General features: G+C 46.3%; 1 protein-coding gene across 13 annotated transcripts; it reads right to left on the minus strand.

The window, feature by feature from the left end:
* Window positions 1-21,827: 21,827 nt before the first annotated feature.
* On the minus strand, window positions 21,828-199,451 carry RBFOX2 (RNA binding fox-1 homolog 2). Of its 13 annotated transcripts, XM_052789259.1 has the most exons (15): window positions 198,942-199,449; window positions 161,882-161,932; window positions 85,146-85,370; window positions 74,479-74,625; window positions 60,237-60,290; window positions 50,890-50,982; window positions 48,087-48,147; window positions 45,635-45,688; window positions 45,392-45,484; window positions 44,145-44,277; window positions 38,720-38,759; window positions 33,585-33,661; window positions 30,422-30,510; window positions 29,380-29,452; window positions 21,828-28,228 (listed from the first exon to the last, which is right to left on the minus strand). In XM_052789259.1, the coding sequence occupies exons 1-15, from the start codon at window positions 199,182-199,184 to the stop codon at window positions 28,174-28,176; spliced, it is 1,488 nt and encodes a 495-aa protein (XP_052645219.1). In that variant the 5' UTR covers window positions 199,185-199,449; the 3' UTR covers window positions 21,828-28,173. The 13 variants fall into 13 exon arrangements, 12 of the variants coding, with proteins under 12 accessions (XP_052645219.1, XP_052645224.1, XP_052645221.1 ...); XM_052789264.1 differs by lacking the exon at window positions 45,392-45,484 and having other exon boundaries at window positions 198,942-199,451; XM_052789261.1 differs by lacking the exon at window positions 45,635-45,688 and having other exon boundaries at window positions 198,942-199,450.
* Between the last annotated feature and the right edge of the window lie 9,924 nt (window positions 199,452-209,375).

Consider the following 209,375-nt stretch of genomic DNA (forward strand, 5'->3'; position numbering starts at 1 on the left):
CGCTCTCTGTAGCTTTCCCCAGGGCTGTGAAGCCAACAGTCCTGGTATGGACATTGATGTTAAATGGTCAGAAGGCTTAAAAAGAGTATGGGATTCCATATTGCTTTTTTCACAAGTGAAGTAGTAATGAAATGAAATCATAAGCTCTTCTCCCTAGAGCTTAAATAAATAGTCTACAGAAATACTAAAAGCTTTATAGCACACCAGACCGCGCCTCAACCCTGCAGCCGGGAAAAGGACATAACATTTTAGCATCTACAGACCTCTCCTCTCCCCCTCGGGGCAAAATCTATCACTTGCATAATCATCTCGATAAACGCAAACTACAGAAAGCCAAAGTATCGGCTGTCCCCTTTAAAAACCGCCGGGTGATTGAATAACCCATTTCAAACAACACTGGCCACGCGTCTGCACCCACACACCTAAGGCACTCTCGCTAAACGACCATAAAACGTATCGTTAATATTTTTGGCCACGTTTTGGGGTGCATGCTTGGGTGCTGTCGCCTCGTTGCAAAGCCTCCCCCCATTCCCCCTGGGCTGGACCGCGACCACCCGGCGCAGGTACCCCCCCGGGGGCTCTCCCTGCCCGGGCAGAAGCAGCCGCAGCAGCCCGGCTCCGTCGGCCAGGGCTTGCTACCATCTAGTGGCCACGGGCGACAAAGCCACGGGGACTGGAGGCCACGTCCAAGCCCTTACTTGGAATCTCGGGAAGGTGCGCAACGTGTAAGCCCTCAAATTTCGGAGTGACCCCAGGACAGGCAGGACTGCAGCATCCCAGTGCCACAGGGCTCTCGCTGCGGTTGGGTGACAGATGGCAGAACTTTTTTGTAAAGGGGGCTCGTTTTCAGTGAGGGGCATATAGACATGGTCAGTTTTCCTCGGAAAGGGCCCTGGGCTGGCCGGGTGGCTTTGCTCCCTGCCTTGCGGCAGGTCGCTGGCATGGGGAGGATGCTGCACCTTCCCCCCCAGCTTTGAGAACTGGGAGGGCTGGGGTGGTGGGATCGGGGCAGAGGAAGATCCCATGGGACAGCAGCAGAGCCACAGCCGAGCCTCAGGGTACTGCCAAGGAAGAAGACTGTCCTAGGAGCTTCGTGGGGCTTGTTTCTACCCAAAAATGTTACCAAAAGGTGCTTAGGCAAGGTCCCCCCACCTAACAGGCACAGCAGGCAGGGGAAGAGCCATTTCTGGCAAAACGGTGGATGCAATCTCACCACTGCCTTGCTCTTCCCTCAACGGATGGCAAACCCTTCTACGCTTCATTAATATAAATTTAGACCATGCCACAATCCCGCAAATGGAAAAGCCTCTTGTTTTCCGCATTTATGAGGGATCAGGGAAGTTCTAGGACTTGCTTGAGCCCACAGACACACCAGTGAAAGAGCAAGGACTGGCTCTTGGGTATGGTTTTAGAAACACCAGCTGTTTGGTGGTTATTAATACAGGGCACAGCTGACCAGGCAGAGCTGGGAGGCATGGTAGGAATCGCACACCAGCCACAGGGTCCCAGCTCTGAGTCTGTTTGGCCACATTCAATTTTTTTATTAGAGTATTGCTGTTGTAAAGAGAGAAATGCAACCCCGGCCTGTAAAGTGAATATCGGAGAGCCCAGCAGTCCCCCACATTGCCTTGGCAGTTAATATAACAAATCACCAATGATTTCTAGCCTTGTCTTCTCTGCAGCCAGACCTGCTGCAAGTAGGGAAATGTGTACCCAAGAGAGAGGCACTAGCAGAAATCATAGACTGTTTTTTCATTTGAACTCAGTTCGTGAAATACACTTTCTAGCAAGGAGAGAGATTATATGCTCCAAAACCCAGTCCATTTTCCTCAAGAAACAACCCAAACCATCTTGTGTGCTTACACAGCAAACCAGCTCAGAGGGACAAACAGATTTTTTGACCAAATACTTTTCTCTTTTCAATCAGCCCTTTCCCCCACAATACAATTTAAAAAAAAAAAACCCGAGAGCAGCCGAGGGTCCTGCAGCTGGGCCCAGCTCTGCCGTGACCCCGGGTTGAATAAAGCGTGGCGTGATATAAGCGTGGGACACGCTGCTGTGCCAGGGGAGCACTGGGGGGGAGGCTGGCTCTCCGAAAAAGCCAGGAATATTATAAAACGCCAACTTACATAATTGCCTATTGCATAATGCTGGGGAAAAGGCCCTTCATAATGCAGCTGTGGTTTCTATGGCATTTTGCTGATACATGGCTACCTCTAAGAGAATCATTGGCACTTTCTTTCAGCAGCCTGCAGCTGAGTCTGCAGACAGACGGGTGAGACCCCATGGTCCCAGCAGCATTAGCTGGAGAGGTAAGGGCGATGATAGTAACAGGATCTTATAGCCAGAGCAAGGCAAGAGTATCGGGTTTTCTGCAGCTGTGCCATTGACTTCAGTATTCGGAGGATCAGAAGACCGTCAGATAAGAGCACCATATGAAGCTGCAGGCATTGCATAGCCTCTGCCGCTTGTAGGAAACAAGGTGGAGTCTAATTAGCCGGTGGTGGCAGTGGCCAAATCCCTTCCAGGCTCACTCCTCTCTTCCCCTCGCTCTTAAACACTATTCTTAGCAGTGCCTCGAGGCAGGGCTCCGGCACACTGACGGATTTCAGCAGCTGAGAGGTGACCTGAGCTGCTTGCTTAAAAAGAAGAGGAAGGATTAGGAGGAGGAGATTTCAGCATCAGGACAAGACTTAGGCTGTGAGTTTGCAGAGCTGTGCAGTATCTCAGCATGGATTCTTTTAGAGATCGTGCTCTGTGCCATAAAGTCAGAGGTAACTCTACATTCGCTTCAGTGCTCACAGGATCCAGCCTTTGGTGACTATCAGACAGGCAACTGTATGACTCAGTCATTTTCTTTTTCCAGAAGGTGCACAGGATAACGCAGGCATGACCCACAGCTCCCATGCAATCGTCAAGGCATCTCAGGGTATACGTGACACTGCACAGCACCTGGACAATACATTTATCTGGGCTAAGCAGGACACTTATTGCAGACCAGTACTGGGATTCAGTGGGAGAACAAGCAGGAAAGCAGCAGGGCAGTCCAGGACCAGAATATTTAGGCTCCAATATAGAAGCTGAGGCTGTGTCCGAGGCTGCATGAACTGTCTCTGGGGATGCAAACCTCCTCTGAAGGGCTGGGAAATGAGAGCACAAAATGACTGAGGATTTCTGTGGGAAACTGTAAGCGCAGTTAAAGGAAGGAGGAGTATGATTAGAAAACAACAGGCAGATTTTAAAGCCTTGCCCATCCCAGGAGCAAAGGAAGGAAATTATTTTTTGGAGGTAAGAACAAGGATTATACCAGTGAGACCCTGGAGATGTCTAGGAGTCAGTGGGAAGACATGAAGGAACCGTGGCATACAGCAGTACCTTCAGGTGGATTAAACTTCATAACACCGTAATGGCACACAGGGATTTGTGTACTACTTACCGAAATAATAAAGCAAGAGGGGAATTCCTCCCTCATCCCTCACCACCAACAAAATACTGTAACTAGAGCCTGCCAAGGGACAACTGGAAAAGGCAAGGGCCACAAAAACACCTATGGGCAAAAGAAGTCAAGCAATCAGCATGCATGCAGTATCGTGTGTCTGCCTGATACCCTGAACTCTGTAGCTCAGAGCTACACGTAGGAAGCTGTAACAGAGATGCTTGCAGTGTGGCAGAGGCTGGGATTTCATGATCAGGTTAGACTGAAATCCAGGCAGCTGGAAGGGGTGGCTGTTCCCGCACCATGCCTTATGCCAGAGAGAGTCCTCACCCCCCCTCCTCCCGGTGCCTTGGGAATACGGGTGCAAGGGGCACCTTGCAAGGTGCCTTACCCTGCAAGAGTGTGGGGTTTGCTTTGCGCATGGCTGAATGCTGCTGGAGAGGCATTCGCGTGCCTGCAAAGGCAGCAGCAATTGCAGCATGGCCAAGACCAGAGCAAAAGCAGCATCAGAGGTGATAAAGCTGAGCCACCGTGCAAATAAACACCCGTTCTGCAGCCCACCCTTCCTTCGGACACAAGTAAACACGTGCCCAGAGTCTGCAGGGAGCTGGCAGTGCCTGGCTGCTGGTTAAACTCTCTCAACAATAAAAACTTCTCCCTGTCTGAGCTGCTCCTCGAGGAAGAGGAGTTAACCACAACGCACAGTGCACAGCTCAGCTGCGGGCTCTCAGGCTCCCAAAAAGGGGTGGGAGAGCCATCGCTGCATGGTAAAATTGGGAGATACAGCTGCAAATCGCCTCACCCAGCCCCAGTGGGCAGGCAAGTAGCCCTCAAGGTACCAGCATTTAATATGAGGATGTGCATGTTTTTAAGTTAGATTTGGAGGCAATACCAGCAGAGCCTCCTCCACCCCAGGATGCTTGCACAGGTCTTTATGAGGGCTTGAAACAAACTGGATCAAGGAACTGGCCTGAGTTTAAGGTAACTGCATTTATCTTTTGGTGAGTTTATTTCGAGGCCAGATCAGTTCCGCCATCTGGTTTGTCACGCAGCCGGACCGACACACGCTGGTGGGAGAGAAGGGGGAGGCAGAGCTACTTACGTAGGCATCACTTGTGAAAGAAACACCCATCATGCCATCCTCCAAAACCCCAGGCAGCACTGTCTAACTGGTGGCACAGCACACACAAATTAGTGTTTCCCTTTGCCCGAGTTCGATGAGGTGAAAGGCAAGGAAACAGACACACTTTTTTATTCCCTTTGCCTGCAAAACAGCCTCTCATCCACAAAACACAGAGCTTCTGCAAGATAAGAGCCCGTAGGGAAGCCAGGATCTACCCCTCATTTGTATTGATGTTGACACTTGCCTTTTAATGAGCTCCAACAGGTTCTCGCTTCCAGCTGCAGTTGGCCCTTCTCAAAGTTCATGGTCTCGTTTTGCATTATCGTTCCAACACCAAGCGCTCCCTTAGGGAGAAGAGGGACAACCAGGTTTTTTTTCTCTTCTGAGAAGCAGCACCAATTTAAGCAGTCCCTAATCCGGTAGTGCTTTTTGTGCTCTGCTGGTCTTATGGGGAACGTCTGCAGGGAAACTGATCCCTCTGCAAAAAATACTTAGCAAAAAATAAATGTTTTCTTCAAGCAGATCAACACTGGGTGGCAGTGAGCACCCTAAACACAGTGCTGGTGGCCTGACTGCCTGAGCAGAGCATTTGCCACTGAATTGGGGATGGGGGTCTCTGTTCTGCATCTCTTCCCCGCTATTGTCATTCTTGCAATTTCATCTCGTTTTCATTGCTCTGCTTGCAATCAGATTTTTTGCCTTGTCCACTTCAGGGTCCTGCTGGCAAGACAACCACAGTGGTGGGGCTTGATATTGGCTGCAAGGTACTGGCCCAAAAAACCAAGTACTGGAATATCTCACCTATGCTGAGAATCCTGGTTCTGCGGCTGCTTTGGTAGTGGTACAAGTGTAACACAGCATCTCTGCCCAGCTTGGCTAGCCCTCTCAGCTATTGGGGGGTCTAGGGTTGCATATATGGATGTCCTAGGCTGGGTACCTTTGGAAAGCTCACATGTAAGCATCTTACATACACAGGATCCATGGACTTCTAGAAGCTCATCTATCCTCTTCCCCCAACAGCACTAGAGGCAGATGCCCAGGAAAAGCGTAAGAAGCAGGAACAGTCCTACTCCATCACAGCAACTTGAGGCTAAAGGACTTCCCAAGGTTATATTTGCATGCTTGAGTTTAACAGCCTTAGGCATAATTTTGCATGAGTTTATAATTTTTTAATCCTCTTATACATGCTCCCCAAAACATATTTCAGACATGGCTGCAGCCTTACTAGGTCAAACTGTTAAAAACAACCTGCTGACCTGGTGACTCTGCAACAGATTAACCAATGCGCAAAGACAAAAATCTACTAATCCCTTTCTAACCATTCACAAATGGCTTCAAGGCACGCCCATTCAAAAAAAAAACCCAATAAAAATGAAACTTCATTACCCTCGAAGATCTCTGTACCGCGCAGGGCTCCCACCTCTGGCGCCTTTTTAATTGCGAGTTCCCCAGATACCATGGTTTTATTTTTTGATCTTCTTCCTTCCGCTAAGCACTCCAGTGCTGGTGGCTCAGCTGGACGGATCCAGCTGGTCTGTGGCAGCATCTGCCTGGAAATTGCTTATCTTAGCCTGCGGTCCTTTTATTTCCTTCCCTGTCAGCTGCAGCAGAGATCTCGCCGCACGTGGTGGCTCTCTGCTCTAAATTAATCCATGCTCCTTCTCCGGATTTTGGCATTCATTTTCTGTCTATCTATGAGTTTACAGCAAGGGCCAAATTACACTGGATTTATTATCCTCCTGTGCAAAAGGCCAGTGGTTATCTGCTGCTCTTGCAAACCTACAGCTCATAGAGCTGAGAGAGGTGTGTTGGCCCCCGCCACGGACAGACCCGGCCTCATCTGTTTATTGGGGCAGAGAGGGTCCAAATCATAAAAAAAAAACCCCAAAACAGGCAAGGGACAACACAGCGACCACAGATCAAAAAGTCAGGAGAAGAAATGGGACTGCAGGTAGACCAGAAAAAGCAGGTAGACCTTTTGGGGGAAAAAACAGGTATTACCAAGATCTCACCCACTGAGCATAACCTGGGCTAAGAGGGAGTCTTTGGGGTCAGGGGGAGAGTTCGGGTGGGAACATGGGCAAGTTTTGGTTTGTTTGTTTTTTTTAAAAAAAAAGACTGACTTGAGCAACGTGAGAGGAGAGCAGGAAAGCGAAATCCTGGCCAGTCTGACCTGTGAGGAGTGAGCATGGGAAATCATTGATTCAGTGTCTGCTCCCTTTTCAGGACTATGGGTCATGCTTTCAGGTGTTTCACTTTGCAGACAGAGAGGTGCCTCTTGGCTGCTGAGCGATGAGCCCGATGCCAGGGCACTCCGAGTGCTGGCTCTCCAGATCAGCCCACTCTCTTGGCCTAATTCACAGGGATATTTAATACAGGAGTTAATATGAACCATCACATCCAACCATCTCATTACAGCTTATGATAAAACCATCAGAGGTTCAAGGCTTCTAGCAGCACCGGCAGCTACCAAAATATATACAAAATATAGGGGAATGTCCACAAGAGGGAGAGTTGGTGCCAGTCTCGACGGTGATTTTGTGCAAACGGCGCTTTGCTGCCTGGCAATTGTGAGAGCTGTTCCCCTTGCTTCTCTTCACTCAGCAGAAATGTTTCCTTCTCCTGGAGATTCCCCTTTCCACATTATTTTCCCTCCTCCTCTTTCTCCAGATGACCGGTATTTCATCTTCTTTGCATGGGGTATGCCCAAAGGCCGCACCAGCCATGGTGCCATCAGAAAGGCACTGTGATTAAGATGGTTTCTCTGCTCTCGCTGCTGCTCTGCTCCCCTTTCCTCTCACTTTTGTTGTGCCGTGCTGGAAGGGACGCCAGCCCCAGCACAGGCATCCCCTCCTCTTGCCCAACCTGTCACTGGAGGTGGCACTCCACATCGGCTCCTCTGGGCAGCCCCGATAGCCTCCTTGGGCACACAAACAAAATACTGGCCATTCCTGCTGGGCTCTGTGCTCAGTCTCAACGCCCCAGGCCTAAACCAGACCCCACTGGGACATGGGATTTTCAATCCATTTTCCAAAAATAGTTGATGGCTACCAGCAACAAAAGCCTAGAGGTCTCTGAGCTTCTGCAGGACCAAGCTTGCTGTGAAGAAGCACCAGAAGACACTGGTGATGTGGAAGTGACCAGTGGGTGGGATGGACTGGAAGAGGTGAAGCCAAGAGACCTAATGGCCAAAAGAAGTTCCTTCATACGCACCAATTTTGCTTCATGGGTCAAGGCCTGTGTATGCAGCCACATCTGAAGAGGGCGGGAGCAAGCCCCCAGATCATGAGTTGACTAATGTGAAGTTTCTTGCGCCGCAGATGATTTTCCAGGAAAAAAAAAAAAAGAAAACCAGCAGTAAGCTGATGTGGGAAATCAGGCGTCCTGGAAGCTACCTGTATGGTTTAGGGTTGGTGGAATTTTTATCAGGTTCACATGTGGTCCATAAACAATTGAGAGAGCAGCATCAGCTATATCCAAAGGAAAGCAGAGCAGCAAGCATTCCCTTCCAGAGCTGTCCCTCCCCAGCTGGAGTAGTATTTCCTGCAACCTTCTCTCCACCAGATTTATTTCCAAATGTTATCCTGGTCAAACATCCACCTCTATGAACATTTTGGGGTCTCAGATCTTGCAGAATTAGTAGAACAGGTAATTTTCTATCTCTCCTCATAGTTCCTCTACATTTGTTTTCCTCCTATTTTCCTTGCCTTGCCCTTTTGACCTTTTCTCTCAATCTCTCTGGTAATCATAGAATCAGAGAATCATTTTGGTTGGAAAAGACCTTTAAGATCGAGTCCAACCGTCAACCATGCCCACTAAACCATGTCCTGAAGTGCCTTGTCTATGCGCTTTTTGAACACCTCCAGGGTTGATGACTCAACTGCTTCCCTGGGCAGCCTGTTCCAATGCGTGACAACCCTTTCAGTAAAGAAATTTTTCCTAATATCCAATCTAAACCTCCCCTGATGCAACTTGAGGCCATTTCCTCTCGTCCTATCTCCAGCCACCTGACAGAAGAGACCAGCACCCACCTCACTACAACGTCCTTTGAGGCAGTTGTAGAGAGAGGGAAGGTCTCCCTTCAGCCTCCTTTTCCCCGGGCTAAACGACCCCAGTTCCTTCAGCTGCTCCTCATAAGACTTGTGCTCCAGACCCTTCACCAGCTTCGTTGCCCTTCTCTGGACACGCTCCAGCACCTCAGTGTCTTTCCTGTAGTGAGGGGCCCAAAACTGAACACAGGACTCGAGGTGTGGCCTCACCAGTGCCGAGTACAGGGAGACGATCACTGCCCTGCTCCTGCTGGCCACACTATTTATGATACAGGCCAGGATGCCGTTGGCCTGCTTGGCCACCTGGGCACGCTGCCGGCTCATATTCAGCCGGCCGTTGACCAACACCCCCAGGTCCTTTTCCACCAGGCAGCTTTCCAGCCGCTCTTCCCCAAGCCTGTAGCGCTGCATGGGGTTGTTGTGACCCAAGTGCAGGACCCGGCACTTGGCCTTGTTGAATCTCATACAGTTGGCCTCGGCCCATCGATCCAGCCTGTCCAGATCCCTCTGTAGAGCCTTCCTACCCTCCAGCAGATCAACACTCCCGCCCGCCTTGGTGTCATCCGCAAACTGACTGCAGGTGCACTCAATCCCCTCGTCCAGATAATTAATAAAGACATTAAACAGAACTGGCCCCAATACTGAGCCCTGGGGAACACCACTTGTGACCAGCCACCAACTGGATATAACCCCATTCACCACAACCCTCTGGGCTCGTCCAGCCAGCCAGTTTTTTACCCAGCAAAGAGTATGCTTGTCTAAGCCATGAGCTGCCAGCTTCTCAAGGAGTATGCCATGAGAGCCAGTGTCAAAGGCCTTACTGAAGTCCAGGTAGTCAACATCCACAGCCTTCCCCTCATCCACTAGGCAGGTCCCCTGGTCATAGAAGGAGATCAGGTTGGTCAAGCAGGACCTGCCTTTCATGAACCCGTGCTGGCTGGGCCTGATCCCCTGGTTGTCCTGCACATGCCGTGTGAGCACACTCAAGATGAACCGCTCCATAATCTTCCCCAGTACCGAGGTCAGGCTGACATGCCTGTAGTTCCCCGGATCCTCCCTCCGACCTTTCTTGTAAATGGGCGTCACATTGGCAAATGTTAATGTCTGGAGTTCTGAGTAAATTAGTCAGAGAACAAGGTGAAGCACCAGCCCCTCAAACCAATGACCTTCCTCCAGCTCATCCCACCCCAGAGAGATGTCCAGCCTCGGCTTAGTTTCCACAGCTCAGTGCGGGTTGGGCGCACCATCGGCTGCTCTGGCAGCAGCGGGTCTCTTCCCTACCTCCTTCAAGCCGTCCTCACATCCACACAGGGAGGAGGCATGGACCAGTGGTCAACCATGTGCGATAGGGGTTAGAACCTGCCAGCTGCAGGTCCACATGTCTCTCCCTTGCCACGGTCCGTACCCCTTGCACTATGCAGCCTTTCCCGGGGTGAATCCTCCACCCTGAACAGTCAGGGCTCCGTGCCAGCCTCGGCTGATCTCACTCTTCCCTTTTCTTCCCTGCTCTCTTCCATCGGGATTTTGGTGAGACTTTCTCCACTCTGCAGTTGGACGTGTTCCTCGGTGCTGGCACAGCATGAGCACCAAAGGGATTTTTCTCAGTGGGATCATCCCACCAGCTCCACAAACAGCATCCCTAAGCCACCAGCTCCAAAAGCTTTCAAGATACATTTTGATGATTTTGGCTGGTGATTTAGTAGAAACTGTAATGAAGCTCATATCATTCCTGGGGCAGTTTCCTAACCTGAAAGCTTAGAGAAATGTATCCAGAGGAGATCCATATGAACCATGTCACCAGGATCACCACAAAAACCCCAAGCGTAGCTCCCAGCACCTTGGCCACCCTCTGGCCACCGTTAGCCTCTGACTGCCAGAGCAAGCCTTGCTTGTCCCCAGCTGGCTGCGGCGTGGTGGCAGCAGCAGCCAGTGGTGTTTCTGCAAGCGTGTAGGGGAAAATCAGCTCTTCAGGGGAAAGGAACAAAGCAGGGGAGCTGCTGGCAGAGAGGCGATGCCAAACGGGGCTGCTGGCTCCCTCGGGGTAGAGGGATTTCCAGCCCCAGGAACAAAGCTATGGCTGCTTCCTCTGAAGCACATTGCACCCGCTGGTATTAACATTTCAGGCATTGCATACAAAACTGCCCTGGAAAGAAACATTGACATGCAAGCATATGAGCTTCTAAGTGGGACCGCTGGCCAAACAGCTCACCGCAGTGGTGAGCGTGGTCCATAGCCCAGCTGGGGGCATTGGACAAGCAGGGCAAGGAGAGCTCTACCGTGTCCAAAGCAAGATGATTTATCAGCACGCCCACAGGACATCCACACTGTTGTGAAAGATGCTGCACATCGAGAGGGAAGGGGGGAATGCAAATCTATAGAAAACACTGAGGGAGGAGAGAGAGATGCCAGCTTTATTGTAAGCCAAAGCCTTAATTGCTCTGCTCCAAATTATAACTCTAGGACTGGGCAAGCTCATGCACCCTGCTAGCTGTTTAGAGCAGCTTATCACCATCCAGCGGGTGCAGAAACGCACAGCGTGAAGAACCAGCACCTAATCCCAGCTCTTGCAGTTGGTCAGAGTGTCTTATTCAGCATTACCTGCTCATATAGGGTAACCTGAGCAGATACAATAGGACAACACTGTAAGCAGCGGCTTAGCAAATACGACTAACTACTGTAGGCGGCATATTTTAACTTGGCTTTAGGCATGCTGACAGGAAATAAAACATAACCAAAAGCCTTCAGAGGTGAGAAGGTGAAGAAGAAAGAGAAGGGCCACCCCTTGGCAGGGGTAAGACAGCGAGGTTGTTTACAAAACAGCCAGTGGATATATGTCTTATTTATATAGGATAAGAGAAATAAAAGCCTCTACTGCTAATACAAAGTTATCTTATGTTGAGTGGGATCATTTAACAATATACAGTTACTTCATACAGATTAAGATAGAAGTAATTAAAAGAAAGGTTGTGCTCTAAGGCAGAGTTCCCTGGCACTGAACTCAGGTCCACGGGGAAGCTCTCACTTGTAGACACTCCCAAAATCAAATCCCCAGACTTCAGACCATTTTCCCTAGCAGCTTAGCTACCTGTTGTGTCCTTTGAAGTAATATATGAGGTTTACATTTAAATCTTTATCCTCCTTTCTTACCTTTAATTTTTCACTAGTTTATCATCCACGCAGCCACAAATTTCGTAATTCCCTGCCCTCGTTAACAGGCAAACATCCCCCGGTGTGTCCATTTTATACTGTTCTTTGCTGGGCAGCATCTGAAATCCAGCGGCAACTCCCCGTGCGCGTTGCCGGGACCCCGGGTTCGCTGGGGCAGGGTCCCACGCTCCTGCCGGGCAGGGCGAAGGAGCCCCCGGTTGTGCAGCGTCAGGCAGCGGGGAGGCAGCCGCGACGCTGGCTGGTGGTTTGCTCCCTGCTCTGATGCAGGACCTGAAGGTTGGAGTTCAGGAGTATATTAAGGGTTAGAAGGAGACCTGTCTTGGGACCGGAGCTGGGAACAAGGGCTCCTATAAAACTTTTTTGTCTGAAAGCAAAATCAAACCATGTAGATGCAACGCACTGCCAGGATGTCAGGAGGCTTTTGGCTTGCTAGGAACCTAAAAGAAATATTTTCAGCCTAAGTGAGGTCGACATCAACATTTTCTTTTTTTTTTTTTTCCCCCACTATGAATTCACAGGTGAACCAGAAGCCATGGTTTTGGCCACCTCAAGAGTGAAATTACACCAGCAGCAAATGCTTTTCAAGTGCCTCAGTGAAGTATGAAACTTGCTCCTTCCTTTCTGTCTTTGCCCATGTGCGCATGCATCATCATCATCCTCCCTGCATCATCGTCCTCCCTCCATCACTGCAAGAGCATGATTTTCAGTACTCTTGCAGCAGGAAAACATTAAACCATATTTGCCCCAGATCTCCATCATTTTTCATCCCCGCGCAGCACACAGGGCGCTGTGTCGCAGAGTTGCCTCCAGTACTGCCACAGCACAAGGGGCTGCATCGCACCCATATTGGGGGGGACACCCAAAGAGCATCCTTGGGCCAGAGCATCAATGGCTCCGCAGGGACGAGAGCCCAGCTGGGGAGACAGCACTGAGGAGCCCGGCCAGGTGGGGAGATGTTGGGCTGAAGACCTTTCCCTCACCTCCATGCACACAGCTGCAATATCCCCAGCACGTCCTGGCTTAGAAACTAATAGAGCAGATTTTCACAGTGATGAACTCAGGGGAAAAAAGAAATGGAAGGGGATTTTGTGAAGGCTAAACAGCCACACCAGCTTTGCAGAAGTGTTTTGCTCTCTAGCCACATGTTCCCATCATGCTTAAGCAGCCTAATACTGACTTCTCGTTCATGTTTTTTTTTAAAAAAAAATTGAAACAAAACAATCTAATTACACAATAAATATTTAGCTTGAAATGAGCAGACAGACATTCAAAACCATTTTCTGACATGACAGATGATCTGAAAGGAGCTGCGCTGCAGGCATTGTATGCCGTTCAAACCCAATTTAAAAATACATGGTGTAGTAGCAAAAATAGACATGACCCTAAGCACAAACATCGCCACACAGAAAAACGTCTCCTGTAAAATGCCATCAGTGATTTGCATGGCAGCTGAACCCGGCAGCAGTGGAATAGCATCGCCCACCTCCGTGGGTGCTGCTGTGATAAACCCACGTGAACACCAGTGCAGCAACACACGCACATTCCCGTGGCAGGGCTTGCCCAGCTGCTCCAGTTTTGGGATTCCAAACTGAGTCCCAGCCTTTCCTGAAAACCTAAGGGAAATTCCTGTCTCCTTATGCACGTGAGCTGACCTCCAACTCTTGGCACACTGGGAGAGACCCAAAAATGACTCTTGCTACCTTTGCCACATCTAAGTTATCGTGACATCCAGATGACAGGTGAGAGCCAGGTAGGGTGGAAAAAAAATAACCTTTTCACCCTTAAACACTGAGGAGCTCACGTCCAAGTGTTCACATCCCAGAGATGCTGAGGAGCAGAGAGACGCAGGAGCAGCAGCACCCCCTTAGCAGCTCCAAGCCCCCCCAGCGTGCCTGGAGATCGACCCCCTCCAAAAGCTTTGGCTCAAACCCTGGTGCTCCTGAAGCAGCCTTGAGCTTGCAGCAGAAGGGGATGGAGGCACGACCCCAGCGTTGGCGAGAGGGGTTGGGAAACAGGAGCTCTAGGGCCACACACCACCCACGCAGGGGAAAACCACCTCTGAGCGGCCAGAGCCTGTGCTGGGTCCCTACGGGAGAGAAGGGGTATGACCAGATGTGTGTATGGCTCCGCGTGGGAAACACAGCTACAGCACGACCTGGAGCAGTCTAGAGATGAAAGGTATGAGAAATCTTTGCAGACCCACCTCTCTACCCACATGGGAAACAAGCAGGGCTTTTTATGGCATTCGATATACAGAAGGAAAACCCTAAAGGAAGTAGCTCTGGGATGGGAAAACATAAGTGAGAAAATCACACGATACCACTGAGTTGCTGTGTCCACATCCTGGGAAAGACATTAACTAAGCAATGCAGTGTCTCCACGAGGTCATCCTGACGTCTAACAACCCACATGTTTTGATACCAGAAACACATAAAATTGCAGCAATGGCAGTGAAAATACGAACATCAATGGCTCCTTGCAGAAATGTTCTCTAGAGCACAAATATTAATGAAGCCAACTTCAAGCATGAGGTACTAGCCCCATTTTTCAAATGGAAGTGATGAGCAGGAGGCACCAACTGATCATGTGGGCAGGAGGAGGCGATGCCCCCACCCAGAAGACACAGCCTGCACCCCATCAGTCCTTCCACACCAGCCTCCTCCCCTCGGCTGTCATCAGGGCAAATGGAACTATCCCTGCTCTCCTGTGCTTCAGATTTGGGATGAAACTTCGCAGACACCCTTCCCCTTGATCCCTCCTGGAGGCCCCCGTGCCAGGATGCCTCCCCAAGGTTGCCCTGCCACACTCACCAGGCTATGCGGTCCCTTCATCCTTTGGTAGTCCCTTTAACTTAATTTTTAGCATTAGGACCATACTGGCAGTTCTTCGGTCCTCCAGATTTCCCACCCAGGGGCTTGTTCTGTTTGCATGAAGCAGCTGTAATCAGACCACCAGTGGGCCAGGTGTGAGGCTGGGTCCTGGGTTTGCTGGTCTTCACTGGTCAGTGATTCTTGCAAGGCTGGAGAGAAGGCAGTCCTGTTCCCGGTGTGACCGCAGGCCCTCAGCAATGCAGCACAGTTCTGGCTCTGGAAATGGCCTTCCTGTACATGGAAAGCCAGGAGATACCTGGGATATCACAGACCCAGGCGCCTTACCATGGTTTTGGGAGGCGAGGGCTGATAACTCCAAGCTCTGGGACCTCTCCAGACTGTTTGCAGACATGAGCAAAAGAAAAGAGGTGTTAAAAAAGTAAATTGTAAAATGCATGGGAATAATAACTGTTCCGGTTAGAGGAACCCCAGAAACATCAAGGTCCTGACTGCACTGGTGGGTAAGACAAGCTCCGGGCATTCAGGGCACTGCCGAGTCCTGCAGCCACATCCAGGCAACCTGCACACAGAGCAAGTCGAGAGGGGATGGTCTGTGTCCTGGGAGGTAGGCTAGACCCGGCTTTATTGGTCCTGGGTTCTCCTTTTAATTTTATCCACGTGTGCAGACTATTAAAATACCACTCAAAATCTGCCTTTCCGCTTTTGCTGCCTCGGATCATCCTGTCTGCTCAAGCCTTGTCGTTCCCGTGGGTCATTCCTTTGGGCACGTTCATGGCACGCGGTTTCTCTGACTTGGACGATGAAATGGCAGCCTTTAAAAGCACTCTATTTTCCCCAAAGCCTGGAGTGAAATTGAGGCCAGAAACATTTCTGGCCATGAAACTTGGCTCTGGGCATATTAGGACTTTGTCCTGTGGGGATTGCCTGGCTGCCAGAGGACAGAAGTGAAAGGTTTGGAAACGATAACTCCCGTTCTGCAGCAGTGCCCAAACAGCCACCTACCAAAGTGCCAAGCAGTCGGTGCAGCGTAGCAGAGCTCAAAGCTCAGGACCTGATCATCTGCAAAGCAGAAGAGAGGCGATTCACCCATCGCCTCTTCTCTCCTCCTGGCAACTCTCATTGTATTTTGGGCACAGATGACCAGACTCGGTGTTGGTAACTGATCTAGAAACACGTGGCCCCAGGAGACCTACGTAGCTGCAGTTTTGAGGAGGGAGTGGGGTGGATGCACGCTGTGAGCAAAATCTCCAGGGTTTGCTTCAGGGAGGTACCGTACCAGGACCTGGCTGTTTTTCAAGATGTTCTTTCTGCACGCCTAGGCTTGCCGGAATCTCAGCCGTGGCAGTGCCTGTAAGGATGCTCCTCCGGGCTTTTGGGGCCTCTCAGCTGTGAGGGTCCCCACTAAGGGGACACGAAGCCACACAAGGGCACCAGAGAATCAAATATTTCTCATCTTCCCAAGGAGACCCGAGTATAAATCCATCGTTGCATCTGCCCAGCTCCAAGTGGGGCTGGGCACTGCTGCCTTACAGGGACAAGCCGGCTCTTGGCTCTGCACCGTGGCCACACGGGACTTGCCCCCAGTGCCATCAGTCACCGGCGGGGAGAGGGATGCTCAGCCAAGGGGTTTCCCTCAGGACCCCATCATTTTTGTGAAGGTGTTTCATTTCGAGTGGAGAGGTTTGGGGAAAAACAGCTGCCAGGGACTTGCAAGCAGGATGAGAGCATGCCAAAGACGGGCAAGGCTCCAGAGCACTCATTTGTTTTTCTACAAGTGGGTTTATTGCCCACCTGGTAGGCAGGGGGGTTAAGTTGCCTTTTCCCAATATGAAAAACCAGGGGACGCTTGCCACTCACCCCCCGCCACAACTCAAACGCTCCAAATGTGCTTTTTCTCCCCCAAAATGAAAAACATTTAAACACGTTGGCAAAGAAAAATGGTGAACAAAGCTCCCTAAATGCCGAGTGGTGCTTCACCACCGCCGAGAGAAAAATCTCCCCGGTTCCCTGCCGCAGTGCCAGGTCATACCTGGCCTACAAGTCATGGTGGGTTTTCTGCAGGTGCCAGGATGTCCCACCTGAGGCACCTCCCGGGAGGGCTGGCATGGCTCTCAGCACCCCGGGCCACTGCTGGGAGCCATCGGACGGTCACCGCTCCCACCTCCTGAGCAGCTCCGTCTGGGCATAAACGTGTCCATCCCCTTCAGCCTCCTTTTGTTTTGTTTTGAGGGCACCGTTCCTCAGCGAAACTCAACGTGCTTGAGAGCTTGAAGGCTCCAGGCTCGGCCAAAGCAAAACCAGGAGGTCTGGCATCCCATCCCTGGGCTAATTTATGATCCCCCTCGGTGCTAAGGCTGCCTTACGGCCACCTCCCACACGCTGCTTCCCAGGGGGACGACCGGAGCGAGCTCCCTTAGCTCTACGCACGGGGTTTTTGCCCAGTTTCGGTGTGAGGACGCTGGCTGACGGCGAGGAATTGTTTCACCGTGTCCCACAGCTCGCTGATAATGGCAGGGACCGGCAACTCGCTGGCATTCATGCTACTCAGCAGAAAGGCCCCTGGTACTGACTCATGCTGGTGTTGACGTGTCCCAACTCCATATTGCAAGAGGTATTTAATGTCACTAACAAGCCCATGGGAATAGCATGTTTCACTCAACCCTGCTGTTAGTCTAGGTATTTGCTCCTTTCAAGTCAAAGCTATTTGAGAGCCCAGGGCTGAATAGGCATTTTGCACAGCCACTCAAGTGACCTGAATTGCCGAGCTGGGCTCTGCCTGACCTCCCCGCCAGAGCTAACAACCCTCCCAACTAAAGCAGAACCTGGATCTTAACCAGGGATGAGTCGGCTTCACCGCTACCTGTCATCTCCGCCACTTCAGGGCTGAGTCTCACCCAGTTTGACCCTGAGGAGTGCGTTAGCCTCGTCTCTCCGGACCTCTGGCTGCATTGGCTCTCGCCTCAGTGCCAGTCATGCCGTGGCGTTAATGGCGAGCAAGGGTGGGTCCGATCCGTTCCTGCACCACGAACCCCATCGTCGGTCCGCAGAGGAGAAATAAGAGTGTTATCCCCGGGTTACAGCCCTGCAGCCAGCTCAGCCCTCTCCCTGCCAAGGCAAGCATGCAAGCGCAGCGGCCACCGGCTTTTCCCCAGCCCTGAACTTTTAATTTCCCCCTCCCCAAACTGTTTGTTCAGCCCCCTACGATGAAAGCGTGAAGCTTCCTACCACCTGCGCAAAGCTTTGCACGGGATGCCGCCCGTTCTCCCTTTTCCTTTCTCATCCCCCAAGCCCCGCAGCCGAGCGGGACGGCGGAGCCAGCAACTCACCCCAGTACCTGCCCACGTTCGTGCTGGGGTGAGCAGAAAGCCCTCCCCAGCCTCCTGCGCTCAGGGCATCGGCGTCTGTGCCCACCCTTTGCTGGGAGGAGATCTGCCTCCATGCTCAGCGAAAGCACGGGGACAGCCAGCGGCATCTCGCCCACGCGAGCTGCACTCGGCCAAATGCAGGAGCTTTCTGGAGAGCAGCTTTTCTCAGAGCAGAGGCGGCAGAACCGGGGTGCACTGACCAAAAAAGAAAAACCCCGGTGTTTCAAATGCAAAACAAGGTTTCCCAGCCTCCCACCGGGGAGGATGGGTGACATCCTTGCAAAAACAAGAGAGGACTGCAACACTCTGCAGCAGGAGGGCTCCAGATGAGCGCAAAGGCTATTTCAATAAAACTGTAAATATGCCAGCTCTGCTGTTCTTGCAGAGCTCTGTGAAATTGGTGATTTCTGGGTGGAGTTCAGCTGGAGAGTGCTGGTGCTATAAAAAACAAAGTGACTTTGGGCTTTGACGCTTCCTCCTGACACACAAAAAGGTGATTTGTGATTCAAAAGATGAGGAATATATCATCAAAAGGAGCTGGGACAGAGCTCAGTGTTTACACATGGAAGAACAAGACAGGCACCAAAAGCAGATGTATTTATACCCATCCATTAATAAAAGAAGCCAAGTCAACCATACCTTTGTGCTAAAGTTAGAGCACAGCACTCAGCATGTCCTTAAAAAGGCAAGAAAGTTTCCGCAAACTGGGACAGCTGTTCCCGGTGCCGGCTCTGCACATCCCCTCCCCGCACGCGCTGGGGCTCCCGGCATCGCCTCCCGGCCGTGGGAAAGGAGCCAAATGCCGTGAGGCTTCTCCAAGCGAGAAGGCTGACTCCTAGTCTGGTCATGGGCTGGTGGCCACTGCCCCTCAAGAGCCAAAGAGTCCCTACTCCAACTTCAGAGACCTGCAGAAGATGACTGCCTCTTCCCAGAAACAAAAATCCTCCGGTTTCGACTCCAGTTCCCTCTTTGCTTCCCTGGTCGCAGGGCTCACACAAGCCAGGAGCCTTCATCTCTGCTGCAAGGAGAAGTCGTGAGAGCGTGCTGGTCGCAGCACGCTTGGGCTGGCCCCATGGATGAGGACTTGGTTTGTGGGGCTGTCTCCATCAGCCAGCCGAGGGAAGAGGAGCAGCACCCAAGGTTAGAGGTTTGGGCTGTCACCGAAGGGTCAGTGCGAGCCCGGGGTGAACAGAGAGCACCCAGGACAGTAGACAGTTCATCCCCAATGAGGTTAGCAGTAGGGCCGGCCAGCGCGAGTCACTGGAAGCTCCCAGATTAGGATTTGACATTTAGAAACGCTTCAGAAATAACTCATTGCAGCAAGTCCCTTAACCCACAGGTAAGGCTGGAGTTGTCTGGCCTCACCTCCCAAGCACCGGGACGTGTTACGACACCGGTTGGTAGGAAAGACCTAGAAAAGTCAGCTCTGTTCCTTGCAAGGTGCTTCTAGAAAGCAATTAACTGTCCTTCTTGACAAAGACACAGATGAGCTCTTGCAGTCGTTTCCCTGTTTCCCCTCTCTCCGCCCCCAGCTCCAGCCCTCGAACCACACTGGGAGTTCTCCGCTGACCCGCTCCCAGCTCATCTGGAGCCGCAGGAGCCAGCGCCGGGCGTGCTACACCAGAAACGATCACGCTTCAGGCAAACCGAGAGCAACCACAAAAAAATACATTTTGTCTGAATCGAAGTTAAGCGCGTTGCAATTTTTCTTCCCCACACCCCAGTGAAACAGCCGCAAGTGACAACCAACCCCGGCCCGTGCAGGGAAAGAAACGGGGCTGCGGGCAAGCACGGGAGCCACGGGTCTCCTCTCGCCTCCTGGGACGTGATGAAGCTGTTGGCACTCCAGAACGCATTTCACCTCCAAGCTCCTGCTGAAGATGCTACAGTTACATGACCTTGACTGACCTTTGAGCAAGACGTGGGACCAGACGACCTCCGTGGGTCTCTTCCAACCCGAATTATTCTAGGACTTTGTCATTTTCTGTATAAAGACAGAAAGGAAGCATGCAAATAACTCTCCCTCCCACACCAGCTGCTAAGCTCTCCTGTCAGAGGGATGCTCAGGCTGCCGTCCCCGAGCCAGCAGAGTCCATAGCAGGCCAGCAGCAAAATCCTGAGAACAGGTCAGCTTTGCCACTGGCACGGGGATCGGGGCTTCTTCCCGGGCTTTTGGGCTCCAACCTCCTGATGCGGCTTGTCAGTGCCAGACTAAGACAACAGCCTTAGCAGTCACACTAACCTCACCCTTGAGCTCTTCTGCAAATTCAATTTGAATTCGTCTATCATTTCAATATGACCCAAACGCTTTCCAGCAAACATTATTAAGTAAATCCCCACCACAGCCACCGTGGCACAGGGATTCTCGCTCAGCGACCACGTTGGTGGACCTCGGGCTACCACCGAGCCCCGTGGCCCAGAGCCCACATCCTGGTTATTCCCAAACCCTCTTCCGAGGTACTTCGTGACGCGGCAGCGGTACCCTCGTCCTCCGTGGATGCTACCGACGCACACTGAAACGGGCACTGTGGCTCGCCATCAGCTGTGACCCGCATCGCTTCCTTTGGCGAGCTCTACTTTTGATAAACCCCACGTTCAGCAATGCAGTAATATTACACCACTTTTAACAACTTCTTAGTGAATTCTGGATCAGCCATTTTATGGCTTTACCTTGAAATGAAGGTGGGCTGGAAGACCCAGAGGACCTTTGCTTCACTTTTGAAGCATGGCTCTGCATTACCTTTCCCCCAGCACAGCGGAGCTTCGTTTCAAGACCTCTCCCGGTCTCACCGATGCAGAATCCCTTTACCAGCTCTTCCACGACGATTATTCAGCCCTGATTTCCAGGCACCTAATTTTAGCAGTTGCTGTTAAACATCCTCTCGAGTTATTGTTAGAATGAAACGAGGATCATCTGACAGGAACACATTGCAGCTCCTCGGTAAATACCGGGAAGGAACGCTTAAGGAGCTCGCACGCCTTCCTGCATCATTACTGACAATCCTACCACCCGGGGACACACCTTATCCCACCCCTTTTGTTCCTGGTACCTTGTATTTCCAAAAGCAGTAAAATCTTGCGCCGGCGTCAACTGTATTAGGCATATTTCGCTGTATCATTTTTCTCAGTTACCAGTTTCCATAATTACTTGCAAATTGGCCCCAGGGATTTATTATTTGTTATTTTTAGGATCATTTCAGCGGAAAAGGCATCTGATTATATGAATATATATTTGCATGACATCTTTCACTTGAGGATCTCTAAGTACTTTGTAGAATATGAATGAACTTCTGCTTGTCTGCAGCGATATTCCTTTTACAGGCAGGACAACAGGAGCAGTGATTAAAAGACATGTCCAAACTCCCAGAGGAAATTTATGCCAAGCACAAGAACACTGGCTTCCAGTTGTGTGCGTTAACTATTAAACCTGTGCTAACACAGACAGCGGGAGGTTGGCTACACAGGCATTAAAGAAAATGCTGATACCGTAATTTGAAATCATTGTCTCTCCCTCCACACTAACAGGTTCAAACACAGATTAGGCTTGGAGAGAAAAAAAAGAAAAAAGGCTGCTTATCGAATACCAAACGGCCCTTTCCTGCTAATAAGCAGCAATGGGGAAGAATGGCAGGGAAAGGCGTGGGGTTACGGCAAGCTCGGCGTATGAACAGACAGGGCTGGGATTTTGCCAGCGTGACTTGCCAAGGCTTTGCCCTTTGTCGCTGTTAAGAAGATCCTATCTCCCAGCTCATTCTTCAAATCAGCTTCCCTTCTTTGCGTTTTTACCTGCCAGGCAGACGCACCAGCAAAATTCATCCAGATGCACTGAAAAACAAACACACGGGAGCCAGCAGATTGGTGTTTCTCTCTTTTATTTAAAAACAGTGCTTCATTACCATTTGCAAAGGGTTAGGAAGGGTTCCCCCCTTGCTTAGAGTTTATAAAAGCCAGCAACATGATCAATAATTTATACACATGGATAGTAATACAAAAAAAAGGAATAAAAGCTAAAGATCTAACTACTCCGACCTTCACAATTCCAGCTACTTGATAATAATAGGAATAACCCAATGAATACTGTATGGTCTGAAAGCTACTATACAATATGATACTTAACGAGGGAGGGCGGGAAGTTAGAGGCTGTCACAAAGCCCTGGGATGCAGATACTGCTTCTCCAGAGTCAGCAGGGAAATGGGACCCTGGGCAAGCAGCTCGGGCGTCCTAGGAAATGATCCAGGGGAAGGGAACGCATCCCACTGGGGACGCATCCTGTTCCCCGGCGGTACCTGGCAATGGGAGGTGCTGGGGAGACCGCGTGAAGGGGCAAGTCCGTCGCTGCCGTTGGAGGTGCTGCGGCATCTCAGCCTCGCACTGAAAATCTCCAAGTCTCAAGTAGATCAGCCTGTGAGGTCAGTAAAATACTCCACCAGCTCCGTATCGCTCTACAGCCCTGGCTCTCATTTGCTATCAGCCCCAGGTTTTAGCTCCAGCTATTTACAAGCAGGATTTATCATATACATATTAAAAAACCAAAACAAAACAAAACAAAAAAAAGGAAAAAAAGAAAAAAAAACCAAACCCAAATCATATCCCCTGGGGTAAAAGAGGATTATTTCGTCACTTGGTAACGCAGCCAAATCAAGCTGCCAAAACTACAACACACGCACACATAAAATACTGTGAACAGAAAAAAAAGAAAAAAAAAAAAGAAACCCAAACAAAACCATGACCAAAACTGAGACTACTAATGTGGGAGGCCTGATTTCTGTAAGGAATTCACTCCTTGGGGAAGCAACAAGCCCCTCCACCAGCAGAGAACTGGGAATCTGGCAAGAGATCTATTGACCCACTTCAGAACGGAAAAAAAAAAAAAAAAAAAAAAGAATAAAAAAGAAAAACCATTCCTAAGATTAACCGGCATTTTGCTGACTGCCAGCCAAATGACTATTCGGGTGGACGGCTTTAGACACCAGCAATCTCCTGGCGAAATCAGGCAAGATTTTTGGCTGATGCGCTCTTGCTCTATACTACGAGTCGAGAGGCAGCGTGGGAAGCTAGTCTCCTGCCCAAGCCCGGACCAGCCGCAGCCCACCGCCCAGAGAGGACGACCGCTGCCCGCGCTTTCAACCACCAGCAAGAAGTTGCCTTCCAGGGTTAGCAGTGGCAACGGAGACGGGACTTGGGACATCCCAAATCCCATTTAGGTTGCCGTCACTGCAGAGGGACGGGGGCTATCCTGCCAACTCCTGGCTAAAGCAAAGCACGATGGGGAGAACCCCAGAGGCTGCTTGAAAAGGGCCCCATTTCACGCTCTGGCTATCAGACTCCTGCTTGCCTTGTTGACTGGAGTTTTCATTGTAGAAGAGAAGTTTACTGGGGTTGGAGGGCGGAGAGGGCAATCAGTAAGGTGGGGATCGGGGGAAGGGGCTTTTCAGACATTAACATCACCAAAAATAGTGTTTTATGCAACAAAGAATCAAGTCTCACTGGTGTATACTACAAAATGTTTGACATTTTCCAAGAGCATGACAAAATAAAAACACAAAGAAGTTTACATTGGATGTTCATCTTGTTCACTAGGTTGGTTTTGTTTTTGTTCCCCCCCCCCCCTATTTTAAAACAGTGCAAACAGGTAACACACTTTTAAAAAAATCACCCCTCTGCACCAAGGTCAGCCTGCCCCTGCCAGGCTGGAGGGTCACTGGCAGCCGGGGGGCTGCCCCGCTGCCCGTGTGCTTTCCCTTTGGAGCCAGACTCAGCAAAAGCGCTCCCCAGAGCTGTTGTTTGGGTTTCCCTTTATTCAATTCCTAGGTGCTCCCCAAACCTGTCCTCCGCTTGCCTCCTTCTTCAGGGCCGGGATGGGAAGATACAGGATAGGGACGGGCTGGGGAAAAACGCGGGTAGGAACCGGGAGGCTCCACTTTGTATTCCCCGCTGCCGAAGCTCTGGGTGCTGGAATTAAAACCCCAGCAGGTAGCGTCTCTTTTCAGGCAAGGAAATGGTTTCATGAACCGTTTCACGACTAGCACTCGAGCCAGCTATTCAGATAACCCTCCTCCTTCAACATCCACACATCTCGGAACGGGTGAGAACAGGGGATATACTTTCACTTCACTTTAGGGACGGGGAAGCGAAGTCTAGAGTAGCGACACGACCGCTCCACACCGACCCTCGAGGATCACCGAGAGAGCCCAGCCCAAAACACACGTCTCGGACTCCTGAGCTAGGGCTCTTTCTCGCTGGGCAAGTCCGCTCTCTCTCGGGCACTGAAACAGCCAAGCCACAGCTATTTTAAAACATGGCTTTGTCTATCTGAACTCAGGACGCACGATCCACAGAACTGCTTAACCCGGGAAAAGCTGGCTATAACAGGCTCATACCGAGCTCCCCGTTGCCTCCGGGTCCCATCATGGCTTTTCTTAGAAAAGCTAACCCACCTGCAACAGTGCAGCCTCCCTAGCACAGGGACAGCAACAACAGTTTCTTAACGTGCTGGGCATCAATATAACTTATTCCCAGTAGAGAATAGGCCATACCAGTAGAAGTCATCTTTGTACCAGCACAACTGTACCCATAAGGAAAGACAGACCAGCACATTAAATAAATCAACTCTTCAATCCAAAATTTTATCAGTATAATATCACGTGCTGGCCAGACGTATTGCAAGACAGTACAAACAGCAACACTTAAACATCTTTTCCTCTACATCAAGAGGAATCCCGGATGCCACCAGCCTAGAAGGTGACAAACAGCAAGCTATCTGCCAGGCTGCCTGTGCGGTTTCCCTCGGAAAGCCAAGCCCTGCTTTGCGAGGGACCTGGGACTGCAGACCCGTCTCGGGGACAAGCACTAGCTGCCATCGGTCAAATAAGCCAGGGCCTAGTTTAATTCATTAAGTGTAATTCATTTTGCATAGGGAGATATAGGCTTTGTCCTCACTTCTTCAGAAGATGGATATAGCCACGGCGTGGCTACTCTGAATGCATCTCAAGCCAGTTCGTAACACGTTTAAGTGAAACCAGAGCTGTTGTTTGCCAAGAGGGAAGGAAGGCTGAAGAGCTCTCCCGCCACGGCACAACACTCACTCGAGAAACCTCGCTGCAAAATCCCAGCTGGCGTGCAAGTTTTTGGGAGGTCTGGTGCTCCGGAGACCTGGAACCAGTGAGCTACCTCCAGCCCCCGGCCACGCAGGAGTCCCAGCATCCCGTCTGCAGCTCACGAGCTGCCTCAGCAGGGATCCTGCAGCACAAACTACGGAGTCGAGGAGACACTGGCTGCTTAATGCACTGGAGGAGGCTGGCAGGGAGCGACCGGAGCAGTCCAGACTCGGATACAGGAGGAATCGGGCTGAATGCTCTAGAGCAGATACTACTCGGAGATCGCAGAGCAGGGGACCACAGCCCTGCAAAGGTTGGGCGCTTCTGCACTAAACCCCTCACATTCCTAATATACTCAGGCGGGCTGAAGCTGCCATGCATAGACTTCTGCTCGGAGGCAGAAATGGGGCTGGCCTCCCTTTTCCCAGAGAGGCCAAGTGGCTGGGGGGGGGATTGCAGGCAGCACTGCCAGGGCAGGGGAGGGCACTCGGAGAAGGAGAACCCAGCTTTTTCAAGGAGCTGCAGTCAGAACCAGCTGAACTGAAAGGTAGGAAAGGGGCAGAGGGCCGAGCAGCAGCTCCTGGCGGGCTCCGCAAGCTGCGCTCCTCTGGCTCGCAGCCTGCAGACCCACTGCACGGGGAACTGCCTGCGGGCAAAGGGAAGGGACAGTCACACTCGGCCCCTCTGCCCACAGGTGGGTAGAGCAAGTCTGGTAGAAGCTTTTGCTGCATCTCAGCTCCAGAAGTCCTCTGGGCTGCCCTGCGGTGGAAATGGCTCCCCTTGAATATGACTATTTCTACCCCAAGTCCTCCCCTCCCCTACCCCAACTCAGGCAGTAAAAGCCCCCCGAACACCCCAAGTCCCCCTCATTTCCTAGATTTTGTGAAAGCCCCAACACCCTGTTCCCCCCTCCCCATTTTCAAGCTAACTAAAATATTTATATACAAACAACAAAAAAATTGTCATAACAGCAACAAACCAAACTTTGGCTTGGAAAAAAAAAAGTTAAAAACCAACAACAAAACCAGAAAGAAAAAAAAAAACAGGTGGCCAACAGGCTGGCAGTTTGGTGTCCCCTTTATCTAGCTATTCCTCCAGAGAATCAATAGCTTCAGGGTCTCTAGCTTAACTAATGGCTTCCCCATCCTTCCCATTTGAGGTGCCTCCTCTCTGCTGCACACAGAGAAACTATGTGTATCCCTGGGGAAGAGCAAAAAAAAAAAAAAGCGTGGTTGTGCGTGGCTGGGCCAGGACACCTCCCCGGGAGCTCTGCTTGTTGACATTGCTTAGTGTTAAATGCAGGAGGTTTCCTATTCTGGTATCAGCGGTGGATGGAGAAGCAGGTGTACGACAGGAGTTGGAGAGGCTCCACCAACAAACCCACGCTCCGAGCAGCCCTTCTGGGGCTGGTGAGCTCACCCCAGTACCGATCGAGGGAGTCGAGGCAGCCTCATAAAACCTCGCTTCTGCATTTCTCTACCATGTGGTTAGAGACCCTGCCTCTGATCACTGGGGTTACTGGGAGCACTCTAGGAGCCAGCAGCTGAGCAGGGGAGGTCTGGAGAGGAGCAACTCCCCATCACGGCACAGCTCACGCAGTCATCTAAAAATGCTAACTTTGAAACACGGCGAAATCACTGTACGTGAGAGCGGAAGGGAGATGGTCTTGGGAGTCGTGGAGCCCTCCCCTAACTAGTCTCTCTGCTTCCAGATCTTCTAATATGTAGTGTCTATATGGACTCAGTGGACCAGGTGCACAACTTTCTATGAGAGGCTGGGCAAAACAGACCCAGGGGCTCCAGCACAACTACGTAAGGGCCTGAAATAGCTTGTGGTGGGAAGTTCCTATGAATTCAGAGCTTGCACAAACTGCTTCTGCCTGCCCTTAAACTCCTGACAGAAACAAAACTACTTCAGGATCACGTTTAGATATCAAAGACCCTCTTCCCCCACACAAACCCACATGCTTGCCCCTTGCCTCAAGCAGCTTATACACGACTTGTTTTTCCTCACTCATGTTATTTGAAACAGGTTACTTGGAGAAGCGCCTAAGCAGCTCAGGACGAACAGGAGGAGAGACCTCGCACGCTGGACCTCGGAGCGCCCGAGCACGGCACGGATGCAGGGTTCTTCTGCTAGCTTTCTTCCTCTGCCAGGCTGCGTGCGCTTCACCTCCGCAAGTTTAGCCGCTTGCTGTCCGCAACAGAGGTACTCTGTGATGCTGCATTGCATCTGCCACTCCTCGAGGAAAGAAGGGGAGGAAAGGGACAGCAAGGGAGAAAGATCTTGAAAAGGAGGAAGGAAAACTAATATAATTACAGCCACCAGCAATGGACAACAATCAGCTAGAGTAAGTTGTGTGTAGGGGGGAAGGATCATCCTCATCAAAAACTCCTTTCAAAGTCTTGTCCCCTATACAGCAGATAACAGCCAAAGTCTTTGGGCAGGTTGAGGAAATCTTCTCTTGCCAAGTCTAAAATCCTGACACTGCTGAAACTGTCCCAACCTGTGCACGTCAGATGGTGATAAAAACGAGGAAAGTCTCTGCATTTCCCCCATTTCCAAATGTAAATGACTATTTCCCACCAGCATTTAGGTCCCAGCCACAGCCAAAGAGTGCTTCCTTCTGCAGACCAGAAACAGGGCAGGTGGAGACTTCTCCCTCACGTCCTCCTGCCTCACAGGTACCAAGCACCAGACCCAGGGAAGTAACTCTGTCTGCGTGTTCCTGATTAATTGCATGATACCAGTTTCTAACAGCTTTCCTTATCGCTAATCGCCTTTTCCGTGATTGGTAGGATAAGCTATGCACCAACATACAGACACGGAAATGCATTATTTTTACCACAGTTAAAAAAACCCCAAAAACAAAAACAAAAAAACAAACAAAAAATGCACAATCTTTGGAACAAAAGAATTAAAGGCAGAAATTTAAAGGAAAAAAAAATACATATTCAAAGAACATAGTGAGGTATAAAAAAGTATTTTCTCTTTTGTTTTTTTTTTGTTTTTCCTCCTCGTCTTGCTATAGAGTTCCTCTACTAGTAAATATTGCAATAGCCAGGCCTCATGAACTGGGGGGGCTGTCCCACTTGCAGGGGGCTCACGTCACTTCAGTAGGGGGCAAATCGGCTGTAGCCACCTCGGTATAAACTCGCCTGTAAAAATTAAATGGAGAAGAAGAGGTTGTTAGGAGGAGAACCGCGAAGAAATACTCAGGACAGCACCCGAATGATCTCGGAAGGACTAACGGACGTGTCCTGGCACTGACCCACCACCATCAGCACTTCTAAGAAGCAAGAGAGAACTTCGCCTGCAAAACCAAAGACATGGCTCAGGAGGACGTGCTCATGGCCAGCCAGCTGGAGATGAAGTTTGGCAAGTCTCGGTCAAAGGGAGTGCAGTACCAGAGAGGGCTCTTGAGTCCTCATCTCTGAGCCAGGCTGCCTTTAGAGATAGCAGAGACCAGGACTTCTAGGATGCTTTTCACCTCACCTTAAGGTAAAGGTCTAAAATAGACACGACGGTCTGGTATCCTAGAAGTACCTGCTTTTCCTTCATCGACCCTAAAGAGAATCCACATGATGAGCTGAGGCTCAAACAGAGGTGCTACGCTACAGATATCTATATTTAGGTGTCTTTTTCTCTGAACACATTTGTATTCCAGCCTTTGCAACAACACAGATACTGCGCTGGCTAGAAGCAGATGGGCAAGCACGCGTTTTCAGCAAGCTGCTGCACTCCCCTCCGATGCCAGCATACCTCATGCCTGCCTTTGCATAACTACTGCTGGCAGGCAGGACACCACATCTTTCCACTACTGGAAGAGGGAACCAAGTGGAGCAGCTTTGCTGCAAGATGTTACAAGAACAACTTATTCCCTTGCTTCCTAGAACTGATTCTCAACATGCAACACGAGCCTTTAAAGTTAACTGAAATGGCAAGAAAGGGTGTCTTGCATCTCTAACTATTGCTGATTTTTGCTCTATGTATCACCTTGATACAGTTCTACTGATTCACCAACAATGTTCTGCCTCCTGGCATTTCTGGTCATTCTTCTACCATCTGCTTTTTACTAGGTGATGTGCAAGACCAAGTAATAACTGGTCTCCTACAACCTGGCTCCCTTCCTAGTGCACACACACAAACATAGGTATGCAGAACAACTGGGAACCCAGCACTGCAGCTGAGGATCTCCTCCCTCAACAAAAACATTTTTCTGGGTGACGTTTCATTACCTGATACCCAGTGAACAGCTGTTCCCCATGCTGGAAATGAGAAAGAGCACAGGAAAGAAAATCCCACTTACCACAGCGCCAACTCCGTAGCTAGCGGCAGGGGCAAGGGCATGGTAAGGATCTGCTGTGTACACCCTGCCATAACTAAAGAGACGAAGAAAAGATATAAAAAAAAAAAAAAGAGAGAGAAAAAAAGTCACTTTGGAGGGGCAGAGAAACAGCTGTCTGACCACAGGCAATGGAAGAAGCAGCATGCCCTTCTACACACATGTATGCGTACATGCACACACATGCACGCAGGCAGCCCCTCTTCGAAGAGATCCTACGGGCATGCTGCCATGCATCGTATGAGATGGGCGAGAGAACGGCCTGCAAGGAGGAATGTGGCAGAAGCCATGAGCTTGACCTGTAGGAAAGAGGTCAGCACCTTCGAAATGACGGCTAGCACATCCCTTACCTCGCGTGATGCAATTTGGGAGGAGAGTGACTGCTGGCGCTAGCGCTACTGGCACGGTAACAGCTGCTAAATGGAAAGCAGTGAGGGATTCTCCAGAATGAGAAGGGAATATAAAATTTAATGGTCTTGCATGTGCTAGGATTAAAACAGGGCCTCGCTGCACAGGAGATGAAAAAATCTCAAGGCAAGCACTCTGATGATGATAATCCTTTGTATCTATACAGAGCCGCACGTTAAAGCATCCTAGAGTACTGTATGAGCTGAGCAATTTTTACTTTATGGATGGGGAGAGAAACGCACCCAGCGATTAAACAACCTGCCCAGAGTCACAGAGCAAGGAGCTGGCAAGGCAAGCCAGGTCTTTTGACTCTGAGGCCGTAACCACACTGCCTCCTCCATGCAGAGAATCACAAGGATAGGGAAGAGGCCAGGATGTGTGCCAGCTCACATACACCGGAGGGCAATACTGCCCGGGAGCAGAGAGACAAACCGTGCATTCAAGTCTTTCATGTTGGGTTGTGCATGCACGTGTGCGCGTGCGAGTGCAAGTAAGACAAAGAAATGGGGAAAGAAATAGAAGTACTGTAATGGATCAATGCTCCTTGAATCCCTGAGCACAGCAAGCTAGCCCCCACGGACACCTCCCCCTTACATACCCATCGCTGTAAGCTGCTGCAGCGGCTGCAGCAGCTGTGGCTGCTGTTGCAGTAGCAGGCTGTGCATATCTGTAGGCTGCGTATCCACCCTGCAGGAGAGAAGAGAACTGACTTTACAGATACCTGTCCACCCATGCAGAGCATAAAAAATAAAATTAAATAAATAAAAAAAAAAGTCACACACATCACAAGGAGAGGAAGTGTTTCAAACTGCATCAGCTCCCATGTCATGTCTATCGCAAGCATCGCCCATTAACTCATGTATATTCCTTTCCTCAGAAGGAAGAGTCTCCCTGGTCCATCACCCCGTTTAGCAGAAGGAATAAACTAAAGCAAGCCTGAGCATGGTTATATCCCTGCAGGAAATTAAATCTGATATGGAAGAACTGAAAACTAGAAGAGAACTGAAATCTTGCATGCAACGTAAATTTTATGTCCCCTTCCTCTTATGCTGGGGAAATCAGGGGTGGGCACTTCTGTGAGGCGTGTATTTTAGAAAGGAGACCATTCAGAGAAATTCCGGCTTTTTTTCCCCCCCTCTATCTCTTTTTTAAGCCTGGGAAACCCAAAAGGTTAGAATTTCATTTGGTCCACATGCGTAGAAGTAGCAATAGCCAGAGAAGCCAAAAAACAATCAGGAAAAGATGGTCAGAGAAGACAATCCCTGGCGGTCTCAGGGCCGGCAATAAGCAAACTGACATTGATACCAACCAGATCATTCTCCCCTCCCTCCATGTAAGAAGGTGTCCTGGTTTCAGCTGGGATGGAGTTAATTTTCTTTCTAGTAGCTGGTATAGTGTTATGTTCTGGATTTAGTATGAGAACAATGTTGGTAACACACTGATGTTTTCAGTTGTTGCTAAGTAGTGTTTAGACCAAGTCAAGGATTTTTCAGCTTCTCATGCCCAGCCAGCAAGAATGCTGGAGGGGGACAAGGAGTTGGGAGGGGACACAGCCAGGGCAGCTGACCCAAACTGGCCAAAGGGGTATTCCATACCATGGGATGTCATGTCCAGTATGTAAACTGTGAGGAGTGGGGCTGGGAGGGATTGCTGCTCGGGAACTAACTGGGCATTGGTCAGCAAGCAGTGAGCAACTGCACTGTGCATCACTTGCTTTGTATATTCCATTTATTATTATTTTTGTCATTTTATTATTGTTATTATTATCATTATTAGTTTCTTCCTTTCTGTTCTATTAAACTGTTCGTATCTCAACCCACGACTTTTACCTTTTTCCTTCCGATTCTCTCCCCCATCCCACTGGGGGGGTCGGGGGGGGGGAGGCATGAGTGAGCGAGCAACTGCATAGGGCTTAGTTGCTGGCTGGGGTTAAACCACAACGGGTCAGGGGAAATGATGCCAGAATGGTCTATATTGCTGCTGCATTTCTGCCCATGCTACACACCTGTACTAAAGGTCTTCAAAATGCTTACGCTGATGAGAGGTAGTTACTAAAAAGGTACTTAGAGCTGGGCTGGCAAAATGTGAATCCTGCCCCAGAGGAAGACCTGCGAGTCTCCTCCTGGAACTCCCACAAGGAGCTCTTGGGGCAGAGGAAGACCTGGCTCAGGCAGGCGGCTCTGCACACCCTGCAGTAACAGAGGACGGAGGGCAGCCGCCTTTCAGACCAGGGGCAAAGGCTGCATGGCAGGCAGCAAAGAGGGCTCTGAAGCCCAGGTTCCATCTTTATTGTACACTTCTGAACGCATTGTTGATAACCTGGGGGGGGCAATGGTAAACGAACTGTGGCTTTGATTTGCTAGAAACACAATGAGCCATAAATAACATCAGAAAAATTCCAGATTGCTTCTGGTTTTTTTTTTTTCCAATTGACATTTCAGAGTTTGAAGGACCAGAAGGCAGACTTACGCTCTTCACCTCCAGAATCAGCTCAACATACTGCTACCACTTCTTCCCTATAGATCTTTTGCGTATATGTAACTAAGAGTACAAGATCAGCTCTACTACAGGACCGTGTGTTTGCTCAGCAGTGCTCGGGTTTGGGCTAGGTAGCTTTTAAATTAGAAGTAATGATTTTTAAATTAATTGTGGTTGCTTTTGTGGGGCCTGTGTTAGTCCCACGAAGGCTTAACATGCTATCCAAAACACGCCTGGGGACCCTTTCCTACTCCAGAGGAGAGGGACTTTCAGCCTCTTCAATCTTCTAGTTAACAGAAGAAAGAGCAACACAAATCTACACCTCTGAAACATCACCACATTGCCCAGAAGAGATGTCATGTTACAGTTTTGCCCTTCTAATCTCATCTAGCTCTTTCGATCCCTGCATTTTGGATTGACGGTTTGGGGAGGTTTAGCTTGGTTTTGGCATGCTATCATTGCACCGCCACTACTCCCACCTCCAAAACATGATGGAGGCGAGAAGAACGAGGTGCAGCCTTAATCCAAATCAAACCTTCTTCAACCTCACCAAATTAAGACAAAACTTCATACCAATGTCATCGTGGCATTCCCTTAAGTCTACAAGCTTCCTGAACTCTTGCTGGGGTCTCGCACAGTGTACGAGGCATTTTTGCCTGGCACTACCCTCCGCAAGGCTGCTGGCTTCAGCGTGTACCCGGATTCCCACTCTGCCCCACACTTGCCAGCCACATTTCAGATCAGAAGCCGTTTCAAATGTGCCTGGCACATACTCTGAACATGACAGCAAGATGCAGTTTGAAACCAAAAAGGGTTATCATGTAATTCTCTTTTAACTCATGTCTCTCGTAAAGGAAAACAAAACCAAACAAAACCAAAACAAAAAAAAGAAGAAGAAAAGAAGGGTTGGAATCAGGTGTGGGAGGGGGGAATGGCGTAACATTTATTAATCAAAATTAAAAACTAAGCATGCTGACATCTGGAGCTAGAACAACCAGCAAAGTCACCACGTTCAGACTCATATTGGCTAGTTCTATCCATCCCAGCATTCTCTTGGGACAGCAGTTCGCCCTAGGCTCTACCACAAGCTCAGTGAAGTACACAGCCTCAAGTACTAGAGCGTGCAGCCACAACAACCTGCTATTACGGAAACAGTCAGTCACCACTGGAGTTAACATTCCAACCTCAACGACTCCCGCAGCCTCCCGCCCTCGCCCCCCAAAATGGCTCCCACCCTAGCCCTGTCCCACACCACAATGTTAATAATTATAACAAGCAATAACCCATCTGTTATATCAGAGAAGGGAACAGAGACTCCACTGAGAGATTTAGAGCGGGATGTTAACATTTCTTCAGTCAACTGCACAACAAACAAAAAAACAGGAGAAATAATTCATTGGAGAAATGAAGTTAAGAAATAGCTGACGTGTATTGCTTTTTAACCATGCACTGATGCAAAATTGAAGCTACTGTTAATTTAAAAAAAAAAAAAAAAAGTCACAGGATAGAGGTACACACGCACAGGCAGACCCGCTGAGCTCAAAGCGGTCTGCAAATTCTACTTGTGTGTACTTCAAATAAAACCAAAAATGGGGATTATAATGGCCATGGTACGTTCCTGTCATAGGAGCAATGAGTGTGGACAGCTGGGGGATTTCTGACACGGGGATGTATTTAGCATGACCAGCAGGTCCAAATACACCAAAACAGGGTGAAGGAAAGAGGAGGGAAGTTGCGACTATTACTCGTTATTTTATAAATGCTTTCACCCAGCTCTGGGACCGGTACACAGCAAAGGAGACACTGTGCAGGTTGCCTTACCCAGCTGATGCTCCTGTTCTCCATAACTCAGGACCCTCCTATAATTCCATCAAAGCTCTGCTCAGCTAATCCAATGCACCAGTTATTTTCTCCTTCTATTCCTGTTCACGCACAACTTTAACTGGTATGCAGAGCTCATCCGTAACCTCAGCTACACAGTCCTACCACCCCTAGTGATTTCTGATGCCACTCACTTTGGGTACTCTAGTAAATATAAACTGTAACAGAGTAGAGCATCTTCAACAAACATGAACAATCGTGTTTCCCAGTAAAAGAAAAAATAATTTAAAAAAAAAAAAAAAAAAGGCCCTTGCTAGCTGCACCACACTCCTCCAGTGCCACAGCCAAACTGCAACAGAAGACACCACTGGGTGGCATAGTCCCTGAAACCCAGGACGGCCGTGCAAACTCCCACTCCATCTATTTAAGTGAAGTGATTCCACAGGGACAGGTTTACCCATCTACGTTCAGTTTTTAAAATCTTTAGCCTCATCTCAAAAGAAATGAGTGTGGCTGAGCTTCTTGCGAAGATGTGAAGTCAGAGACTTTTCTATTGAAGGGACAGTTTAAACACTGCCTCGGATAAGGCAATAGGGGAACTAAGGAAAAGGCTTATGCATTTTTACTGGGCAGTAAGTAACAACCAAAAGGACTGTCTAAATCAAGATTGGTCCTTTCCGGTACAGTCTTCTGGATTGTCTGGGGAGCATGGGAGAGAGATGAATACCACCCTAGATGTTGCTTATCTTAATTCAAGTTCTCTTTCTCTGGATGTCCTGCCAGTGCTGCTGGGGCTGTGCTAAACCCCTTTCCCCATGTGAACGTGTAGCACTTGAGCCTATAGATCTCGACTGTCAAACAACCGTATTTGCTCAGGCATTCACAAAAGCCCAAATTTAAAATGACTCTTCTGTGATGTTATCATCCTTGGCTCATCAATGAAGCAAGAAAATATTTTTTTTTTAAATTCCTTCTTTAACATTAGACAATAGCTTTTTCAATATTGTCATATATTCTCTGAAATAACACAAACACGGCAAAACAACATACACAGGAAGCTGCAATCTCAACTAAAGCAGCGTTCCAATTACTGAGCATGTTAACGTAGATAAATGAGTACTTTAAGACTATACAGTTCAGCTCAAAATAAGTCCATCTTCTTTTCCACTCTTCAGGTCCGTATTAGGTGATCAATCCAATGAGAACACGAGGAAATCCAAAACTGCAGCTTACTATGTCAGTGTATCCTATGATATAAAACTCCCTTTTCTTTTTCCCTTGCCGCCTTAGATGGGCGCACAAAGCATGTTGCCGGCCCTCTTTACTACAAAGAGCCTTTATGCCACTAAGACACAAGCGTTCCCATACCCCTGGAGAAATGTGTAACTCATGGTACTAGACTAGTTAGATACGTTTGACCACCTGCCAGGTTTAGGCAGCGAGCCCGATTTTAGGATCTTGTATTACATGTCGTATCTCAAATGTGTCCTCTCCACCCCCAAACTGCCCTATAACAGAAGTTAAGAAGCAGAAAGGGCTAGAACCATTTCCAGTATTTCTGTATTAGAAGGGTGGCATACGTGCACCAGGAATGAGCATGAATGAATTAAAAGAGGTGACAGGACAACGGTGTCCATTGCAGCAGGTGCTTCTACATGGTAATGGGACAAGCATGACCTTGTTAACCCTTCCATTGAATTTACATTATTATTTTTTTTTTTTTTCAATGAAATGCCACTTGGTGTGAAATCTGGACACACGCCGCCCTGCTACAGCGGGGGCTGGGATCACACGTGAGTCTGCGCTGCCCTAAAAAAGCCTCTGTTCCCATCTCTAATGTGGTGCTGGAATGGTTAGTATAATTCAGTTTTTTCCACTGCAATCCACAATCTGATCGGTTGGCAGGTCACACTGGCACTCCTACCTGAGGTATTTTAGCGCTAATGATTGGTTCCTGTAAGACTATTCTATAACAGAACACAGGAAGAGCAGTTCAAAAAAACACAGCTGTGGAAAGAAACAATCATACAAACAGCCCGCGGCGGGGCTCACCAGCCTTTTCTTTCCAGTGGATGCAAGCACGCTTTTCACAGGCAGGAGCGGTCTTCGCACGGGTGGGTTTGTTTGGGTTTCCCCCCCGCCACCCAGATTGACCCCATTGTAGAAGAAAGATAACCTTTCTTATAATCCGAAATGAAGCCCTCTGCATCCTGGGGCAGGTTGTTTTATGAATTCAGGTGTCTTGCCAGAGTGGGACGCATCCAACAAGAGATGGAATGCCTTCTTCACAGAAGAAATGGCTAGCAGGATGGTTGCCCCAGGAAAGAGAAAAGGAGTGAGGAAGAGGAGGAGGAGGAAAATGAGAAATCGGTGCATAACATGTATGCAGAAAAAGCAGCCCAAACTTGGGACACTTCCCCTTCATCTTGCCTACCACTAACCACTCCCTGCCAGCTCAGCTCCTTTCCACCCTTCCCTGACACAACCCTATGGGCTCAGAAGACCTTAGGGAACCTCAATTTCACCTTCCCCGCAGTCCTAAACAAAGTACCCTCTGCCATCCCTTCCACAACCTGGACAAGCCTTTCACAGCAACCAGAGGGCCAGAAGCACTGCAGTGAAAAGCGTGACAAATCAGTGGGGCACAGGGACACTGTCATCATTCCACCTGTGCCAAGCAAACTAGAAGAGTTAACTTCATGTTAGGATTACGATAACTTTTTCCCTGAGCTCCATCGGAGGGCTCTGGGCAGCAATAACATAGGAAAAAACACCACCGTCTACCTGGGTGAGCCCCCTCTTCTATCGTCCTGCTTTCTGACGGTGAGACCAAAGCCACCAACAGTGAAGTCGTCAGAAGTCCACGTAATGGTTCTGACCTGACTTGGGGGCTTGGTTTTGTGTTACGGGATGCTACTGCACTGCAGCACCACCTGGTTACGGGGATTCTTCATTACTGAAGTCTCTGTCCTTAAAACATGTTAAATAAGCCTCTCCTCCCCACCTGCAATGCAAGCTCTGAAGGAGCTTTATCAAAAGAAATAGGGAGTAACCCTGGACAGTCTTCCCTTTCAACATGACAGCCTCTTATATGCCATACTCGGAGGGAAGAGGGACTAAGCATTGCTCATTTGCTTGCTTACTTGCTGTAGCAAAGTCAGTGGTCTGTAAAGCTGGTGTTTTAGGAGTGAGGTGGGAAAACCCAGAATGCTCTGTAGTCCTTTACACAGTTTTATAAATGAACACTCGACTAGGCAGATCAATTTTTAAAGGACTGCACACACGATAGTATATGTAAGAATGAAGAAATGCACCCAATATCTCTATGCTCAGAGAGCACGTCTTCCAACCACTGTAACTGTGTTAGGAAAAGCGCCTTTACAAGGCTTGACGCTCCGTATAAGCCAACGAAATCCCAAACCTAATTCCATCCATTATCTTGAGTCTAACCCCAGGGTCCTCTTCATAAATGTCAGGAGCAGCACCTTCGAAGGAGCGGGGATGCGAAACCCATGCTGACAACTCTGCTGCTACCCAATACAAACTCCCCCAGTTCCAAAGAGCTATTACCTACAATCCCACGAAAGGGAACTCTGCTAGAGCTAGGCAGGCCACGAGTTGCAATGGCAGTAGTGGACCTGAACATTTTGGCTTCGAAAGGCACATTCCTACCATAGCTGCTCTGCAACAGCTCTCCATCGGAGAGGGAACCGCTTTTCTCACTGGCCAGTCAGAATTCCTCCGTCCACGACCCACCTACGTATACACAGATGCCCTGGAGATTTGCAATATAGCCTGGCTGGGTAGGACAAAGACAATGACAGGACAAAGTCTCCCATGGTATCAGAGCTAATTCCCAGACAGGAGGAGGCTGCTGACTCTTCTAACTGAACATCTCCATGTATTTGTACTTTACAATTCCCCAAAGAGGCGAGAGAATCTAGCCTATTTAGGTACCATTTCTACCAGCAAAATGAGATAGATGTCAGTTTTCACTCTAGCATCCTGGTCTCCATTTTTAATCAGCCCCAGTGTCTTCCCCAAAAGGATCATCTCCACATCCCAGTGGCACATGAACGTTTTTAAACAGACAGCTCACTCAGTTTAGTGTGGGCTGCACAAATCAAACCTGAAAGGGCCCCAAGAGGGGAGAGAAAGGGGAGGGCGGAGGGGGAGAAGGAAAGGGAAGGTCTGAGGCTAAACCAGTCCTGTTATTTTTATATCCAAATTATGTAAACAAGAGAAGTGTTGAGAGAAATTTTAATTCGCTAATCATCTTTCAGGTTGATTAGTAGCAGTGTGCATGTGGGGGACAGGACACCCAGTAAACTGACCCTGGCAATGATCAGGAAACCCAAAGGCTTAGGTCTTGCACCCAGGGGCAAGCGCAGTGACAGAGAAGCATGCTTGCATTCCTAAATATATAAATATATATATATCCACAAGGAAGAAGAAAATTAAAGTAAATGATATTTTAAAAAACCAAACCAAATCAAACCAACAAACCAAAAGAAAAGAAAAGAAAAGAAAAGAAAAAAAAAAAAAAGGCTGGCTTGTCAGGGGTTGGGGACGAGAAGGCTCCGGTGTGTGTACTTACATAGAGGTCAGCACCGTAAAATCCGTCCTGGTAAACCACACTGCAGAAAATCCACACAAAAACAAAAAAAACAAAAAAACAAAAAACAAAAGAACAGAAAACACATTCCGGTTATTGAGGACGGCAGCATGCACATGCGTTTTACACAGGCAGGTGATGTATGAATCCACAACCTGGGCTTTTGGCAGGAGCAAATCAGCAAGAGAATGTGTGTGCGCACGCACGCTAGACGGCTCCAAGTCATCTTCCACGGCATGCAAAGGGGAAGGGGCGGGCAGAGGGGGAGACAGTATGCGAAGGAGAGAGGGAGGGGAACCACCATCTTGTACAATAAAAATAGACTCAAAAAGATCTGAAGTCCTGAAGAAGAGAAACAAGGGTTTAGAAACCTCCACTCTGGTTATTCTCCTGGAATGATTTTTAGTTACCCCCCTAAACACGTGGAAACATTGGCTTCATGAAGTGGGTTTGTGAAATCGAGGAGCCCCTCAGAAGGCATCCCACAGGGGCTGAAGTCACCTATGTCAGAAGCACGTTTCAGAGAGTTCTGTATGATTACGTATTTCGAGCTTCACAGGGCTGCATGACTTTGTTTCTGACATCCATACATCACCTGCTTTTACCCTGCACATTAGACATGCGATAAGATTTGGCTGATCACACAAGCATGCAAAGTATTATTATTCAGCATCTTAAAGAACCGATGCAACACCTCAGGAAAACAAGTCAATCAACTCTGATCAAAGTAAACACAGAGAAATGTAATTAAAAAGAAAAAACCAAAAATACCCACAATGCATTGCTTTCACAAGCAGAGATAATGAGCTAAAAAGGTTAGGTGACTGGTCCAAGGTCCGAGAATTGAAAGGTGCAGTGGGAGTCCCTGGTAGTAACGACCTATTCCGTAGCAGAGAGGAGCAACTGGAAGGGTTTCCATGGGATGGTGCTTTTTCTGCTTTAAGCCATAGTTTTCTTTCTCTCAGAACTTCAAGCAGGAAAACTGTTAAACCAGAGCCTGGGGTTCCCAAAGAGCCACTCTTACCAGAGCATTCGCTAGCGTAAGACTGCGCGGCTTGCTTTGGGGACAGGGGTCGGGGAAGGATGAGGAAGGAAGAGAGGGGATGCCCCCCACCCGTTTGACTTCAGTGTGTGCTTCAGACTGAGGAATTTCCTCCTCCTTTGTCCTCTGAATAGCTCCGTACAAACTTGCTCAAGGCTTTAAAAAGCATTAGCCCCACCATCTGTGATGTTCATGGATCTGATGTGCATGACTTACCAGTAGCATTAAGGAACGAGAACGTATGGAACACTAGCTTCCCTTTTGATTATAATTTTTTGCTCATCAGATGGAATGTGAAATGCTGCCAAGAGCCTGCCACCCTCAGACACCCACCTATTGTAAGGCACGCACACACAAAAAAAGCCCAGCAGATCTTGCCAAAATTCTGCATGCTATTACTAAAAAGTAAAATAAAATTTAAAAAAATCTGTTGCAGTGTTAGCTACTGCTTGAATAATTTAGTCTTGCTCTCTTCCCCAGGAAAAATACACTCCATTCCCAATGGACAAAGTTACTATGGTCTCCAAGAGCGGTGGGAGCAGATATGAAGATAGAGACCCTTGTTAGAGGAAGAGGGGAGCCACTTCAGCAGGGAGAAGCAGGCCATAAGATCATGTTTGTTGAAGCTAAATTTTTACAACCACATAACAAAGAATTTGGCTCCTGGGGCTGTGACTTACATTGCTGGGTTCTCTATCTAGGACCAGGAGTGTTTTAGCAGTGATACTCCACCTGCTCCTGCAGGAAAGGCAAACGCATGACAAAGGAAGTGACTGTTGGTTTATGAACAGGTTAGCAGTTTTAACAGTTATTCTGTACACAATCAGTTGGATGAATATAAGCATTACCACATTGGATCAGGCCACTATTCCTGTAATTTAGAATCCTGTCCGCAAGAGATGCTAGCATCAGCTCTCCAGAGAAAACTGCAAGGGACACTAATGACAGGTAAGAGTGAGACTCCCTGGGTCCAAACAACCAAGCACAGGTGCATCCTCCACCTCTCCTTCAGTTAGGACTTGACTGACATTGACTGCCAGGGCTGAAATTTAGCAAGGTTTATTTATATGCTAGAATATCCATATTTGTGATACTTAACGCTAGCAAAAACTGAGAGAATTCCTTCATTTGAGAACCACAGAGACCATTCTGGTTATGTAGACTGACCAGAAGCATAAAGCAGCCCAGGAGCCCATCAAATCTCAGTGGTATCTGCAAAAAGCCCACTAGCTGAGCTAAAACACATCCATGAGAAAAAGAAATATTCTGGTTTTGTAAAGCAGCCATCATAATCGTTTAGGTGTACCAACAGTTGACTGTGTTGTAAAAGGAACAAAAAAACCCACTCCAAACCCCCAAAGCTCCCTACTGCCTTATATCTAGTCTGACTTTTATCTACTTTTGGCTTTGAGTCAGTGAATCCTCTATATATTTACACTCTTAGACTAAATTACTCTTTACTATGGCAAGCCTACTCTTCATATAGGTACTTAATGACCAGGAACAAGTCAATGCCTAACTTATAGTTTGAGAAATAAAACTGATCAAGCTTATTTAGTTTTGAGAGTTTTACAAGTAGGCAGGTTTTTTTTCAGACTGGCTTAATTCTTCCAGCTTCTGGTCTGAAGTGTAAATTGTCAGCACTCTTGTTCAGAAAGCATGGCTGCTACAAATCAGGGCAATATTCCAGTACAGGTTTTACTCATGCTATATATCAGAGGTTATAACGTCTCCTTACTTCTACTGAACGCTGCCTCGGTTATAAATTGAAGGTTGCATTTGTATTCTGAGGTCAGGCTCAGGTGACTATCTAACATCCTCTCCAATGGTCTGAGCGATTGCTTTCTAGGGTGTGAATAGCCTTCCCTGGATAAACATCCACGTCTATACGTAAGTATTTACATTCCACATATGCATTAGTAAATCTTCTTAAAATAAATGTTAAAACTCTTAAGAACGATACGATTTCTTGCACCTTCCTCTGGAGTACCAAGCACTAGACACTGTCAAAACTTACTCTAACCTGAATGGCCCTCAGGTCTGATCCAGTATGGCAATTCCAATGAGCTTTTATTAATCTACATTCTGTATTTTTTGAATTCTGCTAAGCTCTCAAACGCAGTGATACCATTAAGTTTTGTAACTTAACCACCACTGAGGTTTGTGAAAACCAATTCTTTCTACCAGGTTTGAGTTAACCTGCAGCTTACTTTCCTCTCTTCTTCCACATTACTCACTATGTCTTGATCACTCGTGTTGCTGACTGATCTTATGGTGTCATCTTTCCACTGGCCAGGAAAAAAGCAACTGATGCAGCATAAGGTGTCAGGAATGTTGCCTGCCCCTGACTCCACGGAGGTCAACAGTGCCCACATAGAGCGGTGGCTGTCCTCCAGGTTACTGCAACATGGAACTGAATAGCACATTTTGTATTATTCCATGAGGAATCAAATTCCCTCTACAAAATATCTTGTAGAGATTTGGACTATGATGACAATAAACACCAGAATTAATTAATTACATCCCAGTGCTTGCGACTATGGACAGTTCTGCGTCATTTGCGAGCCTGCCTTATTTACTGCTGCCCTGCAAATGTTTACTGGATAGTACATTGCCCATGAAGACATGAAAACAGTCAGCAGGGTCAAACTCAACATAATGTAAGTAAACACAGTCACGAGGCAGTATTTGGAAAGGATAATCATTGGAGCCTGGCCCATATTCCAAATGGAAATAAACCTTTTATACGGGACTCAGGCTGAATTTATATCAAAAACAAGCCTAGAGTCCCTCCCAGCACACCACTCGTGACAGCCTCTTGCTAGGAATGCTCCAGCCGTTACTTCCAGGGATGAAAAGCACATCCCCCCTCCCCAGTGCGAATATTTCATATTCTGCTTGACGGCAGCACTTAGCTCAGCTTTGCTTCTCTGTTTCACTGTGGAGCACTTCCCAATAAAACCAGACTGGGTCATTTTTAGAGCAACAGACAGACAAGTTGCAGGTCAGAGGCTATGTTTGGAGGATATAGAATATGAACTAGGAGTGGTGGCAAAAAAGAGGTGGATCTGCAAACCCAGAAGAAACCGTCTGTTCAGAAGGCCAATGTGTTCAGACAAGAGGTTTCATTTAAAGTCTTCCGGTGAATTAAACACAAACATTGCCAGATTTGCTGGAGAGCAAAGCTAGGCAGATAGATGACCACTGCAGCTTGCTCCCTTGAGCTCTACTTTAAATATCAGACTGGACTCTAAAAACAAAGGGCCACAGCAGCTTTCACCACTTAATCTGCTACAGAAGCTATTGCAAGCTTATCCAGCATATATCAGGCCAGCTCCTTGCACTGATGTGTGTGGCTTCCACCTCCCTTTTTAATAAAAGATTTATAATTTATTTTCTTCCCTTTTGGGTCTAATCTAAAGGAAAAAAGGGCCAAGTCCACTTCTCTGTGTTGGAGGATTCTTTCCTACTCCTATTCTTTCTGAAAAAGTTGCCTGGAAAATATGGCAAGTAAAATTCCAGAGACAGGCAATAAGAATAAAGCATCCTCAAAATCAGAAACAAAAAAAGACAGTTCAGAAGGGATTTGCTGATTTATCTGCCATTCCATCACACTTAAACAAACAAACAAAAACCCCAAACAAAACTCACATACGAACCTAGTTCCCTGTACTTTTAAACAGCAGAATACTCTTTCGGAACAGCATCTGTTCCACTGCATTACTAGTGAAATGTCAGAGGACAAAGAATGCTAAGGCCACACATTCACCATTGCTTCGTACAACAGTTAGAAGAACGCTGCACTTTCGTTCTCCCTATATCCCAAACACTCCCAGCTTTAAATTAATGGACTTGATTAATCTTTGTTTTAAACCTTTTTAAACCGTCTCCAACAAAGAAAGCAAATCCATTGTGGGTAACTGGCTCTTCTGTGTCCTACTGCCAGATGGTGAGGCATGAAGGTAATGGACAATATTCCTCATTCCTGGATATTAAAATGCAAATAGAGTGCAAAGAGCAGAACCTTTTTGGAAACTTTAGACCTTCTCTCTTTGTGTCCTTCTCAGCAGCACTACAACATATTGGGTCAATGGATGACGAATACCATGTAGACAAATTGAGAAGTTATGACAAGGAATCCATCAGCACTTCAAGCTGTTACAAGTACTGAAAATTGTTTCAGTCCAGAACTTAACACGGAAAAATTTAGATTTGCCCCCACTGGACACCATCGTGTGCAGAATGCTCTGGCACTAGCAATACCCTGACTCTCACCATCCAGACAATTTTAGTTATGTTTTGGTTAACCGATGAGCTATTTGACACGGTTGTGCAGAGCACTCTGCTCTCGTGACCAGTGCTTACCCTGGGTAGGCAGGGATGGCTGTGGGAGGTACCGCCCGGACTGCCCCATACACTGTCCTTCCTCGGCCCCTCAGGTGGGCTCCCCGAAACGCGGCTGCTGTGGTGGCTGCAGTTGGATAGGGGAAGCCTGGAACTGTAAAGACAGACAAGGTGGAAGGTGAAAAGGATCCGAGCTCCTGCCCAGACAACAACTGTCTGCTTCAAACAAAGTGACACAAGAGCTCCACAGCGGTGGGACATTTGGCATCAGTCCTGCAGAGGGGCATGCTTATAACCCAGCAAGCATCCGATACATACTTCCTGCTACACCATGGCCTTTGGGGGAAAAGGGGTTGCAGAGAGGTTTGGCATGCAAGAGGTTAATGCTTTGGCATGCCTCACCCACCACAAACAGGGTACAAATCCCCCCGCCTTTTGACACCGCCATGCAGTCTGGTTAGAGTCTGAGAAGCGCAGAGAGTTACTATCAATATAGCAGGCGGCTCTTCCAAAACTGCAGAGGCTCTTTAAAATAATTTGTCAAGAGGCCCTTAAAGTCAACCAACTTACATCAGTCTCTTCCCTCCTTTCCCCTCCCACTCTTTGCCACCCAATCCTCTGTATGTTCATTTTAAAGCCTGAAAGACAAGATAGCCCATATAACAGCAGCAGAAATTTCCCATAAAGTGCCAGTTTACTGAGAGCCCACCTTCATTTAACAAGCGTGACCAATAACTGGCTCCGTGTATAGTGAGGCCTGCTTTATTACGCTTTACGCTGGAGTAAACTGGCTCGTGATGAAATGATGTAAAACCTCAGAGGCATCTGCAAACACGTAATAAACAGATACCGAGAGGGAAGGAGTCCCAGGGCGCAAACCCAACCCAACGTGCGTCCAGGTGCATGCCACTGGGGGCCCTGCAGACTCGCAGTTTAGCAGCTTGTATAATATGTACTTTAGGGATTTGTCTGTTTGGTTTCTTTGATTTCAAAAGGGGGAGGGGGGCAAGGGAATGGCCTATTCCTCACACGCACCCTCCCCTTGTTCTGCAGCCTCCTCATCGCTCAGACCCATTCACCAGTACAGAAACACACTGCAGATGAACAAGTTACAGCAACTGCACAGTATACTTTGGCTCAAAGTAAACTCATTCCCAGTGAGACCCATCCTTTCAAGTATATATTATACAGACTGGAGAGAAGAAGGGTAACAGGTCATCGTTAACTCAAGCACAGTAACAATACAGGGGCCAACGGGGGCTACTTACTGATTAAAGGAATGTAAGTGTTAATACCCCCCCTTCCTGACAGGGGCACTGCGGCGTCATTGCCCAGCGAGACATCTGCTTGAAAGCTGGACGCTAATTTAATTTTAAAAAGAATAAAAAAAAAAAAAAGAAAAAACAAAACAAACAAACGTAAAAAGGTTATAAAGAAACAGCAGATTGAGAACATAAACAAACACCACTGCAGTTAAATGGCAGAAGTGGAAGTGTCTACTTAAGCTCTACCTGCATATAACTCAGGGCCGTACACCGCTCCAACCACAGGACTCAACTTCCAACCTGAAACAACAAAGACTGCAGTGAATGCCAAAATCTACACCAAGAGAAGGAGCGGGCAGCGTGGGTAGGGGGAACGGTCTCTTGCATGCGCCCCAGCTTCACATGCACAGCTTTTTCCAATTTCTGCTTCGCCTCAATCCCCCTTGGTGTAGATGGAGGCCAACTGCCTTTTTCTAATGTCAAGTTCTAGGTACAGGTTGCTGTATCGGAGGGAACAGCAAAACATCGGCTGATCCGCAGCACAGCAGAGGCACCGCTGAGGGAATGCCAACTACCTTATATGCATATTCGCCACGAGCACCGTGCGACCCTGCGTTCCCTGCATGAACCTTGCTGCCAGCTCCTCCAGCTCCTGCCTTCTTTCACCAGGAACACTGCGGATTCAAACCTCTCTAAAGTCACCGGCCCCGACTGTCATCCCGGGCAAGTCAATTTATAGCCTTGAATACTCAAAACACCCTTCTGTCTTATTTGCTAGAGATCTGCTAAAAAGCAAGTGCCTGAATTTCCTCATTAACTGAATTACACGACTATGGTGCAGAAAAGCAATTAAGCCTATTCATCTCACATTTTCTCCTCTCTCTTATTTTAGTATTTCCTGTCTTCTTTATGCTGCTTTTCAGGTGAAAGCCTTCCCAGAGCACTGATTTTAATATCATCTGGATAATTGGCAAGAACCGCAAATCATCAACATAAAACCTACAAGAGAATAGTGATTAAAGAAGTCATCACTGCGCTATGAGGAGGAACACATTTCCAGTCAGATCTAGAAACTTATCTGTCCTCCCCCCCCCGACCTTTCTATCGAGGGAGAGAAAGGGTGTAAAGCTAACAACAAGATCTGGGCTGGCTTCTACAAAGCATCCCTTTCAGGAAAGATCTCAGCTGTTCAGCTAGCAATCACACAGGTATTTTTATTTAAATAAATCCATACCCTTCCTCTGTCTTGGAGTCCTAATGCACTTACTGCACTTTAACACCTCTAACCAGCCTAGAAACCATATGAACAACTTTGTGAACTGCATGCAGCCCATCAACACCACCCCTTCATCTGCTGGCAGAGTATCAACGAGGGATGCAATGCCCGCTCCCTCCGCAAGACTGGGCACGCTGCTGCTGCCCTGCCTACCTTGATGACAAAATACTCAAGTGAGTGGTGGCAACTGAGAGGACTGGGATCAACCCTCAAGTTTAACAAGTCATATGACCACTCGTCAGTATGCCTTAAGACTGGCCTAATACTAAATACCTTTGAGTAGCTTTAAACCTGGCTTTAAATTGCTGGCTGCAAAAGCAAAATACTCCTGCCCATTATCAGGGTTTCACAAGTAAGCCAAGTTTTGTTACCAAATAGTCATATGCATTTTCTGCCCTTGTTTTCAGGATAACACAACGTGGCTGCGTTGCCTTTTGCTCCAAAATCTCATGGTTCCTTTCAGACACTGAGACTCAGAATCCCAGCCTTTCTGCCTGGCCCTGTTTCCCCAAGTTCTGTAACCGAAGTAAGATTTATTTGCCAACAGCCACGCAACAAGTCAGTAGCAGAACCACAAATAGAATTCTATCTTTTGACTTCTGAGTCTTATGTTGTAATCAAGATGGATTCTCACACTAGCAACTACCTGTAAGTAGCCTCCTGAGTTGTTGAAGCTGTTTCAAAACATTTTCAGACCAAAAAGAACTTTTCTGCCTGTTTTGGGACAGGGACTCAGATTCAAAATGTCTATCAAAGCAGCATTCAGTTCTGTCGGGAGAAGAACGCCTTTTTATGCTATATATGCCTATGCAATTAAATTACTGCACAGACAGAACCACCAAGATATGCCGATGAAACAGGATTCTTCATTACCCAAACAACTTGGTCTTTCTCTATTCAGGTTCACTGGAAAATGACTGAACACAGGCACAGTCTGTAACAAAAAGCGAGCAAACAAGCAGCGCAATGCCTCTGTTTTCCCGACTGCCTGGGGACAGCTGTACTTTTACAGTTAGAATCCAAACTGAGCTATATCCAATTATGTATCTTAAGTTATGCTTCTGCATTCGCATTTAGGTATCTGCGTGATGGCAATGAGATTCAGGAGTACTGCACATCCCACTGTACAGCATCAGCTTGCAGTAGCGACGGGCAAGCCATCAGTCTTTGGTTTCTTTACCCAGCTTGGCCACGTTGGGCATGTCACTACTCCTCTCTGTCCCCACTTCTCCATCTGTAAAATGGTACTCCTCCATAAATGCTTAAAGGTTATACTGAAGAATAATGCTATAAATCAGGGTTTGTGGGGGTTTTATTGGTTTCTTTTGGGGTATTTTTGGTCCTGAGGAGAGATCACGACTTTTTCCTTTTGTCTTTCTTCAAACCTTTCAGCTCATCATTAGTACAAACAGTCTCTCTTACCATTTGCGTAAGGTGTGACCATCTTCTTATTGGTCATCACTCGCGCAGTGGCATTGTTAACCTAAAAGTAAGAAAGGGAGGGGGAGGAGAGGGAAGGAAGCATAGGACATTAGGGAAAACGGTGGAAAACTGTCAGATACCACACACACACACACTATACTTCTCTGAGCAAAAAAAAAATTAAACAACTAATTTTACAAGAATGCAATCTTTAAATTACTTTTAACAGTTGCCATTTAATTATAGAAGTTACAGCTAAACGTGGCACTTTAAAATTATGCATTAAACAAAAGGCCAACGAGAGTAAAGTGCAGATTCTCCACCACCCTGCCACCCCTTGGCACATGCTTATTTTCAGCTCATTGATCGAAAGGGCAAAACTTTGGAGGTTTTGTCCAGGTTCTGTTTGAGAGGCAGCAGTAATTTCTGCAGCCCAGAGCAGAACTGAACCAGGTTCACAAGCTGACTTGTTTCTCAAGCTCACCGATGGGATTGGGACCCAGTAGGTGACTGGCAGGCATACTTTTAGATAGAAAAAGGTAGCATGGAGTCCATCAGCTTTAGATTTGAACTCCCAAGACCTGAGGAGATTTCTGGAATGCCACCAAGCATTTGGAGGGTCTATGTTCACCGATTTCCTCCCCATCACTTTCAAATCTTTTTCCAGATTATTTTTTCCTTGTCAAAAATCTCATGGAGCAAAAAGAAGAAATACATAGCAGTAGACCTGGGTCTTTGATTTTATTGTGCCCTCCACCCTCTTTACAGAGCTCTGCATAGTTCCAAGCGGTTTGATTGCTCAAGCAAGTGGGGTGTTACCACAGAGATGGTGCTGATAAAGAAAAGATGGACCAGTTTGGAAGCCAAGTTACTGCAGCCCCGTGTCAGACAGCCTCGAAGTTCTTGCAAGGAGGGTGAAGTCTTTATACAACATCAATAATTTATCAAAACCCATGCCAAATGGGAATTGAGGCCAGGGTGAAGAAGAAGGACAAAAAAAAGGATATAAAAATAAAAGCTGCCTCAGGCCCTTAAGACTTATGGATGGCAAGCATACACAGGGTGGGGAGTCTGGAGCTACATTTTACTCTCGTTTCAGCCCCAAAACAATAGAAACATTACACATTTAAAAAGAAAGAATGGGAAACAACAATGATGAGACTGAGAGCATGCAGTTAAACACACACAGATAAAAGAAAGAAAAAAAAACAACCCCACAATTGATTCAGAGGGTGGGGAGGAGGGAGGAGATAGGGTCTCACAGACAATCATTAAGGTGGAGCGAGTGCCTGAAATCAGCTGCTACAGCAAAGTGCAACACAAGCACTTAAAGGAAAAATTGCCAGAACCGATCAGAAACCACCAGTCAGCAAAGAGACCAACAGCTGCATTTAACAGAGTAAAGAAATAAATCAGGGAGGGAGGGAGGGAGAGAAAGAAAAAGAGAGAAAACAAACAGTAACAGCTACAAACAGGTCTCAGAAAGAGAGAGCAGCAGAAAGAAGGGGCAGGAGAGAGAGAAGGGGAAATGGGTGCATTAATAAAAACCAGCCAAACTGGAGTTCAGTAACTCTGAGTAAGATGTGCAAGGGGAAATCACCATGAAGTCAGTAATCAAACAGCTCAGACTGCTACAAAACGATATGTACATCCAAAGTCCAGGCGGCATTACTCAACAGCATTGAAAATAAAAGGGGGAGAAGGGGGAAGGAGGTGGGTGGGGACAACAAGTCAAATCACATTTCGTAGTGTTAATGTGAGATGGCAGATGGATTTTTTCTTTCTTATTTAATTTTGGTTTTTTGTAATTTTAAGAAAAATTTAAAAAAAAAAAGAAGAAAAAAAAAGCTTCTTCTCTAGCGCTTTTGTTTCACTTACCGCCAACTCGTACCATCGCCAGCATTGTGTATAGTTACCATGGAAAGAGTGAGTCAAGTGAAGGGCCCTAAACGCTAAACCATCGAAAAGGGAAATAAAAAAAACAAAACAAAAAAAAAAGCAAAATATGCAGACATCTTACTCAAAAACGGCGGCTTTTTTGTTTTAATATTTGTACCTTTTTTTTTTTTTTTTTTTTTTTTTTTAAAGAAAGAGGGAGAGAGGGAAGACGCCAGTTAGCCTTCAACACAGTGGAACACCAAACTGGTCAACACCAGGCATGCCCAATACATGGCCATGTTGGCCAGCCAACATTAACCCTTCACTCCCCTGCGGTGAGAGCTAGAAACTTTAAGGATTAGCTTTCACCCAGCTGACTCTTGACTGCAGGCAGGTCAAGAAACCAGCGGTGTGTATAGCACAGCCCACTGCGGGCTTCTGCCCCGGGTCTCCCCTCCCCTCCCACCACGGGCATCATCTCACACTTGCGTGGAGGAGAACTGGCCTCGGAGGAAAGAGAGGATACTGGCTGGCCCCCTGCTTTCTTTTTTTGGACACAAGAGTTAGAAGTCGGACAGTACTCTTTCAGTTAGTTTTGTTCAGGCCTGGTAACAGGAAATCGCAGCCTCGCGAACTGAAGCAAAGGAAAAAATCAAGACAGCAGAAGGGCAAAAATTTGGAGTGGGTGGGAAAAAAACTTAATAAAAGAAGAAAGAAAAGAAAAAAATACCCAAAACAACAATAAAAATATTCCGTAAGGGGTGTAAACTTTTATACATTTCAGTGCAGGGAGGTGAAGGACACAGACACAAACACACACGCACACACGAGACTGGGATCCAAATGTGAAATAAGTGAGGCAAGACACAAAAAGAAACCAAAAGAATAAATATAAAGAAGAAATTGAATTACTGAAGACATGCACCTCGATTTTACGGCCCTCTACCACGGTGCCGTGTAATTTCTCCCTGGCCCTGTCTGCATCAGCACTATTCTCGAAAGTTACGAACCCGAATCCCTGCATGCAGCGGGAGAAGGGGGGAAAACATGCACATCGTTATATATTGAAATACTGATCTCTAGGTAAATAGAGAAAAAATATCACAGTATGAAATCAACATCAGCACAACTCAGCAATAACCTCCTAGAGTCACATTGTTGGTTCATGCATGTTTCATAAATGAAAGAAATTAAATTTGATAAAATAAAGGAACTGTAATCATAATAAGAATAATAAGAGTAATTAAAAAAAAAAGAAAACATAAAAGCAATTGAGGCCAGACCAAAAAAGAAGTACAAAGTTACTCGAGACAATTTTTTTTTGGTTGGTTTGTTTAAAAATACTAAACCCTGCTCCGACATAGGCAAGCTGTCAAGCCTAAGCGGGGCTTCTCTCCCCTCTGCTAACTAACACGCATGCTTTGCAGGACCCCCCCGCCCACCCCAGACACAGTACAGGACATCGACACTGAGCAGCACTTCGTTCTCTTGAGAAACTGCTACGAGAGCAAGCAGCGATCTGAGTTCATGCCTGGCACCAGGAATTCTGCGAAGCTTTGGGCAAATCAAACACTGAACCTTGCTTTTCCCACGTGTAAAATGGAGACAATAATAATTACCTACCTTAGAAAACTGTTGAGAGGAAGGGCTGTTTGTAAAGCATCCCTTGTAAGCTCTTCGGGGCACAGCTCATGTCTACTCCTATGCCTGTAACTTCCCTAATAACACATGGGGCCCTGAAAGTAAGCAGGGCTTCTAGGTGGCACCACCAAATAAACATGACTTAATGCGAAGATTTCGAGTATCGCATACTCTGGTTTCAAAATTTTCCTATCTACGAGTACTGTGTTGGACTTGACTGTAAATCTAAACACCGAAATACCGATTCATCGGTAAAGGCAGGATTTGTCTGACACTGCTGAGCCGCTGCTAAGTCCCTCCCACCCTGCCTCCCACCTTCCTTGGCTTTGTTCTGAGATGGCAACCTCTGCGCCGTGGATACCAACAAATCTCTGCCCAGTTAGACCACGAAGTTTGAGAAAAACTGACATGCCCTGCTCGGAGCAACCACAAAGGCTCAAGGACTACTAAAACGTCCCTGTAGTTAGACGAATTTAGGTTTACCGCATCCACGAAGGCGCACGCAACCCGCCTGTCCTACATGCTCATGCTGCTGCCAACTCATGCAGTTGAGTAACAGGGCAGGGGAAGAGATCATGCTTCCTTCCACGGAGATGAGTGCGCTGACATTAAAACAGGGCCAACATGACTAAGTGAATTAGGATTTTAACTAGTAACAAATGGTATCTTACTACAGACAACTGTGATATTCTTCATGCCATTACAGAGAGCGGGGCCAAACAAAACACTTCGTTGCATTCTGCTTTTAGGGTACCTTAAGAATAGGAGTAACTGGCTCCTGTGGATCAGTATAAATCAAATACCGGTTTAATGTACACAGAGCAATCTCTGCTGGCTCAATACCCTCAGGAGCAGAAGAACAAAGCTTGCATTTGATGCAATGGAAACTCCTGATATTAACTGGAGAGCAAGGTGATGCGAGTGATCTACTGCTATGCCTTGCCAGGGAAATGGCATGCTAGCCTCGCAGCTCCCTCCGTGCAGCTTGGGGTCAATATGTATGGACTGGACCCCCCAAAAAAATAGCATCTTGATTTCTAAGCACTGTCAGCAACAAGACACAAGCAAGCCATCATTCTTCAAGTGCTTTTTAAAGGTCTTTACAATACTAATCTTAAAAAGCCCAAGCCGTTTGCACATGCTGGCCTTTATCATCCACAGCTAGGTTTCCAGCACAAAACTGTTACACATTTGTAAAATGCAGGTCGGTTTGGGGGGGTTTTTTTAGGTTTTTTTGTTGGGTTTTTTTCTTTTTTTTCCCCTGAACAGCAATAATAAAAAGAATTCAGCCAAGTACTGCAATGTTGAGATCAGCGAGAGCGCTCGTTTGGGCTCCAACCCAATAATCTAAAGCTTCAGATAATTTCATTTCTCTAGCTATAAATAAAAAGCTATATAAATAACTGATTGATGCCTTTTTCAGAACAGCATAAAAGTTTTCTGTTTAAATGAATTAAAATTGGAGCTACAAGGATAGGGGCTAATAAAACAGCCCAACCACATGTAACTCAAATATGTTGCGGGGAACTGGGGGGGGGTGCAGGGGGTGTAATAGCAAAGCTGATTGTGAAGGGATAGGGTATCGTGTCTGCTTCAAAGAACCCCTACAGAGAAAGGCAAGACTGAGAAATAGAACAACACCTTTCCCTCTGGTTCTGTATAACGGGGAAAAAGCATCTTTAAAAGGTTGGGGGAGGAGGAGAGGTAAAGACTGCAAGAGGAATCTCTATTTCCCTCTTCTCTTTTTACATTAAAATTTCTGTTTGTTCTAGACAAGCCTGTGGAGACCGAATGAAATTTATGTCTTCGGTGATGATGTGAACTGAAAGCTGGAGAGCAGAGGGAAAGTAATTTTTTAGACATTAATCTGTGCAGGCTAGAACCAAACTAAGACTATTTTAATTCACATTTGTTTGCAATTAGTGAAGTCTGTATGGGATTTTAAAAACCACATTACCATTAAATATCTTTAAACTAAACAGGAATTTTCAATATTTTTAGTAAGTTAACTCAAGGTAGGGTACAATCCATGTGCAGACTGTATGAAAATAATTAACAATGTGAATTAAACCAGAATTAATCTGATTCTGAACAACATAACTAATTAACCACAATTTTTGTTTTATTGACAGATCAATCCTTAGCTCGTGCAACTCTCTTTGTTGAGAACCATTTAATGTCAATGATGAATTAATGCTTTACAAAGTTGACTATGGCAGAGTCAGTATTTGTGCCCCCTTGGCTTGTCGTCTTAATGCATCTCTTAGACATTCAAATTTTCATGAAGAAAATTAGGTGAGCCACGCTTGACATTTTTGTTATTTCTAAGTTTAAAACCTAGCAATTATATATATATATACATATTTTTGATGTGGGAGAGAAAAAAAAGCACATACATGTATTTTTAATTCCTTCTCACAGATGACCTGTAAAGAATAGGGATTAATCTGTACCTAAATACATATACAACAATTCTCAGTTTTCCCTCCCAAGGTTGTCTTGCCCTTGGAAAAAAAAAAAAAAGAAAGAAAAAAAAAAAAAGAGGTGGCAGATGTCCAATATTTACTAGCTTGGCTTTATAGCAGGTACTGGTTTGCTCCATAGTAGTAGGTATGGAGCCAGAGGAAGGGAAGATACAATCCTGGGTAAAAAAAAAAAGGCTTAAGGTTTCCAATATTTAGATTATACAAATAACTTCAGTTTAATAATGCTGTTATGGTAACAAGGCTGAAATTTTCAACAATTCCTCTCCACCAGCAACTGCCAGGAACTTCTCCCAAGCAGAAAATAAGTTTAAGCCTCAGTGTACCCAGCAAACGCTAAATAACCCCAGCAAACATTTTTAGGACTGGTGTAATTCGCAGTGCCAGACTATCCCCCTTTTCACCCAAAGGTTTATTCAAAGGGCCTGAAGAGACCGAGTAACTGCCACCCTTTTAGTCTGGCCTCAGACTCTGCAATAAATAACAAGCAACATGATGAGCAGTGAAAAAAAATAATAAATGTATATATATAGTCTTTGAATGTTTCCATCTCTGAAGAATGAGAAAGAAAATTTACCATGTAACCGTAAAGGGAGAAATCAAAAGCAGACGGTTCTCCTGGGTGTGGCCAGAACACAGAAATTAAACAAAAAACAACAACAAAAAAATAAAGTAAAATAAAAAAAAAAAAAAAGAAAACCAAAGGAAACTAAACAGAGCCCCTTGAAATCCATGCATTGTTAACCCTTCATTTGTCACGGAGTTTAGACCAGTCACCTCAGCAGCAGCATCTTTGCCTTGTACCACCGGAGCACGCAGCCAGCAACCGGCCTTGCTGTCATCTGCTGCTGTGCTTGTTTTTAACCAAGTTTTTTCTTTTCTACACCCCCCCCCCCCAATTGCCATAATAAACAAACTTTTAGGAGCCTGAAAAAATGGCCAAGGAGACAACAGTTTAGGCTGTTTCCAAGGCATCCGGAGAGAGTAGGAGGGTTTCAGCTATAATCCACCTGAGATGAGCAGGGCTGAATGCACCGACAGAAACACAGCAAAAAATTCAGAAACACGTTACTGAAGTTATGCACACAAACGCACGCTTTAAATTGGTGAGGGAATCAGCGTAAACCAAGCTGCCACCGTTTCAGCAGCTCTTCCAGCTCCTCCCTGCCGCCGTGCCGCACTTTGAGCGCATTAAGGCACATAGGCGTAAAGCACCCGTCCCCATACCCGTGCAACCCGGGGAATCAGATGCGGGAATTGATCTGGCTAAAAAAAAAAAAAAAAACCAACATAAATGCATCTTCAAAAAAACCCTGCAGGACTATTTTGAAGCTGGATCATTCCTCCCAGTTCAACTCGTCGTGTTGCTCCACCGCCGATCCCTCCTGCAAAACCGAGGAGCGAAGCGGGGGAGCCCGGCCAGCATCGCTGCACAGCAAGAGCCTGGGGCTTCCGAGCCGCTCCGGGCAAGTCGGGTCAGGGGCTTCACGGCCCCGCATTGTCCCCGCGTGTGTGCTCCTCCTCCTCCTCCCTCGATCGATCGTGGTCTCACCGTGTCGTCTGTGAGTTCAACTAGCTAAGCTGGCAGAAGACAAGCTCATTTCTCTCTCTGTCTCCATGCTGCATCAGGTTTTTTGCTAATTTAGCACCCTGGATTCAACTCCCTACACAGTGAAATGAGCACTGCTGGGAAGGCACTCCCACAGGAGCAGTAGATCAGCTTATTCTATCAAGCCATCAACTTCAGCCTTAATTAATCAAGTCTAAACAAACCAGTTCAGTATAGGGACTAATTTAACTCACTAGTTTAGTATCGCAGAGTTGAAGGCATAAAACTGTACTTCACTGAACTAGGATAAAGGGACACGGGTCGTGTCTCCTTCATGCCATTGGCACTATAAAGGGATGTAGTGACCTGGTGCTGGTACTTAGTTTGTTATTAAGCCTCTTTGTGTTAATAACACTATTTGTATTCCTGGCTCAACTGATGACATCTGAACAAAAATTATAAAAACAGAATTAAAATGAAAACAAGACCTCTAATTTCTTCTACGTAACAAGGGGTTGTACCTATTTCAACAAGGGGAAACTAAGTCCAGAACAAGAGTGGCTCAACTCAAAGCACCTAATCCATTCAAAGAAGAAATAAATGCACATGCAAACGTACAGTCTTCTAGGCACAGTTACCAAAACATAAATAGGTAACCGCAAACACAAAAAACCCCTAAGTGTTTCCACACAGCTTTCTGCACAAGTTTTTGGTTAGCACAGGTTTACTTACACAACTCCACTTACCAATAGATGCAATTTCTTTGTGAAGACAAGATGTAAGCTACTATACAACCAATTTTTGAAATAAATATGAAGCGCTTTGAGACATTTCAGTCTTATACAAGAACTTGGAGATCTGGGTCTCCCAAGTGGAAGGCAGTGAGGGACATAAACTTACACTATCCTGAAACCACGAGCTTGCAATCTGCACTAATACGAACTTTTACCATTTAAAAATCTAAAAAAAAAAAAAAAAAAAAAAAAAGCTCCCTCTTCAGCCAAGATTGTGCTCTGTGCTTACGCACTCTTGGTCTCTGAATGTCATCGAGGGCACATCTTGGAATGCCACACGGTATGCAGCTGATGAGCAAAGAGCTTGGATTCTCTTCCCCTGCAGCTTTACGAAGGCCACAGGGTACTCGTTATGCAGGCAGACTACATTAAATCTGCAAATATGTCCACTTGTTCGGTTCAGCACAACAGTGCCAAAATACGCATCTAGAGGATACATCTCCACTAACAAAAGGAGCAGGAATCCTCTCTCTCAACCTCCTCTGGAGGTTTTTTATTCACTGTTCAGTGAACTGCATGGTAAACTGCAACCATGAGCAGAATGCTATTTGAAGGCACTTAAACAGGTCAGAACTAGAAATGTAACGGTAAACAGGATAAATGAAACAAACAGCTAGTTTCCTGGAAGCAAGCAAAAAACCCAAACGCATCAAGGGAAGACTGATGTCATTCTATTAAACAAGAATAAAACAAAATGAAATTCAAGGGATGTTTAAAGTTTGTATCTCGTTTCTCATACGTAGCAAAGCAATATCAGTGTGAAGTCTACCAGGGCCCATATAATCCTACTAAACAGATTGAATCTGGGCAGAAATCAAGTTAGGAAACAAGAATTCACATTGCTCTGAAAGGAGAATCAGCAAAACTAATTATTAACCGCGTCCCTACTCTGCTGCGATACAGAAAGTCAACAAATAACTTTTCCTAAGCCAAATGCAAGAACCTGACGTGCGAGGTGGCTCTGACGGACACACGCTGCTCTCTCTTTGGTCACCAAACTTCCTAAATGCACAGAGATCCTGAAGATGCGGCCAGATCGATACACTTCCTGCAGGCTGTCGAAGAAAACTGCCTGGTCATCTCAGGTGGATTCAAAAGGAAGAATGCAACCCGCACGCTTCCTCCAGTCCCTCCTACCGACCAGCCCTGGAGCGATCCCAGCAGAGATCTCCTGCCACAGCTCCGCAGGGACAAAGCGCTGCTCAACCCCATCGTACGCTGGGTGGGGGCGAACCCAGGGCAGTTTGGGATTTACCACTGTACCTTTTAAATAGTTACAAAACATATACACAAAACTCTACAACCCTTAGGAACCCGGGGAAGGGAAGGGAGCATTGAGAACACAGCACAAGGCAGGCAGCAGGAGCATCTGCTTTCGGATTCCCAAGAGAGAGGAGGAGAAGAAGAGAGAGAGGTTTCATATCATTAGATTAGAATGGAAACCACAGGGCAGGAAAATGCATTCAGATTTTTTTTTTTTTTCCTGAGGTGGAGGAAGAACCCAAGAGTGAGTGAGTGGCCTCCAGAAAGATCCATTTCCTTTGCTTCACCATCAGATCACCAAACTGTTGTTTTTCCATTATTAAGTGAATACCAGGTGCTTCGTGCAGCTACACCCCACTCAAACACTGGGGGCTCCCATTTTCATGCTAAGCAGGAATAATCTTGCATTCTTTTTAAAACAGGAATTATTTTGCATAGAGAAGGATGCAAAGATACCACAAAGTTATGCTTTGGGTGTTTTCTCATTCTGTTCAGATTCTGCCCCATCCCTCATACAGGCTATCAGCTTTGCAACTGCTTTTTGCTGTAAGACGACAAAAAAGCAGTAGAAAACTGCATGGTCAAGGACTGAAGAACATATCTTTGGATTGCTTTCTTTTTTTATATATTTATTAAGGGCTCAGGATAAAATTCATCAAGGAGCTCTTCAGCTATAATTTTTGTTTTAACTGAAAACCAGAAACCTTGGGCTTTAACAACTGCACAAGAAGGTACTTTTCATAGTCATAAATCAAGTCTTCGCAGAAATCCTCCAACGTTAGTGTTGCCTAGAAGGGAAAGAGCAGCCGTGGGCATTTAATACAGGGCTGTATGGATGGAAAAGAGAGAATGAAGTTCATGTGTGGAGAGGAAAACACTGTTCTGAAAAGCACAGGCAGTGGGGGATGAAGGATAGAGCTCACCACTTTGCCAGGCCAGTTATTTTTGTTCTTTCTTTTGCAATTACATCCAAACAAGTAGGGATTTGGTAGAGGCCAGAGGCTATTCCCAAAGCCAAATAGAAATGACTAAAATCAAGACTAATTCACAGATAGCTCTGGCCTATAAATATCAGAAGAACAGCAGAGAGCAGAATAAATATTTACAAACTCAGCATAGCTGATTGTTTTGGTAAAGCGTATAGATTTTTATCCACACAGGGAAATAAAGCTCTCTAACTAAGCCATATAGACATTTACTTGTTGAGACTGTCTTATTAAAAAAAACAAACCAAAACAAAAACAAAACTAAAACCATGGTATTAAGCACAAACAAAGGATGGGGAAAGGGCTAACACTCATTTCTTTTGTGTACAGATCAACCACTTTCTGGTTTCCAGCTAATACAGAGACCGAAGAATTTCAGAATGCATCTTGAGCAACATGGGTGGAAATTTGCAGAGGGCTCTGAACATGAACATACCCCAGAATATATGTTGAAGCAAAGAGGCCATCTTAAGACTGTGAACCTCAAATCCAAGCGAAAGGCATAGACTCTAAACTTAGCTTAGCTTAGCTGAATTGCAACTTCAAAATCTCTTGTGTGCATGCACACATGTGCACACACGTGTGTGGGGGGAGGAGGGAAACTTTGTTTTAATTGAAAATGGGAATCTTAGCATTGATTAAGTCAAGCAGAGTATAGACATGCACTGTGCAAGCTACCCCCATAGAGCTTTGGCAATGCACCTCGCTCCTGACCTGCAAAACTCCCTGCTATTCCAGTGCTGAACCTCCTGGGCAGAGAGAGAATCACATCAATTTGTCATTGTGGTGATACTGGTTACGTGATGAGAACCAATTGCCAATTAGGACAAAGATCACTGAATCTCTCTGCAGCTGACCTGAGCAACATTTGAAATCTCACCTCCAGAGAAATAAATTACCTTTTAACCCTCAACAAAACCTCCCTCTTAATATATCTGTAAGATGAAAATAGGTGTGTGAATGCAAATTCAGTGGGGAGAAGACCACATGGGGCAGGGCAAGTGGAATGAGGATGCTTGTATTAAGCATCAAGTATCTCAAACATGAAAAGTCAGTATCTCAGAAGTGCTGAGTAAGTCTCCAAAACAGGGTAAATAACATCCTTTCACATATGAGATATGACAGGTCTTCTATAGAAATATTTTAATGTAACATGTTGGGGGGGGTGGGTGCGTTAGGCTTTGCTCTTACAGTCTCACATCACACAAAGCTGTTTTACCTTATTCTGCCTTCCCCACAGGGCACCCACAGCTAGTGCACTGGGAACAGGTTGGCATGAAGGCTCAAGGGACTGACTCCCTGTTTGTTCAAAAGGCTGGGAAACCTGATCCCACGTTACAGGCAGGAGTGTCTAGGAGCATTTGTACATGCTGCCCAGAAATGACCATGCTCAGAGTCTGGAGTCAGAGGGAACAGGAGACAGTCCCCAAAATAGCTTTTCCCTTCCCCCATCACACTAATTCCTGCTGATCTCTACAGAGTATATTCTCTAGGCAATGAACTGCCTTCTACTCTGCAATCAAAACAAGAGAAGCGGGTACAGAAACAGGACTTACCTTCGAGCCACGCTCATTAAAGATTATCTCTACATCAAGGATTTTGCCGAATTGCTGCAGAGAGACAAGGGGAAAAAAAAAAAGATTTATTTTTGGCAGTCCATTTTTCCTACCTTTTGGGGGCTGGCTTAGTGCAAGAAGGGAGTTGAGAATATTTCCATTTCTAGCATACAGACAAAGGCATAAAATCCCAGTGACGTGACCCAGTTCTTTTGGGTTAGGACATGTGGGTCCTCTTGGTCACAGACCCCGGGTTTTCTCACAAAAGTCTAAAGGAAGAAAAACAATCTCCAGAAGAGTTTTAGGGATTTGAAGCAGCTTTTCTTTCCCCCCTTTTAATCTAAACAATTCTTTCTTCCCTCATTCTACTATTTCATCTAAGACATGGCTATATGATTTCATCTCAGACATCTAACAACATTTCTCAAATGTAATTCAGCATTTCATCTTCCTCCTGAAGTGGCTATCACAAAGAGAAACTTAACAGCGATGTTGTTTCTCTGGAGGGGATAGTCACATAAGACTCCCAACCTCAGGGATTCCAAACTCTGAATCTCCTTCCCTCCCCCTCCCTTTACTTTCCAAAGCTCCAAGCCTTCAAAAGAATTGGTGGCAGATTCAGAAACCATGGAAATGGCCAACTCCCAACAGTTTGTTTTTCAGAAAAAGATCATTCAACTTCAACCTGTGACATACAGCAGACTGTCGATAACCTATGCAAGTTTATCACATACGATAGAATTCTGACCTCTGCCTGGAGCCCCTGAGGAGAGCAGGGCCCCACTACTCTGCACTGTTTCAACAACTGCCTCCGAAGAGCTCCCTACTTAGCACAGAAAAAAAGTGGAAAATGAGAGCTACAAACTAAAAAGGAGATTTACCACACTCTGTGGAACCATATATAGATCACATCCTTCACCTTGGAACATATTAAAATATTTTTATTGAACTGGCCCGATTCAAACCAGTAACCTATAGGTAAAAGCATGACTACTGCAACAGAACCCTGCAATGCTCTGTCCTCTAGAAGTGTCGATGTTTTATTACCAAACTGGAGCTCTGCTCTCCAGAAAGACAGGTCTAAGATCTCATTTTCAGGAGCATATATACGGAGCAGCCTTCATTCTAGAGACATATATTGCACTCAAGCAAATGCTGTATCTGAGCCCCATTATTTACAAAAGCTTCCATCAACATGGTTTTGATCTCACTGGTTGCAGAAGATTGAAAGGGGGTAGCAAATGAAGGAAGGGTCAACAAGAAAAGAAAGGATGGTTTCACAGTTAGGACAGATGATGAACACAGCCTCCAGGCACTGGAACACTCTCCACTTCGCCACAGTGCTGTTAATATACTATTTGCCATTTTTTTTCAATTAACATTTCTATTAGGAGTCAAATGGGTATAATGCTTATTTTGTGGGTGCCCTGCTTGAAAGACTCGTGGCCAGATTTGCAAACATGGAACATTTACAACAGCGAGCCATGATGGCTGAGAAGAAGCTCTGAATATGTAAAAAAGCCATTAAGTCCCTCGAACAAGTATTCCACAACTGCCTTTAAGCAAACAAAACGCTTCCAACAATTTTAGCTACAGCTTCTGTCTGCTTCCATTCTCCGTTCTTCAAAAGGAGATAGTTGTATTCTTTTACAAATGTTGGTTCACAGATGTTGTTTTTACTGTTCTATTGTTTAAGTACAATACTTGATCTTCTATTCATCCCAAGAACAATTGAATTCACAATATCCCACGTTACACGAAGTTTGAATAATGCTAATGTAAACATGCATCTTCCTCGAAACCTCAACATCTCAACAGCTTAGGCTTGATCCATGCTGGATCCTCTTTTGACCACTGCTGTGCCAATCACAGCTAAAATGCATTTGCTATTTCTATCCCACGCTTGGTGTGGGCTTGTCTATAAAGGAGGTTAGCCGTTGATTGCTTTTTGTTGTCTTTGTTGCATATGGCTCGGGCACTGCCATGAAAGAAATCAGTCATGTTTGCTTTCTTGGTAGGCTATTTCAGTGTCATTACACGACAGGGGCTGAACCAATTTAACAGCTCGTCGCTGCTGAAGGGCTGTCCGTGCTCCCTTGTCCTTCCTTGTCTGGTCTGCCCAGCTTCCTAAAGCTGGCCCCAGTTTTCATTCTCACCTGTAGATAAACTGATACAGCTCACCAATCCTGCAAAAAAATTCCCAACAAAAGGAATAAATACAAGCTTTTTGACCATTTACTGATCTGAAGTGCTTCAAAGGGTCAGGTGAGCATTAGGGCTCTGAGAAGCAAAAGGGAGCGGAAAGCAGAACACCCTGCCCGAGAGCAGGATCTGTCCCTGCCAGATCAGCTCAGCTGCCTAGCCTTGCGACACACGCTGAAACAGCCAGGCTCTCGATAAACGCAAATGCCAAAATTATTTTCAAATCTTCAAAGCCATCAAAAATCACCGTTTTCTACCTCATTAGAATCATCTTGAAAGAGAACAAACTGTGCAGCTTCTGGTGCACAATTATGCCGTGCCATCTTCCCCTTTCTCCACACCCAGCTGGGATGGATCCTCGGGTACGACTGCCAGCACTGCCTGCCAGCCCCGTTCGGCTGAGCTCACCGCGCAGGGTTTCCACACCAATAGGAAATCCTGTCTTGTGTGTTTAATTTCTCGTGGCTGACAAAAAGCTGGCGGTAACGCTGAACACAAGTGGTCTGACCTAGCTCCGTGAGCAGGGCTGCCTCCCTGCCCTGTAGATGATGGAGGTACGTAGTTTTCTAGATGACAGAATTAAGATCACCAAATCCTACGGTTGCAGTGAGGGCACGCTTGACGTCTACTGCAACGGGCTACATCCACCCATGCAAACTACCCCATCTCTTTTCTACCTAGGAATTGTGGGCGTATGAAGAGGCAGGAGGGAAGGACCTGCTTGGGAGAGAAGGAACAGAGACAACAGGGGCTGACTGCTGAACCGAGGTTTGCTGGGGAAGAGTTTCCTGCTCTGTGAAATTCCCTGGAAGAAAGCAGCATGGCTGCGAGGCAGGAGGACGTGCGCTGGGCTCTTCAAGACTCTGCTCCGACAGCTCCTAACACCACGGCTCTTGTCCTCACTGCTGCAACCGTTACAGCAGGTCCAGCACTGGAGGCACTTTTTTTTTTGGTAGCGTGCCAGAATTTTCCTGAAGAACGAAAGCAGGAAAAAAAGAACTAGTTCATTTTAACAGTTTACATCTCCTTCAAAGCTGAATCTAATTTAGTGGAACATGAAAAGGCACTTTGTTCTCTGATGGTGCTTCCCCTACCAAATGTCAACAGCCTACTGCAAACAATGGAAGTTTTAAGAGCTCCTTAGCGAAAGGTCACAATTTTTGTATGGAAAATGCTAGGCCGTCTAAATAAAAGGGTCAATGCCAAATGGACATGGACCCATAGTAATTTTTTAAAATCATGTATACAGGCATGTTTGTATTTTCCAGCAGACAGAGGATCTGGCCAAATAAAACAAGATCCATGCTTAGGTCATCCATGAAGACTAACCCTCTAATCTCTAACCTTGAAGACATGAATCACTGTTCTCACAGGATTTCTTCACTCAATGATTACCAAGAATGTCTACTTACAACCCTGCACAGCAGCAGGGGAAAGAACTCCTCAGCAGAGTTCACAACCTGTGAAGAAGGCATTGCAGGACTACACATCTCAAATCACAGAATGGTTTGGGTTGGAAGGGACCTTAAAGATCATCTAGTTCCAAACCCCTGCCATGGGCAGGGACACCTTCCACTAGACCAGGTTGCTCAAAGCCCCATCCAACCTGGCCTTGAACACTGCCAGGGATGGGGCAGCCACAACTTCTCTGGGCAACCTGTTCCAGTGCCTCACCACCCTCACAGTAAACAATTTCTTCCTAATATCTAATCTAAATCTATCCTCTTTCAGTTTAAAACCGTTACCCATCATCCTATCACTACACTCCCTGATAAAGACTCCCTCCCCATCTTTCTTGTAGGCCCTTTTAGGTACTGGAAGGCTGCCACAGGGTCTCCCTGGAGCCTTCTCTTCTCCAGGCTGAACAACCCCAACTCTCTCAGCCTGTCTTCATAGCAGAGGTGCTCCAGCCCTCTGATCATCTTCATGGCCCTCCTCTGGACTCGCTCCAACAGGTCCATGTCCTTCTTATGTTGGGGGCCCCAGAGCTGAACGCAGTACTGCAGGTGGGGGCTCACGAGAGCAGAGGGGCAAAATCATCTCCCTCAACCTGCTAGCCTTACTTCTTTTCATGCAGCCCAGGATGCAATTGGCTTTCCGGGCTGCGAGCGCACATTGCTGGCTCATATTCAGTTTTTCGTCCACTAATACCCCCAAGTCCTTCTCCCCATGCTTCCCACCATGACTTAAAAAGCTTACTATGTGACCAAGAAGCCAGCATCCCCCATCGCATGTCAGGTTGTGCAAGAAGCCTCCTCCACGAACTGCTCATGCACACGTCACGTGATGGACAGATACACAAACACACACACTTCCAGTCATGCTGTGGCACAGGAGCTATAGCATCTTGTTCTATCTTAGTCCTCTGTTCCCTGGAGTGATCTTGTACCAGCTTTTAGTTATTTTTCTGTAAAGCAGGTAAATGAGAATCATCTCCTCTACAATGGTAGCAGGGGCTGTTGGAAATAACAGTTTTAAGAGGCATAAAGATATTAACAGACATCAGCTATGACCAGAGACCAATTTTCTTGCTTGAACATGATATACCTTATCATAGATGCAAGGGCATTGTGCAAGGAAGGGTATATGCATGCTGTGTGTTTCTTTCCACACAGATGACATGAAGGCAGCAGATTTTTTCAGCAGAGGCCATAACTACATTAGATAAAATAAATTTGAGAGATCTGGCACCAGAGAGCTTTTGCCTTCCAAGGCACTGACAGTTTGGTAGGGCCCCTCCTGCATGCTCTGTTCCAGCTGGCCCTGCCTCCTCTCCCTGTCTAGAGCTTTCAGAATCAGCTCCAAAACGTGCCAGACAAATAATTTAACCCTAAAGATGCAAAAAACAGGGAGTACCGGGCGAATTCTCTAGAAATCACAGAACAACAAAAGCTAACGCGAGCCACCATTCAACAACCTCGCAGCCCTACAAGAGAACTCTATGCTCAAGCAGCTTTGCATTGGCCCTACAAAATTCACTTGGAAATGAGTGCAGCGAACTAACTAAACCTCGAAGGTGCCAAACAGTCCATTCTCAAAGATGGTGAAAATTCAAAATAGCCAGGAAACCAACCTTCTATACAAGAAACCATTTCAGGTCCTCAGGCTTTTGGTGCATAAGCAAGAGCATTTCATATGGAGGACAGGTCCATGCTGCAGAGAGAGTCCTTACCCTAACTCCCAGCTCCATGGGATATACTTTCAGCTGAGAACAGCTGGCTCCATCGTAGCGTGTATTAGCCAGTGCTTAGTTATGGCAGCATGGGGTCTGCCAGAGCTACACGCTGCTATCAGTGCATGAACTTCCTCACCTAAAGCTGGGTCTTCAAAATCTCTTCAAAATAGCGGGGCCAACCCTGCTACAGCCAACCCTGCTCAGCCAAGCAGCACCAGTATGCTCTGCTGACATGAAGATAGAAGCATTGAGGATTTATAAACCAAAGCACTACCACAGTTTACCAACTGAACAGACAGTCAACAAGCACCAACAAGCCCTTATTGTGGTTGACCTGTTGCCCAACAAAACACGTTTTCTAAGAAACCAGACTTTAAAAGGAAGCTGCACAAAGAGTACAGATTTCTAACAGGATTTACAGATCGCAGCCATCCCAGCAAACAAAGTGACGAGGAACATACTTTCTCAGGCATTTGTTATCCTCTGACTCACCAATAAAAAGATTTTCACACAAAACAGTGAGACAGGGGCGAACAGTACCACAGGGTACCGCTCCAAAGATCTTAACAGCAGGCCAGCTTCCAGGCCTACACTTCCAGCTCCTTGTCCCTGCCTTGCGCCGTCCCCAGAGGTGTGACTGCACCGTAACCTGGTACTGCTGCCACAGAAGAGGTACTTGAACCCATGCCCACAAAAGCAGCATACATTCAAAGCTCACTTTGAGAGGACTCGCCCATGTAGTCTGAATCCATGTAAAATTGAGTTGTAAAAGACAACTCCATCTGATTTTACCCAGGCCTTTTATGCAAGTAAATCCAGCTACAGCACAGCACTGCTTCCCAAATGATGTTCAGACCACTCTCTCTGCAGACTCTTCCAGTAACTCATACGAAAACCTAAACAACTCTTAGATAAAAGTGTGATCCAGCCATCGCTGCCTTCCACGAGACAGTCACTACAGAAGTTTCTACGTCCTCTGGCGTCAGCACACCGTTTTTGCAGAGCAAGACAGACAGTACAATAGCTGCTGACGGCTGCAGCAGCACAGGTACCCCTGCGCAGAAGTACCAGGGTCCCCAGCGCAGCTGTGCAGAAAAAGCAGGACCCTCAAGCAGCACAGAGCGCACCAGTCACTTGCAAAAGGTGACTCCAGAAATCAGACTGGTGAAACACATCAGGATAAACACCAGTGCCTCTTCTAACTCTACCCAACATCAGCAGTAACAAAGTCCTGCCCTGGGACAGGGCTGGAGCTTGCTCTCATCGCGGGAAGAGCCTGGAAAGGAGAATTATCACAAAGAGGCCACCTTGTGTCAGAACGTTTGCTCTCCAATACTGGCACGTAGGACCTTGTTAGGCATGTTCGGTGGCCAGTACTATTTGGAGATGAAAAAACTAAAATACATATCGGTATCCAGAAGACAGGACCTCCTCCTTCAGATGTCCAATCCACTCAGAAGAAAGCAGAGGCCCTTTCAGCAACTTTCCTACTGCTGTACTTCAGGCCACACTGCATCAACACCTGCAGGTCAGAGCTTCTTGGTCTATTGTATTATTTACCTACTCACTTTAACGCCTAATGAGTCATTTTCTGCCATTGCCAATACTTGTGTATCATAAATTACTTGTGTATTTAAATTTATTTACTGGCAAATACAGACTTCAAATTCTACCAAATTCTTGGCGAGAAAGAGCTGTAGTCTAACTTGTTATTGGTATAGCCTCAAACTTTTGGTTCATCGAGATGTTTTGCACTTGACACCAGAATGAAGCTGGATGAGAAATTATATCCACGGAGATATTTTAGGAAGTGCAAAGTGCCAAAATGTTTCCCCGGAGGCCGAGATCTGAAGGCTACAAGAGCTTCCAAAAATATCTGAGCTCCCCAAGCTGTGTTGTTTAGGTCATACAAAGCAGTGGTCTACCACAAACATACACCATCAAGGACCTCGCAGTAGAGATATGAATTATGCTTAGAAAAGGAAAAGGATAACAACATTACCTGCCTTAAAAATCTAATGTTAAAAAAAAAAAGTAGCTACTATTCTGTCACCTTTAATAAATGAAATTATTAATAACGTCATTAACTGAAAGTTATTAAATGTGACAGAACGTTCATCAACATATAAAACAGCTATGCATTATTACTGCTGTAGCCGATAACACACAAAAACCCTTTATCAACTGGGCTGACGATGTTCCCCACCAGAAGCAGTTAACAGCCTACAAGTAGTAGGAATGGAGCGAGCATGTTGTAAAAAAGGCAATGTCTCCATCTGAAGCCGGAGCCTGAGAGAATTCACACCCTGTAGTGTGCTATCCCACCTTCATCTGCAATCGTCATCAACATAGTCCTTATTTTTATCTTATACTATCTCCTTTTTTAAAAATAGTTTAAGATTCTTGAGCAAAGAGCATTTCACCATGGTTAATTCTGAGAAACGTCAACTCTGCCTCCTCATACTGTTGCTCTCACAACAGATAAGAAGGATTTAGTGCACAGACACCCAAATGAACTACCAAAACAATCCATTTTGCTTGGTTTCGTGGAGGCAATTAATGATTCAGCTTGAGAATAGATGGATTTTCCTCCTGAAGGCAGTCCAACCCAGCCTCCATCTTCCCCAGGAGACTCTGAAGTCCATCTGACTCTGAAGTCCAGAACTGACCAGAGTAACGCAGCCAATTTTATACTGGGAGGAAAACTGCTTCTTGAAGCCTAAGAGGGAAGGACTGAAGCTATCAGCCATGAGGTACCAGCACAGACACTATCATAGCACAAAGTTGAAAGGACTGGAAACACGCTGAGGGAAACGTGAGCTTTTCTTCTGCATACGTAGTCCCGTAAGGAAGGGAACAGCCTACCAGCAGTTAAGAAGGCTACTACCATCATGTCAGAGTCCTTACACACTAGCCAAAGAATGCCCCTCAGAAGCTGGGTAATAAGATTTTGAAAAGAGTTGTTAACTTGTTTTTAACACTGATGGCAACTCTTCTACTCCCTCGCAAGCTGTTCCATTGTTTAAATTAGCCTAAATGACTATGAATTTTTCTTTTATTTCAAGGTTAATTGTGTTAATTCTCAGCTTCCAGCTGGAAAAATCTTATTATGACTATAAACAAGACCTAAACCCCCTACTAGTAGGTATCATCCATGCATAAGCACCTGTACAGAACAGACTTGTCATCTCCCAACCTCTCATTAATAAGCTGAGTAAATCATGTACCCAACACCTTACACAGTTAAAAAGCCACTCATCTGCCAAGCCCTATATTATTTTTTTGGTCCTAAACTGATCTCAGAACTGTACAAAATGATGCAGTCACAGTCTTGTCAACTTTGAACATGAGCAAGATCACATCCCTCCTTCAACCTGATACCCCCCTTTGCATTGTTGAAGCAACTATCTTCAACGATCACTAGTACTCTCCCAAACCAGTGTTTTCCAAAGAAAGCTTTGCATCCTACAAGCACAGCCTGGTTCCCACATACTCCGTACTCTGCACTGAGCTGCACCAAACATGTTTTTGTGGGATTTATCATCAGTTAACCAGGCATTTCAAGTCATTCTCTAACAGTAACCTTATCTTTCTCTTTCCTCCTCCTCAAATAGGTTTTTAACTGCAAACCTTACTGGCAAGGTTTTAATAGTCCTGTCTCCATGGGTTGATACAGATACTGAGTAGGACTGAGACTCAAACAGATCCCTGGGGAAATTGACACTAGAAACAGTCTTGATCACTGATGTCCCCCCAATAACTACTACTTTTTATTACCTGCCATTAAAGAGGTTTTTAATCCCCCTAATGTGTGTTGTGTTTATTTGAGATAAGTATTCTTTTTCTTAGAAATCAACATTGGTCACTTTGACAAATTCAATTGGTTGAGCAATGTTCAACTATATCAGTATTGCTTTGTACAACTTTGTCAAAATAGACAAGACAGTATTTCTCTGCAAGGATGTGTATTACCTTATACAAAGTCATGCTGAATAGATATTACACCATTTCTTCAGATTCTAATGCTTTTTAAAACTTTCCAAAATTGTTTTTATCTTGGATCAACGTATGCATACATAGTTAGTAACTCTTTGGGGCATCCCTTTCAATTTTTTCAATAGTGAATCCTGGTGGGCAGCGTTCCAGCCTTCTGCAACTCCCCTAGCTTAAAAGAATTGGCTAAAAATTAACATTAATGAATAAAAGAGCTCCTGGCTTTGGCTATTATCTTTGGACATACCTTATCTAGATCTGCTGGTTTTTAAATATTAGCGAGCACTGTCTCATCCTCCTTTGTTATAAACTATATACAAAACCAGATATGGTACAAATAACCTCCTCTTAAATCATAAACACTGCAAGTTGGGGGGGTTTGTTGGTTTTTCTGTTTGGTTTTTGTTTGGTTTGTTGTTATTTGTGGGTTTTTTTCCCCCAAAACACAGAACTATTTCCTAATTTTATATTGTACCTACACCTAGATCTTTCTTCTTTGCATGTAAAAAAGTGACACCACCTCCTCTGAACCTACATCACCAATATCTCCATGATTAGCACATTTCCTTTCTCACCTGCTTCTTTAAGTTTGCAATTACATTCACTGCTGTTTACTTCCTCCTCCTCTTCATCCTCCCTGCCTAATGTGCAGAATGCTTTCTGTTTTATTAACACAGTTTCAGTGGCTGTGGAATCATGCCTTTTTGGCCATCAGTATGATTTTGTTGAATACTTTATAGCTTCCATTAACACTCCCCTTTTAAAGGTATCTTCCCAGGCAGTTATCCTGCCAATTGTTTAAACTCGAAGAAACAGACTCTTCTAAAGCTCCTTACATTATTGCCTGATGCCATATTCTGTTTGCACAAAGTAAATACAGACAAATAACAATCACTGGTACCTAGGCAACCATGGGTTTCAGGTCAGCCATTAACTCTTCTTTATCTGCCGGAACAAGGTCAACTATTGATTTATTCCACAGTGGGTACAGAACTGTGTGCATTAAAAAATGACCTATTCCTTCTAGAAGCTTTCTGGAAGTCTTTTTATTGGCATCATGAAATGTCAAGTAAATATTACCTGTTTTAAGCAGCCTATTTTATTCGCCTCCCCATAAGAAGCATATACATAAGGAAATGTTTGCTCCATTCCTGAGGATATCTCAGGGACCTGTTAGAAACACGTTAACAGGTGAGAGATGGTTTGAAACTCGAATAACTTGAATTTGTCTGGAAATCCTTATGTCTGCAGCTCTCACAAACGGTAAAGATTTAGAAAGTGTTATGTAATATCCATTTAATCACACATGGGACAACACGTCTGAAGTCCACCTCTACTCAAGTCTGGACAAAAGCATTTGCTAGTGTTCTGTACCCCAGGACTGGGCTGACCTCTTGCATGCTGTTCCATCCTCAGGGGACTTCTTTACTCCCTCCCTACCATCACATTTATTTCTTCCTCCATGGCTTTGCTGTCTACCCAATTCCTCTCTTTGTACAGTAGCTTGGGAAAATGACTCCAGGCAAGGATTTTGAGTCTCTCAGATATGACGTTGAGGAGATGTGACCTGACACACAGAAGGCAGAGGGAGAAGATGGGGGTTACAAGCTAGCCACAGCTGAAGACTCAGACAACCATGAGTCCCCTGTAGGAGCAAGGGTTGGTTTCAGTGAGTCACCCAAGGGAAAGCATCCTGATCCTGAAAAAGAAATAGGAGCAAGGAGGATTCAGAGAGAAACACTCTCCTGCTTGAGGCTCTGAGCATGCTGAGAGAAGCAGCACTGAGAGAAAAACAGAGATGTGCAAGACCCATTGATTATTTCCGTGGCAAAGTAGCAAAGATCTCTATTACGGGAAAATGGCACATGGCTTTTTTTGTGTCCCAAAACATGAATACTCTTCTGGAAGGCAAACCTCTCAGCAAACACAGGGCCAGGTGAACTACAGCAAAAGGTTTTACAGGGAATATACCATTTACCCTGTTAAAATCACATCACTGTGCTGGAACTTGAGATGATATTTAGAGGAAAAATAAACAAACAACAAATAACTTGAGGGCCACTAGAAACCAACTCATATAGTGTATTTCCCCACCCCTTGTACGTACAACAAGTGGCACTGTACGGGCCCAAAAAACGATAGGAAGCCTTAATGCAAGCAGTTAGGCTGCATTTTCTACAAGTCACTTCTCAGGACAGCAGTTCATTCAAATTGCCTGGGTCTCCCAATCTGCAAAGCAGAAATGAGTCACCAGGACAGGGACTTTCTTGTCATTTCCATCTCATCCATATCCCCCACACCAGGGGCACAGGGAGGAACAGCACCAAGGTGAACGAGCATGAAAGGGGCCAGTCATCAAGCCAAGCACCGGTCCCAAAGGAAGGGGCAGCAACAACATGGAACAATTTATGTAAGCGATGCAGCTCCCAGGAGAGGGGAGTAGCAGTAGCACAGAGCAGGACATGCTAAATACAGATTGTAGCAGGTGGTCCAAGAACTGGTTGTGATTTCAGCAACCGGTTTATCCAAACCGGACGGAACTGCCTACTGCACAGCCCTGCAATAGCAAAAAGCAAGCTAAAAAACACAAAAGCAGAACAAGCAACTGAGAAGATTCAGCAATCACAGATTGCCAGGAGATGAGTTTCACCCTGAAAACATTCCCACAGATGTCAAGAGTGTGACAATCTAATGTATGAACAACACGGAAGCAAACCCAGGCCTCTTGCAACAATCACAGAATCATAATTTTGGCTGGGACCTACCTCCAGAGGTCATTTAGTGCAACCGCTACTCACAGCAGGTCCAATGAGACCTGGATGGCCAGGCTGTTGTCCACTCAAGTCAAATAACTTCAAGGATGGAGGCTCCACAACCTCTCTCAGCAACACATTCCACTATTTAACCACCCTCACAATAAAAAAAAAAAAAAAAAAAAAAAAAAGAAAAAAATTCCCAATATCTAATTTAAATTTCCCATGTTCCAACTTGTGTTTGTTGTCTCTCATCTCATCATTACACACAACCAGAAAGAATCTGGCCACATCTTTTCCGTCTCCTCTGATCAGGTAGTTGCAGAAAACAAAAATATCCCCCCTCTGCCTTCTCTTCTCAAAGCTGAACAGGCCCAGGTCTTAGACTCTGCTCACATGCCATGTTCTTCAGTCCCCTGGACATCTTAGTGGTGCCCACTGGGCTTGCTCCAGTATCTCACTTAGATGAAGTGCACTTCTTGCCCTGGAGAGCCCAAACTGGACACAGCATCCTAGATGCAGTCCAACAACTGCTGAAGATGGGGGGGATCACTTCCCTGGGCTTGCTGGCTACACTCACTAACACAGCCCAGGACACGGTCGGACGCCTTTGCTGCAAGGGCATGCTGCTGCTTGTGTTTGATTTGTTGTTCATCAGGACCCCCAAATCTTTTACTGCAGAGCATCTTCCTGGACAACTGGCCCCCAGCCTGTACTGCTGCAGGGTCATTCCCTCCCAGATGGAAGGCTTGAAACTCGCTCTTGGTGAGTGTCTTAAGAATCCTGTCAGCCCATTTCTCCAGCCTGGCCAGGTCCCCCTGAATAGCAGCCTTGCCCTTCTGCATTTTGACCACTCCTCTCCCTTTGATCTCATCCACAAAATAGCTTCTTAAGGACATGGAAAAGTTTAAGAACAAAGAGCAAAGATCTCTCACAATATATACCAACTGGGACTCTTGCTGAAGACCATCAGTGAAATTTTTAACATTTCTGCACACTTTGTTCACTCTGTACTGTCCAAGCTATGAACAGATAAGCCCAATTCTTCTCTCATTTATAGCAGCCTAAGCTTGGAGACCATGAATTTGACACAATTACATACTTTAACGTTACTTTCCATGTGAAAGTGTGTGTGTGTGTGTATATGCACGCATACACACCCACACAGATAGCTCAAGAGATGCAACAACTGAAACAGGAACACTGCAAGATTTTGGAGGAGCAGCTGGCTATGCAGTTACGACCAAGGTATACACTCAAAGCCTAAGGTGGCAAGAGGAACCTTAGCTTTGCTCTTTCCTGACTCAAGTCCTCTGCACTGCATCTTAAACAGGGAGCAACATTTAAAGTCTGTTAACTTTATAAATGATAAGAAATATTTCTGAAGACTTTAAAACATGCCATCAACCAAGGATGTTACCACCATAGCAACAGGTCAAGGACTCCTGATGATGATTATGTAGATAACTTCACCTGAAGGTTAGGTCATGAAGCATCTAACTCATTTATCGCTGTGTCCACATGGAATGAGTCACCACCTATACTCATGTGAATAAACTCTTCCTCAAAGAACTTATAAATTGAGAATGATGAATAGCGTACAAAGATTAGGAAAGACAAACTATTTGGTCAAAAGAAACAGAATGTACATCATACACAATGTAAAATACCATTTGACTTGCACTAGCTTTTCCACATGCAATAGCTAGCTGGCCAATTTCTTGCAGCAATTTTTCATCACAGAAGTGGATCATGAAGAGAGACATAAATATTGCAACAAGTTTCTAAGCAACTGAAAAACAGTGCTTTGCAAGGGATATATTAAGTCAATGTTTAATCCTAGTCTTTACTGGGAAATAAGGTGAAGTTTTGTTTTTTTTTCCAAACCAATTGTTAAGTTACACTCAACATCTTGATATGAACAACACAGTTATAGTTTTCATGTGTATTTACCAGCTGAGGTAAACACTACCAATTGTCCTAGTCCTGCAAATATTTTACAGTGTACTGACTAAATTGAGGGGAAAGGGCTTTTCCTTCACATGAATACACTAGCACCATGTGTCCCATCTGTGGGGAAGAAGAATCTGCCATGTCTTAAAAGGTGCTGGTAACTTACCCCAAACATCTGCCGAAGGTCAGGATCTCGAAAGCGGAAGGGAATGTTAGACACATGAAGTCGTTTTGGAGTGGATTTGCTCTCGGTATTCTCACTGCTCTGTGTCTGTGATTGCTGTCCATCTGTCTGTGCCCCTCCTTCTGTCTGCTGAAATCAGAAAGACAAAAGTATGCGCATGAATAGAAACCACACAAATTCCTTTCACGTGCTTTGTCTATCTCCTTTTAGGTATTAATATTACACTCGCGATTGTGGTATCTGAACGCTTGACAATTATTTTGATAAAGCCAGTAATGCTTAACAATTGATCTGTTGTTCTTCCCCTCCCTTTCCATGAGTAAACAGTAATGAGATCTCAGCCTCCCTCCCCTCAGATCACCTTTCAGCTTAGTAGATTTGCCTTTGGTTTTCTTAAATTGCTTCTCTCTTTTCCCTGTTCTTCCTCACTTCAGCTGCCACCATATGAAAGCTCTAATGAAGAGGCGGATCTTTCACATCCTGAAGCTGGGAGGTAGTACCGCCACTCTAATCTCATGTGGCAGGATGTTCATGCAATCATCAAAATCCCACAGCTGAAGTGGCAGCTCTTCACCGGGCCAACACCAGAAATGCATCCCCAGGCAAAACGGCATCTGCTCTGCCAAGCTCCCTTCAGAGAAACATTACCCCAAAAGAAGATCTATAATTAAATGGTAAAATCCATATATGAACAGCTTACGGATGTCTTTGATTAACTTTTCTCGTACATTTAAAAGTCAGCCCAGGGACAGGAAACAGTCATCACCACTGCAGGATTTATAAAAACTCCAAGCGCTACTTTCTGCTACCAATTCCACAGCTAAAACAAGGGAATTTGTTCCAGCGTTCCCAAGCACTGACTGGTACAGCAAGGCCAGGTCAAGGGGTGCGCCAGGGGTACTTGAGCACAGAGAAAGTACAGCAAGAAGGCAGAGGAATAAGGGAGACCAGAGCGTGCCAGAGGAGAGACCTAATGCCCCCACAGAGATGACAGGCAGGGGAGAGGAAAGGATGAAAACCTCAGCCACTTGTGTTGGGCTTGGACTAAAAGGTGGTAAAATTTGAGCACAGCACTAAATATAAAGGCAAAGCCCCTTTGCAAAATGGCTTAATGAGAAAATGGTATTTTTCACACCGTAGTCAGAAAAATTACCTCAAAAAACTCGGAGCTACAGAACAAAGTGGACCGCAATTTGATGGGTTTTACTGCTCTGTCCCTTTCCAAGGCAAGCACTAACAGACCAAGGTATTCAAAAAGCACCCACCCACTCACTCCGTCTCCTGCTACTTGCCTCAGCCTCCTAGGAGTCATGTTTTGACCACCTGTGTGATGCACTTTCAAGTGTCATTTCATTTCTTTAGATGCCAACCTGACTTCTTCCTTAACCCATCAAGTGAAAAGAAGTTCTACGAGAAGGCAAGGACCATGTAATTGCTAGAGTCAGCCTTTTTTAGGCGCCTTCAAGAACACACACAGGCCTTAAAACTAAAGATTTAAGAGTAGGGTTTTTTTAATTGTTTTGGGGCCTCTTTTTTTTTCGGGTTTTAAATACACAATTTGCGTACCAAAGAGGAAAGAAGTCTTAGGAGAGTTGCCCACACTGACTCCCCAACCACTGGCTAGACTTGCCAGACTGCTTTGCACATCATTCAATATACAATACTTCATGAATATTTAGAAAGAAACATCTCTCCACAGATGAGCTAAACTGGCAACATTAAAAGAGCCTCTTCTGGCCAGAAATGTCTCTTACAGACATGACCTTGAACTTATGTATTGGTTATAAAGCACTAACAAGAGCAAGCAAACAGTAAGCACTGGGGTCTTGTCATGCTGAGCAAAGCAGTGGCAGCTTTCCATTTTATTTCAGTAGGGCTGTGCAGGCAGCACAAAACATGTTCGATCTGGTTAATATAAATTAAGCCGTGATAGGAAAAATGGAGATACTGCCCTGCAAGTATCTCTACTCCCCAGAGCCATGCAAGTCTCAGGAGAAGCCTAGCAGGATGAAGCATTTTTATTTGGCTAAGACTCATCCATCCCCCAAACATCAAATTTTCAAGAACAACCTCTGAAACTTCCATTTGATCGTATCTAAAAAGATGCCTCCCCCTCCCCAAGTTCCTCCTCTTCTCCTATCCTCACCCCTATGACAAAATCCATCTCCAAACATACAGAGAGTGCACCCTAGGGGAAGAATCGATGCAGCTGGCTTACGATTAAATCACACTATGCTATTTGGTGGTTTTATTTTTATGACTCCATCAGAGTCCTTTGCTCCTCAGGGCAAATCTGTCCAAGAAGGACAAAACACAGGGGTAGCCCATCCATCACCACCGCACACAACGCCTGCAAGTGAGTGCTCCAAAATAACTCCCCAAAATCATCAATGCTCCTGCTAAAAGGGATCTCTACAATCCATTTTGGAGCCCTGCTACTGCAGTTTGCCAGATCTCATGTTTTCTATGGCTTTGCATGGAACTGGCAAGCAGGCAAACACCCATGCACACAGGTGCATCCTCAAAACACTAGTGTATCTTCTGCAGTGTGAATGAAGAAAGGCACAGATTCTGAATGGTGACAACAAAGATGTTTTAGTCTTCAAATTCAAATAGAGGTTGCACAGGACTGGATCTGCTGCTTCCACAGGGGAGGAAGCCGGGAGGCTGTTTGCACTCCTCTCCCATCCATTTGCTTGCAGGCAGAGGGCAGAACTCCTTACTTACCAAGGGTGCAATGTATCATGTACAGTGGCCTGCTCAAAACCACTCACAGCTGTTCCTGCATATGGCAGAGGGCTGCTGCTACACAGGAGTCATTTTGCAGCACGTGTGATGTGTGTAATAAGACAAAGGCTTCAAAGAGGAGAAACAATAGAAGGAACAGGGGATCTCAGTCCACTCTTACCTTTTTGACTACACTAAGAGTCCCCAAATGCTTTTCAGGCTTTCACGTATCCTGATTTTTCAGCAGTAGTTTAACATTAAATATCTTCTCTCTCTGGATGTTGTAGCTCCCTCATTTCTACCATCCATGGCCCTAAGGTAAGATTTGAACTTTCAGCCACTATAACATTATCTCAATACTTTTGTCTACTGCCACACGTTCAGCTACAACATAAACGAAAGAAATAGTCTCCTCAGATCTTGCTCCCCCCCCCCCCCCTTTTATAGTTATTTCTTGTCTTAATTCATTAGGAAGGAGATGAAAGGAAGGGCCTGGAGCCTGTTCTCAGGCAGCACATAATGGAGACTGGCAACAGCACTACCCTGACCAAGCCAGATGATAAAAGCCTGCATTTCACCGAGCACCCACTCCCCACCCTGACTCCTTCCCCACACTGAGTTTCAGCTCCTTCCTTCTGGCCTCATGTCAACACTTCACAGTGAAGAACCAGCCCTCTCCCTTCACTACAGACAGCAATTCAGCTCGGAAGGGAGCTAATACATGTTCCCTAGGTCTCAATGCCTGTCGTCAGGCACCACAGAGACATGCTGCGGCAAAGATCCCGCGTTTAGAAACAGTATTGGATCCACCTTACCTCCTCAGCATAGTCTGCGTAACATATACTTATGCAGGTGATAATGTCATTCACGCCTGCACATGTAAGCTTTGAGCTCTGCTCAAGGTCACCAAGAAATGTATCAGAGCTCAGGACACGCGCAATATGTGCTTCATTTTTAACTATTTGCTGCCTCTGCTCCCTTGCCGGCTCCTCTCTTACACCCACCAGCAGTAAGGAAACCCTAAGCAAGAAGAGGCAGCTGCGAAGAGAAGCACAGATGTATATGTGTGCACTTACCCATGTAAAAGGGGAGAAGGACACCTGGCAACACAAGGGTGTTCTGAAAGGTTTAGGGGCAGCTCTACAGCCATCTTCCCACCTCTCGACTAGACTCTTCTGTCCTAAAGCAGCTGGTGAACAAGCAATTACTGAGGATTTCTCCTCGGCGGGAGGGAGGCAGGGGCTCCGGCACCACCTGAGCTCCGAGCAGATCTCCATCTGCACGGCCAGACAGAGGGCTACCTCCCCAATGAGCCAAACACCAGTGCGACAGGCCAGCACAGAGACTATTAATACCCAGCACATTCTGTTTCCATCTCCCACTTGCTTATAGAACTGGAACCGCTTCAGGTCCAAGTTATAGAAAAGCAAAAAACATCCCCCCATCCTCTCCCCCAGGAAGCAGGCGGTCCAAAAATGTTGTGAATCATAATGAGGAGGTTAAGAGCCATAAATCACCGCAAAGAAAATATTTACAAAATACGAACTGTAACTAACAACTATATTTAAAAGGGGACTTGGGTGGCTTACAAAATCTGGGAGACAGACTCTGCTCACTCCACTGCTTCTAGACCAGTCTCGGATCAAAAAAAAAAAAAAAAAAAAAAAAGACCTTGTTTGGATCAAGAGCTTGAGGAACTGTGTGGAGACAAGGACTGAAAGCTATGACTGGCAGAAGGCAATCTTCCCACTGCAAAGGAGAGTACAGACAACGTGGGAAGATCTCTGCAACTTCCAGTGAAGAACCCACATCAAAACAACCAGTCACCCACCAGTGAACAGATATCCACTGAGCCCTTTCGGTGGCAAAACGAGCGAAGTGTTAGGCACTAGACACAAACCCTCTCTCCTGCCCCACCACACTCTACCAGAGTAGGACTGAGGTCCTACACATCCAAGAGCAAAGGGCATGGGAACCTTTGCTGCTTAAATGACACTTGTTCAGCAGACAGAAGACTGCAGGGCTAACAATCACCTTTCAACAGCAGTAAACTTAATTTTAGAATTATATCCACGTACTTGATTTTTCAGAGATGCCAGCAGTGTTATATTAAGAAAAGAACTGGGCTACACTACAGGCACAATTAACAACGTGCAAAAGTACTTTGTATGCCAAAAACCAGACAAAAAAAATCGCTAAGGACGTACCAAATAATTTCTGCTAGGCTTTTAACTATTTTCAGTATAGTCAGATTAATTCAGGGCATATTTTTTCTGATTGTTAGCTACCTGTTTTCAGACATACTGAAGCTTAAGTCATTTTGTTCACTTTCCTCATTAAAGAAAGATACAGCGCACCTGAAGTCAGAGCACAAACCTAAAATAGGAAAGCATATAGGCAGCTTTGCTACCTATCCTGCACAACAATGATATCTCTGATATGTCAGATAACATTTTCCATGTCACGATGTTTAAAATTACTTTGTTTTGCTGAGCAGCATTTTTTAATAGGATTCTTTGGTTCCTTTTTTTTTTTTTTTTTCTTTTTTCTTTTTTTCCTTTCCCTTTCAATGAAGTGGTGAAATGAAGCCCCCTGAAAGGCCTGCTCTGCTGGTCACAATGTCAAACCCATTGTGAGCAGTTCCAGCCCATTCCTCACAAAACAGGGATGCCCTGACAAGGCAAAGGAAGCAGCAAGACTTCCCGAGCTAGTGGCCACCCCTGGACCGCTCCACTGACAGTGGCAGAAGAACAGCCACACCGTGACAGACTAAGATCCATCCAGCCCACTATCTTCTTTCTGACAGCAGCCAAATCTGTGGCATCTGTGGAAGAATTTAAGAACAGGGCAAACGTTTGGTGATTTTTCTCCAGCACAGCCTCCAGCAAACTGAGCCACTTGATGTCTCAACTTCCAAAGCATCCTATGGACAAGAGTTCCAATGCCAAATTCTTCATTATATGGAAAAAACAAGAAACAAAAACCTGGTTTTTTTCATACGTGGCACCCAATTATTTCCTGCATGCGCCCTAGTAAGTGAAAATGGGAAAGTTCCCCATTTTATTTCCCATACCATTCAATATTCTATGTACTTGTCATACGTCTTCATTCCTGTCAGCTCTTTTCATAAGTGAAGATTTCATTTCTTCTCATAAAGAACCTGCTACATCCCTTTCATCATCACTATTATCCTTCCCTGTACTACTTCTAGAACTGCCATAACCTTTCAGAGATATGCAGAAGTACCTCAGCTGTATACTCTAACATAATGATATTTGCTGATTTATTTCCTATTTCTCTTTCGAAATCATTTTTAGATCTGCCTCACTAGACACAAGTCTACAAGTGCTGACAATAATCTGCCTCATACTCAAAATAATAAAATAATCTGCCTCATACTCAAAGCAAATTCCTGATGTTAAATGTCAGAGTTTACTACCTCAAGACAGCAATTTCCAAGCTGAGGTGGCCAAACAATCAGCAGCTAGCTACTTATTCGAAGCTAGTTCTTCCTCGTGTCTACCTGCTCAGCAGTATCAAAAGATAAGCGAGGATATTCATTAAACATACTCTTCACCTGAAATACCTCACATGAGCAATTGCTTTAATTACTAAAGTGATCAAAAATAATTACAGAGGAAAATTCTGCAATCTCAGACTAGGCAAGAAGTACCCAAGGGAAAGTAATCATTATAACATCATCCATGTGTTACAAAAGTCAGCTGAGGAACCCTTGATGCCGTTGGCTCCCTTCCTTCCAAACCCTTGCTAGATGTATGGGGCACAGCTGGATGACCGAGCAGCTCCCCTGTCTTGCTTCTGAACACAATACATAGGGGTCCCCCACCACAGATGTGTTTCCTTTAAGAAATGAGAAAGGCAACATCCCTTTATGGTATAGCAGATGAGTTAAATATGTTTCGGTATGGCACATCAAGAAGCCAGGAGACACGATGCTCTGTAATTAAATAATGCTTTATATTGGTTCATGACAACGTAACACCAAGGCGACAGCACCTGCCATTTTCATGCAAAGTAATTTACATAAACTTATTCCTCTACTTCTGTACCTCCAGCTGCATTCCATAATTTATAGAGACACACAAATTCTTCCCTCTGACATTAACAAGAGAAATGAGTTGAATAATCAGCTCACAGTATTAAGCGCATTGCATTTACTATCAAGCAAGCTTTTTTAGTTCAGTGGATGATTAATCTTCCCTCCACGGGTAGAGTACCAGGAGATGCAGAGAGCTGACAATTGCTCTCGGCTTCTGGCCATGCACTCCATACGCTTACCTTGCAACAACAGCATTTGCTGGATCCCTCCAAGAGCTGCTCTAATTCATTAACCCAGCAAAAGAATTGGACAGCTTTCTGCCAGGTCAGTGAATTAAAGTGGCTCACGTAAGGAATGCCAGAGCCAGTAAATAGGAGTGGGAGTTTGCGCTTGGAGCCAGATCTCTCCTTTCTGACAGCGGTGAATCTTTAGATCAGCTCAGCTGCCAGAGGTACTGCAGCCTAATTAGCATCTCCACTTGCAGCTATCTGTGCTGGGCATCTCCATTAGGGATAAAGCGCACTAATGTAAACCACGAAGGGGGAAGGGGAAGAAACCAGAAGACCCAGCACTGTAAGAGTGAAATGCAGAGCGTCAATGGTTTAAGAGACGGGCTGCAACAGGCAGACCGAGTAGGCCAAATATGGTCCGATACCTCAGTCTATTTTTAATCCAGGTCTTTTCAGCTGTGCTTTAGGACAGTATCAAGAGAAAGGACAGATGCTTGGAGATGAAGACCGGGAGACCCACATGCCAGGCAAGAAACAAAGCCCCACAGATGAGGCTTGATCCTAAAATAAAAAAAGATTCCACAATATTAAGCTGTTTGTATTACACTACCTATTGTGCCAATTTCTCTTCCATGCCCCTGCTCTGAGAGCTTTAAATGCTTTCCGCTACTCAGACCTCCAGAACCAAGCTCGTCCTTAGCTGATGACACCAACCAGTCATTCCCCCTTTGCTCAGGGCTTTTAGACTGCGCAGGAAGGCATGGACTTTGACCCTCAAAATTTATTTTACTTAAGTTCACTGCTGATGTTTGACCTCAGGCTTCCAGACCACTGTCTATCAACTCAGACACCACGGCTGATCTCAAATCATTCAATCTCACTTGCCCACCACAATCTGCAGAGTTTCTGTGAAATGGTGCTCCCACCCAATGTGTTAGGGACTCCGTTATAGACCCCATTCCATTGCTGCATAACGTCTTACCAACCAGATGAAACTCCCCTTTCCACGAGGGACCTTTAAGCCACCCCAAATTCTCTGCCACTTTTGCGATTATCCTAAAGGCTACCAGCCTGAAAAGCAGGAAAGCCCTGCCATCTGAGCACACCTTTCGCTATCTCACTCTGTCCTGCCAACTGGATCAAGCACAGTCCTTGTTCTTAAAAGCAAGGAGAGACCTTATCTGTCTGGCTGAAGGAATTTCTGAATTATCCCATGGGAGCACAGGCTTCAAGCCCGCAGCTAAAAAAATCCACCGGCTGTTCGGTCTGGGGTATTGCCTTCACACACATGACAGCAGCTGCGCCTGTCAGTTGTAATAATGGGAGGGAAGGATCATACATCACTCACGACGACTTTTTGCTCTATTAAAGTTAGCACTGTTGTTTGAGCAAGACAACAAAATGGTGAAAGGAAAAGATGCCTTAAAGCATAGCAGTCTAGTCCACATGGACTGAACATGTATATCAAACAAGTAACAACCAATGTATGTGAGGGACAAGATGCTTGACATTAGCTGCAGATGTTCAAGGTGAAATAACCAACCCGTTCTGCTGTATTTTAATAGCATGCTTTAGCCTGAGTAACTACTGAGCCTTCTTCCTTCCCCTCGTTCCTACATCATTAATCAGCATACTGAGAAGGAGAAAAGTTATAAGCAATTACATCTCAAGGCAGCCCACAGAATCAAAATAACTTCATACAGGAGTCCTAGACAGAAAGATAAAGGGACTCAGAAGATCCAGGACCCCGGGCACATGAAAGGCCCTTGGCTGAGGCACCTTCCCCCTGCCCCTGGATTTCTTCTTGTGCCACCATCTGGGATCCTCCGGGTTTGATCAGTCCCAGCCACAGCAGCGGCAGCAACACGCTTGTCTGCGCCCTTACCCTTTCCCAACTAGCTACGGTCTGCAAGCCCAACTCTGCACGCTCAGCTCGCACATCTTTAACCACGTCAAATGGTCAGACCAGACGTGCCCACCTGTTTCCCACAGCCAATACAAGCGTTACGTGTTATTCGGCCTGTTTCTCGGATAACCCCTGCCAGTCAGGCTCCCTTCGCAGCCTCCTGGCAACACCGCTGCCTCCCAGCAGTCTCCCAGCAGCGCTCCCTCCGCACAGATGGGCTCCCAGTCCCTCCTCGCAGGCTAGCCAGCCTCCCCACGCGCTGTGGGCTCCTCGGAGCCAGCATTAGTTGATGAAACACAGAGCTCGGCCCTGCAGTGCCACAGAGATGGCTCCTAATATGGAAGAGAAGCAGGAGGGTTGGCAAGAGCTTATATCCAAGGTCAAGGCTCGCATCATTTCCATTAAAAAGAAACACTCTTAAGCTCTGGGCAAGGATGGGAACAGCAAAAATACATGGGGAAAGCCACTGCCCTGTTTTATTCCCCGTTTCCAGCTTTCCCATCCAACTGGCAGTGCTCGAGATAGCTGTTTGCTGGAGACAGGCAGCCCAGATCTTACGGGCTGGAACAACATCAGACAATCTAGTACTAAAATGGTGACTTGCATTTTTGCACACTGCACCAGCTCTAAGTTTTATTTCCAGCCTGATCTCTCCTCATCTACATTGCGCGTGTTTGCCGAGTAAGGCATCTGAGGTTCCTTTTACACACTATCGATGTGCTTTACAGGGTTTGTGCTCTTTTTCTTCTTCGAGATGCTGAAGTTGCGGCGTTCCCCGGATGAACTCAAAGATATCTTATCAAAGTCATAACCAGCGGTGTCAACCATGCAGCCACTTCCCACTGCAGAAGGAGCAGAGGCACACACCGGGAACCATGCACACTCAAGCTGGCACTATCAGTTCTTCCAATCATTGGCACTGAATTCACTCAGTACTTACTGGGGGGAAAATAATCTCTACGAGCCAAACACCCAACTACAAGTAAAACTGAAAGCATTAACAGATTAAATCCGCCCCTGAGCACCAAAGGCTCTCACCATAAGGCTCTTTATTAGGAAGTTAAGTCTTAACAAGTGGCTTAAGGGGTGGATAAAGCTTTTCCTGGGATAATCTGCCAGCGTGTTGCCCAGTGCCAGTTCCAGGCCATGGGAAGAAGAAAGCAAAAAAATATATAAGGTGGTGAAAATCTTTGTTTGGCAAATGGATGCCCAGTAGCTGAGAGGTCCTCTCCTATCTTTGTCCCCTGAAGCTCCCTGCCATCTTCAGAAAGACAAAGAAAAGTATTTTTCTACTCTGCTAACTTCCTGAGAACAAAACCACTCTGGGATTACACCTACAACGCATGCACTCACCCTAATCCTTCGTACCGTCAACCTCCCAGAATTTGCCTCCATCACATTCATTTGAACCATTTGCCAATTAACACAAGGTAATTAACACTTTTGTAAAGCACTGTCTTCAGACAATGCCACCATGGCAAAAACACCATGGTCCCAAGTACTACTGCTCTTCGCAGACACCTATTTATAAGGGGAACAAGCACAAAGGGAAAGACAGAAACCTAGTAATGAAAGGTCAGAAGCTGTGTTTTGTTTATAATTCTCTCCTTTTCAAGTCTACCGCTTATTTGCTCAATACTTAAGAAGCAGTCAGCAATCTAATCAATGGCTGCTTTTTCCCAAAGCACCGTGCTGCTCTCCTGGCTCTGCACCCTTCTGCACTTACTGCAAGAGATCCATTCTGCGTGCTGGCCGTGTTCGTGCTCTGCTCTCCATGCGGCTGCGTGCTTCCGTAGAGCGTCAGATTGTGCTCGCTGGTCTGGCCTGCATAGTCCTGAGTGTGTGGCACCCCATACTCTGTGGGAATCCCGTTCTGTGGGGGTGGTGGAAATGGGATTGTGGTGAATGGCTGCACCATTGCATCAGGAGTTGCTGCTGGCTCCTGGTTACCCTGAAGAAAGAGAAAAGGAGACAACAGCTTTATACTACAGAAGATGGATCAAAACATCAGCCTGAGAAATGATATACACACACACGCGTTTTCATGTGAATAGCCCCTCCACCACCACCACCATAATATTGCACACTCTTCTATTATCTTCTCTATGAAAACGAGCGTGCCTCGCTCCTCTGAGCCATGATACTGTTTTCTTAAACTTTTTGGGGCAACTTTCTTGCTACCAGGTGCCATATGGAGAACAAATTATGGGGCTTGCAAATTGCATATCCCTGTAATCTCACACGAGGCTTTAAACACAGTAAGGCATTATTTTGGAAGGGGGAAGAGGCACTGAAAGATTGCAATGCAGAAGGAAACACAGACAGAAGAACAGGGTTCTTTAATATGCCTAGAAGTACCGTATCTGGGTCCACCTCCTCCAGCCTGACCCTCGTGGCTCTGCTCACGAGCAAGCACCTCGTGTGGTTCAGAGCACGCTCTCCTCTGTTGTGTTACAGTGACAGAAAGAAGTACTCATTTTAAAACCGATCTGTGCAGCAGCCCCCTCCTTTGCTCTGGCAGCACCGAGTACAGAGCACGGGTGCTCTGGTACCAGTCGCTAGAATATCCCATTTGCTTTCTGCTGCCTGTGCAGAAGACACCGAACAGCTGTGGGACCTAAGTTGAGAACACAAGCCTGGAGCACACTCACTCTCTCCCCAGTCTTGAGAATCACTACCATCACAGAAGGCATTAATTACCCACTCCTTCCTCAGCTTAGGGTACCCCACAGAGACCTCTACGCTAGGACAGTGGACTTCTTCGCAGCTTTTAGCACTGCCTTAGATGTAGCTGACACTAACCAGATGACTCAGAAACAGGCAGCTGACCATGCAAAAGATATCCCCAAAAGACAGTAAAAAAACCTACCCCACCATGCCTGAAAACCACCCAAAGCTAACACGAAAGCATGCAGCCCTGCAGCCGCTGCAGGGATCTCACTGAGGGGGTAGCAGGGAGCTGCATTCAGCCACCCGGGGCAAAGGAGAACAGCCCTGACATTGAAACCCAACCCTGGGAAGCCCAGGCTGCTGCACCGCTCCTACTGCTTCCACCACCGCAGCAGAAAAAAAATCCACGGAAAAGATTTATGATAGGAGGGCTGTTTGATTTATGTATGTGTCAACAGACTAATCCTGATTTTAAATTTTGGCTCCTGTTCCAGCCTTGGGTCCTCCCCCACAAAGCCCGGAGGTGCTCGAGCCTATTCTGACACCAGCACGCTTAAATCAATGGAGTAAAACAAAAGCAGACCTTATCCTGCGGATAGGAAAGGCAAAGTGGGAATTACCAAGCAGCCTTTCAGCAGAGCATGCAGGGGCTGACGGACCTCCAGTGAAGCCGGACAAACCTTTCAGTCCCTTTATCGGCCTACCTGCAGTTTTCCCTTCCGGGCGAAGGAAACAATGATAAATGCAGTGTACCTCCAGCCAGCACCGGGTCAGTCAGATGCTGGCTGAATCCCAGATTTGCTCTGACATTAGTCTATCTGGTCTGCCTCCCCCGGGGGCCACGTGGCCACGCGCTCCCACAGCTGGGGAGAAGGAGAGGGAAGGGCATTCAATACCACTTAGCGGATCTGAGCTGCAGCCTTGGCCCACGTCAAACGGTTTCATTAACTAAAGTCCAGCCGCTGCAAAGCCTCGCTGCCTGCAGAAACACAAAACTCCGCAGCCTTATCTGAGAAAGAAAAATTCAGGCAAGCATGCCAGCCACGGCCAGCGCTCGGTTCCTTGCACGCACTCCCCCGAGCCATTGCAGCCCCGTGTCGCGTGCTAGCAGCTCTGCGGAGGTTTTTCACACACCGAGCGCATTTTCTGAAAGCAGGACAGGGTTCCCCCCCCACCCTCCAAAAGGAGGGCAGCTCCACCAGCCCTCCACTTCTGCTCACTCCTTTGCCATTCTCGGCCTCAAAGCAAAGAGCTTCTGACTCGACCTAAACCATCATCAAGGTCCGCAGGGCAAGTTTTACAAACGGGAGGGAGGAGAGGCTGAACAATGGCTATCCTGCTGCAAACCAGGTATCAGCAACCCCGTCTCTCACCTACTCGGGCTGTTTATCCCCTGCCACGACAGCTCCACTCTGTCCACATACTGCCTCCTTTTCAAGCTCTTTTGCTCACAATATTTCATGATATCCAATTGTCTGTGTGCTTCCAATACAGCCCACGTTGTCTGCCCCTCCCTTGTGTTAAAATAGGAGCTAAATATGAAACTGATTTCTTTCGTTTTACATTTCAGAAATCGATAGAGTAACCCCAGGAAACATGCAGTAGCAGAAACTATTTCCAATTTTCTTAAAACAAGCTAGATTTACAAGCCAGTAGTACCCCAGATAGGATGAAGAGAATGCTAATTAGCCACAAACAAAACCTATTCTGCCATTCTCTCAACAGTGCAGGGCTGCTCCTGAAAGGACATACTCCAGCATTTTGTTTAATCTCACTCTTAGACCACTTAAAATGCCAGCCCATAAACCTTATATAATCTCATTTTCAATGTTTTTACCCCTCAGTTAATACTGTTCCTTCCAGTTTAAATGCGTTTCAACCTTTTAAATATTTTCTCTCCCTTCTTCAATTATCCACAAATGTTTGCAGGATTAAAAATGCTCGCTCTCTCCTGTTGCTTGTGGTGTTTTGATGATACATATTTATTTTGAGCTTAATCACACCTCACAAGCCAAAATATCCTGGTAACTTTATTTATTACTTCTCCCTGCCCTTCCTAAGATTTTCAAATAAGGGATTTCTGATGCAGAATGAAATGTTTTTAACACCATTGTCACACCCCCTCCCCCCCAATCGCACTAACATACAAAAATCATATCTTTTATTACAAATGTATCCTTAATTTAATGTCTCAGGTTAGCTGTAGATCTATCACCATTATGCTTGTCCAGGTTTCATCATCCCATGAAGTATCTGTATCTCAAATTATTTTTCTCTTGATATGATTATGTACACGTTTCCCTTCTCTTTTTTTTTTTTTTTGGTTATTTTAATTTCCTTTGATGCTTTAGAATTACTTTTTTTCCTGTTTCCACTAGTGTCTACAGAAAAGGACTCCCGATGAGATCTCTGCAGGTTTCGCAGCATACTGATATCCTCCAAACCCAGAGGAGATTCTACCTCTTCTGTTACTCCACCAAATTTCAACATTTACACAACACTTCATATTTTCAAGAACTAACACGGGGCGGGGGGGGGGGGAAATCCCATTTGTCTTCAAACACAGAACCTGAACTCCTTTCTCTACTTCTAACCCATCAGGGAAAATCCTGCAGTCAGAAGCACTGCTCTTCCCACTTCTCAGGAGGTACAAAGAACACGGAGAAATCCCCAAACTTCCTGGTGAAGGTACCTATGTAGGAAGAGAGACTCAACTGAAAGTATTTTGTCTAACCAATCTTGACAGCATACCTCACTGCATCGCCAATCCTGCCTGTTTTAGCTCATGAAATTCTCTTAAACATTGACTCAAATGCAACAACAGACCGAGATGGCTATGTCCAAGAGTAGTCACCATCCCCAAACACACACAAGGATGCCATCACAGGACTAGGAAAGCCAGGCTGCAACTTGTGTGAAGGCATGAAATAAATCTTAACTGATGTCCAGGACCAGACAGATACTTCTCTCAGCCACAATGCAGGGTGGCTGGCCATATCCAGGAGAGGCGCTTGAGGGACACTTGGCTGCAGGAATAATTTCAGCAGTTCCAGGTTAACCGATTCCCTCCATGAGTTTTTGTTGCCATGCACTGACTATGCTAGCTGCCACCCCATGCTCACCAAACTGGGAAAGGCTGTTCAGTGCAACTGGAACTCAATGTAATTAAAAAATGCTCCTTAAAAAAAATGAAAAAACTTCAGTACAACGTACGGTAACCTATAGTTCAAACAAAACCAGCAACTCCTATGTTTTTGATTCATTCTGTTGCTCTGCTCCCACAGAAATCACTCATCCACATCAGGTAGGAATTCAAAGCAGCTCCCCTCTTGCAAAATGTTCACATCTGATTCATCAGCACCCAAGCCCTCGGGGCACAAGAGGGATACAGGATACCCACCTGGGCTCCCCTTTCAGGCCTCTATTCTCAGCCCTACAAAGGTCCAGTCACGTCCTCGCAGGTGCCACCTTCCTTCCTTAAGTCAGGGTTTTGCCTACACAGCTCAGTACAAACCCATCCCATGTTTTGTTTAAAAAACAAATTAGCTAAACCAGTGAAAAATCCCTAATGGAGACACATTTCTAAGAGTTTATGCAGCTTTAACTTAATTAACAAACTTTGTAGCTCTAAGCTAAGCCGAGGAACGGTAAGTAACCGCATGTAGCGGTAACTTGCAGAAGGGTGGGAGCTGGGGACAATATCTCAACGAGGAGAAACGTGGCTCAGCAAATGCGACATAGGATGAATTCTTTGAGCAGACAGCAGGTGGTGATCCAAGATCACGGCACTGGAGCACCAAGAGCGAACACCAGAAACGCACACAAAAGCCTCCTACTCCCATAAAACTGTCAAAGATCAGTCTATTTTGTGAAGGGCTGTTTTGTTTTGCTCATTAGAGAAAGGGGTGTAATTACAGGGATATGAAAGGAGCCTTATAGCAATGCAGCTCCAGATCCCTTCTGTATTGGTACGCCATAATATGCATAGATATTAAAGCATAACCAACCACATAAAAATTATAATCCTGGTAAAGCTAAACTGGTACAATTGCTGTACAGGCATTTCCATACAAACTGCCACAAGGTAAATGGTCTGTGCTGTCCATAACCCTGCTGCGAGTCAGAAGCACCCGAGAGGGGTGCAGACAAATGCTACAGCATGCAAACATCGAATAATCTCTTAAATATGCCCTTCAACTCTGGTAACCCCCAAATCATTGGGATAGATATGAGCATATGCCTATGTCATGGTTTAACCCCAGCTGGCAACTAAGCACGACACAGCCGCTCGCTCACTCTCACCCACAGTGGGATAGGGGAAAGAATCAGGGAAAAAAAAAAGTAAAATTTGTGGGTTGAGATAAAGACAGTTTAATAAGTAAAGCAAAAGCCACGCACATGCAAGCAAAGCAAAACAAGGGATTCATTCCCCACTTCCCATGCGCAGGCAGGTGTTCGGCCATCTCCAGGAAAGCAGGGCTCCATCACGCATAATGGTGACTTGGGAAGACAAATGCCATCACTCCAAACGTCCCCCCTTTCTTCTTCTTCCCCCAGTTTTATATGCTGGGCATGACATCCTATGGTCTGGAATATCCTTTGGGTCAGTTGGGGTCAGCTGTCCCGGCTGTGTCCCCTCCCGGACTCCTTGTGCCCCTCCAGCCTGCTCGCTGGTGGGGTGGGGTGAGGAGCAGAAAAGCCCTTGGCTCTGTGTAAGCACTGCTCAGCACTACCAAAAGCATCTCGGCATTATCAACAGTTTTCACAGCACGAATCCAACACAGAGCCCCATACTAGCTACTATGAAGAAAATTAACTCTATCCCAGCCAAAACCAGCACAGCCTATTATTGGAAGGGTGTTTCTAATAGGTATGCCTTCACTGAACTCGTTTCATGAAGCCTTGAAGCAACTGACTTGCAGCTAACAGGGGCAATTAACCTGTTTGTGAAGACCAGTGTGTGTTCCAAGCTGCGACTGTTTGCTCTCTGCGCTAACCTAATCCCTTTCGTAAACAGCAAAAATGTTTGTAGCTCGGATCTGAAGAGCCTGACACGATCCTTCAACCTGGAGCCGCTGCCTGCCCTCAGCTCTCTGCATGAAAGAGATCCTTGTGAGGGAGGGGGATGCGGGGACCACACCATCCCTCTTCCAACCCAGGTCACAGCCTCCTGCAGAAGCGGCCAAGCGCTGCTCCTCGGCTGTACGCAGACAGAAGAGAAAGGTCCTACCATACAACGCTGCTACCCAGGAGCGAAAGAATTAATAAGGAACATGGGCTGGGGTTCTCCCCGGCAGGCTCCCCTTCCCAGCCCCTTCCAACACAGCCTCCCCGCCCAGGGCTCCTCCGGTGGGTCTCACGCTCTCGGCCGTGGTTCCAGAGGGGCTCTGGCCGGAGCTGCCACCGTCCCACCTCCGGCTCTGCGCTCCTGCCCTCTCTCCCTTGCCAGCCACGGCACTCCGTCTGCCCTCCGCTGAGCCGTTTCAGCACATATCCCAGAAAAAAAAAAAAAAAAAAAAAAAAAAAAGGACTGGCTTTTTATTGTCAGGTTAGTTTTGTTCCCAGTTAAGAGTGCTAAAATGGCTTGGCAAGGAGTTGGAGGAGAACCGGAGCCAGAAAGGAGAGGGGGTGGAGAAGCTGGGGAGGGAAGAGCCACGGGCACCAGGACTCGGATGAGCTCAGGCTGCCACGGAGCCGCAGTCTCCGGCATGTGTTAACCCCCTCCCCAGGCAATCCCACAATTTGCCCACTGATAACAAACATATCAGCAAGCAATTTCTTCCCAAAGGGGAATGGACACAAAGCAGCCTGAGGGATGCTCCAAGACCCATCAGGAACTCGAGCATTATTCCTTCCAGAAAACCACAGGCTGGGGCATTACACCAGAGATAAACCCCACTGGTAGCTCTCACAGCATGTGGAACCTAAGCCTCGATTTTAAAGACTGTGCTTTTGTTCTTCAGGGTCATGAAGACACTCAGACACAAGGCAAAGTGATGTATAGGATGATGAAGTGATGGCTTTCCAATGCCCCAGTCATGCCAGAATAGTGACCTAGCCATGCAAACCCTGCGGGTGCCCACAAACAACATACAAGCTCTTTACCCTAAAATGCAGTAATAACACTTTCTGCATCATGGCCATTTCATTATGGGTTAGTTTCTCAATGGGAAGGAATGCCTACAGAAAGGAAGTTTGGAGGTGAAAAGGATATATACAAAAGATACAAGTATCTTGTATTCTTCATCTTCATACAAACCTGTTCCTGGATTCAGAGGGGTAACGTGACCCTACTCTGACACCCATAGTCCACACTACAAAGGCATTTCTGTTACTCCAGAGAGCAAAACTGGCACGTGTGTCTGGTGACCCAGACTGATAAAATCAACACTCTCTTTCTTGATGTGGGTTGATCATAAAAGCTCCTTGAAGAGGATCACAGTAATAAGAGGTTTTGTATTTCATCTGCATGTCTGGAGCTTGATCTTCATTTGATCTGTGACATATTGGGGTAATAGGATGCGGGATTTTGACTCTACTACCATAAGCACAAGAGCAATTCCTCCTGAAACCTCCCGAAAGCAGTGCTCTACCTATGGGTAGTTTTGCAAAAGCTTGGTGGAGTTTTATGCTAGTTTTGATAAAACAGGAAAACGTATACGTATGCATTCTTTTTTGAATTTAAATTGGATGTAATCATTTTAAGAAATGCTTTTTGCATTGAGTTAACTAAACAAGGTAATCTTCCACCAGAAAAAGAAAAAAAAAAAAAAAAAGCCTGCACTTAGGCTTGCACCTAGCTAGCCATTTAAAGGCATGTTTTCTTCAACTTCCTGGTGCAAGCTTGCACTAGATTATCTAATCTTGCCCTTCCTTCTCCTAGATATGTAAAGCAAGGGAAGAACAAGTTATCTTCCAGTATACACTCTATCATTCCAGGCCACCAAAAACTGTTCTGTAAAATAAAACAGCTGGCTTTTTTTTTTTTTTTTTAATGTGTTCAAGAACTTTATGGAGAAGACATTCAAGTCCCTCTTTTGTAGGAAAGGATGAAAGAAAATTATAGTCTTATCTTACTCTTATACACAGGAAGCACACACTCATCCCCATGCTGTCATTATTTCCAGTAATGGTCAACTTTTGCTCTATCCCAACGCACAAATGCAGGCTCTCGGTGCTGAATGCATACACACTCAATTAAGAAGCCCCTTGGCAACCTGCAAAGAGGCTTCCTGTTGGATATAGCCAAAGCTTTAGAGTTATGCAATGCTAATAAGGCCCAGAGCTACATCTACTTACCAGCCTGAAACATACCTTTCTGATTTTAAAAAAGCACTGATTTTCTGCTCCCGAAATCTATGTTATTCACTGTTCCAAAAAAAATAGTTAAATTTTACTGGCACAAAGGCATCCCAACAAACGCTTTCAATCAATTCACGCTCTCTGGGGTTGATTAGAAAGAGAGAATTGTGCTTCAAGAGACGACATTGAGGTCTCAACATCTGTTTCCATTCCATATTAGGAATGAAACTACCTCCAAGAATTATTGGGAAGAAGGGGGTGGGGGTGTGGAACAAAGGAAAAAGTCACCAGCCAGGATGGATATGTCCTCAGCAGCAAAGCCCGCACGTAAGAGAAAGGCTCAGGCTCAATTTTTTGTTCCAGATCGGTCCTTTAGCACCTACCCTGGCTGTGTTCTTCCCACCTCTGCAGTATTCCAAGTGAGTATTTTCCACTTCACATTCACAGTCAAATGTTCTTGGGAAAAAAGATTTCCATAAGATGACTAGCTTTCAACAAATCAGTATGAAAATAAAGCCTCAAAATATTACGAATCTAGTCATACGTTAATCCAGCAGGCACCCAGAGTGGCAGAAGCATCTCCCACACAAGTGAGATTACTTTACTGTTGGGCGAAGAGGGTTAAGTTTCTTCTTTTGGACCAGAATTCAAATGAATCATAGCTAAGAAACAGTGTGCTGCAGATGTGTCGCGTATGTTTAATCCAAGCTAACTGTGATTAGCTTTTCAGCAGATTAGCAAACCAATCACACTCACGGTTGCATGATTGCAGATTCTCACGCAGGGAGGCAGCAGGAACCAGAGGCCGGTGGTGGGGAAGGAGCGTGGTAACTGGTCTTCCAGGAGCGCTCCGTGGTTGCATCAGGGCACCTGGGCACTCTTGTACCTGACTCTAAGATGGCACAGAGGACCTGCCTGTGTTGGGTTTTCTGCCTTACTCCTGACCGCTAACCAGTGGCTCCTGGTGCTGCTCAGTAAAAGAAGGGCTGCAGAACACGGAAACGTAACAGGGAAGAAAAACCCACCTGGTCCTGTGGTAACTCTTACCCAGGCTGTCAGGGTAGTGTCACTGCTACTGTCACCTCAGCTAATTCTGCAGTCAGATTGCTCACTTCAGATGGCTTTGTTTCAAGGAAGACAGTAGCTCTCCAGGTGACATATTCCTAAAAACCAGTATCTGCTTCTCCAATCCCAATCAGGTACCTGAGCTGGACTGATAAGTGATTTTTCATCCCATGTCCCTGCTCTGCGAATGGACTATCGCCCTGTTATCTGCAAGTACATCACCAAATCTCAGTGAGTGTGGAGAGTTATTCCTGCAACCTCAAGAATTCAAACTGCTTTCCTGAATGTTTAAATCCTCATGAAGCTCATTCAGCCCCTTAGAAAGACTGGTATCTACTTTAGTCACAGAAATTTTTCAAAGCCCTTACTATGTGATGCAGCTATCTGTAATAGACTCTTCCAGATCTCTCTACATATGCAGCGGTCTTCTAGGAAAGATTTCAAAGATCACTTTTGGTATCAGGCTTCCCTGTCCCCCTCTCCCCTGCTGTGAGGGGGAATGAGCTGAAGGCAGTACTGAGCTGTGGAGAGGTGCTGCTCTGAGCTGGCTTGGCTCCTGAAGGATGGACAACCTCAAAGCCCCCAGGCAGCTTCACTTATACAGCACTTACACAGGCCCCTTGAATTCCCCCAATTCCAGTGGCCAGCAGGAAAGTCCTCCCATCTGCCCGCAATAATTCCAGCACCTCACAGGAGAAAAGCAGCCCTGCCTCCGCTGCCAGCACAGGAGGAGGAGGAAGGGAGAAAGCACCAGGAAGGGAAGAGCACATCTGGAATCAATTGGAGAGCGCTGAATGCCTCGGAAAGAACTGCAGAGCTGGCAGAAACCATAGCGAGGAGCTGCGCGTTCGGACGTGACTATGGAGCAAAGGTGGGGGACAAGACGTATACAGCATACTTAAACACAAAACCAGAGCTCCTCTTGGGGCTTTTTTTTTTTTTTTTTTTTTTTTTTTTTTTTTTTTAATGCAAGCAGCTAAACATCTCAGCCCTGTCACCTTTTCACTGCCACTGGCCTATCACGGGTACGGTCAGAATTCGGTACAGAAGATAGGGGATGAGATGCACACAGCCCCAGCCGAGGCAAATGGGACTCATCTGTGACTCGAGTGCCAGGACTCAGTAACACAGCAACAATATTATATCAAGCTGCTCTCAGGGTGTGGGGCGGAGGAAATCTGCGACTGACTTGGCACATGCTCGAGAACAAAAATTTGACGGTTTAAAAACGCAGATTTCTTCCCACAGTTACTTTCCATTCCAGCAATGCATTCTCCTGTCTCCTGCTACTCATTTGTTCCAAGAGGAGTTTTCCATTTTCAAGGAAGCCTCCACTATGTGTCCTGGAAAGCAGAGGTTCTGGAAAGGAGCAGAGGGTCATGGAGAAGCAACTCACCAGTGCAGCAGTCTGGTACAAAGACTGACTACAGTTGTTCAGATGTATTACCAACAAACAGGATGCAGGAAGCATTGCTACTTTCATACATGGCCTCAGTCAGATGAAAGATAAGATACATGCTTCCACATACAAATTTTAAAAAGGGAATTAAAAAAATCAAAACGGAACATGGAAGAGCCACAAAAATGACCACAAGATTGGAAAAAGCCACATGGCTGTGCACTGAAAAACTTGAAAAGGCTAATCTATTTTGCTTATAATTTTAAAAAAAAAAATTTAAGTGGCAACTGATTATTTTGTAAAAGTGTATTAATGGTGAGGAAAAAAAAGAAGTAGGCACTAATAACATTTAATCTAATGAACAAAGGCATCAAGAAAACCAATAGCCAGAAGCTGAGTCTGATAAATTCAGCTCTGGTAAGACACCATTTTATTTTGTTTACTGATTTCTAAATGACAGTCATTAAGTCAGCTGGTGAGAAGGACTCAGTCCTTTCCATCTTTTCATGCCTTCATGCTGAAAACATTATGTCATTCAAAACAGAGGTACCAGAGTGAGACATAATGGCCTACAACGCACATACAGCCAGAAGAGACAATCTAAAGGACAATATTCTGAAAAGCTAAGAAGAGCTGGTGGAAGTCGATGCACATAAATTAAAGCAGATTAAACTAAGCGGCAGACACACTTATAAGTAAAATGAATTCACCTTATGGAGAGGAACAAGCTATTGAGAAGTATACGTGCAGTTTCATGTACCACCTAACATGATAAACTACCAACTGGCCTCAGAAGCAGTGGCTCTGCTTCCTTCCCCGGCTGTTGTGAGATCCAGTCATGCCACGGCCATAGCCAGAAAATTAATCCAAACAATAGTCATCTGTTTGGTCATAAACTGAACCGTCTCACTTTATATCTGCCTAAGCACAGTGCCCAAAGCGGTGAGGAGGCTGAACATATGGCCAGGGCAGAGAGACGAGGGGGACTATTCTTCTCACAGCAGCCCATAGTTACGCTACATTAAGCGCAACTTGAAAATGCACCTGAAAGCCACTTCATCCCAGAACAAGAGGTTACATGGACATTTAGCATATGTTATTGCCACTACCTGCTTTGGTTATGCTTAACTTTAGAGTGCCTCCGTGTAAGCTGGTATAAAGGCGGTTTATACACAGTGAATTTGTCAAGTATCTCAGGAAAGACTTCCCCTTTGTTATAAAATCCTTTTAAAGCCTCTTTCCCCCAGGCCTTCCAGCTAACGTATGTTTACCAAATTCCTGCTGTAACCACAAACCAGCATAGACTTCTCCCCTATACAGGCCACCTGCACAGCTCAAAGGTGAAGCTCGAGGTCAGCAGTGCATTTGACCACTTTTCAGATGGCGATCACCACCCTCCCGGGCTGGGTGTTGTTAATGCAGCTCCTGCAGCTCCCGTGCTCAGCAGCATCTCTGGAAGCATGCTGCCCTCCCTTGTCACCACTGCATCAGCGCCTTGGTCACATAAAACATGCGTGGGTTTAACAACAGCAATGTACCAAATATTCACATTAAACTGTTGCACATTACTGGTAGTCCCACTTTTAAACCGCTCTATTTTACTGAAGTTAAATCGATAAACCTTAAAAGCTAATTTGATGTAAGAGCATCTCATTTCAGTGGCACGCCTGTCAGCATCTCCAGGTTCATTAATATGTTATTGCATGAGTTCCATGAAATTTACCCCTCCATAATTCCCAGCAGACCTCCACCTTCTACAGCCAAGTGCATTAAAGGTCCTTTTTTTTCCCCGTCCTTGCTGTTTGTCTGCTCACACCTACAGAAAGACAAGGGAACAGGCTACGCAAAACTTAAACCCTTTCAGCCAGTCGGTCTCCCCTTCTGTACATCCCCTTTCACGCATACAGTGTCAGGCTAAACAAAGCCGCTCGCTCCAGGATACAGGCCTGAAAAAAAAAGCATTAGCATCTGGCAACCAAGAGCAGCACCCCGGCATACGAGCCTGAGAGCAAACACAAGTCTCTGGCACGAAGAGGAAACACCGAGACGTACGCCTGACTGCTTCTGTCAATCTTGCAGTGGGGGAATGCCCGATTATTTTTTTTTTTTTAAATATCTTTTTATCATATTACTGAAAGGAAATGCCAGGGACTGCTGCAGCCCCTGTCCCTTGAGGGTCTGCTGCTGCCATCAGGCTGTGCTGCCTTTGCAGCGATGAATATTTAAACAGGGCAATAAATATTTCAGAGCACATTCATCCCAATGAGAAGTCTACTAGCATAAGAGAGACGAGACAACCACACAGGGCCAGGGCTGCTCCCTGTTCTGCCCCTCCAGCTCCCGCACTGCCTGCCCTCCCTCGGCCCTCCAGCCCTCAAAAGGCACCTGAGAGCCTCAAATATTCATGAGGCTTATGTTACTTTCCAAACAAGCAAGAACACCGTAAAAAAGTAAAAAAGGTGCTCTGCTTTCCAGAGAGGTGCAGAATACAGCTACCGCATGCTTTGCTTTCACCTATTCTGGAGCCTCTGGATTTGGGGTGTACTGCTCACAATCAGGGAGAAAATAATTTGCTTTAAGACCCCACGGAGTATTAGATCTTTTAATGTTGCAACCTGCAAGAGCAAAAAACCAACACTACCAAACCCAGAAACTCTACCAGCACCTGGTTGAGTGAGAAAGCGTGAAAGCCCGTCTCTTCCCCCCACAACTCCCTCCCTCAATTTCAGCGGTGCATTTATTCGAGTGTTTCTTGGTTGCTATCAGCTCCGCTGGGCTCTCTGTGGGATGCTAACAGATGTACACAACTTGGCCATCATTGGCACGAATAAAATCGACTAGAAAACAGGTTTAGGACAAAACAGAAAATGCATTCATTTACTCAGCTGTCATCTGCATGTCATTCATGTACTGGGAGCTATTTTGTCTTTCATAGTACTAAAAGCTTGGGTTTTTAACTAGGACCTTAGCTATGCTCTCGCTATGCTCTCACCTATAAAGAAACTTTTTTTTTTAAAAAGACAATTTCAGGGTATAGCTAAAATTTTGCAGTAAATTTTGAAGGAAATCAAAATCACACATAGGACACCTGTTCAGGATCAAATTTATAGGGCCATAAAAGCCATGGCCATGCTCAAAAATGGACTTTCATACTAGCTTCCATTGCATATCTCACCAGATTCAAAAAACATAAAATATTTGCTGGTCACACAATATATGGAGAACCCTTCAGAAACAGTTAAGCCTACTCTGAGTGAAGGGAAGCCAAAAAGACACCCTCACAAAGAGCAGCCAGCAGCCAAAGGGTTATCCTAAGTGACAGGCACAAGCTAGCCTGCCCTGGCTAACGGAGCTGCACCAGGGCATCTCCTTTCCAGGTAAAGGCAATAATTAATATTATATAAAAAGAGAGGGATCTCTGCCTTTCCTGGTGCCCACGTTTTAAAAGACGATGGTAACTAAACCGCCATCTCGATGTGTCACACGTTCTCAAAGATGCCTCTCGGACTGCACAAGGAGAAGACACTTCTCGTACCTGGATCCTGGCCCAGCTTAAGGTACAAGCTGGACACCAAATGGTTCAGCCTGTCACGGCTTGGGCACGGCAGGGCGCGTGCAAGGGTATGCAGCAACTCAGCAAGGTCTGCAGATGCACAATCTTGGCTTAAATTGCTAAATTCCCCTGCAGACTCATTTCAGCTGCTTTTAGACCTTTGAAGGGGAACAGCCGGGTCTTTGCTATGCGCTGAAAGGGCCCTGCAACACATCAAGAGTGAGCTTCCTACCACAAGCCAGAGCTCCTGCTATCTCATCCATGGTCCTTCATGCTCAAGGGAAGGCAGCATCTGAGTGCTGCATAGCCTGCTCAGGGTGGCCGGTTTCCTATTAATGAAATTCTCTCTCGCCCCCCTGCTCTATTGCACAAATTGGCTCCAAAGTGACGTATCAAACTGTCAAACGGCAAAACCTCTCTTAAGATAGCATTTCAAGGAAGGGCAGTTGCCTACTGAATAGGTGGATCAATCACCTGCCACTACCCTCTGACCAGAGGCTCCTGGAAGAGCAGCAGCATCCCTCCTTCAAGACTGGCCATCAGCCACACCACCAGAAAGATGCTGTTTGTATTAAAAATATAAAATAGCAATACAGCAGCGTAGTTCAGAGAGTGACAACAATCCCGCTGCCCTGGGATTTTACACCTCTGCTCCTAACCACCACCCCAACTGTCCTTCATATATCACTAAAACTAAAGGATCCAGTCAGAAGTCAGACCCAACCTGGCCCAAAAAACACCTTGTACTTTCCTATCCTATTAACAGACCTCATACACAGAGGAAGCAAAATATCCTGGAAGATGAACAATTACCTCACCAAGTAATTTAGAACAGGAGCCACCATTTTGCAGCAGCCGTCAAAATAATGAGTGCTCCTCTGCTGACTGTGCAGCTCTGTGTTATTCCCATGATGGGCCACATACCCAGCAGCACACTAACATGGAAAAAACCAGTATCTGATCCCAGGCAAGAATGAAAAGATAATGTTCGCTACAATACAAGTGATAGGAATGAAAACAACATTTAATCCCGCGGCTCCTGAGGAGCTCTCATGACTCAGAAAAATAAATGCAAACAGATGAAAAAGTTAATTTGGATCATATCAGCCCCACTGGCACGCAAAGGGCAGAGCAGGCACCCTGGGGAGAGGGAGGGAAAGATTTGCCATAGATCAGGTTACCATCACTGACAGCTGACCTAAAACACCACAAGATTTCAGCAGACTCTGCCAGTTCTTCTAATTTTCAAAGGTGCAACCGCCTCCTTTAAGAGGTGAGATGCGTGAAACGCACAACACTAACTGAGGTCAGGGAGGAAGGAGATCCTGCAGCACAAGTACATAAGCGGCCAAGATGATAATCCTCACTGCTGTAGAACGAGCATAATTAACTGAAAACAAGTAGAAAGCAGAAGTGAATTGTTCCTTTGAAGAGGTAAAAGTTTTGATCCAAAGCAATGAGGACATAAGGAACCAGAATCATTTCTCATCAGTCTGAAGCTACTACATGAACAGACAGATGGACAGTTGCTTTGTTCTACAAACGTGTTCCTTCAAAACAGATGTCCCTCTGCAACCCAACACACTCTCGGCTTGGGAAGACGGAGACCCAGCTTGCTGGATGGGCTCCATGCAATCACCCCCCAGATGGGCCAGCACAGCCCACAGATATACTTCATCGCTGTCAAACCTGAGAAATGTTCTTCAGCACAAGCCCTCAGCACTTGGTTTTAACTTCATCTCGTTTGAAGGGATCTGAACTGCCCCGCTCCGGTGGAAGTGAACGGTAGGCAACACTGAGAACTTACCGGACTAGCCAGGCACCGAACGCAAGAACAAATCAGTGCTCTGTAACCTGTTTTTTCTGTTCTGGGTGATCCTTTCCAACTTAGTGCATCCAGGCTGGTAAAGCTCATCACAAACTAAGCATTGTTTGTGTCCTATTAAATTTTTAGGAAGAGTTAGTGTTCAAAAGTGGCCAATGACAGCATGAGCAGTAGCCCACAACAGCCAACATATTTATTGTCACCTAAAGTCCCTTTGTTTTGTTAGGCCTTCAAAATGCACTACAAGATTCACAGGATGACTGATACACGTGAAAAACTTCCTTTAAATCATTTAAGATGAAAATTGCTCTTATAGCTTCCCCGCGCACGTCCAGGACATAAAGCCTTTCCAGAATCCGAGAATTCGGCACCACGGGGTACGAGGACCACCTGCATTTTATAGCTGTAGTAGATCTTGGTTGATGACAGATGGAACGGTTTAAGCAACCGCCTCTAGCTTTGTGCTCTGCTTCTGCTGGGTACTACCAAGATCAGACCTAATTAACGGACTCATCTCCATGCACTTCAGCAACAGCAGGGCTCATGCACCTCACCTCACACGGGTGCAGGGGGGCAGCTCACACAGCCACAGTAACCCCCAGCAGAAAGTTGGGATGGACACAACCGAGGTCAATTCCCAAACCGCTACACAGCGTGACTGCCTGCAGGAGGCTGGCCCCACACTAACACGCTTCTGCTAGGATTGCCAGAAGAGTAGCCAGGAGGCTCATCACAGCTCTGCATTTAAATCGTGTCAATCAAACGTGGTTCCTTCCTGCCACCAGCTTCTTTTCTCCTAGATTTAGGCCAGACAGTATCTCAGAATAATTGTATGGTGACACACAGAGCCTCACAGCTAACCTAGAGGCCTACTACACTTTTGAAAGCCACTACAGTCCTCTATAAACCCCCTAGAAGAATGAAATATATCTTCCTTTACGCTCCTCCAAAACATTAAGAAATTCCTCTTACTCAGCTCTAGCTATTCACCTCTGTGTTACAAATAACATAGCTCAGAGTTTCCTACCCGCCCACTAAAAAAAAACCACTTTGGCTTTCTGGTTACTTCTGCTTTAAGCAGAGGTCTGCCTGCGAGACGTGTTCTTGGCCACGCGGCTGAGCTGCCAGGCAGGACCCCGGCCACCCATCAGGCAGGGCAGGCACGGATCCGAACGCTGAAGCTCAAGTCTGCAGCCTCTGGTGCAGCTTTCTCCTGACTTCTGTGCCACCCTTGCAGAACTCCTGCAGCTCGTTGTCAAAACCAATTAAGAGTATTCCTAACAACAACAAAAAAAGTCCCGAGAAATCACATTTGAGCTGAAAGGGACAGTAACGTCACTGCCTCTCTGACCCCCTCACAGCAGGGCTGGTTTCAGGAGGACCGTCATTTTGTCTACGGCCAAAGTTGCCATAGGGCTACTCGAAGCTAGTTTCAGACTTGATGGAAAACACAGCTCAGGGATCTTTAATCTGATTTAAATCGATCTATTTAGATTCATTTCACTGAGTAAGACAAGGCATTTAGAAGTCTTGCTTTCTGACAAAGCATTGATATCTCCGCGGTATTTCTTCCACCTTTCTGAAGCCTGTGTTACCAGATAAATTCATTCTCACACCCCTCGCAGCATTTTCACGAAAAGAAGCTTTGAAGATCTAGAGTCCCTCAGAAAATTTCTCTTAGGATGAAGGTTTGCAACTGGCTTTGGATGACCTAAATTCTTTCTGCCACCAAGAGGGTCAGTCCCTCCTTGACTACACCTCTTCATCACTTAGCTCATTCACAGTCTGTCACCCATGTCCCTGTGAAGGACACCTGGAGCACGGAACTGTCCCAAGTCCTCACCACAGCCTCCAGTCACCACCTTCCTCAATCCTGTTTCTCACCACACTACACTCTTTGCCACAGATTGGCTCCATCTAACGGTCTAAAGTGACCCCAAAAAACCATCAATCCCCCCCAAACCAAACTTATATAAGAGAGATTCCTAGAAGTACTTTTCCTCCCCTTCCCACTGCTTTGAGACAGAAGGGAGCTTCATCCTGCAACGGGGTGGAGACAGACCAGAAAATGGTTTTGCGAAGCAAATGTAACAACATTAAACAGCTTCATCACACGCACAAAGAAAAGCAAGGGGAGAAGTTAAAGCAAACTAACATGCGTTAAATATCTGAACACTAAGCAAAGCTAACATACCACAATACCTTACAGTCCAACCAAGAGTCAACAATCCGACTAATTCGCTAATTTCACTAAATTACCACGCTCTTCCTCCTCTACCTCCTGATTCAGGCTGGAAGGATCCTTTGTAAGATAACATAGATCTAAACCACTGCCTGTTGAAACTCTAATATCCTTTCCCCTGCTGCTCTATTTATCTCAACCACATTTTACAAAGCAGGAAGGGACACACGCTGGAAAACAAAAGCCTTTCTTACTCCTGCTCCCTAATATTCCTAAGTACTTTGCATAATTGTTCAGTTTTGATAACCTCCTTTCATATGCTGCAATAACAAAAATAAGAAAAGCTACAAAGAACAACAAATCAAATTAAGGGTTTCACTCTTCATGGAGGGTACGTGAGACAAAGGAGGTCTAGTACTATCCAAGAAACCTGAACTCCTCTCCAAGGCATTTTTAAATCAGTCTTTTTAAGTAATTTAAAGCAGGTTTTGCTATTAGGACTGGAGGGAGAGCATAGGCTTCAGATAAGGAGCCTCAGTGAGACCCGATAGGTGAATGATGGTCTATGCAGTGCATAGGTCAAACTCTGATTATCTAAATCTTGGTTAATCAAAAGCAATTATCTGAAAGTCAAATATGCCCTCCAAGTCAGATAGCTCGGCGAGTCCAGGACTTATAAAGCACACAGAAATCCTAAACACAAGACCACAACTCCAGAGACTATGAATTTTAAGTAGGATAACCGGGAGGACAGTTCAGAGGGTTTTAACCGTACTCAAGACTCCCAGCCTGAGGGCAGTCGTCAGAAGCAGCTAGAAGATTACCCTCGCAATTACTGGGACATTTTTGGTGTCTCCATGCACCCTCAGATTACAGGCTACTTGGAGTGCAACTCCAGTTAGGTACTTAGAGACTACTCAGGGTGAAAGTCTCCATCACAGGCAGGGCTGGTAGAGCCAGGCTGGCTGATACTTCCCATTCTAAGACCCCGTTTTCAGTTGTTTATAATTCTGAGAAACCATTCGAACTGGAATTTTTGTCATGCTATCTGCATTTGATTTCAGGGTTGGTAATTTTTTTTGTTACTTCAGCCATATCAATCCAACCCGAGAAAGAAGTAGGGGGAATATTTTGTCTTGTTTATGATTAAGGCGGGGGGGGGGGGGGGGGGGGGGAACAACCAACACCCCACACACTTTGAAAAGCCTATGAGGACTTCATATTTAACAGAAAAATTTGCATTTCATGAATCTGTATTTAGCAACCATACTGAAAAGACACCAAAATCTGACCAACATTATAACAAAACTATGGAAAACTACAGTGCTTGTCTTACATTTTATCAACTAAATCTGCTAGTAAAGCCATATACGATGGCCCAAAAAGGCTAAAAACAAGAAAAAGAAAACATTCCAGTATGCAAAACCTGCCAAAAAGGAAAGAACCAATCTGTTCTTCATACTTACCATGGAAAGAACAAGTGGTGGCAACAAGCTTTACGTTAAATATTAGGAAAGACTTAGCAATGCTCAGAAAGGAAAGGGCTTGGATTGTCAAGGCTGGCAGTGGCATTGTAAACGCTTTTAAGGCAGGTTACTCCCATCGGGAATGGTTTAGACATAGTTTATTCTAACAGGAAAGAGAGATGCTCTTGAGCATGGCTGGCAGTGCCACTTGCACCCCATTTTCTGTGATTTCATGCTCTCACTCAGGGATCATCCACAGCTTCACAGGAGATACTGGCCATGTCAGATCCAGGTCTGGAGATCAATGACAGCAGGGAGATGACCCATCTCCTGTACTTTGCACCATCCCCGTTGTAGGGATCAAGTAACATGGAGTAGCAGTTACCCACCTCAAATCCAAAAAACCCAAGAAACAGATCTGGCAGTGTAGCGGAAGAAAAGTAAATTGGGACAAGAAGCCTGAGCGCCAACAGGACAGACTTAGTGATGGGGGGAAAAGGGATAGATCAGACAAGTTTGACTGCAATAGGAGCAGAAAAGGCAAACTAAATGAGGAATGCAAGGAGTGGGTGGAGAAGTTAAAAAAGCATATGACAAGGAGACTGTAGTGAGGACAGGGAGGAGGAGGAGGAGGAGAAGCAGAGAAAGAATAAGCAGGCCTAAAAATCATCTGAGAAAGAACTGAAACGATCAAGGTAAAAAAGTAGTGTGCTGAAACAGGATGACGCGTAACTGGAGAGGAATGGAGACAGGGACAGCATGGACATGGACTTGCATGGGACAAGCATGGACTGACCACGGATCATGAGGAGAGAGTGAGAGGAAGAAAACCCATCCATCCATCCATCCATGATGGATGGCAGAGGTGAGACAGGGGAGGTCATGCAGGGATGGAAGAGAGGGGAAAATGTGCCTACTAGTGTACACTCCCAAAGCCTAAACCAGAGCCTAATATTGCAAAAAGTCACCATTCCTCTGCTGTCAGCAAATATATAAAACCAACTGGCAAACAGAGATCGAGCTGGCCTGCATAAAAAATGACAGCTAATTACACATTCAGTGTAAGTGGCAGAGGTCTGTGGGATGCATCTGGGACAGCCAACCCTGCTACTGATACTTGCAGAGGTCATCGTGGTGCCACATACACTGGAGCTGATGGGGACGGGTGGAGGGTTGTCTGGTTTTTCTTTCCTTTCTTGTGGAAAAAAATAGCATGCAATCATGTGATTGAAGACTATCATAAATAGACACAGAAATAAAGAGAACAAATGAAGGTTTCTTTCGCAACTTGAAATATGGAAATGCCCCGGAATTGAAGTGCCTTCCCATTACCATCTTGATAACTCTCAATTCAGTTTGTGAATAATATTGCTCAATGGACAGTTTTGCAAAGAAAAAAAAACCAACCAAAAACCCAACAACAAAAAACCAACGAGATACTTTAAACAAAGCATACTGTTGAACAGGCCCAGCATTTGTCCTATTTTCTTTTATATAGGCAAAGCGCACTCTATTTTTTCAGAAAGCTTTCAGTTGAGCATTAATTGCTCTAGCTTCTGTGAACCCTACAAAACCAGCCTATACATCTCCAGCCCTCACTGGTCATAGCACAACCTCCAGCAGCCCAGCAAAAAACCATCCTGCACAGCTCAGGATAACTCTACAGGAACAAACCAAAATACTTTTGGTAGGCAAGTTAACATTTCTCTACTCTGATTCCAGGCAACATGTCAGATAGAAAGAATACCTGGCTACATCCTTTTAAATAATATTTGAGAGCAGACTGAAGCAAATTAACCACCTCCTCCCTGGTACTTAGACCTCCAAGGGATGCCCATTAGTGAATTCTGCGACTTTGCAGCTGGGAGACAAACAGGTTAAGGAACTCATTGCAAAGGGGCAGCTAACTGCACACATCATCTGCTGAAAATGTACCCAAAACAGGAATATCGAGCATTTTACCTGAAGCAGTTAGTAAGACCAGAATCCAGGTCTAAATAACATCAGCCCCCCACTATTGCAGCCCCCTTTTGCACTGGTGTTAGAATTTTATAGCAGAAGGCTGGTCAATACTAATTAAGTGCAACAGAGCCATTATGAATTAATAACCTGCAGGGAAAGACGTTGCTGGTTTTAAGGGCTTCCCTCCTTCTCAACCTTCAACTTTTACTATTTTTTGGTAGCTCACTACAACCTTTTCACTAATCCAGACACTTCACAAATTAATAGTTCTTAAAATAACAATAAAACAGCATGTTAAATTTACACAGCCCTGTCATCTGAACATCACAGCACGTACTGTGGCAAACTTAGGCATCCTCATTTCTCAATTCCCAGGTACCCGGGGATAGTTACCTAGTCACCTGCAGAAGAAATGCATTAGGGAGCAGCGAGGTTATTTCTAGGACAGGGACTTAAGGAAATGGCACTGCTGTATCAAGTTCCCTTTTACATCGCCATCCTGCCTAGGCGACATCGAATGCAGCTTCTGCCATCCCAAGGCTGCTCTGCGGTTCGCTTCTACTCCAACGCATCTGAAAAGTGCTCAGCAAAGGCGGTAAAGAGAAAAGGACTGTAAAAAACACTCACCGGGTTCTGACAGGCCCCATTGATTTTTAAGCCCTTAAGAATAAGCCCTTCTCAACCAGCAGTTAAATCTCTTAAGTATCACAACAGCTACAGACACAACCCATAGGCCCACCTCAAGCAACCATGTCCTTACATCAGGGAAAGTGAGCTGCAGATCCATCTTTCAGTTCCCAGGGGAGATTCTCCTGGAAAAGTGACTGGCCAGGATTCCTCTCACACAAACCTCTGCTGCTCACACGGTCTCTGCAGTGCTAAAACAAAGTCCTATGACAAACAGCAGAAGGGAAGCAAAAACTAGGGGATAGGCATAGGCACAGTCAGGTACCACATAAACAAGCACTGCTTTTTGAACGGCAAAGAAAGGGGAAGAGCACAAGGCCGTGGACAGGGAAGAGAGCGATCCCCTTCAGACAGCTCATGCAAGTTTGCAAGAGTAACACCAAACCGAGGAGCCAACAGCAAGGACACTTGGCCTGAAAGAAAAGGGAGATGCAATCCTCAAAGCAAGGAAAGAGGACAGGGGAATAGTGGTAGCTCCTGAGAGAAGTCAGACAGAAAAAAGGGGAGCCTTCCAGTATGCATAGAAAAAGCTGGTTTTTTCCTTTTTTTCCTTTTTTTTTTTTTTTTAATTACTTCTTTTAGGGGGGCAGGGGAATCCTGCAGCATCCAGCTTGCCTGGAGGGGAACAGATCCTAAAGCGGACGTAAAGGGATAGGAGGGGGGAGGCTGTTCTGGGACTCGGTCTCCCTTGCAGACTGTTCAAACAAAGGAGGACGGTCTCCTATAATGGGATGCATTGTACATTTTTAGCTAGCACAAGGTGGCTGTCGTGACAGGGCTCCCCGTCTCCTGTCTTCCGCCCCCTCCAAATATGCACCCCCTGCATGATCCCAACACGGAGCACAGACAAAGATCCGTTTTATCACACCATTACTGTAACAGGAGGTAGAGAAAGATAGGGAAAGGGAATGAGGCAGAGGAACGAAAAGGAGACAGAGAAGCCTTTAATGAGTCAGCCGCTGCTCTGATTTAAATAAGATCTCCATTTAAGGAGCTCTGCGTTTTTTTGTGGTGGTTTTTTTTTAATTAAAAAAAAAAAATCACTGACTGAGCAAGCAACTTTTGGCTGCACAAGGTTGTCTCACAGCTACACATGGGGTCTGGGAGGGAAAGGGTTATGGAAGGGGGAAGGGAAAGGGAAGAAAACCTCTGGAAAAAATGAGGCTGCTTGCTGGTTCATTTTAACAAGGACATAAATTAGTCTCAAAGCCACAAACGCCATCACCTCCCTGAGCCCTGGGCAGAGCGTAGCAAGTCAAACACGTGCCAAGATAAACGGCGCTGGCTGGAGCCTCTGAGGGGTGCTGGGGGGACAAGAGGGGGCATGCTGGCAGGCAGGGCAGCAAAGATGCTTCAAATGGTGCCACAAAATGGAGACTGGTGATCCTACAGCTGCACAAAAGGGGACCTTCAGATGTTCCTGCCTACACCCACATCAAAAGCTGGGAACTCAAGACACAGAAAGAGGGAAAATGGGATGCTGCAGTCAGAAAACAGCAGCTCTCCCTGGTCTGGCTTTAATTACCACGAGCAACCCTTCCTCCTCCTCCTCTTCCCATCTTGGAAGAAGGCCCGCCAGCAGGCAGCAGCCCAGGTGAAAGGCTCCATCGCCGGCAGCAGGGAGGGGAGCAGACAATGGCGGGGGGATTCATTACAAAGGCACACATACATACATACACGCACACACACACACGCTCACTCGGCACTGCCGGCTGCCACATGGGCTGGCGGGACTCCTTAAGGAGGCAGCAGCTCCCTTCCCACTCTCCGAGATGCTCGACACCTTCCCCCTCTCCCAGCCCTGATGGGAAACAGATTCGGAGGAAAACGCCAGCAAGGCACTGGGCTGTCCAAGAAAGGGAGGGCTTTGTGCTCCACGCAAGCCAGCAACCTCACCATGCACCACACAGAAAAAGCCTTTTAGCATATAATTCCCATCCACCAAAGACTCTCTCTTTTATCTGCAATTAGCACATGATGTACCAGGCCTCGTTTAACACTCATTTTCACTGATTTAGGATTAAGGGGGATAAGACCAGGGTACTTTCTGTTAATGAATCTGAGCTCTTGCTCTCGTTAGCAATTTTGGTTTCCTCTTTTTCAAGCACGTTTCTAGCTTCCAGCATCTCCCATTTCTTCCTATCACTGTTTCTAGTCTTCCCACCCCACACACTCCTGTTTATTTCACCAGCCCCTCATGCCTATACAGAAGCTGACCTCGCAGATTTCCAAGGAAGATGGGCAAGCTTGTTCCCTAAAACACAACAGAATGCACACCAGGCAGGAAACGTTGTCTGGAGACTGAACCAAACGGAGCAAGTGATTGTAGCAATGCTGAATTCATTCAGTGGCAATTACCAGCTAACAATACCGACAACATTTACTTTTCATAAATGAGACAGCCCCAGTGAAATACGTTCACAGGTTGTGAGTAAGGCCACTCCACTGCTTCACTGCAGATGAGAACAACGTGGCTGGGGGTATTGTCCTGGATGTGCCATGCTCCTTCAGCCCCACACGCGGCCAAACCTGCAGTGAAGAACTGCTAAGGACCAGCCTAGCAAGCCAAATGCTCCCCCTGCAAGAAGCAGCACTACGCTACAGCTGAACCCACCTTCACTGTCTTCCTCAACTCTGCATAAAAGGGCTATCCATCATTCATCTGGAGACCCCAGCTGAGACACAGTCCGAGCTCCCCTCCCCTACTGGTTATTTTAATATGCACCTTCTCTAGCATCAGCATGTAAATCTGCAGCGCAAATCCTGAAAACCTATCCTAAATGGTACATACTCTTAAGACAGTCACAATTCAAGGTCAACCAATACTAATAACGTATGGTCTTGATGCCTCCTTTCCCACGTCAGTAAATTAACAATTTCCGTGGAAGACAGATTTCCCTGAAGTCTATGAGGACATCCCAAACCTTTAAACGAGTTTATAGCCTCCTGTTTCAGCCAGTGCTCTAGCAGAATCCCATCTTTCCCAGCTCCGCATGTCTCCAAGCCAACCAGCTCGTGCTTCAGGGTGCTCGGTCCTAGGCACACACAAACTACACACACTTGCGTACTGGTGACCCAGGCACCTTTCTGCACTGCACAGACACAGGCTCTGTGCGTAACAGTTGTGGTCGAGAGCACATTGCAATACAAGGCTGCGTAGGACAACTCTCCGAAACGTGCACACGCCAATCTGCAGCTTAGGGGCATACACCTCCATCTAACCGGGCACGCTCCGAGTACACAGCAATACACAAATGGACCCTGACCGCAGAGGCACAGCTTTTCAGCATCATTCACTAAACTAAATATAGGCACAGAAAGCCTCAGGAGATTTCTGCAGAGCTCTTCTGTCTCAAAACAGAAAGCCTTGGTCCAGAAAAAAAGGAAAATCGGTAATGGAAGGGACTAAATAGCAGAAGCAGAAAGTGGGGCTTGGGAGCCTGGGAAGATACCGTAAGACTAGACAGAGACCTATTTTTCAGCCGCTGACAATCAATGCGAGATGAGAAACGAAAAGGGTCAAAGCGGGTGTCCCTTCTTGCAGCAGACTCATTCTGAGCCAGGCACCCGCGAAAGCGCTGCCTCTTGCAGTGGGACACGCAGGATCTCAGTAGCAGCTAGCAAACGGGGATTCAGCCAGGGCTAAGGAAAGCCACGAAGACAGCATGCATCTAGTCTAAAAACCTGCAAAGCTCCACAGAAAAACAGCACTTGTGAAGCCTGAAGAAAAGTTCCTTCTGAGAGTCCTTCCCTCCACCCCCTTTGGGAATATCCCCCAAAGGTTTCCAGCTCCGCAAGGCACTGCGGGGACATTATATAATGCCTAACTCCAAAGGACTCCAGCTCCGCGATGCCGCTCTCCTCCTCCTCCTCCTCCCTCTGCCCCCTCCCTCCGGTAGCGACTTGCAGATACCATGCCAAAAAAAAAAAAAAAAAAAAAAAAAAAAAAATTAAAAATCGAGAAACATATAGCAGCCTTAAAAGGCGAGCACTATCCGATAAAATCCCCTTGCAAGGTGGGGGAAACGCGATGGCCCTGGGTGTGCTCCCCGGGAAATGTCAGCCGCTTTCCCCCGGGGAGGACACGGGCAGCCCCACGCCTTCAGCTCCCTACCAAGGGCTTCCCAGTCCTCACGGTGACCGGCAGCCGGACCCAGTAAACGGCTGGGAAGACGTTTACCCTTCGTGCTCGGCCGGGATCCGTCGTTCGCCGGCGGGTTTAGCCTAACTCGGGAGCAGGAGCATCCGCGTCCCTCAGGCACCTCTTCTCCCTATGGATCACCGCCAGGCTGCTGGCTCGGGGCAGGGGGACTGCAGAAGCCCCTTCCCCAAAGCGCCCAACCCGGCTCCCCGGCGCAGCGGGGCTCCCTCCCGCCCCAGCGCCGGGGCGGAGTGGGGGGAAGGCGGCGGGGCAGCCCCGCTCCCGGCCGCTCCGTTCCGCACCGGGCCGGGCCCCCCCGCCCGCCGCCCAGACAAAGCCGGGTAGGCAGCCGCGGCGGCGCGGCACCCGGCAGCCCGGGCCCACCCGCTAGCCTTACCTGAGTTACCATTTTCTTTTTCTCCATAAACCAAAATGGGGGAGCCCGGCCGCAGGGGGGGGGGGGGGGGGAAGGGGGGGGGGGAGGAAGAAAAAATAAAATAATTTAAAAAAAAAAACAAAAAAACCAGCGGCAGCCCCGTGGAGGCGGGCGGCGGCGGGTGCCTGCGCTGCGCTGCCTCGCCGGCGCGGTGCCCCCCGAGCCCTTTTTCCTCCCTTTCTTCTCCCGTGTTCCTCCCTTTCTTTCCCCCTCCCTCCCTCCCCGGCCGCCGCTCCCCCCGCCGCCCCCTCCGGCTCAGCCAGATGGCTGCGGGAAGCACCGCCCCGAATGCCGAAGATAATTAATGCGAGCCGGGACCGCCCCCGCCTCGCCTCGCCTCTCCTCGCCTCGCCCGGCTCGGCACGGCACGGCCCCCCCCCCGCCCCGCAACCACTGCAAGCTCCGAGTCTGGCCGCCGCTCTCCCGCAGCCCCGGCGAGGTTTTCCCCTGGGCCTGCCCGCCAGGACCCCCAAGGGCTCGGCGTGAGCCCCCAAACCCGAGCTTGGGAACAAAAGCGCTGCTCCCCCCGGGGCCCGGCCCCGGCTCCTCCGCACCTACCATCTTCCCGGCGGGTCGGGTCTAGCGGTCAGGTTTCCCCCGCCTGGAGCTCAGGAGGCGGGAGAGAGCATCTCCCCGCAGGAGGATGCTCGGGAGATAGCTGTCAGTTTTGCACAGACCTCCCTCCTGCCACAAAGGGGGAGAACGCGTGGGTTACACGGTGCGGCGGATGAACCGGAAGCAGTATCCGTGCCAGGATCTGCATTTCTTTCATCATAAAAACTGGGAGATCGCTGGACTCCTTCCCAGCTTGCTTTTTTTTCCCCCTCCCATTTATCTTCAGTAAGCATCTGGCCTTCAACACCTGAGCACGCCACGGTTGGCAGCGTTTGTTCTCCCGGCGACCCCGTAAAACAGACCGATACACAGCTACCCCATTTGGCAGACAGGATCAGAGGGGCTCCGATTGATTCTCCCCAACATTGCACCCACAGAAACCCACGGACGGGGCTGAGCGCAGGTCCACCGATCCCCCGGTTAGACAAGAGGACTGCGCTGATGCTCCAGGGCTCATGACGCAGAGATAAAACCCGCTCAGGCAAGTTGCCCCTCTGATGCGTCTCTTCTTGACACCTGGTACTCAAGAGGCTCCCCAGGCTTTAGCAGCAGCAAAGCCAAATTACGGTGCAGTAACACTTTATATCCCCATGCGTTCTCCTTTGCATGGAGATGCCCAGTTATAATTTACACTAAAAAAAAAAAAAAAAGAAAAAAAAAGAAAAGCCTAGTGGTTTTGCTTCATGGGCTTCTGCTACTGCGCTGCTCTCCAGGCAGCCCATGCTGACCCACGGTGCTTTTCAGTTTCCCAATTTCACTCGCTCCCAACTGACCTCTGGCTCACTCCCTCCCTTTCTCTCCTAATTCAGCAGAAGGCCAGCAGGAGCATGCATCCCAGCCCAGCTCACTCCTCCGGCATTAAAAGCCTGAGACCGAGACACCAGTGAGCCCTTATGTCCCACCAGAGCACAGAGGCAGAGAGCCACGGGCCAGCCGCCCCGCGCGACCCAACGGTCAGCCGTGGTGTGGGGTCCTCTGGGAAGGAGCCAGCCTCCACGGCTGCTGCCCAAAGGGCTCTGAGTCAGAGCCCACATTTTTCCGAGTTATCTCATCCTCTCTGCTAACCTGAATTTTATGATACTACAGGTTTACAGGCAATATTGCAAAACCAGGGAAAGTATTAGATTACTTTTTTTTTCCCCTCCCCTATTACAAACCTGAGATTCTGGAGCACGATTCTGGATCGAGTGTAAATTCAATTTCAAAGCAGCGAAACCCACAGTGACATCCTTATACCTTTGCCACGCCAAAGCACCAGCTTTCAGCAACGTGCACCTCATTCACCAGACCTCTGCAAATCACTCAGGATAATCTCCTTATTCTCTCCACTTAATTTAATTATTGCGTTCACTGAGTCTCCTCTGTGCCATAGAGTAGCAAGTTCTTGTCCCATATCTAGGGCTGTAGCACAGACCTTCAGGACGGAGAAACGACATGCTACCATCATCTCACCACTGCTAACCAGGATAGCATCATTCCTGATCCATTTTGGCCTTCACCTTAGGAACCTCTAGAAATATTTGCCATCAAAAAGAACCCTCCAAGGAAAAAGAGGTGCCCAACCGCACACTGAACCCTCCCTTGCACTGCCTCCCACCACCCAGATGGTATGACTGCTTTGCTCATGTGCCAGCAGAGTGGGAATTCCCTTCAGTGCGATCTACTGCTGGTCTCCCTCTTTCATCTCCATTGTAGGCCAGAAAGCATCTCCTCCCCCATGCTTGGAATATATCCGCCTTTGCTCCTGTTTAGCGAAAGAAAAGCCCCGATTTCCAATGGATGTGCTCAGGCAACAAGAATCATAGAATCATAGAATCATTTCAGTTGGAAAAGACCTTCAAGATCATCGAGTCCAACTATTAACCATGCCCCCTAAACCATGCCCTGGAGTACCCTGTCCACTTGCTTTTTGAATACCTCCAGGGATGGTGACTCAACCACTTCCCTGGGAAAGAAACACAGGTCTGCAGGAGCTCGGATTGCCACAAAAACAGCCAAAATGAACACCCAATACAGCATTTCAAAAGCTTCAAGAATACCATGGAAAAAACATGATCAGACACGGTAACACTTGAGGTCTTTGTCATCTTGGTCTCTACTGCAGCCCACAAAGCAACACCTGATAATGAACAAGACTGATAAAATTAATTGGTGAATCTGTGCGACTCACCTTTCCTCACTGAGGGCTAGGGGTTCAGATGTTGTCTCATGGCCAAGTGAAGTAAGTTTGGTGGGCCTCCACTTAGCTTCTCCTACATGCAAATCATGGAACCACTGTCCAATTTATCATTGCTGTTTGCCACCATCTACTGAGCAAAACCAAAGGCTCAAACTGCAGAACATGCTGCTGAAAACAACAGAGAAGCACAAGTAGAGCTGAAGGCTGGAAGCCTGAAGAACATGCAGCTCAGAGCCATGAGATCATCCCTTCCTACTTACTGCATTTATTCAAAAAGCAACATGCTCAGAACGGCTCTAGATGCCAATACTTAGGAGTTCTCATGATTTCTCGTGCATCACAGGCACATATGCGTTGAAACTTCATTACCGTGCTGTGGAAGTAGCATTCTGAAATAACTATGGGCAAATTTAACTAGTTGGCCTCTGCAGTGCCAGGGCACAGCTTATCACCCTTATCATGCCAGGCAAAGCTCATTGCTCCCACCTGAGCATGTCTGCGCCACTTCTATATTCTCGTCTGTGTTCACTCGGATGTACACGGTGGTTTTTTGGTTAGCTCCTATCATTTGAATCCTAATGGAAAATAAGCTGGAGAAAGATGTTTATGCAGCAGGTGACAGGACAAGGCCACTGAAATCACACTGGTGAGAGCACAGATGAAGAACTAACCTCTGGTCTAAGTAAGTGGTCTACATGGGCACTTTCAAATGCTTGGGTTAGTTTAACACTCATAGGACTCATGGAAATGGAGAGAGAAGAGAAGAGAAAGCCACAAGTACTCCGCTTTCCGTGAGTTTCAGGATTTGCCTTCCTTCTTCTTTTGCTATGCCTATAATTCCCCTTTGCTGCTAGGGTGGAAAGAAAGCACAGCCTTCGATTTTAACATCCCATTACCTGCATTTCTATGCTGGCTCAAGTTTAGATGGAGCAAACCTGCCAGCTGGATCAAGGCCAGAGGGAGGAAAAAAAAAGTTTCAAGTGCAAAGAACCAATTTATCAGGAACAAATCTTAACAACCAAAAGACACACTTCTGCTGGTGGATTCTATTCATGTGCATAATAAAACCCCCGGTACAAGGTAACCTAACAAAATACTCTTTAGTGGCTATCTGACGTATCTTAGGGTAGATAATCTTCAGCCACTAGTCTACATTTCACGTTTTCTGGATAAATTTGGTGCCTGCGAGGACAAGGAATGCTGACGCTGAATAGCCAAGGACTGTGCAGAGAACATCATCTTTCACTTGGCTCCTAAAGTATTTGAGCCTGACCCGCGGCCTCTGGCGTTTCCAAGACTCCACACGCCAGGCCAGCAAATCTCACGTGTGCTCCAAATATAGCCCCCTCCCCCAGCAGAAGCTGCAATACAGGCTTCACCCTGCCACGAGCTCTGCTCTCAAACCCACCCATTCCTATCACCCTACACATCCTCGTTGGACCTCCAAAAGCGAAAAGGTGACGAACGAGACTTTGTCGGAGGTTTTGTGGGTGATTTCAGAGGACGGAGAAGGAAAATAGGTGAGGAGCTGCTCTGGGTGGCTCGCCATGCCTGCGGGACGGACTGCAGTCACACATACAAGTCACATGCACCCGGACAATGCAGTAAGGCACGCAACAACATACTAGTTTGCAGAGCATGGCATTGCTGTCAGCTCAACCCCCCTACAAGGAAAAAAAAAAAAAATTCAGAAAAAAGCCAAAAATGCAAACCAAAACACACAAGTCTCAAACAACACAGACCTTGGAGTTAAAGTGTCAAACGGTACCGCTCACGTGCAGGAGCCTCAAAGCCCTCCGCAGAGCCTCCGGGCTGCTGAGGCCTGGGACGCACCAAGCCAAGGAGCAAGGAGCCCAGCAGGGAAGCAGTGTCTTTCTACAAAACCAGCACATAAGCTCCAGTTCTGCCTGGGGAACATACAGAGCAAACACCAAGACTCTATAAAGTCGCCACTGTCCTTTTGCTTACCTGGACGACTGGGTATTGGTAATCCATACAATACACACCATACATAGCCAAAGATCCTCCAGCTAAAGGCCAAATGGACACAGGACTGGAAGCTTCAAACCCGAGTCTCCGTCTTTCAGCCTTGTGGGAAGGACTCTGGCAGCCCTGCGCAGTGCTTGGCTCGGGCCTCTGGGGCCACTCAGGTTGACACTAGCTCAGCTGAAAATAAAAAGGAGCTGCCTGGCTTGGCTCAGCTCAGCCCCTCTCTTCTGGGATCCAGCAAGGCAGCACTCAACCATAGGCGGCAGAGGCTCCTAAAATTAGAAATCCCCTACTGAAAACGGCCTGCAAGCCTCGACCGAGGAGCGTCCTACGACTCCCGGGCAGCAAACAGAGCGACTGCCGGGAAGCGGGGGACACAGGATCTTCGCAGCCACCGCCACTGGGGATGGGAGGAAGCAAACAGCATTTAGGATCTGAAAAGAGCATATGTTCTGGGCTCTAGGTGCGTCAGAGGGAACACTCCCAATCCAGGACAGGGAAAAACATATGGGACCGTTCCTCCCCCACCCCCATACCCTTCTTGCCATCCTCGGCAGGGACAGGTGCTGGGATTAGCATAGTAAAACCCTTTGGTGACGGGGAGGGAGGGAGAGGGGAGAAGCCACATTGATATCTCGGCTGAAGGGATCTCTTTCACGAGGGAGTATGTGCCCGTATCATTTAACGCCTCTCCCTCCCCTCCGCACTTGAGGCGGGCAGGGACAGCTGCCGGAACCGGGGCTGGCGGGGGGAGCCGGGCTCCGGGATGGCCCCCACCGTCCTGGCCCAACGCCGGTGGGTTGCCTCCCTCAGCTGTTCCAGTCAAACTGGGGGCAGAGGGGGGGGATTAATTCTGCCACGGGGGGACGGTGAGCAGCGGGGAGAAGGGGGCAAAGCTGGGCAAGGCCAGTTGTTGTGCCCGTTTTAGGAAGCCCAACCTCCCTGTTCTCAGGGAGGAATCCGCTCCCTGACCGACAGGGACAGATGGAGAGCTGCCCGGACAGAGGCCAGCCGGCTCAGCCCGCCGGCCCTGCGTGCCGGACGCGTTACCGGACACCCCAGAGCCCGCTGCTGATTCTTAGAAGACACAGTGTGGCGGGGGGGGGGGGGGGGGGACATGACACGGACACCTCCCCATAGCAAACCACGTAAGGTTTCAGCCATCGCTACGCCAAACTGCGCCAGGTTGATGCTGGCCCAAAACCCGGGCTCCCAAAGAGTTAACAGCCCAAAACCACAAAAGATTCCCACCTTCCTCCAAAGGGCGGCAATAATAAAACCCCTCCCTCCGAGGTTTCAAAAATAAGGATGTTACAGTGCTCAAACCCAAGATGGGCTACGCAAATTCCCACCCACCCCCCAATTTTAAATGCATACAGATGGGGGTTTTTTGCATTTCTAATCTTTAACTTTTCTGTAGTGCTGCTGCGCACCAGCAAACAGCTACCTCAGCCTAGCTCTGGGCTAGCTGCCTTTCCATCGTTACTGGTAATTTCCTCCCCCTCAGAAAGAGTTAAACTTAACATTTTATTTTTTTTCCAAGACCTTAATACATGGATCATTACCTAGCACAATATGCAGGTGCGACACTTTGTAATTTAGGTAAGGGGTGCCTAATCCGCAACCCTCCGACCCACCCAGCCTGACCGGACAGCTCTTGGCTCTTCCTCTGCTCCCATTGCCCTTTCTTTCCGAGGCGCCTCGGAAAAGGACAGCTAGGAGCTGGGTGAGTGGTTACAGCAGCTGCTGCCCACTCTCATCATCTTTCCTAAGGCCACAGGGCCGCTTCTTCCTTACAAAAGGAGCATAGCCAATTTGGGGAGTATAAAGCATGACATTTTCTAAAAAAAAAAAAAAAAAAAAAAAAAAAAAGTTTCTATAGCCATTGTTTCTCTGTGAAGATTTGCACAGAGAGAGAAATTAATTGCCCATAAATGGGAAAGCAGCTATGCTTCTAGATCTCTTCACTGGGGAAAAAGGATGAGGCTCCCACAATGAACTTTCAGCTCATTCTGCCTTTGGCCAGTTTATTTCACCCCAGACCCAAACTAACTTTCTGAAGCTCACATTATGCCTCCTTCTCACTTTCAGAGGGCTGTTCGGCCACCTCTCAGCACTCCCTCTGCAAGCCCTGCTCTCGGACACAGTATCTGGTTTCCTCTGAACAACCAAATTTTTTTTTTTTCCTTCTTTCTGTAACTACACATTCAATAGGCACCTGCCCTTCATTCTTATGCATAGCTCGTTACTATGCACTCAGGCAATTTAGTATCTCCAATAACATCTTTTTATGAAAAGGCATTAATTTATAAAAACCCAAAGTCTTTTCCACAGCCTGTTTTTTGCTACTCCATATTACTGCCCCAGGTTTTAAAACCAAATCCCTAACTAAGTTAAAAACCTTACATTTATTTCACAATCCAATTCTTGTCATTTCCAACCAGGCCTCAGGGGAATAAAATGTTTCCAAATCCTAGTGCAGATATCTTTACTATCTATAAATAACCATCAGATGGGCAAAACAAAACAAGGAGGGGGAGCAGGGAGCACCACCTAAGCTCCTCTGTTGTTTTAACTACAGATCCAGATAGAACTGCCATGCTTTAAAGCTTTTGATGCAGATTTAAATACTCTGCCTTAACCAGCATTAAGATACTTGGGTGACACTTCGGTAACAAAGCATCGCACCTCCTGTGTCCCACAGAAAATTAAATTACAAAAACTAGTTTTAAACTTGTATATGCCAAGAGGGATACAGCAAGACTTTATTGACCAGTAATAAACTACTGAATTTTCTGCAAGGCTGGCCATAATGGCTGGTTTACTGCTGCACACTGACTTGCAACAAATATTAGTCAAATATAAGATGGCGCTGCACTCCATAATTTTATTTTGAGATAAAGGCCCAACTACATTACCATATAACCTGCTATGCACATGCATTTCCAGTAACACAAGTTAGGTAACTGTTATAAAATCATAGCCTTGTTCCTGCAAATGCTTACACATATGAATAATTTTAAAATTACAGAAATATTAAGACTGGAAAAGACCTCCTGACACACACAATCAGATCAACTGCTGTCACACAACATCATCGAATCTTTTCATAAAATTTATCACGCTACATCTTAGAACTGGGTTTTGCAGCTACGCTTCCCCAGCCAAAAGGCTGCTCTAGAACAGCACTCCCCAGCAGCTGGGGTCTGTGTTCATCTCCAGCTTTATGTTATTCCTGAGCAATTTCTGTTTATTCATTGTTCTTGTGCCAGTACCGTCCTCTGGTTTAACTGTATTTTCTCTTTCCCTTACGATTAACCTTCCTCATGTATCCCCTCTCTACCCATCTAAACAAGCAGCCGTTCCAGTCTTTTGCCACATGACAGGCTTGCTATTCCCCAATCTCTAGCAGCCCTTTCTTGCACCTGATCTAGCCTGTGCTCATTTTTTTTTTTTTAAGACATTACTCAGAACAACATTGTTAGCTCCTAATCCGTTTCACAATTCCAGCACTAAACTGCATCTTTTCTAGCCTCATTAGTAACTTCCTCTGTAGCACCACATCAGATGCTGTAGGACCTGTCTACAGTAAGACATGCCACCCCATTAAGAAAAATGCACGTTATCAAGTTAAGAAAATTGGTTATCTTAAAAACAGACAGGCTGATATGGCACAACCCTATTTTGATGGATTTGTGTTGCCTTTTATCGCATTTTTCATTTGTGTACAAGCCTTTAATTAATATTTTTGTGTCAGCATACAGCTGAGGTTGGACCAACAGGTCTATTTACTCAGATCATCCCCCACAACCAATAGGGCTATTACGCTTCCTGTTCTCCAAACATATGATAGCACTCCTGATTTGATAGATTAAAACTTGTATCAGATCTGCAACTTCATGAACTGGTTCTTTCACTTTCAGGAATAGGCATCACCCTTCCCCAGGCAACCCCGTTCCCCAGCCCAGCCTGCACGCACTAGGGTCTTTGAAATGTCCAACGCGGTTGCTTCTACGGTAGGTTCATGCCCATTACCCATCCTGCCCTTGCTCCCATGATCAACTCTACCTTCAACAGCAATAACAAAAAAAAAGATTTGTTCAATTCTGCAATCACAACAAGAGCATCCTCATTAATTACCCCATCCCCAACACTAAGCTGCCCCTCATCTTCCCTTCTCTCTAACTGTATTTTGAGAAACTGTCACTGATTTCCTTAGCAACATTTGCAAGATTTAACTCAGCCTGATTTTTGGCAGTTCTCATTTTAGCCCTACTGACTTTAAGGCACAGCAATCTCTGCTAATAAATTCTCTTTTGTAAATTCTTTTCTTGCACCCAACAGCCTTTATAAGGTGATTATGCCTCCAGTTAGGCTGAAGTTTCTTCTTTCAAGTTTTTTTCCCCTTTACTTATATCATCAAGAATTTGTATCCCAAGTACCTCTAACAAAAAAAACCCAACAACAAATAAAACCCAAACCCAAACCACACACTTCTACATTCAAGTCTGAGTTTTCAATCCAGTTCCCTGACTTCACTAAATATTTTGCTTCATGTATCAAAGCTTGCATCATGATCACCCCATCCAAAGGTGGGGACATGGAGGCTTCTGAACAGCTTGTTTTCCTGTAATAGTCATAGGACCAATAATTCACTCACCGTCTCAACAACAGGTGATGATGCTACAGTGACGAAATCTTTTGACCCTATTATAATTAGCAGCATTTGTCCTCCAAGCTATAGCTGAGAAATTAAAGTTTCTCATACTAATATTTATCTCTCTAATGGTACTGGGAATAACATCATTTCAGAGCCTCACGTTTGTATCTGAATCCAATCCTATGAGGGATTAGAGCAGACTCACAGTACTCCCTCTGGGACCTCTTTTACCATTCTTCCCCACAGCAATTTTGACCAGAAACAGATCCTGCATTATCAGTATTACTCTTCTTTCTTCTTTACAGTCCACTGCATACAATACAGCCTATCGCCTTTTACATCTACCCTATCTGAACCACACATAATCTTGAATGCATGTTAAAGCCATGATTACTATTCTTGCAGATTGATATTATCCCTATAATATCCAGTTTCATGTTCTGCACCAGTAGCTCTGGTTCCTCTACTTGTTATTTCTAATGCCAGAAGCCCGAAAAAAACCCTGATATGTTTGTGCACACAGCTCCCTCAACTAAGAGTATCACCCATCTAGTTACTGCTGAATTTTATTATTCTTATTATAACATTGAATTTTATTGTTTTCCATCTCCTACCTACCCATCGCTTTGCCTAGAGATACTGTTTTACATGCTACTGTAGCAGCATTTACCTAATTTTCCTCTTTCTGTGTACTAAGCAAGGCATGGAGATTACGCACGTTTTTCCCAACATTCTCAAAACCCAGTATTTTGCTTCACATGCACTGCTCTCTTTGATGTCTGCAGACTGAGGAGCATTTTTGGAAAATGCAAGACCACAGCCCTGGGCTTTGCCTTCCCTGCTTTCTTCAGACTGCTTATAGCAAGCGTGCTAAGTCACAATTACAATTACAGCTATAAGAACATAAGCTAGCCATAGTCTCCCTATACCTGAAGTGCAGCCATGGTAGTTCCAGACATCTTCCATGCACCTTTTTTTTTTTTTTTTTTTTTTTTTAAATTGCTAAAAACCATGGTACTGTGGGGACACAGCGATACAGCACGGAGCCTGAGATATTTCCATGCTGCACAGTCATTACACCACATTGATCTTTACTAAGGAAATTACACCAACAGTTTCATTTTATAAACTGAATTTATAAAATCTTTAGTATAATTCTCTCTTCTCCAGACAAATTAATCCAAGCCTTATCTAGTTACTCCCACTAAAGAGCTCTTACCTCCGCTGATTCTAACTCTTCATCGCTAGAAGCCTGGCTGATGCTCTTCCTCTCACCCACCAAAAATGGCATCTTTAACAATTAGCCAATCACTACATCTGCTAAACTGGGTCATCAGGGATCTGATGAGCAGCTTACAATATGTCTCTGCTTTTTAAAGACTGATGTAAATGTAGGAAACATGCCAGCAAGCAAGGATGCATTTTCTGGCTGGGTATGTACTGATTTCCATAGCAGCTAAATAGATCAAGCGGCTCAGCCAGCTTGTACCGGTGTTAGACCAACAGCACACAGTACCAAGATTACATCTTTAGAGCTGCAAGAGATTCTCATTTTGCACCAAAGCAAGTCCCATGTCCTGAGCACAAAGGTGGCTTTCACTGACTCCAGGTGAGAATTTATACTGGAAAGTCATCAGCCCTCTATAAGGCTACATTTTCTGGGCTGTATTGCTTGTTTGGTTTGAATAGGTAAAACATTTTTCAAAAAGCTGCATGGGTTTTTTTCCTTCCCAGTTTTAATATAACCAAAAACTAGAAAAATTACATATGGTCTAGTTGTTATTTTGACCCTGAAATCATTAGAGATTCAAGTGGGGAGGATATAAATGTAGGCAGAGCATGCAGAGGAAAGCTCAGTATTCCAAAATGGCAAGCAGAAGCAAAGATGATGACAAATATGTGACTGCACAAATTGTTTTTCCTCACATTTCAGAAACCTGGCAGTTTTACATAGGTATCCTGATCTCAAGAGCAAGAAGATCTGGTGGTGGATCAGCTATGCAGGAGAGCGAATAACCAAGCCAGCGCGTTCTTTGTGAGTAAAACATGTTAAGCATGCAAATGCTGAAGATCAGGAACGAGATGCATTAAGCAGAAATGGAACCAGCAGTTCTGGGGGATGTGGAGTAGGAGCAGAAGCAAACAAGAGCGTGTTGGATTAGCGTAATAAGGACATCACAGGAAAGAATTTCAATGTGTTGGTAAAGCCATAGGAGCCACTGCTTGCCTGAATCCGGTCTGATTAGTTAGTGCTACTGATACCTCATGTTCATTAGGATTAATGTTCCTAAAACACATTAGCACAAATGAAATTACCAAAAATACACTTGGAATCCAAGGAAACTAAAATCCCTCTGGCAAAAGGCCTAAGAAGCCCAAAGCTAAACAAAGCAGTAAATACCAGGTTATGTGTAGCAGAGAAGATAGCCCCATCACACTCACTGCTTCTGCCAAGGAAATACCTCAAGCAGACAATGGAACCTCAGTCATTACACATTCCAGGTTTCACAGAAAAAATTCATGATTTCAAGAACATTTGAGAGAGAAAAATACCGAAGACTATATTTAATACAATAAAAGCTCTGAAAGAGCTCCTGGTCATGTCCTTTCCCCTCAAAGTGCTGGAGCTCTCCCTTTTCAATCTTCTTCTGCGACACATTCTCTATTTGCAAGGCAATTTACTTACGAGTGATGGAGCTTGTTTGCATCTGCCTCTACCGCTCTAAACACTCCCCACCCAAGCTCTGTAGTCCTGAAACTGATCTAAAATGGCTTAACAGCTAGGTGCTGTGCACACTCTAAATGATGGGCGTAAGATACCTGCATCCTGTTACCACCCTCAGCTCTTCACTGCATCATCTACGCATAGCTATTAAATATTAATGGTTTGTCTAGACTGGAAAACTAGCACAGCTTTAAAACACAATTACAAATGCACAGCATAAAAGGACAGGTCAGAATTAAAAATAATTATTTCTTAAGTACCACTATTTTCAAAGCCTCAACAAACTCTGCTTTAGGAAGGACTTGGAAAATGGAGGCAGAGCAAGGATACCATGTCAGTATGCTAAAGCAGAATATTGCGAGACCTTTGTTTGCTGAACGACTGGCTTTTTTTCTTTTTGTTGAGCTTTCTTACAGCCATCCAGTAGAACGGTAGCATTCACAAACTCCAGAAACCTACAGACCAAAACAGAACTCATGAAACCACAAGTCTGGATCTTCCTCAACTAGAAACTAAGCTCTCCGAGTACCTGATCTACAGAGTCATGGCTGTCAAGAGAGACAAAGACTCTTGGTGAAATTGCAGGAGAGTAAAGACTCTTGATCCTGAAGTTAGATCTCTGTAGGCAGAGTCTTTGTGAAGTTGGAAGTACAGATCCTGGCCACACAACTTCAGCTGCCAGACAAGGAGCTGGAGTCAATTCAGGCAAAACTCAGATTGCCCAAAGTCTGTCTCTGAAATTATTACAAAGGAAAAATGTAAGGCAGCAATGAACACTCATCTGAAGTTTGAAAAATCCTCTGTCAGAAGACTGTACTCCCAGAACCAAGGTTTTACGCACGATGCTAGCTAACGAGCTGGCTCCCAGAAAGGCAGCTTTAACAGAACAATAACTCACAAAAATATATTAGTGATTAAGTTGCAAAAAAAGCTGGCAGCAGTCTGGATATACCAGCACCACAGAGAAGACACAACTTCAACTTTCATTTCTACCCCAAACCATCGCTTTACACACATTACAAAACAGGTTTTTATTACGCCATCTTGAGAAAACTCCAGCACACCTGAGTATAACATGCAACAAGTCCAAAAGGAGCTTCTAAAACCAGACAGGCTCCATCACCTTAGTTACTACCAGAGGCACAGTATAAAGGGGGAAAAGAAAGTATACACAGATTTTCCAGAAAAAAAAAAAAAATATCCGTGTATTTAGCCTGGGCCTCCTTTCAAGGAGAACTCTAAGTGCTTGGCACTACTTCAGGAAGAAAGTAAGTGTACTTTTGGGCTAAGCCATTTGGCAAAGGCGGTGATCGTAGCACAGCTTTCTTTTGGGACCACTTGTATATGCACTGATCTTGGTAATGCTACATGTCCATCAAAATGCTTTTTGCCTGTTACACGAAAAACAAAAAGGTGTCCAGATGCAGAATTTAAACATCAAAGAAGAGAAGGAGTTTTCTCTTGGTAGTTTAGACATTACACGACAGCCACGCTGCCTTTCTATATTCCTTTGAGGACAGTGGAGAAAGAGGAAACAAAAAGAATAGTGTGGAGGCAGTTAGCCTTTCCTGCTAGATCTATCAGCTGGCTCCAGAACCTCAGTCAGAGAAAAGATTTGTCCATTTTGTCTCTCATACTCCCACTTAGTTTTTCCACTTAACAAGCAGCAGCAGTTCAATTAGCTGATCCTTAAGGGGACAACGGGGAGATCCAAAAAAGAAAGACCTGACTCTTCTATGAAATACAGCAGCTTAAGCCTGAGCATTTCTCCAGATCTATGCTAAGCCTAGAAAAATTACAGTTAATTCCTTAATTAAAGAAATATCTTCCTAAGAATAAATATTATTAAAAGTCACCAGATGGTAGTACCAGAGATACTCTCACCAAGTATTTTTAATTGAATGAATTACAAATTAGGGCTGGACCACAATGGCGATTTCCCCCGTAGCGTAAGTATAGTTACACCGTTATCTCAGCCCCACCAGCAAGTTGCTGCATGGCAGCCACAGGGCCATCGGTGACGCCACGCGCATTCCCAGTCTATCCCAGCAAACGCTCACGGGATAAACCACTTTCGCCGAGGGTTTGAGCTAACACGTTTTACCTCGCCTTTGCCTGGGGTGAAGGGAGCACATGATCAGCTATTGCAGAGAATTGCAGTACGTGGCCATGTCTTACTCATCTAAGACGAGTGCTCGCTCCCTAATGGAGATGGTTTTGGTATGGATTTTCCTCCCTACCTCGCCTCCCGGCTTATCAAATTGCTTCCATGTGACAAACTAAAATAGAAAAAGGTACTTGTTCCAAGTTAAATAGTGTCCACACAATAAATTATGCTAGTATCGACTTAAATTTATCCCTACCTTAGAGCGGTACGGCTTCCCAGCTACACAAACAAAAGCAGAATTTGGGGGAAAGGTTTTCTCGGGCAGCATTTTGCTCTTGACACAGGAGCAAAGGCATTCCCTGTCCGACTTGGTTCAACCAGAATAGCAAAGCAGCTGCCCACACACTGTAACCATGCAAGCAAGAAACAAAACATGTCAAAAATATTAAACTAAACTTTTAATTGAATGGAAGTAAAAGAGAAATAAACAGGCAGCACAATCTACATGAGATAGCCGGGTCTGAGACCGCATTACCGGCAGGAACTGAGGAACTGAAGAACATCATGCAGGCAGGACCTTTAGCTGCCGCAACAGCAGGTCACCAAAAAAATCTCAGCAAATCATTTGGAAACAGTTCCAGCGTGGCAGTATACAGAATATGACACCTTCAGCGTAAATCTGCAAAGACAATTTCATGATAGAAGAATTGCATCTGTCCATTCTTTTCTGTAGGCCTCAGTTCAAAATCTTGCTCACCTGCTAAGCTTCAGATAAGGAATCCTGCTTTTTCCCCATTCCCATTTGAAAAAAAAAATAAAAAATAAAAAAAAATCCCAAACTCAGGCAGCTCCGAAGAGATTCAAGAGCAAAATACCAGAAGTGCTGCAGTTAAGAGTTCGGTGCATTTGCTGAGTGCACAGAAAGGATCCAGAAATAGCACGCAAAGTCGAGGTTTGGCAAGAACGACACAGTTTACCCTGAAAGAGGAAAGTCAGACACGCTAAATGAGTGGTGACAGCAGCAAGTCATGCTTTAATGTAGGGAGTGACCCCAGGGACTACTCTTGTGGGGCAGAGGTGCTAGTTATTGCTGTGTCCCTCCTCCAGTTTTAGTGGAGAAGTAGAAGGCTGCGGTGAACAGAAGAGGTATGCTGAAGTTATGCCAGCTCTTAGGCACGAAGTAGTCTTCACATCACATTCTGCCTCAGATGAAGACAAAAATAGTAAAAGGCAGCAAACACCTAGATTTTGTTTGGTTGAGGTTTTTTTGAAACCTATCTATTTCTGAGAAAGCAGGAGTGATCAAAATTCTGGAAGTCCTTTTATTCTCACACAAAGCCCCAAGACGTGGGCACAGAGGTCTGCTGTGGGCACGTAAGCTAACTGCTACCCACACTTCTCCCCAGGAGCCAAGAGGACGGAAGAAAGCCTGACACGGCTCAGTCCAAAGCCCTTTCCTGCGGGCTAGCGTCAACTCCCAGCAAGTTCTATAACAAGCCACAGCAGCTGAAACCCCTGGACAACAACCACCAAGGGCTTTTTCCCGTTGCACCACCTGCAGAAACAAGATACCTGCTCTTCTCAGCAGCTTTCTGCGACCTCAACAAAAAAATTCATGCACGTTCATTCACCCCAATTTGCCACTGTCCGCTTCCTCTGTCCCAAAACCAGGAAGCCATAAAGATGGTTACCTGGTTCCCATGAAAACCCTTATCTCTGTTTTCTGTCGCTATCAAGAAATCTCTACCAAAGACTTATCTCATGTACCTTGCACATCTCTCCAGTAACTCTGCAGTGGGGGTAATCTCACTTCATGGTAACAGGACTACCAACACAAAAATTAACTGCAACCCTTTTGCGTTATCGGCTTGGATATCAGCAGCACTCGAACTTCAGCCTCTACGGCTTTACGGGTCTCTTAGCATGAATTTAAAAGAACCACTTATCTCGGGCTAGAGATTCATGCATAGGCCAGAGTTAAAGTAGGGCAATACTTAAGCTGCATCTCAAGCTCACATTGTAATGAAGCAAAAGCTGCAACTTCAAGCTCTGAAGGGGCACAGCAGGCACACCTCCTGCAACCGCTCTGAATTAGATAGCTTCTGAGAAACTTGTGTGAATCTTGAAAATCTAATACAGCTCTACAGTCTACTACTGAACTGCCTTAGCAGACAGGTTGAGCTACAGCATCCTCTTTCACATACATTACGGGGTCTTCAGTACAGTGCTGGGGATGAGACCCTTTTCTGCAGCAGAGGAATGCGGTAGATGTGCAAACCCTGCAGGAAGCAAACTTCAGAATGGCAGACTGCCAAAGGCGTCTCTGGGCAAAATAAAGAAAAACCGTCACTGCCACCCAACTGCCCCAGATTGTCTGCAACAGAAGAGAAAAATACGTAACTGCCATCAAGATAAAAACAAAGAAAATGACGGACACATAAAAAAAAAAAACAAAACCATGCTTTCTGCACATTCTGTTCCTGACTTACCTTCTTTACAATTATGAGACAGATCTAATAACAGCCCCTAGAAATCCAGCTGTCACATTTTGGTAGTTCACTGATTGCCCACATAGATCTAATTACCTCAGCCAGTCCACATGCCTAAAACCTCACGTGGGCACGGCCATTCCTCAAGTCTTGCCCTGCCAGAGGTCTGAAGAGTAGAAGCAAGAGCAACGCTAGGATGATCAGATGTTTTCTGGAGCCACCAAGGTCAAAGTATAGGGACAAGAAAAAGGGAAACAGCTGCTCTACAGCTACAAACAGAATGCTTAAAAACCTAGAAAAATAATTAAACGAACTAATGAGCCATAGTTGGCAAAGGAACTACAGGTCAAGGAAGATACAATTCCTCAGTGGGGGGAGAAGTGAAGAAGGGGAGAAGCTCTCCCATGTCAGGGCAGAGAGGGACCAAGTTAGCAGCTTCATAGCAGAGCTGTGGCAAGGAAGGTAGAGAGAAAGGGACATACCAAGAGAAGAGGCAATTTATTCTGTAGTTTCAGGGCTGGAATAAGCCGTAGAAGATGAACAAAAGGGAATGTCTGCAGTGGATCCAAACAGGAGACAGGGGTGGGATGGCAATGCCACAGGGTTTGTTTTGTTATTGGGTTTGTTTGTTTTAAAAGGAAGTTAATAGAAAAACACCAGCAGCTTAAAATGCTCCAAGCCTACCGCCTGCCACTCCTCCTAGGTTATGACAAAAACTCCCGCCCTGTAATGAGAAGGGCTTCTTGGGATCCAGCAGCCCTCCGACTCTTCACCCCCGACTGCGGGGTAGAGGGGCTTCCCATATCAGCGGCTCGGCAGCACGGAGCTCCCCGCACTGGCACCGGCCGCCTGCCCAATTCAGACCTGTAATCTCCCTCGACTTTGATTTAATGCAGCAATTACTGGTAATGTGGTTTGAAGGAGATAAATGCCCAGTACAGGGCTGGCTGGCACTGACGCTCATTCCGCTCATGATGCGAGAACAGTTTTAATTAAAATCCCCTTTATGATAAAGGAGCTGCTTGACTGGATGTTTCTGTGCAGCCCTGATACAGAGCCTCCTCCAAAGCGGATTAGAAATCAAAGTTTCCCCCTTCTTGCTACTGGCAACACACAGAAATAGGGAACACAGTCACCATGTCACCCCTCTGCAATTTCCTTAACCCTAGAACTGCTGGGAAAATGCCCACGTTTGCTTAAAAGCAATTGCCACCTCTTGTCGTGGCTCAAAGTGTTTTCCAAAAACTAAGCACGAGGGCTGCTTTAATTAGAATAAATGCATCCAGAGAGCTCATCCTCCGTGATCCAAAACCGGTTTCCCCTCTATCTGGTTTAAAAGGGAATCAGCTTGGCTACTTCTATGACAGACCCATCCCTACAGCCTGCATTCTGCCAGGGAGGAAAAATCAGACTTGTGGTGCTCTGCCAAGATGGTAGGAAGTCGGGATCTGGCCGAAACTCTTCTGGGTGAGGCAGAGCAGCACAGACAGGGAAGAGGGAAGGAGCAGCACTGCAAGATAAAGGCATAAAATTTGGCAGAGCAGTCAGGATCCCAGCACAGACATGTTCCAGAAATGATCTGTCAGCTCTTGATCGAGTTATAGCAAATGTAGGTGCAATTTTGGGTTGGTTTTCTTCTTTACGGTATAGGAAATACCAGAGATGAATACATTAAGCACAGCTAGTTTCTATTATTGCAAGTGCCAGGAGCAGATTGTCACAGTGAGAAATTGGCCTTGTGCATTACACAGAAAAGGCAGCGCTGGCTTTGGAGGCCAGCAGACAGTGCAATGTGAAGATAAAGAGCCTCAAGTCTGAATGCGTATTATTCCTCTCCTTAAGCTACCGAACACACGTAAACATAAAAAGGCTGATTTAAGCAGCTGAATTTCTTCACGACCTTCAGAATATATCTGCGGACCATGGGACTACCCAAGCCTTGTCCCAGGACCCCCCTTTTCAGAGAGTTTGCCTCATCACCCTAGGAATGCTCCATATTCCCCGACATGGTCTTCTCCTCCAAAGCCCTCAATGCCAGGGTCAATGGGATTGTGTTCCAAAAAATCTTTTTCTTTAAAATAAGAAAGCAATTTGGAAGTGGCTCTCATGTTCCATGATTCCGCACCCCCTTCACACAGCACATCATCAAACAATGGATGAAAAAAAGAAAAATCTTGGCAGAACCAGGAGGGATTCGGCACAACAGCGTGACTAGGTGACTCCACGGGAGTCTGAAGCGGCAGACGCCAGACCACCAAAAGCTGATGTGGCACCACTGCAGTGGTGAAACCAGCCTTCAGGAGCACCTCAGTCCTCAACAGGATGAATAAAGGGTAAAAACGCCGGGTCAGAGACAGCAACATGAAGATTTAATGCGGTTTTGCTGGTCCACAAGGGGAAAAAAATGAAACCAAAAAAAGGCCTGGTATAATTAACAAGATTAAAGGGGGATTTAGGATCAGGACAGAAAAGCAACGGGCCAGATTGATCCTTACAGGATTAAAGCTGGAATCCTACTAAGAGTCCAGTGGTTGAGAGATCAACGCAATGTAATGGGATTAAATCAACATCAACTTTTGTTTTTACACAACTGAAACCCTAATGCCCGTTCTTCTACTGCTTTGGATAAGCGGTGGAAAAGTTGACTGGTACCTACAGACAACCGGTGTGCCAGTCTGCCAAGCACTTCCCCCTTCAGCGCTCTCACAGCAGAAGAGCAATAGGTACTGCTGCTTTCAGAAACAAAGGACAAAAAAAAAAGTGGTTTATAACAAATTGTCCAAACAATCAAGAAAGCTGACCATTTACCAAAGACCATGTTCCAGCCAGCTCTAAATTAACTGCTATCAAGGGTGATGGGATCACCCCAGGACTGACTGATGGGAAAGCCAGGAGGACAGTCCCAGCTGCATTCAGCCATGCTGCCGATGGGCAATTGGATTTTGATATTGTCTTTTCCCAGAGAGGAACAAAGGACACAGTATACTCTGTGGAACATATCAGCAAACACATTTAAGACAAATTGTCCCATGTCCCCGTTGCACAACAATATACAAGAATTACAAAAGTGAGAAAAGCCTCTTTCAGCATGTATCATTTGCATTACAGCTGGTGCAACACATGCAGGCCAGCTGCACCTCTATTCCCCTGCCCCAAAGTTTCCAAAGCTTGCCGGTAATTTAAGTTGGTAGCGGGGGGAAGGGAAAGAGGGAAACAGGACAAGGCACTCGGTTCTTTCTAGGTATGTATACTATTTTTAAAGTTTTTATTCTTGTAGGAGAGAAAAACATGCATGTTTAAATGAGAGGGTATCCATCACCACCCTGCTTGGCTGAAGAGGGAAGGGGTGTTTATTGCACACCTGTTCACAACGGCTAAACAGCTGCATTGAAGAGCAACACTCCCTGTGCAAGGAAAAAGCATTAAAGCATCTCGTATTTCTACAGCACTTCTGAGTCCTAAAGGTGTTTAAAAACAGCAGTTACACATACACCATATACACTCCAGCAAAGTTTTTGCTGCTGAAGAAAAATTTCCCCAACACTAAAATTTTAAAATGCAGATACCGTTCATTTCTTAAAAGATGCCACAATCAATAGCCTCACCTATGCTGAATGTGCTTCTCCTTTTCAGCTGGTTAGACAAAAAAAAAAAAAAAAAAAAAAGTCATCGGCATTCACTGCTCCTCCTCACTTAAGCAGCAGCCAAAATCTCAGTGTAATAAATCGGGGTGGGGGGCAGAATAGCTGAAACTACTGCTGGATCCAACAGGCCTGTGAGCAAAGCTACTCTGCAATGTTACTGAGATGGTCCTGATGGAGCTACGTACCCCACTTATGCTGCCAAATAGGCTTTGCCACCTTCCCGAGAAATGCTTCGTCTTTACTCAGAAGGGTTCTCGATCCAAAAGGTACGTCATGGATGCAAGCAGACAGCACCGTAGTGATTGAGGGTGGGATGAAAAAGGAGGCCGTTAAAACAGAAATGAAAAGTTAAAAAATAGCAACAGGCAGATCACACTGCACATTTTCTACTTTCTAGCCACGTATACATATTTGAATTTCAGCATTTTTCTGCATTTAAACTTGTTTCAACACTAGATGATTTATAAATTATAAAGAAAGTCCAGAGGAGTGTTCCAGTATCACCCCATGCCAGCTCCTTAAAGCACGATGAATAATAATCCCTAAGAATATCTAAAAACATTGTCATCTGGTCAAAGTATTTTCCCTTCATCGTTGTCTTAATATCCAAGATTCAATTAGAGCATTGTGTGGGGGACAGCATGTTTCATTTGAGGCAAGAGAAAAACTAACTGCCTTTGCCCTGGATTCGACTACAGACCCAAGAACCATCTGGTAAAAAATGAGCCAGAGCATTGTGCAGGCAGTATATTAGTCATGAGACATAGGACTCTGAGAACAATGAAACCTAAATTTAAGGGACAGAGGAGGGAAACTTAATTACTTGTTTAAGCTTCTTCACAGCTTTGAGGAATCTTCAACACTTTCAGCAAAAAAAATTAGCACCAGAGGGCACAAAGCACATCCTCCATTGACTTCTTAATTTTCTGCATGCCTGTTTTTACTTCCAGCATGTAACTATCTGCACTGGTCCATCAGCACAGCCTGCCTCTCCGATGCACAGCCACAGGATGCATCGTATTGCCCTCAGTACAGAGTTCCATCCAGAGCCGCAGTACTGCGGATACAGACCACAGATCCTCCTCTGAACTGACAACTCCCTAAAGAAAACATTTCGTCTGACCCCACAACCTGACTCAAACTCCTGCTGTACCCAGTAGCCCTCGCTGAAGGACGAAGGGATCTCTTCCAGCTAATTGCACAAGCCATCTAATCATAATTTTGGTTAAGCATGCACACATATACAGTTGATACCCTAGTGACTGCTTAGAGCTGGGCCAAAAAAGCCATCCCAATTGAGATCAACTCAAAGATCTTTCCTAGACCATCGCCGTAACCTTGGGCGTTAGGACAAGGGTAAAGTTCTGGCGCTGCTGGAATTAAGATTTGCAAGTAAGCACCATGGGAAGTGCAGGAAACACAGCTGTTCAGTCTCAAATCGCTATTATCTGTCTTCTTCCTCAAGCTTTCAGCTGGAAACCAGGAAGGCTGAGGTTTATTCTCTTCTTATTCTCTTACGGTTTATTCTTTTCCTTCCAAGATAAACAGGCTGTTTTGTGAAAAACTAACTTAAACAGGACCTGGTCCCTGTCAGTCTCCCAAGACTTGGACAGCCTTACAGCAAACAGAGTCCCTGTGCTCATGCCTGTTTGGACAGGTGGGAATAGAGCAGTCAGGCAGAAGAGCCACTGGAGAAATTCACACCAACTCAGCCAGCCTACATCCCTCTAATTCTTTTGTTTAGACTCATCAGGGAAGGAAATTCCTGAAAGTGATGGCAGTGTGCTGGACACTGATTTTACCTGGTTTTATATTAATCAAATGTAGCCTACAGAACAGATCATCCTGATTCTGAATCTCCCTTCTCTGAAGCCAATACCTTAATTTGAAATGCCTTCTCTTTTTGAACTGCATGGGGCATACTTGTCTCAGTAGTGACCTTGGCATCTTCCAGGACTACAGGCTTGCAAGAACACAGAACTGGAAAAGATCACCTGGATTATCAACTCTAGCCCTCTAGTAACACAGGCAGTCACATTATATAATGTCTTTCATAAATTCTTCTTTCTCTTTTTCCCAAATCTCCAAAGCCTGTATAAAACCCTAGATGCAAATAGATGCAAGTTGCTTTGTCACACTAACCCCCAAGGGAACGCAATGCAGACATCCCCAAACCAGCTGTGCATGGAGCAGCTCGAGTGTGGAAGCAGTGTAACCACGTTCACGAGGTGCTGCACCAAAGCTAATAAACTTTATCGAGCAGCAGAACTCACTATCTCAGTTGCAGTGCTGGACAAACATTACTGTACTACTTCTGCATTCAAGCTGCTACATATGCATGCCACAGTATGGCACCACGGGGACTTGCAGGCTGGGGAATCAGCTTACAGGCTACTAGCTCAGGGCTTTTTGCATGAGCTCCATTTTATGATTTTCCAGGGCTTTCCTGCTCCAGAGCAAGAATCCAAAATCGGTGTTTATATTAACACGAAGTGCCTTTTACCGTATTCACAGAAATTCACCCAGACCTGACCTCTAACATGCATTCAGGAAAACCTTCCTGCATCCTCACAGCCACAGTCTCCCAGAGGCTACCACATCTTAACCTCTGTTAGCGTTGACCACACCGCGCGTGTACCACTTGCACGCAGCAACTGCACACTCTCCATCCCGTCAGAGCTTCAGTTGATTGCTGACGTGTTATTTGCCATTCCTACCAAACAGGTTCCAGCCAAAGACCTACAGGCACAGCCAGACTTCCCCAGCAATAGCTGCCCCAGGCTTGGCACCGGAACAGAGCAGGGAGGCCGTTTTCCCTGGATAGCCACTTGCTTTGCTGCTATCAAATGCATACTTTGAAAACCACACCATAATGACCATACTTTTCACTGGCAGTAGCTACCTCTCATGAAAAAAACCAACCAAACAAACAAACAAAAAACAACCAACCAAATAATAGAAAGACAAGGCGTGAGGAAGAGCACGTTGCCAAGACCCAAGTTTGGCAGCAGAGTTGGGTTTCCAATCCCTTGGTGGTAAAGCTGATGAGCTCAGAGCCTAGAAGGAAAAATTATTCCAGTGAATGCAAAGAGAGGCTTTTAAGTGACAAAAAGGCAAGTAAAAGGCAGGTCAGGAAGAAAACCAACAAAAAATATTTCAAAATGAGCTTGGCAAGCTTACTAGCACTATTCTTGCTTGTATGGTAGGTAATTAGTAGGTCTAGGTAAGATCTTTACTTTCACAGGGCTCTAGAGAAAGAAATCATTTCTAGTTGCAATAAGCAGCCAGCCCTCTCACAAACACTCAGCATGTACTCTGTACATGGCTGCAAGAAATTAGGAAATTATCTATACCCACTATAATCTGAGATCAGAGTGATGAATCCAGTGGTTTCCTACCAGAAGCCTAGCAACAGCATGGACAGCCCCTACCTTGGTCCCTCCTGCCTTTGATAGTTTCAGCTGTCTTTGAGCACAGGAGAATTGCTTGCTAGGGCTGCTGCCCCTTCCTTTCAACCTTTCTTGTAACAACAGACCTCCAACAAGGCAACATTCATGCATGCAACTCTCAGAACACATCATGCTCTTTAGAAAATACTTGGAATGAAATGACTCTAGATTATATCTTATGACTCACAGTACACAAAGATTCATCTGCTCATAAATGAAAAAAATAGGGCTTTCTTATCCAGAAAAGGGTTGAGCACTTTTCCCACACTCAAACCACTCTGCTCCTGGCTGTCACCAGCAGAACGCCTGCTCCCGTGTTGTCAGTACACACCTCCCTCTGAGCAAAGACCCTCTCGCCTTCATAGCCCAAATTACCCCATGTCCCATCCAGAGAGCTGATGACTAGGAGCCCTCTTGAACAATTCAGGAGCCCAGACAGCTGCAGGCAAATGGGGATGAGTGAGAGAAGAGACAAAGGCAGATTTAGATGGTCCCCTACAAACAAAATACTCGTCTGCAAAAGCAGAACTCCTATATGCACCTCCCACATGTAAGGCCAAGTACCCACCTTGCGTTTCAACACTGACCATCAGATGCATGCACTTGAATGGTTTGCCACATCAGAAAGACTATCATACCGTCTCTGCTTCAGAAAGACTTCATACAACTGCATCCTACACAATAAAAGTGTTAAGATAAATAGTCTCTCTTGATATTTAATGGCACAGCTAGTCTGCCGCCTTCACTTCCCTCACAATGCCAAGCATTAGGTCACCACCACAGATACTTTAAGTTTCCCACTCTCCAGCTCTCCACAGCCCACAATCCCCTGCAGTCTACAAGGCCCTCATTTAAGAGTATCCTGCAACAAGTTTCACCTGAGGGAACACAGTTCAGCAAGCAGGAATGTCAGTCCGAACCCAGGCTACACCACCACTTCATTTCAGAGACAGCATTATAGTCAGGAACTGTGATGTTGCAGGCAGCCTGTACTTTTGGCTTTGGTATCCACACCATACTACAGCTGCAGAGGAAGGCACATTCTCCTTTTTACTTTATTATTTGTCAAATGTGACAGCATTCAATATTGCACAACCTCTTCAAGGAAGATAATTCTGTAACGTGCACCCCTGGGGGGGGGGGGTAAGAAACATTACTGTTGCTGTGGGAACCTTAATTCTGGATTTCAGGACTTGCATATTTAAAACCTCAAATTTAACATTGCATTAATGTAGCTTCATGCATTGAATTAGGGAATGACTTAGTACAAATCTCCATGCATCTACTGAAGTCCTGACGTTCCAAGGACAAGAGGCACAGAACAGAAAAAACACAGCACGGGGAACAAGGAGGGAATGGGGGGGAACCTGTGAGGAGGGAAGCAAGAAACCGGCACGGCCGAGGTACAGCAAACCCCACACCAAACCACATGTGTCACTTGGGGCTCCTTGTTCTCACCGCTAAAGGTTATGTAGCCCGTCAGGATAAAAAGAGCTTAAAGCAGAAACACAAATGGCCAGAGAGGAAAAGGTTCCTGAAAGGACCGAGGAGGGGAAGATTCCCCGAAAGTCATAGGGTAAGACGTACTGAGAAAGGAAAGATCATATCCAGATAGCACAAATTCACTAATTTTTTTTAATTACCATGGCACAATGCCCAGATGATGCCCTTAAAACCCCTTCAGCTATTCAAGCATTTAACACTCAATTTCCCCGCTCTTCTATAGTTTAACTGCAACGCAAGCGCAGCAACGGTGCTGCCCAAAGTTTAGGGTGCAGGCAGAAGCAGCAGCCCACAGAGGGGTACCGGTCTTCATCTGTCGGCAAGTGTCCCAAAACTCAACCCTCTCTTAAGAATCCAGGAGAGCGCTTCACCTTTTGGGCCGAAGTCAGTCATTATGCAGGCTAACACCTCCGCTTTGTACTACAGTGCTCATGCACCCCTCGCTAGCGGGAAGAGGTGAGAGAGCAGGACAATTCTCCTCAGCTCCCATACTCGCCAGCCTGGGTAAGGAACATCTCCATTGTTTACTGCTTATCTAAAATCAGCAGCAGCATGCCTGAATTACTTCTCCTCTTACCCCACCCACCAAACGAAGAACAAATCTTAGCCGAGCCATGGGGCCTGCCCAGCCCTTTTCGCTAAAAATCAGCACCCCAATTTGGGGTCCCACACGGCAGGCTGCGGGGAGCGGGGAAGAGCGGAGAAGGTGGACGTGCCTGCCAGCGGGGCCTGCTGGACAAAACCAGGCAAGCGTGCATACCCCAGCGCAGAATCAAGTTACCCTGCAACAAAGATAGCGTGTGTATGTGCAAAGGAGGGAAGTAAAATCCTTCTGCCGGGGCTCCAAGGCTTGCTTTGTTGCTAAAATAAACCAGTGTTTGTTCCTGGGAGTGATGGGAAGCTGGACTCTAAAAGCAGCAGCAGTGAGAGCCCCCACCTTCAGAGTTAAACAGATTAAATTAAAAAAAAAAAAAAAACACAAAAAAACCCCCACAACAACAAAAACAAAAACTTGGGAACCGATTACTCTTCGCCTCATGTATCTAGGTAAGGAACCCAAGGGCAAACTGCTGATCTCAAGGGTGCCTAGGAGCAGACAAAACTACACGTAGATGACTACCTGAGCAGCCTAACAGCTGACTGCTCCAGAGGAAATTCCAGTCTTTGCTCAAAGACTGAAAATATATATGCTTTTATATATGCTTTCACTTTGCTTGCTGGACCTATATAACACTTTACACATGTTTTTCCTGACATTATTTTCCATACTCCACCAGAAACTTGAGTAACCGTGCCACTTCTGGAAAAACAACCTTGCATCCAACTTTTGTCAAAACAGCTTCTTCCCCCCACCCCCAAAGCCCCAAACTGCAAAACTATCTATTTGCTCCCTGCTCCTCTCTTAACCTTCAGTAACTACAGATCCCTTTCAGGAACACTACTCCACTACCTGGGATGTCTCTCAGTAACATCAAAATCCCATAAAGCAGAGGCACATGGGAACAGTATTACGCATGAAAAAAAAATATATATATATACAGGTCTCTCAGATGGCAGACAGTGAGCAGCATTATACCAAAAATTTTGTCTCCAAGGCACCTGCCCAAAACTGTTCTCTCCAGAGGAACTTAAAACCGCAGGAAAAGCCTGCTTGATACCCAGTTAGCAGTACTCGCTCTAAATATTATTTTTTACAAGGGAAAACTACAGCCCACTGTGTGTAGAGGCTGCAGAGAGCTAAGCCCAACAGCAAAGGCCGCTCACATTAGTGCAGAGTCCTTCAGCTTTCCATTCCTTATATGTGCAAAGTGTGCAAGCCCTGACACACGCTTCTCTACTCACCCAGAGGTACATCATGTTAGCCTGGGTCCTTCAAACCCAGCAGTGAGATGATCCAGCAACGCAAGAGGTACTTCAGTAAGATTGTCGAGACCAAGGTTGGTTTGTTTTTGTTTTTGTTTTTTTTTAAGAAAAAAAAAAAAATCCAAACAGCTCAGTTTGAGGCTTAGAAAGCGTCTCGCCTCCTCCACTCCCCTCCTCCAGCTCTGGCTGCTCTGCGCTCTTCTCTCGCACTTAATCTCTCCCTGGGAGTTCCCAGCCCCGTGTGTCTGTACTGGCGTGCACAGCACACACTCTGCATTCGCCTCCAGGGAATTTCTCTCTGTCATTCTGCTTCTAAAAACACAATCTCGGCCTCACAAGATTCTTGCAAGAGGCAGGGATGGGTGGGGTTAGTAATAAATGCAGCCCGGCTCCCAGCGCCGGAGCGTGCTTACTTTAGAAAAGGGATCTTTAGACTTGAATGAGGCAGCGTGTTGTCCTCCAAAGTCACTGGGGGTGAGGACCCATTCCCCCCCACCCGCTAATTGCTTCTCCAGAAACCATCCGCAGATGCGGGAGCTGTGCAGGGTGCCACAGGCAGGTTCTGCTACATCTTCATCTACCCCATTAGTCAACACCCCGAATTTGGTCACAATTCAGTAGCTGTATTTAATCATTAACCACTGACAGGCAACAAGGAGCACAACTACAGGGATCCTGAAGCTAAGGAGAAAATCTATGGTATGCCAGCCACCCTGGAGCTCCCGCAGGAGAAACAACCACTGTCGTGAGCTGGGGAAGAGAAGCGACTCACAGATAAAGGGGTTAATCTGCTTTCACAGGTGGCTCTGCATGACTATTTTACAGACTTGCATATTGCCAAAGGGAAAGCAGCAGCTGGCTCGGGTTCCTCTGAGTATATCGGGTTCCCACTTGCCCAGAGGCAGCTTCCCCCCAAGTCTGACTGGGGCAAGCGCCCTCGCAGCCTTATGCTCCCAGCCTGCTCCAGTTTCAGGTTTGCAAAGCTCTGCCGGTGGGGCGGCAGCCCCGGCAAAGGCACGCTGAGCGAAAGACACTCTCGCCCCAGCTCCCTCGACAAGCTCCAGCAAGCCCTTCCCCGCACGAGCGAATCTGGTCCCATCCCCCATGCCCAATGCCACAGGACAAGTGTCACCTCTCATCTCATTAATCAGTTAAACCGCTCTTCCAAACTAGGAAAACGGGTTTCTCGCCCCCTTCCCTTCCCACCTCGAAATGAAGAATCGACTTCCCTTGCTGGGCTCCAAATGCTAAGTTAAAATTGGCCTCTTCTCAAATGGGGGAAAACAAAAAAAAAAAAGAATCATGTTTTCATTGAGTCACTGGTCTCCTTGGAAATGAGTTTTCAAGAAATATTTTTATCTCAGCTAAAGATATAGAAATGGTGCTCTTTCACATATCACCTCTACTCCCTTTACTTACAGATTTCTTAAACGCGATCCAGCGGGCTCGGGAGCAAAGCAAGCAGCCATGTGGCCTGCCGCGCTCCACCTACAAGTCAAGCCCTGTCTACGTGGGGCAACAAACAGACGCGGCTCCCGTCGCAGCAAGCGCAGACATCCCAGCCGTGCTCCGCGCTCCCCAGGCTCTCCTCGCCTTCAGCAAGCCGCAAACGCACCTTGGACCAGGCTTGTCCCATCCATGGGATGCCGATGGGTTCTAAGGAAATACATGACTGTTGTTGCAGTCCTGCCTACAAACCTGGAGAAAAGGTTTATCATTGTGACCATATAGCAGCGACGGGGATGCGCTTGTTAGAGACAGGCAGGACACCGCTTGGCTTTCCAGCCAGGAAAACCCAAGCCCTGCTGCTCAGGGGAAGGAGCAGGAGCCCCGGTTCACGAAGCTCAGATGTCACGGGATTGTTCAACTACGGCAGCTCTCGGGCCTCCCATCTGCTCTCACCTTTTGGCATGATGGGTCAGGTCAACAGGGTGAAAAGCAACGTTCCTAAAAATCACTTACTACACCAAAGCCTATGCACCACGGTCTCCAAAGAGCGAAGTGTGTGATCCATAAACCTGTTCTCAGATGCTCCGAGAGGAGTGAAACAGCAGCAGTGCTGATATTTGCATCACGGTTAGACATTTCAGTTACATTTCAACAGTAGGATCACACCAACAGTAGCTCCTAGTTCAGCCAGCCTGCAGACGCAGGCAAACGCTTCTGCATCACATAACCTTGATGGCATTTTCAAGGTTTTCTTCTGATTCGAAATCCTGATCCAAAAGTGATCTTACTATCACCTTAATGAAAGCTGAGATTCCTTGCGTGCAGAGGAGAAAGTAAGAAGACACGTGGACCAGGTACGCAAACCCAAATAAATCCTACTTCATATGTATTTCCATAAAAGACTTTAAAAAGATGAGCACTTAAAACTATGCTGAAGAATGACTGACAAGCTCCCTAATTAAAAAAAAAAAAAGGGGGGGGGGCAGGAATTATCCCCCTTCTTCCCCAGGCTCTCTCATCCTTTAGGCCACTCTTCCAATGGGAGAGAAAAGAAAAACTTTCAGAATAAGGCCGTTCCTTAATTTCAACAACTGAGACTCGTTACAAGTCATCTCAGCAAATCCACAGTTGGACAGGTCACATTCAACCTCTGAAGCAAAACAAGACCTACAAACCCTCCTCAAATCATCCAAATACTGGCTCAAAATTCATCTGCCACTGGGCCACCACCTCTCCATGAAGGTATACAGGAAGATTACTGAGCGCAGCAGACTTCTGGTGATGAAATACCCTTGTCCTGGAGCACTTTTTGAGGAACTGCAAGAGCAGGTTTCTCAACACTCAATATTCTCAAGCAGCGAGAGAAGTACCCGACCGGTCAGGAGATGATGCTGTGGGATGCCTCTAGAGACACCACCGCTCTGATTCAACAGAGCTGCTGCTGCCCAGAGGTTCAAACCAACACTAAGAATATGAAGTGCATGCCCAAGACTACCCACAGTTGCAGACAGTACTGGTGGCAGCGTGGTAACTGTGTTAGCCTCAGATTATAAGCAAGAAAAAGATTTACTTGGCCGATATAATTATGTGGGGGGGGGGAAGAACTAGATGAGCTATTAGGCCTTCTTTAAGCTTTTATTCAGATTGCTTAGATTTTCAATTACATTAGCTGGTATGTAAAAGATATCAATAGAAGATGGTATTTTTTCTGGAAAATTTACCCTAAGAAAACACAAAATATTCTGCAAGTAGCAAGAGGACAACAGTATGTTAGTGAGTCTAATTTCAGAAAAACAAAGACAGTCATGACTGAGACAGGCTTCTGAAACAGGTAGCTAGGATCCTCTGCAAATGCTTTGTCTTAATTCTAACAACAGTGCTTTACAGGATACATGTCAGGGAACTTGGAAGGCTGCTGTGTGTGGAAATACACATGATCTCTTAGGGATCTTTCCTGTCTCAAAAAGGATTAAAAGCAGAAAGAAAAAGATTTTAACATTTATATATACCGAGCTAAGAGAAAAATGTTCAGAGAGCTGCAGCCTAGTGAAACATTGGTCCCTCTGATGGGAGGCTGTTGTGTAAATCAAAGTGAAAGGGGAAGAAAGCAGTCTGCAAATATATTAATGCTTCTGAGGGAGGTAGGGAAGGTCTTAGCAAGTAACAAAAGGGGAAAGAGAAAAAAGGGAGCAAGTAACCACCTATTTAATATTATATCAAGGTATTTGTCAAAATAAGAGGCACTAGTAAAACAGAAAAAAAATTCTACCCACGTTCTACCAGTATCAAAAGCCTTAATTACATAGAAGAAGAATTGTGGCTGCTCGGTTATGTGCATAAATTCAACCCAAAAATACTGCTGGTATATACGTTTCAAATAAGCCAAATGCTTAAAAAATAATTTACAAAAAGTTGTAGCCTATTTAGGAAAGATGTGAGTGGGCAAATGGGGAATAGGTATGGCACAGTTTCAAACTGACGTTATCTGTTTCTAGCTGATTGTGTCTCAGAGGCATATGATTTCAAATGCTCGTGGATTAACATTCTAGCAGATAAAGCTCAAGACAGGGTACAAGCTGGTGTGTCTGCTACACACTACTGAAATCACATTAGATAGCACACAGGATGAGTGGCCAGCTAAGCACCTCTTCATAACAGAGGGAAAAACCCATCTGATCACCAGGAATTTCAAATGCAACGACACTCGCGGGAGGCGTCGGGGAGCTAATGCCAAAGAACACCCTCGAAATTTCTACATTACAGAAAACAATTTCTTAGTTCAAGAAGTGTTACATTGAAAACGAGCAATTCCATATTAGATCCCATCTTGACAGAAAAGAGCAATCAATCGTAAAAATAGAAATTAGCAGTAACTTAGGTAAAAATGATTGTGACAATTGCATTTGGATATATGGAAGGAGAACAGACACCAAACCAGTGTATCTACGTACATACTCAGCACTTGAGTGGGACCAGAGGTACACTGGCATATTTTTCCTGGACAGACAGATTGCTTATTGGGCTTCCCTGTCACATACCCACACTTGAACACTTGTATATATTTTAGCAATTGAAAAAAAGAAAAGCTGAGAGAAGGAAATAGAAAGGAAATTAGGAAAGGGAAAAATAAAATTTACAAGGGAATCCTAACAACAGGAGGCAAAATCCACAGCCAGAGCTGGAAGACGACAATGAGTTTTTCAAAGCTTCTCAGGAATAGCAATCCCAGCAATTGCATTTACCTGCTACTACAGGGGAAAGGTAGAAACATCCCCAATACTGAAGAAAAAAGCCAAAGCATTCAATACGTATTTCTGTTCTATATTTGGAGAAGAGTCAGCTGTTGCAGTCTGTGATAACGAAATGCTTTCCATTCCAGCAGTAACTAAGGAAGATGTTCCAACAGCTACCCAACAAACAGCACTGTCGTCCTCTTACCTAGCTCAAGCTTACAAACAGAAGGGATGTAACCAGATAACAATGGGGTTTTAATCAAACTACAGCCATGAACATACTCAGATGTGGGCACTCGGGAAGGCCTGCAGTCTGCATCAAACTGCGTGACCTGCATTTGCAGCTCCAACAAGCCCTAACTACTGTGCTAACATTAAACCTGCTATAAGGCCAAAAGTACAACTGTGATGCAATGACATACCCAAATGCAGGTGTTTGTTGGAGTCCATCTTATTAAAGACCTGCTGCTGGTTAGCTAAGCTCGGCCAAAAGATTATACCTCTGTCAACACCAGAAGACTGCATCAGGAAAGCAGTGCTACCGGTAAAGCCACCAATACCAATTTTCTCAGCATCTGAGTTTTCCTAGAAGCATCTAGGTTGGAACCCTTCCAGTAATGAGAGCTAAAATAACATCCCAATGCTGAGCAAAGCGAAAAATGAAGTGGAGTCTGATAACGGGAGGTTTGCAGAACAAAGATGCAGGTGGAAGGCCTCAGGTAGGGGAGCGCAAATTAAACTGTGCACCTGAATGCATCTGGGAGAGCGTTCCGATACATGAATGAAAAATACTGATCATAAAAATGTCTACTCCTGATGTTTAATAAGGCTCCCTGGCAACCTCTCCTGTAAAACAAAACCATAAAATAGTTTTTAAAACCAGCCTGAACTCTAAAATAAGATGAAATTCTTTTATGGTTAATAAATGATATTGAATCTATGTGTTCCTCCTCACTGTGCAGTTTTCCTTGGCTGAAAAGTGGGAGGGGAGGTACTCTGAGGCTGGGACAGGTTGAAGAGGGAATTTTCATTTCAAACCAAAGGAAAACAGTCGCGCTCTCAGCCAAGACCCAGACCGAGCTTTCACATTTTACGCAGAAGCTGGATTCAGACTGAGGATGAAGACTTGATCATTGTCTCACCATGATAAACACTTCAAGAACCATCTACAAAAGGTCTGACTGGAGATTGGAAGGGAGACGTGCTCTGCGGTGCTCAGAGGGAAGTTTCTCCAACTCAATGGCTGCTTTCCATGGCTTATCTGACTCCAGCAGAATGTCCCGGCAAGAGAACAAGGGAATCAGACTCACACTACTTGTGGGGTTTGGGCACGCCTTGTGCCTTGGTTTTTTGTTTGGTTTGCTTGGTTGGTTGGTTTTTGTTTTGTTTGCTGGTTGGTTGTTTTTTGGTTTTTTTTTTTTTTTCTTTTTAAAAAGAAGATTAGAGATGGGGCTGGGAGCTATCTGGGGAGCGGCACAGAAGGCAGCCCTGGGCACACATACAGTTCCTATGGAGATAAGAGGATCTTCTTTGAGGTTGGTTTACTCCTTTGGGTGCCGCTGGAGACTACCCTGGTGGCAGAGTACTGCTTATTTGCGAAGACTCCCTCTGCTCAGGATCCTGGCATTATCTCTGATTATCAGAATTTCTGAACCACAAGGTAGATTTCCTCTCAACATCCAAAAGGACTCCAGGAAGCCTCTTTCTGCATTATCCTGTTTGTGAAAGGAAGCAAGAATACAAAATGCATACAATAAATCACCCAGAAAAATACCACAATCCTTTTTAGATGTTTTGCCAAGCAAATAAGCCAAACATTGGCACATTACAAGGAAAAAAAAAGCCATTTTGTTATAGAGCAAGCCATTTCATTCCTGGAAAACTGGATTCCCTATTCTCTCTCCTGCAGGTATGGTTCAGCTACGCAGCAAGAGGCTTCTGAAAAGAGATTACTTATTTAAAAGCAAACTATCAAGGGCTAGTTTATCTTCCACAAAAAGCAGAAAGCGTGAAACAATAAAACACCTTGACATGCAAACAAAACCAACAATTTTCAGGGACTGTCCTGCTACTGACTTCACATAGTAATTAAATGTTAAGTCCTTAAATAAACTCCAGAAGGTCTCAATTCACAGGCTTATCATTCAAGTACGGGGGGGAAGGACACAGGTACCAAAAAAAGCATTTTAGACTTTGTTTGGGATTTTCTTCTCCTCACAAGTATGCTCAAGAGCACCATTCTGGAAGGCACTGTCAATCCTTCAAGAGAACTGCAATAAGCTCAGTAACTAGGAAAGGTACTTTGCTGAAAATGTGCTCCCAGACAAAAATACACCTTTAAATTAAAACCAAGAACACCCACATCAACAAAACTAAATTGTGAAGCCAGAGAATTCAAAGTTAAACAGTCGAGAGCATGCAAACATTTAGATGTAAGGAATTCTTACAGCTGCAGTATACTGGTTTGGGCATTCATCTGCAGAAACGAAATGGTGATGCAACTGCTCCCAGGATATAGCAAACATGAGTTTGGGCAGCCAAGTGGGAATTTCCATGAATTACACCCGTCAGTCTTACTATGGCAGAACAGGAGGGAAGTTTGCAATCCTCCAATACCTTCTGAGGAGAAGCTAGCAAGCTAAAGGTCTGAGGAAGAAAAAGCATTTCTGCAGCTGTGTTGCCAACCCAGGCTTGATTTTCAAGCTGTCTTCTCCATGCCATCACACTTGGATCTAGTCTGAAGTCCACACTGAATTGGCATATAGCAAATATATTTAGATTCTTGTAAGAAGGGATCAGAATAAGCTCTAACACTGGTATTTAAACCTTTATTTTTAAACTTTAGTTAATGAATAGCTGCCTTAATATCTTCACTAGCAATGTCCAGAGAACAAAGTTTGGTCTCCCTTCAATTCTTCCATGAAGTAGGAGAAAGTATTACACAGCAGCAAACTCCAGCAAAAGTATATTTTTAGTGTCAAATCAGGAGTACAATATCCAGTTGAACTGATAAAGGGCAGAAAGATTCTCTATGCCCTAGACTTAGAGTGCTAAATAGGGTATTTATTTGGTTGTGGATTTTGAAGAGGAAGTCATAAATATAAAAATGCAGCTCAGCTCCTACATCAACAACTCATCCCTTTATAGTCCGCAAGCGAAGCTATACCAGAGGATGAATTGATGGCATCCAAGTGTTATCCTATTCAAGGTGTGAGACTGCAGGTGGCAAAAGAAAAAACGCTTCAAATACCTCATCAATGGAGCTACAGCATCATTATACCATTTTTTGTCTTCATGCTTACAATGTCAAGTGGCTGTACCACATCAGCAATTCATCAGCACGGCAACAACCCAGCAAATTAAGAAAGAATATGAAGATAAGAGTATTGCAACAGTGGGGAAAGGAGAAGACAGGGCATAGCTCTCTTCCCTGGACCACACAGGGGTTTATTAATATGCTGAAACTTTGGCTTAGGCCTGCTGCTGATAAAGGGGAATACAGACAGAGAACAATGCCATCCTGCAGAAAGAGACTCCTTCTGGCTTGTTTGTGCAAAGGAAGGTTAACAATGTTAGCGAGTTATTCAGGAAGTAATGGATACCCTCTTGCCCTGAGCAAATTCCTTTTCAATAACAGTAGTAATTTCCTAGGCAATACAACTATATCAAGGTATAATGGCTACTATATTTATCTACAGAGGCCCTGTACTGCTGGGATCCAATTTACTACAGCGTAGAAAGCAGTTTACAAATCCTGGGATAGTAAAGTTGCCAGAGACAGGAATAAAATTCTATCCTGTATCGCTTAGTTTAAAGACTGGGTTTTAACATACCTTTTTAAGAGTTTAAAATGCATTCTCTCCAACTTAGAAAGACTCAAAGACTAATAAACCCTAGTAGTAGACTGCAAATACACCTATGAGAGGGAAGAAAGCAGCTTAACAAATACTACATTGTGCACATTTTTTTTTATCCTTATTGTCACAGCTGCTTTATTTCTTCTTTTATTCAAATAACATTCTTTCATTTGACCCTCTGAGAAGAAAAATAATCCGTGACATTACCTAAAAGCCTTATATACCTAATGAAGACAAAATAGCTGAATGCCTGAAATATGGTTTCAGTACGAGAAATGGCACAAGTATATAATCAGCAAGAAGAAAGGAATTACTCCAGCTAATGAAGAGGTAACACCGATAAACACTGAATGACATCTCCTGAGAAAACAACAAAACTAAATTGCTAAAAGACTTTGGTGGAACACAGCATCAACCTGTGATAAGTAAGGGTGGGTGGAAAGAGACCAAACACACATGTCAGGGGACTGCAGATACTTCCATTACATAACGGTAGTAAGAAAATCCAGGCGAAATCGCCATTAACAGAACTAAAAGCAAAATATTTCAACAGGGGCATTGGCAGTTGTCAAACCACAAAAAGGAACAGCAGACTGTTCAAATGTAAAAGACGTTAATAAAGCATAAGACAAGAGGCATAAACAGATATAAAATACAAAGGAAGATTTCTAGAGGACAGAAATGCTACTGGAAAAATTTAGTTATAGAACACAATATCCCCAACTTCAATTCACAATGATCAGCAAAGGTCAGTTGTCAGAATAGCAGTTCTGCTTCTGATCTCATTCTGGGCAAAGCAGTTCTTAACCATACCTGTGCCACCACCATCTAGGGGGATTATTCTCATGGCTGCAGCAAACAGCTCCCTCCATCTGACTGGTTCCTCAGGGAATTATGAGCATAAGACAATTTAGAAAAGCGTGTGTACGTAGAGACTAGCTGCACTACTTGTTTCCTGCTTTATAAGCAAAAGATAATCCATTCTTCAAAGTCTTCTTAGTGTATATATTTAATATGGGACTTCTGAGAAAGCATGCGGATAGATACCTACCTATATCTTTTAACAAGGCGTTTTACTATTCTGCAGATCTCACATGCAGTGAGTACTGGAAACACCCAGAGTTTGTAACGTGGGATGTTCCAACAAATTCAGATGTATTTCTTGGCACTTGTGTCAACTGATGTACTTGAATCAGGAGGATTTTGGCTCTCATAGGAGCAGACCAGCTATAGATCTGGTCTTCAGCATCACTGCAGTCTGTGGGGTGCATACTGTGACCCTCAAACACCTTCAGCTGAGCTCGTATTAAGGCTGTTCCACTTTCCCTTCTTTCCCCTACACCCTGCTATGAGAAAAAAAAAAAAAACCCAAACCCACAGTACTGTAAATTCCATTCTGATGCCTTTTCTGATCAAATCCTGGCAAAATTACTCTTCCATTAGAGACTGACTGCAACATGCTTACTCTTCCCATCCCTTTCTAAGAGACAAATTGAATGAGTAGCAGCTCCCTCACACTCGGTTTAGATGAGATGAATGGTATGAAGTAACTATGGCCAGTCAACATGTGCAATTATTGTGCCCTAGGTCCCATGCAATACATTCTCATCTCATCTTAATCCAAATTTTAGCTTTGAAGTGTAGCCATACCATGTGATGTGACAACTACTGTACCCGCTAGAGAAGCTACTCACTTTGACAACAAAGCAAGCAGGAACAACAACATATTAAAAATTCTTCCCTGTTCCCAAATTCCCAGAAAGCAACAGTGACCAGAACAATCTTTTTTCATCCTTGTGTGACCTGAAGAATGCATGTTTCCTTTCAGATAAAGGCCTTGCTATGGTTATCTAATGTTAATGTCACTACAAACTGGATTAGAGACGCCCAGAAACCTCGAAATATGTACATGGATAGTCAGCTGTATCCTAATTCTAAGTCTGAAGGAAATCAAATGCTCCAAATTGTGCCTAATGTAGTTAAGTTTGCCCTTTAGGTAGGATAGACCAGTAAGAACATATTACACAGTGATTAGATTAATTCTTGAGTGAAATTCAGAGGGCTAGCTCTATCTGTCTATTCTGCCAGTATATTTCAAATTATTTCAGAGACTATCAAGTCTTCCCGTGTTCTGCTCCACAGCAGCAGCTGCTCAAGAAATACAGCAGTTCTCTGTCTGGGGTGAAGTTGGCAGCAACTGGGGACAACACTGCTGTCAGAGTTCAGCCTCCCAGTTCTGAAATGCCATTCTACTGGAAATACCAGAGAGCCTAAATCTGGCTACATATACCGCGGGATGTAAAATATCTCTATCTCAGCTTTCAACAGAAAGCTCCAGAGTCTCATGACATTTACTCCTTTGGCCCCTGTCAGTCTTTCTCCAGACCCTGCAAAGGATTGGAGCTAGCTGCCATAAATGGTTGGAAAACAAGATGTCCTCCAAGCACTTGGAATCGAGGAGCACTGTTTTAGCTTAGGGAGACCATGGCAAGGAGCCAGGGTGACAGGTGCCCCAGAAACAGAGATGATGATCAAACTGTTGCCAACGTTAGCCACTGCTGTCCTCTTGACTTGTAAGAAAGGGTAGCCCATGCTCTCCAGGTGTATCGGGAACAATGGACCAGAAAAGGCGAGGATGTGTTTGCTGGCAGTACCTGAAGTCTCTCAATAAAATCCAAGCATGAAGGCATTTCAACGGGTCTCATCAGATACAATCCTACTGATAAACCTTTATTAGGCCTGGCAGCAAGCACAGCTCAGGGCTGCTGTGACATAAAAGTGCAGCTCATCGCAATCCACAGGCACCAGAAGAGTTAAAAACGCAGATTCCTGCTAAAACTGCCAAGAGCTACAAACCTTCTCCTGTGTGGGTGGCAGCAGCAACTAAATCCACTCCCCAACAATTGGCTGGCCTGCAGAAAGAGAGGCGGGAAGAGAAGGTCATGGGGGACAGCCCCCCCAAGTAAATAGCAGCACAGCATCTGCTCAGGTTTTCAGCTAAAGTCAGTGAGACAGTTCTCTTCATTTTATCACCAGCCTCTCGAGACAGCAGCCTCTGACCTTTATCAGGAAGAGCACCCTTGTCCTCTAATCACAGACTTCCTGGAAATCACAATCTAGCCAGCAATTAATACAGAATGGAGGGGGGGGGGGGGGGCTTCATAACATCAAATTACCACTGCAAGATTTTTAAATACAACCCCCACCAAAATGGCAGAAGAATTCAAGCATGTTCTCACAAGCCATCTTGTTCCTACTAGGATTATTTAACAGTACTTATTAAAAAGATTTTCTCACCTCTCCCCCCCACCAAAAAAACCCTGCCCCCCCCTCCCAAGTCTTGTTTTGCAGATGTTGCCTGCAGCAGCATAGCTTCTTGCTGTGAAAGCTTCAACACAGGTGTGCAGAGCGTGACCTGGGCAGAATTACATGTGCCATTTCCACTGGGAAATCTAAGAGACTTATTAAGCCAGGACAGTGCCGATTAATCTACTAATGGAATGAATCAAAAGTGTGTTCCTGGCCCTTTCCCTTTCACATCCCAAAGCCTCGGGGGAGGCGAAACCATCTGGCAAATGCCTGCTCCAAGCAACATTATGCTACTGCTGGAAATACCTCTCCTTTAATATTGAGAAGAATGAAACCATCTTCTATCCACCAGCTATTCTCAGGAGCATCTGCGTAGCTTGCTGAGGCAGTCTGCTTGCATGCAGCATCCTTCCCCAGCCAATGCAGAGCTGCTCACTCACCATGCAGGAGAAGTCAGCAGAACAGAAAGCAATCCCATTCATTTACTCAGGGTCCTGCTGAAGCGGCCGGCACGAGCAGGGCGGTGAAGCAGTTACCGTACGTACTCAGCGTAACGCACACAGGCTGCCCTCCCACAGCAGATCCCAACTGCAGGCAGGCAGAAGCACACTCCCTGCCCAGACTGAGCAAATGCTCCTGCTCAATTCTCTCAGTCCTGTCTTTGTGCAAGGGCAGTTGCAGGTAGGGTAGCAAGGAGGTGTTTGTTCAATTAAAAAAAAAAAAAAAATCTCCTCTAAGCATGCCCGAAATGGAGATCTGGCTGGAGAGCTTAAAGGGAAATCAAGATATCAAACAGCTCCAAGGTTCACACATGATACATGTTATTACTGTGAGACAGAGGGAAGGACTGACTCAGAGATGCTCAACACCCTGCACCCTTTGAGTAATAAGCAAGCTCAGGAAGAAATAGAGCTATGAGGCAGCTGTCACAAAAAAAGGATCTCTGGCACTTTTAAGATCATACAGGAGCAGAGGAGCCTCCTATCAATTTAGACACACAAAAAAAAAAAAAAAAGAGAGAAAGGCCCAAGACAACAGCAGTCATACACTGTGGAATTACGTAAATGGTAACAACTGGTTTTTGAATGTCACGGAAGAAAGCAAGTACAGGGCAGGGGAGACAAGAGGTCCTCCGTGCTCAGAGGCAACACAGAGCATGTTTAGACAAACATCCATCAGGAATTGCCTGACTTGTTTTTACAGACTCCTAGGCACAGGAACTCCAGTCCCCTAAATTACTGTTCCAGTGCTTCACTACATTGAATCAGAAAATGTTGTTTGACCCCATAATATCCAATTTAAGCCTCCCCTGATGCAAATTAAGCTGCCTTCGATGGACATTGTAAATAATCAATCCCCATCCTCCATACTTCTCTACTCTTTCTTTTCTTGAAGAACAAACAAGCTCAATATTTTCCTCCTATGCCAGGCTCTCTGAGCTTCTTTTTCTTTTTCTTCCCTGGACTTTTTCCAGATTCTGCCTGTGTCTTTCCTGAAGTGCCTAAAACCAGGTACAGTGCTCCGCTCGCTGCGCTGAACTCTGAAGAATAACTACCTTCTGCAGTTACTCAACACACCTGGAAATGCATTCCAGGTTTTCAGGATCACAAAAAACAGCACCACATACTCAGTTTGTTTTTTCCTATTCCCCCAGATCTTTCCCTTCGATATTACTGCTTTTTACAGCTATTCTCCATTTTATAATGTGTATACAGTTCCTTTTGTTAATACAACTTGGTTTTGGTTAATTTCACATTGTTGGATTTCAGGCCATTTCTGCAATATACTGTGATCTTTCTGACATCTAATCCTACCTTCCAAAGGCTGCCAGCCCCCCACATACATATATTCAGTCACTATTTCCTTACTCTGATGTTTGATGAACAGTACAGAAGAGCAGAGCAGCCAGGGCAGACCATGTCAAGACTCCAAATCACACACCCAGAGAAAAGCATGACATAATTACTCTACATACTGTTTTCTAATGAGGTGCTCAGCCCCTTCTTAATTTCACCTTTCTTTTGCCTAGTTTATGTAAAGGTCATGCAGGACTAGGTCCAAAGTCAGTAGCTTTCTCCATCTGCCAGGCCTGCTGCCACGTCAGAGGAGAAAATTAAATCGATCTGACATGATTGGTTCTTAAAAATTAGCAATGTCTGTCTGTTGTTGCCTTAATTTCCTTTAGTAAAAGATCTGACGATAAACATCTGATCTTTTTCAGCATCCTTCCAGGTTCTGTAACTACACTGACCAATACAACCAAGTTGTATTTCTTGGGGTCTCTAGTCTCCTTTAACAAAAAAAAAAAAAAAAAAAAGGGGGGGATGGAAGAATACTATTTATTCACACACACACTCCCTTCATTCACTTGAAAGCTGTGAGATTTCACGATACGAAGTATACGCGCTAGAGACAACCGACTCAAGCACGGCCTGTACCGGCCTGAGGACATCCCCGAACCCCCACCGTAAGCTTGCGTCCATCTTGCACTGCCCTCCGAGCAGAAGTAGTGCTGTGCAGCCCATGTGCCTTTTGATAAAACCAGCTCTGGCCAGGAGCCTGCTGAGGCCGGGAAAGTGCTAGGTAGGGACTGCCGGCTCAGGCTGCCCTCTAAAAGCAACTCTCCGTCACCAGCACTCCTCCTCAAACATCCCTCCTGTATTTCCCCCCTGCTCACCCCCGAGACGTTTGGCAACAGAGCAAAAACTTTGCAGAGCAAACCCTTTTCCTCCTCGCCTCTTCCAAGAATCAAATGCCTAAGCAGGCCCCGTGGAGGGGCTGCAAGGCCTGTCTCGGCCCTCCCTGGGTGCTCCCCGTGCTGGCTGCAGGCAGTGACACATCCTCGGAACAAAACTTCCCTCGTCGAGCACGGAACCTGAAGAGCAGTCACCCCCAAAGGCTTGCGGGGCGGGGGGGGGGGGGGGGGGGCAAGAAGCCGAACCCTCTTCCCCTTCTCTCTCCCTCTCCTGCCGGCCACGGCCTTTAATGCCAGGGGACAACCTAAGCGGCAGGCTGCGGGGAGGGAGGAAAGGAGAGGCGGCCGGGCCCCAGCTCCGGCGGGGCGGGGCGGCGAGCGCTGGCCGGGCGCCGGCTGCCCTCTCCTGGCAGCCCGCCGTCAGAGCGGCCCCGGCCCCCGCGGGGCTGACCCCCCGCACCAACAACCCTCCTCCTCCTTCTCCTTCCCGAGCTCTCCCGGTTACGCAGCAGGGTCAGCCCGCTGCCAGGCTGCAGCAGGGCGTTCCAAAGGGCCGGCGCCCGTGAAGTTACGGGTGTCTAGAAATAACCTTTGCAAAGGTACTATAATCCTTCAGGAGAAAAAGAAAAAAAGATACTAAATGCACACAAACTACTTATGCTCGGTTTGGTTCTGGGTTTTGGGGTTTTTTTTTCCTTCCAGTTGAGAAGAAAATCCTCACCCACCCAATGACTGCAGCTCTCTAAGCCGAGGACCCCAAGCCCCCCTCACCTGAGAGCTTTAAAACCGCTTTGGTTTCAAGTTAGCTGTGCACAGAAGAACTTTTTCCTCATAAAACATACCTGGAGCGGGGATTCATTGCCACAGGATGTTGCGGATGCCAAAGATTTAGACAGCCTCAAAAACCATTTAGACAAATTCAATAAAGACCAAAAAATCTATCACGGGGGATTTTTTTTTTTTTTTTTTTCATCTATGGCCAGGAAATCCCAAAGCCACGGGATTGCTTCAAGAGTACAGAAGAGGGGAAGTATCACCCAGTCTTGGCGCTGCTCCCTCTCCTTTAAGTACTTGCTATTAGACACTGTCAAAGCCAGAACACTGGAAGGCAGAGACCTCCTGTCTGACCCAGAATCGCCGCTTTCATGTCCTCAGTAGGATATAATATCCATCAACAGGCTGTTTTCTCTACATTGTTTGGTTTTGGTCTGCCAACCTATCATTTTACAGTCTACTTCTAAAACACGTCCCACACTCTCTAGCCCTCGTATGATCACTCAGAAGGAGAAATCTAAACAAGATGCTGTCCCTCTTGCCAAAATAACTGAGGGGCTTGGGAGTCTCCAAGACTCTTGCAGACATCGGGTAACACTTCAACGGTCAAAAAGTACATCGCAGGAGGAAAAAGTGGTCTCCTGGTCCTCTCCCAAGGATGACTCACATCTCCTCTCTTTAACCCCAAGCAGAGATGAGAAACTGCTTGCATCGGAGGACTCAAACATGAAAGGAATTTGTATTACATCATCCAGCCCGTTTCCTGCCAACGCCTTACAACCCCAGAGCTTTGGCCGAACTATTCATCAGCAAGGTAATCGTTACTTCCCTTGAGAAGCTGTTTATAGGACTGAAGAAGCTTATTGTCAGGAAGTCTTCCCACGTATATGAATTAGATGCACTCCTTAACTTCTTCTCATGCAAGTATTCTCCACGTGGTTATTTTTTTCTCTCTTCTTATTGAGTAACAGCAAGGCATGCATTGGTATGGAGCTCACTGGAGGTGTTTATGAAAGGTATTCAAGGTTCTGTAAGGAAAGGATTCCCTGCCTTGTATTCAGAGAGGCTAGAAATGCAGCAGACATGAGGGAAAAGGGAAACAAATATACGGCCAGTGTGATGTGTTTGCAAGACTTGTGTCAACTGCAAGACACCGTGCTTCCTGTACCATTTAAGGGTTTTGATGGTAGGAAATTAGCTAAACAGAAAGGAAAGGAGAGATTTGGGGGAATGTGGCCAATATAAGCACAGTGACTTGATTCAGAGTGAAATTTCAGAAAGCAGGTTTATAACAAGCTCAGTTATTTAGTGGTGTATGCATTACAATTTTTTCTAATCCCAATTTCTGAATCTTTCCTGCAGTTTCTTAGGGACGTAGTCTGGGCTTGGGAAAACAAGGAACCACTTTGCACTTCAAGTGATCAACCAGGTATCTTACCAAGACAGTTCTGGATTCACGGGGGAAGTATTACTAGATTAGTTTCAGTGGATCTTATCTTTCCTCTTCCAACTCATCCTTGATTCTTTGAACTTTATTCTGTAACCACCTCCTCCTTCAATTTTTAGCTAAACACTCTGCTCTCTATTTTCCTTCTCAGATATCATGATTTACATTGCTTTTAACTTAACTCTCTCCACTCTATCAACACTTTTTTTACCTTCTGAATGTGCTGAGTTATAAGCAGTGTTGGATGCAATCCAGTAAAGGATTTCTCAAACTCCTCCCCTCCTGCAGTGTTAAAGGCCTTTCCATAACACATCTTAACTGTCCCACATCCTTCACAGCTTAGGTGCTAAACAGTAACCCCCCAGCAGTTATCCCGCTACACACCCTTGAACCCTCTGAGTGCAGCTGCCTCAGATGCTTCCCATCTCCTGAACATGTTGGACAGTTTTGCCCAAACTGCCTTTCTCTAAAGCGAAGCTGGTTATTTTCTATGGGACATTGCAGTTAGGTCAGTAACAGAATATCCCTTCAGACCTGTCTAATACAGAGTGGAAACATTTCACTGCTTGCCTGAAGAGAGGCCGTGGAAGCCAGGAAGCAGTAGATTTGGCAATCTTAACCCTAATTCACCTCATTTTAAACATAAGGAAGATGTTTAGAACAGTGTCCCCTCATTAGCTTGGTCCCATCCCAGATTCTGGGTTGTTTGCTTTCAAGCAAAGAGGCACTCCTCAGAAGCACCAGGAACACCAAGCCTGGCCTTCTTCATTTTATATGGAGGACCTCAGACACTTCCTGAACTTTGTCCTGGCTATTCACTCAAGGAGTAAGGTGTTAAAACTTTATTTAAGGCCTTTCTAGAACCTCCCTCTGTCCCTCAGTTTATGCATTTGTATTAAATACACTATTCAAACCAAAAGCGTAAGCAACAAACAAACCAAAAACCCACAAACAACCCTCCTTTCTAGCTCCTGAATAACTTAACACTTCCACTGCCACAATCTCACCAGTTACCAAGACAGTTAGCACATACACTAGAGGGTTTATTTTCATGGTCAGTTACAAGGAGGAAAACAAATTAAAAAACGAAAACCCTTTTCAGGAACACTACTTACAGAGTTAAACTCTTGAGACAGGGAGTCTTTGTTCCAAGACCGACAAAGTAGGGCACTGGAGAGACTGTGGCTGGTGCTATCATGGTTCAAATAAAAACAAACAAGTGGCCAAACCGTTCTCCTCCAGAAGGTCACTTTTTATTTGTTTTACGACAAGAGCATCTCAGTCTGTTAATACTAAACCAAGAGATTTTTGTGGATATCCTAATCCATACTGAACCACTCAGCTGCTAATCAAGTTCTGGCAATATCCCCAAATTCATGCTTCATCCACATGACAGAGAAGAGGAAGATCGGTGAAGGAGCCTCAGACCACACAGACAAGAGGACAGAGGCTTCCCCCTCTGAACTCTCTGCCGAGATCCCCGCTGCTCGCTGCAGAGAGACCACCGACAGGAACAGCAGTACCTCTGTGCAGCCAGCTCCAACAGGAAGCCCGGCGACCTGCTGTCCTGCCTCCCCATGGGAGCTCACGCACACCCTTCACATCTTAGGATGAAGGACTTCCTTGCTGAACTCCCCACATCAGGAGGGACTGGGCAAAGAAAACAAACGGGGAAAAAAAAAGCAACAGGGGAGGTTTCCTGTTCTCACAGACTGCCACCACTGCTGTTCAGTTCAACCAGACCAGCTTGCGGTCCAGGGGAGGGAAAAGCACACAGCTGCCTGCTGCCTACGATGCCCCAACAGATAACTCCAAAGCAGCAAGTGAGTAAAGACCCAGGGGAAAAGGCTGACAATTGGAGAGGATTTAACAGCATTTCACCTTAAGCTTGAACTCAAACCGAGGGGATAGTGATAAAGCTGTTCCTAGCAGTTGCCATGGGCACCCACACTACCTTGGGCTGCAGTCTCATCTACATATAAGGAGAACAACAGGTCAGGCCTGGTGAGTGCTCAGATGGAAAACCAGCCACCGAAATTAAGCTGTTGAAGGAAGTGTCGCTTGTGATAGGTAATGATGTTTCCACCACATTAGTAACGAGCCAATGGCCCGGTTTGATTTAAGAATTGTGCTCACGGAACTACAAGCTTTTAAAAGAGGCTTCAAACCAACATCCTAACCCGTTGTGATAGCTGAGGATCGCTTTCCATAACAGAAGAGGTGTAATAGCTCTAACATCCTGACCCAGTTCTGGTACGTGCAATTACCTCCTGCTTCTATAAACTCTCTCTCCTCCTCTCTTCCCTTCAGTGGCAGCTAAACAAGGTGTTCTTGCTCATTTTGCTTCCTGTTGGGGAACAAAATTACTCTGTGCAGCAACCAAATTCTGCCACGGAAGTGCCAGTATTCAGCAGTCAAACAATTTCAGGTATCATGTCTAATACGTTTGGACGTGAAAAGCACTAGAGCAATATGACAGGCCTTGGCTATATATAAAATGAGCTGGCACAGTTAGCATGGAATAGCTTTCTGGAAGCAGAGTATCTATTCTTGATGACTTTGTCTATATGTAAGAGTTGTATCAGTATAGCTGTACCAGTCATTTTCCATGTTGACACCAACTTATAGTACCTCAGAGCTGTTTGTCACAGCTTGGGAAATGAAGCAAGGAAGTCTTGGTTCACTGCATTTTAGGCAGGCACTTTTGTTACAAAAAAAGAAACACCATTTTGTTGGCAGGCCCAACAGAGGGATAAAGAACTGAATAGTCCCCAGAGAATAAGCTCTCCTCACTAAAAGACTAGAACCAAGTCTTTGGTTAACAATGTTACACTAACACTTCCCCTATTTTCCCTTTACTGAGGGCTTCGTCACTGCCATCAGCCTAGCTCTGGGGAAAAGGAGGGGCATCCTGCCATTCCTGTATGTGCATTGAACATGCACAGAGCAAACCTTGAATTCTTGAAAACAGTCCCAGAGAACTCTCCAGCTCTTTACATGGCTGTAATGTAGACCCAGAAGTGCAACACTTCAGCAACAGAAAGTCTTCCCTTTTTAGGCAAACATACGCCGTAACGATTTAGCACACGTGCTCCTCGGGCCCTATCACCACAAAAAGTCCAGTAAGCCAGCGCTCTGGCAGGGCAGGTGAGGAACGAGGGGGCTGCGCAACAACCCAAAGCTCTGGGTCATCACAAAGCAATCACACAACACCAGAATTAAGAGGAACACAGCCTTGATATGAACCCATTTCACTTGCCTCAGCGCTGCTGCCCATGCATGACGATGACAGAATGCTTAAATATTTGGGAAAGGATACAAAATAAACTCCGTACTGTAGACCTAAGCATTCCCAAACGGCCAAAGCAAGGACTCAAACCAATCACACACTTCCACTGGAAGGAAGAAAAACTACAATAATCTGGAACATCTGGGTATGATTTAACCACTAGAGGGTGTAAAAACAGCATAGTGAAAGGTTTGCAGCCAGCAATTAACGGCATTTAGAGCCTGAAGGATCGAAAAGGACATACAAACAAGTGAAGGAGTAGGATGCTATGCAAGTTGAAAGAAAGGGCAAGTTGTATCCACAGAATTTCTAGCAGGACTACTGTGGTCACACGATGAAAAGCCCTAAAAATAAAGCTCTGCTTTGCTACTTCTGCTAAGAAAAACATTGTGGTAAAAAGCACAGTACAAGTATTTACAATCAAGAACTGCAATGGGAAAGTGAAAGATACAGAGACTTATGCTCACCAGCTCAAATCCAGTTCCTAATCTGAGGAAATCTGACACAATTGCTCCTGCATCTCTAAATTACTTTGTTACAGGGTCAGGATCACTACACATACTCCCACACCACTTCCTTCCTCCTTCCCCAGCACAGAAAGGCAGGTGATGGATCAGCCATTGCTGTCTCTCCCACACCAGCCCCAGTCTGTGGCAACAGAAGACTTCTTTCTCTGCTGCTGTCATGTTAGAGGCTCCCAATCAGATTAGCTAAAAGCCTTGAAACCTCATTAGTGAAAACCAGACCTGAATTTAAGCTGCTTCAGGACCAAAAGTAAGACAGGACAAACACCACAGATCAAGATGTTACCAAGACCAGGAAAAAAAAACCAACAGCCAAAAAAGATTTTTACAAGTATTTACTAAAATGAAAACACCAGAGTTAATTGAAGCTGTTTGTCCACTAAGAAATTTCCATAAAGCTATCTGCCATCTGAAACACATATGCACGCTTGCTAATATACATTACTTTCTCTGCTCACCCATACAGAGCCCTCCAGGGCTACACAGGCTGTAATTCTCATTTCACGCCCCGGCTGCTGTACAGCTTCCCGTGCCCATCTCCGCTGATCTGGTGACCTGCCAGCAACAGCAGTTCTGGACTTTCAAATCAGAAGAGTTGTTAAGGGATGAGAAAGAGGAAACTTGTGGAGCAGGACATACTAGGAGCCACCAAAATGAAATACCCGAAGACACCCGGAAACACCCCTAAATGGGTAAGTACAGTGAAGCGCAAAACAGGGGGCAGAGGGTGCCACCAGAATGGAAAAGCTGAAAGCAGTTATGAACCGCTTTAAGGATCTGGGACTGGCTCTGCCTCTCAAGCTAGCAGAGATACTGGATACTCAGCCTGGATAGAGTAGGAACACAATTCTCACAGCATCCCAGCGTGTAATATTTATTTGTGCTAGTTAACAGTTTAATATATCCCAGTAGACATTCTGAATAATTTCCTCCTATATGGAAATTCATACACACGTTACAAGCACCAAAGATTCGAGCTCTTCAATTGCTGAGGCTGCACTATGCTGCGCTTCCTTCATAAAAACATCTCCCCTTAAGCTGTTGCTACATATACCCAGGCCTCATCAAGATACGATGAAAATCACTTTCTTTATATAGCGGTACCTGAGAGTATTAAAGAATTTGATTCTGGTTTTGTTATTTGCTCATTACTGAAATGTGCTGCATTATTGATTTTCGGTGCATATTAATTTCCTGCTACACTGGATCATACTCTGCTCTGCAGTAGCACTGCAGAACACTGAAAAAAACTTCATTCTAAGGGAGATTTAATGTGTGACGGTTGTATCTTACAACCCATTAAATTTCATTTGTTCCAAAGCATCTCCTCCTTCCATTGTGCAAATTCATCAACTGGGATTTCTCTGTCTTCTGCTAGGAGGCAAGAGAATGCTTACAGATGCAATGCACTGAACAGTATAATTTTTACTGCTGTAGGAGGAGAATATCCTGAGTAAGAGGAAGGGGCAGGGGCCTGGCAGGACTCGAAAGGAAGGCAAGACAACTTCACAGATACTAGAAACAACCCAACAGGACACATCATTCCCTACTCAAAGAGCAAAGCAGACTCTCAGAAAAACTCAGTGTTGTTTTGCTCCCCAGATGCTAGAATTACAGCAATAAGTATAAAACAGGGCCAAGCATGCACTGGCACCGAACATCTACATTCATTAACACTGAGGAGATATAGTCGGAGCTTAGGACAGGGATTTTAAGTTACGATGTTTTTAAGAATAAAGAATTTCCTGAGCCGTTGGTAATGTGGATCATGTTTAACCCCTTACCAGGCACATTGCCACATACAGCTGGAGGCCATAAAAAACATACAATTTACCACATGTATCTCCACAAGCATTCCACAATAGAACAAAACAATTTCCACTCCATAACATGACAGCCAGGAAGCTGTCGGACAAAACATCCATAAGCGTACAGGGACACGTGCACACACATTTACTGCAATCAGGCTCTTACTTGATTGTCTCTTGCTGGGTATCCATGATAACCTGAAGTCAGAGGCTCGTTCTGCAAGACAAGAAAACAAAGAATGAGTGTAGTGGTTGCAAGGAGTAAAACCCAAGGAATTATATGTCTGTCTTAACTCAGCCAAAAACAAGAACCTGCATGAAATGGGGGAAGAATGAGCTAAGATTAAAGTATTCTGCTAACTTCCTATTTTCCCTGTAAGCCACTATGCTTAAAATTCATTTTCAACTGCATATGCCAAATTGTGCAGAAGGAGAAGAAAAAAAAAAAATCAAAGCCATAAAATAAGTGTAAACTAACCCTACCTTACCCTCTGTAATTTCAGTTGTGTGTAATTCTTGTAATTTTCCGAAGAATTTTTATATGCAAACTTCATTTACCATCATGAAAACTGAACAAGAGAACATAAAATTACAGAAGCTACTGCCCACCTTGCCCACTCTTGAAGAAATGTTTCCCTGAACATTAGCCATTAAAGCGTCAATTTTCTCCTTTTCAAAACTATACTAATAGTTTAACATGAACTTAAAAGGCAGTCAGTGTAACTTCAAACACCCCAGCAAGCCTGAGCAATACCTCACACACTCCCGACAGGAAATCAATCCTCTTAGACTTTCTTCCTTCACCCCAGAAGGGGCTCTAAGCCTACATGTTTTGTGTTATTGGCAGCCCCGTCACCCTGCTCTGCAGGAATATATGAACCTCCAACACTTCTGGAATTTCTCCATGAAATTCCCAGACTCGTCTCTATTTTAGCAGTGCAGTGGGGATTAATGTAACATACTTCACGACACTTCTGAAATGTTTTATTTCTTTTTCTTAATTTATTTTCTGTTACTCTCCCTCCAACACCTCCTATTCGAAACGGGGAGAAGGCACACACACGCGCCCCATGCGTGCATCTTTCTCTCTGGGTGGAGGATAAACTAAACTAGACAAAGCCTATATCAATTCCACCCTGGTACCCCCGTGCATTCATGAGCAACTCCCAGCAGAATGCTAGCAGCAGGAAAGGAGGCAGCCACCCTCCACAATCAGTTTTTAAGTCTGTTCCCATCTCTTTTTATGACTTGTGAGGAGAACTCATAAGTCAGCCCTGCACTTTCTCCAGCAGCTCTTGGGGAAGGGTGGGGAAAGAGAGGCCCAAGGGGAAGACCCTGACAAAACACAGCAAAACAATCCCAAATTGTCAAAAGCAAAGATATTCTGGGCATGAAGCTGACAGAGATGTATGATCGCTGTCAGGAAGAGTTTTTGTTGAGATGTTTTGGGTTCTGTGCTGTGATATTTGGGTTAAACAGGCCAGCTCCTACCAGAGAGAGGTCTTCTGCCCTACACAGAGCATTTGGTTGCTGGCACAATTTCACAGTTTACACAAGAACACTTTAACACAACTTCTACTAAAAAGGAAGGTGCTAATATTTCAATACAGGGACTAGCAATCCTATTTTAAGTTTGTATTCGTCCTCCCCCTCTTCCTCTTTACCTTAAACCTGCCCAAGGGATTCTCCATGGAAACTTGCCAGGAAACACCCAGCCTCTCCTAAGGCTCTCACACTAAAGCTACCATAGCAGGCACAGTATGAGAGCTTCAAGGACAACAAAACTTCTGGCAGCCAGTTTTGGGGGATTAACTGTAATTAATTACGTTGACCACCCTGTGAATACATTCTTCTCAAATACTAATAGCCAGCAAGCAGGTAAAGCACAAAACTCCACAAATAATACAGAAACAGAAGGAAAGACACAGAAGTTAGAAGAAGCAAGTGCAAACTGACAGCTACAGCACCACCCAAAGCTTTTGGGTTTTAACTGTGAACTTAATTAAAAACCAAGCAACATCACAATGAAAACACACGGCTAGTACTTTTGTCCCCCAGTATAAGTACACATTATAAGAAAGTACTGGGATTGTTTCTCCTACACTACAGTTTACCAACTGTCCTGGTTTTGGCTGGGATAGAGTTAATTTTCTTTCTAGTAGCTGGTATAGTGTTATGTTTTGGATTTAGTATGAGAACAATGTTGGTAACACACTGATGTTTTCAGTTGTTGCTAAGTAGTGTTTAGACCAAGTCAAGGATTTTTCAGCTTCTCATGCCCAGCCAGCAAGAAGGCTGGAGAGGCACAAGAAGTTGGGAGGGGACACAGCCAGGACAGCTGACCCAGACTGGCCAACGAGGTATTCCATACTATGTGATATCATGTCCAGTATATAAACTGGGGGGAGTTGGCCGGGGTGGGGGGAATCACTGCTCGAAAACTACCTGGGCATCGGTCGGCAAGTGGTGAGCAATTGCATTGTACATCACTTGGTTTGCATGTTGCACTTCTTTTATTATTATCATTTTATTATTATTGTCATAATTTTCTTCCTTTCTGTTCTATTAAACTGTCTTTATCTCAACCCACGAGTTTTACTTTTTTTTTCCTCCAATTCTCTCCCTCATCCTGGGGGGCGGGGGGGGAAGTGAGCAAGTGGCTGCGTGGTGCTTAGTTGCTGGCTAGGGTTAAACTTAGATACAAGTGCCATAAATGTCCACCTTGTATCAGGAAATATGGTCTTCTCTTGAAAGACCATTCCAGGTACGCTTTTAACAGTACTTGTACACACACCTGCAAGGTCAGTACCTCAAACATGCTTATGTGCCAGTCTCTCTCAAGACCTTGGAAACCAGAAAGATTTCCACACAGAGAACAAGAGATAAATGGAGAAGTTGCCCCTACAGATACTAAAGATATGGGCAGTGAACGCAACCAGAAAGTTATAAAGAAGAAAGGAAAAAGAAAACATTATTTTGAGGATGATATTCTTCACATCAGGGACTAACAAAAGGGACTATCACAAGGCTGTGGCAGAAAAGAGACAAAACCGAACTTTGTGGGGTTTTCCTTAAGTCAAAGGACCTGGATGCCCAGAAACCACCTCTAGACACAGAACGGTTTCTTAAGTAGAAGCAAATCATAAGAGTGTGAAAAGGAAGAGAAAGACAATTACAGAGATCCAAGGGCAGTCCACAGTACATAGGAGGTCAGAAAGAAACAAGAAATATTGAGTGGAAGAAAAAAAAAAAAACCAAACCACAGCCAGCAATCTCCACTTTGTTTTTTGGAAGACAAACCCCACAAATCACAGACTAAAAATGTTTGAGGGATATGGTTGCATCAGAAGGTAAAAGAAGAGATGAAAGAAGGTTACATTAGGAAAGTGAAAGTTTGGAGAAAGCAGAGGTTAGAAAGAGGGTAGCAGCTGGAGCATTAAGGTCACAAAAAGGCCAAAGATATCTCTGCTTTCATACAGCAATGCTACCACCAAGTACTGAACTCTTTGGAAAATCCCCGCTGTGCGTATCATTGCTCTAATTGAACTTAACTCTCCAAGAGAAGGCAGGAAGCGCCTAGGGAAACCATCTCCCGCCAATAATCTCCAGTGCTGCCAATTTTACAGGTCACTAATGGTGAATCCAGGGCCTGCTGCATGATTATTCCATATGGAGTTTGCTTTTGTTGAAAACTAAACAGAGCAAGAAGTGAAAGCGTTAAACTCCTGCAACTGGAACAGGACAGTCCAGCGACATCCAGACAGAAAACCCCATTAGTTAGCGGGCGATCTAAGGCAGCAGAGGCTGGCGATACAGCTCAATCTCCTCCTCTGCCTGCACATGCACAAAACTAATCTCACAAAGTGGAAGCAAAAAGAGAGAGAGGGAAGGTTTGTCACAGATAAATACCCTGCCCACAAACACAGACAGAACCTGCCTCCTAGCAACAGCCTGGTGGGAGAGGGAATCCCCAGATAGCTCCATCTCTCTTGCTGCTCCCTCCTGCCAATTACATTTTTCTTTTGATACCAACATGCAACCAGACATTCGTAAAGAAATTGAGTTGGGCAGTGCTAGCCTGCAAAATCAAATCAAACTGACACTGGGATGTTTCATTACTTTGTTTACCACTGAAAGGCATTTCTCAGGTACTTGCGATTTGCTTTGGGGTGGGGAGAAAAAAACTAGAAGCTAATACAACACATCAGCTTTCTGCAACACATACTGTGATTTTATTCAAACCATATTGACGATCTCACGCATGGGCTTCCACACTTCTGTAGGATGTGTGAGCATTGTGGTTGTACCCCAGTAATAGCCTCTGTGCCAGCCAACTGGATTTAACAAGACTAAAGTCCTGAAACTCAGTCAAACCCACTAAGCCTTTAACCCAACCCCCCCTTTACTTCAAATTTTCCCCTTCTTTAATTTCCCAGCCTTACTAATACACGTTCTTTTCCATTGGCATTTGCAATAGTAAGGTCTGCCGCAAACTGCAAGCCACAGGTGCCACCTCAGGTCACAAGGTAAACACAGTACAGCCATTTGCAGATGACTGAAAAGCAAAGGACATACTCCTGCACTAGCAGAACAGCCAGGCTTTGGGGTTGTCAGGTTTTTTGCCACCTCTCAACCTGGTAAATTTTAAAAAGTTGCTGAATTGGACACATCTTGAAAACAGGACGAATTGTCAATAAACCAGGACACCAGTAAGAAGTGATCAGCTCTGCAGGTGCTATTAATTTATGAAAGGCCACAGAGGACTGGAGTAGAGTCAGTCCTCTAGAGGAAGTGTCACAGCTGTTAACACATAATGGAAGGTCTTAAAATCCTCTTACCCTTTTCTTAAAAATAAAACTAAATTTTAGCTTAAAGAGGCAATAATTCTCTTTGACCTAACTTGACCCCAGAACAAATTAATTTCACATTATGGACTCATCATTTTGCCAGACACAACAATTAGTGAGGCCTGATTAGCAATGGTTTCTTGACAGCCGAACTAAACCTAAAGCCTACAGATTAAAACTCTGCCAGTAGGAAATCTTAGTTTAGCGAGTTCATCCATATTTCCCCTGCCAGAGAATCAATTCCTGCTGAATTGAAGCTTCAATCTGAAGCGTCAAGTCCTTTCAGTTGCAAAGATAACCTCAGAAACATGACCAAGCAATCTCTTCCCTGGACCTGCGGCATGGCTGCTTTCCTGACAACGTTGGGAAAAATGGAGTGAAGTTAATGCAATTCTTTCGAGTTTCACAACCGCCTCCTGGGTTCTGAGCAACAGCAGCAAAAACAACACGAGAACAGCTCATCTGCCTCTGCTTCAGTTGCCCCCGAGAGTTACCGGTGGCGCAGCAGCCTGGTGGCTTGGACTGAAGTGGCACGGGAGAGCCCCAGCTCCGGGAAAGCCAGAAACCCCTGGACTACACAGAGCAACGAAATAAAGGCAACAAGAAATTACTTGTTCCTCCCGAAAGCAAAATGGGATTTTGAAGTGGGGAGATAGCACAAGCTACACATTTATCAGACACTTGTGCTAGACAAACAGAAGCCACTTTTCTAGGACACAGAGAGTAAGATGTTTACCCAAAAAAAGGCTGAAAACACTGCCAGCTGAGCTATTGATCTGAAAGTGAAAGTTGCGAAAAAGTAAAGCTCACGAGCCAGGCAGAAATCCCAGCACTGTTCACCACAGCCCAGTTGTTTCACCATCTTTTTTGCTTTACATCTTGCATAGCAGGAAAGACAGAAACCCTGTGCTGGGGGAGGGGGGGCGTGTCTTGAAAAAGGCTTTTTAGTGCTTTACTGTGGCAGAGCACTAGTAAAACTGTAAATGCCTTGACCTTCTTATCAGCTACCAAAAAAATAGGTAATTCTTCATTAGACCCTTACTTACACAAATTATTGCATATAGACAAAAAGGAAATATCCCTTTCTTTGTCCAAGTGTATCTGATGCATTCAGTCTGCTTTCTCAATTGTGCATGCCATCTCCCTACCCCAAACTGTCTGTGGATAACATTAAAGGGAAAAGCAGCATCTAAGGCTGAATTACCGATTATTAATGAAAAACTGAACTAAAGTAGTTTTTAAATGGATCTTAATGTCACCCTTCTCCCTTGATACCCTAATTTGATATATAGCTCTTGCTAATCACTCTGCAGTTCCAATAACTGCATCTATAGCGTGGGACGCTTCCCTTCAGCTGTCTTCACTTTCAATTAAACTTGCTCCCCGGCTTTGGCCAGTTTCCAGACACGCAGACATCATCTAGCAAAGGACTTCCATTTATTTGCTTCCTTGCTAGTGTCCTGACATCAACGACCTGCATGATTTTCTGGACGGAAGTAGCAGGACTTAAATTTTACTCCTTACCCATGCTTTTTTTAAGTGTATTTGGGGACGAAAAGCCCCAGATTTTGATAAAAGCCACCACACCAAGTACGCTGCAGGTCGCTGCCCTTGACAACTGGGAAGACGCACGCCAGCTAACACGGCCCTGGCTTCCCACGCCCGCCCGAATTACCGAGGCCACTTCTTGAGGGACAGAAAAACCAGAAGTGCCGCCGCCAGCGCAGAGCTCCGGCCGCAGGAGGCCCGATGCCGGCGGCTGCCCCCGCAGGAGCAGGGAAGAGCCCACGGGCTCCCCGCTCCGGGACGGAAGCTGGGATGGAGGCCCATCCGGCCCCTCTTCCTTCCTGGAATTCTGGCCCCGTTGCCACAGCGACGGTGGCCTCCGGCCTGGCCCCCCACACACTCCGCTCCAGGTTTCCCCTTCTCCTAAAAATATCGTGTTTTCAGCAGGACGTTGGACGCGTGGGATGGGAGAGCTCCCGTGCCAGGCCCTGGCCGCCTCGCAGGACTCCGGATCCCCCGGTGGGGATGGCTGACGGGGTTCCCCACCTCCGGCCTCTCACCCGCTCCAGACCCCCAGCGTAAGGGGGTCCCCGTCCTGGTTGCCTGCACCGGCCTCAGGGTTTTGCAAGCCCACGGCTCTCCAAAGCCGGACACCCACCCCTGCAGTGGGGACATGGCACCCCGCAGCCCCCGGCAGGCCGTAACCCGCCGTGGGGCCTGCCAGCCCCTCTCGGCCATCATTATCGGGCAGGGCCCCAGCCGGAGGGAGGCCAGGCTCGCCAGAGGCTCCCCGGGCAGGAAGCCCAGTGACACAGTAAAGACGAGAACGGAAGGTGATGTCAGATTAATAAAAATAGCCTTCTGCCCCGACCAGAGTTTGAATAGTTGGGAGCAATTAGCTGGGCAAGCCCACGAGGTGGGCAGCAAGACAGAACAGGGTGACTTTGGGGGAGGCTGCGTCCCTGTCCAACGCCCAAACGCATCGGTGCAATTTTCTGTAATTGAAATACATATTTTCTTAACTCCAACCTCCTGGCACTTCTGTTCTGCGAAACCCCATATATACTACAGGAACCGTAACTGGCTGGTATAGCACCAGCCGCAGAACAGAATACACACAAATACACATCTGACAAAACCACATAGGAAGATGGTATTTAAACTTTCAGGTCTGTTAAAAAATTCAGTATGCAACAAGTTTACAAATGCACACTCAGGTTTTAAGCTGACAGTGTCCGTATGAAGTTACAATACAGATGTCTAATTTTGCAAAGAGAAGGGGGACTTTCATACACAGAAAGCACTTCCACAGCTAAAATGGAAGAGCTAAAATTGAAGTATTTTACAGAGATTCTTTATAACAATGCAGATTCTTCCCTGACTTTTTCTTTTTTTTCCTTTGTTTTTAAAATAATGGCAGTAGCTTTCTGGAGGTCAGAAGCAGCTTTCCACCAACTGGGTTTTTCATTTTCCAGATCAGCCAAGGGGTGTTTTCAGCTTCTCAAAGAGATGAGGTTTCATTAATTCAGTGTAATTTAAATATGCAAAATACACACTTTTTTTTGGACTACATATGGCAGCATCCTCATACTGCTCCGGGCATAAAGGAAATACAGCCTGTCTCTGCTGGTCCATGACCTACGTTGGCAACAATAGATCCAGTGCAAGTTAAAGCCCCTGGGAATACTGTGCACAGCATGGCATCTATGATCCAGCAAATACAAGGACACTCTGCATGCACAGAAGTCAATAGCACAGAATATTGATTTCCCTGCTTTTTTACTAGGCAGAAGCATTTTAAAATGGCAGCTCATCTTCACTTCCATTCTTACTCAACAGGAACAGGACAGGGCTCATAACAAGGCTTTAAAATCCAGCACTAGGGGCACCTTTGGATGCCATAATTGTTACATGGGGCTGAAGAAGCATTTCACACATAATTCATGCTAAGCCACTCATTACAGGGCAACACGCTCACGGCATGAAAATCCAGCTTGCTCAAACACGACGGCTACAAGCTTTCACAGGGTGAAGAGGACTACAGAGTTTTGCCTTAGTAGACAGCCTCATTGCTTCTGCTTTCTCAGAAAACAGGATGGAGAATATGGGAGAGAACAGGATGAGGGAGATGATAGACCTCAGATCCAGAAGGAAAGTCTGTTGATCACAAGCTTCTTGGCTGATTTTACAGATATTCAGAGGCTGTTGCTCAAAGGCTAAAAGGAAAGAAGAGTACTCCTACTTCCCAGAACAAAATTATAGTTGTTACATTACCTGCAGAAGAGAAGGCTGAAACTAATTTGTTGGTTGGGTGTGAAGAGGCTGTGATATAAAATTAAACCTGCCTTGCTTTTGGGGAAATTGGCACAAAAAAGAGACAGAGGCACAACAGCACATGACTCAGACGAAATCATGCTGTATACCAAGTGCTGCAGGCAAATAGGTGTGAGAGAAATTTTCTGTGCCCTGGACATGCTGGCCTGATTGCATAAGCCGCCCTAGATAGTTACAGAAATTATTTTCTCAGGTTTGCGTTACAAACCAGCTTCCCTTTCCCCAAAGACATAATTTCTTCGAGCTGTCTAGCCAAATGCACTTTCATCTCCCGGGCACTCCAAGTGCCCACGGCCAGCCTGAGAAAGGAGGGAAGCGAGGTAGGCAGGCTGACGGGCCAGGGCTGTAATGGCAAGGGGTTAAAAAGCCCGGAGGAGGGAGAAAGCCCAGGGCTTGGGGCACAGGGTGAAGAAAAAGCAGGCTTCAGGAGCGCCTCGGCAGCCAGGGCTGTTTCTGATTAAGCCTGCAGGATTGTGGAGCTGCACAGGAAGCGCCAGGGGGGCTGAGGGTCTCGGCTGCCGCCATCCCAAACACACTAGAAATCTTTGTGTTCCAGCAGCACCATCTGGAAACAGTTAGAGAGAAACAACTCCCAGGCCTTCCCTCCCAAAATTAAAGAAAATAAATAAATAAATAAATAAATCCACTCTTAAGACCATTAAGCCTGGCCTCTTCATCCCCCTCCTGGAAAGCTCCTCTCCCTGCAACAGCGGAGAACAAAAGGGCATCTATAAAGGAGAACAAACCCCCTTGAGTGCTGCGAGGGCAACTTGCACAGCGTGGCAGCTCCCTCTGCTCACGAGGGGCATCCCAAAGTGGCATCACAAGGGACAGAGAAAGGCCAAACCCTCCGTCTCCCGGGCAGCACACTGCTGCAGAAGCGGCCCTCGTGGAAGAGCATCCAGGGCACTAATTGCACCTCGTAAGATGAACATAGGGAAAACACAGCAAGTCATTCCACAGCTAGAATATCGCCAAATGGGAGCCACGCGTGTTGAGGGCTCATCCTGAATTTTGGCCCCTTGGAAGCTCTCATTTCTGTGCCATAAATTAGCGCATGGATGTGAGCGAACCCACTCCAGCAGAGATGAGTATTCCAGACGCACGCAAGAGATTTAATTCTGTTCTTAAGAGGACGGAAAGACCACAATGCGAAGCACATAATTGTAGTGATGCTCCCCTGCTGCCTTGGAGGTACGAAGAATCAAAAGGGTGACAGAGACTGATCCAGCCATTTCCAACTCCCAAAGGGCTCCTTCCATCAAGGACTGGGACAGCCCATTAGTGCCTCAGTACATGTTCTGGAGACAAAGAGGGTGTCTGTCTCCAAAATGCTATTCACCAGTATTTTAAAAGGGAAAAGGAGAGGTCATGACTGTTGAATTTTACCAGAATAAATCCCCATGTAACAGTTTATTAGAGAGGTACTCCCCTTGCAAGGGTTGCTATCTCCACAACAAAGTAAAGCCTGCAGGGCTTTTACCCTTCCTTCCTTGCCTCTACCTTTATTCACCTCTCCCCCACACATCAGTATCTTTCAGGGTTTTTCTTCTAATTAGGCAGCCAAGTGCTACACGCTTGCCTATAAAAATGTAGAAACATATCAAAACAAAATCAAAGCTAACCTTTCCACATCCCAATTAAGCAATTACATATGAAAAGTAACATGAACGATTCCTGCTATATAACACAATGCCATTCCACTACAGAAAACACCCCTTTGCTTTTCTCCTTACATCTACCCTGTAACTGAGTGCCATCTCTTTACAGGCCACAGACAGTCTGGATAGGATGTGGCCACATGCCAAGGCCCTCTATAACCGGAGTGCAATTCAAAAAACTTTTAAAAAGCCTTAAAATAACAGGTTTTCTCAGCCGTTAACCAAAGACTCCTTGGAATCCACTTCTGTTATACAAACCTCCTCACTGCTGCTGCAAAGCTAACTATTGCTAAACATGACTGCCCCAAGATGCCAGCATGGTAGCTGTGGTCGCACCTCTCGACTGAGTATATAAAAAGAGAGAAATCCTGCCTAAGCTACCAAAAATACCCACCCTAGACAAACTGTCCAGTGCGGCAAGCTATAGCTGATGCCCCGACCTAGCCAAATAACTTACGCTGGAGGAATGAAGCATCCCTGTGCAGGCAATGGTCACAGCTAGAAAAGGGTTAAAACAGGGAGCAAGCGAGCACTAATCAAAGAATCTCCTTCCCTCCCAAAGGAGGGACACCTCCTCTAAGGAACAGTTTTGAGAGGAGTTTCAGTACGTGCTTTGTTTCAAAATTTTAAGAGAAAGGAAGAAAGACCTGCCCTTCATTTGGAAGGCTGCATCCAAAAAGGAGAGTGCTCTGCAAAGAGAGGAAGATTCAAAACAAAACACCACCCAACCCAGCTATAGGGACAAAACAGTCATTTACAGTAAGTTACTGTTTCCATTTCATTGCACACAGAAGCAAGGCAAGTCACTCTGAAGGCGTTTCTACGAAGGATCGTGTTACTGTGGAGAGCAAAATTATCCAGCGAGGTATCTGTAAGTGGTCTGAATTCTTCAGTTTGGCCCAGATGGGAGTGCTAGCCTTGCTTATAAGGGAAAAGCTGCTGCTGCTGCCACCTGCATTCTACGCAGAAGGGCCAAGAACTTTATGTATTAATGGAAAAACAAAGTAAGAGACTGCCAGCAGTCTCAGGCATTGGATATTCTTATACTATTGTACATCCCGTGTTTAAATATGGCCATCAACCACAAAAATAAGATTGCAATTAAACAGCAAGAGGTCATACAAACAAATCAGACCTGTGAAAGCTCAAGACAGGTGCCAGAGATCTTTGTGGTGACTGCAGCATTAAAGCACCAGGCTGCTGCACCCCGGGCACCTCGAAGGCTGCAAGACCTGGGTCTGCTGAACAGGCAGGAGATAGACACAGTTCTTGCCTGCAGCATCCCAAAGCCTGCAATGCATTTCTCTCTTTTTACCAGCTTTAGGTTTAGTTAAAGCCCAGGAAGTCCTCAGAAACAGCACACAACCTCCTTACAGAGCCTCAGTTCCACCCTATTATCTTTACAGATAGTCTGAAGCCACTGGAAAATGACCCACAACCCCCCCAGGAGGTCTCAAAACCCCCAGATTGCACAATCCTGCCAGCACCACACAAAAGCATCAAAGCCCCCTCCCTTCCCCGCCTACAAGACAATGTAATAAAAAAGCCGCTCTACCAGCAGTGGAACTACCCGAAACTAGTTCCTTGCAGATTTGTACCCTCTGCCCCCCGGCTGCTTCCCGTCCCAGCCTCCCGCAGCTATAACCACAGCCCCCCTCGCCGTGTCCCCTGCCATAGTCCTGCCGGGCAGAAGGGAGCACACACCATGGCATGGCCAAACCGATCCGTCCACCTGCTCCATATGGAGCGCGTAATCCACAAGTCCTGACCACCTTGCCCTCCGTGGGGCACTCGTCTGCATCTCTGCCTGCCCCCACACCATCACCATTTTTCACGAAGCTTTTAGGAAGGCAATAGCGTTACAATTCTACCAACTTTTAAATGCGATTGAAATTACCACTTGGTTTGTAAGTGTGCACATATGGGAAGGGATTGTCACAGCACATTCACCTAATGCTTGTTTCCGTCACAATTTAGTCTGAAAACCTCTTCTTTGTGCAATCCCTGGAGACTTCTTTGCATTAAGAAGTTACATTTCCCTCCCTGAGCCTACAACAGATGAAATGCAGAACAGAAGAGATCTAAAAACACTCAGCTCCTGAAATTACAGCATCCTGTATCTTCCTATGCAGCACATTCAGATGAAGGAAACAAAAAAGGGAGCCACCCTCCCACTGAATGCATAAACATCTTAAATTAGGTACAGAGAAACTGGCAGTATAGCAAACCCCTGAACTGGAGCACTGTGGCAAACAGCAGACGAGAGGGCCAGTCAAAGCTTCAAACCATGCCAAAGAACCACTTGCCTTTTTTTTTTTCTCTCAAGGTTTCTTTGTAAATACAGCCAAAATTTTATTCAAAGCTCTAGACAGTTGCAGCTCTATAAATTCAGTTCTACTTGCTCCTTCCTTCTGCACACTTGGTAACAACTGCTCGGCCCAAGTATAAAGAGATTAAAACTCAACTCCCCTGAGCTACAAAGTGATACAAACCTTCCAAGAGCATGGTTTTTACAGTCAGATTAAGTCAACCTCAAAAAAATCACACTACCAACAAAGTGAATCACCCTGATTTTTCCACTCCTGCTCCCAAGTCTGCAACCCTACCTCATCTCTTGCATGCACAGTAGGGATCACAGAAGAACACAGCAAGTCAGATCAGCTTGCTGATCCTCCTGAAAACTAATCCCTCAAAAAGGAGAAGGATTAGCTTCATGAACAAAGGTGGTCACTACAGGCCACGTAATCCCTAACACCTGTACACGGGAGGGTGTAGGACCACATGGTTGGCATCAGGGAGAAGGCAGGGCTCCTCTTCCAAGGAAAGCATAGTTTTAGATCAGCTTAAACCAGTGATGAAACTGCAACAACGTGAGCTTTGCTGACGAGTCTCCTTCTTAGAAACTACCAATCCTTGACCTCCATGCATTTCAGAGCCTTTTACACAGGCATCTGTAACACTGCTTTAAGATTCAGAGTTTTTACTCCCTTGAAGAATTGATCAAAAGAAACATCAAGCAGTCATCTGAGGCAGCAGAAGAAAGTCTTATTTCTGATCACATTTCACGGCTTCCCTTCCTCATGCCAAAACGTCTCCACTACTGTATGGCCTAACCAGATACGCGTGATGTTTGCTCATTCTTTTCTCCTTTCTTCATCCTTCAGAAGCAGGGAGCAACTCAAGTCTGCTGCTGCTCTACCAAAGACTGGAGCTGCTTAAGTGAGCTTGCATGAGCAAAGGGATGCTCTGCAGATAGTAGCCATGGGTATCCAAAACGAAGCTGTCATGCTTTGTCTGTTAATTATTTACAGAGTTGTGAGAATCCAGGAGGGAAAAGGCATTTTTATCGACTAAATTTACCCACACTTAGTAGCTAGTTTTCAGATCAGTAATTGGGGAGGACCTATAAAAACAGATGCTAATTTTTTTTCCCCACTGAATCTGCAAAAACACACACAGACCTCTTCTGTTTTCAGTGCTTTGGATCTGTGACCTCCATCACTTTCAGACAAAAAGCACTGCACTTTGCTACAGGCCCATATACCACTGTCACAAAGAGATGCCAAGGATTTGGCAAGACCAGCTGCAGAAGTATTGGCTGACACTGATTCTGGGGAGGATGTTGATGGTAGAATGAGGCACGTAGAAGATGTCACTATTAAGCATTCTAAAAGTACGCATCCTCTGACATCAGTGCTATTGATATTTTAGAAATGTTCCTGCTTCTCAGCCTGATGCTACAGCCTTCAACAACAAGATCTGCACACATCCAAGAGACGCACACATTCAAGAGCTGAGAGACTCTACCCCAGCTTAGAATATGACCTGGCTTCAATGATTAATGCTTTCATTACCTCTGAGCTGGACTACAGCATGGTGACAACGACAGCACAAGACGTCAGCTTTTAGGAAACTCCAAATCACACAGAAACTGGAGCTGACAATTTCATGCCTTGAACCACTGCAGTTCTCCATACAAATGGCTAAGCAGATCTCAGGGTGAACATTTACACAGGTCATATGCAAAACACACTACTCTTGAAGCCAAGGAGCATTGCAAACTTCATCACTTTCCAGCAGTGGTAGGCACAAGCTTACTTCAAATCCTCTCCCCCCCCAAAAAAAACAAAAAACACAAACCATGACAACAAAAAAAACCCTAAACCTTTCTTTTACATTAAAAAAGTGAACAGAAGGCTTCAAAAACTAATCTTGAAGGAGCATATATTGCTCTTCCTAAAGAGGATAGGAAACAACAAACAATCTCATTATATTAGGCACATTGCTTAATGCATTACAAGAAAGCACCCAAACTATGACCGCAGAACATTGTGTGTATATAAAATATACATTTGTGTATATTTATTACACGTATCTATGTATGAACTTGACCAAAACTGAAACATAACAGACCCCTAAACTTTCTAGGCAACAACCAACACCAGTGGGGATTTTGCAGCACTGAAACTGTCTCAGAAAGGAAGAAAGGCCTAGGAAAGTTGCTGGATTTGCAGTGCAACTTCCTACTGCCAAAAATCAAGTCTTGAGGCACCAACATTACCACCTGCAGTGTATAAATGTTTGTGTCAAAATGAAGCTTGTAATCCTCCTGGGTGAAAAAACGAACCTCCCAAATCCCATCCCATATGAAGACAGCATTGCATCACTCAGAGTCTATTGAAAGATAGTGCTGGTGCCTGGAGGATTACTTGCAGCTTTAAAGCAGCAGCAGAAAAAGAAAAAAAAAAAATTAAAAGATGCTGGAATTTCACACAGATGCTGCTGCTGCATGGGAAAGCTGTTATCAGCCGCAAAGACAGGCACTGTACAGATTCAGGACAGAAGGGCTGAACACATGCAAATCACAGATTGAATGAGATTGCTTCTCTCCCCTACTGCTCTTCAATCAGATCAGGAGGATGAGGGAAAGAGCTGGAAAGCTGCACCCTTCTGGAAACAGTCAAAAATCTCCTGGGAGAAGAAAAAAAGAGGGAAGGAAGAAGAACAAGTTTTCCCTTTCTCCTGCTGCCATTACTAAAGCCAGAAGGGGTATAAATGAGAAGCTCCAAAATTTAAAATCTCTACTACACAAATATAACATAAAAGCACATGGCCCCAAACTCTGGCAATGGCAATTCTAGCTCTCTCCTGCATCCTAGAAGCCACGTATTACAATAAGGCTTAGCTTCTCAACTGACTACATGTAGGCCTTGTCATTCATGAGTCCAGTCCATCAGCTTTTGTATTTACTTCTGGAAGGGCTGAATGCTTTTGCACACAGCAAAAACACATTTGCAAGCCCTTCGTGCTAATGGGGGAATGCAACCCCAGACTTTCTCCCAGTTGCTGCATGAACACCATTGCAGGCTTCACACCTTTGCAACTTGTTGTCTCCCTTTCACTCATTCAACTTTAAAAGCAATAGGAAGAAGCTCGTTTCAGACATTTCCCTATCCTCTGTTGACAGGGAATACTATACCTCTCCATTCCTGCCTGTATGGAGGACAAAACAGGCAACTTCACCCTCTGTTCCCTTCCTTCTAGCCTTTTTGATTCAATAACCAGTCAATGCTCATGGACACATGCAATGACCTAGGCTTTCCTGCAGTTTGTTTTTCTTCTCTCCGTTGAATCACTTCAAGTCCCCTCTGCTGCTTGCTGCAGAGAAGCCACAGCAAGCAATATTGCAGCCATCACTTCAGAAGTAACGGCATACTCCGCTGCTACAGGCATCAGAGTCAAAGGGGGGAAGAGAAGGACAGCACATCCTTCCCCCCAGGTTGCCCATCACAGCCACACACTGCTGAGGCCAGGGAGATGAGCAGCGACTCTGAAAGACTTTGCCTTTGGCCGAGGGGATGACATTCAGCAGGAAAAGCTTTCCACTGGCCAGCAGAAAGGTGCGCCCCTCCAGCACCCAGTATTTGCACTGCCGTGAAAGGACTGGGTTTCTCTCTAGAAGGGAGCTCTGTTTTCTCCAGCATCTGTCAGACCCTAGGGATCCCTTAGTACTTTATCAAACACTAAAATCCCAGAGGGCTGTAAACAGCACAGGATTTAAAAAAAAAAAAAAAAAAGCCAGTCCCTGCCACTTTGTACTCAGTCATTTACATATCACCTCTACTACAGAAATCAGGTTTTGAGGGAAATTATTGGTCATAATTCTGATTATTACCCCTATTTCACTTGTCAGATACACTAATTCTTAAATACCAACATAACTACTAAACAAAAATTCAATCCAACGTCAAGGCTGATTTATTCATCTAAATCACCAGAAGGAGATTCTGGACAAAGAGGACGAGACAAAGAAAGGGCTGATTTACATGATCCAATTAGAGGTGAAAAAACACTCCTCTGTGCAGCCAGGAGGAGGACCTGAAACTCCATCCGACCCCATCAACTGGGACCAGAGAGCACTCTGGTCAAAGGAAGCTTCCCCAGGGACCAGCCACCTGCTGTAATTGCTTAAAAAAGAAAGTATAGAGAAACAAAGCAGAGGATCAGCACAATGAAGATGGTACCAAACATACACCCAGAAGTTCTTGCAGAGAGAAGTGATAATCTCCTCCAAAAGTATAAAACGTGCCTTCGGTAGCTTTTATGAGTTGTGATAATGTGAACAGTAGAGATTGATGTTAGTAAGACTAACATCATAGGCAAATGGGAAATGGTTTCCATTAGAACAATAAAGGAAACATTTCCGCTCAGAAAACGCGAAACGTGATTGCTTTTTAGCACAACCACCCCTGAAAACTTGGGATGCGGGAAAGAAGAAAACCTCAAATTGTGTGTAAAAAATAAGGACGCGGTTTGCAGAGAAATCCATGCCACAAAGATGAAATACAGACACGATACAATATCAGATACCACATACAGAGAGATGGTAGGAAAAGATTAGGACCCAGGAGCCCGGGCAGACTTCAGCACGGCTGCAAGGCAGAGACAGATATAAACACAGGCAAACCTGCCAACAACCCTTTGAGCAGCGAAAGGGCCAGCACCCACCTACGCCACGGACGGAAAGACCGCAGGGCAACCCAGTCCCACCGACCTGCGGCTACAAAACTCCAGGGCAAGCCTGGCACAAGCGGCCACCCCCACCCCCCCCGGCCCCGCTCCCCTGAACACACACGGCGTGGGGTGACCCCGGGCCAGGCGCAGCAACGAATTCACCACCGGGTGCTGGCAGGGTGCCCTGACACATGGGGAATTCAACAGGAACAGCAGGCTGAGGAGGAGTGAATAATTCAGGCACTCCGCTCGCTTACACCGCGTCGAGGAAAGACGAAGCCAGCTTGCATCGCTCTTCGGCCACCCCGTGCGCTTACTTTTGGGGTCGAAAAGGGAAGCCGGTGCGTTGAGCGGCACACGGGTGGGCAAGCCCCGCAGTACTGCCCGGGAAAGCCGCCAGCTCACCGAACCGTGCCACGCTGGCAGGAGCTGGCGAGCCCTGCCTGCCCTTGCCACCAGCGGGAGCGGAGCACCGACGCGCTACACAGCACCGCTTGTTCCCTTCGCACACAGCTCCCTGTGTCCCGCTGGGAAGGAAAAGCCACCGGGAGGGTCATGTGCTCTCTCTCCATCAGCTCGGCTCCCAAAGCTTAAAGCAGAAGAGGATGGAGGCTAATCTCTCGCAGTCACAGCTCTGCCCTAGGAAAGGCTAGCGTTAGATTAGTCTATCAAAAATAGGAAAAGCTGGAGAGGAAAAAAAGAGGGATAAGGGAAGACAATAAAGAAGTGTTGGGGATATGAAAAATATTAACCTTCAAAGCAACAGGGTTACTGACTCAACATTGCATCATGCAGCAGAGGAAACCGCTTTCGGAAAAAATCCTCCGTGCTGGTCAGTAACATCCACTGATGACCAGGAGCACACAGAAATGCTGGGGAGAGTCTCCATCTCCTCTACCCAGACTGAGAACAGACACCGATTACAACTCAACGCACTCCAGAAACACAGTATCTTCTTGCCACCACTAGGAACAGGAAAACCTCAAGAAGGGCAGAAAGTATCTCTGGATTTCTTTCTTCCCCTTTCCACAAAAACACATCTAATGCTGAAACTGTTCTGCCAGACCTCGAGTCTCAAGGCCAGAAGAGACCTGGCAGATCAACCCACTGTTCTGTGCGCTCCCATTTTTAAGGCATGCCTTCCCCAGCACGTGCTGCGACACGGCAAAAATGCCTCCAGCACATAACAAGCGTGCTCCCTCCTCCTCCAGCCCAGCAGCCAGCTTTGCCCCAAGACCAGGTACCCCACGTTATCCCACCGGCCAGAACAAAAGCACGCCAAATCGGCCAGGGCATGAACAAACAGCAGTTACAGCAGCCGACGGCAAGACGCAGAGCCTCACTGCATACTGGGCGGCTGATAACAGCACTGAGTCAGTCTTCACCATGAGGAGTTCTCCCCATCGTTTCTGCTGTCAAGGACTTTTCGGCCGACTGATTCAGGGCCAAGCACTTCACACGGCGGCAGCACCAGCACTGTCCCAGCGAGCTGTACTTCCCGCGCATCGCACTACAGCGCACGGAAAAGCTCAAGCAAACAGCGTGTGCAATGGCACTGTACAAGGCAAAGCAGATGGATGTAGATCCAGGTCCACTGTGCTCAGTAGGAGCACCGGGGAGGGGTGGGGGTGGAAATCTCATTTGCTACCTACTCCTTTTCCTGCACGGGCAGACAGACAGGGCAAGGCATCTTAAGCACAGATATCTGTCCCATTACAGATCTCCCTAGGGCCTGACAGGACTTAGACTGTAGTTCAGCAGACAAAGAATCCCAAACCGAACACGAAGCCCCAAGTTAATCCTCACAAGCCTGGGCTCCAGCAGCAGCTTCTTTAGCTTCACTGTATTTTTTGTATTTTTTAATTTTTTCGGCACTCTGCTGTCACAAAGGTAATGTTTGGAATGTACAAATCTGTGCCAAAAAACCGTGCAGAGAGAAAACAACTGTATTTTAGCTGAATACAAACTTACTACACAGCATATTTAGATCAAGCCTTTTGACACTTCAGATCGTACTGTACAAACACCTGCAAACCAGTAGCTCTTCCTGCGTAAAGAGAGGTGGGATGAGAGAGACGGGGGGCAAAGAGTATGAAGTCCCTCTCGGTCTAAATCTCTCACTCCTTTTAACAAACAGGAGTTACTGCATCATTAGATTTAGTGGCAGTACTTAAAAAACAGATCAGATTTGGCGAGAGGAAAATAAAGCTATTGACTCCTGACATTTGCAACTTTGAGTATATTAGACCAGCTCCTCCATTTATATTTAGTACACCGGTAAAGAAAGCAGCAGTCTCTAATTAAACAGACAGCATAATCTTTACTGACGGATCAAACACACCAGAACCCTTCCCCTTCCTGGTGCCACGGCTCCCTGGGAAGCTGGGCTCTCGCATGCTGCGGAAACCATCCCAGCTGAGTGAGTCACCGCTGCTATCCCAACGGGGCACAATCCGGAGGGCAGTTGGAAACAGCTGCTGGGAGATCAACCAAAAGAGGGAGAGAAATTCAGACAAGGTCCCAATTCTGACTGCTCCAAGAGAATTGTTTTATTCTTCTCGCTCTGTCTGGACCACGAGCCTCCCCCATACCTCCTGGGACTGTCGCCCCATCAAAGGGGACCACAACCATCGTTTTATCTTCCCTGACACCATGATGGACTCCAAAAGCCAGAAGAAATGTGTGACATGCCTCTTGCTGGCCTGGGAGGGCCCCCTGGAAGTGCTCCTGTGTAGCAAGGTCTCAGGCCATTTCCTAGCACAAGGGAAAAGGAAAGCAGCACAAATTGGAGGGGATGGAGGGTTGCAATTTGGGGGTGCAGGGCTCTGTCAAACACTGACAGAGCAGTTTTTGGTATCCCTGAGTTTTTCCAGAAGCTGCAGACTTGCAGCTCTCACCTACTTCTTCAACTCATATCTTTCAAGGAATTTATTGATTTCCTACAAGCTCCTCACTATCAAATGTTCCCTGTTTTTCTCATGTTTGCATTGGGCACAAACAGTGCTGGCACTGCCTGGGCACACGCTACCCAAATTCAGTGAAAAAAAGACGAAGGATACAATTTCCCTTTAGCTTTAAATTCACTATGAAAAGCATGAAAACACAGCATCTGCCATATGACCACACAACACCTGCAGATACACAGGCGTCTACACACAGGTCCGTAAGCAAAACTTTTTGGCTTTCTACTGGCACAGCAGCACACAAGAACCTGCAAAGCATCCTGAAACATAAGTGACCTCACTTTTCACAACCGATGCTCCTCACTCAAAGAAAATTGGAGTTATTTTACATCATGACCTTCGACCTACAGGAAACAGCAAAGTAAGAGCCGAGGAGGAATATTTACAGAGAGGAAACAGCTGGAAAGGGGCCAGATGAGTATCTTCAGCATGTATAAAGTTTTCCAGCTCCCTGTTTCTGTTCCTGGGCCAGCTGAAGAGTCACCGAGCAGCACTGCACTGCACCCAGCTGCAAACATGAATCTCAACCTCGAGACTCCCCTTGACAATCAAAGGAAGGGTGGGAATCTCTCAATGAGCCTGCCCAGGAGGTGGAAATACGGCATATTTGGCCAAACCTCATTACAGGGCACCTCCGGCCCCTCTCTCCTCTGCTGCTTGCTCACTGTGACAGCCGATCTATCAGTCACACAGCTCATCAGCATGCAGTCGCCTGTCCCCCGCTGCCCACACCCTCCCCGTATGCTCCCCAGCATGCAGCAGTAATTGCCTTTCCTATTAGCCCACAGCGACAACAGCTGCCATGGCAACTAGCAATGATTTTAATAAGTTTGGTCTGTTTTCAAGGGCAGCACACGCGTGCCGGCACATGAGCGTGTTGCGGACGCGCGCCGAGGGGAAGGAGGGCCTGCCGTCAGCTACAAAGGCAGAGTTGAAAACACGGTTAATCAGAGAAACCACAGACGAACAAACGTTTATCCCCCTGCTCTGCAGCAGGAGAGGACAACCGCTTGCTCCTAAAGCAGTGCGGGCGTGAGAGAGGTTGACAGCGGCATGGCGGTACTAAACACGCAAAGGGCTCTCCTTGCAAGAGCTACAGATGCTGCCCAGGTGACAGAAGTGACATGCAGCTGCACTGTGGGTACAGTGCACCATGTCAACGTATGCACTGCTGCTCTTGGCACCAGAGAGACGGGCACAGCAAGCAGTTGACACCATCATCCCTCTCAAAGGGATGGCAGAGGCAACCCAGCTTCTTCAACAGCTTTTCTTTCTACAACACTACCAGAGTTTCTTCTCAGGTCGTTCCCGGCATCTCCCAAACTCCAGAAAGTCAACATGCAGTTACTTCGGTTTAAAAACCAAGATGGTTTAAAAAAAACAAACAAAGATCAGTATTAAGGAGAAAAGTTTTGCTATCATTGCTGTGTGCACACACAGAAAAATCCTGCTGATTTACTGCTTCACATTAGCCCCTCAACATCTGGGGTTACCCGTCATGGTCTCAGCTACAAGCATCTCCCCTCCTCCTAACTGCACCCACAGGCAGGACCTTCCTGGCACCTGCACCCTTCCAGCATGCCACAGCCCCCCAGGACACCCCGACTCCCCGGGCAGCTGCTGGTGCCCCATGTCCCTTGCTCCCAGCACCACGGCACAGAGGTCAGGCCTGCGGTACCTCAGGCTAATCTGCAGATCAGTTTAAACTACTGTGGAAGATGGAGTTGCTGCACACCAACAGCGAAGTTGTGCATTATGGATGAACTACTCCAACACCTGGCAGGATCCAAAAGGCACAGTTCCACAGCCTTCCCCAAAGAGTGGGTGCACAAGCCATCCCCTCTTTTTAAACATGACCTAGCAGGCAGACAGCCACAACATCCACCACAGCGGAGTCAGCTGGATTTAGTGATAAACTCCTTCATTTTGGCATTACTCATTTTCTATGAGATCACGAAAAAGGAACTCGGAGCCAAATGGAGAGCAGAGGGAAAGCATCACTTCTTTCAGCAGCTGTTTACCATCAGATCAGCTTAGCCTCGAGGTAAGGTGTCACACCATGCACCCCAACACCGGGAGTCACTACACAGGGGCTGTGCCTACTGTACATACCCCAAGGACCCAAGCCCTCGGTGGCCCAGAGCAAAGGGGTGTTTATCAATCAGACCAACCTACACCAGGTGGCCTAACACTGCTTAACCCACTAGTACTGATAAATTTATGCTTTGCAAATGTTGTAATACTATTTTTTTTTTCAAAAGCCTTTTGAAGGTTGGGCTTAATCAGCTGTTTGTCATCCACTCATCAGTTGCTACAAAGGGACACTTTCTGCTATGCAAACTGCACCAATATCTGTAAACTCCACATAAAAAACTTGAAGCAAACAGACAAGAAAAGCAAGCGTGGCATGGTGAAGCCCAGCTTCCCAAATTGGCTGCAAGGCTAAGCACACAGTATCATCCCAGTCTCACAAGCTATGCAGACTCATGGGAGAGGGCATTAAAAAAAAAAAAAAAGATAAACCCATACAACCTTTACCACCATACCACTTATTTTGCACAAGTCTAAAGAAAACACGCAACATCTCTAACAACAGGATGCAGACCCCTATACATATTTTAATTTTAAGTGAATTTTGGTGCTAGGGAAAGATGCTGTAGCTAAAATGCTGCAGAGCGTACCTTCTAATAACACAGCAAGCTGACGCAGCACAGGATGGTAGCCGTGTGAAGCTCACCATGCGTTCCCAACACTCTCCAAGGACCATCCTTAGATGGAGTGGGCAGCAATTAAGCAAGGAGGCCACCTACTTCAAATTAGGGAGGAAGGATGGCCTGCTCAACCCAGTGCTCTGAGATTTCTGCTCCTCCACAGGTGACCTGGTGGAGTTGTTTCATTCCTCTGTGCACTGCCTTGCACCACACTTTTCTTCCTAACATGAATGCTATGCAATTACGTGCATTAGGATTTAAGAAGGGCTCAAATCCATGATAATGGAGGCTACGCTAAAGAATACAGGGATATTGAACTGCTAAAAACAAAGGATTAAATCTATGAACAGGAACCAAGAGATGCGTTTTGATTCCCGTAATGCTATCTGCCTTGAACAAACTCTGTGGATACATTGGTCTCTGGCTAGCCCACACATGACAAAAAAACCTCACGCTACCTAGCTCACTCGAGTGACCGAGCCACACTGGAAGTGCTGGAGTAAAAGGACTTCTGGGAACCTTTTCTATTCCCTTCATCTGAGCTGTGACTGTGAACCTCTCCCCCAAGCAATAACACTACTTCATTTTGCTGCACATCTTCCCTGTCCAAGCAGCACGTGAAAATGATGCTCCATCCTTGCCAGATTCATTGCTGCCCAGGAGGTTAAATATAGCAGCAATGAATTGACCAGTCTTGTTAATTTAATTCGGCTACATGGGAAATCTGTAAACAGAAGCAGAAGCCATGACCATACTATCAGAGGGCTCTGAACACAGCATTGTACAATTTGCTTTTGGTTATCACTGCTAACCATGCAAGGAAGAAGGAATTCTCCTACTAGACATTTTACATTTTCACTGTTAAAGCTCTTTCAGGTAAGAAGAAAGTTTCCTACAGGCACATCATTTTTTCTACCCTGCCAATTATCTTCACACATAACATGCTGAATTAGCACTTGACAAGACAAACTTCCAGCAACTCCAACCCAGGGCTAATTTAACAGCAGCTGGAGGTGAAAGTCCCCCACCTGCCCTGGCTCCAGTGGAACAGAACAGCCTTCGGCAGATAAGTGGTGTCCCGTCCTCCCTTCCCAATGCAATCCCACTTCCACAATGTGTCTGTTCGAACACAGCCCGTACAAAATTCATTGTAATTTTTTCTAGCAACTTCATGGAAATAGTTGCCTCCACGATGAGCATTATGCAGTAACCATCTGTACAGAGATGTACAGATTGTTCAGAGAGTGAAGCTAACCAGCACCCTAGGAAAACCCATACAAGACAGAGAAATACTTACCTAGGAATTACAGTTGAGAAGTGACCTATTAAGGAGTTCTTCACTACTTATCGTGACTGCACTCATCACCAAAATCCTGCCCAGGAAGTCAGAGGCAGAGAAAGCCTTACAATGGTAGGAATTCACCCGTGGAAGGGGAACAATGCCACATGTTTACTCGTGCCCAAAGGGCCCAGAGATTTAGGGACTGTCTTTAAAATCCTATTCTGGAAATGAAAGTAAAAATTGCTAATCCCAGAACCAACCAGACAGATCTACAAACCTCTGAATCTTAATTGCAAACTCCCAAGGGTTCAGAGATCAAGAAATTGGTGACCTAGAATAAGAAAGGAAAAGGACATAAAAATTGTATTTCAGACTAACCCTGAGGATCAAGTAAACCGCACAAGCTAAATAAAACACTTGATACTACTGTGCCATCAAGGCTGGTCAGTTTGTCCACTGTACTACACCTTTTCCAGAGTATTTGCATCATCTCTTTTTCAAGCACCAAATCCAAGAGAAGCAACCCCACATAATAACTTACAATGGATACGAGAGCCCAAGCATAGTGATTTTATTTTTAGAGACAAACATAGACTACAGAGTTCATAGAGGACCTTGCGAATGCCTTGCCACCAACAGTGACAAAATAGCTGAGACCAGGCATCTTGGAAAATTTCAGTGCACACAGGAGTCAAAACCACCCATCCCCCGCTACACCTCCCAGGGATGGCCAGGGACAGGCACTACTTTGGGCAGATGGTCACCACGTTCACGTTGTAGCCAGAGGGTTCATTGTTCTGAGGGGACAGGACCACTCTCCCCAATTCGCCTGCAATCCCCACACCAACAAATACTATAACCCAACAGGAACAGGAACATTTTTATCACAGGATGAACCAGACCTAGTGAAGCACTATCCATTCCCCATCTACATGTTAAAATATGCAGACTGGCTAGTCTTTTCCTTATACATAGAGATGCCTCAGATTTTCAGATGCCAGCATGATAAGGAAGGAGAACCAGATCACCAAAGGTGAGGAATAGCAGCTGGTACAGAAAGGATGGAACAAATACAGAAAGGATGAACAAATGCTATATCAAATGCTGCACTGCAAAGCAAGCCAATCTCCCTATCAAACTCCAACAGAGCTGCCAAACCATGCCCCACGAAGCTACCAAGACTTTGAGCTACTTCTATGGTAAATGCCTGCAGTAACCATGAGTTCCAAAAATGAAACAAACGCCAAGCTCAAAAAAAAAAAAAACAACACAAAAACTATCTTCCTGTTTTCGCTAGAAAGGTCATGCCTATTTAAGGAAACCTTCCCAAGCAACATGGACATGCTCCATCTACATCCATCAACTAACAGCCCAGAGTTAAGTGTAATCACTCATCAAAAAATTCCTAGTCCTTAAAGGAGTCGTGGTCCAAGCTGCAAATCCAACCCATGCTCCTCCTGGCATGCAAAACAGTCACGAATACCTGATACCGCTCAAGATAAAAACATCAACTCACTGACCAACAGAGGAGGAATCCTTACTCACCCTTTTAAGCATTGAATAATAGGAGGAAAACATACACCAAAAAAGTCTCACAGCATCTCCATCTATTCTAGTTAACACCTTCCCCATGGGAAACACCCATGCCCAGGAGAACCTACACACTGGTCACAGTCTGGCTGAAAGAGATATGCTCAGATATGTTCTCAACCCCATAGACAGAGAGGTTTCAGGACAGAACACAAAGCATCAAGATTTCTTAGTGGTGCTCATTTGTGATTTATCGACAGAGGAAAATTATTTTTATGAATCTGCAGTATTTGGCACTGACCACATGATGCTCCCGTTGAAAGAAGACAGAAGAGATCAGGCAAGATAGTGAAATGCAGCAAGTCTTTCCTGGAAGGGTACAATCAGTGGACAGAGGCACACACAAAAAAAACCCAAGACCTAATTACAAGCATTATTTCAATTTCCTGGCATAGCCACACACAGACATACATATAGACACATGTATCAGATAATTGGTTAGACAACATATACTGAAATGCCAGTCTCAGTCTCATTCACCACATCCAAGTCCATCACACCAGTCCAGTTCTTGGACAAGACTAACTCACAGGTCAGAAGTGGGCACTGGAAGAAGGGACGGACAGATGGAAACACTACAAAGAGTTAAGTCCCACTGTAACCCTCTTTATTTGAAAAATCAAAATCCACAGTTGGTCCATTTCCTTTTTTCTTCCCCTTCTCTTCTCTGAAGGTTTCTCCGGCCCATGGTTGACGTTTAACCACTACACAGACAGCACTGTTCAGAACCGCTGCTACCACCTCCCACTGAATCCATCCCACCCTGGCAAACGATGGCCTTGCCTCCGCTCTTTGTGACCATGACCTCTCAGCCCAGCTCTCACAACATGAGGCACTCTGCATGCAGACCACTGCTCTTGGGGAAATCTAACTAGCCCAGGAAGCCAGAAGTTTCCAAGAAGTGCTTAGGTATAAAGGTCATATAGAGAAAAAGCTGTTCGATCCAGCTGGTGACATTAGCAGATGCCAGGTCTCCACTGGATTCACGTGAGCACTGGAGAGGCCTCCAGCCTCATCTCCTCCCCTCACTTCAAGGCAACAAGAGCTCCTGGAACACACGCTGAGGCACAAAGAAGCCATTGCCAGGTTGGTCTTTTATCTCCTCTTGGGAAAAAGCAGTGGGATGTGGTGTTTTTTCCTTCCCTACAGCTTTATCCTACTTCCAGTGTCATAGCCTGACAATCCTGGCAACAAGATCAGGCATTCAGTCCGAAATCCTGGTCTTGTTCTCCAGGGCTCTCTGCAGATGACAGAGCCCCAGCCATACAGCACATTTCTATTCCCCCCCTTTTCTCAGCGCTGTACTCAGCTAAGAAGAGAACAGAACCAACCACCCATGCAGAAGGAATAAAAAGCAGGCAGTGATGGGATGCATCAGGGACACATTATTCCACAAGCAAAAGGAAAGAGATACCAAGTCCATGATCACCCAAGTACTCTTCACCCAAGACGCCTGAATCCCAAGTAGCAGGATTGTTTTGCAGTCCAAATGTGTCACAAAGCCTCCCCAACAAAACATACCTTAGTTTGCCTCCCTCTCCTCCCCACTAACCCCACAAGCGTCCACGCAGAGACCTGTGTCCCCAGGAAGGGGAAGATTTGCCGGTCCCCCACGCAGCCAGTGCAGGGAATGGGTCAGGAGCCAGTTCCTGACTTTTCCTGTCCACACAGCAGCTTTCTGCTCGCTAACAGACAGAAACATGCTTCTAACTCAAAGGGCAAGGTAGCTACATTCCCTCCTAAAACAGCATTTCAATTGCAAAAGTCAAGGGCTGTGGATTAAAAAGACCAGTTACAGCTACCCATGCAACTTCCTCTCTTTTTCCTCATGCGCAGGGATGTTACAACAAACCAGGCTTATATGCTACTTTTTCCTGACTCCCGCTTCATTCAAGCCTAGGAAGCGCTGCATTCTGAGCAGGAAAAACAGCTGCAGAAACCGAAAGGTATGTGGTTTTGTAGTTAAGGCCAAGCAATATCCCTTCTACTTAAAAAGTTATATTTCAGACCTCATCTTCCAAGTAAAGTTTCATTACAATGATGACCAAGTTATTTAATTAAAGCTTTTCTGCTGTTTTTTAAGATGAAGACAACATCACTTCACATTTGCCCAACATGACACACTTAAGGATCAGCCTGTGGAAGTAGGAGGTGTTCATACATACAGTGGAAGTTGTAGAGAGCTATAGATCAAGGATCTAAACATTATCAAAACCCCACCAGCTACAATAAAAAAATATAAAAAAAAAAATAAATCAGGTTGCAAGTGTCAATGGGATTTTTGCAAAACTGGTCTTATTACCAGTACATCAATTCCCCATTTCTACAATAAGAGATAATATACCTTTTCTACCTCTCAGGAAAACTGCAGAAATAAGATCATTAGTATCTGGAAAGCACCCACACTACAGTGGTGAGCACCGTAGAAGAGACCATTAAAAATTAATAGTTCTGTATTCAGCGCAAGGTTTAGGTTATCTGCAGTAAATTCAGTTTGGGGTCAGACATGAGATGAAAAGGAAGAAATGAAGTATTGAATAGCTCTCAGTCCAAAGCCTGACCTCACACCCATTTTAACTGATAACAAAACTCCTGCTAGATTTAACAGCGCCTCAGTGAGCGTTATCCATTTGATGCACTTACGGAGATGAAGTCATCTCTAAAAACATAAAATGTACAACCACATAATTAAGACCTCACACGCTGCCTTCTTGTCACATCCTCCTGCTGGGCACTTGCCAGGCATAAGCTCCAGCCCCTACCATGCTGGATGCACCATGCATTAAATCTCCCCTGGTCGCAGCCAGCTGCAGCACTGCTGCTCGCTCTGGCACGTTCTCTGTCCCCTCACCCCTTTGCATTGAGGAGACAGCACCCAGCAGCTTCAGACCACCCAGGACAAACACCAACTCCCACAGCACTGCCATAGCATAACACACCCCTTCCTAAAACTGGAACATTGAGGGCATTCTGCATTTTCACACACTTCAACTTCCACTCCTGGACAAAACAAGTAACAGGACAGGCAGGAGCTTCAGAAGTCAACTGATTTCTCCTGCAGGCTGCCCAAGAGACATTCAGATCTCGACAAACCAGCAGAAGTGATGCGTACACTTTACTGCCTCAGTTTCCTCCACGATCCAGATCGTTCCTCAGGCCAACATCACACAAACTCCTGCTTCCCACTCTTGTGCATCCCACCAGCCCCAGGGCATCTGCCCAAACCACGCTGCCAGCTTCCACCTCCTTCGGTATGACCCACGGTTCAATCTGCTGTGGCAACGCCACAGCCTAGGTTTGCCTCCCTGAACGAACTCCCAGGCTGTGTGGCTGGTCCCACTCATGGGAGTGGAAGCAGCATCACTTAGAGAGAGTGGTCTTTAACCCCAGGAACCCCCCCAGGTCACTCCAAAACTGAGCTTCGAGAAGAACTGGTGCATAAAGGCAAGGAGAAGCACCTACAAAACACACTCCATCCTGGTCCAGCTTTGCTCCAAGGCTGCACGGGGCTTTTAACATGAAATAAGGATAGGAAAGAAGCCTCTGACAGACCTTCTCTCCAGGACAGGAGAGTACAAAGGGTAATGGAGAAGCCCTTTAATGCATGCACTTCCCCTCGTTTCTTTTTCCCACAAAAAGGAAGCAAAGCCACATAAGTGAATAAAAACAAAAAGCCAGGCTTTTGGTGCTCTGAAGCACCATCTCACAGCAGCTGCTCTGACAGTCATGCCTGGCTATGCTGCCTGCAGGACCAGGCCCCAGGGAGAAGGCTACCAGCCCTGCAGCATGGCAGAGCCCAGCCTTCCCCCCCTGCCTTGCCTGCCCGAGGGGGACGGAGCAAGCTGGAGGAAAAGCGACCTTCCCACCTCTCTCCGGGTAAGGGAATGGCAACCACAAGCAGCAAATTATAGGCTTAGGATCCCAGCTACAGCCTCTCCTCAGCCCACGCAGCACTAAATCAAGGCTTTTAAGTGATGCCTTGGTGGGATTTTCTTCCCGGGCATTGCCCCCAACAGTGACAACCACCCCAAGCATGTGCAAGAATCCTCTGCAGACATAGCAGGAGAAAAGCTGTGCAGAAAGCCTCAGCTAAAAGAGCACACTCTGGTCCCTTGAAGAAACCTGAGCTGGATCCAGATCCCAGGGCCTCAAAGGCCTCTGGGGAGAATATTTTGATATTTGCAACACACACAAATGCCACATAAGGTTGCTTCTTTAGCCTCTCTATTAAAGGAAATTTAGCTACGTACAGCCAGAGGGCAAAAAGTGCTGACACATTGGGTTGGTTTTTTTCCCCCCTTAAATGGTGCAGGTTCTTGCCCATCTCTATGCTAATACTTGCATTACTGCCGAGGCAATTATGAGCAGATAAAACCCAAGAAAGTCATACAGAAAAAGCAACAATTGCTTCTAGCCCACACTCTTGGAAGCAAGCATCCAATCCTCCTGCACAACGAACTCTCCTGGACAAATGCAAACACAAGCAACAGCCCCGGGAACGCACAGCCACTTCAAAAACATGCCAGACCGAATCCCACTGTCCTACCCAAGAGATGCAAGTAAAAGATCTCATGACCTCTTTCCTAATTGCTATGAATCACAAGTACACTCTGCCCACACTCCAAAGGTTAGGAGGCAGCAACGGTATAGCTGATTGAACACCAATGTCGTACCAACTGAGCCAGCAGAAACTGCCAAAGTTTCCTGCTCTGCCCAAACAGACGCTGGATCCAGCTCAAGTTCAGCTGTTGCCCCTCATTAAACAAGGGGGCTTTTGTATACCTTTCCTACTTGGCGGCTACTTAAATACATCATATCACTGCTAAGGAGTTAGTGTCCCACTTCCTTCAGTCCAGCAAAAGAGCTGCTAGGGGTGGTTTCGACAGATGCCATATGTATGCATGACAAGCCAAACAAGAGAGACTGGAACAGTTCACAAGCCTCTTCCCAAACACCCTGGAAATCCTCCCGAACCAAGAACGCAGATTAGAAACTTCAACCTACGACGGGCCCTTCTCAGCAAAGTCCAGCAGACAGCAAAGCTTTCCTGCAGGAGAGGTGTCCTGGCATGGCTCAGTGGGACCAGATCGGCAGAGCCCTGCTGGTTGGGATGCTGGCATGGTGAGGGCGGCTCCGTACAGCCCCTGCCATCGGTGGGCTTAGCTCCTGCAAACATCTCAAATTCAACCTGGAAAAAAGGAGGTGCGCTCAGGAAAGTGAAGCGGAGGGAGGGGGCAGCATGCTGCGGAAAATACATATACATCTTTCAGACTAGCATTTTCCTGAATTTAGAAAAGATTGCTGGCAAAATTAAATTTACTGGAGAGCAAAGGGAGTGAAGGCCCAAAATGCAGTCAAGCAGCTCTAATCCCTAAACATCGGGATTATCTCATGACAGCTACACTCCAGCGTCCACTCAATACCACTGTAAAATGTAGATCAACAGAATGCTTCAGTGAACTGGAACTCGTTACTTCTAATTGCTTCTCTCACTTCGCTTCTGGATGTTCCTCTGATCCCTCAGCCACTGCATTTCTAAAGCACGCACACACAGAAGGTCAAGTAAGATCCAAGACGGGCAAATTAAATAAGAGGTTTCCAGCCGACCAAAACACCTGCCCTCCTCTTCCGCTTCATATGAAAACTAAGGTTTGTCCCACACCACGAGACAAGTCAGCAGCGTAGAGCGACAGGTTTTAAAACATCTTCAACCGACACGACCCCTAACATTTTCCAAAGGGGCAGAGGTTCCTGTGCAGCAAACCAAAGGCTGCTAGCAACAGCCTTTATTTTTCCAAGCTAACAGGGGTATGTCCTTCAGCAACAGTCTCCAGGGGGGACACGGACCACACACAGAATCCAGTTCAGGTCCGTCTCGACTTCAGTTTGGCTTCCCTACCACTAGTGCAAATGAAGCAGTTAAATTTTTTATTTTACTGCTGCCTCCTTTGCATCTCCTGTATTCTGGTATTCCGGCTGCCACCAGCCTCACCACAGCAAAGCCGCTGAAAGCCCTCAGTGCAGCCACGATAAAGCACACAGCTAGCACGGCAAGACAGCTGCTAAACCTTCAGTGACCAGCACTTCTTTGAGACGGTCTTGAAAACAGAGGTGTGAACCCCCGATGCAAAAGGGCAAGGTGGGAGCCTTGGGAGTCACTGGGAGGAAAAGCCGACAGAGGGTAATTCACAGGACATGCCTGGGAGAGAGGCACGCTGCTCCGAACTCAGCTAGGTGGGCAACCTTTTCAAAACGCAAGGGAGAGCCCAGGCTTTCCGCAAAATGCCAGCACACTCATGTCTCTAAGTGGGAATTCTGAAAAGGAAAAATAAAAAGCATATATCTACAGCTGGTACACATACACAGAAGGAAACCATCTCCAGAAGAGCCAGACCTCTGTTCGGCTTCCAACCTCACAACCGCGGCCATCACCTTTAAAGACGAACCTCTGAAATCCAAAGAGAAATACCAACAGAGCCTGGAGGGATACTAAAGCATCCAGAATACTTTACTTGGGCTTTCCATTTTCCTGAATATGGCAAGAAGAGAGCCAACATTAAAGTGCTCTCATCATCTCTAAAATCCCAACTTTCAGTCTGTGTGCCAAACGTTTTCTTTGAACTGGGGATTTTCTAAGTCTTTCCAGACTGTCAGGTCTAACTCATAACACTCAAATATTTAAAAAAAAACAAAGCACAGAAGCAAACAGAGAAATAACAACAAACTTAAAGGTGATTCGTTATGTCTCATCATATCAGCAACAATCTGTCCAAACAGCATCCCAGGAAACCTCATCCGGGATCCAAGGCATGGGTCAGCATCTAAAAATTGGAACTTCATTTCTTTCCTAGAATATTTTGTATCCCCTGTATTGCTCTGCATCTCTTTACAAAGACGGCCATGCCATGAATAATACAAGAGAGGAAAAAGCTAACCCGATTACACAGCTTCTCCACGATTTACTGGAACTCGATATTCCCTTCTGTAAGATTTAAAAATATAGATTTCCATAGGGTCCCCCACAGCACAAAAGCTGTTGTTCACTGGCCCCTTGTTGATTACAGTCCCAGTCAGCCCTCTTACTTGTAAAACCCAAACCTGTCTTTGGAAACGATCAGTAGATTGATTTCTTGCCCTCCTCTGGAGCACCACAAACGGGCCATAGTTTGAACAAGGACACTGGTTGTTATGAAGCACCAGCAACATCCCCGCTCTCCCCTTCCCGTGGCACACTGCCGTTCAAGGTTTCCAATCTTCATGCTGGAAGGAATCAAGCTGGTAGAGGGTGTTATAGACCATCTTCTGGCTCGCGGTAGGAAGAGAAACCACAGACTTTCTTGCGCAGTGAAGACTTATCATCTATGACGTCATTATTTAGTCACAGGGGACTGATCTCAACACCGCTAGTCATCTTCATGAACCCTATGCAGACATGCCTGAATGACAACACAAAGTCACCACTCATCACTGCCACTAAAAGTTTGCATGGACTGGCTACGGCATAGACCACAGCTGCGTTAACTGTCTTCCCTGACCAGTCGGCCATGCTCACGGTTGCAGCAGAGCAATTCCCCCAAATACTCGGGGATAATGAACACATAAGTCATTCGTGAAAGAAGAACAAGGGTCGGCTCTGTTCACACCTTGCATCTAATTCCAACCACATATAACCCCTAGGTATAATTTTAATTCACCAACCAACCCAGACCCCATAAAAAAGTTAAATCAAAATTCAGCTCGGGTATGGAATGAGGAGTTAATTAACTCATTCAGCCCCATGCAAAGCAACTGGAAGATATTTTACTGATTTCTCATCAGCAGTGTAATCTGGCTGGTACACCTCTAGCACCTCGATGGAGAAGACAAACACAGCAGCCTGGAATTACACTGTTGTCTGCAGCTCTAAAGAGAACAGGACACTTCCCAGCTAGCCACAACATTTCTCGTCTTTCATCATGCGAGGAAGGGAGGAGGAGGGAGATTATTGCAAAGGTACTTTCTCTTCCATCTGTGCAGCAATCAACCTCTTCTGACAAGCAGCAAATACAGCTGCATCAACAACTGCATTTCGGTGCGGTTTCACAAGTGACTTAGGCCAATATAACTTTCTTTTTTTTAACCTCCCCTCCGTTAGGGACTATTTTTACCCAGATTAGCAAGCTGATCCAAATGATTCAACTCATCCAAGCCAGCAAACAGAGAGCAAGCTAGTTCCTAGCTAGTATTTATACAGTTAAAAAGCAGCAGTACCTTTGGGGCCCTTCAATTCCAAAACTTACAAACACATCCAAACATTTCCAGGAGACATTCCTGGCCGGTGGCGTTTGATTTTTGCCACTTATGGACCAGAGGGAGCTAAAAAGCAGCAGTTTGTGCTGGACCTTTTCCTCCCACGCCACGATTAACTGAAATATGTCCCAGAAGCAGATAGCAGCCATGATCCGATTTGTCCCAATCCCAACTCAAGCAGCTTTACACCACCCTCCTAACAAGATCAGCACTGGCCAAACACCATTTATCCGGCCTGATCAAAGATGGATTAGATAATGAAACCCTAACTGCATAAGCTGTCTGGGCATGCTGGCCTGAGACAGCAGAAAACAAGCAGCCCAGTAAATTTAAGGGCTACTTTAAGCTTCAAGGGACCCTTTGCCCCAAGTTCTTAATAACTAGCTACTATCTTATCTTCCCATAAGCCAGTTTTTATATTTCATCTTAAGAGACTCCAAAAAAAGCTATTAGTTTTACAGTTGCATTAGTAATTTCTATAGCTAAATGATTTATTGCAGCATTACAAGCCATGTTCATATCCTGAACCATCACTAGGTAGGGGTTATGCAAAGAAGAAACTGTGGTGAGTGTGGCACCCCAGGATTCCTTGCTATCAGCCCAGAGACACAAGGTCACCAAGTTTACACAGCAACAGCCTGCGGCTCTGGAACAGGAAGTAGAAAATTGACAGGATCTGCAGGAAAAACAAGGTACAACAGTTGCTGGTGTTATTTCCAGCTTCCAGAAAGCCTCTAGTACATGGGGGGGGGGGGGGGGTGGGGGTGGTGTGTAAAAAAAATAATCAGAGAATAGGCTCTTTATTCCTCTTGTAAGCATTATGTACAGTTAAACATAGAGAATTTACTAAAAAGAACCAGTTATTCTAAAATAAGGTACTTCAGAAGAACACACTATCTGAACAGAAATCCTCGTGAAAGGCAATCTTGTCTTTTGACTTTTAGGTAAAAAGATATTGAACTTCCCAAACATTAAAGAACACAGTTTTCCTAGCTCTGATATTATTTGTAAGTTTGGCTTCGAATTTGGTATTTCTTGCTTACAACCATGAGAAGATTCTCCAAATAAATAAACCATACTCCTTAACAGTAAAAAAAGGCAAGGAAAACTTCTGGACATAATGGTATGTGTGTGCGCATACATAAATACATACGTATATACATGCATACGTATATACATACGGTTATTTTCATCTTTTATATTGAAAAATCTTTTCCATATACATACATACACGGAAAGATTAAAATTACGCTAAGAATACCAAGTAACTACAATATGGGGGTCCCAGTCTGAAGAATAGTTATACTGACTATAAAACATACTTAACTTTAAAATTGGACTCCACTAGTTGCACTTCTCCATCTAATTTCTCCACTGTTTGCCAGCATTTGATATGGAAACAAAACCCAACTTTCCACTGAGATCCACAATTAATCCCTACTACCATTACCACCAGTATTACACACTGCTGTGCACACGCGGGGTCAAATGCTGCAAGCTTAGTATCTTGTACTACTCCCTGAACAGGTAACAGAACACTTTCCTCGATGTAAATACAGAGGGGAGCCTTTTATGTATACAGAAATTGTACTCCTTTGAAATAAAAAAAATAAAATTTTAAGACTGTTTGGTTAAACCAGTTCAAGTCCCTTCCTCGAAAGTTTTCAGCCGATTTACCACTGGTTTACATCAACAAGCATTTAACCACTAACTGCAGGTAAACTGGTGCATCTCCTGTAGCTACACAGGACCTGAGCCTCAGTTCCAACTCCGAAGAGCTGGAAGAATTTCATGTCACCACGTTCATGCGCTCATTCATAATTCCAAGCAAGACACAATCTATAAGCACTCCTTTAATGCTGAGCATCTTTGTCCTTGCAATTCTACGCATTGTCTGAGTCATACTTGACACCTACATGTGGGAGAAGATACTACTTCAAGGAATAAAAGAGCACGGGGTGGTTTTCGCTGGCCCTTGCAGGAGCACGAGAGGCAGCACTCGGGTGCGAAGCGCCAGCCTATGTTCAGCCCACACCATTGCGCTGGGGAAAAAGGGATGTGGTGAGGTGGAGGGACCACCACAGAAGGCTGAACATCAAACAGAACCACAAACAAAACCGTCCTGCTGCAAGCTATTTAAAAAAAAAAAAAAAAAAAATCTTGAGCATGCAAACTGGGGACAGCCTGGGAAATAAAAAGGGAAGATTGTTGGTCAGCGTTTGGCATCTAGATGAGAAGCACGTTGGAGAGGACAGGATGCTCCCCTTGGAAACTATCAGGAGCGCTTACCAACCCCCCAAAAAGGTGAGAAAAGAAACTAAGTTCAGATTAATAAATCACGCTGCTTCCAAAGAGCTCCGATATACTCATCACCAGAAACGGAAACAAAAAAGGCCAGCGCGATTGCCACAATAAAACAACCCTGTACAACACCCAGACAAAGGAAAGCCGAAATACCTTGCCAGCATCGCCCCACGCACACAAAAGCCAACGCATCTGGAAAGAGCAGCCTTTTGGGGACGATCAACACGGGCTGCCGGCAGACGACAGGAACGCGACATCCCTGTGCCAACCTGGAAGGTGCCCACCCAACCACCCCCCCCCCCCCGCGCGCTTTCCCCGGGATTTCTCCCGATGCTTTACGGGTGAGACCCGCCAGTGCCCCGTCCCCAGCCCCGCCACCCACGGCCTCTCCCAAGGGTCCACCGGAGAACGCCGGTGCCCGGAGCACCGGACCCAGCGGCGGGTCGCTGAGGGCCGCCGCCGCCTCCTCCTCCCCACGTGTGGGGCTGCGCCCCAGGAGCCGCCCGCCTCAGCCCGGGGGTGCCCCGGGCAGGAGACCCGCTCCCCCCGCGGCTGCTCCCGGTGGAGGCGAAGGGCCGCAGGCCCGTAAGCAACGCGCTGAATCCCGCTAAACCGAAATTAAAGGCGGCCCGGCCGCCACCCCCCCGCCCTCCCCTCTCCCGCCGAGCCCCGGTGCGGGAGACCCGGCGAGGGCCCACCCGGCCCGGCCCGGCCCTGCCCGCTACCTGCATGCCGCCGCCGTCGGCCTCCGCCTCCGTCCGCAGCCGCTTGCTGTGGCCGCCCTCGGCGCCGTCCCCACCGGGCATGGGCTGCTCCAGCTCCGGCTCCCGCTTCACGCCGCGGGCGGCCCCCCCTCCGCCGCCGCTGCTGCTGCTGCTACCGCCGCCGCCTCCTCCTCCACCGCCTCCGCCGGCCAGGAGCTGCGGCTGTGGCTGCTGCTGCTGCGGGGGCTGGCCGCCCTCCGCCATCCGCGCCGCCGGAGCCCCGGCCGCCCCCCGCCGCGATCGCCCCGCTCTGTCACTGCGACGCCCGGCGCTGCTGGATGAGGAGGAGGATGAGGAGGAGGAGGAGGCTGAGCCCCGCGCCGCGACCAGAACAGCGGGCGCGGCGAGCTCCGACCCACCGGAGCGCCTCCAGTCACGGGCTCGGCGGCGGTCGGGGGAGGGGCCGAAGCCCCTCGGCAATCTCCGGAAGTCGCCTGTCGGGCCCGCCGGAGCCGCGCGACCCCCCGCTCGGCAACCTTCGGCGGCGGGCGGGGCGGGGCGGGGGCGGAGCTTGACGCTGGGAGGGGCGGGGCGGGGCCGGGCCGCCGCGGGGCACAGGGCCGCCCGCAGCCGCCGCCGCCGCCGGGGCGTACGGGGCGGCGGAAAATGGCGGCCGGCAGCCCGGCTCAGGCGGCGTCCGCCCTACCCCGCTGGCCGGGCTGCCTCGTCCCCCTCACACACACCCCCTCCCCCCGGCCTGGGCTGAGGCGAGAGCGCAGCTTCTGGGGGGGAGGGTGGGGGAGATGGCCGCAGGGTTAAGGCGCGAAGGCTCTGCCCGCTCCTGCCGGTGTCTTTTTGCAGCGGGGCTGGGCCAAAGGCTTCGTGGTTTGGGCCCGGTGCGTCTTGTCCTGCAGAGCCCCGAGCCCCCGCCACGGGCAGAGCCACGTTCGTGTCCCGGTGAGGTTCCTGCGGCTCTGCCTGTAAGGAGCGGTACTGAACTGAGGCAAATTTGGGGTGAGGGGACTGATCCCCCGCCTCGGGAGCGTCCAGCTCCTGCAGATGTGCTGCCCAGCTCAGTACCCAATGCTGCTCCCGCTCAGCGCAACCTCCCATCGCTCACGGCACGTGGCTTTCCTGGTCTTTTCCAGGCTTCCTCCGCGGCACTCGGCTTTCCTGGCGTTTTCCAGGTTTCCTCCGCGCCGCTCAGGGCGGCTCACCCCAGAGCTCATCTCACAGCCCCAGTCTGCATCTGGTTTCTTGAGAAAGGGGCTGATCTGCTTTTCCTTTCCTAATGGCCTCCATGGGTTTCTCCTGCATTTTTGTATATAAACTCCTCAGTCATTGCGCTGCAGATGACTTCCAACCAGATGGAGACAGCAGTCTTCAAAAACCTGAAGCCTGTTCATCAGCCCTTTTGTATGTCTCCACGTTTTTGATGTTGAGAAACAAAATTCAGAATCCTCAACAGAAACGTGAAGTTGATTTTATTCCGCACCTGCTGTCTGGTAGTTCCAAGGACGATGTCTGCTCTAGAATGAGGGATGCACAGGCAGCCTGTACCATCCTGAAGGTAGTCGGGAAGCCGTGGCAACTTGATGGGGAACTAACCTGCAGATCGTAATACAAATCTGCAGTCGGCTTTATTACAGGATGGGAATGGCACTCTTCCTCCGCCTGTCCACGCTTTGGAGAAAAGGGAGAAAACCAGGAATGGAGGTGGTCATTGTGAGTCAATGCACATGGACAGAGAAGGAAGCCCTTCTTGACTTCTCAAATGCCACCATGTGTAACGCAGCCTGTGGACCAGTTAGGTTATCTTGGTGTGTCTTTACACATGTGCTGATCTTTATGAAATGATAGAGCCTTTGGTTTTGAGTGACAGCTACAATACATGACTGCAGTCTTCCCTTACACCACATTTTTCCTGATCCACAAATAGTTCTCAAGGCCACATTAAAAGCTATTTTAAGTGGCATGTTTTGTGCTGAGGTGCCAGCTTGTCTCCTCCGGTGACGGGGAAGATCTCTTTTTTCAAAGTGATTACAAATCCCCATGGAGTGGCAGGCACCCAGAGGACAATTACATGCAGCTTTTGTCTGCTCACCCACCAAAGGTAAACACGTCTCTCACTCATCTTGACTGGATTTGGTAAAATGAGCCAGACTGTCAAACAACATTGAAGGAACATGTTCAGTCCACTCTTGGCTTGAAAAGAAGCTGAGATTCTTGTGTGGGGATGCTACTCATTCAGAGAAAAGCAGCATTTCTGTATCTGTCTTCCTCCTAATTTTAATGAGGGGTTCTAGATGAAGGGTACAGGTTGAGATGCTGCCTGTGAGGCATGGCAGAAGTCTTCAACCTGAAGACAAGTTAGGAGTAAACAGTTTGGAGACAAATCTATGTGTGTACCGGGGAGCACTCCTCTCACTGTGATCTAGGTGTCTGTCTGGTACTCCCCTTGAGGGATATCAAAAGAAGGAGTTGCTCTAAAGTCCCCAGCTTCCATTTTTCTCTTCATCTTCCCCTAACCCCATTTCCACCATCTCCCGCCATGCAGGTACCAAAGCTGCTGCCAGTTCCCCCTCGTATCCTGCATTCGCGCAGTCCGTGCCGCACAGCGGTGCCCGGGAAAGCTGGCAGTGCCGTAGGCCGGTCCCTTGCCGAGACGTTTTCAGCTGGCCATGGTCTGCAGCCTGCCAGCAGAGCAGCCAGGACCACCGTAGAGCACCCTCAGTTATGGTGCGGGTGAAAAGAGCTGAGGCGAGGGTGCTGCGCCCTCCCTACCCAACTGACCTGCAGTTGCTGGTGCCATGCTCTATGCTGTCGTTTGCTTTCTCTCATTGCTGCTGTGATATTTCATATTATTCTTTCTCTAGCTCTTTCCATTTCCTCTTAAAAAAAGATTAATGAATTAATCTTCACAGTGTGCTTATGGGATAGGTATTATCTCCATTTAACAGATGGGATATGAGGCATTCCTGAAGTCACAAAAAAGCTTTTGAGCTGGGACTGCAGTCTTAATCCGTTGATTTCCTTTCACACAACCCAGTTGCCTTTTAGGTATTTGTATGTGACATCTGAGACATACTAAACAGACAGCTGACTCCTCTGTTAACCCCTCCACTGCTGCACAACACTCTTGCCAAAGGCTCCTACGTGCCATGATTTTATGGCCAAGTTTGCAGAGTGCTCACCAGTGCTTTGATCTTTGACGGATCAATGAGAGGCAACTATAAGAAACGTTACCCTTCCAGAAAGCTCTCAGAAGCTAGTATGAAGAATATATCTTTCTGAACAGATTCACATCCTTTTAGAGTAAAGTTGTGGGGTTTTCCCCCCCCGAAAGATACCCCCTGAAGGGATTCCTTAAAGGAACATGTGCTGGTGCTCCCGCTGGGCTGGAAATCAGGTGGCATCAGGATGCCGGGTGTGAAATGTCTACGGAAGTACAAGGAGCTGGGTCCCACGACGTGCTCGGATGAAGCAGAGGCAATGACTCATGCAGGTTCTAAGGCACAGGCATGAAGTGAGGCACAAACTCGGCTATTAGTTTTTGACCCGAAGGCATAGAAATCATTAGGAGACGGTTCAAAGCAAATCTCTCCTCTCCACCACCACAACTGAGAACAGTTTCTTGCTGCTTCCAGCATCTACACATGATGTCTCATCCTGCTGACCGGGTCCCTCTTGCCCTCGCAGCCTCCCGCAGCTTTGCCTCTCCCCTTCCCGGTAGATTTGGTCTCTCTGCTAAGCGGGTCAGGGGAGGTTTAGTGGCTTGCCCAACCCTGCTCATTCCTGCTGTTTCTATCCTGCCAGCCAAGTTCCTGGAGCCAAACACTCTTCCTCCTGACAGCAGTACTCCCACAGGTAATGAAGTGCTGCCAAGGTAAAGTTTCAGCCTGCACTTTGGTCCTGGTTTTGCAGGAAGCGGTGATGGAGCTTTCCGTAGCAACAAGCGTGGGTAAATGTTTCTCCTTGCTTATCTCGGGCCGGCTCTTTGCTACAAAATTTTATTAACAGAAGCTGCCTTTTCTTGTCACCAATTAGCACACAGCCAAAAATACATAACCTAAGCCAACAAAATCCAAAGACCTTGTCACTGGGCTTAAACTGTCTGCCAGAAGGATGCCAGTCCCCCAGCAGTGGCAGGAGGCCAATATTGATATGTCGCTCTGACGCAAGGGTGCTGGCAGCTGTCAGTCAGTGGGTCAACACCCACAAGGCACCCGGTCTTTTCCCAGTGCCACTTCTTGCAATGAGGACACCTGGCTTCGGGAAACACCACCGAGCACCTCGGTGCTCTGGCAAAGCAGCGATGTCAACAGCTGGGAATCAACCAGGCAGCTCGGAGCAAGACTTTCCTGACTCGTTTTCCTGCTGGCTTCAAACATCGCTGCAGCGCATTTATCATTGCTAATTGCTGCTTGGTCTATGGTTCTGTGGGGTATCGTCGTGTACAAAAGTCGTGCCTTTTCAGGTATACCAATGCTGCTAAAGCAGTATGACATCTGCAGTGCAGATGCAGTTATCTGTGTATATGCAGTTAGCATAAAAATGCTGTCTGCCTGCACTGCTTATGCCTGAGAGGATGGGGAATAAAGTAGGTCCTTCAGCACTTCTAATATGAAGGGGCCTCCCACTATATCCCGAAAGCGTATAATAATAGGAAACTGCGTGAAGAGCATGTCCGGGAAACAAAAGGTCTTTTGCTTTCCTGTTGAGACAGCGAGGCTGACCAGTTCAAGACAAATAGCGTGAGCCACGGAGGTACCACAGGGAGTGCATGGGGATGCAGACCAGAAGAAAAAAAAAATTGGCTCTCCCCCACCCTCTGGGTGCCAGAGATCAAGAAGCGGGGAAATACCTGGCATTTATTCCCCTCGGGTGCCTGTCATGAGTGAACCAGAGGTTGTTGGAGGCTGGAGTCTACATCAACGGGCCAGCAGTGACAGCTGTTGATGCAGTCCTCCGGTAGCCTCGCTGGAGCCACAGCCCCTGCGTAAATACATCCCTGGCTGTGTCTCTGAAGTACCTCAGGGCTGTGCCACCCTCTCCTCTCTCAGACGTGAGTCTGTTGCATCCGAGTGGCCGTGATGTTGTTACTCAGCCTACGTGGGCACACAGACAAACAGACGGTACGAATCATTATTTGCAACTGCTCATTTCCAAATAGGCTCGAGGCTGCGCAGCTTGAGAAGGGCAAATGCCCTGCCGGAGGCCACGTTCATTCCCGGTGTAACAGGCAGATGGAGCGAAGGACAAAGCAAAACGCCCGCTGTGGTGGCTGGGCACATCATGCGAACAGAACGGGTGTTACCCCGTAACTCCTGTTTGTTTTCAGTGAAGCACCCTGTTTATTAAGGCCACTTAGCTACAACTCAGTTTACTACATGGCTGATCTCTGGAGCCAAGGCTGATTCTTTCTCCGTAATGGGTTTATTGAAAAGCATCTGAAAGTGCATTGTTACACACAAAATGCCAAACTAAGCTGGTCCTTAACACGACTCAACTAGCAAGAGGAGCCATCTCCCAGGGCAGGGAATAGCTTGCAGATATTTTCTACAGCGATCCCTGTATCACCTTTCACTTCTGTGACTGATGCAGGGATAAAGAAAGGGTGTGCGGTTGAAGCGGGCCCACACCCTGATGTTTCCCAGCTGTTCAAGCCTTCCCTTGAGACGGCTGCCATCTGCGCGAATTACAACAGCATGAATTACGCCTCAGGATCCAAGCCACAGGAGTGTTTCCAGGATTGCTCCAGCTTTTCGCTATTCCAAACATTTTGCAGGCCCCTCCTCTTCTGCTGCTAAAGTCCTAGCTCTTTGTGTCCTCCGTGCTCGCAGAGTTTTCCAGTTCCATTCCTCATATTTTCCTTGGTCTCAAGTTTCAACTGAAATTTCCACGTGTCCAGTCGTACTTACTCAACTTTCCGGATCAGAACAAGTACGTTATAGATGACTCCACCTGCTGGCTGTTCAGTAGTCCAGCGTTCGTATCAGAGGGACTACGAGACACATACTTCTTATATAAATATGATCGCAACACCGTGCCCTTAGTTTGTATGAAAAGATTATCAGTTTTCCTTTGTGCAGAAAAGTGCTATGTGAATTTATGATAACATCGTACCAATACGTACTTGCAATCTGATTTTACCCTTTCACAATGCTGTTTGTTTCTGATACAGCAGAGATTTCAAATAAGATTTGAAAACATACTTCTTTTTTTTTAATGTGATTTCTCCACTCTAGAAATCGTTACTGCCTCTTCGGCTTCAGATCCAAATTAGAAAACAGTGATAAAGCACAATAAATACTCTACATACGAGCCAAAAGGATATTTTCAAAGTTAGGCAAACCCCAGTTTGTAAAGAAAATCCCCCGTACGTGCTACATCTGCATAAATACTGAGAGTTCACATAAAAACCCGATGCATGCACAAACATGGAGCCAGCTAGGTCAAGAGAACTGACTCTGCGAGAGCGCAAAGAAATCCTTTTCTTGTGATTCAGCGTGACATTTAAGCACTTGCTTAACTTTAAGCATGAGAAATATCATTGCAATCAATGAGGTTATTGACACGCTTCTGGACAAGGCAAGTACTCTGGTGCCAGGCTGAATCAGGGCTGTGCCTCGCGTACACGGCCAGAGCGGCTGTGCAAGTTGCAGGCAGGGGAAGCTGCCTACATCTGTCTTGGAACATGTCCGTCTGCCCTGCCAATTGCCAGTGCTCTCTTATCACCGAGAAAATGAAATTATTTCAAATGCAATTTGTAGCTCCCAATGAAAAAAAGGCTAACCCTCTCTCCCGGAGTCATCCAAAAATCCAGACAACACATAATCCACTACAGGAAATATAAACGCCTAATGCAATTTTACAGGTGGCTGGAGGATGCCAAGTTTGCTAGCCCACACAATAGGTTGCAGATTTCTCTGTGGAAAACAAAAAAAAAAAAAAAAAAGAAAAAAAGGGGAGGGGGGCTGGACTGCATCTCTTCTCGGTGCTCCTCAAACCTTGGGAACTTCAGCTGTGGCTGCTGGCAAGAAGGGGCCGCTAATCCCGCAGTCTGTAGCAATCAGAAACACAGCCATATTTAGTCATGTTTTCCAGCCCCTTCTCCTGTTCCTGCCTGCTGAACAGCCATTTGGAAGGCAAGCAGGGCTACAAATTCAAACCAAAATAAAACGTTACCAGCCCACGCAAAATTCAGAAGGGGATAGCCGCAGCCCGGCGAAGCCAATGATAAAACCGTGGTGGAAATCCCTGCCTGAGTGACACTGGAGCTGGCCGGGGACACCAGCCCTGCTCCATAGGGTCCGGCTGACCCAGAAATCGGCTATATGACTCAGGATTACCACCGCCGTGCTGGCCCCGCTCCCACCAGAGGCTTGCCTCTGACTTTATTAATACCGCTTTTCTTCACACAAGTTGCACTTAGATGGAGTTAAGGTGGTTTGGGTAATGTGGGTTAAATATGGAACGGGGAAATTGCCATAGTCTCCCGGGTACGTGCTATAAATTCAGGCAACTTAGGGCGGAGGGGAAAGCTGGAAGCAATCTGAGTGTATTCTTCAGCAGTGGGAATGCACAAGGTAGGGCACCTGTATAAATGTAATTTCGGTACCGGGCGATAACCACATAATTCTGGAGGAGTCACTTTAGTTTTATCTCCTGGACTCGCTTACACTGATTTTTTCTCCCCTTGATTCCCATTCTCCAGCCATCAGCCTGTTTGGGTGCCTCAGGTGTACATCTCTTACCCTAACACACTTACCAAATACACTTTGTATTCCACCTCGACGCTGAGGTTCCTCAGTTTGCAGTATGTATTTAGAGGTTAATTACAACATTCACGTGATAGACTTCACCCTGGATAACATCCACAAACGCAAACTGACATACATGCATCTGTTTACACCCATCTATAAGCTTATACGTACACGGATGCACACACACCACCCACACACGTGCACACGCATATACGTAAGGGTTTAAGACAGCCTCAGCACTGCTTTTTACTCCTCCAGAGCGCTGCTTCGAGCACGCAGGCTGCTCATCCCTCACCGGTGCCTCTCCCAGGGCTTCCATCTCCTCCAGCTGCCTGTCCCGCCGGAAAGAGGGATGCTCTGCCCCCCCCCCCCCCACCATGCACGGCACCAGGCGCTGCATCCCAACAAGGGAGCCTCTGGGCTCCGGCTGTTAGAAGGTGGCTGTGGATTTGGGGGCACGTCCTTGACTTGCACCCTCCTGTGCAGCTCCCCACTGGCCTGGACCAATAGGAACCCAAGCCTGGATGCGTTGGGGGGTTGGTTTCGGTGTCTGTCCCCACTGCAACCCCCTCGCCAACATCCCTGCGTCTGCTCCAGCGGGCCGGCCCCTTGCAGGTTGCTCCCCCCCTCCACCCCTCAGCTTTTGTGGGTTTTCTTTTCTTCCCCTTTCCTGCAGCAGGAACTTTCCCTTGGGAGCCATTAGTAGGGGAAGGGAGAGGAGGAGAAACAAGAGCCAGAGGTTCAGATCGTGAACAGGCACGAACTCACCCCTCTGCTGCCAAAATCTCGTTGAATGCTCCAGAGCTATTGGGAGCATGAGCCTACAAGCCGAGGGCTCGCTGCCCTGCCTCTGCTCAGCCCTCTTCTTCCCCAGCACCCACCGACGTCTCTGCAGCATACCCAAAAGCCCTCCACAGCGTACCCAAAATCTCTGCTCGTGCTGCCCCCATGGCCATGCTGCGTCACTGAGCCCAGTGCCCTGCTAGCACAGACATCAAGCCAGGTAATCCCTTTCCTAAATTGCTCGAGCTCCAGCTAAAACCACTGTTAAAGCAGTCTTCAGCTCCTCTACTTCTGTGGGACGGCTGCTTTAGAATTAGTTTATAGTGAAACTCTCAGTTTAATACAAAGCTATTCTCAAGCCATTGCTTGGTTTTGAAGAAGATCCCCTCACGCCATCAGCTCTGTGCTGTGACGAAACGCCAGCTTTGATGTCACAGCACCAAACCAGTCAGAAACAGGCCAAAAAAAAAGTTACCAGCTGCAATAAACTTCCCCCATGTGCTTTAGGACTCATAGGCTAGCTGAGAGGCGTGGGATCCCCGACCCTCAGAAATAAGCCCCTGCTGTAGCATGCAGCCAGTAATCACATTTCATCCTGGCGCAGATAAATTCTTTTTGCACTTCCTCCGTGCCACTGAGCGCAGCATGCCCGCCCGGGAGAGTGGATTATAATCAAGCTCAGCGGGGCTCATAATCAACACAGGTAAGTACACATCGCGTCCCGCTGTGCCTCGGAAATAAATAAGGCGACCCCTTTTCGCCTGCTGTATCGTTGATAACTCATCCCCTTCCTCCAGTTTTCGACCCACGAGAAATTTCTTCAACTAAAACCATTCTTCATTAGTTTTCTGAGATAATTTTTAAATGCATCCTGGTCCATCAGTCACAGCCAGTATTGTCCATCCACAATTTCCACCTAATCTTCTAAGGCTGTAATTTAGCAGTAGGACCTTACCAGATCCACACATTGCCAAATTTTACCCGACAGCTTCTGCATAAGCCTATGCCCAGCTGCAGACACCGGTGGGAGCATTTGCTAAAGGCAGGTTTTATATTTTCACGACCAGTCTTTCTCCCATCAGTGTTTGTCTCTTTTTTTTCTTTTTTAATAAAGAGGACAGAAGTTCAAATTGCAGAGCAGAAATTGCCACGAGCACTTCTTACTTTCTGTGAAATGTTGTGCTATGACTGGCTCTAGCATCAAAGCATTTGCTGGGTAGTTCAGAGAGGAGAGGAGAAAAAAGAAAAAAAAAGTCAGGGGAGGAGAAAAAGAGAAGAGAAAAGACAGTAAATATTTTATCTATTCACCACTCAGCAAAACCAGAAAGAAGTAGCATCAAAACCACATGAGAGCAGTCACTATCCTGGCACAGTAGCTGCCCGGGTTAGCGAGAAGGGCTGTGGTGGTTGCAACCCAGGGAGAAGAAAAGGCAGCACCTGAAAGCTAAGCAGGTAAAGGGAACAAATTTTGTCGAAGCAAAACGTTCCTGTCTGTGCAACCCATCGCTGCTGCTTGGTTCACTCTCACCTGGCGACTTAAACATGACGGGTTCACCCTGCTCCGTGCGCAGATGGGTCCCCAGTTTCAGCCACGCGAGGAGTGACACAGGGCTGGTAGACCTGGGAACTGGGCAGCTGCAGGTGAAGGTACTCGGGTGGTGGCAATCGAGCCTTTATCCCCAGCCTAAACAAAAACCTCAAAGCGCCTCATTTTTAGTAACGGTAGAGGGGCTACCTGCCCACATAGAGGCAGGGGCCCCGTCGGGCAGGCAGGAGGGTTGCTGGGACCAGTTGGAGGGATGTCAGGGAGTCTTTAACCTGTGCTGGAGGAAATTGAGCGCAGAAGGGAGCTGCGGGCTCTTCTCGTTGGCCTCGGGGTGGGTGAAAGTCCTACCGGCCCGCTCCA

The sequence above is a fragment of the Harpia harpyja genome, chromosome 6, assembly GCF_026419915.1.
Source record: "Harpia harpyja isolate bHarHar1 chromosome 6, bHarHar1 primary haplotype, whole genome shotgun sequence".
In the NCBI taxonomy this organism is placed as follows: Eukaryota; Metazoa; Chordata; class Aves; order Accipitriformes; family Accipitridae; genus Harpia; species Harpia harpyja.

Excerpts from the sequence above, each read along its gene's own strand:
- RBFOX2 (XM_052789259.1), bottom strand. The coding sequence starts at position 199,184 with ATGGCGGAGGGCGGCCAGCCCCCGCAGCAGCAGCAGCCACAGCCGCAG. Across the intron at positions 60,291-74,478 it reads ACCTTCGGCAGATGTTTGGG|CAATTCGGCAAAATCCTTGA; the intron begins GTAAGTTACCAG and ends GTCTCTCTGCAG. Across the intron at positions 45,485-45,634 it reads CGGCCCTGAGTTATATGCAG|CGTCCAGCTTTCAAGCAGAT; the intron begins GTAGAGCTTAAG and ends AAATTAAATTAG.